Source organism: Panthera pardus, unplaced genomic scaffold, assembly GCF_024362965.1.
Source record: "Panthera pardus isolate Hobbes unplaced genomic scaffold, ASM2436296v1 HiC_scaffold_13, whole genome shotgun sequence".
NCBI lineage: Eukaryota > Metazoa > Chordata > Mammalia > Carnivora > Felidae > Panthera > Panthera pardus.
Window position 1 is genome coordinate 86,797,246 of NW_026526688.1, and position 288,358 is coordinate 87,085,603.

At 40.4% G+C, this 288,358-nt stretch overlaps 2 protein-coding genes and 2 pseudogenes across 17 annotated transcripts; 1 reads left to right on the forward strand and 3 right to left on the reverse strand.

Annotated features, from left to right (window-relative positions):
• The first annotated feature begins 20,713 nt into the window (after positions 1-20,713).
• Positions 20,714-115,508, forward strand: ELF2 (E74 like ETS transcription factor 2). Of its 13 annotated transcripts, none has more exons than XM_019419800.2 (11): positions 20,714-20,828; positions 49,620-49,707; positions 51,102-51,341; positions 62,144-62,309; positions 102,259-102,372; positions 104,271-104,444; positions 106,975-107,013; positions 107,367-107,453; positions 111,713-111,905; positions 112,522-112,869; positions 113,243-115,508. In XM_019419800.2, exons 3-11 carry the CDS (start codon positions 51,270-51,272, stop codon positions 113,868-113,870), a joined length of 1,821 nt encoding a protein of 606 aa, XP_019275345.1. In that variant the 5' UTR covers positions 20,714-20,828; positions 49,620-49,707; positions 51,102-51,269; the 3' UTR covers positions 113,871-115,508. The 13 variants fall into 13 exon arrangements, with proteins under 13 accessions (XP_019275345.1, XP_019275354.1, XP_019275364.1 ...); XM_019419809.2 differs by having other exon boundaries at positions 104,307-104,444; XM_019419819.2 differs by lacking the exon at positions 106,975-107,013.
• An 8,419-nt stretch (positions 115,509-123,927) lies between these two features.
• NOCT (nocturnin) lies at positions 123,928-151,796 on the reverse strand. 4 transcript variants are annotated; one of them, XM_019419779.2, is made up of 4 exons: positions 151,488-151,540; positions 130,728-130,765; positions 127,615-127,884; positions 123,928-125,932 (listed from the first exon to the last, which is right to left on the reverse strand). In XM_019419779.2, exons 3-4 carry the CDS (start codon positions 127,874-127,876, stop codon positions 125,097-125,099), a joined length of 1,098 nt encoding a protein of 365 aa, XP_019275324.1. In that variant the 5' UTR covers positions 127,877-127,884; positions 130,728-130,765; positions 151,488-151,540; the 3' UTR covers positions 123,928-125,096. The 4 variants fall into 4 exon arrangements, with proteins under 4 accessions (XP_019275324.1, XP_019275311.1, XP_019275319.1 ...); XM_019419766.2 differs by lacking the exon at positions 130,728-130,765 and having other exon boundaries at positions 151,488-151,796; XM_019419774.2 differs by lacking the exons at positions 130,728-130,765; positions 151,488-151,540 and adding an exon at positions 140,230-140,380.
• Positions 151,797-159,154: 7,358 nt separating this feature from the next.
• On the reverse strand, positions 159,155-159,339 carry LOC128776430 (metallothionein-2-like; annotated as a pseudogene).
• A 20,787-nt stretch (positions 159,340-180,126) lies between these two features.
• On the reverse strand, positions 180,127-180,801 carry LOC109246770 (28S ribosomal protein S26, mitochondrial-like; annotated as a pseudogene).
• Between the last annotated feature and the right edge of the window lie 107,557 nt (positions 180,802-288,358).

A 288,358-nucleotide genomic window follows, 5' to 3' on the forward strand; every position in this document is an offset into this window, starting at 1 on the left:
ATGAGAATCATACCTCTGAGAATTATCACTTTTTTGGACCATGAGATATAACCAAGACATGTGGTTCCATGCCTAGCAATATGATTTAATTGGGGTCAAGGTCAAGGTCACTTTTCAAATGCAAACCTTCGTAAAATGATGGCTAGTTTACTCTTACTTCTTGTAGTGCAGAACGTGTAGTTCTGGAAGTCTGGGTCACCAGGGACAGGAACGAAGTCAAGGGTCATGCTGGGGAAAGAATCCTGGGAGGCCATTCAGAGTGTGGCCTCTGTGGTACTTCTGTTTTCTACCCTATGATTGTCTCTGTCCCAAATGCTTCTAAAGTGGTATTTTCCCCATTGTCATCAGTTATAATCTGATTAGAATGGAGAATGTTATCCTCTGTCCCCTTCTGGCTCTCCAGCAGGTAAAGGAGAAGGCCATGGCACTGTTATCAAGGACATGGAACAACTTTAAACAAACGTTCTCTTTTGTCAAGACAATTTAAAAACATTTCAACACTAGTGTAATGAAATAGGTAATAAGCCCTGTCTAACAAGAAAGCAAGTAAACTTGGTTTTGTTGATTTATAAAAGCGTGTTGATATTCACTAAATTAGAAATACGGCGTATCCAAAAGTATTAGGCATAGTTTTGGAAAAGGAAAGTGAGACAAATCTAATTTTCAGGTATATTGTTCTTGAATCCCTTTGTTGTGCCCACATTTCTCAGAAGCTGCCATTTACACAATTTTCAAGCTGCATACAAACCTACTAGGTTTGTTCACAACAGTTCCAGTCTTTTTCAGGCTGCTTGAGCACAGGGCAAATTGCCTGGATGCGCACTGAAAGTTTTAAACAGAAGAGGGCACTAAGTCTGAGAGCTTCAAACACCATGCTCTACAGGGAAGGGGGGGTGTGGCACAGTAAGGGGAGGAGGAGGGAAAAAAATTGAAGAAGAGGGATGGAGAGACACTTGACTGGTGGGGATTCATAATGAAACCCCACTGCCGCTGCAGGTCAGGAAGGAAATGAATATTCGTGAGAGTTCTCTTTCATGCTAGAAAGCACCTGGGATTTGGTGCAAGGCATCAGGTTTGAGATTTTGTGAGTGATGCTCTGAAGAAGAGGTTGACTGGAGAGGACTGACTGAGGTAGACTGCACATTGAATCTGAATGCTACCCGTAAACAAAGGAAACAAGTAAGGGAAAAGATCCTGTCTGTGTGTTCAGTTTCTAAATATATGGACAAAGACTAGACTATGATGAAACAAATTGTTTTGGTGTTACTGCCACCTTGTTCTATTTCAATTTCTTTTTTTTTTTTTTTTAACATGGAAGTCTTTTAGTAAATTCGGTAAAATTCTGTTCTAGAAGGAAAAATACTATAGTTTACTGTTTATATCCATATTTTGGGTAGATTGTTAGAGCATTTAGCTTTTTTGGTTAAACCTACAAAGTAAAACTTTGTAAAATGGTGGCTTTGAACAGATTTTAGGCTCATATAATTCAGAACAAATATTTTGGTATCCCATTGTAAGAATAATGTCTTGATTTTTATGTTGGGCTTTTCCTTTTCTGGGAGAACTGCCCACACTGTTCCTCACCTCCCTTTCCCCAGGATGTGCAGACAAGAGCTCAGCTCTTCCTGCTGTCAGAAAATCTGTGCAGAGCAGCACTGCTTATTGAAAATGGAGTGCCAGCTCTGTGTATAATTTTCAATGCTTTAGTATCCACATTTTTAAAAAGTAAAAAAAGGTGAAATTAACTTTAACATGCTTATTTAACTTAATATATCTAAAATATTATCATCAACATGTTATCAATAAAGATGTTATTACTGAGCTATTTTACCTTTTTTTTTTTTTTTGTACCAAATCTTTGAAATCTAGAGTATTTTACACTTATACTACAGGTCAATTTGGACAAGCCACAACAAGTGCTCAAAAGCCACACGTGGCTAGTGACTACTGTATTGGACAGCACAGGTCTGGAACATATTAACTTTTGGTCATGAAAACTACGCAAATAATCAGTTAGTTACCAAGTTCAATAATGTATTGAAGATGCACTGCCATCTATAAGTCTAATTCTACCTTAACTTTTTCTCAATTGTTTAATTGTTTAAATGTAGTAAAATACATACAGTATAAAATTAATCATCTTAACCATTTAAAAATGTACAGTCTACCTTAACTTTTATTAAAAATATTTTTAATATTTATCTTTTAGAGAGGGAGAGAGAGAGAGAGAGAGAGAGAGCAAGCAGGGGAGGGGCAGACAGAGAGGGAGACACAGAATCCGAAGCAGCTCTGGGTTCTCAGCTGTCAGCACGGAGCCCCACAACCCCACATGGGGCTCAAACCCGTAACTGTGAGATCATGACCTGAGCTGAAGTCAGACACTTAACCGACTGAGCCACCCAGAAACCCCCAGTCTACTTTAATTTTTAAAATAATTTATTAAAGTTACTGAAATATTGAGGGCTTCCTGGCTGGCTCAGTGGGTAGAGCATGCTATTCTATTCTTTTCACTTAGAATGTTTACATAATTTTTTTTCCTATGGATATAAGAAGAGAGTTTCAATATGAAAGCAACTTTTTTTTCATTTTCAACAAAATTAATTAAGTTTTGAAATGTATTTGGGGAGTCATTTCCCTACCATCTGAGAGTCTCATAGACACAAAACTCAAAAATACTACGGGAAAAGTCTAAGAAAAGTCTAATAGGTACTGCTCTATACCTAAAAACAGAAGTTAAGGGGCAGCCTGGCTGACTCAGTCAATGGAGCATTTGACTCTTCATCTCGGGGTTGTGGAATTTGAGCCCCATGTTGAGAGTAGAAATTACTTAAAAATAAAATCTTACAAAAAAACCCCCCACAAAATTTAAGGATAAAATGTATAAGTGGTTTATATTAATTTTGTAAATATTGAAATAACATTTTAGTTATATTGATGATGCTATTATGGATTTTACATATCTCCATAAAGATCGACATAATGCTGAATTTTTTTTAACCTGACATAGGTTTCTCTATTCTTCTCTTCTTAAGTAAATAAATACAAGTGGATGTAGAATATTCAAGATAAAAAAAATTAACTCAAATAATACAGTAAACACATTTCTTTGTAAATTCCACTGTATGTTTTATTTAAACTACAAGTTTACATTCAGAATTGACAGAATTGTATGTGAATGATGTGGTATTAACTCTTATTTGAAAAACTTAACTTTTATGTTTTCTCAGTTGTGTGAACTGAACTGTCATAAAACTTTTATTTTTGAACCATCTATAATAATTTCTGCCATTTCGTGATGCTCTGTGTAGATGACTATGTTTTTATGAATCCATTGAACCTAGAACTCTGAAGTAAAATAAGGAATTGTTTAGCATGCTTGGTTCCTGAGGTTACTTTGGTAGTTGGCTGTCCCCCACCACTCTGCCCTCTCCACCCCAATCCTTCAGTTAGGGCACACCTAAAAGCCAAGTTCAGTATCAGACTTCGCCCATAGTTACCCCACAGCAGAGATAAATGGGTTAAGTATGGTCTAGCACTACATCAGCTGGCTTCAAATGGACCCACTGAACTTAAATCTAGATACTAAAAGGGTCAGTCTGGAACCAGATAATTTACTGTACTGTTCATTTGCTTGTCTCTGATGCCATATCAACATCTCTTTTTCTCCCAAGATGTTCTTTAGGTACTGGCCATTTCATGGATTTACTTTCTTGGTCAATATTCATACTTACTAATATATTGTGACTTCATAAAAATAAGGAAATTACAATATTTCTTATGGTATTCCAAATATTCTTCTCAATAAACAGTACATCCCACTCTTTCTTTAGGAATTTCTTTACCTTCTACTCACATCTGCCTAAAATCCTGAATACAATATAACAATAAGGTGTAAATGTCTATTGTGAAAGATATCAAGTACATGTTTCCTCGCTTAGGTCTTTCCTTCTTCCTTTCTTTTTTCTTTTTAATTTATTTTCAATTTCATTTTTTCCACTCTTATTGAGCTATACCTGACAGGTAGCATTGTATAATTTTAAAGTGTACAGGCTAATGATTTGATATCTGTATGCATGGCATCTTTCTTTCTTTTTCTAATCTCCATTTAATTTAAATGCCATTAGGTTCAGTAATGTCCAAGAAGCTTCTGAAAAATTTTGGGCTAAAAAAGTCACCACTTAGGGGCACGTGGGTGGCTCAGTCGGTCAGGCTTCTGACTTCAGCTCAGGTCATGATCTCACGGTTCGGGAGTTAGAGCTCCACGCTGGGCTCTGTGCTGACAGCTCAAAGCCTGGAGCCTGCTTCAGATTCTGGGTCTCCCTCTCTCTCTGTTCCTCCCCTGCTCGCACTCTGTCTCACTCTCTCTCTCTCTCAAAAATAAATAAAGAATAAAAAACATTTTTTTTAAATAAAAAAGTCATCACTTGAAAGCTGCACCAGTTGCACCCTATAAATTCATAATTCTACCCATTCACCTAGCACATTTAGAGACATATAGAGCCTTAGTAGTTAGTGCCCTCTCTCTACAAAGCTCCCTTCAATTCAATGCTCTGAGTCCACAAAAGACTTGCTATCCCTCTCCAGGAAGAAGTGGCCTATGCTCTGTGTGTTGTTTTTTCCATTTTCCCTCTCTTTTGAACATCGCTTTGGAAGGAATGTTTATCTTATTTTTTATTTAGGGTCATCAAAGATATTCAGATTTATTGTTTATTTGTAGGTTGTAAGGAAACGAGAAGCTTCAACATCCTGATCAGGAACTGACATGACATAAAGATCCCGTAGCTGGGATCTTGTGTAGTGGTTAGGCAAGGACACTTTTGGAATTGTCTGTATAGGAAGGGTATGTTATGTGTATGAGTGTGTGTGGTGGGGTAGGCAGTAGCCAAAGAATGAACGATACTGAAATTTTTTTTCTCCCAACATTTTTCTATTCTTACGGAAATAGCACTCCTATTTTTGGTAAGAATTAGTCCATTATGCCCAGGGACACTGAGGATGTGAGCCTGAAGGCTATAATATCTCTAATGTAGCAAGCTGGCTTAGAGAATAAACCCAAACCACTAAAAGAAGCAGAGAAGAAAGATGGGGAGTGGGCAACCTGCAAGTGAGAGACTTTGTTACAATCGTCCTTGACTGTCTCATAGGTTGCATATGTGAGCCAGTAAATGTATTGCCATATTTGGCTTAGCTGGCTCAAGTCGGTTTTTGTTGTTAACCTTGAATATAAAAACTACCAGTTATTTTACCAGCAAAAATGGGCTTATGCACAAATAAAAGAGGATTGCGATGCAGGCCAAAAACCTGCTGGCCAAACCATATAGGTGAGTCTGGAGAATGAAGGAGAGGTATGCCTTTTTTAATGGAGAAAAGGAGCAAGTTGGGAAGACTGTTATAAACAGTCCACTGGAAAAAACTGGGAGTTCCAAGTGTAATGGCTTCTCATTGGCTGAGCTGTGGAGGTGAGGGGGGATAGCCATATAGGATCAACTTGCAAGGTCGAGTCTGTGTAAGGTCAAATCCATCTGTTCCCCTTGTGTCTGCAATTGAGTAGGAATGGTAGGGCAGGAGAGCTCCCCCTGCTGAAACCTCCCAGCTCAATTTTAGTGAGGTTTCTTACAATGATTTTCACATTGTCACATGCCATCAAGAGTCCTGATAATTCAATGGGTAAAACCCAAAATTCTTTCTCCTTTTATCCCAAAGATGCAATGTCAGTTGTATAACTTTCACCACGAATTCACTCTCAGCATATGCCATTTACTTCAGAGATACTACTGAGGATGATCTTTGCATTCCAGGGAGGCTAGAGATCAATCTACTTTATAATTTAAAAAGGCATGGGGGTGCCCGGTTGGCTCAGTTAGTGAAGCATGTCACCCTTGATCTCGGGATCATGAGTTTGAGCTCCACACAGAGATTACTTGAAAACTAAAATAAAATAATTTATTTTAAAAATAATTTATTTTTTATTATTTTATTTTATTATTTAAAAAAATTTTTTTAATGTTTATTTACTTTTGAGAGAGAGAGAGAGAGAGAGAGCGCGCATGCGCGCACGAGCGGGGGAGGGGCAGAGAGAGAGACAGACACAGAACCCGAAACAGGCTCCAGGCTCCAAGCTGTCAGCACAGAGCCTGACGCAGGTCTTGAACTCACAAGTGGGGCTTGAACTCACAAACTGTGAGATCATGACCTGAGCTGAAGCCAGATGCTCAACCGACTGAGCCACCCAGGCGCCCCTAAAATAATTTTTTTTTTTTAAAGGCATTGATTTAGTCTCTTAAAATTTTTAAAAATTTATTTTGAGAGAGAGAGGGAGAGTGCACATGTGCGAGCAAGCAGGGGAAGAGCAGAGGGACCGGGAGAGAATCCCAAGTAGGCTCTGGGCTTTTAGAAAGGATCCTGACTGGGCTGAAAGTCATGAACCATGAGATCATAACCTGAGCCTAAATCAAGAGACAGACACTTAACCAACTGAGCCACCCAGGTGCTCCTACTCTTTCAAATTTTAAAACTTTCCAAAATGGCCGCATGATGCTTTTATAATGAGAAGAAAAGGCCAACTTTATTCTTAAAAAGTTAAATCTTCAGGGGGCACCTGGGTGGCTCAGTTGGTTAACTGTCTGAATCTTGATTTTGGCTCAGGTCATGATCCCATGGTTCATGGGATAAAGCCCTACAGTCAAATTGCACTTCGTGTTGGGGATGGGAGGTTTGTTGGGAAATTAGGGAAAAGTATACGAAGGAGAGGATATTTGAGATAGACTCTGAAGGATATGTAGCTCTGACAGCCAGAGCAAGAGAGGGAGTTATATGTAGGAGGAGAATCCTGAGCAAAGGCACATGGGTGGGAAAGCTCAGGGCATGATGAGTGAGAGCTACCATGGCTGTTGTCACGACTCCATTAAGGCAAGTGGTGGAAAGTAAGCCTGGAAAGATAGGCAGTGGGCCACTTTACAGAGGCCTTTGTTGTTGTTGCTGCTGTTTTTATGTTTGTTTATTTATTTATTTTGATAGGGAGAGAGAGAGAAAGAGCAGGGAGGGGCAGACGGAGAGGGAGAGACAGAATCTCAAGCAGGCTCCACGCTGTCAGCACAGAGCCCGATGCGGGGCTCAATCTCATGAATCATGAGATCATGACCTGAGCTGAAATCCAAGACGCTTAACCAACTGAGCCACCCAGGCGCCCCTTACAGAGGCCTTTGTAGGGGAGGAAAAAGTTTTCCTTTATCCTCTTAGGGTTCCTAGCTGTATCTGAAAAGTAAACTGACAAAGACTGATTAGCAGGAGAAAAGCATAAACATTTATTTAATATAAGTTTTATATGACATGGGAATCTTCATGCAGAAGTGAAGATCCAAAGAAACAGACCTATGATCTTTTATGCTAGCATTGATGAAGAGAGGACAGTCATGGAAGAACATGATAGGTTAAGGATTATGATGTAATTGTAATAAACTGGGGGAAACTTCGCAAGGCCTGTTCATTAGGATTCTTCTTGGTGTTCCTTTGTCTTCAGAGGTAAGGATGCTCCTTTCCTCTGGGTATGGGGTGGACGTTTCTCATAGGAGCATTTTATGGGACAGGGGGTAGGAGGTCAGAGTGACCCTCCTGCTTCTGCTGTTTTATCAAACTCCTTCAGCTTAAAATATTTAAGGTGTCAAGATGCCATATTTTGGTGCAGTGTGTCCTAAACCCCATCACTTTTATTTATTTATTTATTTATTTATTTATTTATTTATTTATTTATTTAAAGTTTATTTATTTATTTTGAGAGAGAGAGAGTGTGCACGCATGCATATGCATGAGCCCGGAGGGGCAGAAAGAGGGGGAGAGAGAGAATCCCAGGCAGGCTCTGCACTCTGTGCTGAGCTTGAGGAGGACTTGGGGCTGGATCCCACCACCGTGATATCATGACCTGAGCTGAAACCAAGAGTGGGATGCTCAACCAACTGAGCCACTCAGGCGTCCCCCTGAAATCCCATTACTTTTAACGCCAAGTTGGGGAGTATGTACTCAGAGATTCTGAGGAATGACATCATCAGAGTTAAGCTTTAGGAAGATTAATCTGGCAGGGATGTATGAAACTGGAATCGGGAACAGCATGATGCATACCAATTACAGGGGCACCTGGCTGGCTCAGTTGGTGTAGCATGGGACTCTCAATCTCGGGGTCCTGAGTTTGAGCCCCCATGTTGAATACAGAACTTACTTTAAAAAAAAAAAAAAAAAGAAAGCATACCAGCTACAGGTCTAATGTAGTGGTCTGAGAAAAATATAATAGAGTCTTGTACGAGACACTGGTTTGCAAAACATGGGAACCAACCTGATGTAGCCTAAGTCAAAAAGGAGAGTATTTTTATAGGGGAACTGAGGTGATTCAGAAAGCCCTGGGGCAGGTCGGGCCCCAGGTTAATAAAATTTAACTTCAGGGTTTCTTGCTTAAGCTGATTGCTGTAGAGTACCTGGGATGGGCCCCACCAATATATACTTACAGTGGTGAAGTGTTTTTGTAAAATTTGTAAAAGTGAGACATTTTAACCACAGTTGGTTAAGATCACCTCTCCATTCACTTATTCTTGGAGTCTGTGCCACCACTGGCTGTTTTTCCTGTTTGGAAGGGATTGGAACTGGGGAAAGCTGTCTCCACAATGCCCCTATTTGTAGACTACTTCAGTATTTTGCAGCAGTTACATGTTTTCTTTTTAGATCATGGTTTAGATGAAGCATTTCCAATTTTTAGTTGCAGCATTTAAACACACCTGCCAATTTGTATTTCTCTGTAGGGCCTACAATTAACAAGATGGTCTGTCCATTGTAAAACTATCCTATCCTTGGAGTGCCTGGATAGCTCAGTCGAAGAACATGTGACTCTTGATCTCATGGTCGTGAGTTTGAGCCCGATGTTGACAGTAGTAGAGATTACTAGACTAAATAAATTAAAAAAAAAAACAAAAACAAAAAAACTGTTCAAGCTTTGCTACATGGGTACAATGACAAATTGAAGATTCTCAATCTTTTGGAGAATCAGAAGAGAAATAAAAGCAAGATGCAAAATATTTACTCAAAAAGTTGATAAACCTTGAATGTGCATTTTAACTGTAATTTTAAAGACATTTTGATGGGCACCTGGGTGGCTCAATTGGTTGAGCATCCAACTCTTGACTTTGGCTCAGGTTGTGGTCTCACTCATGGTCATGGGATCAAGCCCTGCACCTGACTCTGTGCTGAGTGTGGAGCCTGCTTAGGATTCTCTCTCTCTCTCTCTCTCTCTCTCTCTCTCTCTCTCTCTCTCTCTCTCCCTCTGCCCCTCTCCTCTGCTCATGCTCTCTCTCTCTCAAAAATAAAAAATAAGTTAAAAAAAAAGACACTTTAGAACATTTCAAGAAAACAAAGAACTAGACTTCTGATTTGGAAGGATATGAGGAGTACCTTCTTTTATCATTTACAAAGTTATTTATTTTTGAACATATATTTAAAATTTCATTAAAATTGAAATTTAGATGGGAATGCAAGCTGGTGCAGCCACTCTGGAAAACAGTATGGAGGTTCCTCAAAAAACTAAAAATAGAACTACCCTACGACCCAGCAATTGCACTACTAGGTATTTATCCAAGGGATACAGGTGTGCTGTTTTGAAGGGGCACATGCACCCCCATGTTTATAGCAGCACTATCAACAATAGCCAAAGTATGGAAAGAGCCCAAATGTCCATCGATGGATGAATGGATAAAGATGTGGCGTACATATACAATGGAGTATTACTCGGCAATCATAAAGAATGAAATTTTGCCATTTGCAACTACGTGGATGGAACTGGAGGGTATTATGCTAAGAGATAACATAAAACTCATACTCACTACTCACTGAACATCAAATAGCAATTTAGTAAGTGTTTCAGTTCAAAGAATATTTAAGATTAGTTACTGCTATGTGTTACTGGAATGTGGTAAAATCCTACTTCTACATGAAAAATATGTAATGGAAATTTCCTTAAATTGAGAACAATCTTTTTGTTTTTTAAGATTTATTTATTTTTGAGAGAGAAAGAGCAAGCAGGGAAGGGGTAGAGAGAGAGGGAGACAGAGGATCTGAAGCAGGCTCCATGCTGACCGTGGCAAGTCTAATGAGGAGCTGGAATCCATGAACAGTGAGATCATGACCTGAGCCAAAGTTGGACGCTCAACTAACTGAGCCACCCAGGCACCCCAAATTGAGAAAAATCTTAAAAACTTACATGACATTATCAACCACAAGATATGAGGCTTTTAGAAACTTTTCTAAATTATCAGTAATAAAAACCAAATTTAATCAAGCTACACAAAAAATTTAATTATCTTTCTATTCTTTCCATTGAAAATAATATTTGCAAACTCATCACAGTCAGAAGCAATGAAAGAATATGTAGCCAGTGTATATCATACAATTACTTTAGAGGTATGTCAGGCAGTTGATTAATAAAAATTAATAAATATATCATATAATTCACTTTTCTGGGGTTTTATAATATTTGGGATATTGCTCAGCTTTTAAAAATATGTCATTTTTTTGTGATTTATTTTTCATTCTAAATAATATGCTTGGCCACACCTAATTCTGTATTCATAATTTTCTATTTTTTTCAAAGAGGACTCCCAAATTATAGGCCCCACAAAAGTTGGATTCACCCCCAGCCACTGGAATGGAGTGGATCCAGACCAGGAACCCACACACTTCTCTGTTGCTGTCTCTTGTCTGCTTCTGCTTGTGGCTGAGCCACAGCTGAAGGCTTTCCCTGCTCTGAGTTTTCATATGGGAGACTATGGCTCTCCCACAACTACTAACATACATATACACGAGGTTCCAGACACGTTAAGAGACTGTAAATGGCTTTTTGGTCCCAGTTCTAAATTCCTGAAAGAACCCTCTCTCTCTCTCTCTCTGCCCCTCCCTGGCTTGTGCTCTCTCGCTCAAAAATAAATAAACATTAAAAAACAAAAATAAAGAGTTGGATGCTTACCAACTGAGCCACCCAGGTGCCCCAACCGTGAGGACATTTTTAAAGAAACATTTCATCTCTTTATAGCTCATCAGGAAGATTTTCATACACTACTCTTATAATAATCATTTCAGATTGATGTTAATTTTAGAAGTTCTAACATTAAAGAAAAAAAAGAACACGAAGTGTTTGTCACCTAGCATACTGAATGACCTTAGGCCCTGGATTTACCATAATTTCTTTTCTCTCTTTTTTTTTTTTTTTAATTTTTTAATATTTATTCATTTTTGAGAGACAGAGACAGAGCACAAGTGGGGGAGGGGCAGAGAGAGAGGGAGACACAGAATCCGAAGCAGCCTCCAGGTTCTGAGCTGTCAGCACAGAGCCCGATGTGGGGCTCGAAATCACAAACCTCGACATCATGACCTGAGCGGAAGTCGAACGCTTAACCGACTGAGCCACCCAGGTGCCCCTCTTTTCTCTTTTTTTCTTGCATTTGTTTTTAATCTTTATTTTTGAGAGAGAGACAGCTTGTGAGCAGGGAGTAGCAGAGAGAGAGGGAGACACAGAATCCAAAGCATGTTCCAGGCTCTGAGCTGTCAGCACAGAGTCTGCTGTGGGGCTCAAACTCATGAACTGTGAGATCATGACCCGAGCCAAAGTCAGACGCTTAACCGACTGAGCCACACAGGCGCCCCATCTTGCATTTTTTTAATTTAAAAATTTTTAAAATTTTAATTATGATTAAAAAATGTTTTAAGAGAGAGAGAGAGAGTGCACGAACTGGGGAGAGGGCAGAGGTAGAGAGAGAGAGAATTTTAAGCCGGTTTCATGCTCATCAAGGAGCACAATGCAGGGCTTGATCTCATGACCCTGGGATCATGACCTGAGCTGAAATCAAGAGTCAGATGCTCCACCGACTGAGCCACTCATGAGCCCCACCCCCAATCGCTTTTTTTGAATAAGATTTTATTTTTATGTAATCTTACACCCAACTTGAGGCTCAAACTTCACCACAGGAGCAAGAGTCACATACTGTACCAACTGAGCCAGCCAGGTGCCCCTCTTGCATTAGATCTTTGAAACATTTTTCCTACAAGAATAGAAACAACTAGTATACCTGGAGTACACAAAAGACTCTTGATTTCTTATATTACTTTTCATACCTTTACCCCGTTCATTTATCTCACCCCAAAAACCTGCTATGGGAAAACAGGGTTCCAGCGAATTTATTTTTGTTGGGGGAGGGTTTCACAAAGTCAATCACATGCACCATTGTCCTGTGGACTACTCATTAATCCCCTTTCAAGATATCTAGACCATTTACAGAAGCACCTGCTGTTGCCATTTTAAAATTTTACACTCAACGGGCACCTGGGTGGCTCAGTTGGTTAAGTGTCCGACTTCAGCTCAGGTCATGATCTCACGGTTTGTGAGTTCGAGCCCTGCATTGGGCTGTGTGCTGACAGCTCAGAGCCTGGAGCCTGCTTTGGATTCTGTGTCTCCCTCTCTCTGTTCCTACCCTGCTCACACTCGGTCTCAAAAATAAATAAAGATTAAAAAAAAATTAAAAAATTTTACACTTAAAAAAGACTCAGTGCTACTCATTTGGTCTAAAAACCAGATGTGTAACTCACTTCAATACAAATTTGTCCCTTGCTTTTCTCAACCACTGTTATTTGGAAGTTCAGTATATCTAGTTCCTGTCTAATTCAAAAAGGACTATATGAGTGATTGAAGGGCTTTTTGGGTTAATGGTAAATAAGAAATACTAAAGACTGAAATATCACATGTGTATATGTGTATATGTGAACAATATACACATGATTAAGCTTTCCATCATATGTGTTGGGAAAAACACCAAAATTGGCTTATAATAAATGTGGACCACCTGAATAAAAATATACAGGACACCCTGAGGAAAACTGAAAAGCAAAATAATTTTGAACAAAAGGGTATGGCTAGCTATGGACACAACTGTAAAATAGATAACTGTCTACATGTGAGTCCACAGTTTACTTAATCAATTTCGTTCTTTCCTGAGATTTGCCTTGGCTCCTTAATTTCCCAACTCTTTCCCGGTGCCTCACCAGATTGAAGCCTGTCTCTGTCATTCTACACTTGACTTTTATTCCGTCCCTCCCTTTCTTGCTCAGCCGGACAAAGTCAGTGAGAGGGAGGTTATTATTGCTAAACTTCCCCCATTAGGCTCAAGGGCATCATTTCCAAAGACCTTCCTGTTCTTCAACTTTCACTTCAGTGATCTCAAAAAGGGAGTTTGTAAAAATAAGAAAACCTGGATTCAAATTCCAACTCTGCTCACCTGTGTTAACAAAAGTAAGTAACTTATTTTTAGGCCGTAGTGTTCTCAACATAGAATGATTGGCTCAGAGTAAATATATAATAGTTCTCACAGATATAGAAGACTAAAAGCTGGAGGTTGGAGACTCCAACCTTGTCTCTTCTACCTGTCAAAACTTACTTCTCTAGCTTATACTGATCACAAAGGGATGTACTTGCTCCTCAGACACACCGGGTAGTAATATAATTAGTCCTTGTTAACATATTAATTTTCTTTCTCCACCCAGGTAACCAAATAAAAACGCAGACTTAGTAAGTGGGCTCTGAAAATATTCTGCTGGTAGAATATAATCCACTTTGAGGCTTGCTGAATTGTGAACTGGGCCCCTTCACCAGTCAAATCACATGTCAGAGCAGAGGTATTGGCTTATTCTTAAGGAGAAGCTGGACAGGATAGGGAGAAGCTGGCCTGGTCTCTCCTTCAACCCTGGAGAGGACAATGCAGAGGAGGAGGAAGCTGAGCAGAGTGCTGGGAGCATGGAGTCTGGAGCCAGCCTGCTTGGATTTCTTGTCTGGCACCATTACTCACTTGCTGGTGGTCTTGAGAAAGTTGCTCACTCCTTCAGTCACGTCAGTGTCATAATCTGCAAAATGATAACAGTACTTTTCTGATTCGGTTGTTAAGAGGTTTAAAAGAAAAGATTAAAAACATTTTTTTAACGTTTATTTATTTTTGAGACAGAGAGAGACAGAGCATGAATGGGGGAGAGTCAGAGAGAGAGGGAGACACAGAATCTGAAGCAGGCTCCAGGCTCTGAGCTGTCAGCACAGAGCACAACGCGGGTCTCCGACTCATGGACCGCGAGATCATGACCTGAGCCGAAGTCGGATGCTCAACCGACTGAGCCACCCAGGCGCCCCTAAAAGATTAAAAGAAAGTACACATCCAATCAAAACTGTTAAGATGATGCAAAATTTCCAAAGTATTTTGTTGGTATTTAGGACTCTGACCATATATAAGTACAGATATTATCAATTACTATACCTATCACGAACTTTTGAATATCAATGATAGAATTATTCTTATTTTCCTCTTCTCCTTCACATTACGGGAATTTCCAGTCATTCATATAGATTCACGGTATTTTAAAACTCTCAACCCATCTTCCCATTTACTCCATTTTCTTCTGTCTCGCATTCACAGTTTAATTATAGTTCTTCTGAATTATAGTGACCCTTCCATCCTCCAGATTGATTGGCTTCTTATCCTGACCCTAATTTCTCTTTTTGCTTAGCAGTCAGTGTCATCAGCAGATACGGGAGACACAACGAAGCAGACAGGAAGAACAGGAAACAGGAGCTGGAGTAGAGGTAATATATTGGCAACCAGCGGAGGAAGGAGTGTCTGGAGAGAGGGAAATAGGGAAGACGGCCAGAAACACTCAACCATCTGCAGTAGTGTCTGCTATGTTAGGCAGAACAGGGCCCCAAGCAGAGGTGAGTAGGACTGCAAGGTGGTATCCAAGCCCAGGGAATTTGGGGGACTAGGGCTTGAGGCTGGTGTCAAAGCTGAAACAGAGGGCAATACCTTTTGTCCTTGATGTTTGGTCATGAACAGTTAAAACATGCCTGCACTTCAGAAGTGCTAGTGGTTAAGAGGACAGGCTCTGGAGGATTCAATAGCCAACTCTATTGTCAACTGTGTAACTTTGAATGAGTGGCTTAACCTTTCTTGCCTTCAGTGTGAATTGTGACATGGAGATGCTCCTAAGAGCATGTAAGGTACCTAGCAGTATACTAACGGTGGCCAATATTATTGTTATTATTGTTTGTTTAATGTTCATTTATTTTTGTGAGAGAAAAGGGGGAGGGGCAGTCGGAGAGGGACAGACCATCTGAAGCAGGCTCTGCACTGACAGCAGAGAGCCTGATGCAGGGCTCAAACTCACAAACCGTGAGATCAGGTCTTGAGACGAAGTCAGACGCTTAACCAACTGAGCCACCCAGGAGCCCCTGTTACTGTTATTATTTACTATTGCTAAAATAGTGTCACTCACTCTGACTCGCTGGCCAGTAGGAAAAAAACTGCAGAGAAGAAAGCAAATGAATGGTGGAAAAAACAAAGCTTTTGGTTTGCTTTTCTATTCTTTAGAGTGATCCAGGAAATGAATGGAAAGGAAAATTTCTATTAATCCATTTTAACTTAGTATCATGGAGGAAACAGTTAAATGCCCTTGAAAACTAGTCAGCTCACAAATATGGAAATTTATTTCAGAACTTTCCCCATGGAATATATTTATCTTTGTGTTTTAATTAACTACTATGGCATTTATCCTGAATTTTATTAAGAAACCAATTTCATTCAGAGATTAATATGATCTTAAATCACTAATAAAATGTCTTCATGTACATTTCATTTGGATTTTTAATTTTTATAATAAAGTAGGCAAATCTGCTTACAAAAATTGGTTTTATCATGGAAAATATTAGAAATTCTAACTAGAATAAAATATAATCCATCTTCAAAACTTCAGATATTTTTTAATGTTTATTTTTTTGAGAGAGAGAAAGAGAGAGAGAGAGAGAGAGAGAGACAGAGCACAAGTGGGGGAGGGGCAGAGAGAGACAGAGACACAGAATCCAAAGCAGGCTCCAGGCTCTGAGCTGTCAGCACAGAGCCCCCCCACCCCATGGGGCTCAAACTCATGATCATGACCTGAGGTGAGATCATGACCTGAGGTGAAGTTGAATCCTCAACCGACTGAGCCACCTTGGTGCCCTGACACTTCAAATTATTTTAATAAAGCAATAAAATGTATGCTAAAAGTAATTTATTTGTTAATAGAATTAATAAAATGCTTCCAAGTAAAGTACTATCTTAAAGAGAAGGCTGCTTTAAAAATATATCAAGAACTCAAAGTATGAAATGACTGTAAGTACTTATTTTATTAGAAAACATTCCATGGTAAAATTACATGTGCAACTCATGTAGATTTAACCTCTCTTCCATATTCAAAACTTGGTACTTTCTGATGGCATTTGATGATGCAAATTTCATTTTCAAGAATTGTTTCATTGGATTCTGGAAACTTAACATGTCCCCCCTGAAATTATTTTGTTTTTGACCATTCTCTGAAGAAAGCCTCTTATAACTTGTTTAACATATGACGTCTAAGAGATTCTGATTCATACAAGGCAAAATGATACCTCAAACAAAAGTGAGTCTGGAGACTGAGTCCCTTTCAGAACCAGAGTATGGGAGAGTTATGAATGATATTTTCGTAGAAGCCCAGAAAGGGGTGGTGGGAGGGATGGATATAGTGGCTTATAAATAAGGTAGGCTAATACCAGAATAAAACTTGGACAATAGCGCCCAGACCACTCATTCTTTAGGGAGAAGCAAAAGAAGAGATTTTTCGGGTTGTTCTTGAAAGTCTACATAATTGGTGGTAACCTGGGGATTTGCCCATCTGTAATGAGAGAATCCAACAGGTTTAAAGGCTGTATCAGTAATTCAAAATTTACTACTGCAGAATGCCCTTGTAGTAGTCACTTCCAACATGGCCCCAGGGATCTTCACTGGTGGTAAGGCACAGGTGTGCACGTGCATGTGTGTGACTCCTGAGGCTAGGTCAGAAAACATTGCACAGAATTCCCTTCTCTTGGACTACTCACTTCGAAATGTTGTGAGAGAATATAACATTATTTAATCAGCTGTAACGCAAAGTGTCCAAGTATTATCTCAAGAAAGAGAATTTCCAGTTTGGGAAGGGCAATGATTTACTGGCTACCAGTAGGAGAATTTAGTTTTCTTCGGTGTTCCTCATGATACCACTCCCATCCCTAAACTGGCCCTAAAAGGTCCTTTTCCCATTTAACATTCTGATATAAAAGGGGGAAAACCTCTTCTCTTGGTTAATCTACCATACTAAAGCCAGGCTGGAACTTTAAAAATACTTTCTTAGGTAAATAAGAGAGAATAAAGGGTAAATAAACAGAAAAGAAGTACAGAAGCATTCTATCTAATACACATATTATACCATTTGATTTATAGTTAGTCTACATAATTGCATGTATATGTATATAAATGCATGGAAAATGTCAGGAAGCTGAAATGCTAAACTATCATTTATGGTTACCTGTGGAAGGGTAGAGGTGTGTAATGACTGGTATGTGTGAAGGGTGAGGAGTGGAAAGGGAAATCGAGAAGGAAATGAGGAGACTTGGTTTTTAAAAAGTCTGTTTTGTATTATTTGAAAATTGACGATGGGAATGTATTGAGACACTTGCATAATTAAAAAATAAATTGTATAATAAAAAAAAACAGAGGCAAGAGCAATTGAGTTATAACCTGGAGACCTCTTATTCTATGATCATTAACTAGGACTACTGACCACATCACCCCTTTCCTACTGAACCTGAGGTCTTCAGAATGCTTTGCTACAAACTTTTTCAGTTTCTTACTTGGCTAGCTTCCATAAAGGATGTGTCTTTCCAAGACCCACTCTCAAAGAGCTAACCCCAAAGACCTAAGTTTGGCACCTTCAAGGCCAGTACTAAGAAAGCAGATTGCTCCGTCTCCTATTCCACTAGTCAATGATTGGAAAACTAATTCTGGGTAAAAAAAACCACTCCAAAACACAGTGTTTAAAACAAGGCTTTTTTTTCGGCAGGTCACTGGCTCCAAGTTGGGGATGGTTCTAGACCACTTCATGTCTCTCATTCTTCTTGTCCCAGCAGACTACCATGACTATGTTCTTCGCATTGTGAAAGGCAAGTGTGGGAGGGAGGCAAGCAGAAACATGCAAAATCTCCTAAGAACAGGCTCAGAACTGTTACGCTGTCACTTCTGCCCATATTCCTTCAGCCAAAAGCAAGTGGAATAATCTAAGCCCGACATCAGTGGGGTGGAGAAACTTTCTATCTCCAATCAGAAGAAATGCAAAGCCACATTTCAAAGAACATGCATGGAAGGAGCATTGAAGAATTGGAAACAATGATGTTATTTACCATTGTTATCTGCCTGGGACTTTCCAGTTTACTTCCAATTGGCAGTTGGAGAGATACGTTTCTTCTCATGGTAGCTGAAAACTGGAATGATTTCACCCAGCAGGTGAGATCTGTTCCTAACTATAGGAATTAGGCTTTGTCCTTGCATGCTCCTTATATGACATGTTAATGTCATAGACATTCATATTATTAGTTCATTATTCATTCATTATTATTCATATTATTAGTTCCTTACAAATATCCAGTGGACAACGGTTCCCTAATTTTGGAAATAGAAGATTAGAAATACTGCCCTAGGAAGGGTGCTAGGTTTGTAGTATTCTGTTGTTTTGTGTGTGTGTGTGTTAAAGTTTTGAATTGTTTAGTTCAAAAGAATGCTGAGTCGCCATGTTTTAGAACTCAGGAATTCATAAAACTTCATCAGAGTTCAGAAGATCTCTCTGACTAACCCTATTTGCTATCCAGTCTCCCCCTACATTTCAAAGTAAAGATCTATGAAGGAGTCACCAGAGTTGCTTTTTCAGATAGGAAAGGAAGAATCCCACTCCCACCTCCGCACCCCCAGTAAATAAAAAGGCATTAATAGCTTTAAAAAAGAAAGAGATCATTAAATTCTTAGGTTCTTCAAAGACAAATGAGTGGGGCCTCCTGTGGTCCTCTGACATTTGAGACCTGCTTTAAGGTTATTTCCATGGTTCCCACGTTACTTTCAAGAACAGCTATCACTTGTATTCCTCAGGGTTTTTTTTTTTTTTTTTCTCTCCTAACTGGTTCTGGAACTGCAAAAAGACTAAGGGTGGAGCCCAGAAATGAACCTGGCGAATACTGCGCCAGGTCTATCGGAGTGGGGCTGCAGGAGCCCGAGAGAGGGCTAGAATTAGTCCCTCCGCGCACCGGGACAGTCATCGCTCTTTGTTAAAGAAACAAATACAAGAAAATGCGGCGGCGGCGAAGCGTGGTGGTGGGGGAATAGATTGTGCCACAACTTTGCGTTTGTAGGCTTAACTGTGCGTAAGAAAGATCATTAGTGAGGCGCTCCAAACGCAGGACAGTCCAGGACACCGTGTCATGGGCTTTTATGCATTTGAAGGCGCGTGAGTGCCCTGCTCAGAGGTTCCCCTTTGTGTGAAAGTGGGGAAACCAGAAGCGTGCAGCTACTGCTGGGTTTTCATTTTCGAATTCGTTAGGCATTGCGACCAAAATACCCCCGCACCAACACACTCCCGCATTCTCGCACCAACAATACTCGGACTTGAGTTACTCAACCGAGCTGACCGAGCGAGGAGCGACAATGGCTTGGTGCGGGCGCCCGCAGCTCGGGGGGCAGCGCCAGGGGGCCGCCCGCCGCGCTCCGCAGCTGCGCGCTGAGCCCCGCCACCCGACCGTCAGCAAACGCGGGCACCAACCGCCGCGCGGCCCGGCCGTTGGGCGGGTGGTAATTTCTGGGAATGGGGCGGGGTCGCGGGTGTACAAGGCCGGGCGCCTGCGAGCGAGGAGGAGGAGCGGGCGGCGCCGAGGGCGCGAGGTTGGAGGGGCGGTGCGCCACAAGCGTCACTGACCGAGGAGGGGCCGGGGCGGGGCTGGCGGCGCGCTCGCGCCCCCACCTTTTACTTAGCCCAGGCTGAGTGGAGAGTGGAAAGGGCTAGGAGTTTCTCCAGCCCCCGGCCCCCGGTAACTGTCAGACTGCCCGAGTGCGGAACAGTCCCTGGAGAAGGGCGGGAGTCCAGGGCTGGGGATGGAGTGACAGCCAGGGCCCGCGGAGGCTTCTGAGAGTGGCGAGGGTGTGTGCGTGCGGTCCCGGCCAGCTGGGAGAAGCGGGCGGGCGCTGCAGGTGCACGCGCGGCCCCGCCACCCCCACGCGCCTGCCCGCGTCTTGGGGCTCCGGCACCAGTCCGGGGTTGGAGAGTGGGATGGGGGAGCCCAGAGCAGGGCGCGGGACAAGTGCCCAGAGTCTTTACCTGAGAAGGCGGGTTTGGTAGAAGTTGGGGGATAAGGGGCGGGCGAGAGTCGAGACAGCCACCGAAGCAGGTTGGCCGGCTAGGGGGCCGGTGGGGCCCTGCCGGGTATAAATAGCCAGCCCTGGTTTGACAGACGCAGCGGTGACTGGCTGTGCTGCCCCCCCCCCTCCCTCGCCGCGTGGGGAGGGGAGGAGCGCTCGGAGCGGGCGGGGTGGGGGAGGCGGACTCGAGTGTCCTGGTGGCGGCGGTAGGAGGCCGAGGGGGAGGAGCTGAAGCGGGGGGTGGAGGGAGGGGGCCGGGAGCGGGGCGAGGGCGGGGGCCACCATTGCTCCCCGCGCCGGGCTCTGTGTCGCCGCCGTCGCCTCGGCGGTTGGGGATCCGTGGGGCGGCGCGGGCGGGGGGCGCTGCGCGGGCCGGCTCGCCGCTGTTTTGTTTCCTCTTCTCCCACTGGAGCGGCTCGGGCTGCCGGGGAGGCCCCGGCTCCCTCGGGACGCCCGGCCAGCGGCGGCGGCGGTGCTAGTCCTCGGCCCTGCCGGGAGGGAAAGCGACGCCGTGGTCTTCCCGGGCGACGCGGAGAGCAGGTAAGAGCGCGGGCAGCCGAGGCTGGTGGGAGGGAGCGCGGAGGGCGCGGCGATAAAGCCTCGCCGTCCCGAGTGCCGCCTCCTCCCTCCGCACCCCCGCCCCGCGCCTGTGTTGTTTGCTCCGGGGTTTGCCGAGGGTTTTCCGGAGGCTGTGGCGGTGACAACGGCTAGGAACTGGGGAAGGGGGCTCAGTGCCCCCAGGCAACGGTCGGGAAGCGGGACTTGGAGAAAGGGGAAGGCGCGCTGCGCGCCTGCCCGCGGGGAGCACAGGGCGCGGGGCAGGGCTGAGGGAAGAGGTTACGGACCCCGGCGGAGGGGGGGGGGATGGGCCGAGCGCAGCTGGTCTCGCTGTGTTTACATCTCCGCGCGAGTCACCTCTGCCGAGAAGCGGACTGAACTGACCCGCCTTATCCCGCGGGGAGGCCAGGGCGGGGGTCCGGCTCCGGAGGAAGCGCGTCCTGGGAGGGTCGGGTAGGGCGGGAGGCTGCGGCCGGCGCCGGGGCAGGGCAGCGAGATCGGGGCGGGTCCTGGAAGGCTCGGGCCGCTCGGGGTGGCGTGGAGGGCTGGAAACCAGTTTCCTTCCCCGTCCGGCCTTATCGCCGCCTCTTACCTTTCCTTCTCTCCGCGGCTAGCTTGCCTGGCAGGTTGTACTCTGTTCTTCTTTTATTCTCACTTTCCACTCCGGCCCCCTGCTGCCACTTCCCCCAATTCCCCTGGGGGTAGGGAGGTTTGGCTGTGATAGGAATCTGTTTTTTAAACCAAACAAAAACGGGCTCGGTAACACGCGCGTCCAATGACCGCCTTCTGGATCCTCTGTTGGGGAAGCTGTCCCCTTGGGACCGTGCTACTGGATGTTTGGGGGCGCGGGAAAGGAACGGTTAGGGCTCTGCTAGGGTTGGTGCTGACTGACGGAGCAGCTTTGAGAGCAGGGTAGCCGAGGCGCCCCCCCCCCCCCCCCCGACCTCCGACCCCCGACCCCGCTCCATTGGGCATTTTTATTCCACGTCGATAAAGGACAGAGAAAATATTCCATAAGGCCAAGAGTAATCCCGATTGCAGTTTCTTATGTGCCAGCATCCTGGGCTCTCTTTCTAGGAGCTAGATTAGCTGCAGAACAGCCTTTAAGTTCTTAGTACTTGTTTAAATGCGGGGGGGGGGGGGGGGGGGCGGGGCGGGAATCTTCATTCTAAAACTAAAATTTCCCCCGTTCATGAACATTTTACTTTAGCTGTGTGGCTTTAATTTTAATCCAGTGATGATAAAACAGTAATCTTGCCTTTGGTAATCAGATTTGCTTTTCTTTTTACCTATGAGTCAGTATGGAGAGGCAAATTATGCACTTTCTATAGTGCCAGAATCACAGAAGAATGTACAGTTTACCAACGTAGAATTGGATATTTTCGTATCAGAGTTTCTTCCTCTCTTTAAAAGGTAGAATGATTTTATATAAGCCTGGAAATTATTGAATTTCATTTAAGGAATTAAGGAATGATTGAACTTTACATATATATGTGTATACATACACATATATAGGTAGGGCAATCCAGTTTATGCAGGGCATTCATATGACTGTCAATGAACTATCTCCTAGGAAACACATGAAGTAGAAAATTGAAGTATCTTGGGCATTTGAAATCTGAATATTTAAGGTCAAATTTATTTTTTAAGGTTAGTGACTTAACTAATTACTTTGATTAATCATTGCTTCTTATTTCAGATATATACTCATTTACAAAATAATCAGTATGATTGGAAGGTATTTGTAACTTTGAGATTTTTTTGTCCTAAATAAATAGATTGGTAACTTTGGCTGTGGTAGTCCTACCAGTGTTGATGGCTTTACCTACTCATAGATTGTACACCAAGTGGGTTTTTTTTTTTTTGTAGCAGTTTTATTGAGATATAATTCATATACCATTCAGTTCACCAATTTAAAGTGTACAGTAATTTTGAATATATTCACAGAGTTGTGCAACCATCACCATAATCAGTTTTGGAACATTTTCATTATGGGAAAAGGAGCTCTGTACCGTTCAGTGGTTACTCCCCCCACCCCCAAGATTCCCAGCTCTAGGCAACCACTCATCTGTCTCTATAGGTTTGCTTATTCTGAGCATTTTATATAAATGGAGTCATACAATATGTGATTTTTCATGACTGGTTTCTTTCACTTAGCATAAAGTTTTCAAAGTTCACATGTTGTAGCATGTGTCATTATTTTTATTGCTGAGTAATAGTATTATATGGATGTACCACATTATTAATCTATTAGTTGAACATTTGAGTTTCCACTTTTTAGCTGTTATAAACAATGCCACTGTGAACATTTTTGTATTAGTTTTTGTGTGGCTGTGTTTTCATTTCTCTTAGGTATGTACACAGCATAGAAAATTAATATGCACAAGTCTGTTGCATTTCCATACACTAATAATGAACTATCAGAAAGAGAGATTAAGAAAACAATCCCATTCACAATTGCATCAAAAAGATTAAGATACTGGGGTGCCTGGTTGGCTCAGTCAGTTGAGCGACTGAGTCAGGTCATGATCTTGTGGTTTGTGAATTCGAGCCCTGTGTCAGGCTCTGTGCTGACTGTGGAGCCTGGAGCCTGCTTCAGATTCTGTGTCTTCCTCTCTCTTTGCCCCTCCCCCATGCATGCACACTCTCTTTGTCTCTCTCCCTCTCTCTCAAAAATAAACATTAAAAAAAATTTTTTTTTAAAAGAATAAAATACCAAGGAGTAAATTTAACCAAGGAGTTAAAAGACATTACTCTGGAAACCGTAAAACATTGATGAAAGAAATTAAAGATAATACAAACAAATGGAAAGATAAACCATACTCATGGATTATAAGAATTAATATTGTTAAAATGTCCATATTATCCAAAGCAATCTACAGATTCAGTGTAATCTCTATCAAAATTCCAATGGCATTTTTTTGTAGAAGTAGAACAGATAATCCTAAAATTTGTATAGAACCACAAAAGACCCCATATAGTCCAAGCAGTCTTGTGAAAGAAGAACAAACCTAAAGATGCCAGGCTCCCTGATTTCAAACTATACTACAAAGCTATAGTAGTCAAAATGGTATGGTACTTGCACAAAAACAGACACCTAGATCAATAGAACAGAGTAGAGTCCAGAAACAAACCCATGCTTATAAAGTTAATTAATCTTCAGCAGAGGAGGCCAGAAGCTACCACAGGGAAAAGACAGTCTCTTCAATACATGGTGCTGGGAAAACTGGACAACTACATGGCAAAAGAATGAAACTGGACCACTTTATTATTTTATTGCTTATTTAATTTAAAAATTTTTAAATGTTTTATTTTTGAGAGAGAGAGACAGAGACAGTGTGAGCAGGAAAGGGGCAGAGAGAGAGGGAAACACAGAATCTGAAGCAGGCTCCAGGCTCTGAGCTGTCAGCACAGAGCCTGACAGGGGGCCTGAGCTCACAAACTGTGAGATCATGACCTGAGCTGCAGTCGGATGCTTAACCGACTGAGGCACCCCGGTGCTCTATTTTTTATTTTTTAAGTAAGTTCTACATCCAGTGTGAAGCCTGAACTCATTACCCTGAGATCAAGAGCTGAATGCTCCACAGATTGAGCCATCCAGGTGCCCCTGGACCACTTTCTTATATAGGAAAATAAACTCAAAGTGGATTAAAGACTTAAACGTAAAACCAAAAACCATAAAAATCCTGGAAGCAAACATAAACAGTAAGCTTTTGGACATGTGCCTGAGCAGTATTTTTTTGCATCTATCTCCTCAGGTAAGGGCAGCAAAAGAAAAGTAAGTAGGACTACATCAGACTGAAAAGCTGATGAAGGGGCACCTGGGTGGCTCAGTCGGTTGAGCGTCTGACTTTGGCTCAGGCCACGATCTCACGGCTGACAGGTTCGAGCCCCACATCGGGCTCTGTGCTGACAACTCAGAGCCCGGAGCCTGCTTTGGATTCTGTGTCTCCCTCTCTCTCTGCCCCTCCCTCATTCATGCTCTGTCTCAAAAATAAATAAACATTAAAAAACATTTTTTTAAATAAAAAAAAAGCTGATGAAACTATTAGTGAAGGAGACCATCAACAGAATGAAAAGGCAACCTCCTGAATGGGAGATGATACTTGTAAATGATGTAACTGATAAGGGGTCAATATTCCGAAATATAGAAAGAACTTACAACTCAATATATTAAAAAGTCCAATTATAAAATGGGCAGAGGACCCAAATAGACATTTCTCCAAAAAGACGTACAGGTGGCAAACAGACACACGAAAAGGTGCTCAACATCCCTAATCATCAAGGAAATGCAGGTCAAAACAACAATGAGATATCACTTCACACATGTTAGAATGGCTACTATCAAAAAGACAAGAAATAACAAGGGTTGGCAAGGATGTGGAGGAAAGAGAGCTCTTGTGTAGTGTTCATGGGAATGCAAAATGGTGTAGCTACTATGGAAAACACTATGGAGTTTCTGCAAAATAAAAGTAGGACTATCGTACAGTCCGGCAAATCCACTTCTGGTTATTTGAAGAAAATGAAAATACTAATTTTAAAAGATATACGCACCCTGTGTTCATAGCAGCATTACTTAGTATGGGCAAGATATGGAAGCAACCTGAGTGTCCATCGATACATGGATGGATAAAGATGTGGTATATAGACAGTAGAATATTACTTAACCATAAAAAAGAGTGAAATCTTGCCATTTGCAACAACGTGAATGGATCTAGGAGGTATTATACTATGTGAAATAAGTCAGAGGCAAATACTGTATGATATTATATCAAATGAACAGCAAAACAAATGAACAACAAAACAGAAACAGGCCCATAGATACACAGAACAATTTGGTGGTTGCCAGAGGGGAGGGGGGACAAGGGGATGGAAAAAATAGGGGAAGGAGTTAAAAGGTACCAACTTCCAGTTGTAAAATAAATTAAGACATAAATATTCAATGTAGAGCACAAGAAATATAATTAATCTGTAACAACCTTGTATGGTGGTGATAGATGGTAGCTAGATTTATTGTGATGATTGCTCTGTAATCTGTATAAATGTTAAATTTCTATGTCATACACTTGAAACTAATATGTCAACTACACTTCAATTTAAAAAATTAGTATCTTGAGTTATTTAATGCCCAAAATGAATCCATTTTGAGTGCACAATTCAGTTAATTTTATTTTTATTTTTATTTGTTTTTCCCAAACTAGAATGATGTACTACCTTACACCTGTCAGAATGGCTAAAATTAACAACACAGGAAACAACAGATGTTGGTGAGGATGCAGAGAAAGAGGAACCCTCTTTTGCTGTTGGTGGGAATGCAAACTGGTACAGCCACTCTGGAAAACTTTTTGAGGTTCCTCAAAAAGTTAAAAATAGAACTACCCTACTACCCAGCAATTGCACTAGTAGGTATTTACCCAAAGGATACAAAAATACTGATTCGAAGGGGTACATGTACCCCAATGTTTATAGCAGCAGTATCAACAATAGCCACATTATGGAAAGAGGCCAAATTTCCATCGACTGATGAATAGATAAAGAATATGTGGTATAGGGGTGCCTGGGTGGCTCAGTCAGTTAGACGCCCGACTCTTGATTTCAGCTCAAGTTTTCATCTCACGGTTCTTGAGATTGAGCCCTGCATCGGGCTCTCGGCTGACAGCACGGACCTGCTTTGTATTCTCTGTCTCCCTATCTCTTTGCCCTTCCGTCTCTTGTGTGTGCGCGTGCGCTCTCTCTCAAAATAAATAAACATTAAAAAAAGAAAATGCAGTGTATAAATATATATACACAATGCAATATTATTCAGCCATAAAAACAATTCAGTTATTTTTAGTAAACATATAGAATTGTTATACTGTCATTATAAGCCAGTTTTCTTTTCTTTTATTCTTTCTCTCTTTCTTTCTTTCTTTCTTTCTTTCTTTCTTTCTTTCTTTCTTTCTTTCTTTCTTTCTTCTTACAGACTTTAATTCAGCAAAGAGAGGTCTGTAAGAGAGGACTGGGGAGATGACACTCCCCTGGGACTCCCCAGAATCAGGGGAGGGAGCCTGGTGGCCCAGCCAGCCAGGGGGAGGGCCCAGGGTCTTCTCAGGCCACCAGGTCCTGCTTGGTGATCAGGGACAGAGCTTTATATGTGTGAAGTTGCTGGACTCAGCACTGGGCCAATGGGAGGCCAGGGAGGCCAGCTCCAGGTGGTCTATCCTAGGGATGGAGAAGTGGAGCTCATCTTCAACATGGTGGGAGACAGTGATGGCAGAGACTGAGTGGGGTGCACAGTATCTGACTCCCACAGACTGACAGCAGGACTGGTTTAAGCTTACAAGCCAGTTTCAGAACATTTTTGTCCCCTCCCCAAAATTACCTCTAGTCTGTTTGCATTTACCCTCAATCCCCCACCCCCATCCCAGGCAACCACTGACTTGTGTTTTGTCTCTATAGATTTGCCTTTTCTGGGTAGTTCATAGGAATGGAATCACACAAGAAACACTGGGCTTCTTTCACTTAGCATAATGTTTTTTGGGGTTTATCAATATTGTAGCATGTACCAGTATTTTGTTCCTTTTTATTGCTGAATAGTATTCTACTGTATGGATATACCACATCTTGTTTATTATTGACCAGTTGATAGGCATTTGGATGGTTTCCAGTTTTGACTGTGGCAAATAATGCAGCTTGAACATTTGAATACAAGTCTTTACGTGAATATATGCTTTCATTCTCTTGGGTAGATACTAGGAATAGAATTGCTGGCTTATCTATTTAACTGTTAAAGAACCTGACAAACTGTTTTCTAAAGTGGCCATATGTTTACGTTTCTAACAGCAGTGTAAGAGAGTTCCAGTTTCTTCACATCCTTGTCAACACTAGTTATTGTCTGTCTTTTTTGTTATAGCTATTCTAGTAGGTATGAAGTGGTTAACTTATTGTGGTTTAAATTCACATTTTCTTAAAGACTCAAGGCATTGAGCATTTCATGTAATTATTCATTCATATATCCCTTTTGTTGAAATAGCCATTCAAATCTTTTGCCTGTTTTTAAAAAATTTTATTATAGAGTTGTAAAAGTTATATATTCTGGATGCAAGTCCTTTATTAGGTACATGATTTGCACATATTTTCTCCTCGTCTTTTCATTTTTTTATTGGAGGCCTTTGAAGTGCAATAATTAAACTTTTTTTTTAGAGTTTTAATTTTTTCAGATTTTTAATGTTCATTTTTGAGAGAGAGAGAGCAGGACAGGGGCAGAAAGAGATGGAGACAGAGAATCTGAAGCAGGCTCCATACTGTCAGCACAAAGCCTGACATGGGGCTCAAACCCACAAACCGCGAGATGATAAACTGAGCTGAAGTCAGACACTCAACTGACTGAGCCACCCAGGTACCCCTAGAGTTTTTATTCTTTAAGTAAGCTCTAGGCCCAGTGTGGGGCTTGAACTCATGACCTCACAGTCAAGAGTCATATGCTCTACTGACTGAGCCAGCCAGGAGCCCCCTTCCCCCAAATTTTAATTTTGATGGGAGTTTAATTTCCCACTTTTTTTCTTTTATAGATCATTAAAAAATTTTTTTAATGTTTATTAGTTTTTTGAGAGAGAGAGAGAGAGAGAGAGAGAGAGGCAGAGAGAGAGGGAGACACAGAGTCCGAAGCAGGCTCCATCCAGTCTCTGAGCTATCAGCACAGAGTGCGACATGGGGCTCAAACCCACAAGCTGTGAGATCATGACCTGAGCTGAAGTCAGACACTTAACTGACTGAGCCACCCACATGCCCCTATAGATCATTCTTTTGTTGTAAGAACTCTTTGCCTAATCCAAGATATTGAGGATTTTCTCTTTTGTTTTCTTCTAGATCTTTTATAATTTTTGCTCTTAGATTTTGGATCTGTTTTCAGTTAATTTTTATGTATGGCATGAAAGGTCTAAATTCATCTGTTGTATATGGATTCTCTTAGCACAGTTTGTTGAAAAGACAACATATCTATGTTGAAAAAAATATCATTTCTCCACTGATTATAAATGTGGCACTCAATTCGGTTCCATTATCTATGTCTGTCTTTTTTTTAAATTCATTTTTAAATTTTTACAGCCTTTTAAGTTTATTTATTTTTGAGAGAGAGAGAGAGAGCATGAGTTGGGGAGGAACAGAAAGAAAGGGAGAAAGAGAGAATCCCAAACAGACTCCACACTGTCAGCACAGAGCCTGATGCGGGGCTCAAACCCACACACCATGAGACCATGCCCTGAGCCAAAACCAAGAGTAGGATGCTCAACCAACTGAGCCACCCACGCTCCCCTCTATATGTCTATCTTTATGTTTTTACTACTGTGACTTGATTTTTGTGCTCTATGGTAACTTATGAAACCAGGTAATATAAGCCCTCCAATTTTGTTCTTCTTTTCTTCTTTTTATTTTTATTTTTAAAAAATTTTTGTTTTTAACGTTTATTTATTTTTGAGACAGAGAGAGACAGAGCATGAACGGGGGAGGGTCAGAGAGAGGGAGACACAGAATCCGAAACAGGCTCCAGGCTCTGAGCTGTCAGCACAGAACCCGACCCGAGGCTTGAACTCACTGACCGTGAGATCATGACCTGAGCCAAAGTCGGCCGCTTAACCGACTGAGCCACCCAGGCGCCCCCTTTTCTTCTTTTTAAAAGTTATGGCTCTTCTAGGCCCTATATACAAATTTTAGGATCATATTATGGAAAGAGCCCAAATGTCCATATAACTGATGAATGGATAAAGAAGATGTGGTACACACACACACACACACATACACACACACACACAATGGAATATTACTCAGCAATCAAAAAGAATGAAATCTTGCCATTTTCAACAACACTGATGGAACTGGAGGGTATTATGCTAAGTGAAATAAGTCAGTCAGAGAAAGACAGATATCATATGATTTAATTTGTATGTGGAATTTAAGAAATAAAAGAACATAAGGGGAAGGGAAGGAACAATAAGATAAAACAGAGGGAGGCAAACTCTAAGAGAACTCTTACATACAGAGAACAAATTAAGCGTTGCTGGAGAGGAGGTGGTTGGGGGGATGGGCTAAATGGGGATGGGTACTAAGGAAGGCACTTGGGATGAGCACTGCATGTTAATATGTAAGTGATGAATCACTAAATTCTGATCCTGAAATTGTTATTACACTATACGGTAACTAACTTTGACTTAAATAAAATTAAAAAAAATTTTAGAATCAGCTTGTTAATGTCTGCAAAACAGGCTTGGAATTTTGATGAGAATGCACTGGATCTGTGGATCAGTTGGAGGAGAGTTGCAAATCTTGTAATAATTGAGTTTTCTAGTATATGAACTTGAAAATTTCTCTTGATTTAATGATCTTTAATTTTTCTCAGTGATATTTTATAATATCAGTGCATAAATCTTATACTTAAATTTTTATTTCATTTTGGTAAGAACACTTAACATGAGATCTATTTTCTAAACTTTTTAAGTGTACAGTACAGTATTGTTTACTGTAGGCACAATGTTGTATAGCAGATCTCTACATTTGGTAAGGGATTCCTTTTTAATCCCAGTTTGTTCCTGAGTTTTTATCATGAATGGTTATGGGATTTTGTCAAATGCTTTTTCTTCATCTGTTAGCATGACCAACTGTCACCTTTTGCCTAAGACCGTTCTGGTTTTAGCACTGAAATTCCTTCATCTTGGGAAACCCCTCTGTTCTGGACAAACTAGTATGGTTGGTCACCTTAGTGTCTGAGATGATCATGTGGTTTCTGTCTTTTATTCCATTAATATGGTGTATTATATTAATTGATTCTCAGATACTAAAGCAGCCTTAGTCCTAGGATAAATCTCACTTTGTCATGGTATATAATTCTTACTATATGTTGCTGGCTTTGGTTTGCTAATGTTTAGTTGAACATTTTTGTGTCTATATTTATGGAAGATACTGGTCTGTAGTTTTTTTTCCTTGGGATGTCTTTGGATTTTGTGACATAGTAGTACGAGCCTCATAGAATGAATTGAGAGGTGTTTGTTCTTTGATTTTCTGTAAGAGTGTGTGCATGATTGGCTATTATTACCCCCTTGAATACATTTGATAGAATTGACCAGTGAAAGCATCTGGGCCTGGATTTTTTTCCTTTGGAAAAATTTTAAACTGTTAATTCAATTTATTTACTTGTTATAGGTCTCTTCAGATTTTTTGCTTATTCTTGAGTTAGTTTCAGTAATTGTATTCCTTATGATTTGTCCATTTCATCTAAGCTATTTAATATTTTTGGCATATAGTTCATAGTATTCCTATATGTGCTTTTAATTTTACTAGTGTAGTTTGTGGTGTTCCTCTTTCATTATTAATTTTAGTAGCATGTGTATTCTGTCTTTTTTACTTGGTCATTCTAGCTAAATGTTTGTCAATTTTGTTGCTACTTTCAAAAAAAAGTTTTGGTTTAATTGATTTTTTTTTCCATTTTCTGCTTTCTGTTTCACTGCTTTCTATTTAATTTTTATAATTTTCATCATTCTGCTTATTTTGGGCTTAGTGTGCCTTTTTCTAGCTTCTTAAGGTAGAAGTGTAGGTTATTGATTTGAGGTCTTTTTTTTTTTTTTTTTTTTAAATAAGCAGCAACTTTAATGTGGGTACAGCTTTTTTTTTTTTTTTTAATCCTATAACTGGGTGGGTGTAAGCAGATCAGTAGTTCTTTTTTTTTAAATGTTTATTTACTTTTGAGACAGAGAGAGACACTGCATGAGCAGGGAAGGGACAGAGAGAGAGGGAGACACAGAATGTGAAGCAGGCTCCAGGCTCCAAGCTGTCAGCACAGTGCCCGACGCGGGGCTTGAACTCACGAACTGTGAGATCATGACCTGAGCTGAGGTCGGACGCTTAACCGACTGAGCCACCCAGGCGCCCCTTGATTTGAGGTCTTTACTGAGCAGGCATTTAAAGCTCTAAATTTCCTTTCAAACACTGGGGTAGCTGCATCCTGTACATTTTTAAATTTCTGCGTTTTAAAATTTGTATTCACTTCTAAATATTTTTAAATTTCTTGTGATGTCTTGACTTCTGGGTTATTTAGAAATGTATTATTTGATTTCCAATTATTTGGGGATTCCCCAAATTACATTGTTCTTGATTTTTTATTTAATTCCCCTGTAGTAGTAGAACATACTTTGTATGATTTTCTCATTTAAAATTTTTTGAGACATTTTTATGGCCTAGTATGTAATCCTTTCTGAAAAATGTTCCCTGTGTGCTAGAAAAGAATATGTGTTCTGCTGTTGTTGGGAGGAATGTTTTGTAGGTGACAGGTCAAGTTGGGTGATAGTTTTCAAGCCTTCAATGTCTGTGCTGATTTTCTGTCTAGCCATACTATCAATTATTGGGAGATTAAAAGCCCTATTATTACTGGAGTGTCTATTTTTCCTTTCAGTTCTGTCAATTTTTGCTTCATGTTTTGGGGGCACTGCTATTAAGAAGACCTTTTATCATTATGAAAGATTCCTCTTTGTCTAGTTGTATTTCATCTGGTATTGGTGGAGCCACTCCAGCTCTCTTATACTTACTGTTTGTGTTGCAGATTTTTTTCTATACTTCGGTTTTCAACCCATTTGTGTTTTGAGTCTAAAGTGTATCTTACAGACAGCATGTAGTTAAAATGCTTTGTTTTTTTAAGTAGTGTGATCATTTCTGCTTTTGTCTTTTTCATTTCTGCCTTTTGATTGGAGGGTTTACTCTGTCCACATTTTATATAATCATTGATAGTCAGATTTATATCTGCAATCATATGTCTCATTTCTTTTTTATTTCTTTGTTCATCTTTTTCTTCTGGAGTTAGTGGATATTTTCCAGAGTATCATTTGAATTCCTTTGTTAGTGTTTTAACTAGATTTTTGGGATATTTTCTTTGCTCTAGGGAATACAGTATGTATCTTTGTCACATTGTACTTCAGATTAACCAGTTTAATTATGGTAAAATATAGAAACTTTGCTCCATTTCCTCCCCTAGCCTATCTGGTGGTATTATCATACATATTAAGTTTTTATATGTTAGGAGCCCAACAGGACCATTTTATATTCTTTATGCAATTGTATGTGTTTTACAACAAGTACAAGAGGAAAAAAATGCTTACGCAGTCTTTTATACTTAACACATATGTTGACCTTTTATGGTGCTCCTTATTTCTTTTTGTGTAGTTGGGTTATGGGCTGGTTATTTTCTTTCAGTCGGATGGACTTTTAGGATTTCTCATAAGCAGGTTTGTCATAAATGAATTATTTTAATCTTTGTTTTTTGGGATTGTTTTTATTTTGCCTTTATTTTATTATTATTATTAGTTTAATGTTTATTTTTGAGAGAGAGAGAGAGAGAGAGAGAGAGAGAACGAGCAGGGGAGAAGGGGTAGGGAGAGAGAAGGGGACACAGAATCTGAAGTCGGCTACAGGCTCTGAGTTGTCAGCACAGAGCCTGATGCAGGGCTCGAACCCACAGACTGTGAGATCATGACCTGAGCTGAAGTCGACCACTTAACCAACTGAGCCTCCCAGATGCCCCTGTTTTTGCCCTTATTTTTGAGGAATAGTTTTGCTGGACATAGAATTCTTTGTTACAGAAATTTTTTCATTCAGCACCTTGAATATGTTGTCTCTTGCTTTCTGACCTCAATTGTTTACAATGAGTTATTCTTTGTGCTGTCAAGACTTTCTCTGTCGTTGGCTTTCAATAATGGTACATCTAAGTGTGGATCTCTTTGTGTTTATTCTGCTTTGGATTCATTAAACTTGAATCTATGGATGAATATTTTTTCAAAAGTTTCGTAAGTTTTGACCATAATTTCTTCAAATATTTTTTCTGTTCTCCTTCTCTGTTCCTTTTTGGACCTCACATTACACGTAGATTGGATGCTTGATGGTGTCCCATAAATCTCGGAGGCTCTGTTCATTTTTTTTAAATTCTTTTTTTCTGTTCTTCAGAATTGGTAATTTCTATTAATATATCTCCAAGTTCACGGACTCTTCTGTCATCTCAAATCTGCTATTGAGCTCTGTTAGTGAATTTTTAATTTTGGTTGTAGTTTCCAACTCTTGAATTATACTTTTCATCTCCAGAATTTCCATATTTTCCTATTTTTTAAAATAGTGCCTGTATCTTTATTGAGATTGCTCATTTTTTGAGTTACAGTTGTCATACTCTCCTTTAATTCTTTAAACTTGGTTTCTTTAATTGCAGATAAAATTAAATTTTAGATAGAAGATGATATCTAAACTGTGTGTTAAATCCTAAAATGATATTTGTTGTATTTCTAAATTATGTTCAATAATTCTCATCTATATTTCATGATGTGTGTGAATGTAATTGCTCATAAATGCTAAATTTCATCTGATAGTTTTTATTTAAACATAACTAACAATTTACTTAAAATTACTAATGTTTATTGATACATAGGATCAGTGTACAATTGGAAAGATATGCCGTTATCTGAAACCTTGGCTCAGTTTCTGAACTGATTATACAGTATAACATATATTTGCTTGTCCATATTTTTTATAGTTAACCAGTTCTCTCATGGTTAAGTACTAATGGGTAGAAAAAAATGGAAGAAGCCTAAAAGAGCGATATGTGTGAGAATGGTTACAAAATATCAAAATGTTCCTATCAGCCAGCACATTTAATAATAATAATATTAATTCATTTTAGGTCCTTGAAAGATTGCAGTAAACAAGATAAATGCGGTACTTGTTCTTATGGAACTTACATTTTAGTGGAGGAGACAAGCATTAAACATATAAACAAAAAAAGGGGGGCACCTGGGTGGCTCAGTTGGTTAAGCATCTAACTCTTGATTTGGGCTCAGGTCATGATCTCAGAGTTGTAACGTAGAGCCCCATGTTGGGCACCGTGCTGGGCACGGGGCCTGCTTAAGATTCTCTCTCTCCCTCTCACTGTGCCCCTTCCTTGCTCGTGTGCACGCTGTTTCTCTCAAAAACAAAAAAATAAGAAGCAAAGACATATAAACGAGTAGGATAATTTTAGGATAATTTTTATAAATATAATGAAGAAACAAAATAGGGTAATGTGATATCAAATAGAGACTGATAGGGAAGCTACATGGAATTGGAATATAATTGGAAGGGGGGGAATCATGATGGAAATGTCTTTGTGAAGGGGTGGGACTTGAGGTGATATCTGCATGATAAGTGAGGAAGATTCTGTCTGTGGATGATCTGAAAGAACCTGTAATCTGAGAATAGGAGGTGCATAAGCTTAGTGTGTTATAGGAACAGGGCCACTGTAGTTGGAGCTCAGCAAGCCAGTGAAGAAGAGATGAGAGATGAATGAGGTCAGAGAATTGGGGTGGGCTAGCCCTGGGTTGATCTTTACATAGACCATGTTGAGTTTAGATTTTTTCCTTTTTTTTTTTTTTAAGTTTATTTATTTATTTTGAGAGAGAGAGAGCAAGCTGGTTATCGGGGAAGGGTCAGAGAGAGAGGGAAAGAGAGAGAATCCCAAGCACTGGCAGTGCAGAGTCCGACCCAGGGCTCGAACTCACAAACAGTGAAATCATGACCTGAGCCAAAACCCAAAGTCAGACGTTTAACTAACTGAGCCACACAGGTACCCCTAGGTTTTTTTTTTTCTACATGTGGTGGGAACCCACTGGAGAAATACTTCAGTGACCTTCATTCTGGATGAAGGAGTTAATTGACAGCCCGGTTGTAACTTTATTCTTTAACAGTTTTTGACTGTGAGTAAACATATGCAGAATTTTTTCTAAATGATTTTAGCTTCATAAAGAACAGCAGGGAAAATAGCTTTCCAGATGTTTCTTAGTTGAAATTTAGCTACCTAAAACTAAAATAAAATACCATATCTATGAAACTTTAAATTTGTAATACAATTATAACAATGGCAGGCATTCTTATAACAATTTTAATTAATTCATGTTAGTATTATAAAATTAGACTTTCAACTGTTCATAATTATAGGCAAAAAATATACAGATAACATGATGTAGTTAGTTGTTTGATGACTGACTTTCTAAATAATTCGGTATATAACTTCTCCCCCCCTACTTCACTAGCAAAAACAGTCGATTATTTTGGTTTGGCTAACTAATATTAACACAAAATAATTATGACCTCAAATTACTTCATATTAAACAGTGTGGAGTATAGTCCTCCAAAGTTTTATGTGAATGACATTTTTGAAGATAAACTACCTCTTCAAAGTACCACTATTTGTTATTAAAAAAAAGTGAGCTATAGTTTTTATAAAGTGAATAGTAACCTTCAATATCTCTAATATTTCCCTTTATAATTGTCATGTATTTTTTGATATTTAAAATGCACTTTTCTGTAATATTTAAGATATACATTTTTAGTACAGTAAAACTTTAGATTTTGAGTAACTTGTTCTGCGAGTGTTCTGCAAGATGAACAAATATTTCTGATAAATTTTAACTTGATAAACAAGCGATGTCTTGCAATAGGAGTAGTACGGGACGCCGAACATCACGTGATCACAACTGAGCCAATGTTTCTTCTCTCTCTCTTTCTCTCCCTCTCTCTCTCTGTGTCCCTCCCTTGCTTGCTCTCTCTCTCTCTCTCTCTCACTGCAGAATTGTGGGTGATTGTCTGCCATGTTCAGATGCTTCAGTCTCAGGCCATGGTGTTTGGTAGAAATCAGTGATTTTTCAGAATGTTGGAAGGTGCCCACAACTGGCACTAGTGTATTTTTTTGTCATTTCAAAGCACCTATGGACAGTCCTTTGCTTTCCCATACAAGAGTAAGCTTGGGAATACTTTGCTTCATTCTAGGTCAGGCTGCCTGCAGATATAGAACCTGTCCTCTGCTGCCTTATTGCTAGTTACATTAAATACAGCGTATGACCAGGGTTTATTAATACTGCACCGTAGTCAACATCCATGTGAGTGTATATAAGGGCCCCTATGCAGAAAAAGATTCCACTGAGCCAATAGAGAGCAGTGATTCCATTAGTGATAGCAGTGAAAGTTGTCCTACACAGTAGCCCTCCTCTCTCGTCTCCCTTGCACCAGCCACAAAGATTTTCAAGGGTAAGTGCAGGTTAATCTGTTTATTATTTTTTTTATGTTTTGTGTTTTCTTTATTGTTTTATATTACAGTATCATCGTCATTTTTATATGAATAGTTTTGGGTTATGGGACGAATCATCTGAATTTCCATTATTTCTTATGGGAAATTTGCTTTGGTATACAAGTGCTTTGGATTACAAGCGCGTTTCCAGAATGAATTATGCTCCAAACCAAGGTTTTACTGTATTGAAAATGTATTGAAAATATATTTCAAATAAGCTAACTATATAAAAAAAACCTCAGATATGCCATAATTTGGAAGGTATTTTTAAATTACTCTAATTTTGTGTTAATAATTGACTTATAGTGTGTATCTGAATGTTTATTTCTTCGCCCCTTTAATCACTATCCACTTACTCTGACTATATTCAGTATTGTATATATAGTTGTTAAAAGGTGCTCACTTTTTTCCCAAAATGATTTAAAGTGGCTTAACAAAGGACACATGTGTGTATGTATTAGAGATAGTAAAATAGAAAAAGGAAGCCAAGAACAAGAAAAGTTGAGTTGGGAGTTAAAATTGTTGTCTGTTATGTGCTACGCACTATTTCTGAGAGATATATATGCAATGCTGATTAAAATAGCTATGGCTCAGCTCTAATGGAGCTTTTATTCTAGTTTGTGTTGGTAAGGTGGGTAGAAAGATTTGCAATAAGCATGTAAGAAAATACCTTCACCTTTTACTTCATTATAGGGAGGTGACAAAAAGATGACTTGGGACAGGATAAAATCCGGACAATTAGAAAACATTCTTTAGTATCCTTGATATGATTCATTTAAAATAGAATAAAGTGGGTGTGCCTGGGTGGCTCAGTCGGTTGAGCGTCCCACTTTGGCTCAGGTCATGATCTCGCAGTTTGTGGGTTCAAGCCCCGCGTGGGGCTCTGTGCTGACAGCCTAGAGCCTGGAGCCTGCTTTGGATTCTTTGTCTCCTTCTCTCTGTGCTCCTCCACTCACGCTCTGTCTCTCTCTCTCTCACAAATAAGTAAGCACTAAAAATTTAAAAAAATAAAATAGAATAAAGTTAATTTGTTTTGGTTCCCAAGTTAGCATATGCTAATTTGCATTATTTTGGGGATTATAAATTTGGCCAAAGAACAGAACCAAAAAATTTCTCTAATCCAGTAATTTATAATGGTCTATAGTTTTCTACTTAGCCATAATTAGCGATAATAAGAAAACTTAGAGGGACATTGTGGTAGATTGATTATAGGGTTAAACTTTATAAATAATGTAAGACAAGGGATGCCTGGGCATCTCAGCCAGTTGAGTGTTGGACGCTGGCTCAGGTCATGATCTTGCGGTTCGTGGTTTTGAGTCCCTGCTTCAGGCTCTATGCTGACAGCTCAGAGCCTGGAGTCTGCTTCAGATTCTGTGTCTCCCTCTCTCTCTGCCCCTCCCCCACTTGCACTCTGTCTCTCTCTCTCTCTCAAAAATTAAAAAAAAATTTTTTTTAGGGGTGCCTGGGTGGCTCAGTTGATTGACTGTCTGACTTCGGCTCAGGTCATGATATCACAGTTCATGAGTTCGAGCCCTGTGTCAGGCTCTGTGCTGACAGTTCAGAGCCTGGAGCCTGCTTCAGATTCTGTGTCTCCCTCTCTCTGCCCCTCTCCTGCTCATGCTCTGTCTCTCTCTTTCTGAAAACTGAACATTAAAAAATAATTAAAAATGTAAGAAAAAAGTTAAATTCATGAATTAGGGATAAAACAAGCAAATAATATAGTGATTTCAGAATAAATATTAAACCTCAGAATCTTTTGGATTCTTATCTATACTTGAAGGCCAAAGTTTCAATGTTTTCATGAACAAACTGCCCGATTTGAGTAATGTTATATATAATCTTGCAGTGGATACCATTTAGATACATGAATTAAAAAATAGGTTTTCCTTATAAATCTCAATTCTATGTTAAACATATACCATTCTAAATCTAAATTTAATGATTATCTTAATTTTAGGTGATAATTAGTAAGAAACAGTATATTCATTTTAAAAGGATTAGTGAATTGTTTCCTCTTTCTTTTTCGTTCTCTAATAGTGTGCTTTAAATAAACTTCCAGGGCAAGCTCATGTTTTATTTCATAATCTGGATGAGTTGAGAATGTTCCAGGAGCTCTGCCTTCATGAATTTTTACTTAATTTTTGGAAGTGGAGATGCTATTCTATGTCCTATCCAAGCATTTAAACTCATTCATAATATCATTCTATAATAAAATAATCCTCCCATATCTTTTACAGGAGAAAGGTGGGGTTTATGTCCTCTTCATTCCAGATCATTATGGTTTTTATCCTCCTCTAAAAGTTGCTGCTGGGTTAAAGATTAAGTTTTAAGTTGAAGTTTTACATTACTATAACTTTCTGTAGTCCTCCTCATCATTATCAAGTGATCTTTATGAAGTCTTGCCATCATACTGGAGACTAACTAATACCACTGTAATAATCATGTTAGCCGTGAAGTAGTTTCTGTTATTTTTTTCCTTTTTACAGATGAGTCTGAGACTTTAAGAAGTTAAATAACTTTAACATAGTAGGTCTGAGACTACTCTCCTTAGAAAGATCTGTTTGCAAGGTTGGCTCATAGCTGACATCTGGGAACTTGACTCTCAGAGCGTTTCCAGTAACTGATAAGGATGATTCACTGTGCCTAGACTGTTTGTGCAAACAATATGGTTTATGTTGAACATCTGCTTTCCTCCTAGGCGTCTAGAATTTGAGTATACCTGAGGTAGAGGGTGCCCATGTGAGCAACCCTCAATAAAACTTTGGGTGCTGAGTCTCTGATGGGCTTCTCTGGACAGAAACATTGCGTATGTACATTGGTGTATTTAGTATATCCATGAATACAACTATATGCTGAGATATGTGAGACTCCTGATATACCTCTGCAAGAGTAAAAGAAATTCTCTGCAGAATCTAAAGATTTGTGTTTTAACCTCTGGGGATGAAGTGTATTTACCTTTGCTTGGTGATTAGAGTCCTAGGTACAATGGAAGAGATGATATTTAGTCCTTCAAATAAAAATAAGCATGCATTTGTTCATAACATCCATGCATTATGCATCCTATAGGCCCATATGTACCCATGTTCCAGGCCCTGAGGAGGGAGCTGTAAACCTTACTTAGCATAATTAGGTAACCTTGTAAATAGTTTAGGCCTCAAAGTGAGAGTAGGTGTACTTTTTCCCCTAGTTGCATCTGCAGGCAGCTTATTGATTGATTTATAAAATTTTATTTTTAAATAACCTCTACACCCAGCATGGGGTTCAAATTTATAACCCTGAGATCAAGAGTCACATGCTCCACCTGCTGAGCCAGCCAGGTGCCCTTGCAGGGGCCTTATTATTTAGCATTACGAAAATGTTTATACTTTGGTTCCAGGTTCTTTTACTTGAAATATGGGTAAACTTGAATCAGCATATAAGGCTTACATCTGAGAATCTTTGTTTGCTGATAATTCAGAATTCCAGGCCAACATTTCTTTCTAAAAACAAACTCAACCCTGAAGAGAGCAAAGTAGAAAAAATTTCTAATGCTGTCACTTTCTCCCTAAGGCCTATAGAATTTATATGAGAGGATTTATGAGTTAAAGAATTCATCTTCCTGCCCTCCCCCCCCGCCCCCACTTTTTTGGAAAAGAGAAAAAAAAATCTATCTACTTATGTAGACAAGATATGTGTAACATCCACTTAACGTGTTTTAAGCCTTTTAATTAGCCCATGTTATAAGCCAATTAAGAAAGTAGATAGAAAAATCTCCCAGGGTGGGGTGGGAAAGATGCTCTGTGATTCTTTCATAGTTTTAGTAAAACAAAACCAAAAATACTTGTATAATCATAAGGCAGAAAAACTTAAGATTCTGGAGCCCTACTACTTAGGTTGATATTGTGACTCACTTGCCTCTTGCTTGACCTTGGATAAGTTATTTGAATTTCCTCATGTCTCAAGTCTTCCCCAATATAAAATGGGACTGATAATACCTGTTTTGTAGGATTGTATCGATTAAATCAATTGATAATATAATGAATTTAAAATAATGCCTGGCATGATGTAAGTGCTGTATGAATGTTACCTGTAATTATCCCATTATTGTTTGGAAAATGAAGGAAAAAATACCCTAAACTAAGCTAGTTGTTGACTTTCGTCCAGGATAAATTCACTTTAATGGATTCATATCCTATCAAATCAGAATATTAAAAAGATTTCTTGTATAAGGCAGTTTTATTTCCTTTTTAAATCATGAAAGTGCAGAAGTTGGCTAAGGTTTTAGAATTATTTGCACTAAGTTAGGATCGCAGTTGCTAGGCTGGCAATTTGTCCCTCCTTAAAAAAGGAAAATTCCTTTTTTGCTTTCTGGAATAGAACCTAACTAGATTTTAGGCTTTCTTTGCACAAAGCCCGACGCGGGGCTCGAACTCACGAACCGTGAGATCATGACCTTAGCCGAAGTTGGAGGCTTAACTGACTGAGCCACGCAGGTGCCCCTGAAACAAGTCTTTTAAGACTTTTATGTATCTCTTTTTGATATACAAGGGGCTATTGTGACCAGACTTGAGACTTTTCAAACATCTGAGCAAAGTCAGGACATAAGCCATGACTTTGATTGTTACTTTTTCCCTAACTAAACGTCCTAGTACCTGTCCTTTTTTCTGGTTCTTACTTGATTTGGAAATTGGCTAAACACATTTATTCCCACAATTTACTATTTCTTACAAATAGTTCATGAAGTAAATCTGGGAATGAATAGTCATATAAGTTTAAGGTTATTGATAAATAATCAGATCTTTGTTGCTTATCTTCAGCCTCAAGATAGGTTGGATTGTAAAAGGTGCTTCCTTCGTATACTTATTCTGACCCTTATTATTGCTGCCCTAGAATTTGAGCATTATGCAAAATGGTAGCAGATTAGGAGGATAATAATATTAAAGGAGTGTAGCTAGGCAGCAATATCATTTTTATTTCCAGTGGTGACTGTAGGCAGCTAAGTCAGGTTGATTTTGTCTTGTCTCTTTACTCACCAATTCTTTAAATAACTGTGAAGTTTGATTATTCAGAGTATGTTTATTTTTTTTATTAAGATATCTGTATTCAGAGTGGTTTTAGATGATACTTCTCTGTTAGAGTTTAATCATCATAAAATAGGTTGAACAAGTTAACATTAATTAGGTTATGTCCAGGAATCTGGCCATTGTAATTATTTTGTTGAAGAAACCAACAAAACATGCTTGTAAGAAAAGCATCAAAATATCTTATATGGAATTTAGATGAAGTCACAGATTATCGAAATTCACTCCTTATCTATATATCATTCATATATAGTTCACATGAGAATCTATAAGATTAAGAACATGTGTCTTAATTGGATAACAATGTCAGGGCCATGAGTAAATGAGGATGTTAAGATACTGTTATCCATGGTGTGGGACTCTTGAAATGCAAAACTGCTTTTATGGTTGGCAAGTTATTTCACTGGGTTTTTCAATTAGCGTCTTCCGTGTGTTTTTTCTTCTGTAAAATGAGCACTAAGATCTCTTCCAGATTAAAAGGGCTTTTCTGCAATTTCTTTTATCCTATAAATTTCTAACATCCAATTTTAAATATCTGGATCTATCACCTTGCCCTAAAGTAGGTCCCATGACATGAACTGTTGCTGCCAAAATTATTTCTGGTTCTGACTTACGGGCCCGAATATTTCTAAACTGTATACTCCTTAGACTTAGTTCCCTCCAAATGATCTCATTCCCATTTTCACAAGGTAATCTTTTTAAAAGATTCATTAGTTTATTTTTTATCCCTTTATTTTTAAGAGTTTGTTTGTTTTTGAGTAATCTCTATACCCAACATGGTGCTCAAACTCGCAACCCCAAGGCCAAGAGTTGCATGCTCTTCCAACTGAGCCACGCAGGTGCCTCTACTTTTTATCCCTTTAAAATGTTGTACTAAGAAAAAAAAAATGCTGTACTATTTTTTTGTTTTGTTTTTTAAAGTTAATTTCTTTATTTTAAGAGAGAGAGCAAGCCAAGGAGGGGCAGAGAGAGAGGGTAAGAGAGAATTGCAAGCAGGTTCCCCACTTTCAGAGCAGAGTCTGACACGGGGTTCAGACTCAGGAACTGTGAGATCATAACCTGAGCCAAAACCAAGAGTTGGATACTCAACTGACTGAGCCACCCAGGCGCCCCCTAATTTTTGTTTTAACAAATTATAAAAATGAACATCCCCGTTTTGCGTGAGGAACAATTAGGTTTTAGGAATTATCATCTATTCTGCTACTGCTTTATTCTTACGTGAAGCTTTAGCAATGTGATTCAGTTCTGACAGATTCTACAAAGACATAATAATAAATTGACATTCAATGTTCATAGTGTGCCAGACACTATATGTAAAGAATGAAAATATGGGCACCTGGGTTGTTCAGTGGGTTAAGCCTCTGACTCTTAATTTCAGCTCAGGTCATGATCTCAGGGTTTGTGAGTTTGAGCCCTGCACTGTGCTTGGGATTCTCTCTCTTCTCTCTCTCTGCCCCTCTTCCCGCTCACATGTATGCTCATGCACACTCACTCTCCTTCTCTCTCAAAGTAAATAAATAAACTGGGGCGCCTGGGTGGCTCAGTCGGTTGAGCGTCCGACTTCAGCTCAGGTCGCGATCTCACGCACCGTGAGTTCAAGTCCCGCGTGGGGCTCTGGGCTGATGGCTCAGCGCCTGGAGCCTGCTTCCAGTTCTGTGTCTCCCTCTCTCTCTGCCCCTCCCCCGTTCATGCTCTGTCACTCTCTGTCTCAAAAATAAATAAACGTTAAAAAAAAAAAGTAAATAAATAAACATTAAAAAAAAAAAGCAATTAGATCAGAAGCAATTAACATAACCTGTTAAAATGAAAAAAAGAGAATTTGCCAGAGGATTAGTAAATATTTTTTCAAATTGCATGACATATTTAAAGGGAACCAGTTGAGTTTTTCACACTTTGGATGGGAAACTAATAAAATTAATATGGTTTTAAACCCCCTTCCTTGGACCCCAGTTATATAAAATCATATGAATCATAGTCCTTGATTCACGACATACTTAAATAATTAGTCCAAGCATAACTTTTTGTTTATGAAACACACAAGAATCCATAATTCAACATGAAAACTGGAACCTTAACAAGAATTCACATCACATTTACTCATGTGTATATTAATGTAGATTGTATAAAAATCTTTAATAGAATTTTTAAAGTTTATTTATTTTGAGAGAGAATGAGAGTGAGAGTGTGAGTGGGGGAGGGGCAGAGAGAGAGGGAAAGAGAGAATCCCAAGCAGGATCCATGCTGTCAGCCCAGAGCTTGACAGGGGCTTGATCTCCTGAACCATGAGATCATGTCCTGAGCCAAAACCCCGAGTGGGACGCTCAACCAACTGAGCCACCCAGGCGCCCCTAAAGGCCATCTTTATATCTGTTTTTGTAAATTGTATATTTATGTGTTTTCTTTATTTTTTCTTTGTTTTTTTGGTCCTTTATTCCTCTATTTTAAGCATTCTTTGTATATTAGTTATACTAGCCTGTTGTAATATAATATCCTATTTCTAATATTATAGTTGTAGTGTTCCTTGTTTTTGTACTTTATATGAAGTCATACACTTAAACAATTTTTTGATGAGAGTGTGATTTGTACTCTAAGGAACTAAATTATAGTTTGAGCAGAGATTTCCTGAGTGATACTTAAATTTTTATCATTTTTCACAGTTTCTTTTCAATCCTGAGACTAGCATTTATTATTCAAAGTTCTTTCTCTTCTTATTGCTGTGCCAATATCTATCTGGCTTAAAGTATCAGAGCAAATGGTGGTTCCTTTCTGAAGTCTCTCCAGAACTCTCCAAGGTCGACTTGGATTTTTTTTTTTTTTTTTTTATGTTTCCACTATACTTTGTAGTTTCTTTAATGGCATTTACGTGATTGTAATTGTCTCTGTATTATTGAAAGAACTGGTGTAGTAAGAGATAAGAAAGAGGTTACTGAGTTGTGGGGAAAAAGTTGTCCTTGAGGGATAGGTGGAATTTGAATAACCAAAGAAGAGGACCTTCCTGGTAAGAGAAGAGCACTAGCAGAGGGATAGGGATGGGGATGAGCATGGTATGTGAACAGTGAAGATACTTGTTTCATTGGAACGTGTTTGTTTATTCTTGTATTCATCACATCTTTACTGTGTATCTACTGTATGAAAGGCCCTGGTTAGGTGATATAAACCACAGATTTTTAAAACTTGTTACTTCGGGGGAAAGTAGTTCCAAGTAAGACTAGGAAGGTAAAGAGGAGCAGGGTTTTAGAGGGCACTGAGACAAAGGCATAGGTGTTGGGCTTGATACAGTTGATAGGAGGTGGCAAGTGAAGGATCTACTGGAAGCTGTTATTTCCCTGATGTTTTTGTGAAGGAGGCACATGGTGTGGACGGGGAAGGAGAGTCCTAGAAAATGATATTGAGCCTATCATGATTTCATGCGTATGTGGAATTTAAGAAACAAAACAGATAAACATAGGGGAAGAGAAGGAAACATAAGGTAAAAAGAGAGAGGGAGGTAGACCGTAAGAGAATCTTAAATACAGAGAACAAACTGGGGGTTGCTGGAGGGGTGTTGGGTGGGGGGATGGGCTAAATGAGTGATGGGCATTAAGGAAGGCACTTGTTGGGATGAGCACTGGGTGTTATATGTAAGTGATGAATCACTAAATTTACTCCTGGAACCATTATTACACTATATGTTAACTAACTTGGATTTAAATAATATTTAAAAATTAAAAAAAAATGATATTGAGCCTGAGGGGATGAGGGTACTTACAACTTGAGACCTGTACGACAGCTAGGAATTGGCCAGATGGGCAAGCAAAAGGAAGGATGTTCACAGAAAGAGAGAAAAGAATATAGAGAACTATAAACAATTGTGGTTTAAGGTTAGATAAAGGGAGAAATGGAAGATGAGACTGGACAAGTGAGTGTGGATTAGATTTGTGATTTTCATACCTGAGCATATCAGAATGAACATTTCATAACTTCTGAGAAATAGACCTATACCCCTTGCTTGTTCCTATTAAATTAGGATGTTTCCAAAGAAGCTGAGAGTTTCTCCCGTGATGAGAAACTATTGAAGAATTTTGAGAGGGGCTTAACATTATTCCATCTTGGATCATCCTGATATTGCAGTAGATGGAGTTGAAGGGTGGGAAAATTAGAGATGAGGAGGCAAATTCTGAGGCCATTAAAACAATACAGAGAAATGATAATAAGACCTCAGCTGTGGCAGAGGATATGAGATTATAGAAATGGGGTGAAGAGTGAGAAACTATGATAGTGTCGATGGAACTCTGTTTTTCAGGAACTCTGAACTTCAGGCACTCTTCATGTTAGATTGTTTGTGTGGGCGTTAGGGTAGCTTACTTAGCTAAGCACAGTTTCCTCTGTCAGGAAAACGTGTTTAGTTTGGGACATGTACTTCTCCTGCTGCACTTTTCCCTATCCCATTTAATGGCTATTCCTGTGTACTCTGACTGCTATCTTTGGATTCATTCTTGATTCTTTATCTCACATCCACATCCAAATTGCTATTAAATCTTGTCCATTTACCTTTAGAATATATCCAACAGTTGGCCACTTTTCACTCTCTCCAGAACCTACCACTTTGGTCCTAACCACTATCATTTCTCACCTAAGTATTATAGTAGCTTCCTAACTGATCTCCCTGTTTCTGCCCTTGTCCCCTTGTCTGTTCTCAACCCAGCTTCTTTTTTTTTTTTTTTTAATTTTCTTTTTTCTTTTTTAAAATTTACATCCAAATTAGTTAGCATATCGTGCAAGAATGATTTCAGGTGTAGATTTCTTAGTGCCCCTTACCCATTTATCCCATCCCTCCTCCCACAACCCCTCCCGTAACCCTCAGTTTGTTCTCCATATTTATGAGTCTCTTCTGTTTTGTCCCCCTCCCTGTTTTTATATTATTTTTGTTTCCCTTCCCTTATGTTCATCTGTTTTGCCTCTTAAAGTCCTCATATGAACAAAGTCATATGATTTTTGTCTTTCTCTGACTAATTTCACTTAGCATAATATCCTCCAGTTCCATCCATGTAGTTGCAAATGGCAATCAACCCAGCTTCTTAATGATTCTTGTAATAATCAAGTCATCTCTCTGTATAAAACTCTCCTTCTCCCTGGAGTAAAAGTCACAGTCCTCAAAGAGGGCCTACATAGCCCCCTCCCCTTAACTCTCTATCATCTTCTGTTCTTTCTTCCTCTTGCTCATTTCACTCCAGCCATATTGGCCTCCTTGAACTAGTGAGGCATACTCCGCCCTGAAGATACTGCATTTCCCTTTCCTTCAACTACAGGACTCTTCCCCCAGTCATTGTCACAGCTTACTTCCTACTTTCAGGTCTTTATTCATGTCAGTTTTCTAGTGAATTCTTTTTTGACCACCTAACTTGGAATTATAGTTCTCTTCCCTGCTGAATATTCTTTCTCTTTGGTTCATTTCTCTCCTTAGCCTTTATCACTATCTATGTGCATGCTAAACATATTTTGTTTATTTTCATCTTTTCCTGCTGGAATTTAAGACCCATAAGAATGAGGACTTTTCCTTTATTCACCGCTACACCTCTAACCCTGAAAACTGATAATATAATAGGTGCTCAGTATTTACTGAATGACTGGATCAATTAATGGAGTGCCTGGGATATCCTGGAACAGATGCTTACTGTTTATTTACACCCTACTTAATTTCACAAAGAAGTAGAGGCAAGGAAGTGTCTAGTAGACAAACTGGAGCCCATAAAATAGTTTAGATTGGAAGAGGGATTTTCGTGAAGTCATAGCAGTATATGAGGTAGTAAGAAAGAGTATAAAGAATCAGAAGAAAATTAGGGATGAGATCCTGAAAACACCTCCACGTAAGGGCTGACCAGAGAAGTAACACTGTTGTTTGACTTCACAAAGCAGGAACCCTGCTCCAGGCCCTGTGCTTTAGAGGTCCAAATCTAGCCTTTGTCCAGCTATAACCCTTCTGGTAGAATGAGGATTTGGTGGGCAGGGGTGGGGGAGGGGGAACGCGCAAGGGAACTAATCCATCTGGTACCCATTTCTAGATTAAGCTCTGAGTATTTGAACCCCAGAATTCCCTGCCCATGTGGCCCTTCAGAAGCTTCTTTCCTGATTCTCTCCTCTCTTGACTGAACACATGTATGGGGTTCTTTAGGCCCAAGGGATGACCAAGCTGCAGCTGTTTGCAGGCATGTGGCCAGAATTTGGACATGTGGGATGGGATGTCTACATGTGTGTGTATGTATATATGTATGTGTACATATATACATATATATATATATATACACATATATACATATACATATATATATACATATATATACATATATATATGTACACATACATATATATATGTATATATATGTATATATATATGTATATGTATATATGTGTATATATATATATGAATGAGTGATTCCCATGCTCCTGTAGAACTTCAGGGAGAATTCCAAATCAGAATTCCAAATCAACCTTTTAGGTTGTTATAGAAGTATTTATGTAAATATAGGAGGATAGAATAATTTACCAGCTTGTTAGCTTGATTTATAACTTTAAAATATTTAGGCATGTGGACTATAGGCTTCCATTTGTACTCTTGCTCCGAGCCCCTTGAAAATTAGGGGTGGGCCTATAGAAGGGAATTGAAAAAGAGTAGCTAGAGAGGGAGAAGATAAATTCCAGATGGAGTTTCAAGGATGGAATGATCAATAGTATCAAATACTTCAGAGACATTAAGTCCTATGAAAACAGAAATGTATCCATTGGATTTGAATGACAATTAGAGTTTAGAGTAAAACTTTCAGTTGGTGGTGATGGATGCCAAACCTCCATAAAAGGAGGAATACCTGAGGAATTAGGAAGTAGAGACAGAAGATAGATGTTTTTTTCTAGAACCGTCTCTGAGAAAAGAAGGAACTAGAATAGTAGGTGGAGGGGTATGCAGAGTCATGGAGGAGGACTTTTCTATGTTTAAGATGAAAGAGTCTTACAGATGTTTAGATATTGAGGGAAAGGACCCAAAGTTAAGTAAGAGAAGGTTAAGGAAAAGGAGGGAATAATCGATGGAGCAAGGCCTAACATCTAGTGCATAGGTCCAGAGATTAGCCTTTGAAGGGAAGAGGGCTATTTGAGAAGGCTTGGGTTGTTTGGAAGTGTATGCAAGCTAAATTTGGAGGGTGAGAGAACAGGAAAGTGACTTATTAGGCAATATGATATATCATTAGTGTTGTTTTACAGTAGTTTTCTGGGTTAGTCTTTTTAAACTTGATTTTAAACTCCTGGGCATCAAGGGTTATACCTGCAGCCATGTGTTAAAATCCTATTGGTTTATTGAAATATAGCCCATAATATGAGGCATAGGCCACACATGTTGGATCTGTCATTATTCAGTAATTTGACACTTTAGTGGTGAATTAAAATTTTAAGTTTGATAAACACTTTTGATTCTCAATAGCCTAGAAATAACTTCTTTATTATGTCCATTATATAATGTGTGTTATCAGGATTTGCAGATGGTTTGTTGTAATAAGTACATATTGTCTGAATCATACCTGTTTTGAGCAAAATATTTTTAAATAGAATTATATTAATACTGTCTTTTTTCCCCCCAAATAGTAGTTCCAAAGAACTGCTGGTTTGTATTTTAGCTCTTGCCAAGTTGTGAAAATAGTGAAGGATGCTTAGACTACTTAACATTCAAATTGTAAGTAAACTTTATTTCTGCCAATATTACCTATATGTTAAGAAAAAAGAAATTGAAAATAGTTGTTACCTTATATGATAATAATGAGCTTTAGTGTGATGTATACTGTGGATTTTTACTAATTTTTGTTAAGATACATATATGTCCTATCCCATTTTCTGTTGATAAGATCAAAAAGAATACTCATAGTCCTGAGTGAATCTTAGGAGGTAGGGTGAAATTTTTTTCCAGGTATTTCTTTTATTGTATAAATTTATAGAAATTCTTTATTATTTTATTTCCATATCTGTATGGTAGCAGTAGTCAAAATTAATGTAGGACATAATATTAATGGAATGATTTATTAGAAATATATGTTCATTTCTCTTTAAATATGCTTAATTTCTCTGAATTATTTAATTGTTATGTGAAAAAATTCTTTAAGAAGTAAATCTTACAAGGTGCCTGGGTGGTTCAGTTGGTTAAGCATCAGACTCTTGATCTCAGCTCAGGTCTTGATTTTAGGGTCTTGAGTTTGAGCCCTGCGTTGGGCTTCACCTGGGCATGGAGTCTACTTAAAAAAAAAAAAAAAAAAAAAGCTTTAATTTAACATACATAAAATCAAGTAAAATATAAGCTTTTAGAAATAATCTAAAGCATAAATCTGGATGATGTATATATTGACAGTCATCTCTACTAGGGGAAAAAAAGCTTGGATTATGTGTCCTTGAAACCATTTGCTATATTGAATATTTAACCAGTAGCAAAAAAAAAATATTGATGAAAGAATGATAGAATGATAAAGTAATACTAAAGGCATTATAAGTGATTTACTACTTTATTTTTAAACTATTTGAAAGTATAAACAACTCAAATTAATCTGTTTTTAGTCCTAGTATTCAAAATGTGAACACAGAATAAGATTGCTACGATAAGCAAAAGACAAGTCTAATTATATTATTTAGGTAAATAAACCAAATGAGCCAAAGAAGAAGAATGAAATATTTGCAAACCAGTAAATCTTTTAATTTGTTAAACAGGAATATAATTTTACTTTATTTTGTATATTTTGTTACCAACGCATAAAAGGTTTTAAAAATGTCTACTAAAATATTTCAGGAATAAAAGTACATCTTCATAAAAGGAGAAAGTTATAACATTTTCTCTCTTAAAATAAGAAACAAATATCATAAGGTCATCCATGTGCAATAGCTTGGTTGTAATAGATTGCTTATGAGCTTGACATTTCTGAGAAGTAGAATGCTCATTACTGCCCTCTTTTGACACAGGGCTGTATAAGCCAAGTTCCTTTTTCTTAGTTTACAAAAATGTCAAAGATTAGATTGTAAAATAGGTTGTGCTTTATATCCTTCCTGTATATTTTTAATAATTTTTCAAATTCTTCCTCTTTTTAGGCTCTCTGGTTAATCATCTTTAGAAGACTGGATTTCTGGATATCTACTTCACTCCATGTTTATTGACTTTTAAAACATGATAATGCAAATCTATAACATTGGCAATCATCCATGAACCTTTACATTATATTGGTTAATAGCGTTTGAAGCTTCCTCAGGGAATAAACAATGACATCAGCAGTGGTTGACAGTGGAGGTTCTGTTTTGGAGCTTTCCAGCAATGGAGTAGAAAATCAAGAGGTTAGGCATCCAATGTATATTACATTTCTGTTTTGTTCATAGAAATCAATACGTGAAATAATTTTGAAATTAATGGGAAACAGGTATTTGAGGGTATAAATGTACAATGCATGAAACTGTACATGTATGTGTCATGTGCCCTTATATAATTTAGGTAATAGAAGGTTGAGATAATTACTGCCAGGCTCACCTCAGTTGTTGGAACATGCATATATTGGAATGAACTGTGAGGAAGAAATTGAAAGGAAGAACACAAAGTATTAGAGATAGCTTTTAATTCCTGATAAAATCCATTGTTTTGGATTACAGAATTTATAGATATATAATGTACCTAAATACATAAATTAAATTCATCTTAAATTAGAATTTTGTATTTCCTTTAGTTGTCATCTTTGCTTCCTTTGTTATTCTATCATTTCTAATTCAGCAGGGGGATCTATTATATTTTAATCCTATATGTATACTTAAGAATTTGGATGATTTGTAAATCAGAAAAGAAAGGTTTTGAAATTTTATACATATAGAACTCTGTAGCATATTTGGTTATTTTCTTGTTATGATAACATTAAAGAATAGGAGATAGGAGTAGAAAAATTACAGTACCAGAAACATATGGACTTCCATGGCCTGGCTTCTGGTCCCACCATTCAGTAAAGACTGAATACTGAAAAGGATCTAAATTATAATTTGTCACAATATTTGGTCAGAGATGAGGTGGACAAATGGAGAGTTGACTGTCTTTAAAAAATCTGTTTTCTCTGTATTCTATGAAAGATATTGCTGTTACTGGTCCTTAGTAGCAGCATAGTGGTGTAGTGATGGGACCAAGAAACAAGTTAGGATATCAGGCTGTGTGTTCTAGAGTCTGCCTCTTTTTCTTGCTTGTTTGTGTCTGTTTAGTCTTCCAAGGTAGCTATGGTTAAATTCAGTGGGAAGGGGATAAAATGAAGGTACTGCTTTTCCTTTGTTCTCAGTGGACTTGGTAACCAGAATGTTCCTGTTATATTTGAATCTAAAACTGGTTCAAAGCCCATTAAGAGAAGCCCCAGCTACAGAACAATCGATGTCTACTTCTTCCTTGAAGATTCACTTTCTGTATGATCACTTCTAGGTGTGATTCACCAAAGAGTTCAGGGACTCGGGGGACTTCCATCCCCTCCACATCACCCAGGCCAACTATTGCTTCTTTTTACAATGCTTTCCCTTTGTTGTATAGTCTTCCTTTGTTATGTTTAACCCTAAGAAGGGAGCCACCAAGAACAATAGGCAGAATATATTTACCTTGTGCTGGTTTGGTATCATTATTATTTGGGAAAAAGAGTACAACAGTTTGTTTCTGGAAGACTCTTTATTTTTCTTCTTTTACATGGAACCCAGGCGTTCATGGCCTGGAGAACTGATTATTATGGAAGAAAGAATCTGATAAGTGAAATCATTTTGCCAAGGCATTACTAATGATTTATGTGGTAGCGTTATGGGTAGTCACAGGCATTTTAGGTAATATGGCACCAGAAAGGGGGAAATTATTCTTGGGGAACTTTTTCTTCAAATTATGCTATGTAGAAACCCACTTACTTTCATTCATTTGTTCCTTCAGCAAATATTAATTGACCACTTACTGCCAATTGTCAAGTACGTTTCTAGGCACTGGGAATAAATTATGTCAGAATGGCTATAAAGAATAAGTCAGGGCTAGATTTTAGTAAACAAAGAGATGTGCTTTGTACTTGGATAGGAGAATGGAAAGAGTCAATATTGTGGAGGATGTCAGTTTCTTCCAGTTAATCTATATATTCCACCTCTATAAAATGTTAGGGCAAGTTTGGGGGGAAATTGATTATATGACCTAAAGATTGTATGGAAGAGTATACATTCAGGAATAGCCAGAGCAGTTTTCTGAAACAGAAATGTAGAACAGGTAAGTCTCATAGAAATGAGAATTAATGCAGGAAAAAATTAAAAGAGGATTTAAATAGAGTTTAAAAAAAATTGTTTTTTGATGTTTATTTATTTTTGAAGGAGAGAGAGAGCGTGAGCATGGGAGGGGAGCAGAGAGAGGGAGACACAGAATCCGAAGCAGGCTCCAGGCTCTGAGCTGTCAGCACAGAGCCCGACGCGGGGCTCAAATCCATAAACCATGGGATCATGACCTGAGCCGAAGTTGGAGGCTTAACCGACTCAGCCACCCAGGAGCCCCTAAATAGAGTTTTTAAAACACAGCAAATACGGTTTTAGAGAGCATCTTCTTTCAGACAAACAAAGTTAGGAGTTCTTCTACTTCAGATTGTGATGGGATAACTGAGACCAGATTTTTTAAAAAAATTTTTTTAAGTTTATTTTTGAGAGAGAGAGAGACAGAGCATGAGAAGGGGAGAGACAGAGAGAGAGAGAGAGATAGAGAGAGAGAGAGAGAGGGAGACACAGAATCTGAAGCAGGTTCCAGGCTGAGCTGTCATCACAGACCCTGATGTGGGGCTTGCACCCATGAAGCATAAGATCATGACCTGAGCTGAAGTCGGATGCTCAACAGACTGAGCTAGTCAGGTGTGCCTATACATCTCAATACTTTTTAAAGGATTGAAATCATACAGAGAAAGCTGTGTGACAAAAGCAGAAATATGTTAGAAATTAACAACAAAAAACACTTTCAGAATCCTCAAACATTTGGATATTAAACAGCTCATTTTATATAACTCATGGATTAAAAAGAAATCACAAGAGAAATTAGAGAATATCCTAACTGAATGAAAATGAAAATACAATATATCAAAATTTGAAGGATGCAGCTAAAACAGTGCTTAAAGGTAAATTTATAGTTTCAAATACTTATGTTAGAAAAGTCTAAAATCATTTGAGCTTTCAATAAACTAGAATATGAAGATCAAATTAAATCCAAAGTAGAAGGAAGGAAGTAAAAAAAATAAGTCAGTGAAGTAAAAAGTAGACAAATAGAAATTATCTGCTAGCTGGTCCTTTGAAAAGATTAAGAAAATTGATAAATCTCTCAGTAGACTGCACAAGAAAAAAAACCACAGAAGGCAAAAATTACTAATATAAGGAATGAAAGGGTTGAACAACTTTATGCCAATAAGTTGGCAACTCAGATGAAGTGGACAAAATCCTTGAAAGTCATTCTAAGAGGAATAGAAAATCTGAATAGCACTGTATCTTAAAATAAATTGAATTCCTAGTCAAAATCTTTTCCACAAAGAAACCTCCAGGGCTAAGTGGCATTATTGATGATCTAACAAACATTGAGGAAAGAAATAATACTAATTTTACATAACTCTTTCAGAAAATAGACAAGGTAGCATGTCCTAACTCATTTTGAGGCCAGCATTATCTTGATACCAAGACCAGACAGAGATATGTAGGAAAAGAAATCCTCAAACAATATCCTTCACGGGCATAGGTAAAAACATTCTTGATTAAATACTAGCAATTAAATCCAGTAATGTATAAAAGGGATCATATGACCCAAATAAGGTTTATCCCAGGAAGGTAGGTTTAATCAATCAATGTAATTCATCACAGTAACAAAATAAAAAGAAAAAAATCATTTGATCCTATCAATGACTACAGAAAACCCATTTGCCAAAATTCAACACCTATTTATTATACAAGTTCCCTAAATTAGGAATAAGGGCATCTTCTTCAACCTAATAAGTACATCTGTGAAAAACTCACAGGCAACATCATGTTTAAAGGTGACAAAGGGAATGTTTTCCTTTCAAGGTTGGTAGTAAAGCAAAGATGTCTGCTCTAACCACTTCTGTTCAACATTGCACTGGAAACATTGCTACAGGGTAAGAAAAATAAAAAGATGTATGGATTGGAAAAGAGGTCGTAAAACTATTTCTAAATGATACAATCATGTTTATAGAAATTCCCAAGAAATCTACACAACTGTTAGAACTAACAAATTTAGAACAAGTGACTATGTAAAAATTAGTTGTATTTATATATCTTAGCAAAATAGGAAATTTAGCAAAATAGGAAATTTAAAAAGCAGTACTGTTGAGCAGCATCAAAATGACACAGGGGTATGTTTAATGAAGTAAATAAAAGATGTATATGCAAACACAGCATCTTATGAGAAATTAAAGACCTGAATAAATGAAGAGTTATACCATGTTTATGGATTAGAGAATTTATGTTAAAACAGAGTCGGAGGGCCTACGCACCTGATTTAAAAAGACTTACCGTGAAGTTCCAGTAATTAAGACAGTGTGGAATTGATATGCCAACAGACATGTAGATCAGTGGAACATAATATAGATCCATCTGAGGCTAATTAATTTTCTTTTTTAAAGTTTATTTTGAGAGAGAAAGCACTCGTGCATGCACACAAGTGCGGGGGGGGGGGGGGTGGAGAAGAGAGAATCCCAAGCAGGCTCCATGCTGTCAGCACAGAGCCCAACGCAGAGCTCAATCTCATGACTGTGAGATCATGACCTGAGCCAAAATCAAGAGTTGGACACTTAACCAATTGAGCCACCCAGGCACCCCAAGGCTGATTAATTTTCAGTAATGGTGGTAATGTAATTCGGTGGAGAAAGGATAGTCTTTTAAACAAATAATGGTGGAATAACTGGATATCATATGCAAATGAACTCAGTCCTTTCTCACATCATACACAGTGAATAACTCAAAATTGATCATAGAAAATTTTTCAATCTTAAAATAGGCCATGGTTTCTTAGATTGAACACAAAAGCATGACAACACTTTAAAAGAAAAAAAATGATGAATTGAAGTTCATTTAAATTAAAAACTGTTCTTGAAAAAAAATTCCATTAAGAAAATAAAAAGATGAAGCAAAGATTGGAAAAAAACCTTTACAATACATATACTGACAAAGAATTTATATTCAGAATATATAAAATAATAAATTGGAGATAATCCATTAAAATAGGAAAAAGATTTGGACAGATAATAAAATGAATGGCCAATAAGTGCATATAAAAATGCCCAACGGGGCACCTGGGTGGTTCAGTCGGTTAGCGTCTGACTCTTGGTTTTGGCTCGGGTCACGATCTCCTGGTTTGTGAGTTTGAGCCCTGCATGGGGTTCTGTGCTGATGATGTGAAGCCTGCTTGGGATTTTCTCTCTCTCTGTCTTTCTCTCTGCCCACCAAATAAATCCGTGAACTTTAAAAAATGCCCACTATTACTCACCATCAGGGAAACACAAAACCACAGAGAGATACTACTACATACTTACGCAGAATGGCAAAAATGAGAGGGATACCATGTGTTGGAAAGGATGCAGAGCAGTGGAACTCTCATACACTTATAGTGGGAATGTAAAATAATATAATTTGATAGTCCTTTTAAGATGAAGTGCACAGTTATTGGGTGTTCTGGTAAATTGACTCCTAGGCAAACATGGAATAGAATAGAACAGAAGGGGGGAGGAAGAGCAGGGACAGTAACAGGAATATTATAGCCTAGTTTATGAGTTTATGATAATTTGTGACAGCAGCTCCAAGAAATTAATATACCACCTTTGCAGCCTTATTTCCTACATTACCTCACATAGCTCTTAATTGCTTTGCCCCTAATTCCCAAATGTGAGAGTCTCCATGAGTTTTGTTCATGTTCATTTTGTACCTGAAATTGCCTTCCACATCTGTCCAAATCCTTTTCATCCATTCAGGGCCCAGTTCTAGGAAGTCTTCTGTAGTTCCTCAGTCTGAATCAATTCAGTACCTAACAGGGTTGAGGGTTATATTTCAAAGAGTCTTAAAAATCATTGTTTAGTATGTTCAGTTTTCCTTTTAGACAAATGAGGAGTCATGAAAGCTTTTTGTACAAAGAAGTAATACAGATAATTCTGATTGTAGTGTGAAGACATGCCCTCCTCACTCACTGAGTATTTACTCCTTTCTAAACACTGTACTAAGTACTTTGTGGATATTTAATTTTCAAGGGAATTTGAGAGATATAAACATTTATAATCTCTCTTTTTTTGTTAAATATGAAGACACGTGTAGAGAAGAACACAGGGTGAGGGCACAGGGAAAGATGTTAATAATTTGTTCCATTTAAACACGTTAAGCTCAGAGTATTAGCTGATTATTCCTGTAGTGATGTTAAATTGGTAGTTTAAAAGTTGGTTCTGGAGTTCAGAAGGTGCTCGGAGAAGAAGGCAAATATTTAGTAATCATCAGCATAGAGGTGCTGTTTTTAACCATAACAATGGGTGGCATTGCCAGGGAAGGTAATATAGAGTAAAAAGGAAATGCTGAGAACAGAACCTTAGTAGGTTGGCTATATTTCTGACACTGGAGATGGAGGAAGAGTCAAAGGATATACTTAAAAGTAGATTGGTAGAAAGAGAAAAAAAAGATTGAAGAAGCAATTTTTTAAATGAGGGAACTGTGTGTAAGTATATGAGTCTGCAGAAGGATAAAGGAGGATGAAAACTGAAATAGAGTTTAATCCTTACTGACATTTAAGAGAATAGTTTCATTGGAGTGGTAGAATCCAGATTACAAGGTATATGTAGATAATGAGTCAAAGAGTTAGACTATCTTTTGAGAATGTATACAGGTATAAGATGCAAAGATCTGGAGTTCACTTGAAAGAAGAGTTGAATTTTTTAAATAAAGATTTTGGCTTTTTTATAGTTAATAAGAAGGAGCCGTTGAAATATTAAAACTCAGCTAAGGTATACAAGAGAGAAGAGTGGGTTGAGAATCCTAATTGGTGGGGGGAAGAGACTATAGATGGGGGAATTGGCCTTGTCCAGAATTCTACATCTCAAGTATTTCATAGTTTAGAAAATTTGAATTATTTCCTACTGGTAAGATGGAGGTGGAGAGTTCACAGTATAAAATAATTTCAGGTTAATGTTACTATTAAAGATACTATTAGATTTCAGAGGAATGAAAGAAGTTATCAGTCCTTTGGGTTCTGTATAAATAAGGTATTTACTGCTTGGGTCAGTACCAGCTCAAATGCCACTTACGATGTTGCTTTCTTAATTTATGAGTGGGGACCTCATCAGTCTTTACCTATCGCATGCTTCTCATTAACATCTATTTTATAGCTAGGTGATGTTGCCTGTAGGTTGTGGTTATAAAGCTGAGCAAGAAGAATGGAGATTCAACTGTTAGTATATCTAATTTGTGGGGAAGGATTTTTTTTTTTCTTCGCGCATGCAGAGAGGGAGGAAGAGAGGATCCCAAGCAGGGCTCCATGTGCAGTTGGAGCCGGCCAGGGTGCTCAATCCCATAACTGTGAGATCATGACCCCAGCCGAAATCAAAAGTCAGCCACCCAACTGACAGCCACCCACGTGGCCCAAGGATATTTTTTTTTAACGTTAAAAATGTTTTGCCTTATACAGAGTAGGAAATTCAGTGTTACTGTTCAGCATGTGCTTGCTTGTTTTCCTTTTCTTTTTCTTTTTTTTAATTTTAATTTTTTTTTTTTTAATTTAGAGAGAGTGTGTGTGTGTGAGCAGGGGAAAGGGGCAGAGGGAGAGAGAATGTTAAGTAGTCTCCACTCTCAGCCCGATGAAGGGATCCATCCCACGACCCTGGGATCACGACCTGAGCTGAAATCAAGAATCGGAGGCTCAACTGACTGAGCCACCCAGACACCCTTATGCTTTCTTATTTTTAATTTATCATACCTTTGTTTTGTAATTTATTTAAAGGGTTTTTTTTGTGCAGTATTTGATACAATATGAAGACTGCGTTTATATATATGTGTGTACATATGTGTGTGTGTATATATATATATATATATATATATACACATATATATTAGTTTAAGAACAACAAAAAGAATAAATATTACCTATGAACCAGGTTAAAAAATAGAAATTACTAGTATTTTACAATATTAACTGTGCCCCTCTCTTACTACCCCAGAGGTGCCATTATCCTGACTTATGGGGTAATATTTCTTTACTTTTCTTTATTGTTTTATTGTTTGTGGATATATTCATAAACAACACGGTGTTTACTTTGAAAATATGAATAATGTCCCAAGCTAACTGAGTTAGGGAAGGATAGCATTACCATAGTTAGATTAAAGCTTCCAGGAAAAGGAGGACTAGTTTGGCATCAAGTTCACTGCATTTCAAGAAGTTCTACTCAGGCAATCAATAAGCAATGTCATGAGTTGGTTCTTGGAAACATAGGGCCATCTTGGTCAGGTTTCAGGCAGTGGTATGACCTGGTGATGCAGGTTTGTTCAGCAGGTATATATATATATATACAGTCCCATGGAGAGAATGCTGTTCTTCTTGTTTTTGCTTCTTAACTTTTTGTGGTTTTCTTTCAACACTTGAGAGTAGGTCAAAGCAGAACACATCTGGGAGGTGAAAGCAGTGTTCTTAGCTAATCCAGGTAGCAAGGCAAGGTGGAGTGAATAGGTACATCAAAGCAAGCCAGATATCAGATATGAATAAAAACCTGGAATAGGCTTATCTGGACACTCTGTCCTTAGGAACCATGCCAGGGGTTGTCTTGGTGACAGTTTATCGTGCTGTCTCAGGAGTCCTGGTCGTATAATCCAGACTGGTTGCCCTTTAAATCCAGTGTGTAGCTGGCATCCTGGAATCTCTCTTGCCAATCCTCCCAAAGATTACTATTGTCTCTTTCCCATGGTGGGTCTCCTATATTCTGTATCCTAAGTTGTGGTCTTTATTAAAATTTTACTTTTGATGAAATCAAAATTTGCTTCTTGAGAAAGGATGTATGCAAAGTAAATGTTTTGAGATCTTTCATATCTGAGAAAACTCCTTATTTTCTTAAGTTGATTTGACTAGCTAAAGCATTCTAGGTTAGAAATGATGTTCCTTTATAATTTGAAGAAATGGCTCCCTTGTCATTTTCCTTCTAATGTGACTGTTGAGAAGACTGAAGTCTGAATCCATTTCTTTGTATGTGACCTGTATTTTCTCTCTAGAAACTTGCAGAATCTTCCGTTTTATCTCCAGTATTGTGATATTTCACAGTGGTGTGCCTCAGCGTAGGTCTCCCTTAATTTTTTATATTAAATATCTGGTAGGTCCTTTCAAATGGGCAGCTCATATCCTTCAACTCTAGAAAATTTTCTGGAACTCTTTCATTTCTTTCCAATCTGTTTTTTCCCCCCTCCCCTATTTTGTTCTTCTGGAACTTTATTATTCAGATGTTGGACCTCCTGGACTGGTTCTCTAGTATTATTCTATTTTCTCTCCTATTTTTTATAACCTCATCTTTTTTTCTCTGGTTTCTGGAAGACTGCCTCAATTTTATCTTCCAAGCCTCTTTTTTTTTTTTTAATTTCAGCTATCATGTTTTTAACTTCTTTTTTTTTTCCTCTTTTTTTTCTTTTAATTTTTTTTAACGTTTATTTATTTTTGAGACAGAGAGAGACAGAGCATGAACAGGGGAGGGGCAGAGAGAGAGGGAGACACAGAATCTGAAACAGGCTCCAGGCTCTGAGCTGTCAGCAGAGAGCCCGACGCGGGGCTCGAACTCACGGACCGTGAGATCATGACCTGAGCCGAAGTCGGACGCTTAACCGACCAAGCCACTCAGGCGCCCCACATGTTTTTAACTTCTAAGAACTCTTTATTTTTAAATGTCTTTATTAAATTGTATTCTGTTCTTGTTATGGATATAATATCCCTGAGGAATAGGACTATAGATGTACGTATGTATGTATGTATGTATGTGTGTATATGTATGTATTCTGTGTTAAAGGCTTTTCTGTAAATTATTAGTAATACTTGACTGTTAGCTTATGATTAAAAGTGGAGGACTAAACAGCTGATTGAACAATCTATTTTGGGGCAGTGCCTCGGTGGCTCAGTTGGTTAAGCCACCGCTCTTGATTTTGGTTCAGGTTATGATCTCATAGTTGTAGGATCAGGCTCCATGTCGGGCTCTGCACTGAGTGTGGAACCTGCTTGGAATTCTCTCTCTCTCTCTTTCTCTTTCTGCCCCTCCCCTGCTTGTGCATGCTCTCTCTCAAAATAAATAAATGTTAAAAAAAACCCCTCTATTTTTGGTACATTATCAATACTAACAAATATGCCTAATATACCTTGAAAATGCTCCTGTTATTCCCTCACCAGAAAGTTAATTCTCCAGTCTTCTGCTGAAATGAGGGCCAGTTGCTTAACATAATGGAGGAGGAACAGGTCTAGGAATCAGAGTGCTTTTCAAACAGCTTTGATGGAATTTTCCTGTTTGAACCCCTCCTCTTTCTGTACCACCTGCTACTCCATTTTCAGGGGTAATGGGTACTGCCTTCTGTGGGTTTTCCAGTGTAAGGTGTGTTGTTTCTCAGCTTCTTTTTGCTGCCAGGTTGATTTGGCTTTCCTGGATCTCCTTAACTACTTCAACTACTTACCCATCCACTTTTAATCTTCTAAGATTTTGTTGCTCTTATCTCTTCTCCTTTGTTGCACTTATCTCTTCTCCTTATGGGTTTGTGTTGAAAAGTCTTTTACTTCGGTTTAGTGGGTTTCATGAGATAGTGCAATTATATGCATGGTTTTAATTTGTCATTTTAATCCTGAAGCCGATTATTTAAAAAGTTTAATCTAAGACTCACTTCCTGAGACTTGAAAAGATTATTAAAGTTCCCTTTTCATCTCTTGTTTTAGTTTTTATGTTCATATTTATATGTAATCCATGAAACTCATTATGTAATATACATAAAACTCATTGTGTAATATGTGAAACTCATTGTGTAATACATGAAACCCCTTGAGACTACGTGAACTCAAGTATTTAGGAGTAAATCCAGAATTTGTGAATAAAAAAGTTGATTGTTTTCTAAATTTTCTTTTGCAGGAAAGTGAAAAGGTTTCTGAGTATCCAGCAGTGATTGTGGAGCCGGTCCCAAGTGCCAGATTAGAGCAGGGCTATGCAGCCCAGGTTCTGGTGTATGATGATGAGACTTACATGATGCACGATGTGGCAGAGGAACAAGAAGTTGAGACCGAGAATGTGGAAACAGGTAGACATCTCACAAAATGTTCATTATTTGTGACTTTCTCATTTTATAAGTGTCAATGTTACTATTGCCAACTGAATGATACATACGTAGAACCTCTTTTTGCTTAGAAACCAGTGAAACATCTCTTATTTACGGGACTTTAGTATATATATATATATATATATATATATATATATATATATATATAGTATATATATATACACAAAGTCCTACATCACAGTTCTTTGAAGTATAACAGGTCTCATACAATGGACCCTAAGGACAAAATTACAGGCCTGCAATAATAGAATTATCTTTAGCATTTTTTTTTTTTTTGAGAGTGTGACTAGTTATTTAGATATAGAAGTCCATAGGCTAGTATATGAGGGTAACTTTTTAATTCAAAAATCTGTAGAGTACTCTCATTTTATAACAGATTCAGAGTTTCTTTGAATCAATATTGGTGGAGCAGTATGATTCCTTTTTTCTTAGGTCAGACGCGTCTTTGTAGCAGTCGGTCAGCATCTTCTTCCCTTTTTGTCTTCTGAGGAATTTTGGTGTTTGAGTCTGTCTGCATTTAATTGGAGATTAATAATATGCAATCCTTGGAAACCTTTTCATTTTTGCCATTGACCATAAAGAGAATAGAGTATTTCACCAGAAAGATGGTATGACTGTTGTGTAATAATAAACGTTAAAATTTATCTTTAGCTCTTAATGGAGAAAAAAATCCTTATACTTGGCTTGCAATTCTCATAAACTTTCTTACATATTTAGATAAATTTCTACAAATGTAGTTACGTCTCATGATTAACATTTTTGAATATTCTGTTGAGGCCCACTAGCACCCCTCAGACCACTAGCTCCTTCTAGCTTAAGGCTGTTCTTCCTCCAGTTTTATTTCTTACTGAGCCGAAGGATTAAAAGTTACCTTGCTCTTCAGAGCAGTGATGGCAACAAGGCCAGCAAACTCCGCTTGAAGTGATAATTCCTTCTCTCAAAATAGGTAGTTCACTTCATATAGGCTTCGTGACCTTGGACTGAAGTGGTACTTGATTTACACAGTAGATAATGCAAGTGGCAGGAAGATACATGTGTGGTTTTTTGAGGGTTTTGGAGAGTTTTCCAGTCTGAAGTGAGACGCATGGGGGCAGAGATGAATTTTCTTCTTGAGAAAAAGAATAGGAAGAACAGCAGGATGATAGTTTGAAGTAGATATTGTAACTGATTTTATTACAGGAGCATAACTAAGCAGAAAACTAATGGCACAAGAAAAAAAGTATGATAGCTTAAGTTGAATGGAAAAAAACAAAAAAAAGAACCTGTTTGAAATTCCTGGAAATTGTTTTGATCAAAAAAATAAGGAAGACACACTATCTGCTAACTAATTTGGATGTAAATTTAAAAAATAAAAAATAAAATTAAAAAAATAAGGAAGACTATGATTTTGGTAGCAAATCGGAAACTTTGTAAAATATGAAAACTACAGTGCCAAATTTGCATAAGTAGAAAATTATGGATATTTATCACATTAAAATACCACACCAGGTCAGCCAGATCTTATTGGTTGTATAATTGATGATTGCTGCTTCATTAATTTCAATTACTCAGGTAAAAACAATTCCAAATAGGAAGTGGATATCATCTGTTCAAGGGATTTTATTTTCTTAGTTATCTTAAACTCTGAGGGTGATGATAATCATTTATAGGGCAGAGATATGAACAATCGTGATATTGGAAAAGGGAATATACATAGTCTGGGTAAAAGAACATTTATTTTTGTGATATTTTGAAAGCAGTTTTTGACTAGCTGATAATATTTTTTAGATTTTTTTTTCTTCAACATGAAAAGGAAGTATTAGTAAATAACTTGTATTATCCTAAAATAGTCTAAAAGTACCAGAGAAGTTCATCTTAAACATTTTTAATTCTATTCTGGTTCATGTTTCTGTTTTTTTTTAAATCTATGCTTGCTCTATTACTTCAAAAAATAAAGAATAGTATCATATAGCTATTTTTGTCTCTCACAGAATAACACAGTAAAACTTAGAATTCATTTATAACTCTTTTAAAGGCAATGCCAAATTGAGACTGAAAACTGCTGGCTCATACATCTTATACATCTATAATTAGAACAATTTAAAACACTCCAATTTATTCATCATAAGGCATGCAGAACTTGAAACTACAACATACTAAGTTATTTGAAAATACTATGGCTCATGGGTTTTTAATGTAACTTTATAAGAATTGTTAATATATATACATTAGTTTAGAATCAGCTAATCCAAACCTAATTTTGTTTTTATTTAAGGAATAAAACGCATTGTTAAAAAGATTTTATTTTTAAGTAATCCCTACACCCAACATGGGGCTCGAACTTAAAACCCTGAGATCAAGGGTCCCATGCTTTACCTACTGAGCCAGCCAGGTGCCCCAATAAAGAATAAAATGCAATTTTTTAAGTTTATTTATTTATTTTGAGAGAGAGAGAAAGAGAGCAGGGGAGGGGCCGAGAGAGAGGAAGAGAGAGAAAGAGAAAGAGACAGAGTCCCAAGCAGGCTCCTCACTGTGAGCACAGAGCCTGACGTTAACCAAGAGATCGTGTGTGACCTGAGCCAAAATCAAGAGTCGGACGCTTAATTGACTGAGCCACCCAGGTGCCCCAAGAATAAAATGCATTTTTAAACAAGTAAAAATCTGAATAAATTTTCATTCTTCTGATACCTAGAACATATACAGATAAATAAAGTTGTTATGACTTATCCTAATGTATGTTTCCTTTTAGGTAGTGGATTAAGATCAGGTTCATTTTGTAGTGCTATAAATTTTTAACTTAAATTCCAGAAACGTGTAGGTTTTGGAGAAGAAGTTGGGAAAAAAGGGAAAGGAATATTTGTAAGATGTCTACAGAGGTTTTCATTTGGTGAATTGGTGGAAATGAGATCTGTATAGAATAAGATTTCCTTTTGTACATCTAGGAAATACTTTCTGGAATGCTCCTATGTTATAACTTAGGTTATATTCATAATTCATAATTCAATATTCATATATTCATATTCATATATTCATAATTCAATATTCATAATTATTCATATTTATTGACCTGATATAGCAATTCTCTGCATGTGTACATTAAAGTTTTTCTTTTATTGCTATATAACCATATGTATATGTTTATACCAGAAACCATGTTCATGATGAAATCTAGGCAGGAGTACTAAAATTATATAGTGAAGTACAGTTAGCCATCTTAATTATTTTGTGTATAAAATGATTTCTCATTTTGTTAGTGGTAACCATAGGCTATTTTGCTTCACCTTTTTATAGACAAAAAAATTCTACATTTCTCTCACAGAGCTTATGTGCAATAGTAATCCTCTCTTAAATTTTATAGGAAAAGCCAAATATATGTTTTGAGACTTTAAAAATAGGCATATTCATCTAAACCTATAAATTGCCTTTTGATGATAACTGGAGATCAGTAATCATAAGGAGTCTTTGGGGAATAGTAATGAAGTATGAGTGCCGTCTTGAGTCTGGCAGGCTGGAAATACCCTTGCCAGTGGCTGCAGACTCCACTCCACTCCAGTTCTGGGGGCCTGCTAGGTAGACTGATGTGGCACATTGGGGATGGACAGGGGTCTCTGGGATTCCCTACTGAGATTTGAGGTAGATAGATAGATAGGTAGATAGAGAACACATGAATTTTAAAAGGTTATTACAGATTACCATTTAAAAAGTAACAAGTTTATACCAATACAATCAATAGCAGATAAGTTTTGATAGAAATCTTTTAAGGCTGGGCTGAGAAGATTGAACTGTTTAGGATCTGCTTCTTCATCTTGCACCTTAACTCTATTTATCCTCTTAACCTTCCACTTTAATTTATGAGAATATATTACAGTTACTTTGCATTTCTTACGTGCAAAGGTACTGCTTTCAACATGTTTCTTTCCCTCAAGGGGTTAATCATTTAGTTTTAACATATATAATATATACTGTATTGGAAATGTAAAGCAGTATAGAATCAATTGGGTGCTGCTTACAAGTTCAAAGAGATTTTCAGAAGAACGTTCAATTTACAGGATTAGGGAATGTTTAGAGAAAGTAAAGAAGGAGGACAGATGGTAGGATTTGGATGGGCAGATAGGAGGTAAGTGAAAGACACTGTAGACTGAGGACAACATAATTAATAATGGGTAGAATATTGAAGTTCAAGGCATGTTTAGAAGATATTGTGAGTAAACGAGACCTTGACAGGAGGTCCCATTAAGAGTTGTGACTGTATTATGATTTGAACCCGAGAGTGAGTGATAAGGCTTGTAAGAAGCAGAAAAATTTGGAAGGTTTTCAGTAGAAAGTACTATGTAATTAGTATCTCAGGATCTGATGTTTGTAGAGGAAGGGATGAGGCAGGCAGACTCGTTGTTGTGGTTATGAGTTAAGGGTTGACTTGAGAACTATTAAAACAAGGTAGAAGCAACAGGAACAGAAGGGGCTTATGTAAGCAATACTACTATGCAAGATCTAACAATACTTGACATGGCAAATTAGGGGGAGAGGCATAGTTAGGGAAGATATTACTCGGTTTTTTTGACCCTAACTTGATGGCCGTAATATACAAGAATTCGAAGAAGGCAAGACTGTTTTGGGAAACAGGTAAGTTTGGTAGTAGGTGTGTTGATTTTGAGTTGAAGCAGAGCAGGTCTGAGGAGAAATATTTGGGTATTTAAAGATGTACAAATGTGTAGTCAGGGTCCCACTGCAAAAGTGATGGCATATTCAAATTAGGATAATTTTTAGAATGTTTTAATAAATGGCTAGTTACAAATGTGTGGGCAAGCATAGGGTGCCCATAAGAAATAGGGCAGTAGTCCAGAGGTGGCAGCAGCAGAGCTCCTTCTGTCCTTTGGCCTGAGGCCCAAAGGGAGGGCATGGTTACTGGAACCCAGAAGAAGAGAGCCCTGGAAAGAGGGTCACCTTGGGAGAATCTGGGACCTTTGGTCAAAGGATGCAGCTGGCTTGAGGGTGATGCTACAGGGAAGGAGCCAGGGAATAAGGACCCTGATTTTGTTCTCCTTCTTCCCTCTAATTCCCTGCCAAGGCTCTCCACTGATCAAATGCAATCTAAAGCTATGGGAGTCCTGTTGAAGTCAGCCTTCTGGGACAGAGAGAAGCATTAAGAAGGGTGGAGAATAGACCTGGAGGGGCAAAGGGAACATATCTAGTACAGTTGAAGCTTATAAAAGAAAGATCAAGGAGAGACTGATTTGGGAATCATCATCATCGATGCCATGGAAACATATGGAATCTCCAGAAGGAAAGGTGTTTGAGAGATTTCTCTAAGGGAGAAGGTATTTATATTCTGTGTTTGTCTTCCTGTGATCAAGAACAAAGGACACAAAATTAAAGAATTGACCTTAGGGAATGTTTACATTAAAAAAACTTTTTTTCTAATGTTTATTCATTTTCGAGAGAGGTGAGAGACAGAGCATGAGTGGGGGAGGGACAGAGAGAGAGGGAGACACAGAATCAGAAGCAGGCTCCAGGCTGGGAGCTGTCAGCACAGAGCCTTCAGGGCTTGAAACCATGGACCGTGAGATCATGACCTGAGTTGAAGTCGGATGCTCAACTGACTGAGCAACTCAGGTGCCCCCAGGGAATGTTTACATTTTGAGAAACCTGAAGAAGAGCCAAGAGTAATCAATTAATGATAGAAAATCCTATTCCTGAGATTAATATTTTTTTTCTTCTAGCCTTTTAAGTAGTTCTCTTTAGTAGAAAAAGGAAGAATATTGATTGGGTTAGTTAGTCTTGGTTTCAGACTTCTAATTTATCATTTACTTATCAGTATTTAACTTTTTGGGGGCCTGTTTCACTGTCATGAAATAGTAATGTGAGGACTACATAAAATAAATATATAAAACACAGTGCTTGTGATGTAGTAAGTGCTCCGTAAGTATCCCTTTAACTTCATTAGGTCCTTTCCCGTGCCTTCAAATATATAGAAGGTCTTTTATACATTAAAACAACATTTGTTTACTTTTCCATTGTGTTTTTCTCTTTCCTTTCACTTCACTTCTTGTAAAAAAACAAGTGCTCTATACCTTCAGTGTGTACTTTTTCCTTGTCATTCCTTCCTTAGCTTACTGTGCTTTGGCACCTACCTTTATCATTCTCCAGAAGCTCTTTGTTTATCAGATTTCAAAAGACACTTCTCTGCGAAATTCAGTGACCCACAGAATCATCCAGAAGTAGGTCCTTCCTGTTCTGTCCTTCTTATCTACTGAAACATTATACTCTAGCTGTTTTCCTTATTGCCCCTTGCATGGACTGTTTATGCTTCTGAACTTTTGCTCAAATACATTTTTCTATCAACCTGTGTTCAGGTATTATCCATTTTTTTAAGGCCCAGCTACACGAAACTTTCCTCAGTGATTCTGGCCTGCATTAAATGCTCCCTTTCCTGATCTTCTGTTAGACCATCTGGACTTAGGCACTTGATCATTGCTTTCTTATACTGTTCTTGTGTGTATACATATTCCTTTTGTTTTCAAAGTAAACATTAGAAGTCCTTTGAAGACATACTTTTTTATTTTGTTGAATACAGTGTACAATATAGTATTTAACACATAACTGTTAGGAAATACAGATTGAAACAAATTGAGTTTTGACTTAGTATTGCAGTATAATCAAGAACCATCTATGTAAAATCTTAAATATATTTTCTTTTTTTGATACCGAATTAAATGTTGAATACCTTAGGGTTATTTAAAATATAAAAAGGTAGTCATCCAAAAACATAAATATGGCTATCCAAAATATATCAAAGCCCATAATGTTGTCATACTAGATTAACTTCATCTTAAAATCACAGTAGGTTTTATGTGATTACACCTAAATTTGATTTTTTTTTACAATAAAATCAATACATTCCCATTGGAGAAATTGGGAAGTATTGCAAAGAGAAACCGTGAAAATCACTCATAATCTTACCAGCAAGGGAACAGTAACTATTGCTTTTTATATGTCCTGCTGGCCATGTTTAAATGTTATGTAATACAAGTGGATTTATTAATCTTTACTAACAAACTGGCTGAAAGCAGTCTGGTAGCTTCTTACTTCTCTCTTCTGATCATTGGGAGCAGGACTTTGGTTTTTAACTAGGTATCAAAACATAAAAATTTTGTGTTAATAGTTAAAGAAATGATCAGGAAAAATTAGAAAACTTAGGCATCTACATTTATGAACAAAATTGTGTTTAGGGGTTAGTTGAAAAGATAGACGAATGATCAGAATTTTTACATAACTCAACAAGAAAGCGCTGCTTTAAAAAAAAAATACATGGAAGTTTAGCTTTTTTAAATGCAGTTTAAAAAAAGAAATGAGATTTCTGTCTTGAAAAATAAGTTCAGGAGCCAAATTTCTTTTCTTGAAAAGTCTCAAGACTAGGTTGACTTCATGATGAGCTGTGATAACTTTTGTATTTGTTATACCATCAGAAATCCTCCCTGTGGCACAAAAGGACTCTTTTAATTAGAAAATATTGTTGCCACAGGGAGGTAGAAGATCGACATGAAAAACTGGGGATCTGAAAAGGAGCCCCTATCCTAGGATTACCTGAAGGTGAAACAGATTGAGCCAGAAGGAAGACAATGCTGGTAGGTTGGTTTTTCATTTACTAAGAATGTTTACAATTTTCCATTTAATTACAATTATTTCAATATACCTATACCATATTTTTGTTTCAAGAGTGACAATGATTTCTCCTTAAGGAGGGAGAAATAATGTAACAGTATCTTTCCTCCTAAACAATTTGTTACCTGTGCTAACCCCTGCCATGTTCCTAATATTTGTTTCTTTTTATAGATTAAGCTCTAGGGCTGTTTCATGCCTCCACTTACTTAGATGCTACTACTGATCAACATCTTCCAGTCCTTTTTTCTGCATTTCTGTTATTTCTGTTGCTTCTAATCTAGACTTTTTCTATATTTTTTTAAAGAAGTGTTTTCTTCCAGTTATCCATTTTGTTGAGTTTAGCCTAGTCACTAGTTTTCTAAAAAGGTAAAATGTGAATCTGAAGTTCCTTTCGTTTTTATTCTAGAACTGTTTGAATTATAATTGTACTGTGATTTGGATCAGTTAGAAAGCATTATTAGAGAAAAGTTTTTAATATTTTAGTAAGTATATTTCATTTAGCCTAAGATGCCATCTATTGTAAGAAACATTTTTAGATCACTAAAAGAAAAAAACGCTGCCAATTATAAATTTTAGGATACCATCAATTGTAAGATACATCCTAGTTTCAGAGATGTTAAAATGTGAAAAAGCATACATCTTAGAATTAATGAAATATGGTATCATGCAATTATTAATCTTCCTGAAATTCTCATTTACTGGGCATTGGACATTAAAATATCAGGTTTTTAAAAACTGGAGGTGAGTTGTGGTTGTGGAAGTCCCTAAATGTGTTGAGTAAGGTCTCTAAGTAGAGGGTGTTTAAGTGGAAAATCATTTAACTGTATTGTTTAAAAGTATACAAAGTAGCTAGAAGGTATTAAATTATGAAGAGTATAGAAGATGAAAAGTTTTAATATGACACATTTACTTAAATCAATAAATAGAGTTTTATCATAATTGTTACTTTATAATTGGACTTTATGATCCAAAAGGAAAATGAAGTGAAGCTTCTGCTTTCTAAACTGTTATTTTATTTTTTTAATGTTTATTTTATTTTTGCGAGAGAGAGAGAGAGAGAGAGAGTCCACATGGGGGAGGGGCAGAGTGAGAGAGGGAGACAGAATCCGAAGCAGGCTCCAGGCTCTGAGCTGTCAGCACAGAGCCCAATGTGGGGCTCAAACCCACGTACCATGAGATCATGACCGGAGCCAAAGTTGGTTGCTTAACGACTGAGCCACCCAGGTGTCCCTTTAAGGGCTCTTTAAAATATCTGCCAATTTTTAGTTCGCTCGAATGTATGTTTTACAGATTATTACGTGAAGGAAAAAATAGTGGCCAAAAGTAAAGAACTACCCTGTCAGTTAATAAAGGAGAAATGAAAAGGAATGATTTTAAATGGTATTTGTATGCTGTAAGAAACATTTTATATAAACAGAAAGAGAAGTATATCTAGAAAGTAGATCATTAAAGGATGTTTACTTTTGGAAACTAGTAGCATTCATTCCTTTGCACTCAAACTTTTTACGTTTTAATTTTTAATTTTCAAACTTTTATTATTTTTTTATAAGTTTTTAAATGTTTATTTATTTTGAGAAAGAGCAGAGGAGGGGCAGACAGTGAGAGAGAGAATCTTAAGCAGGCTCTGCACTATCAGCATGGACGTGACCACAAGGTCATGACCTGAGCTGAAATCCAGAGTTGGATGCACTTAACCGACTGAACCGTCCAGGTGCCTCCAAATTTTTAATTTTTTAAAGCACTAGTTAACTTTCAATTTTGCTATATAACAATGTGTCTGAGTAATAAATTTTTTAATTTTTATTTTGTAATAGTTTTTTATTTTTTTATGTTAGCAAGAGAGAAGGAGAACATGAGCAGGGGAGAGGGGCAGAGAGAGAGAGAATCTTAAGCAAGCCACATACTCAGTGCAGAGCCTGATGTGGGACTCAATTTCACCATCATGGGATCATGACCTGAGCCAAAATCAAGAGTCAGATGCTCAAAAGAACTGAGCCACTCAGGCACCCCAGTAATAAATTTTAGACTGAGGAGAGGGCTAAATTTGGATTGTATAGAATTTTAAATGAGTGCGGCACCTGGGTGGCTCAGTTGGTTAAGTGTCCAATTTCAGCTCAGGTCATGATCTCACAGCTTGTGAGTTTGAGCCCTGTGTCGGGCGCTGTGCTGACAGCTCAGAGCCTGGAGCCTGCTTAGGATTCTGTCTTTCTCCCCTCCCGCACTCATGTTCTGACTCTCTGTTCTCAAAAACAAACAAAAAAAAAAACATTAAAAAAAAAAAAAAGAATTTTAAATGAGTAGCACACAAGGTTATAAATGTTGCCAAGTAGGGATAGCTGAAGGTTCTTAACTGTAGGAATGCTTTAAAACGTCTCTGGGTAAATTCATCCTCTACCAGCTCTTCCTAAGGGCTGATGCATGTTGGGCTCAGAGCCGAGTATCTTGTGGTAAACAACACCTTGTCTTTGCTCTCACCATGCTTTCAGCTTTGTGGGCAATGAACAGTTAAACATATTATTATAACTAACTGTGATGGCTGTTATGATAGGATTAATGAAAAGTTTAGGGAGTATACAGCTAGGGAATGCCTAGGAGGACAGAGAATGCCTCCCTGAGAAGTGACATCTGAACAGATTTGAAGGGTTTGAAGTAATTAGCCAGGCAGAGAATAGCGTGGTTGAAAGTCTGGGAGGAAGGAGAACATAGCCTATTTGAGTTGCAGAAGGGAATTCAGTATGGCTAGAATATGGATTATGAAAGGGAAAGGGAATTAAAATGAAGCTAATGAGGTAAAAAAATCTTATTGCTGAGGACTTTGTAAAGACTGTATCTTGTAAGGCTGAGGACTTTGTAAGATTTGTATCTGTTTGTTGGGCCTTACCTAAAGCCCAATAGGAAGCCTTTTAAGACTTTTTTAAAAAGTATGTTTTTTTATACAAATTTAGTTGTTTCCCAAACAGTACTGTAAATGAGAAGTAAAACAAGACAATCAAAGCATTACCGAAAATGACGAAAATGACGTCTGAACTCCGTAGCTTCTCATTCGGAGCTCCCTAATAGTTAGCTATTTTTATTCACCTGCCACTAAATTGTCTGCCTCTGTAGATTTGAGCTTTAGGTGTGCTCATCGCCTATACTAAGCTAAAAATTACAGAGATTAAAGTAGTTGCACATCTAGCCTTTCTTTTTGGAATTCAAAGCTGGGTGCTTTGGTACAATGCTGTTTCAGGAGGAGGAATCATTGTCCCTTGTGCATCCTCCATGACCATTTGTAAACTGGGAAAGAGACCCATGAGTTTTCTCAGGTTCATGAAGGCGCCCATCATTTAAAGGAGGTCAAGAACATTTCAACGCAACTATTAACTTTTGTAGAGTTGTTTCATCTTGTTGTGTCATGTACCTCTTTGATCACATGGTAAATTCAGCCTGTGGACCTTCTCACGGAACAACTTTTTAAAATATATAAAATACAGTAACTAGGATTACAAAGGAAACAAATATATTGAAATATAGCTTTTGAACTATTTTTAATTGTGATATATTAATGCATATGGTTCTTTAATAATGAATCATAAAATGAGATCTCATGGCAGATCTAATTTATGTCGATAGATAGTTATGACCATAAATTACATTTTGAGATATCTGTAACAACTATAATATGAAAATATTTATGATATCTATTGGCCATGAAGTCACAAAACTGCCCAAACTATTGTGATTTGTGCCATTATTTAAAATTAAAATGCTTAATTTCAGTTAAAATCTAAAAAACAGTTTTTCTAGGTTTCATCCATATATTATTATTTTAGCTGTCATCTACCTTTTTCTCATCCTTTCTTGCCTATATTCTGCCCTACTGCTATTCTCTTTTTCCTAACAAGTCATAGTGGGGATCTGGAAGCCATTATATTTTTTTTTTAAATATTTTTTGTAAATTTTTTTAATGTTTATTTATTTTTGAGAGAGAGAGAGAAGGAGAACGGGGGAGGGACAGAGAAAGAGGGAGACACAGAATTAAGATCAGGCTTCAGGCTCTGAGACGTCAGCACAGAGCCCAACGCAGGGGTCAAACTCACGAACCATGAGATCATGAGCTGAGTTGAAGTCGGACACTTAATCGACTGGGCTACCCAGGCACACCTGAAAGCCATTGAATACACTTTTATGATCCCTGCTAAGAAAAAAAAAAAGCCTCTCAACTATGTAGTGGTTGATTGATTGACCTAATTTAACTTATTCTAAAACATTCTAATATTTGAGCATTTAGTATATTTCTTTAAAGGCTCATTTAATATTTTATGACCTATTTGTCAGTTTGAGATCCATCTATTTCTGTGACAAAAATTTCTGTGGCCAGTGGTTCTCAAACTTGACCATACATCAGAATCATCTGAAGCACTTGTTAAAATACAGATTGCTAGGCCCACCTCCAGAATTTCTGATTCAGTGGATCAGGGATGGGACTTGAGAATTTGCATGTTTCACAAGTTCGCAGGTGATGCTGATGCTGATGCTGTTGGCCCAGGGATCATACTTTGAGAACCATTATCTAAACTATTGGGAATGACAGCACTGAAAGAGAGCTTCTGCCATTGTGAAAACCCAGTTAATACAGTAGCTTCTTACCATGTTGTGTTATTTCCATCACAGAAGATTGATATTGGGGGTGAAAAGATACCAAAATTCTTTCAGGTCTATATGAGATGATGTAATGAATTACTATTAATTAATTCATCAATAAATATTCATGGAGCACCTACCATATGCCAGGCACAATTTTAGGCATGGGCTAGCCGGGTAGACAAGACAGGCAATGTATCTACATTCCTAGTGCTTAGAATTTAGTGAAGAAAGCATGTAAGTTTGCAGTACTGTAAAATTGTTTTGTCACAAATCAGATTATACAAATTAACATCTCCCAAACTGGTTTTTTGTAGATTTAATATTTGCAATTAAGCTAAGATCATTTCTTTTCAAGCATTTGAAGCAGCAGATAAATTCTCCCTCTTCCACCTTCATGTGACAGTTATTAAATACAGATGAGATACTGGTAAACTTAACATTTATCATGCACAAAGTACCTATTATATACAAACAACATCATGGCTCCTAGGGAGTAAGTGATTCAAAGTCGAAAAAAGACATGGTGCCTGGCCTTAAGGAAGCTTACCACCTAAATTGAGGAAAACTAGCATTCAAGGAAATAATACCGTGGTGTAGGTACAGTTGCGGAAAGGTGAGGAAGCACTAAGAATTGCCAAGTATGGTAGCTAATCTAAAAGTTCCAGATTGCATTATAGCTATATGGTGGTTCATTTTAAATTTCTTCATAAAGGCATAGCTGACAGTTAAGGCCTCTGGCTTTAGGGGCAGAGGAGCAGGTCAAATGGAATTAAGCATTCCTAAATCTCACCATTTTAATTTTTTTATGTGTGGAAATAGTACCACAAAACACGAGTGACTTCTTTTTTCCCATTTTTATTTTTCCCATTGATAAATCAGGGGACATTGAAAGAACCCAGCCTGTTTGCAGTGGTTAGCTACAATTTAGGAATGGGATTAGGAAATGGGATGGTACTAATTGTTATTTAAAAAAATTTTGTATGTTTCTATAATTTTTTTCATCAATATACCAGGGAAGAAAGAATGTAGCCCATTTCCTCTCTTTTGCTTAGGCATTATTAAGATGTAATGCCAGTTTTTATAAGAGATAACCCATATTCTCCTAATTTAAGGTCGGTGTTTGATCATAACCGGATGTTTGATTTCTTTTCACTTTGTAAATCAGTCAAAATACATATCCTACTTGAATGAACAGTTAAATTTTAAAATTTAACTGAAAATATTTTTCATATGTTTTATATTAGGTGGGTGGTGATCATAGGTAGTTATTCTCCAGGATAACTTATTTATTATTTCTTCTTATTATTTATTTAAGAATATATTCAAACAAAACAAATTACTTGTTAGAACTTGGGAGAGATTTTCTTAAAACTAGACGACCTTGCAAAAGATCACTCTAGGAAGTTTTACATCAAAAAGGAAAGAGTTATAGCTCTAATTTAGTTAGTGAAAAGGTACTTCTTATACATGATGTTTGACAAGACTTTTAGGAAAACCAGAATTCTTTTGCTTCTTCTATATTACCTTTTTTTTACAACTTAATTCTCAGAAAATAGATAGAATAATAAGTTAGAATGAAAAAATTCTTTTCAAAGGAAACCAAGAATTCGTCTAAGAGGAAAAATAAATGGAAAGGTGCTGATTTCTTCCTGAGACATTTGCTTGCTTTTTTTTTTTTTTAAATTTTTAATGTTTATTTATTTTTAAGACAGAGAGAGAGCGTGAGTGAGGTAGGGGCAGAGAGAGAGAGAGAGGAAGACACAGAATCTGAAGCAGGCTCCAGGCTCTGAGCTGTCAGCCCAGAGCCTGATATGGGGCTCAAACCCACAAACCGTGAAATCATGACCTGAGCCGAAGTCGGACGCTTAACCGACAGCCACCCAGGCGCCCCCAGGCTGAATTCTTATACTTCCTAAAGGAAGTAAAAGAGCATGAGGACCTGAGACCATTTGTGGAGTTATCTGAGATGGCCTGTTGTACACAGAGCATATTTGTGTGTGTGTGTGTGTGTGTGTGTGTGTGTGTGTGTTTGTGTGTTTGTGTGTGTGTGGCTAGAATAAGAAATTAGATATGGCCCTAACTGTAAAGGATGTTGCTTTTTATTGGGGAAAATATATAAGAAAACAACTCTTTAGGAGTGCCTGGGTGGCTTAGTCAGCTAAGCGGCCGCCTTTGGCTCAGGTCATGATCTCATGGTCTGAGTTTGAGCCTTGTGTCAGGCTCTGTGCTAACAGCTCAGAGCCTGGAGCCTGCTTCTGTTTCTGTGTCTCCCTCTCTCTCTGCCCCTCCCCCACTCGCACTCTGTCTCTGTTTCTGTCTCTGTCTTTCTTTCAAAAATAAACATTTAAAAAAGAAAAGAAAAGAAAAGAAAACTCTTTATAACCGAAGGTTCAAAGAAAATCTGTGTTGTAAGAATGGGAGAGAGAGCTATTATTTATTTTGATGGAAAGTTCATATTTTAGCTGAGCCTGGGAGAATAAAATTTCATTTGAGAAATGTTAAAGAAAAAAAATCAATGATACTTGTTAAAGCACCATAAGGAAGACTTTATTCAAGAGGGGGGTACTATTATGATAAGGATAGAGACCACTGTTACATGATTTTGCAGTGAGGGAGAGAGAGAGTGGGCTCAACTCTGAATACAGCGTAAGCAAGTGGTAATTTATGGCCAAGGAGCAGAGTCATTGGATGGAAAATTTCTAAGAGAAAACATCAGGAATGGAGGGGTGGGGGTTCTGGTTAAACAGATTCTTGCTAAAGACAGGCCAGGATGATCACACATTACCTGGGGATTTGGGAAGGATGAGGAACCCGATTAGATATGGAGAGTAATCAGATATGGAGGATGGGGGATTCTAAACAGACTAGCTAAACTGACTTAGAGTTCTTGTTAGAATGGGATTTTACAAGGAAGTACACAGATAGGCCTAGGAGAAGGTTCAGGAGCCTGACTAAAGAAAGTTTGGTAGACAAAGAATCTTTGTTCAGCAGCAAAAGATTTTCTGGTTGAGAAGTCATCATTTATACCTTCTTCTACCTTACCTCCTAGCCCAAAACCAGATCATGTCAGTTTTCAATTTTGCCTCCAAAATGTATCTTGAATCTACCAGTTTCTTTCCATCGTCATTGCTCCTAGCCTAGACTAATCTGTAGTTATTTTATGTGAGTTATGACCATGGCCATTGGCCTTCTAACTGGTGTTCTTATTTTCACTCTTGGCCCTTCTCCCTTTTACTCCAAAGAATCCATTCTTTATATAGTAACCAAAGTGATTTAAAATATATATTTATAAATTTAATCATTACATTCCCTTCCCTAAAACCTTGCAGTGGGTTCTAATTGCACTTAGGATAATATTCATAATTTTTAACATGGCCTTCAAGACACTGAATATTTTGTCTCCTCTCATCCATCTAGAAACAATAACAACAATAAGAGCAACAAAAACAAAACCGTAACATTTAAAATGTATTTACCATATTGCCAGGAATAGTTCTTAGGTCTTTACATATTAATATATTTAATACTTTCAACAACCCTAGGCTGAATAACTTTTCCAAGGTTGGACAGCTATTTAAGTGGTGGAGCAAGGATTTAAATTCAGATTGTAAGCCCAAGCTCTGAAGCATTTATACTCTGATGAATTACATACATCCCCCTCCCCGCATTCGCACACTGTTGTCTTTTATATATATACACACATATATACACTGTTGTCTTTTTGCATTTCCATTAATCTAAAATTTACCTTCACATGGTACTCACATACACCATTTGCTTTCTGGGACAGAGTGCTTTCCATTTTTCAGTTTCTTACTCCTGGTCATCCTTTAGATCTCAGTTTATTTTTTTTTTATTTAAAAAAAAATTTTTTTTTTAACGTTTTTGTTTATTTTTGAGACAGAGAGAGACAGAGCATGAAGGGGGGAGGGGCAGAGAGAGAAGGAGACACAGAATTGGAAGCAGGCTCCAGGCTCTGAGCCATCAGCCCAGAGCCCGACGCGGGGCTCGAACTCACGGACCGTGAGATCGTGACCTGAGCTGCAGTCGGACGCTTAACCGACTGCGTCACCCAGGCGCCCCTAGATCTCAGTTTAAATGTCACTTTCTAAGAGAAATATTGCGTTTAGCTGATAAAAAGTCAATCTCCATTAGGACTGTTCTGTTATTTTTGTCATAGCCCCCCATTTTTCTTTTTTGGTTAGCACCTACAACTTTGATACAGTAAACTCCCACAATGTGAGGGTAAATAATTCCCAAAACCTCAAATTGCATGGAACATGGCATTATTGTGAGTTTAATAAAATGGCCCGAGACAAGCTGTGTGGAGAAAGACGTGTGTGAAAGGGGTCCCAGGACTCAGACTATGGCATCCAGATCAGTCTAAGGTCCGGCTGTGGTTTGGTGCCACCTGGTGGGTAGTTGTGTACTCCAGTGACGGTTGTTTGAGGGTAGAGTGGAAGATGGGAGCCAATTACCATGTATTCATTATTCAGTACATTACCATGTATTCATGTATTCATTAAGTTCTGTTCTATTTATATTTACTTGTTTAATGTTTCCACATGATGCTTCATAAAACCAGAGGGCTTATCCTTTGTGTTTACTGGTATTGCTCAGAGCTAGGCACCAAATAGGTTTTCAATAAATTATTTATTGATGGGTGAGTGAATGAGAAGACATCATGAACCAGAACAATGCCAGGAATTTTGGATTTTATTTAGATTAGGCTTTGTAGTGGCATATGGTAGAGAGAGATAAGGCTAGAAATATAGAGTGGAACCAGATTATGGTAGCCCTTGAATAAAATAGTTAGGAACTGGGTGAAACGTGAGCTGGAGAAATTGAGAAGTGAAAAGAAGGACATTTATTTTAAGCAACTAGAACATACTGAAATAATAGAAATAGAAGGTATAGCTTCCAGAATACTAAGTTGGGGGTAGGAAATAAACTAAACGTGATGAAATCTAACAAAAGGCAACAAAGGAGAAAAAATGGAAATACAAATAATAAATCAAGATAGTAGAAGTAAGTCCAAAACATCAGAAATCATATTAAAATAACCTGTTGTGATCTTAACATGAGCCTGTGTTATTTTTAACAGATAACACAAAACAAAATGATGTAAATAATATAAAAAGGATAGAAAGAAAATATTTACCTGAAAAATGCTAACCAAAGGAAGCTGGTATAATAAAATAGAATTTAGGGTGAAAATTTTTAATTGCTATGGAGACTCTTCAGACTGCTAAAAGGAACAATCCAGAAAATATAATCATCATAAACCTATGTGCATCTAACAACATAGCTTTGAAATATCATTTAAGCAAAATCTTTCAGAATTGCAAGGAGACGTAGACGTTCCTACAAAACAATGGGACTTCAGTACACCTCAGCCAAAATTGCAAAATCAAGCAGATACAAAATTAAAAATGGGATCAAAGATTTGAACCATAGGACTTACAGACTTCATAAAGTAGAGATTTATAGAACATTTTTTAAAAAGTTTATTTACTCAGAAACTGACATGGGGCTCAGTGTCACAAACCGTGAGATCATGACCTGAGTTGAAGTCAAGACTTGGGCGCTCAACCAACTGAGCCACCCAGGCGTATAGAACATTGTAGCTAACCTAATAAAATACAACCCCATACACTTTTTTTCCAGATATATTTAGGTTGGTTTTTAACTGTGTACTAGGTCATAGAGGAATCTCAACAATGTCCAGAAAATCCATATCATTCAAAATTTATCATGTCATCCTAATACAAGATATATTAGAAACCAACAATGAAGTGAAAATCAAAATACTTTACACTGGCAACTAAAAACTCATTAACTGATGAAAGAGAAAATGAAAATTATAAAACATTTGCAACGAAATAACAATGAAAGCGTTGCATATAGAAATTTGAGATGTAATTTAAATAGAACTCACTGGAAAATTTAGTAGCTCTAAATGCATTTATTGGAGAATATGAAAGATTGATATAGTGAGCATTTAGATGTTAATAAAAGGCCAACAGAATAAATCAAATTAAGTAAATGAAAGGAAATGATAAAGATAAAAGTCAATATTAATGAAATAGAAAATAAAATAGATTATTGATGAAACCATAAGTTTTAAAAAATGGATGAACCTCTGTAAAGACAGACCAAAGAAAAATGAGCACTATGAAGAAAAAAAAAAAAATGACCAGTAGAATAGAGTTTGGAAATCATAAGAAAGTACTATGAATGACCTATTGCCAAGGATTTTGAAAACCTATGGACAATGAAAAAAATATATATATGTTACAATTGATTCAAGAAGAAATAGAAAACATTCAAATCAACTTTTTAAGTTCTTTAATTTTACACATGTATTCCCTCATTCAAATAAAATCCACCAGACCGAGGTCTATTACTAAAATGTCAAGGGATACATACTCCCTATTATATACAAACTATTATGGAAACAGTAAAGAGGGAAAGCTTTCCAACTCATTTATGGAGGTAGTATAGCTTTACTTTAAAATTGACCCAATATAAAAAGAAGAACATTTCTTGCTGAATTTAGGTATGATCATAGCTACAAATATTCTAAATAAATAATAGTAAATCTAGTGCTAATTAAAAAACACATAGTGACTAACTGCATACTAGGAAGGCAAAGGCTATTAGAAAATCTGTTGAAGCACTTTGTGGCTCAGTCAGTTAAGCGTCCAACTCTTGATTTCAGCTCAGGTCATGATCTCATGGTCCTGAGATCGAACCCCACTTGGGGCTCCGTGCTGAGTGTGGAGCCCGCTTGGGGTTCTCTCTCTCCCTTGCTGTCTGCCCCTGCCCCACTCATCCTCTCTCTCTCTCTCTCTTTCTCTCAAAATAAGTAAATAAACTTAAAAAAAAATAAGAAAAAGGAAAATCTGTTAATCTGCCATATGAATAGACTAAAAGAGAAAACCCGTATAATCATTTCAGTAGGTGTAAAAGCATTTGTTAAAATTCACCATCTTCTGAGACTTTTAATCTGGATTGGGGCTTAATGAGGTATCTATATTAAAAATTATGGCAAATACCATAATTAGTAGGGGAACAGGGTGCCAGCTATCATCTCTACTAACTAACATTTTTTATGGGGGTCCTAGCAAATGTAAATAAGAAAAAGAAATAAAAAGTATGAAGATCAGAAGGGAAGAAACAAATCTGGTATTCACAAATGGTTTAATTAACACATAAAATTTAAGAAAATGCATAGATTTTAAATCTGCTTCAGAGAGTTCATCAGGGTTGCTGTATACAAGAACAATAATCAGAAATAATAAAGATGTGGTATGCATGTGTGCATGCGTGAGCGCGCACACACACACACACACACACACACACACACAGGAATAATACTCAGACAAAAAAACAGAATGAGATCTTGCCATTTGTAACAACATGGCTCTAGGATGAACTTAGAGGGTATAATATGGCTCTAGGATGGACCTAGAGGGTATAACATGCTAAATGAAATAAGTCAGACAGAGGAAGACAAATATCATCTGGTTCCATTTATAAATGTGTGTAACTTAAGAAAACAAATAAAAACCAGAAACAGATCCATAGATACAGAGAACAAAGTGTTGGTTGATAGAGGGGAGGGAAGGTGGGGGGATGGGCAAAATAGGTGAAGGGGATCAAGAAGTAGAGACCTCCAATTATAAAATATAAATAAGTCATGAGGCTATACATGCACATAGAATATAGTGAATAATATTGTAAAAACATTATCTGGTGATAAATGATGACCACACTTATCCTAGTAAGCACTGAGTAATATATAGAATTGTTGAATCACTGTGTTATACACCTGAAACTGATATAACCTTGTATGTCAGCTATACTTCAATAATAAAAATTTAAAAATAAAAAAATCAAAGTGAACAAAAAGATCCCATTCATAATAGTAAAAAAACCTTAGGTATCTAGGAATAAATCTTTTTTTAAAGATGTTCATCCATTTATTTTGAGAGAGAGAGAATGTTTGTGCACACACGCGAGCAGGGCAGAGAGAGAGAGAGGGAGGGAGGGAGAGGGAGAGAGAGGGAGAGAGAGAGAGAGGAGCCCAAGCAGGCTCCTTGTTCACAGCGTGGCTCAATCCCATGAACCAGGAGATCATGAGCTGAGCCAAAATCAAGAGTCAGACACTCAACTGACTGAGCCACCCAGGCACCCATAGGGATAAATCTTAACAATAATACGCAATACTTTCATGAAAATAAGAATATAACTTTATTGAGGAGCATAAATAAATGAAGAGATATATAACTTAGGAGGAAATTCCTTTTGTCTTTAACCCACAAACACACATGGAAAGATGGACAAGGTAAAACTGTTAATTCTTCCCCAATCTATAAATTTAGCACAATTCCAGTCAAAATCTTAACAGGTATTGTTTTTGGTGGAGTTGATAAACTCTTAAAGATCAAAAATAATCTAGACAATTCTGCAGAAGAGCAAAGTGTAGAGTACTTGCGCTCCTATCTTTAAGGAATGATTATATAGCCCTAGAAAAAATTTAAATGTGTTATTGGCCCACAGACAAATAGTTCATTAGGATAGAATAGAATAGAAACCCCAGAAACCGAGTAAGCATGTATTTATAAACCTGGTATATAATAGACATAGATTTATAAATCGGTGGGAAAGGATGGGCTATCAATCAATTATATTAAGATAGTTGGCTTTTTACATAGAAAAAGAAAAGTAAGAGGGTACTTCACACCCTCGTTTTATTGTTTCAATTGATCTATTCCTTTCTATCCTTTTTATGTATACGACAATCACATCTCCCTTCCTCATAAGCATCGACTTTAATTTGATCAAGCCATATTTTGTAACATATTGTGTATATCCTATTGTACATATTTAACATTTATATAAATGGTATTATGTATCTGTTTGCTGCATTTTTTAGTAAGTACTGTTCTTAATATCCATGCATGTTGCTTTGTGTATTTGTAATATGTTGCCACACAATATTCCAGGATAGATACCCATTACATTTTACCTTTATAAGTTAACCAGTAACGGATACCCATCACTCCTTACTTGTATCAGCTATTGTTGCATAGCAAACCAACCCCAAATTTATTGGCCTGAAACAAGAACTAGTTATTGATTTTCCTGAGACTGTGGGTTAGCTATGTGGTTCTGCTGAGATGGCTGGACTTACTTACCTATTTGTGGTCATCTGTGGATCATTTGGGAGCTTACTGGTCTAGGAGGGTCTCAGCTGTTACAACTCAGCCCTCTTCTCTTTTTTCTGCTTATCTCACATCTTTTTCTTTTCTTATAATGTCGGTAAAGAACTCTTATATGTTGAAGGGTAGTGATACTAATTGGCATCCCTGTTTTGTTCCTAATCTTGAAGGGAGTGTAGCTAAAGTTGCAATCTAAAGTATAATGTTTGTTGTAGGTTTTAGTGTATAAAGAATTCCCATTTGTGCTTTTGGTTTTATTTTTGTATTAGTTATACATAAATATGGAGTCTTATCCAATGCTTTTTCTGCATTTTTTGGTAAGTTACAATTTTTCTCCTTTAATCTTTCGATGTGGTCAGTTAATTGATGGATTCTCCATGCTCTGTTTTAAGTTTAGGACTTTTCACAAGTAATATGGAGAGGAGGTTGTGGACTACATTTTAATTTCTCTACTACTTACTATTCATTTTTTCTTTATATAATTTATACAGTTTCTTTATATAATTCATCCACATTTAAGCCTAACATACAATTGTTTAGAATACTGATTTCTTATTTTCTATATCTATTGTACTTATGGTTATTTCTCCCGTTTTGTTTTATATTTGCACCTTCTTTTCTTGATGACTCTTGCTGAGGTCTATTTTATTAATCTTTTCAAAACCATCTTTTGGTTTTGTGAATCTTTTCTGTTTTTTAAAATTATTGTTCTCTATTTCATTTTTCCTACTCTTTTTTATGTCTTTCCTTCTGTTTCTTTGGTTTTGTTCTGTTGACTTTTCCATCTTTATGAGTTGAATGCTTAGCTTATTTTTAAACCTTTTCATCTCCTGACCTCTGAAGTACTGTTTTAGCTATGCCACACCTAGTTTGACACGTTATATTTTAATTGTAATTCATTTCTAAATATTTCTTAATTTCTTTATGATTTCCTTTTTATTCCAGGGACTATTTAACATACATTAAAACACATATTAATTTTACTACATCAAAATGTAAAGTTTTTGTAGGACAAAGGATACTATAGACCAACCAAATTAAAAGTCAGACAGCAGGTTGGCAGAAGATATTTGCAACACATATCTGAATTATTATCTATGATATGTTGACATTCTATACCTCAGTAAGACAGAAAGTATCCTAGAAAAATGACAATGGATACGACTAGGCAATTTATAGGGGGCCAGTAAGTATATGAAAAAGTATCCCCAGTACTTATTAAGTATATGGAAATTAATACAACAATGAAAATTTTCTTGTCACCCAATAGACTTTTTAAAGTCTGATTATATCTTGTATTGACAAGAATTTGAGAAAAATGGAAACTTTTACCACATCACTGATGGGATTTTAGACTTGCATAGATACTTCGGATAGAGTAACATATAAAATTAAAAATGTACCTATTCTATTCTATAAAAATTCTATTTGTAGGTATATACAGTGAACTAACTCTAGCGTACATGTTTTTTTTTAATGTTTAGTTTTGAGAGAGAGGGAGAGAGACAGAGAGTGCAAGCCGGGGAGGGGCAGAGAGAGAGAGAGAGAGGGAGACAGAATCAGAAGCAGGCTCCAGGCTCTGAGCTGTCAGCACAGACCCTGATGCAGGGCTTGAACCCACGAACCATGAGATCATAACCTGAGCCGAAGTCGGATGTCCAACAGACTGAGCCACCCAGACACCCCTAGCATACGTGTTTAGATAAGAATTTTTTGCAGCATTGTTCACTAATGTGAAAAATGGAAATAAATTTATTTGCCTACCAGTAGATAATTTGATGAATAAAATGGGGTAAATTCATGCATTGGAATATTTTGCAGCATCTAAAAAGCATAGCAATATTTATTTATGCCGGCATGGATAGAATGTAAATCTTGAATGAAAAAAAGTAAATTTTAGAATGGTGTATATAGAATAATGTCATTTATGTACCCAAAGCATGCAAAATAATAGTATAAATTATTCTGGGACACACACACACACATACACACACACACACACACACACACACAAAATGTAAAAAATAGACTAGAAGAATATACATAAAACTTAATGATAGTGGTTTCTTTGGAAATGAAATGGTGAATGAGAACTGAGAGTAGTACTGAAAGATGTTATCTTACCCTGTAATGTGTTATTTCTTAGGGGGAAAAAGCATCTTCAGGCATAAATAACAAAATGTTAACAGTTGTTGTTCTGGATGTTGGAAAGATAAATGTTTGTTACATTATGTTTTATAATTTCACGTAGGTTTTGAATCCTTTTCAAAAATTGTATAATACATGAATACCTAAACTAGGATCATAGATGATGCAGATTTCTAGCCTGGGAAGATGGTAATGTTGTTGATAGGAGATTTGTAGATAAAAGATCTTTAGGGGTGCTTGGGTGGCTCAGTTGGTTAAGTGTCCATCTGACTCTTGATTTCAGCTCAGGTCATGATCTCACAGTTTGTGAGTTCGAGCCCTGCGTCCAGCTCTGTTCTGATAGTGTGGAGGAGCCTGTTTGGGATTCTCTCTCTCCTTCTCTCTCTCTCTGCCTCCCTGCCCCACCTCTCTCAAAATAAATAAATAAATATTAAAAAAAAAAAAAGACCTTTAGGTACCAGTGGGTTAGCCCAATAAAGATGTTTACCATAACATTGGAAATTAGCGCCTAGAGCTAAAAAAAATAATAAGTCAGGCCTTGAGATACTGATTTTTGATCAGTAGAGAAATAATATTGAAAACACTAGTGTTGGATGGAAAATAACATTCTTGAGAGAGTGAAGAATGAAGAGAGAAGATGGTTAAGGATCACACTTTGGGAGGACAGCCACCTTTAAGGGTTGTGGAGAAATGGGTGAAATCAGTTGAAAAGAAACAAATAGGAAAAAAAACAAAGCCAGCCAGTTAATTCTCATGAAAATCAAACGAAGGGAAGGATTTCGTTAAGGGGTGGCCAATAATGTCATTCGTTTGGAGGACTAAAAGGAGTTGGCTGGGTTTGGCAATTAAAAGCTCAGTGTTGACCTCTGAGGAATTTTTTGGTAGGTAGCACGCAGAAGCTGTATTGTGAGAGGGGAAGAAATTAGTTAATCTGAATATTCCTTTTGGAATCACTCAAGATAGAATTTAACTTAGAGTTGCAATAGATCTTAGTTAAGAACTCCGTTGTTAATTTTTTCATAAACATGCTAAATGGGAATTATGTATTAGCTCTTAGAAAGTTTCATAAGAATTGAAAAAGATTTTTCCAGAGTATTCAAGATTCTACAAATTCTTTAATGATAATAAAGAACCCAAACCCTTGAAATCAGTTGTCATAAATGTTATCTGAAATACAGAGATCGTTAACTATTTAAACTCATTTTGCAGGGTGTCATGTACATATGGGCACTTAGTAAATGCTATTTGGAAAGAGTTGTTTCTATAATATCCATTAGAAAAAACCAGCTACAATAATCAATTGACGGTCTTCTAGGAGTGGCTTCTAAGAATCCGAAGCTGTGTGTCACCCAGTGTAAACTATAGAGTGTAGAGACAGCAAGCTCAAGGAAGAGTCGGGCCCGGGAATAACTTAAGTAAAATGCAGAAAACCTAAACCAAACCATCCGCCTTCAAAACGGTACATACTGAGTCCTTACTCACTGTAGGGTTTTCGTGGTCCTTAAATGCATACGGCAAGATAATTTATGATGAAATAACTGTTAGGAGTCATAGATTTCTTTGAGAGTCTAAAAATAGCCATGGCTCTTCTCCTTAGAAAAATGCACATTGTACTAACAAAATTTTGCCTTTGTGAACCCCTCATTAAAAATGTATGCTTTATGAAGGCTTTATACATACATATAAATAATTTAACTTTCCTGGGTGGTAGTTAAAAATGTAGTATATACTCACTCTTCCCTAATTTCATGTATAAGCAATTTTGTACATCATACTGTCTCTAAGGACTTCACCATTAGTGGGAGTTCTATGTGAATTAGGAAGGCTTAATTCTTTTCTTTTGTTAATATAACGTAGTGTTACCAGGTGTGATAATAGGTACCTATGATAGAAACTTGCTCAAAGTAAGTGCTAGATAATTATTTGTTGAATAAATGAATATGTGACTTTGAGTTCAAACGCCTTCATTTTAATGATACTTTATGGGTGTTTATTTATTTATTTTGAGAGAGAGACAGAGCGTGAGCAGGGGAGGGGCAGAGAGAGAGGGAGACAGAGGATCTGAAGTGGACTCTGTGCTGACAGCATAGAGCCTGATGCGGGACTCAAATTCCCCAGCCAAACTGTGAGATCACAACCTTAGCTGAAGTCAGATGTTTAACCGACTGAGCTGCCCAAGGGCCTGGGTAGTTTTTAAGGTTAAGGATTGGGGAGTGGCTTATTTGCATGGTTCTAGCTCAGGGATTTTCGTGAGGCTGCAGTCCCCTGAAGGCTTGATTAGGGCTGGGGAGTAGGGGAGAGGGGTCTGTCTTCTAGATAGCTAAGACACCAGACTGTTGGCAAGATGCCCGTTTTCTTGCCTGAAAGGCCTCTCTGCATACTTGAGTGTACTTATGACATGGTGGTTGGGTTCCTTGGAGAGAGTGACCCAAGAGGAAGAGATCAAGCAGACAGTTTCTGAAGTTCTACATCATCACTTCAGTTTTATGCTATTTGTTATAAGTGAGTCATTAAGTCCAGCCCACACACAAAGGGAGAGGGGAATTAGGTTCCACCTTTTGAAGGGAGGAATGTAAACTAGTTTTCAGCCAAGAAAGAAAATGGACAGGTACTAAATGCATTGTAACAGATAAGAAGGCCTTGTTACTTTGGTGCTTGGGTAGCGTTTGAGAGTAAGGGCTCTTAGAGTCAGTGTTTGGGTTCAAACCCTGGCCCTGCCTCCCATTAACTCGATGACCTTGCTCACGGAACCTTAGATTCCACATCTATAAAATGAGCACAATGGTAATATACATTTCACAGAAATGTAGAGAGGAATATGTGAAAAAAGCGAAGGTAAAGCATTTATTTATTTATTTATTTATTTATTTATTTTTATTTAAATATTTAAAAAAAATTTTTTTTAATGTTTATTTATTTTTGAGACAGAGAGACAGAGCATGAACAGGGGAGGGGCAGAGAGAGAGGGAGACACAGAATTGGAAGCAGGCTCCAGGCTCCGAGCCGTCAGCCCAGAGCCCGACGCGGGGCTCGAACTCACGGACTGCGAGATCGTGACCTGAGCTGAAGTTGGACGCTTAACCGACTGAGCCACCCAGGTGCCCCAAAAGCATTTAGCATAGTAGCTTTTATTTCAGAGTCTGGAGTGCTAACCATTACACCATGGAACCACTAGCTTTTATTTCAATAAGAGCTATTTATCGGGGGCCTGGGGCGCCTGGATGGCTCAGTTGGTTAAGCATCCATCTTCAGCTCAGGTCATGATGTCCCTGGTTGTGAGTTCAAGCCCTGCAGCAGGCTGTCAGGCTCTGTGCTGACAACTTATAGCTCGGAGCCTGGAGCCTGCTTTAGATTCTGTCTCTCTCTCTCTCTCTCTAATATAAAAAATAAACATTAAAAAATTTTTACAAAAAAAGAGTTAGCTATTTATCTTTTTTCCCTTGCTAATATAGAGCAGTAACTTTAGTGTAGGAGATATCTTTCTGTAATGTTATTAGCAGAATGTGAATTTGCTCTAAAGTTAGACGTCTACCATGCTAACCTATCTATTCTTACTCAGTTTTTTATTCTGCTTATTAATACCTGCTTAATCTTGAAGACTTGAGAAATGCAGTTGAATGTGTGTGAATGTGTGTGTATACTATATATGTATACATACTGTATATACATACATTCACATGTACTACATGGTTTGGGTCATATTGTGTGGAACAAATATATATGTAATTAAATCTTGGCACATTTATATTTTTACTATTTTACTGTGTTGTTAAAAATTCTTCAAACGTGGCTCAGTTGGTTAGGTATCTGACTCTTGATTTCGGCTCAGGTTATGATCTCATGGTTTATGAGTCCAAGCCCTGCAACAGGCTCCGAGCTGACAGTGTGGAGAGCCTGCTTGGGATTCTGTCTCTTTCCCTCTCTCTGCCCCTCCTGTGCACGCTCTCTGTCTGTCTGTCTGTCTGTCTGTCTGTCTCTCTCTCAAAATAAGTAAACTTAAAAAAAGTACTAAATTTTAAAAAGAAAATAATAAAAAAATAAAAAATAAAAACAAATGGACCAAAAATAGTTAAGTGTTGGCAAAGATGTGGAGAAACTAGAACCTTCATACAGTGCTGGTTTGGGAATGTAAAATGGTACAGTCACCAGGAAAAACAGCTTGACAATTCCTTAAAAAAAAAAAAAAATTCTTCAAATCATTTTTTTTTTCTTTTTTTTTTTTTTTTTAATTTTTTTTTTTTCAACATTTTTTATTTATTTTTGGGACAGAGAGAGACAGAGCATGAACGGGGGAGGGGCAGAGAGAGAGGGAGACACAGAATCGGAAACAGGCTCCAGGCTCCGAGCCATCAGCCCAGAGCCTGACGCGGGGCTCGAACTCACGGACCGCGAGATCGTGACCTGGCTGAAGTCGGACGCTTAACCGACTGCGCCACCCAGGCGCCCCTCTTCAAATCATTTTTAATGGAGCAATCAATCCATTGAGTGTCTTCCATTTCTTCAGGCTAGGCCCTGGAAATGAAACTCCTGGGTCAGAATACATGAACCTCTTTTAGATTCTTGATATATAATGCCACACTGCTTTCCTGAAAGTTTGTACCAATTTATATTTCCAGCAGCAGCTTTTCCTTACTTGCTATTTCCAATATAGTATTTTTAGTTTGCAAAAAATATTGGTGGCTCTTGAAAGTCTGGTTTCAGTAGCAAGGCGGAATTGCATTAAAGCCCAAGGAATTGTGTTTTTACAAGAACTTTAAATATGTAGGAATACTTTACAGTCTTTCTGAATTGATTTCTGTTATTACACACACACACACACACAGGAATACTGTGAAGTATTAGGTAGGAATAGATACAGCTTCTCTTCTCTTGGAACTTAAAATATAAGGCGAGGTAAATACATATAATTAAGATGTACAAAGAGTAAAATACACACTATTGACTTCTTAAGATATATCTCAGGATGCAAATCGTGAGGTAAAAGTTATATATCATACTTCAAACTGACTCTTCTGTTGTATATTCCTCCTTGAGCCCAAGTTAACCTGTTGCCTCCAGAAAAAATAAGCTTCTCTTTCTTTTTAAATACATGAAAAACTACTGATTGATAGGAGTAGACATTCAAATTTATTATCAATTTCAGTGATTTGCCTAAAGCCAGGAATTACTTCTTGGGTTTCCTTATCATCCCCCACCTGGAAACTGTCTCAGTTTAAGATGCTGCTTATCAGTAGATGATCCTTGTTTTAAATTGACTAGAGATTTAAAAAGCTACCACTCATATAGTCCCTTTTGTCCAACAGGTGAAAGTTTACCTAATGCAAGAAAGATCCTTATTGAGTTTAAGGGGAGTTGTACTCTTGGAAATGGCATATAAGTTCTTTTATGGGAGGGTGGGTATCATGGTGGAAGGGCTAGGACAAAGCTCCAAGAGAATAAATGAGTATATAAATGAAAAAAAAAAAAAAAAAAGTCATGGGCTGTGCAAGTCTATTCTAAAATTGCACTGACATGTTGGGCAAACTTTTGCCAAATATTGCATTAATATTACCACTGGAAAACTTTTTTTTCCCTCGGATTATCAGCACAGTTCATTCGATTCAGATCATAAAAATTGTACCTTAAATTTGTAACTGCCAAATTTTTTTTTTGGTGGGTATTTAGCCAATACTTATTGAGCACTTACTCTGTAGGAGGCACTGTTTTATGTAAATTTTATGTAGAAACAACTTCAGGGCAACATTTTGTTTCAAACTTAGGTTATGAAATTTTGAAACCAGGGAAGCATTTTTTGTTGCTGTTTTAATGAAGATTCATCTGAGTCATTTTATTGGTTTGATTTTGTGTTGTCAATAAATTTAAAATCACTAAATGGCAATTTATCTCGCTCTTCTATTGTATTTTAGCATGTACTTATTTGTTTCTATGAAAAAGATTTTTAAAAGTAGATGATACAAATGAATACGTTTGTTTCCAAATGAACCAAACAGAAATGAAAGGGTAAGAAGAGAATTTCATGACTAGCAAATTGGGGAAGGATAATCTAATCTCCCAGAGGTTGGCAAATTCTGTTGTTTACTAATAAATACCTGTTTAGTGTGCTCTTTAACACTGTTGTAGAGGAAAAAAGACGAAGCCAGCCTCTTAAAGTAGTTGTAAACTACTTAACTTTCCAAGTAAAGCTTTAGAATATTTTGTAGGTATGCCTTTTTTGTTGTTGGTATTCCTGTTTTAAAGTGCAGCTTTTTGAAGTGGACGGGTTACATGTTGCATAAGCTTTGAAACGGCCAAAACAAGTTAAATAGCCACCTTTATTTACAGCTGTTGGACTAGGTATTAGATCTCTTCCAGGAAGAAAATTTGATTAATGGCTTTTTTCCAAAGTGGGGACAATTGCAGACTTTTCTTCCGCAGAGCGTGAAATGTGCCTCTTCCTGCCGAGGGGCCTTGTCCTAGCCGCGGCTACCGGGGCGGTTTCCAGCCTCAGGTGTCTCTCGCCGTGGGCCGCGGCCGCTCTCCGGGGCGGGCGTCCGGGACTTCCTGTCTGAACGCGGGGCGGAAGGATCGCGTTGCCAGCCGAGGCGGCCGCCGCCGCCCCTGCCGTTAGGTGGTGGGGTTTCTCAGCCCCGCGGCGGGAGGCGGGCCGGCCTCGGCTTCCTGTCGGAGGACGCGCAAGGATCCGGGCGTCTGAGTGTGTGCGAGTGCGTGAGTGTGTGTCGGTCGCACGGCGTGTATCTCCGGCCGTGGGTTCCGCCTCCTCCCCTGCTGCCGCTGCTCACGGTGTAAGTCAATGTGAAGCAGCAGCTCCAGCCCCGGGATAAACATGGCGACGTCTCTGCATGAGGGACCCACGAACCAGCTGGATCTGCTCATCCGGGCTGGTAAGGACAGGGAACTTTTCTCCTGTGCATCGGTGCAGCAGGAGAGGGGGTGCACAGAAGGCGGGGTGACTCCCCTGTGGCGGTCAGTGCAGGGGGTTCAGTGTCCACCTCAGTCACCGGGGCGGCCGGGGGAAAGGGGGGTAGTGAATGAAGTAATGGAGGCGACGAATCAGGAAGTGATCACCTTGGAGAGTAACCTGCCTCGAATCTGGCGCTGTCGCTTCAGGGTGTGTTCGGCGAGCAGCGGCGGCAGCTGCCGGGCGGAGCGCTGGCAGCGGGTGCCGGAGAACCGAGCCGCAGTTAAGTTGGGGACTCGGGGGCGGACGAGTTGTGCGCTTCACCCCAGTTGCTGAGGAACCAGGAAGTGAGTGAGGCTGTTGTCTCTCGGCTGCGCCTGCCACGCTGTCTGGCCGGAGAGGCCGCTACTGCCCGCGGTCGGGGGCGGCGGGCTTCTCCGGTGAACGCTCGCCACCCCCGCTCCGTTCTCCTTTGAGACTTGGTCCACAAATCCGTGACTTCCGCGTGGACGATGCAGCCCCGGGCCACGTCCGGTAGACCGATACCCGCCAAAAAAATGCTCTGCCCCTCCTTTTCACGTCCCCACCTTGTGCAGTCTCAGGAGTAACGGTTCTGGAAAGGGTCACTGAATAATGTGGAATAGCCCGGGTTGATGTTGCTCTCAGGGGCCCGCCTCCCTTTCCTCATTTAATGGGTGGCTGTGAAGAAGTAGGCTTATGCCCCTTCCCTCGTGGGTTGTTTTTTTAGGGGTAAGAATGGGAAGGACACGGAATATATTTTGTACCCCTGACCTGGACGGTTGAGGCATCAGAGAAGAACGGTTATTTTTGTAAACAGTGGGTGAATGTGAAGGAGTGGGGCGGGCGAGAGGGAGTCTTGGCCCTAGGGAAGTCTCAGCACGGAATTGCCCCCTTTTCCCCTCCCCCCCAAACCTCCCACCATAGCGGAAGCGCCTCGGAGAGGACAGAACGGGCGGGATTGACAGGCCTTTGGTTCCAATCTGCTCTCTAAGATGTTCCAAATAAGAACGTTGATTTCTGGGGGCGGGACTCTGGGCCCGCGCTGGGCCAATGAAGATTGGGCGGGAGTGAAGCTGACAATGTACGCATGGAATTGGAGGGAAGAGGAGTGTAAACACGGAAGTGGCCGCGGGGGTGGGGGATGTGCAGCGCCACTGCTGCAGCGGAAGGGCACGGACTTAAGTTACATAGAAAAAGCAGCTTTACTTAATAGCAGACAGCGCAGTGAGGGCCATGAATCGATGTAGCAGTGCTTGAATATTATTTACTTATGCTAACAACAAAGCATACATGTTTCTTTTCCCCGGGTTCTGTTTCATATCGCCAGCTATGGGAGTTGGAAGATGGGAAATACCAAAGACTAATGTTGCAAAAAGATGTTACCCTTTGAGAGTGTGAAATTAGTAGTTCGGTTGGGGAGAATCATGAACATAAATGCGTATCTCTAAATTTAACGGAAGGGCTTTAAGTTGAAATAAAGTCTTGAATAATATAACTGTATTGTATAACACATAAGTGACTAGCCTTTTATCCTGTAAGATGTAATACACATATCAAAAGTCCCAAAGAAAAATCACAGTTTACTGCGTGATGATTAAAACATATTTGACAGTTATTTTCTTGTAAGAGCAATAACCTAAGTATCAGTAAATAAGAGGCAGAGTACAGCGAGAACTTGGTTCCTTTTCTGTATGTTCAGTCCGTTAATAATATGAAGGAATGGAATTTTAGGCCTCATGTTACTGGTACTAACAATACCTGTAATTGTGGGGGTCAGTGATATTTCTGTGAGTGTTAAACATTTCGAGAAATGTTTTCAGTGATTGTGAACATACCAGGAGAACCGTAGCATAGCCCCCACAGAATTTGGAAAAACATTGTTAATGTTAGAGGGCCTAATTTTCCCAGTGGAAGGTATTTCTTTCATAAGCTTTTGGAATTAGCGGAGCTGAACGAGACCTGTAGATATTTTGTTTGGAGTGGAAACATATAGGCAGTCTGCAATTTGAAAACACAAGTTTTATCTCCTTTGATAAGAGGTTTTTAAGTTATATGTTGTTTTCTAGTCTTACTGCATTTCTTTAGTATTTATGAATCTTACAATTGAAGTTTCCTTGTGAGTATAGTATTCTGTAAAGAATATGTTCTACATATAATTGTTTTTCAGATTATTTCCTCAATAATTTTCACGTAATCTGAAGCTCTTTTTCAAGCTCTGTTTTAGAAGGAAACTTGAGATAGGTTTGCTGATTTACCCAAGGATTATTCAGTGAGTTAAAAGTTGGGGAGGAAACGTGACCCATAAAATGAAGAATCATGGATCTAAATTAATAAAAATTTAGATTGCTGCCAATTTCCAGTGATGTTGGCGGAGTAATGTTTGTGAAGTTTGCATTTGTAAAATAGAATGATACTTTTTTATTCCCTTGAGGGAAGTCATCCAGTGTTAGACATAATTCTTCCTCATAAAGATTTTACAGTCTAATTGGGGAGACAGATGTAAATCTATGCAATACATAAATGTTAATGCTATAATAGGTTGATGATTAGTGTATAATAACTGATACTAATGAAAACTTGTAGAAGGAGGTAAGCTTTAAGTTGAATATTGTTAGCAAAACTGTTGTTTCTAAGTTTATAAAGCACTTAATATTACCACTACTATATTGTTATATGTTAAGGTACTGAGGATACACTTTTGCTTTTCCTCCTTTTGAAGTTATCAACTTTAGCTATCAACTTCAGCTTTAGTTATTACCATTTATGCTGTCAGAGGAGTTTGAGTTAAGAATGAAATAAATAAGCTTACTTATTAAAAATCACTTTTAACATAGAAAATATTTTTGTGGTAAAGACTTGACATACTTTACAAAACTTTCATTTACAGTGTGATGTATGAGAAAGAGCCTTGACCCTGAAGTCAGGAGATGAAGATCTGCATCTCACTGTCACTAACCTAATTGTGTGCTAGTGACTTGACTTCTCTAAGGCTTCACTTTCTGTAAGAGAACAAGACTGACTAGGGGATCTTTAATAATTTTTAAAGCTCTAAAATTATAAGTGGTTCAAATATTTAATGGACAGTGAAGGATTTTTTTGGGATTTTTTTTACATTACACCATGTGAATGAATATGTCTGTAAGGTTATTACATAATTGGGTTAATTTCTGCTAGCCAGTCTTTGTGTCACATTGGAACTTGAGGCCAGGTCTTTATGTTGAATGAGACTATGATATAGTTTAGGCTTATTTTCATGTATACATACATACATACATAGTATGTATATATACACACACATAAACGTATATAGCTAATTATAGGAAAAATAAATGTCTAGTCTATAGGAAAAATGAATGTTACTTTCTTAACATTTATGTGAAAGCACTGGGTGTGTATGGTCTATAGACTTTCTGGAAGATTTTCAATTTAAAATATTCTACCTTCTTGTTCTCAATTATACTTCCCTTGACTTGTTTCTACTTGTTTTAAGAAATTGAGAATTAAGAAATTGGAATTGAGAGATAAGGTCACCAGAACTTTTGCTCTACTTTAATGCTGTTAATAAATGGGGGGGGGGGGGCAGGAAGGGGGGGTTTCTGGAAATTTAGCTTAAGTATTTTCACTGACAAAACAAATCTGTCTAGTTTGTCAAAGGTTTGTGAAATTTGAACTTGAAAATCATTTCCAGTTTACTGTAAATTGAAATATCTGGTATCAATCTTGAAAAGATCAATTTGGAAACAATTTAGGATGTGAAAAACTGAAGCATGTGTTAAAATAAACCTGGAAAAATGGCATTCATTAAAAAATTTTTATTTGGAAATGTGTTTAAGAAATTACTCTTCAGAATTCATTGCAGCATAAGTACTAAAATTCATATAAAAACTGAGTTGAAGAGTAACATCAATGTTTACTCAACCAGGATAATTTAACATAAAATCTTTAGAAACATGTGGTTGGTTGAAAAGGGCAGGCAGGAGAATGTTCTTGATAATTATTTAAACTCCCTGTGTTAATCTATAGCTTAAATGTTCATAGGGATGCAAAGAAGTATTTGTGAAAAACTTGCTAAGTCCTTTATGTGTCAGTGGACAAAATGCTGTTGTACTTACGGAAAATAGAATATAATTTTTCATCTATACACACTAGAAGCTAAAAGTTACAGAAACACTAAGATAGAATTTGGATGTTATTATGTTTGGCAACAGATTACAGTTGCAGTTCTTAAAAACTGAAATCTCTTATCTGAGGATCTGGGGAGTAACTAGGCTCAGGGAGTCTGTGAGGTCAAAGTTGTTTTCATAATAATGCTAAGACATTTGCCTTTTCACTTTCACGAGTTCAGAGTTTTCTAGAGGCTATGTGACTTGATATCACAACAAATTGAATGAAGAAGCAAATATGAATTCAACTGTGTTTCTATCATGTATTAACAAAAAGTTGCTACAATGTAAAACAAAGCTACTTACTGATTTTTGTTTGTGATAGAAAATCTGTTTTCATAAAAATATTATAAGTATTGGGTTTATTATTTTCAATGAACTTATAAATATTGTAATGTCTTCTTAATTTCAATTTCAAATAGAATAATATCTAAAAATAGGACTTGTATAGGGGCACCTGGGTGGCTCAGTGAATTAAGCAATTGACTTGGGTTCAGGTCACGATCTGATGGTCTGAGTTCGAGCCCCGCATCCGGCTCTGTGCTGACAGCTCAGAGCCTAGAGCCTGCTTTGGAGTCTGTGTATTCCTATCTCTCTGCCCCCCTCCCCCATAAATAGTAAAAAAAAAAAAAAAAAAAAAAAAAAATTTATAAAATAAATTCATAAAAATAGGACTTATATAAACAAAATCTCTTTGTGGTCTTCAGTAGTTTGAGTATAAAAGTTTCCCTTGACCAAAAAAGTTTGAGAATAGCTGTGTTACAGTTTTATTTAGTCCGCACTTTTCAGTACCATAGCCACTAGCCATATACGGCTATTGAGTACTTGAAATGTGACTGAGAAACTGAATTTTTAATTTTTTTAGATTTTAACTAATTTAAACAAACTGTGGAAAACTTTTATATTGATTTCGTGTTGAAATGACAATATATTGAATATACTGGGTTAAATGAAAGGCATTAATTTCAGTTTTACTTTTTAAAATCTGGCTGCAGGAATTTAAAAACTAAACGTGCCTCATGTTAAGTTTTCATCAAGTAGCTCTATTTTACAAAAATAATTTTAGTTCTTTTTCCCTTTTAAACTTTTAAATTGTAACTATAGTAATTAGAAAGTCAAAGAGGAACAAGAAAAGATGGAGTGTCCCAAAAGTTTTACCTTTCCCCCCCTTTTTATTGCATTTCTTTTTATTCACTCACCTGTTGACACCTTGGGGCATTAGGAGATAAGCTGTAGTAAGTCAGGTGCACAGTTGAGTGATGACCTTGTAATACTAGTTTATGGTCTTGCTTGTAGGGGCATACTACTATCATTTAAGGAAATGTTGTTGTTGTTTTTTCCCATTGCTCTCAAATTAAGTTGCTGTTAATTTTTATTTTTGACCTTAAGAACTTTCTTATGAACTAGATCCATTGCCAGCATTCTCTTCTGCAAAGCTGAGAGGTATGTCTCTTGTCAGACTTAATTACCAAGTTTGGTATTTTGTAACAGCTGTTGAGTGAGTCTGGAGTACTCTGCCATACAAACACCAGTTGATTACAAAGCTGGAAATGAAACAACAAGACTCTTACCAATACTAAAGGAGGGCATAAAAAAGCAAATTTGATTTTGGCACAATGATTAAAGTTGAAATTGTTTTGAAGTTTATTTGATACATTTATTTCTTCAAGAGGGATTAACCAGCAACACCACCTACTAGTCTTAGGTAGAAAATGATACCTTTCAGATTACTTTTGTCTTCATTGTTTCAATTTTTAAAATGTGTTGCTTATTTTTTTCCTCCCATTAATTTCATACACAGGTCTAGAAAGATGCCAGTAAATCAGGTTTTAAGTAAGAGATAAGGAGTTTTCAGCCCTTGCATGTAGTTTGGTTATTTGCTTACTTTGATTGTACAACACTGTTAAATTCATGTTTATCCTTAAGAATTGTGCATAATTCTAGTTTAAATTGTATTTGAATTACTGAGCTGAACCAAAGGAATTGAAAGGTTTTAAAAATTACAGAAACTTGAATAAGAGAAATATTTATTTTTTTTAAGTTTATTTTATTTATTTTGAGAGAGAAAACAGGGAAGGGAGGGAGGGAGAGAGAGAGAGAGAGAGAGAAAGAAAGAATCCCAAGCAGGCTGCTATCAGTACAGAGCCCTACACAGGGCTCAAGCCCATGAACTGGGAGCTCATGACCTGAGCTTAACCGACTGAGCCACCCAGGCACCCTGAGAAATATTTCTTAAATTTCTTTTATCAGAAACTACTTACAGACTTGTATCAACAAAAGAAAATTAAAAGGAGATAGTGCTTTCTTTTACAAAATGGTTAAGTATTCTTGGATACTGATGGGTACAATATTGCAAATTGATCTTAAGTATGAGCTCCTAGTGCTTAGAGTTATTTCAGTTAATAAAAATGACAAAAGGTAAAATTAGTAAGCATCAAAAAAAAAAAAAAGAGAGAGAAATCAGTGTTCTACTTAATAAGCTGTTAGTTTACAGAGTAACTTTATTTTGTACTTTTCTTTAGTTTTGAAATATTTTATTTTCATTTATGTTTTTGATACTACCATTTATGTTTCTAAACTCTTAGTATAAGCTTCATGAGGCCAGAGATCTATTCACACTTGTATTTCAGATTTGTGGCACAGGATCTGGCTATGATAAGTGCTCAACAACCATTTGTTGACAGAACACAGAGTATTAGATCTTCTCTTTGATAATTCATAAAGAACATCTGCATTTTTTATATTCTTATCCTGAATTTAAAATATGAATTGGTAAATTCTTAAAGTTTGTTATGTAATGTTTTACTCTGTAAATGTAAAATATTTCTGGGAAATAATATGTTGAATTTGGGGGAGACGGGAGTTTGAGGTCAGAAATAGCAACATGACTAACATGAAATGTGCCTCAAACTGCATAAAAACTCAGAGCAGCACTATATGTAACCATTAGGCACATTTCATTGTTTATAAACTGAAAACATTAAACATTGGGTAAAATTCTGTTTCTGTATTATCAAGTGCTTTGAAGCTGTCATTTTAATATGGTAAGGTTTTTAGGGTGTGTCTTAATACAATTACATAAGGAATTAGTTTACCCAGGATAGTTTATTAATAGCACATAAGACAACACCTAAATTGCAACACAAGCAGACTCTAGAGAGAATGAAGTTCCTAGAATAAATTTTAAAAGCCTGAGAAATTGCTTTCCAAGGTTCTTTAATACATGTGAGTGTTGGGGGAGGCACTTTGAAAAAACTACTTGAGAATGGTAATATATTTTATACTTACTAAGTTTCTTAAAGTTGAGCTGGGACTGATTGAATCCTTTGCTTCAGTGAAGCTGCAGATAAAGAGTAAGCAGGGTCACCTAAAGATAGATTTACTTAGAGGTTTGGCTGCCTCTCTGGAACTGTTTAGCTTTGAGCAGATTTCCATAAATGGAAAGAGCAACTGGAGAGACTCAGTACCTTGCTTGAGAGTGTGGATGATGTGCAACAGGTGGTAAAACAGTCGCTGGATTTTTTTTTTTCCTTTAAGTAAATGCTCTCCAAATGACTACTGTTTAAGGCTAAAGCTTTAGCATTTGGTGAATTTTGAGATTAAGTGAATTTTTTTTTTCAATTCAGAGTTTCCTGAAAACAGTTTTAAAAGATTCATATCTTTAGTGTGTAGAATGTATGGATCTGTCATATGGTTTATGCAGTTTATACAAATATTTCGTTTTAGTTTTTCTATAGGACATACTGAGAAAAATCTATCAAATTAGAAACTGTTGCATATTCATGTTTCAGAAGCTCTTACCAAGTAGAATATTCAACATTTTAAGTCAGGGTGTGAAATTAATATGTCATTAATGCAAGTTTGTGCTTTGAATGGCCAATTTCCCTGTGAGGTCTGTGGGTTGTTTTTAACTTTAATATATAAAAGAAATACTTGCATGCCTGTTGTATTTAAAGTCTGTATTGGAAATTATAGCAGATATAAAGATGAATTAAGATAGCCCTCCTGACCTCAGGGAACATATAATCTTATAGGAGTGGTAAGAAATTATCATTTATTAAATACTTATCTATATGCCAGGCACTGTACATGTTTTTTATGGGTATTGCACGTCACTTAATTCTCACACCTATATGAGGTAAGTAATACACCTGTTTTGTGAAGGAGGAAACTGAGCTGGTCTAGGGTAACATATTAAGTGGCAGAACCCAAGCTGTTGGACTTGAAAGCCCAAATGATTGGTGTATTATGTTTTACTGTTTCACAGGTATTTCAGTCAGCAAAGCATACAGTGCTAAAAAAGAGTTACAGAAGGTGGCAGAATTAGAAAAGGCTTCATGGGAAAACAAACACAGAAACTTTATTATTATTTTTAATGTTTGTTTATTTTTGAGAGAGACAGAGACAGAATGCGAGTGGGTTAGGGTGAGAGAGTGAGGGAGACACAGAATCCGAAGCAGGCTCCAGGCTCTGAGCCGTCAGCACAGAGCCCAACATGGGGCTCGAACTCACAAGCTGTGAGATCGTGACCTGAGCCGAAGTTGGACGCTCAGCCAGCTGAGCCACCCAGGCGCCCCACAAACACAGAAACGTTAAAGACAAATTTATTGGGTAAAACCCAGAAAAGCCCAGTGAAGTCCTGAAGAAGAGACAAGGTTATTGGGAAGAAAGTTCCTAGTGTTCTGGTGCTATGTTAGAGTACTCACCTAGGAGGGTCTGTAAGAAACCAATTCATTAAACTAATGTAGAAATGTGTGTTTCCCACTGATTCTGCAAGGTATATCCCCTGATTTCAGTAGCAGTATGTCAAGATACAGAATTGACTTCCCCAATTGTTAAACTACAACTATCCACCCCCCTACCCCCAAGTTAGTTTTGTTCTAAAGTTGATGTAAGATTCAGATTTCAAGGGTCTGTCCTTGTTTTCCTTTCGATAAGATTCAGAAATTTCTTGGTAATTTCTAATCATTCTCAATAGTTGCCTTATAATTCAACACTTATTTTGCAAAGTATAGATACCAGATTGTTTTTTTAAATTATTTGTGTAAATAATTTATGTGGACTAATATGTATCAATGACTTATTTATTCATATGAGAGTGAATTTGTTTCTCATAGACTAATATGTTTTAATTTAGTAATGTATTCAGTATATTTTTAATTGAGTAGAACTTATTTTCCCCCCAGTGGAAGCATCAGTTCATAGCAGTAATGCACACTGTACAGATAAGACCATTGAAGCTGCTGAAGCCCTGCTTCATATGGAATCTCCTACCTGCTTAAGGGATTCAAGAAGTCCTGGTATGTGAATTGTTCTGTTTTATATTAAACATGTCACATCACTCCACGTATCTAAAATAAAAGTTTCTTCTGTTTTTGTCTTTAATTAAAAAAAATTTGTTTTTATTTTGAGAGAGTGAGTGAGCAAGCAGGGAGCTGGAGAGGGGCAGAGAGGGAGGGAGAGAATCCCAAGAGTGCTCCATGCTGTCAGTGTGGAGCCTGACGCAGGGCTTGAACCCACGAACTGTGAGATCGGTATCTGAGCCAAAACCAAGAGTCGGTGGCTTAACTGACTAGGACACCCAGGTGCCCTGAAAGTTTCTTCTTAAATACATGGGGATTGTTGTTGTTCTCAAGGTTTATTATGCACGAATACCTGTGACAGCAATAATTGATCTTTGTCAAAGTTCCCAAGACTTAAATACTTGAAATACTTGATTTTTATAATAAATGATACAGAAAATGCCCACTATAGACAGATAAATGTTCATTAAGTTTTTACTTCTCCTGTCATGTCTTATTTTCTTAGTTCTGGGTAAATTAGAGACCTTTGTAGTCCTTAAGGGAATGGCACGTGGGGTGGTGGAGTTGCCTCCCAAGACTGCTTTCTTTTTTTTTTTTTTTTTTTTTTTTTTCCAAGACTGCTTTCTATCCTTTCTTCAGTGATAAATAGGCAGTAGCTCCAGGGAACCATCCGAGGTGGAAAGAGGAGATAGAGCTTCCACCATTTCCCCATACTCCCTCAGGCTACAAGTTTCTTTTTCTTTTGGTCCCGTTTTTTCTTTAAGACTGCCTTTGAGAGTCGTTTTGTCTTCCAATTTTAATGTCCAGGTGTTAAGTTGACTTAATACAATGATATTGGCCTTTCTTATTATAGGGATTTATAATAAATCCTAAGAGCAAATGTCCTTTTTAATAATTGGAATCCCATGTATTATTTAGAGATGTGAGAAAAAAGTTAGGAAATGCTGGTCAATGTATTGATCCACAATAGTATGTATTAACTGTCTCCTAATTGAAATAGAAATGTCATATTCTGATTATTCATGCACATGGAAAGGAAACCAGAGCAACATTACTGTAATAGAACACCGAATGGCAGTCTGTATGTATTGGTTTAGTGACTCAAAACATCAGGACTGTTACATTAAATAAAATTTTAAATACTGAAAGATGATATTAATTGGGCTGTAATGAGGTTTTCCTTTTCTTCATATTTTGAAATGATGTGTAAGTGCTTTCTTTTCACTGCAGACACATTTATTAAATGGTTTTTAAAATATTTTTGTAACATTTTATTTTTGAGAGAGAAGAGAGCACAAGTGGGGGAGGGGCAGAGAGAGGGAGACAGACAACCTGAAGCAGGCTCTGCACTGTAAGCACAGAGCACGATGTGGGGCTTGATCTCAAGACCCGTGAGATCATGACTAGAGTCGAAATCAAGAGTTGACCGCTTAACTGACTGAGCCACCCAGGCGTCCCTTTATTAAATGTTTTTAATTTTATACCATGTGCATGTATTACCTAGTTAGAGCATAATGATGGGTACCAGGAAGGAAAGTAATTATTAAAGAACTCACTATTATATTATACTATTATTTTATTTTCAGATGTTTTCCCAATTGTCAAAATAATTCAGAGTCTTCTACAGTAAGCTCGAAAGCATGTAAAAATGTGAAGAAGGGGGGTGACCTCGTATGATCCCCACCTTTTTACCACCTTACCTTCAGCCTGATTTTCTTTGCATTCATTTCCTTACATACTTGAGATCATATTGCATATTCAGCACATTAACTTCAGGCATTTATCCTGTTTTGATGAATTGTTAATAAGTCTCACCTCTATCAAATATTGAATCGTCCGCATTAAAAAGTGTTAATGGGGGTGGGAAATTTTAATTTTTCAACTTTTCTTTATAGTGGAAGTGTTTGTCCCTCCTTGTGTATCAACTCCAGAATTTATCCATGCTGCTATGAGGCCAGATGTCATTACAGAAACTGTAGTGGAGGTGTCAACTGAAGAATCCGAACCAATGGATACCTCTCCTATTCCCACATCACCAGATAGCCATGAACCAATGAAAAAGAAAAAAGGTAGAGTATATTTATACATTTCTGGAAAAGTGGGTGAAATTTTTTCTGGTATTTTTTTTTCCCACATCAAGGGGCATAGGAAATACATGCTGTAGATTTAAGATTGAAGTTATCTTTAACTAGATATTCTCAAAGAATCAACAAATTGAGATTAAAGTAGTGTTTTAACATATTCATACTGTTTAAAAGGAGTGTGTATTTGAGCTGTAAAGTAAGTTGCCTGCAAATAACAAGTGTTGGAAAACGGAAGATCAGAGATTCACTGCCTATTTGCTTTCTGTTTTTAAAAAAACTTTTATTTTCTCTATTTTTAATAATCTTATGTTCCCCTCTTTTGTGGGAATTACAATAGAAAGCCCATTGCTATTTACCTTCTGTCTTAAAACACCAAGATTGCCAGTAAGGACTTTTAAGTGGAATAAACTCACCAATGGATAAAGAGCCTTTCTACTTACTATTTGACTCCTGCTGAAACTTCTGTTGACCTGATCTCAGTGGGTGAGGCACAAAGCCCCAGCACACCTCCAGCATCCCTAAGGGATGTGCAGCAACTGGGTCCTTTTCTTTCCTCTTCGGTCCAAAGGTAAAACTTGAAAAAAATGAAAAATCTGTATAAATGGGTACTCATCTAATTCCATTTTCTTCTGTATCTCTTCACATTTTAGAGTAGAAAAAAAGGCAAAAGTAAGAAAAACTTGTGTTAGAAATAATGGTAGCTTTTTCATCTATTAGAGGTATTTCAGATTGCTGTGATATTTATAGGTCTGTGCGCATTACTGTGAGGGACACAGTGAAGAATGAGTACCTTCAGTCATGTGTTACATGTAGATTACATGTATCTTGCGAGAGCTATGAATGAGAGAGAATTTAGAAAGAATTATTTCCTGCTGTAAATGTTTAAAAACAAAAGACATACATATAAATAGCCCTGTTTACCTACCTTCCCATTGTAGCCTTGGCTGGCTGTATTCACATGGGAGCTATTATTACAAAATACTTAAGGAATTTTTGGATTTAAAAGAAGATGGAAAAGACCATGAAAAATGGGATCATTTAGGGAACCAAAATGTGGTATGATATAAACCAGGAAATAATTTGCCAATTTAACACTAATTTTACGTATTTGAAAATAGATGGTCTTAATGACCATTTAAAATATAAATAATGTATTTGTAAATAAATATACCTTGTATTTTGTGCTTAAGTTCATTTGGGACATACAGAGTTAGGTAGGGTTTTTTGTTTTTTTTTTTTAAGTTTATTTGTTTTGAGAGAGAGAGCATGTGCACGCACATGAGTGGGGGGGAGGGGCAGAGAGAGAGGGAGAGAGAGAATCCCAAGCATGCGGTGCTCTGTCAGCGCAGAGCTGGACACACGGGGATCAGTCTCACAAACCCATGAGATCATGACCTGTGCTGAAATCAAGTCGGATGCCTAACCAAGTGAGCCAGCCAGATGCCCCAAGTAGGTTGTTTTTTAATAACAGATCCTTCTGATACACTAATGTGTGTTATGAATCTCCAAGAGACGATTACATGCAATTCTAAAAATTAATTTGGAGAACCTTGTTTTCTACTGATGAATAAACTATTTCTTAAGGAGTATGATTTCACAAATACTACTTTATATGAAAACAAATTAAGCCTTTTTGGGCTTTTTAAATTATTATTTATTTTTAAGTAAACTCCACACCCAGCATGGAGCCCAACATGGAGTTTGACTCATGACCCTGAGATTGAGACCTGGGCTGAGATCAACAGTCGGATGCTTAACCGACTAAGGCACCCAGGCCACATCCCTGGGCTAACGTTTTGATTAAGGAAGTTGGTTTTGTTTTTTTTGTTTTGTTTGTTTTTGCTTGAGACTTATTACTGATTGATTTATACATCTAAACATTATTTAAATTGAGAAATTAATCTCTGTTCTAATAAGGAGACCAGTGAACTTTCCATTTTAATTTTTGTCAGAGCATACTTCTTATTTATTAGTTTTACCATGATGAATTCTAGAATATAAAAGCTATGTAGTTTGAAATAAAACACTTTAATTTAGGTCTCTATTTAGCTCTAAATAATCCTTGCTAATGAAGAACAGAGTGACATCAGAAATCACAGATGTATGACAATCACCAAATTAGTAATATAATCTGTAAATATAGTATGCTTGGCTACTCCCAGCCTTTGTGGAGGTTTCCCCCTCATTTGCCAGAATTCTTCTGTCAGTGCTAAGGATTGGAAACAATGCATTTCAGCCTTACACGTTTAGTATAAAGTGCAGCTCTTGCTTTTCTTTCTGTTCACGGTGGATGCTAGTCTGTCTGAGAGAGCCTTATGGCAGAAGTGAGAAGCAAAAGGAAGGGCACCCTTATTAGACACACTAAATAATTATTTGGAAGGTTTTTTTTATCCTTATAATGTACCTACACGTTGAGGTGGGGAAATTTGGACACATATGCTTAAATTCTGGTGAATTGATTGGCTCAGAGCAATAGAGTGTTTAAAATAACACTTTTTACTTTTCCTCATTTGAGCTGAAAGGGCTTCGCAGATTACCACATCCTCTGCAATAGGTAGGTAAAGCTTTTTCTAACAATCCTGTAGAACAAAAAAGTGTATACTAGAATTCGTTTCCATTGCTACATTATTGGAAGAGGTTAGCAAATTGAGGCTCTGACCATATAAATAATAGGTTGGTAGTACCTGATTTGCCATATACACTGAAATTACTGCCAACTAACTGCTGTAATCTGAAATTGCAGAAGTGCTTTTAATGCTCATTTTAAATGCAGTTTTTTATATACACTGCAGTATATTAATACACAAATTAGTGTCAATTTCATGAATAATGTGTTCTCACAGAGTCTGCTGATCGTGCTTCTGTTTTTCTTGTTTTCACTGTATGGTTTCAATCTTATTTTTTCAGTTGGCCGTAAACCAAAGACCCAGCAATCACCAATTTCCAATGGGTCTCCTGAGTTAGGTATAAAGAAGAAACCCAGAGAAGGCAAAGGTAATTTGGGGAGGGCTGTTTTGGAGGTGAGATGATTTTTTTTTTTTTTTCAGTCGACATTTCTGCATTTGTAAGAAGATTATTTCTAGTACAAGCGGAAGTACAGTCGTTGGTAGTAGTTCTTAATCAGGGATGTATGAGCATCACCTGGGGAGCTTTTTTAATTTGTACCCAGTCCCTACCCCACTGAAATTCTGTAGCCATAGATAGGCTATGCGGGAGTAAAAGGCAGTAGGCATTTATGTTTGGGAAAGGTTGTCTTAAGTGCAGTCTTTGAGGGAGAGAGAATCCCAAACAGACTCTGCATCCTCAGCACAGAGCCCAGTGCAGGGCTCAAACTCGTGAACCGTGAGCTCACGACCTGAGCCGAAATCAAGAGTCGGAGCTTAACTGACTGAGCCACTCAGGTGCCCCTTAAGTGCAGTCTTATGCACACCCTTCTTAAGGGCCATTGTTCTTGATGGGGAGGTATGTGTAACAGCACTCATCCTCACACAGAGCCACTCAGAATTGAAAGAGTTTATAATGAAGACTTATTTCGGATACATCATTTATTAACTGATAGAGGTAATGCAAGAATTCCCAAGGCAAACTGGATTTAATTTCCTACTCAACCAATGTCAGTCCTGTCAGGAGTCAGAACAAAAACTTACCATATTTTTGCTTTAGAGTTGGCATATTTTCGTTAAAAACAAACTTTAACAAGACTTCTACATTCTGTTGTCTTAATATGTTAAGTAAGTTGATTTCAGGTAATTTTAATCATGGTTTTAGGTGTGTTCTGATTATCTGATAACCAAAATTTCTTACTTTCACGAATGTTTTCAGATCTATATTTAATAGCTGGATATATTTTGGTTTAAGACATTCAAGTTTATTCCATCTTCAACAGGTGGTTTTACATCTAATTTTAAATAATTAAAGCAAAAAGTAAGTCTCTAGAAAAAAAAAAGTTCTCTAATAAGTTTGCCAGGAAATAAAGGCAAAAAAAAAAAAAAATCCGTTACAAATCAAGTTACATTGAAATGTTATTTATTGAGGAACCAATAATAATTCAATTTAGGACGGATTTAGGATACTTATTTCCTTGTCTGTCTTTGGTCATTTTACATTTCTAACATCTTAGGTTTTATCTTTTAATTTATGTTGTATACAATTATTACTGTTTTTAAAATAATTCCCATCATCAGCAGTCTCCTGTACTCAAAGACCTTATGCTTAACACTGGAGAAAACCTTTGTGATGACCTGTTTTTGCCAGTCAGAATCACTTTTTGTTAAAATTTCCATATTGTATTACTAAACTTGAGGCAGCATGGTAAATGTGAAGATTAAAGATTAAAAATCAGTTGGGAGCACCTGGCTGGCTCAGTCGGTAGAGCATGTGACTCTTGATCATGGGATTGTAAGTTTGAGTCCCACACTGGGTGTAGAGATTACTTAAAAATAAAATCTTGAGGGGCGCCTGGGTGGCTCAGTTGGTTAAGCGTCTGACTTCAGCTCAGGTCATGATCTCGCGGTTTGTGAGTTCGAGCCCCGCGTCGGGCTCTGTGCTGACCGCTCAGAGCCTGGAGCCTGCTTCGGATTCTGTGTCTCCCTCTCTCTCTGCCCACCCCTGCTTGTGCTCTGTCTCTCTCCGTCTTCCAAAAATGAATAAACATTAAAAAAATTTTTTTAAATAAAAATAAAATCTTGAGATTACCTAGCAATAAAATCTTAAGGGGTGCCTGGGTGACTTTGTTGGTTAAATGTCCAACTTCAGCTCAGGTCTTGATCTCATGGTTTGTGGGTTTGAGCCCTGCATCAGGTTCTGCACTGACAGCTCAGAGCCTGGAGCCTGCTTCAGATTCTGTTCCTGTCTCTCAAAAATAAACATTAAAAAAAGATAAAAATAAAAATTTTAAGAAGTTCAGTGTTTCCTCTGTAAAATGTCATTGTAAATGCTGACAGTATGTCAGAGGCTTAATGAACCACCTTGTCTGATAAAGGCTTCCCTTTCCAAATTGTTTTCCTTAAAATGAGATGAAGACTTTTAAGTTTTAACTTGTGGTTGGGAACTGGGGTGGAGTGGTACCTAAAGGTAACCTGAGGAACGTTTATGAGTCTAGTTCAACAAACATGGAGGCACTCAAATCCCTACTATATAAAAGGCATTGTCTGTTATTCAAACATTTTTTTACAGAGTAAGTTCTCTGCACTTTTACTATATCCACTTCTGGGGCCTGATCACAAAGAAAATAAAAATGTCCCAAGTACTCATCTTGATGTGGTTGAAGGTTACCTATAGTTTATACATGTTGATGCTGGTGCAGTGGGGTTTCAGAGCCATAAATATAACCTTGTAAAGTTGAAGGTTAATCTTTTCAAGTCAAGAGATGCACACTGGTCTCAACTGTGGCTTAATAAATTTATTGAATTTTCAGAGAATTCCAGAATGAAAATGAAATGCCTGAGGAAGAGCATCAGCATTTAGATTGAGTAGCAGTGGCTTAATTTGGAAGCCTCCCACCCTTAAAGGTTCTTCTCATGAAGGCTATAATTTGGATCTAGATTTGATGAGAGTAAGGGGATAGTGAGTAGGAGCCTAGAGATGACCCAGTGACTCGTGGTGGTGTGTGTAATTTTCTTCTTCTCAGTGTTCTTTTCTGTTCTTTGATCAACTTAAGAACCTCTGGCCCTAGAGGCTTATGAGGGGAATAAAAGAAAATCAGCAGCCTGAAAAGCCTGATCTTCTTATAAACATTGTCCACTACTTGTCTGCCCTCAAGAGTTCTCCAAAGGGGAAAAAAATATTGACTCTTCTTTGGGGGATTAAGTTCTTTACCTTACCTACCCACTTTCTCTCCTTTTCCTCTATGCACATCTTAGTCATTTTCCAAGTCTTCATGCTTTATTGATCCACTTTATTTTCATTCCTGAAACCCCAGAAACTTTGTCAATCATTTGGAATATAATTATGCATTGCCTTGTGATAGATCTTAGGTCATTTCAAACCATTACTTCTTTTTTGTATTGTTAACTTGTCATTTACTTTTTCCCCCTTCCCAACTAGATTGTAAATTCCTTGAAGGACCACGTTTTAAATGCTCTTTTGTGTCCTACTACGTAGTGTGTGATGAATAAGTATTTTACTCTGCAGAAATATCCCATTTTCAAATTTTGTTAGTATATGATCAAATGTTGTATATAGTTAACATTTGATGAATACTTGACAGTTAAAGGAAATGCTAGAAATACTACTTAGTATTTCTATTTAAGGAGTTCATATTTTAAGACTGAAGCACAAATGTATTTACTAACTGAATTGTTCGTGTATAATGAAATCCTAATATACTGCTTATCTTCACTGAATCGGGTATCATCAGTAGAAAGAGATTAGCAGTTAAGGAAAAAAAACAACAACCCTATTTTTAGAGGCAGTAGCTCTCATTCATTGATAATCAAATCCAAATTGACTGGTAGTCCAGAGGAGTGATAAAAGAATGTTTAAAGGGTCATGGGTAATTTATACTTTATAAGACATGTACTTCAGAGTTCATGCATAAAGGTGAACCAAAGAAAAATACGTTTTGGGGAGCTTGGCTGGCTTAGGCAGTGGAGCATGCGACTCCTGATCTCAGGGTTGTGGGTTTGAGCCTCATGTTGGGTGTGCCATTATATAGTATATAGTATAGATCTTATAAAAGTATATATATAGATCTTATAAAAAGATCCTTGGACTAATGTCTAAAAGTTTTGCATATTTCATTGTGTACTACTTGCCTTTCCAGTAAATAAGTGCCTTTTGATGAATTTTGATCACGGAATTTGGGCTTATATGATAAACATACTGGTGCAAATTTATTCATGGTTTAAATCTGTAAATAGATTAAATTAGATTATGTTTAATTCGGGTTCACTTTGTGCTATGCATTATGCATTTGCCTTTACTGAACTCAAAATTTAGGATAGGGTGATGTATAATAGTACAAAACCCAGGACCTCTATTATAGGAGTATCATAACTATAAATAGGATATTATTTTTGAAAACCAGCAAACAAGTATATGTAGGACTTTTATAATGAAAGATAGTTTATATGTAATTGGGCGACACAATTTGACACTGTATAAGTGATTGCTCATATAGTCAAGTACTTATTGACAGACTCTTAGTACATTTGTTTTACCAGTAATAAATGAATTTTTATTCAGCATAATTAAATATTTGCTTTTAGTTATATTAAAGAATTTTTCACCAATGTCTTATCACTTTTTCAAAGGAAACACAACCTATTTGTGGGAGTTTCTCTTAGATCTACTTCAAGATAAAAATACTTGTCCTCGGTATATTAAGTGGACTCAGAGAGAAAAAGGCATATTCAAGCTTGTGGATTCCAAGGCTGTCTCTAAGCTTTGGGGGAAGCATAAGAATAAGCCAGATATGAACTATGAAACTATGGGACGAGCTCTGAGGTAAGAACACAAGAGTGAATTTTTAAACAAAACGTAATACCTCTGAACATTGTCTTAGTGGTTTAAAAAAGAGCTCTAAAAGCCCCTTATTATAACAATTTGGGGGATATTCTAGAGCAGTTTCTTGGATTTGGAGGTAGATAGGGAGAAAGATTTTGGTCTAGATGTCTAAAATTGCAGCATCACTGGAAACCCATCTTTGCAGAAAAATGTGCTTAATTTTAGGACCATTCTTTAATAGAAAAGTTGAAGACCTTTAAGAAAATTAAATGCAAACAAAATGGTTTCCAAATCGTTAATTTACTTTTTAGTTCCTGTGAATTTGTTACAATGGATTTATCTTAATATGAAAATTTCCCCTAAGTTTTGTCAATTTGGGAAACCCATAAAACTTTTCAGTATACATGCCTTCTTGTAATTAGGGGTGTTTGTAAATGGACATATAGTTTACGTGACAGTATTCACATACTCCACAGATTCAGCCTTTTAAAGGAGTTCCTTCTGGTCTCTAACAGGAACAAGTGAATGTTTCTGTTACTATTCATTCTACATGGTGTTTCTTGGGGGGTAAAAAAATGTAATGCACTTGATTCATGTAGTACTGTTTCCCTTACAGATATTATTACCAAAGGGGTATTCTTGCAAAGGTTGAAGGACAGAGGCTTGTATATCAGTTCAAGGATATGCCCAAAAACATAGTGGTCATAGACGACGACAAAAGTGAAACTTGTAATGAAGACTTAGCAGCAGCTACTGATGAAAAATCATTAGAACGAGTGTCACTGTCTGCAGAAAGTCTCCTAAAAGCAGCAACCTCTGTTCGTGGTGGAAAAAACTCCTCTCTGAACTGCTCCAGAGCAGAGAAGGGTGTACCTAGAGTTGTGAATATCACTTCCCCTGGTCACGATGCTCCATCCAGGTCCCCTACTACTACCACATCTGTGTCAGCAACGGCAGCTCCAAGGTCAGTGAAGGAAACCATTACTCGTATTTATTTTAGAAAGTGCCTTAGCAAAAATATGTCCCCTTTTTAATGTTAGCAGCCTAAGAACCCACTGTCATCAAGACTTGGAAAATTGCCTGATCTTTTTTAAATGTGTTTTGTTGCTGTTAAAGTAGATGTCTCAACTAACTTGACTTGGTTTTTATGGTTTTGTAGATGGAACTTAGTGTGGGCTTTTGTTTTTAAAATGTATTTATTTCATGCTATTTCATACTGTAAATTGTCAGTACACCTGTAGAGTTTGAGAGCGATAGTTTTGTACATTTTAGATTTGCATTCATCTTTTTGCTCAAGAAACCTGTCTAACATTAAATCAATTTTTTTAATCTACTAGGACAGTTCGTGTCGCGATGCAAGTACCTGTTGTAATGACATCGTTGGGTCAGAAAATTTCAACTGTGGCAGTTCAGTCAGTTAATGCAGGTGCACCGTTAATAACCAGCACTAGTCCAACAACAGCAACCTCTCCAAAGGTAGTTATTCAGACAATCCCTACTGTGATGCCAGCCTCTTCTGAAAATGGAGACAAAATCACCATGCAGCCTGCCAAAATTATTACCATCCCAGCTACACAACTTGCACAGTGTCAACTTCAGACAAAGTCAAATCTGACTGGATCGGGAAGCATTAACATTGTTGGAACCCCGCTGGCTGTGAGAGCACTTACTCCTGTTTCCATAGCCCATGGTACACCTGTAATGAGACTATCGGTGCCTACTCAGCAGGCATCTGGCCAGACTCCTCCCCGAGTTATCAGTGCGGTCATAAAAGGGCCAGAGGTAAAATCGGAAGCAGTGGCAAAAAAGCAGGAACATGACGTGAAAACTTTGCAGCTGGTACAAGAAGAAAAACCAGCAGATGGAAATAAGACAGTGACCCACGTAGTGGTTGTCAGTGCACCTTCAGCTATTGCCCTTCCCGTAACTATGAAAACGGAAGGACTAGTGACGTGTGAGAAATAAAATAGCAGCCCTACCACGGACTTAAGACTGTTAGTAATAGTACTAACATAAATACTTGCAAGGGAGGTCATCAAGAAGAGTCAAAAGAAGACTTTAAAACATTTTTAATGCATATAAGAAAACAATCAAACTTACTGGAAGTAAATTACCTATCCCATGTTTCAGTGGGAAATGAACTACATACGGAGATGCTGACAGAAAACTGCCTCTTACAGTAGGAAACAACTGAACCCATCAATAAGAAAAAGGATTGAAAAGGGACCAAGCAACTCACTACAATATCAAGTTACACTAAGACTTGGAACACTAACATTCTGTAAGAGGTTATATAGTTTTCAGTGGGGAGGGGTTGGGATGGGTGATCTCATTGTTACATACAGCAATTTTTGATGCATTTTATATGCATACCAGCAATTATTACTGTGTTCACACAGAACTCACTTAACTGGTGCTACGTGAAGACTGCTAATATAGGTATTTTAGAATGTGAATTGAAAATGGATCCAAAAGCTTTTCAGAAAGATAGCAAAAAAGATCTAGTGCGATTTTTTTTTTTATATCATATAGCTTAAGCTGATTTAAAACAAAGGCCTTAGACTAATTTTCAGTTTTCTTTATCGAAATAAGCTAATGGCTTGTTTGTGTAAAGCTTTTTTATTAAAAGAAAAATTTTAAAAATCTTGTACCTAGCACAGTATTGTTATAGAATTTACATGTAACATTTTATATGGTAGTTTAAGTCTGTCAGTTTCCTAATTGTGGACAAATTAACAGTTGCTCTGGCCTTTTGCTGTAACCTGCCTGTGTCACTCACTTAGCCCTGGCATCTGTGCAGACATATCAGTTCCAGTTCTACTGTCACTTGGAAGTTCAGGCTCAGCATGAATTTTTGTCAGGTAGCTCTAATACCTGGTGTTTTTGTTTTTTTCCTTCCTTTCTTTTCTTTCTTTCTTTCTTTTTTTTTAGTTGAAGTTTAAGAGGGAAAGTACCAGTGTTCAGATTTGAACTATAATAGTTTGTATATTCAACATTTGAAGTATATTCTATTTTGTTGTACTCTTGTTTCAAAGTGTATTCAAGTAGGTTTTCTGAAATATAGAAATGAAATTTATGTTGTGGTTTGGTGTCTGGTGATATTTATAATATTCAAAAGCTAGTATAGAGACACTGTTTTAGTTAAGTAGTAGAAGTCTTATTTCTAGTTAAGTAGTAGGAGTCTTATTTCTCCTTCCCAACTACCGTGTGAAGAAATATTCCTTCTGTTTTGTTTCATTACATTAATATTTGCAAATATCTGCATGTTGCCACTTAATTTCTAATTACTGTCATGAACTATAATGTTCTACTTACCGTGATGAGTTTATTATTTTAATGTTGGCCACACGTAAAGAATTTCTATTTCAAATCAGACCAGTTATTTCTCAAACAGACCTTTTGAGGGTTAGGATGAACAAGTAATACTCTTGCCCTTTTGCAAATTAGGAAATGGAGGTAGGTACCAGAGGGATTACAGGAGTTTCCTAATTTCACACCAAACTAGGTCCTAGGACTCCACATCTTCATGTTCTTTCTACTACAAAGAAAAGTTGTCTATTTTTACATCTTTTAGAAATTTAAATAAACTGATACTTAATATTTTGTGGCCTTTAATTGTGCTTTTGATCAGATACTACTTAGGTCAACAAAGATTTTTATAACCGAACCCTTTGTAAGCATTGATCTTTTCCATAAATATACCTGATGGTACTTTTTTTTTTTTTTTTAATTTTTTTAACGTTTATTTATTTTTGAGACAGAGACAGAGCGTGAACGGGGGAGGGTCAGAGAGAGAGAGAGGGAGACACAGAATCTGAAACAGGCTCCAGGCTCTGAGCTGTCAGCACAGAGCCCGATGCGGGGCTCGAACTCACGGACTGCGAGATCATGACCTGAGCCGAAGTCGGACACTTAGCCGGCTGAGCCACCCAGGCGCCCCTACCTGATGGTACTTTTTAATAAAAGCTGAAAGAAAAACTCGCTTCTTATCCCATTTGGGAGTTAAGCTCAAATTCTGCCTACTTTTAAAACATTTCCTAAGTATTTCAGTTTTCTTTGGCACTTTCTTTTTTGCACTATAGTTTCATTTGTTGAGTCCTATCTTCTATATTTTTTGAGGGCAAAGAGTACATATATAGCTTATACCATACCCTCACCACTCCCAAAGTGCTAAGCATATTGGACACTCAGACATGTATTGGTTTTGGTAACACATTTGCTAAGAATCTAAGTCATGTACTGTGAATGACAGATAAGACTTAAATTTTCAACGAATAATATACCCCCCTCCCCGCTATATTATTAATTGGTTCTAACTGGGTCAAACCAGAACTACCTAGCTTATCTCTACCATTCTGCCTAGACATTTTTCTAGCTCTTTCAGAACAAGTACACCTAAGGTCTAGATCTGAAAACCTGTATGTAGACAGTATTACTGATCAGAGTGTTTCTGCTGATTAAAATCACCAGTGGTATGGCTTTTAATCTCAACCCTTCCAAACTGTAACCTACCTTTGTTTTTGTGTCTGGTATATTGAGGAACCACATAACAATAGCTTGATGCCACTATGTTTTCCAGCCTCACTAGGGCTTTTGAACAATAATCAGCAGTCTGTCGTGAGCTGTGAACTCCCTCCATATCTGGATCCTTTGCTTTAAGAGTATCTACTTATACGGGCATCCTTCCTCACCCACCTGTTTCAAGGAGGTGGCAGGTGTGCCCTCCTCCTGGACTCTGCCTCTCCTCTCCTTTCACACCTCCTTGGTCTCCTTGTTCCAGCAGTTTAATAGCCTATCATTCTGTCTCTTTTTCTTCAGTGGCTGAATTCTGGCTTAGAAACAGTTCTCACTGGGGTCCAATAATACAGTAGTAAAATCAAACACACTTCATTTTTTTCATGTGACCTTGTGCCTTAGCCTGCTTCTTAAAAATTCTTTTGGTTTTCCATGACAACCTTCTACCTGACCAGTCAGTCCTCTTAGTCTGCTTTGCTGTCCTTCAGTTTTCCCATTTAATGTTAACACTAAGGTTCTGTCAATGGGGCTCTTTTCTTCAGAGTAGTTGCAAGAATTAAATGAATTAATTTGTTAGAGTCAGTGCCTGGCATCTAGCAAGCACTCTAGTAAGTGCTTACTATTACGATTTTACTTCAACTGAATTGTAAGATAATTTCATCCATGCCTGTTGTTTTTACTGCCAAATGTGTTCTGGCCTAGAGTTTTCAGGCTCAGTTGGGTTTATCTAAATGCCTACGATTTACTCCTTGAATGTCCAGCTGAGAGCTCTGTTCTGAAATCTGTTCTCAGCTCAGTAAATGACATAACCAGCAGCCCATTACTCAGGCCAGAAGAAACCATTCCAGACACCTTACTTCCTACCTCCAGCCGTTCACCAAATCCTCTTGACAGTACCTTGTAAGTAGCTTCCTTTCCCATCCTCCCTACCTTTACTGCTCATCTTGCCAAGCCTCTCTGTAGTCCATTTCTCTTGCTACTGCTTTAAATTCTTCAATGGCATCTCTTCCTGAAAACATAAAAGTTCAAAGCAGAACATTTAAGTCCTTTGATCTGGCCTCTGCCTACCTTCCCAAGCCTTATTCTCTTGCTTCTCTTTTGGTCATCTCTGGACTACAAACTTTCCAGGCACCGGTACCTCACTAGGCCCTTCCACAGATGGCTGCTCTCTAGACCTCCCTCTGCATTCACCCACATAGGAGTTCACTTTATTTATGGAGTTAGAAGTGACAGATATCAAAATAAAAATCTCTGAAATAGGCTGGGAAACCACCCAGGTTGGGAAGTGGTCTACTCTGAGTGAATTCTGAGGATAAAGACAGAAATGTGTAATGTATATAAAGACCAGGGTTAGGGGAGAGGAAAAAGAATAAGCAGTGGAAATGAAAGATGGTTCACAGAGAATTAAAAGGACAGATGAGGGAACATTTCCAGATATGGTGGGCAACACTATCAAGTGTAGCAGAAAGGGCTAAGCATAGGTGGCCAAAGAAAAAGCCAGAGATTGTTGATACAGTAAAAATAAAGGGGCAGTTCTAGTAGGCGGTGGCCTTGAAGGCAGAAAATAAGGGATGGGGCACCTGAGACGTTACCAGTGGCCTCCCTCTGACAACCTGGCAATTACTTCACTACAGAGAAGGCATCTCTGATCACTGTGTATAAATCAGTCGTGTGTAATAATTAGACTTACACAGGAAGACAATTTTATTGTCTTTGGGGTTATTTACAGAGTATCCTATGCTACTTTTACTTGAAGTCACCTGGCCTACTCCGAGGGCATGGACACAGCACATTGTTTTGGGGAGGCAAGAATAACCCTACTTTATTTTAGTTCCATAGCTGTCACTGTAACTTTTCCCTGTATTACAGCTTTTAACCATTCACAACCCAAGCCCTCTGTGGTTGTGATTTATTTGTACTTCAGCCCCTATGTTACAATCACCATACAATCTCCGTAATTAAAACTTACAATATTCTGTAGGAAGTCGTACACAGTGATACATTCCTAAAGAGAATGAGAAGATACTATGCAACCCTTTGCAAGTGCACTGGTTTGCTTCCTTTGCGCATCACGCCTCCAAAGCCTTGAAAACTCAAGTCCTGCAAGGGAGACTGATCTGATTTGATTTTTATCTAGTTCTCGTTTTAAGCAACCGTAACTATCTTTTTGAACACTGCAACTCAGCAGTAATGTTGGGAGTTCAGGACTTAAACACAATATATCACAACTTCCACAGTGAGAACTTAACAAACAACAAGACTGTTTAATACTTCTGTATCAAAAACAAAATAAAACTGAACTATAAATAGGCTGTAAAATAACAGTTGTCGTCTTCTCCCAAGAGATTTCTTCCCATCCCCTTATAGTAATATGTTTAACTTTGAGAAAGTGTTGTCTATTTCAGAAGACTTAAGTGACACCATCGCTGTCATAACAGATGAAGTACTATTTACATAACCTGCAAATTATTTCTGAGTTACAGGATATTAATTCACTGTAACATGTACCTTTGCTGCCCATTAGAATCACTTGGGAAGACTGAACAATCCTGTTGCCCAGGTCACACTCCATACCAATTCAGTTACAACGTATGGCAGCGGGAGCCAGGCATCAGTATTAACTATGTCTAGGAGACTTCATTGTTGCTGCTGGCAAGTTGTATGGATACAATCAAAGAAAGCTTTATATTCAGGGATCTGCTCTATCTATCTCAAGCTTTCTAAATGTTCAGTAGAAAAAGGTAGTTTGACATAGGTGTATTAAGTATTACAACGGGCTTTTGAGGCACCTGGGTGGCTTAGTCGGTTGAGCGTCCAGTTTCAGCTCAGGTTATGATCTTCCGGTTCATGAGTTCAAGCCCCACATCAGGTTCACTGTTGTCAGCACAAAGCCTGCTTCAAATCCTCTGTCCCCCCTCTCTCTATCCCTCCACCATTTGCGTTCTCTCAAAAATAAATAGAACATTTTTTTTAAAGTATTAGAACAGGCTTTTGAAAAGCCTACATACTATATATTTCATCAATTCCAAAGCCTTTCTCATATTTAACAGCTCTTTAATTAAGGTGAGAAAGTCTTACAAAACAGTATATTATGTTAACGTGCCTTGTCCCTTCAAAGAAATTGTTTTGGAAAGCTATATACTAATGCCAACAATGCTACCATTGTTCGAAAAATTTTTTTTTTTTTTCCTAATTGCTTCCTGGAGCAGGGCCTAAAATTTAAAACATAATTAATAGAGGCAAGTTTTCTGAGGAAGATTTTAGTTTTAGAAACTGCCAAGTCACTTGAGGTAAATAAACTGATGTGAATCAAGCTAGGTAATGCCATATTTGGTTCAAAACGAGACGTGGCTATAAAATTCACAGTACTTTTCTGGAGAGCACCCTAAAACTGGATATGGAAGCAGTTCCAAGAAATTGCAAAAATATTTTGTTTTAAAGGGACTTTTTTTAAGTTTATTTAGAGAGAGGGAGAGAATCCCAAGCAGGCTCTGTACTGTCAGTGCAGAGCCAGATGTGGGGCTCAGACTCACGAACTGTGAGATCATGACCTGAGCCAAAACCAAGAGTCAGAGGCCCCCTGCAAAAACAGTTTTGAGCAGTGTGAATAGAAACTCAAATTTTGTGGAGGTACCAGAGTTCAATGTTTTGAGAAACCTTAGAGATTTTCTGATCTATTGCCCGTGTTACAAATAAAGACACTAAGGTTTGAAAACAATGGACTCCTCAGTCGTAGTTAGGTTAGTCAGTGGCAGACCTAAGAACAACTTCTCTGCCTCTCAATTCAGTTTTAGCCTCAATCTCCATTCCCTCCCTTCCAAAAAAAAAAAAAAAAGGCGGGGGGGGGGGGCGGGTAGGTCAGTTTAGGAATAAGTCTGTACTATCATCTAATGATCCTTACTTTCTCACAAACTAAATCTTAAAATGTTGCAAAATTTTGCTGTGATGTTCTCTTCAGATTTACCAATCTGTGGAAACCAAAATGAGGTGTTGGACATATTCTTGGTGCCCAGTCTCCCATTATCTTTCTTTTCTTAGTTTTTTTTTTTTAATCTTAGAGACGGAGGGGCAGAAGGGGAGAATCCCCAGTAGGCTCCATGCTCAGCACGTAGCCCCACGCAGGGGCTTGATCCCATGATCCTTGGGATCATGACCTGAGCTAAAATCAAGTCGGACACTCAGCCAACTGAGCCACCCAGGTGCCCCCATTCCATCATAGTTCTTGATGTTTTTACATTATAGATAAGGATTCTGTAATCCTATTTCAACATTCTTGTACACAAATTGTCCACATCTAGAAACCTGAATCTGTTTAATGTAGCAAGGTAATTTATACTCTGCTTTATTACCAAAAGAATTTCAGATAGTTTACATATTCTAAGAACACGTGAAAGTCAAAAAATAGGTAAAAGAAAAAAGGATGGCAAAAGATGAAAGCATACAGAATACATGTTGTAAAATGTTACACAGTAATTAAAATTCAGCTGCAAGGTTTGGTTTTGAATGTCTTGGAGGCCAAGGCAAAAAAGATGATCAGTAATGAGATTCAAAGAATCCAGTTTACCAGCTGCTTAGAAGCAACTAAGCTTTTCCTAGCATTTTGTCAAGAGGAATCGGGGGGCGCCTGGGTGGCTAAATCAGTTAAGCGTCCGACTTCGGCTCAGGTCAGGAGCTCACGGTCATGAGTTTGAGCCCCACATGGGGCTCTGTGCTGACAGCTCAGAGCCTGGAGCCTGCTTCCAATCCTGTGTCTCCCTGTCTCTCTGCCCCTTCCCCACTTGCACCTGTCTCTCTCTCCTTCATTCTAAGAAATAAACAACAAACAAAAAGGAATGGCCGTGTCTGCATGTCTAATCTTGCATGAGTGTTCTTAGATGTGGGCTTGACACAGAAATCTGAGGAACAAAGGCCTGGAATTGTGAGTATTCTGTTCATCACTCAAAGGCAGATATTTTTTTACTTTACAAATCAAAGTAGGGTTGACATTCTCTCATGAAATTTAAAAACCAGATCACCCACAACCTCACATATGCCTGGAAGAACAATTAGGAAAAAAAACCCTTGCCATTCATTCTATCAACCTCTCACATATTTGGGGCTTTATTTTCTATTACTGCTATTAGTTCTGCATTTTCAAACTGAAAGATTACTCTTCTTGGAATAGTAAGAGTGGGTTGTTACAACATCCATGAATATTTTAAGACATCAAGTACAGTGCCCTTCCCTTTCTTGCTCTGAACCTTTGAAGGAAGGTTCAGTGACTTATGTGTATAACAATTTACAGTATTGTTTTACAAACACCTCCGATATCTGTGGGATTGACAGGACAGGTACAATGCAATACTCTGTAGATGAGAAAACAGAGGCCCTGGAGATGGAGCAGCTCGTCCAGGGCCACGCCAGTCATGTGTCTTCGCTTGGAGCCTGGCCCCTTCTACTTGATATTGTTTGTTTTCTCCTCCCCTTGTTTCGTGAGCCCAACTCCAGTCCTCTACCATTCTGGGATCCATCCACTCTAGATAAAAGCTGGACTGTGCCATATTTTTATACATGTCATTTAAAAAAGCTCTTTCTGCAAGTACATTTGTTTTTTGGATGACTATCCTTGTCTAAAATTGAAATCAACTATGATTATGAACATGTGTTTTTATCTCTTTTTAGAATTTATATCTTGGATATAAGCTTCCTCAAGCCTAAAACACATTATCTAATTATATTCCCTTCACTATTATAAAACCTTGGATGGTTTAAAAATTCGCTCAAATAGAGAATACTGGCATCAATTTCCTCTAGTTTGAAACACTCCGAGTAGCTGTTCTCACTGCTTAAAAAAAAAAAAAAAAAGCTACCATCAAAGTATGCAAATAGTATTAGATATTCTACTTTTGAACTACTTCGCTGCCATCAGAATAACTGAAATCTACTCTTTCGGCCACTATTTGGCCTCTGTATCTCGCTTCTGTTCTATACTGCGTATGTACTACAAAGTATTTGACTCAGGTGTTTGACCATTTTTCATTGAACCGATCTCTTCCTCCTCCACATATCACTTTTCTCTCCAATTGTACTCACTTGGGGCCAAAGGAGCATGTTGGCAGGGGAAAGAAGCACGTACTCTGGAGTCAAGAACTATTAGCTGTCATGTCACTTGGGTCCACGTATTTGATGTTTTACATCCATTTTAAATTAAGAGTAGTTGTAGAAACATTAATAATAAAGAACAGCTGTAAGATCATATATGTAAAGCTCTTAGAGGCAAAGGTGTAAGGAGTTCAAATGTTAGTTTCTTTGTAAGTATACACCACCATGCTTTGCTTGAGTAAATGAGGTGGTCATTCCTATTCCTACCACCTTGTAGAGGGGCATCTACTGAAATAGGGCACGGAGGAGGAAAAAAAAATCCATCGCCCCTCATTCTCTCTTCAAATCGGCACAATTTTACCTTCTCTCCGAAGACTCTTACTATGACCACGACTAAAATATTATGTGATATAAAAAGAAAAGCCAAACCAAAAGGTACAGAGGGATGGAATAAGAGAAAATCGTTAAATGGAACATGCTTAAAAATTTAGAATACAGATTTGTTACTTACCATTCTGCCTTCCGGTTACTCGGATAGTCCGTAAGGCAAAGGTGTCTATAAAGACTTAAAAGGAAGAATAAAATATGAAGTATAATCCAACAAGATTTAATACACTACTAAGAAATTATTTACCTAAATGCTCCCATAATTACATTTTAAACAGACAAATACAAAAGCATCAAACACAAGCATACTGAAGTGTTTAGGCCTCCTGTCACGGTAACTCCACAAGACCACTCGTAACGAAGAGTTCCATTATAGGTTTTCCCCCATCTCCTTAATTTATGGGAACATTACAGTCACAAGGTGTTTCCATTTTTTTTGTTCATTAGCATTCCCACCAACCCCTAGCCTAACACTCAACCCATTGCCCGTTAATTCATATATTGGTGGACATTTTAAATTCAGACATTATTTTGGCTTTCATACTCATCTGGAATTGTTTGCTTAAGGCTGTCGTGATAGTTTCTCTTCAGGCTGGTGTACTTTGGGGTAGGCATACAATATTTAATGCTGGTACTAGTGAGTATTCTAATCAGTATTCTGTTTCTCAACAGCATATGATTACCATTATTGAACCGAATGACAGTTGGTATAGATGTTCTTCCTGCTTACCATTCCTTCCAGGCAGCCCTAAGATTTTGTGTGTGCAATGTACTGAAAACCTCATTTGTTTCCAAAGTAGCTCCAATGCAGAACATTTGGGTGAACCATTTTGGGGGACTCCAACCTTGATGCCTAGAGATACTACGTAAGCACAGCACAGATGCCTTTCATGTGCAGCTACAGACCCACCTTTGTCCGCTTTGAAAATGAAGGTCTGTGGGTAAATGGATACTGTCGGTCACCATGTTAACAGTATTCAAAGATCAAATCTACTCCCAGATTCTTTTTTGGACTAAAAAGACAAGATATTAAAAGCACTAGCTTTAAAAGACCATTTATTATTCTTAAATATTTACAACTCATGGGTTAAAATATTTACCAGTTTATTACCAATAGGTTATTTGTTGGGATTTTGTTTGGAGGGGGCTTCGCCTGTTATCTTTACCACTTTTATTTCCTATGGAAGAGAATTCCAGGTTATCTTTCAGACTTTTTATACTCTTCTTTCTAGACGTTTTGAACTAGTCACCTGGCTATCATAGGAAATTTCAATGACAGCTTCGTTAATAGGCTTTCTACTTTCCCGTCTCTGAAAAGCAGGTCCCACTTACTTTCTTAGCTACTGCCACGTAACAGTTCCTAATTGTGAAAAGCACAGTCCAATACAAATAGACACTGGGTGACTTCAAATGTATATACCATAGCATTCCAATGGAAAACTATAAATGCAAAACAGTGATTAAATAATGAAGACTGACTGGCCATGGAATCTCTTTAAGAAACACAATTATGGGAACATGGAGGCATAGCAAGCATTACTTATGAAGAATGCATCAAGGAAACCTGATATTGTCACTTAAATAACAAAAAAATGCCTTCAGGCTAAATAGTCCCTTCATACATGGCTACTGTTAGACCTGAAGTAAAAATATCTTAGAGATTTAAGAAAATCACTATAAATTACTCTATAACTTATGGTTTGCAAGGGTTTAAAATGTTCATAATGTTCTTATTTACTTCATCTTACATGAAGATATAAAAAAATAAATATTGCCATGCATATCTTGTTGGCATTCTAAAAACCCACAAATAAATAACTTGAAATGCTATCTAGAGAAATTGCTCCTGTATACTTATTATTATCTACGGAGGACTCAAGCAAGTCTGTTTTTATATAGCATCCTTAAACTGAAAAAGCTACAAAACAAGCCTAATTGAAATACCCTTAAGTGATCAAAATGTAATGCTAAGGGAAAGAAAACAATACAAGCCAAAACTGGAGTGCAAACACCTTTTTTGCTGTAGGTTTTAATGGAAAAGGTTTGTGGACTAATGGGATTCCTGGGTTCCCAAGGGCATGCTGGAAACACGGAAAATGATGTAAAAGAAATTGGGAATCCTTCCTCAGGCAACTTTTTATCCTATTTCAGTTTCCTGAAACATCCCTGGTTAAGACTTCTTGTGATGAAAAAGACACAGACGAGCATTTATAAAAGTCCATCAGGTTCCTCATTAAAGCTGAAGTCACACACTAGAGACAGATGGTCTGAAGGGTAATTAAAAGACGGCAGCCGGTTGGGTCCAATCTGTTCTTCGGTGAGCAAATCAAGAGCTGACCTCACACTCAGAGCATGTTTAGAATACCAGATATAATCCAGCGTGTGCCGGCACTCCCCTGAGGTCCGGATCTTCCAGGTAGTATACGGGGGCTCTGACTGCCCGTCAGCACTCAGCAGCTTGTAGGCACTGTTCAGGTTGAGGCTGGAGGAAGCAAAGTGTTTGTAGACCTCCTCTGTTGGCTCTGCGTTGAAGTCCCCACAGACGATAAGGGGAATCTTGGCTCCTTGAGTGATGTTTTGGAGGTTCTGGAGAAGGTCACAACCCTGAGCTGAGCGAAATCGTTCCCAGCCAGTGCGTGCTTTTAAGTGGGTGACAGCGATACAGAACTGTCTACTGGACTCCTTGCACTCTAGGGTCTGTGCAATGGCCACCTGATTGGTTTTCAGTGTCATGGCCGTCAGCCTGATATTGGCACTATTGACTAGCTTGAATCGGTTCTGGAGAAAAAACAAGGCACAGCCATCTGGTCCATTGTTGTGTTCCACATCTAGACAAGGTGACCAGGGCTTGGGGAAAAATGTGCCTTGATAGCCCAGTCTACTGAGGAGTGGTTGGAAGGTGTCAAAATAATGGTCCACCTCTTGGAGGCATAATATATCAGGCTGGTAGGCCAGGATTTCTTCTAGGATGAGACATTTCCTTTCTTCCCACTTGAGTGCTTCCACAGGGCATTGCACAAAGTTGTCTTTTCCTTCTCCAAGAGCTGAAATAAAAAAGCCAGTCAGCTGTCAGCTACTACAGGACACATGACTTCTAAGTACCTGGAAGTCTCCTTAGGTCTGACAGTACTCAAGACCCTCAGAACGCTTCCTCTACTTCAGATGCTTGGGTGATTCTTCTCTGTCTAATCTGCATTAACCTACCAAACTAAATAACCTCTTCCTATCCAAATGAGGCAAGCAATTTCTTTTCTTTCATATTAGAACTGTTTCATGTAGGGGTGCCTGGGTGTCTCGGTTGGGCAGCCGACTACAGCTCAGGTCGTGATCTCGCGGTCTGTGAGTTTGAGCCCCGCGTTGGGCTCTGTCCTGAGAGCTCAGAGCCTGGAGTCTGCTTCCGATTCTGTGTCTCCCTCTCTTTCTCCCCTCCCCTGCTTGCTCTCAGTCTCTCTCTCAAAAATAATAAACAATAAAAAAAAAAGTAAAAACAAAACAAAACAACAAAACTGTTTCATGTAACTATATTCTAGGATATAAGATCTTAAGTTTTAGCTTGAAACAGTGTTCTTTACAATCCCTGGGATCTAACCTATGTCAGAGGAAGTAAATATTTAACTCTGTACACTAATTTTTTAAGGAAGATTTTATTTTTAAGTAATCTTTATACCCAACCTGGGCTTAAAACACAACTCCAAGATCAGGAGTCACATGCTCTACTGACAGCCAGCCAGGCACCCCATCTATACGTTGACACTAACTATAATGAACCATAAAGACTGATGCAGACACTACTTGGAATGAATGGAACCTATTTTAAATAGGCAGCTTTTCCAATCAAATACTGGGAAGTCAGGGTATACACCCTTCTTAAAAAAGCTGCCTTTGTTTCTTTTTCTTAAAATTTCAACTGCAACATGAAAGGCAATTCTACAGAGAGCCGACTGACACATTTTTTAAAATTCAGCAGACCTACGAAAGACAGGCTTTCTGCCATAACAAAGTAATATCTTAATGAACTAAAGCATTGTCTCCTTAGCCTTCGGTTACAGATGCATATGGGTGGGAATCTAGCTTCAAGAACACCCAGACTCGGGGAGCCTGGGTGGCTCAGTTGGTTAAGCATCTGACTTCGGCTCAGGTCATGATCTCGCGGTTCGTGGATTTGAGCCCTGACAGTGCCGAACCCACTTTGGATCTTCTGCCCCCCTCTCTGCCCTTCTCCTGCTTGTGCGTGCTCTCTCTCAAAAATAAACATTAAAAAAAAAAAAAAGAATATCCGGATTCACCACCATCCACAGAGGCCCCATTCCCTGCAGAAAAGTCCTATATGTTACCCATCCAGCAGACTTAGTTTCTGCCTTGCCAATGCTATCTTAGTGCTGTGGACTGAAAGTTGGAGGCAACGGAAAGTGTGAGAATGATAAAAGACAGGGTCCTTTAAATATGGATGTGCTAGGAAGCAGACATTGTATTTGGATAGCCTACAAACATGAGGTAAGGTGTAAATCTTGAGTTGCTGGATTTGTTAGTGAAAATCAGATGGCTCCCTTTCTTACCCTCCCCGTCTGGGAGCTCCTCATACTGCCCTGGTCACCCCGTCCTCCTACACCTCTATCTGCCCACGCCTCTTCCCTCCACGTAACACATCAGTGCTTTAGGTATGCGCAGAAACAGAAAGGTAGTCACAGCAAACTTAACTGCTCAGGCACAAAAGCATCAGGCATACCTTGGGCAAGGATGTTCCACTGCATGACCCTAATAGGTGGGTGGCTGCTGGGGTGATCCGTCCTCAGGTCCACAAAATCCCTCTGGAATCGGGGGGGTCGAGTGTGCAGGACAGCCCTGCATTCCTCAAGGAGTTCTTTAGGATCAATGGGCTCCAGATGTTCTGGATCAGGTGACACCAAATACTCCGGGTGCTGGGAGGCAGTGCTGCTGTTCAGTGTCTTGGCGAGAGCACTATACAGCCTGCTCGTGCCGTGTCCCATGGAGCACACTGCAGGGAAGGAGAGCACAGTCACACGCCCCGCTCAACCAGAAGATAAAACATTCACCGTCCCTAGAAGCCAAGAACCCGACAGAGGGCAATGTTGCCATGTTCATGCAGAAAGCCATTGCCACAGAGGTGGATTAAAGGAGTTGCCAGGTTCTAGCTTTCTACTAGGACAGGTAACTTAAATACAAATGTTAAAGTCGGTTTCTGATTAACTAAGATAATTCTTTTAAGGGAGAAATATCTTCATCTTTATGGCCTCTTCTAATTTAGGATTTGTCTTTGTAATTTATAAACCCGGTCTTGAAAGCATGGCTCAACAAACTTCACATTCCTTTTTCTAAATATTTTACTAAAAATTTGGAGGCCAGTTTGGAAAAAGCCAGATGTTAGAAAGCCCATGTTAATCTGGAAGAGATTAGGTTATAGCAAGCTGTTGCTGTGGACACCTCATCTATATAGATCCCTCCGTTACAGAAAGTAACAGTTGGGTTAAATCCATATCCGTTTCTCTTAGGTGTCTACTATACATCAGGGCTCTGGCTTTCTGTAGGCTCTGGACATCGCTGAGCAATATTAGTCTATAATATCAATTGCCAGATTTTTTAAGAATCTAGAAAAGGGGTTGTAGGTAGAAGGGGTAAGAGAAGGTTGCCCACATCTCCTGGGATCCTGTGAGGAGAAATGGGGTGGAGAGGAGCAGAAAACATTTTCTAGTGCTCCACTTTTTATCCTGATAGATTATAATTCACCAAGGAGAGGAGAGCACAATCTCCCACTAATTAGCATGAGGGAAACCGTACTTGTAAGCAGGTGATGGCTCTTTTATTCTGTTCAGTTAAGCATAAATTAGGGTCAATTTTACTTGGAACAACCTTCAAGATTCTGTGTATGATGAATGTTGGTATGGACGAATCTGGATTTCCCTACCACATCCATATCCTTGCCTTCTCTTCAAAGACACAGTTTTCTAGGGTGCATGGGTGGCTCAGTAGGTTGAGTGTCAGACTTCATCTCAGGTCATGCTCTCACGGTTCCTGAATTCGAGCCCCGCCTCGGGCTCTGTGCTGACAGCTCGGAGCCTGGACCTGCTGCAGATTCGGTGTCTCCCTCTCTCTCTGCACCTCCCCTGCTTGTGCTCTGTCTCTCTCTCTCTCAAAAATCAATAAACTTAAAAAAAAAAAAAGACACAGTTTTCTTATAAAATACATTATCTGGCAGGCTGACTGACTGCACCTGAAACCAGCAATCATATTCACTGTCGCAGGACACAAAGGCAAATTCAAATATTTACCACCAAATGTCCTTAAACATCAAGGTCAATAAGCAAGCAAGCATGCTCTCTATTGTTCCTTTTCATCAACTCAACGTAGTTTTTTTTCCCCCAGCAAGAAAACTAAATAAAGGCAAAGAAACAAACACATCATACATTTAAGCAAGCCTGTTCTCTCTCACACATACATGCGCAAACACATGCACACACCTGTCTCCAAAGTGCTTGATTTGAATATATTAAAATATTTTTGTCAATTTGCTTGCCTATCTGAATGCATGGGTCCAAAGGAAGAGATTTTCTTCTGGGCTGGTAGTACAACTTTGAAAATCTTTCTTCTGTACTTCTAGTTTTTAAGAAAAAAGAAGTGAAAGGTCTTACTGGTTTTTCAAGTGTAGTCTCCAGAAGAGTAGCACCACCCAAACTGTAGACCGGAATGTCACAGAGCACCACAACAAACTCCCATGTTACCACGGGGTATTTTAAATTTGAAATGTACAGCAATATTTGACATATGTCAGGCTCTAAGCAAGCTACTAGCCTGATGTAGCTTAGTTTCATTTGTCAGGCTGAGTTTTGGGGTGGTTACTGTGATAAAAAAACAAGTGTGCAAAAATGAACATGAAAAAGAGAGGAATAGCGTCCAACAGGAGTCTAGGGTCGGAGGAGTTATTTGAAGCCAGAAAAACCATCTTGAACCACATTTCTTTTTAAAAAGTTAGGAACACCTTCACATAAAGAGAGTAACATCCATTTTCAGACAATGAATGCAAACCAGAAAGACATGCCCAGAAAGCAAATCAAAACTGTATCTCACTACAAATGCAAATGAGCTTTCTTATCATTAAGAAAATGATAGTACAGCCTAAATCAGAATTAAGAAACTCAGAAATGAGGCAAGAATCAGTAATTAAAAAAAAAAAAGATCATTTGAGAGATAGTGGCAAGTATTATGTGCTTATTTTAAGCAAAGACACAGTTTTGTGCTTAAACTTAAGCAAAGACGATCCAACATATGGGTAAAAGGAATTCTTGAAGCAGGAAAACCAATGCAAGGAAATGAAACAAATACTGAAAACTATAAATCAAGAAAACTTTTGAGAGTACAAATCATGGAGGGTTGAATTAAGTTCTGGAGAGGTAATTTCAGCATGGTAACTATAGTTAATACTACTGTGCTGTATACTTGAAATCTTCTAAGAGAGTAGACAGATCTTCAGTGATCTCAACACACACACACAAGGTAACTGTGAGGTGACAGATGTGTTAATTAGCTTGGTTGAGGTAACTATTTCACAGTGTATTCGTATACCAAAACATCATGTGGCATATACCTTAAATATATACTATATACTACTTTATTTGCTAATTATACCTCAATTAAGCTGGAAATAAATAAAATGGTTTAAAAGAAAAAAACTATATGAGGTTAAAAAAAAGACATATCATGGATATATTTAAACATTACATGCATAAAGGTCTACCTTCTCTTTGCTATTCTAAAAACAAAAAAAGAAAAAAAACCTTACAAAAACAATATTTGAAACTACATATTGAAAAACACATCACATACCTGAGAATACCAACCCAGAATGAGCAACACCAACTGGACTGTAAAGAAAAAGAAAATCCCTTGGGCATCTAGGCAAAAACATCGAGTTAACTTGTAAGGAAAGTAAATTAAAAGTATCATCAGACTTCAATTGCAATGTTTTATGCCAGAAGAAAATGAAGTTGCATATTTGAAATATATAACTCAAACTTTACATATATGGCTCATCTACATGTGAGCAAGGAATTTATATCTAGCAACATGGGAATATTGACTGACTCCATCAGCCCTTCCTGAGCAAATGAGCGGGGCTGACAAACTAGCCAGAGGTACTTTTGCACAGTCCTCCAGCTAAGAATGGTTTTAAAGGTTGTTAAAAACATACACAGACACACACACAATATGGAATAGGATCACTTTTGGCTCTCAAAGCCTAGATGTTTACTATCCAGCCCTCTTCAGAAAAATTTTGCCACCTCTGGAACTAGAGCACTAACTTCAGACCAAAATGGTAGGACTTTGATATAAGATGGGTGGTAAGCATTAAACATACTGCTTAGAAAATCAAGTCTAGGGGCACCTGGGTGGCTCAGTTGGTTAAGCGGCCGACTTCGGCTCAGGTCATGATCTCACAGTCTGTGAGTTCGAGCCCCACATCGGGCTCTGTGCTGACAGCTCAGAGCCTGGAGCCTGTTTCAGATTCTGTGTCTCCCTCTCTCTGACCCTCCCCTGTTCATGCTCTGTCTCTCTCTGTCTCAAAAATAAATAAACGTTAAAGAAAAAAAAAAAAAGAAAATCAAGTCTAAATGGGGTTGAGAGAGTACATTATATAACGGCTATGTGATCCCACAATGAACTTACAAAGATTTAATACAGCTGAGAAAGGGGGCAGGGAGTAGGGACCACAATGACGAAAATATATTTATTTAATTTTTTTTTTTTTTTGAAATATATTCTAGGGGCATCTGGGTGGCTCAGTGGGTCAAGCGTCTGACTCAATTTCGGCTTAGGTCATGATCTCGTGGTTCATGAGTTCAAGTCCCGCGTCGGGCTCTACACTGACAGTGTGTAGCTTGCTTGGGATTCTTTCTGTCTTCCTCTCTCTTGCTCTCTCTCTCTCTCTCAAGAATAAATATTTAAAAATATATATTCAATTTAAAAATTTTAAACTGGGGTGCCTGGCTGGCTCGGTAGGAAGAGCACACAATTGATCTAGAGGTCATGGGTATGAGCCCCATGCTGGGTGCACAGATTACTAAAATCAAAATACAATAAAATTTAAAAACCTGTAAACTGTTTTCAGAGATCATAATTAGTAGTGGTAGTGTTTGTATTGTTATTATTGTGAGACTGTTGCGTAGGTATGAAACAAAGCAAATGGATATTCTAACTCCATCATTCTCTGTTGTCCTTTTTTGGGTTTAGTTTTGAAAATGCATTTATAGACTTTTAGCCACAACACTCAAGGAAAACACTCTTGTTAAAGCCAACCCATTTTGGACTAATTGCAATGATTAAATCTGATCACCTATCTGTTGACTCAGCCTCTCAAAGTCTTTCAGTGGTTTTCAAAAATTAAATCTGCCCTCGAAAGACAAAGCTTTATAGCAAACACAATGAAGGCGCCTTGTGGCACAGCCAAGTACTCAGGCCTGAACGGGACAGATGTCAACACACCAATTCCGCTCCTGGTTCCGTCAGTGTTTAACTGTGCCCAGCTCTCTATACCTGCTTACCCAGCTTTCAAATGAGGGCCTGTCAAAGGATCCTCATTTTCTCAAGATTTTTTTTGGAAAATGAATCAAGGTTAGAACTGGTGGCAACCTCAAAATAACATTTCTATTACTTGTACCAGAGACACACATATTTCTCTTGAGAAAACTTGCATGTACCATTCAGAATGACTTTTATTCCTCTCATATTTGAGGCCCAGAATGGACAATTTCACATATTAACAGAACAGCTGACCCTGAACACAGGTGGAACATGTGATTCAATTATATGTGGATTTTTCACAGTACAGCACTCTAAATGTATTTTTTCTCCTTATGATTTTCTTAACATGTTCTTTTCTCTAGCTTGCTTTCCTGTATGAATACAGCATATAATACATTTAACAGACAAAATATGTGCTAATCGACTGTTTACATTAGCAGGAAGGCTTCCTGTCAACAGTAGGCTATTAAAGTTTTGGGGAGTCAAAAGTCACATGCAAATTTTTTTTACATGCACATTTTTAACTGTGCAGGGGGTCGGTACTCTTAAACCCCCTGTGTTGTTCAAGAGTCAACTGTACCTGGGTATGGAATGCACTGAAAATAAGCCTTTAAAGAAGTTTTACTAGTGTAGACCTCTTGCTCTTATTTCACTGTGGATTCATTTAGCTGCAAAAGATGTCATTAGGCTAAACTGTGAAGATTCTAGGTAGAGGGAAATTGTTAGGGAGCATTATTATAGTCTTGTCTCTGCTCCTTAGATCTTAAAGAAAACTGAAAGATGGTCCCTAAGATGGACTGATGCAAGCGTGAATACCAAGTTCTATAATAACAGTGACCCAGCACATGCCTTCTAATGGTAAAGTACCTGGGAAGCTGACTAATCAATCAACCAACGTGCTGCACAGTGAGCCTGAACTAGAAGAGAGAACAGATGATGCTGAAAGATGTCTCTGAGGTCTACCCACTCCTGGAGGAGGGCGTCAGTCTATGCCTTCACTGTACACTATACAATTTAATCTTTTACTCTCTTGGGTGTGGTCTTGGAGAAAACTTTTTTTTTTTAATGTTCATTTTAGAAGGAGAGAGCATGAATGGGGGAGGGGCAGAGCGAGAGAGAGAGAGAGAGAGAGAGAGAGAGAAAGGGGGGGACAGAGACTCTGAAGCAGGGTCTGGGCAGACAGCATCGAGCCCCACACGGGGCTCAAACTCACAAACTGCAAGATAACGACCTGAGCCAAAGGCGGGCACTCAAGTGAGTCACCCAGGCACCCCAAAACTCTAATCTTCTTAATCTAATCTCTCAGTCCTCAGGGATAATCTGTTGACAGTACATTAATTTTACATTCTTATTTCCCTATTCCCTGAGTTTGGGGATGGGCACTCATACCAATAAGATGTGTGTTAGATCTTTTCTCTCAAGAAATTAACAAGTGTTTGGGGAAAGATTAATACACGTGAACTAATGAGAGAAAAACCGAGTACTTACTATGCGGAATGGGCTAGGGTAAATAAGGGTTAAAATAATCAGAATGGATAACAATACCCAGAAAAAGACTTAAAATATGGAGCTCTAATTGCTGACTAAAACACTTGGCCCATCACAGGTAGCCACCATAAAGTCCTGCTTCCCTCTCTCAAACACACACATACTGGACACTAGCCCACTGGACACAGACCAGTGAACTGACTAAAATCTGTCTTCATGGAGCTTCTGCTGTAGTGGGGAAATACAAGGTGATGGTCATCTGGTGAAAACGGCTATGGAGAAAAAAATGAAGAAAGGGAGATAGGGAATGCTAGCAAGTGGGGAGCTGCTAATCCGTGTGGGATGCTCAAGGAGGTCTCACTAAAGGATGGAATTTGAGCAGAGAGGTGAAGATGGTAAGGCAATAAATTCATTAAGTCTTATGGAGATCCAATGGGAGAACAAACATTCTGGGCAGAGGGAACAGCAAATACAAGTCCTGAGAAAGGACCACGCTTGGCAGGGTTCATAAATAGCAAGGCACTGAAATGATACACTGAATGAATAAAGAGCTAAGTGAAGCAGTGAGGACAGGGGAGCAGATTATACAGGGCACTGTAGGCCATTCTAAGGACTTGAGCCTTTATCTGAGAGGGGAAGCCACTTGAAAATGTTAAGCAGGAATAAGAATCTGATTTACAATTAAAAAAATCTCACTGGCTGATGTCTTAAAAATACACTACACCGTAGGGAAGTAAGGGCAGAATAGAAAAAGCCATCAGAGGACAATTACAATCATCCAGGTGAAAGACAGTGTCAGTGTCATAGCTTAGACTAGTCAGTGACAGCAGTTAAAGTGGCTGGATTATGAATACTAAAATTGGAGCCAATAAGTTTTGGTGATAAACTGGATGTGGTCTGAGAGAGAAGAATGGTCAAAAAGGTCCTGAGCATTGCCAGCAGAGCAACCAGAAAGAGGAGGTTTCCAATACTAGCTAGGAAGATTTGATGGGGTTTGCAGAAAATAGGAGTTTAGCAATTAGATACGACTAGGGTTCAGGAGAGAGGTACACACTGGAAATAAACGTTTAGAAGTTAGTGGACACTTGAGACTAAAGTGAGTGTAGAGAGAAAACAGGTCAAAGGATTGAGCTCTGCAGCAAACCGGGAAAGATGTGGTGAAAATCTGAGGATGACAAGCCAGAGAAGTAGAATAAGGGGATCCTATTCTGGAATCTTCCTGGAAACAAAGCAAAGAAAGTGTTTCACCCATGAAGTAGTCCCCTCTTGTGCCAAATACTACTGACAGTTCAAGCAAAACAAAGACTGAGACCATCTGGATTTAGCAACATGGAAAACTTCAGTGACTTTAACAATAGCCATTTCCAATTTTTGGTGGAGTTGTGGGGAAAAAAGGAAACAGGAGAGAGTAGAGACATATTTTGAGGAAATTTTGCCCTGAAAGAGAGAGAAATGTAGTGGCTAGAGATGGAGGCAAGAGAATTTTTGGAGGCTATTATACATGTTTAGTTTGCTAATGGGGGGGGGGGGGGGGGGCGGGTACCAGAGGGAAAAACGCTGAAGCAGGAGACTTTGGACATGACAGGCATGAAGAAGCCCACATATCCTCTCCCCCCCAAAAGCACTATAAACCTGAACAGAACTGTCAAAACCAACTATGTCAATGCTCTGGATACAGACCAAAGGCATACAATAAACAGAAGCTTCTGTTCATGAAAGCTACCGAACCCTGCACCAGGGCTAGTCCCCCCTGCCCCTCAAGCTCAATGCAAGTAGTTCAACTAGGGCAGCAAGGATACCAAATTATTAAGCCCAGGCCCTGTTGGCCTCCCTGGTGAGCCTATCAAATATTTAAATAAGAAATGACACCAATTTTCACAAACTGCCATTTATTGCTTCCCACGTACAGCCCCTCTAGAAGACAGTCTGGCAGGTTTTTATAAAGCCTAGACTTACATATGGCCCATAACTCGTGCCCCTAGGTACCTTAGCTAAGTGAATTGAAAACTTCTGTTCCTGCAGAAAAATACACACACAAATGTTAAGCAGTCTTATTAATAATCATCCCAAACTGGAAGCAACTAAGATGCCCTTCACCATGGGAATGGATAAACAACTGAATAGCACGGTATCCAGCCGTGAAAAGGATCAAGCTGTCGATTTGCAAGAGTCATCCTTGCAACACGGATGGATCTCAACTGCATTCTGGAAGTGAAAGAAGCCAGATCCTAAAACTTACCTATTATGTGACTGTGTTCACATGCCATTTTTGAAAAGGCAAAACTATAGATTAGTAGTTGCCAAGGGATGGAGTGGGGAAGCGGTGGCTGACTAGGGGAATATTTGGGGTGATGGAACCAATCTGCACAGTCCTAGAGTGGTAGAGACACGATCCTATGCATTTGTCAAAATCCAAACAACTGTCTGTCAAACTTTAATGTGTACAAATTTAAAATATCAACCAGGAGGTGGAACGATCTCAAGAGGGAATGCAGACTTTGACAAATGAATCTAACTTTTTACAAATAAATGTATGGCAATCTCACAGAAGGGGTTCAGTAAAAAGGGAGCTATTGATCTGAGTAATTTTGGAAAACACTGTTTAATGGGAAACCACATGGCTCAAGACGAAAGGAACAGTATTCTAGTTAGTAAAGTTTCTCACAGGTGTAGTAGGTGTTAATCTCAAAACTGCTTCATATATATTGGTGTTGAACAAGTAAAGGGGTAGTGGATGATGGGAACCCTATTTCTCACAGAGACTGAAGTTAAGTTAAAGAGCAAAAAAGGCTACAATGAATCATGTGGTCAGAGACAGGATGAATTCATGTTTCGCTTACCATACACATAAGATGTACAGATACAGAAATAACTATAGATATGTGTAGGATTCTGATTTTCCACTTGCTGTATGCCATTAGCTAACAACTGAGTTATCTCTGCCATCAACCTGCTTTTATGCATTCTAAAAACATGCATTTTATATCTTTATATGTCCAGGATTATTGTAAGGATAAAAATAAAGATATGAGTCTAAAACATTTCTTATAAAATATAATCTCTCTCCGAGAGAGAGAGAGAGAGAGAGAGAGAAAGAGAAAGAGCAAGAGAGAGAGAGAGAGAGAGAGAGAGAGAGAGAGAGAGAGGCAGGCGCCTGGGTGGCTCAGTTGGTTAAGCATACCACTTCAGCTCAGGTCATGACCTCACTGTTCGTGAGTTCGAGTCCCGCATCGGGCTCTCTGCTGTCAGCGCGGAGCCTGCTTCAGATCCTGTCTCCCTCTCTCTCTCTGCTCCTCCCCGACCTGTGCCCTCTCTCAAAATTAAACATTAAAAATATGTTTTTTAAAGACAATATAAGAGGTTGAAAGCAGACATGTATACAATTCATACAAACACAGAGCACATAACTAAATTTGTTTTAAACTGTTTTTTTGTTTAAAAAAAAATTTTTTTTAACGTTTATTTATTTTTGAGACAGAGAGAGACAGAGCATGAACGGGGGAGGGTCAGAGAGAGAGGGAGATACAGAATCCGAAACAGGCTCCAGGCTCTGAGCTGCCAGCACAGAGCCCGACGCGGAGCTAGAACTCACGGACAGCGAGATCATGACCTGAGCCGAAGTCGGCCGCTTAACCGACTGAGCCACCCAGGCGCCCCATGTTTTAAACTGTTTTAAACTGGTAGCACATACGATCACAAAAGCTAGGAAGTCACTGCTGGAAAGTTGTCTCCGTGCTGCTCCAGAGACTTCAATTACCCCAAATTATGGATAATCTTCCCTGACGTCTGTCTTTATATTTCTGGTATCCAACCTAGATTTTCTATACTTCAAAAATATTCTTCTCAAAAAGTCATGAGACAGAAAGAAAAGAGGGATTTGGGGAAGTCCCAACTCATTTTTTCCCATGTGTTCGGTTTTTCTTTTCTGTTCCTAGTCCCAAGAACATATGAGCTTACTTAGTTATTTCTTAAGGCTGTATTTCCCAAAACTTTCTGGTAACATACAGACATGTCAAAGTAAGTGCAAAATCCCAAGCTAGGGAATTAATAACTAAAAGTGAACACATAAAGACTTCACATATGGCAGCTCTTTCTGCCCCGGGGCCCTGTCCCCATGCTTTAAGAAAACCTGTTCATTATGCACCAAGGGGAAAAAACCCAAAACAACACTTCACATACTATTTTTGCACTTAAAACACAGTGCCAGCCAAGACTCAGACCCCCATAAGGACTACAATGTAGTAAGGCTACAAAAATTTCAAAACATAAGAAAACTAAAGATTATTGGGAACCTTTCTTTCTCCCCATCCTAAAAATGATGCCAGTGACCACTAAGGATTACTGAATACTTAACAGGCACCATTTACAAATTCTGGGGTGTCTGCGCGGCTCAGTCAGTTAAGCGTCCAACTGTTGATTTCTGCTCAGGTCATGATCTCACGGTTTCTAAGATGGAGCCCCACGTCATGAGATTCTCTCTCTACTTCTCTCTCTCACTCTCTCAAAATATATAAACTTAAAAAACAAACAAACAAAGACAGAGAAAACCCAGGAGCACCTGGGTGGCTCAGTCGGTTAAGCATCCCACTCCAGCTCAGGTCATGATCTCGTGGTTCCCGAGTTTGAGCCCTGCATCCGGCTCTGCACTGACAGTGTGGATCCTGCCTGGGATTCTCTCTCCCTCCCTCTCTGCCCCTCCCCAACTTGTGTGCACGTGCACTCGCTCTCGCTCTCTCAAAATAAACTTAAAAATAAACAAACAAACCTTACACCATTTACAAATTCTGCTTGCTCTAACTGCATTTTCAATTAACTCTCATAACAATCCTAGGACGTAGGGACTCTTATTATGCCCTTTTTACAATGAGGAAATGACTTGGTATCAATTCTCATTGTTTCTCACCTGTTTTTTAAAAATAGCATTCATTTTGTTCTTTCAGAGAATTAAAACAAAATTTCTTTCCATACATAAATACATGTCCAATTTCAAGATTTTAAGTCATCCTAGTTCAAGTCTTATGCCATAATAGGGGTTGCTATGTGGCACTTTAAAAAGATCTTCAAAGGTTCAGGATGCTCAACATCCAAAGCCAATTTCCTCAGGTGAGACAGTATAAATAATTCGTCCCCGAAGACACTGAAACGTATGAAATACTGACAAAAACCTCTGCGCTAAACTTTATTTGGCACTCATACTGGCTTGTAGGTGAGTTTTTTATGTATTTAGAGATGAGTATTTTCTTTTAAGTTCTTCTCAGTACAAGGAAGTCACCCTTTTTTTTTTTTTTTGAATGTTTATTTATTTTGAGAGAGAGTGAGCATGAGCAGGGAAGGGGCAGAGAGAGAGAGAGAGAGAGAGAGAATTTCAAGCAGGCTCTGTGCTGCCAGCGCAGAGCCCCATAAAGGGCTCGAACTCACGAAGCGTGTGTGAGATCATGACCTGAGCTGAACTCAAGAGTCAGATGCTTAACTGACTAAGCCACCCAAGCGCCCCTGGAGATTGGTATTTTTGATTTGACCCCATATTGTATTTGTTCCCCCTCCCCCCCCCCACCAGGCATTTTACTAGAAAAAGTATCAGCCATTATCCTCAGTGTGATACACATTATATAATTTATACAGGCAACAGGCAGATCAAAACAGATTTCTTATGACTAGTTATGATTTAGCAATACCATTCCTGCCTTTTTCTTTTTCTAAAAGCGTATTTCCATATACATTTGGAACTGGGTATCTTCACTCCTTGCGTAAATACCTCACTGCTATTCTACTTAATAGGAACAAATACTTCTTCCCTCCCTCATAATAGCCTTTAAAGAGTTGCCAGAGAATTCAGATTTAGGTTTCTGAAATACCCATTTAGTCATCCCTTTCCTAGAAAAGGCAAAAGTGAGCTAATCACTAAAATACAGAATACAAGTTTACTCTTCATATCACCAATTATACATACTTCTAAAGCAACAGGCAGACTACAGTATAAGTTCCTGAGTGCCAACCGTCAGAGGGAAGTGATGAAGACTTAATGAAACACCTTCACACCATAATCAGAATGCTGGATGAGAATCCTAACAGTTAGACCCAAACTGACTGGGCCTAACATTCCAAGCAGTCCTAACAGCACTCAGAAATCACAACAGAAAGACATCTCTCCACATAATGTTTCTCTAGTTACCCAGCAGTTGCATACTCTGGAGCTTGCCCAAATCAGTCTGCGAATAATTTCTCTCACAAGTTTAGTCTCCTGAAACTGTGGCTTGGCCAAAAAATGCTGATTAAACGCCAAAAACTAAACAAAAACCAGGATAATCTGCATACACACCTGGGAAGCTGCTGGAGCTCACCAACCCTGGGCCCAAGGAAACCTCAAAGAGCAGAGTATACACAAACTGCAAACGACCAACGTCACAGGAAGCCATCATGGAAAGAGCAATCCTGTGCTGCCATCTGCTGGCCATGTGTTGAAACCTCAGAAAATTTACTTCCCTTGTTCAGCAGCTAATTTTCATTAGGCTTCTTGGGGTAACTAACCAAATACACACACACACACACACACACACACACACACACACACACACACTAGAAAAGATGCCAAGAGACAGCAAAGCCCCAAGGAATTCTGTCAAACACTGATGAAGAACTGCCTTACACTGGTAGTGCGTTTTATGGTATACTGAGCACTTTTACTTGTGATCTGTTACCCTCTCAAAAACTCCTTGGCTCTTTCATAGATGAGGACACTAAAGTTCATAAGCTTAAGTGACTTGTCCTGAGTCACTATGAAATGTAACTATCTAGAGTTTTGTGAGACTGCAGTTGGGACCCTCTCTCTGTGGTGGTCGGCAGGTCGACCTGGTAAACACACACAACCGCCTTCAAGTTTTGTGTAGGAGTGTGGACGTGTAGCACATTAAATCCTGGATTCTAGGGGCTGGATTCTAAGTGCCAATTTAGGAAGAGACGACTTTCCGGTGAGGGTTAAGTATTTTAGCCAACGTCCAGTCTTCAAATTTCTGTTGTTGAGCACTCCTGACTGAATGTGACAGGCATGCCTGGAGCACTCGGCAATCAGGTATGTTCTTACGTGAAACCCCTGCGGCCAAAGCTTCAACTTTTCTCAGTGAGGCCAGGCCATAGTTTAGCAGAGGCAAAAACAGTTGTGAACGCGGGGACTCAAGTTAGGCTGCCTCGCTTCAAATCCCAGTTCCTCCTTTTACTAATAGGACCCTGACCAAGTTAGCCACCATTTTGCGCCTCAGTTTCTTCATCTGGGCATCACTCTAATGTACTTCACTGTGTTACTATGAGGACTGAGTTAAACCAGATATACATCCTAACTGGTCAGTTAAAGCTTAGCTATTCTACGTAGTGAAGCTCACTTTCCGGGTTTAAAGGGAAGGCTGTTCACTTTTGAAAGCCTGGCATACGCCATACTGCTTCCGTGTGTTTTCATTACTCTTTCCAACAATCTGGCAAAGGAGGTACCGTATTCACCATTTCACAAAAACAGATACTGAGGTTATGACATGAGGACACAGTTTTTTTTAAGATTGCACAATTACTGAGAGGTCTGGCTCCGGAGAAAGTTCCTCGCACCTTGGACTCTTGCTCATCAGCATCTCCGACAGCACGGACAGCCAGGACAACTGCCATGCTGCCTTGCCAGGGCACACACGGGAATAAACAGAGGTCGAATTCCACCTGCTCCATCTGCCAACGTCACTGCCGCCACGGCACATGCGCTGGCATGGCACACGGTGTACAAAGCAGTGTAACAGCCTGCACGGCAGTGCTAGAGACACAAGTGAAGGTCGGGACTCTCAACCGAACGCGTCTAAAAATACCAGCACATAGACACAGTGGGACAATCCGGACGACCTTTCCTCTCCAGGCAGCAGGGTATACAAGAATGCCAAAACGTTTTCCAGGCTCAGCCACACTTTCAGCCATGCCAGATTCATCTAGAAAACCTCACCACGGAAGAAGAAATCTCTCCACAGTAAGAGCTTAGGTTGCCCATTTTAATTGGTGCTCAACTGTGAAGCTGGCTGACCAACCATTTTACAAACTGGGCTTTTTCTAGCTCAAAGTGAAATGTGAAAAGGTAGAAAAACTAACAATGTGGTGGAACTGCTCCCCACTAAGACATGAAGTCTGTGTTACTACACCTTGCCCCCCAAATAGTGCATTTTTACAGTTATGAACGGAAACGTGAAAGCTAAAAGGAAAAATCTGCTGACAGTACAGACATTTTCCCTTGTGACCAGGAGTCCACAAACTACAGTCCATGAGCCAAATCTAGCTGGCACCCTGGTTTTGTGCTGCCTGTGGTCTTTCATTTTTTAATGTTTGAAAAAAAAATAATAATAGTTCATGACATGGGAAGACCGTATGAATTCAAATTTCGGTGTCCAATTAGTAAAGTTCATGTCCTGTCTATGGCTGCTTCTACACCACGACGGTAGAGTGGAATAGTTGTGACACTGACATATGGCCCACAAGGCCTAAGGTATTTCCTACCTGGCTCTTTACAGAGAAGGTTTGCAGACCCCTGTTCTAGATTCTATTGAAATGCAATTGTATAGCTAGTTTGTATACATTTCACAAAACCAGTGAACCATTTTCAGTCGCTTCAAATAGGGGAAAACAATTTGCACATATAAATTTCCATGGCCTTGCTTGAATAGTTAAAGGTACATGTAGGAAAAGAATGATCTTTCACCATTTGAACTGAAACTGTAAGTGGCTTTAAAATCTCTATTCATACCACTCAATTTTCAAGTGGGAATTGAAACAAATAATTAAAAATATATATAATAGGAATTGATATGTTAATACACTCAATAGGTCACTGGGCATGAAATACAACATACATTTACCCTCTCCTTCATTAAGAGCTTTCAGGAATAAACTAAGTATATTCAAATTTTTAAAAAGGATGAAACGATAATATGGGAAAACAAGAAAGGATGCCATCAGTGGACCAAGAATTTGGAGGAATTCCAGGAAGACAGAAACAGATTTGCATTAACAGAGAAACCAGAGGGGAGGAAAATGTAGTACAAGTTACCAAAGGTGCATTAAATATGGTTCTTCCCAAGGGAACTTTGAAGAAACTCCAAGTGGAGTCAACAAAGATAAAGGGCAGGAGAAGCTGAGGGGCAACTGTTAGGGTAATTCATTCAAGAATGGCTTTTGAAACAGCTGTGCGAATTCCCCCACGTCCCCTGTCTTCCCCAGAAGCAAGGGTGGCTTCTGCCTGTGGGATAGAACCAGAGAACAGCTTCAAAGAAAAAGGGGAGATGTGCCTTGGAAGGGCTCCCAAGGATGACAGATCTAAAAGGAAAGTAGACCAGGAGCCCCTGGCTGGCTCAGTCAGAAGAGCATGAGACTCTTGATCTCAGGGTCATGAGTTTGAGCCCTATGCTGGGTGTATAGATTACCAAAAATAAAAACTCGAAAAAAAGAAAAAAAAAAAAAAAAAAGAAAAGCAGACCAGATCAAGGTCTAACTCTGACCTCAAAAATATTTTTATGGGAATGCAAGCTGGTGCAGCCACTCTGGAAAACAGTATGGAGGTTCCTCAAAAAAACTAAAAATAGAACTACCCTACGACCCAGCAATTGCACTACTAGGCATTTATCCACGGAATACAGGTGTGCTGTTTCAAAGGGACACATGCACCCCCATGTTTACAGCAGCACTATCAACAATAGCCAAAGTATGGAAAGAGCCCAACGGTCCATCAATGGATGAATGGATACAGAAAATGTGGTATATATACATATATACAATGGTATATTTCTCGGCAATCAAAAAGAATGAAATCTTGCCATTTGCAACTACGTGGATGGAACTGTAGGGCATTATGCTTAGTGAAATTAGTCAGAGAAAAGACAAAAATCATATGACTTCACTCATATGAGGACTTTAAAGAGACAAAACAGATAAACATAAGGGAAGGGAAATAATATAAAATAATATAAAAACAGGGAGGGGGACAAAACAGAAGAGACTCATAAATATGGAGAACAAACTGAGGGTTACTGGAGGGGTTGTGGAGCGGGGATGGGCTAAATGGGGAAGGGGCACTAAGGAATCTACTCCTGAAATCACTGTTGCACTATATGCTAACTAATTTGGATGTAAATTTGTAAAAATAAAAAATAAAATAAAAAAAAAGAATACTTTTAAAAGTAGGGAGTTAAACAGATTAGTGAACACAGAAAGAAGACTTCCTAGCTTTGGCAAAGGTAGAGGTCTCCAACCTGCTCTTGGGAAACCTGCCTGTCCAACCACCACATAACCTTCTACTTACAGAACCGTGTAAACTGTTCTCCCCCTTAGGGGAGGCCTGTGGGAGAACCAGGCTTACATATCTGCATATATTTAAAGCTACAGGAGAGTATTATGGACACAAAACAAGCTTCTATGAAAAAAAGCCACAGAGAACTAGAAAATGTCTAGAAATTTTTTTTTTAAGTTTATTTATTTGAGAGAGAGAGCAAGAGAGAGAATTCCAAGCAGGCTCTGTGCTGTCTGCACAGAGCCCAACATGGGGCTCGACTAGAAAATGTCTAGAAATTTTATTTTTTTTTAAAGTTTATTTATTTGAGAGAGAGAGCGAGAGAGAATTCCAAGCAGACTCTGTGCTATCAGCACAGAGCCCAATGTGGGGCTTGATCTCAAAGCATGAGATCACAACCTGAGCCAATATCAAGAGCGATGCTTAACTGACTGAGCCACCCACGTTCCCCTAGAAATTTTAAATGACTGCAAAACAGAAATAGTCAGAAAAACTGACAAAATGGATGAGATAAAGACATTAAAAAATGACAGAAGAGACACAGGATAGATCCACATGGTCAACAATCTGTCTAACGGGAGTTTAAGAACATGAGAATAGATGACAGAGTTGATAAAATAATCCAAAAAATAACAAAGTTTTCCTGTACTAAAGAAAGGTATGGCTTTAGATTAAATGGGCTTGCCCAATGCTGAGACATTTTTCCTGATGGAATTTTGGAACACAAAGTGTAAGAAAAATCCTGTAAGTTTCTGGAAATACTCATAAAGACATTTAAAGTTTTGAGGACAGAAGATTTTTATTGACGGGCACGCGTTATTTCAGTAATTTTCTAAAGACTTAATTTAAAAATTCATCATGACTTTTTTTCTAAATAAAATTCAGAACGAAGTACTTGAAAGAGAAACCAATTCCAGAATACGTCTCAGGACACCTATCTGACCTATTAAGATTTGAAAGATAAACTTCTTTCAGTAGTCCCTGGATGATGGCTAACATTCATGACAGCAAAACATAAAAAGGAAATACAAAACTATTATATTCCAGGTATCTTTAGAATCTGCAAAGTACTTTACTGTGTACCCTGTACTGCACGAGACACTCAGAGTCACAAGTGTGCCTGCAGACTAGCAACGACCTGCCCAAGGACCGGAAGCGCAAAGAGCTGGGAGCAGGAAGATAGTGGGAACAGGCAGGGCAAGTGTGAGGAACTCTCCGGACATCCTGTGGAAACAATTCTTTACTGTACTTCTGTCTGCACTGTACCTTTTACTTTCCTGGACTTCCCACACTACTCTGATTCTGAAGATGGAACAAAAAAGGTTTTAAATTTTTCTTCTCTGCACAGTCCCTCATCATCTAACAGCATAATCTAACTTTTGGAGGCATGAGAATCAATGCACTGGTAAGAAATTTCTAGCAGGCTGCTATGCATTTAGTAAAACAAATCTCCTCACTGGCAGTAAAACAAATCTGTGTGGTAAGAGGCTCTCCGCCTGGGCTATACATCAGAATCATCGGATGCTCAGGCCCCATGAGTTAAAATTCAGAAGATCTGAGTGGGCCCAGGTATTTTTAAAAATCAATTTATTTGAGAGAAAGCACAAGTGGGGGAAGGGCAGAGAGAGTCCCAAGCAGGCTCCACACTGTCAGCATGGAACCAAATGCAGGGCTCCATCCCATGAACCTTGAAATCATGACCTGGAGGGAAGTCAGAAGCTTAACTGACTGAGCCACCCAGGTGCCCCACCCCTCCCCCAGGCATTTTTTGATACTGAAAGGAGAAAAAAGTATTTCTGGGGAGACATTCAAAGTAGTAATTTTCTTTATCCCTCTTTCCCCTGAGCACTCCTGCCCACAACAGATACTGAATTCTTGGTAACCGGTATCTTAAGTGTTGCTTTGACACCAGCTAAAATCATCCACTTGAGGTATTACTCCTTCCTGTGGGAAGGCTGGTTTTCACCTATTCTAAGAATAACAATAAATTCAAAATATTTTGGCTGCTTTTCATGAAAGTACAATTGAGTTTATTTTAAAAAAAATTTTTTTTTAACGTTTATTTATTTTTGAGACAGAGAGAGACAGAGCATGAACGGGGGAGGGGCAGAGAAAGAGGAAGACACAGAATCTGAAGCAGGCTCCAGGCTTCGAGCCATCAGCACAGAGCCCGAAGCGGGGCTCAAACTCACGGACCGCAAGATCGTGACCTGAGTTGAAGTCGGACGCTTAACCGACTGAGCCACCCAGGCGCCCCCAATTGAGTTTAGTACAGAGCCAAACACCCATGCACATTATCCTTGAATTTCTCAGTATTTATTCAAGTATGATAACCATTTTCAAGTATATAAATCCTGATTAGAATTTAAGCAAATGGGGCGCCTGGGTGGCTCAGTCGGTTGAGTGACTAACTTCAGCTCAGGTCATGATCTCACAGTTTGTGGGTTCAAGTCCCGTGTCAGGCTCTGTGCTGACAGCTCAGAGCCTGGAGCCTGTTTCAGATTCTGTGTCTCCCCCTCTCTCTGTTCCTCCCCTGCTCTGTCTCCCAAATATAAATAAATGTTAAAAAAAAAAAAAAGAATTTAAGCAAATATAGGGGTGCCCAGGTGGCTCAATTGGTTAAGCGGCCGACTTTGGCTCAGGTCACGATCTTACATTCATGAGTTCGAGCTTGCATCAAGCATAGTTCAGAGCCTGGAGCTTTAGATTCTGTGTCTCTTTCTCTCTGCCCCTCCCCCACTCACACTCTCTCTCTCTCTCTCTCTCTCAAAAATAAGTAAACCTTAAAAAAAAAAGAATTTAAGAAAATATAGACACTTCCTCTTTTCTTCCTCCTCCTTCCAAAAAAATTTGGAAATCGCCTCATTTATTCATTAGTAAACATCATTGAAATCTACATGATACTACATTTATCCACACTGCTACACTTCCATTACAATGTCAGTCTCAAATTTTTCCTCACTGAATTTTCTTAAATGCACCAATTCTTTCCTTTTTTTAAAAAATTTTTTAATGTTTGTTTATTTTTTGAGAGAGAGAGCCAGAGCGTGAGTGGGGGTGGGGGTGCAGAGAGAGAGAGGGAGACACAGAATCCGAAGCAGGCTCCAGACTCTGAGCTGTCAGCACAGAGCCCAATGCAAGCCCGAACTCATGAACTGTGAGATCATGACCTGAGCCAAAGTCAGACACTTAACTGACTGAGCCACCCAGGCACCCCTCCTTCCCTTTCTTAAAGCCTGCTTTTTGTTCAGGTAAATGTTCTTACTCAGAGGCCTCCTAAATTGCCTTGGAGCCCAAGTTCAAAGATCTTAACACTCCTCCAGAATCCTCTCCCAGGTTTCTCAAATTTTCCAGAAATAAATACTTTTGAAAGGAGGAGTGGAGCTTATAAAATACTCGCCAAGTTTTCCAGAAAGAATCACCTGGGGCACTTGTTAAATATTCAACTTGGGGTGCTTGGGTGGCTCAGTCAGGTAAGCCTCCAAGTGTCCGACTCTTGATTTTGGGTCAGGTCATGATCTGGCAGTTCGTGGGTTTGAGCCCCATGTGTTTGAGCTCTGTGCTGACAGTGTGGAGCCTGCTTGGGCTATTCTCTCTCTCCCTCTCTCTCTCAAAATGAATAAACACACACACACACACACACACACACACACACACACACACACACACACACACCAGGTTTCTAAATGATTCAAGTACATAGGTGAAAGACAAGAAATCTGTCTTTTAACAACTGTCCCAGATTCTAGAAGTACATCTTTTCTGATGGTATTCATTCATCACTGCTTCCATACCTGCCACCTTCTCATGTGGTCTTTTCGCCCTGCCTGTCATCACTGTGCTCCCTTCCAGGGATGTACCCTCCTTTCACCTATTCAAAGCACTTTGCTTCCCAACAAATCCAGCCACACTGATTTCTCTTTCTTCTCAATTCCTGACACAATTAGTCATGTGATACAATATTTGGCCTTTTAAGTATACTGTATTCAATAAAACTTGTGGACTGAATGATGTCAATTTATCTTCTTTATTTTTTCTAGGTCAAGTCCAGTGTTGAGACAGTAAGCAAGATTAAATGCTTTGCAAAGGTTCATACGTAAATGTGTTGAATGTGATTCTGGAGCTATGGTTATTAACTCAAACACCCCCAATAGCTCACTATTTAAACTATTAGCACTGAATGCTACAGGAAAATGATACCTTAGTTCTCCCACAAGGAAAGCAATTTATTCTGTAGGAACTTGATAATTACAAGCTTTCCCATTTCTTCTCTCTCATCAACAGCTTACTCACAGAGTTAAGGGACATACTAAATAAAGCCACCTCTTGAAATGAGCTGGTATTTGCTTTTAAAATTGTCCCAAGAAAAAAAGCAACATGTTCCAGGGGTGGCGAACAGTCATTCAGCCAAACTCTTAATTATCTGAGGAGGAGGGATCTGGAAGACAGCACTTATAAACCCACAGATGACTCCCGATGGCATTTCATCCAGTACAGTAACCGTGGCAATTGCTGCTTCTTTATGGGGGTGCTGTCCTTGTGTGAGAAAAGACAGCAAAACACTGAAGTTGTTTCCAAGTTCCCCTTTAAATTCTAATAACCTAGGATGTGATGACTGTACTCGTCTTTCTAGTGACCTCCGATGGACTGCCAAGGGACCTACGTTATGAAGGAAATGATTATCAAATGGAGTCAAGGGTTGGGACTCATCACCTACCCCCAAGCCTCAACAAGAGACTCTCTGGAGGGAAGAGTAGCTTTCAGCTACCTGAGGACTTCTCTTGCCAGATGTCTAAACTTTGGGGCATGGAAGAATAATGGGGAGGTTTATTCTTATTGTTAGCTTGTTAAGTAATGTGGAATCTGTTAAGTAATGTGGAACCAATTCTTTTAATAGGTCTCTAGTAGGATCCATTAGTCTGCCATTTTTAAAAGCACTGAATGCTGGTTCTGGGGCTCTTTGGAAAACATTTTACTGGGGGTTTCTTCTCTCACCCTGCCAGCTGCTTCCATGCTTCATGCTTTTCCCTTTTTGTTCCTGCCTTTCCCCAAATAAAATGATGTAATTTCTTTCAATCTTAACCATGCTTCAAGGCCCAGCTCAAATACCAATTACTTCTTGAAGGCTAAAAAGATCACCTTTGCTGAAAGGGACCTCCCCATCTCTGGCACCCTTGTGTCATGAGCAAACCTCTAACTGTAAGAGAATAAAAGGTGTTTCATTTCATTCAACAGTTATTTCTTTTTGTAAGTTCTTCTCTCTTATTAGGCAGTAAACTCTATAAAGGCAGACTAAGGCTCACATTCTTTTACTTCCTGTAATAAAGCACCTACAGCGTGTGTAAGGCATTCTGCAAAGACTTCCTGAATGAATGAGTGATCCAGCAATGAGTAAATGAATGTATTCACATTTCTTCTCTAACAAGTAGCTGAAGCTAAAACTGCATGAAAAAGGAAAACTGCCTAGATTTATAGTAACTGTCTATGATATCATAAGCATCCTAAAGCCTTTCAGTTTCTTTATTTGTAAAACTAGGGGGTTTCAGAGACTTTTTAAAAAGTTCATTAAATACCTGTATCAAAAGCCTAATGTTCCAAATACTCTAACCTGACCTTTTTTCCTCAGCCAACACCACAGCTATCTGTATCACACAAGCTATCTGTATTCCCAAGATGTAACTACGGACAAACTCTGCCTAAGGGACTTTGAGATCTGAGCTGGTTCTGGAGAAGACACTAACTGGCTTTCTCTTTTACCTCTTCTTCTTCAAACCAAACAACATTCCTCTTGAAAATTTCCAGCAAGAAAAAACACTAACAGTTATTAGGTGGCACCCATCCTAACAGCTATTTTCACACAATGTGCCAAATTCCTACAGAGTGGGGGGGGGGGGGGGGGGGGGAAGAAACCCTGTGAATTTCATGTAATCGACATGTTCATCACACTACAAAAAACAAAAAACCAAAAAAACTCAATAGGACTGTCAAGTTCACCCTTTGTAAAGAATAATATGGAGTTGAGTCTAAAGTAACCAGTTTAGCATCCTAATTTTAAAGGTACATCTCAGCCTAAACATCTGCTAATAATCTGAGAAGAGTTTAAAGTCTTTTTTTTTAATGTTTATTTGTTTTTTGAGAGAGACAGAGTGCAAGTGGGGGATGGGCAGAGAGAGGGAGACAGACTCCCAAGCAGGCTCCTGGCTCCTAGCTGTCAGCAGAGTCCCAAGCAGGGCTCGAACTCAAGAAACAGATCATGCATGACCTGAACTGAAGTCGGAGGCTTAACCTACAGAGCCACCCAGGAACCCCGAAGAGTTTAAAGTCTTGGCTTCAATCACGTTTAGATTTTAGATTATCACTTTCATTAATAAAAGAAAGTCCCATTAAACATATTTTTTCTACTGCTCAGTTCTTATATCAATCCAAAACTTTCTGAGGAAAATGTATTTATAACCTAGGATGGCTATACAAAGGTCTTAAACAGCAATAACCTAACTTGAGCATGGCCAAGATACACTTTTTAGTGTGATGTAGTAATTGCCAGATTTGAAAGAGAACCTTCATTCTTATTTAAAACAGTATCATTACTTTGTAGGTAATTTTTAGCCTCAGCAATGTGTCCTCAGGCAGAAACGGAGGTGGCAAAAAAGGTAAAGTCCAGGGTATGTATGTGATGTATCACACTGGTTCTTGACAAACGAAGGCATCGCCTTTACAAGATCTTAACCCAGGTATACAGTACACACAGATTGACCTAAGTAGTAAGAGTGGAAGACTCCGGAAAAATCCAAATACGTAAATGTAAAACCAGTCAATGTGTGTTATAATGTAGTCAGCATAACTTTAAAGAAATTCATAACATCTAAATCATGCAAGCTCCATTATCAAAAAATACCACTTTCGATGGCTTTTTTTTTTGCACAAAATTTGCTTAATTAGCGCAATAGGAAGTAAAACAGACACAAGTTAATTTGCGGCCTTGGAAGGGGCAGATTTAGCGTTAAGAGCGAGAAATACCAAAGGCACCGCATCCAAGGATCAAACGGGACCCTGAAAGGTGTTCCAGTTCTTGCTGGACGCAAACCCCAGGATAGGCAGGGCAAGGGGAAAGCGGAAAACGGGAAGAATCGTCTGTTCGGGGAGAGGAGGGCCGGCTTCCTGGCCAGAACCCCACACCCTGGCAGCCCCGGGCTTCCCATTCATTCCGCGCCGTCCCCAGGAGGCGGCCGCGGGTCGGCAGCCGCGGGGTTCTCCGCCCGGTACCGCGCACTCACCTGTTCGGGAACACGACCTCGCGGCGCCCGAGGCCGCTGAGGCCGCCGCCAGGAGCCGGGGGGACGCGGGCCGGGGGGCAGCCGCCGGCGGAGGCGACTGGCGGCGCAGCCCGGGGGTGGGCAGGCGGCGCAGGCCGGACGCGTCCCTCTGCAGCAGGGCGGAGCAGAGCCGCCGCGGGCTCTGATACATGCCGGGCGCCGCCGCCACAACCGCCGAGGCCCCTCGCGCGCGGGAGGAGCGGAGCCTGGCCGAGGCCGAGGCGGGCGAAACGAGCAGACTCTCGGGGACCTTCTGAGAGGATGCTCCCAGGCTCCTAGTCGCCCAGCCCAGGCCTGAGGGCAGTGCTGAGCAGACCAGCCCGAGAGGGAGACGCGGGAGCTACGGCAGCTCAGGGAGCAGCAGCTCGGTCTGCCGCCGGCCGGCGAGAGCTGGAGGGTTACCGGCTAGCGCAGCGCGCTGACAAAGCGGGCGCGACCAAACGGGACCAGGAGGGGGGATCCATGGGACCGGACCCTGGCGCGACCAGGCTGCGGCTCCCTGACTCGGAATAATAGTATTTTGAAAGGAAGGGGATCTTAAGCTCTTCGTAGGGCGGAGGCTGTAGAAGATCTAAAGTAACAAGTATCTGTTAGAGTGTTTTAAAGGAATGAGCCTCCCCTTCCGCTGGCTGGAATGGAAGCGCCCACAGGCGGAGGATCCCGAGACAGTTCAGGGCTGTGGCCCTAGGGACACGTGTGTGTCCAGGTGGAAGACAGCATCCGTATGTGCGTGTGAGTGTATGTGTGAATACGGCAAAGGGCGTTCGCCTCCGGTCCCTTCGGAAGTATGTGTTTCATTAAACGAAATTGAGCGTGTAAAGCACCGACTGTGTGCGAAGGCCATGATGGATAAGACAATGTCCCTTTCTTCAAGGGTGCTCTACTCAGGCAAAGGGGGCAGAAGATGGCAAGAGAAATCAGACCATAAAGCTCTACAAGGTAGATTAAAATCAGTGCCACAAGATCCACAAGCGTGACAATCGAGGTTATAACCGGCTTGGGTGTTCTAGGTTTATTAGAATTGGCATTTGAGTTGGGCCATGACTAGGAGGTCTAGAATTCAACACATGTGGAATTTGGGAGGGGAGCGGTGGTGATTTATACACGAAGAAAGGAAGTAAGCAGAAAGCCCTGGTTGTATTTGTGGAAACAACTCCTCTTGGTTATGTAGGATGGAAGCTAAGGAGTAAGAAGACAGATGCTTAGATAGGTTATAGTGTGGATGGCAGAGATTATACCAGACTTAATTTGGTAGAAGATGAGAGTGGTTGATGTTTTGTGAACTAGGCAAAGATATGAATTAGGGTCATGTTTTAATTGGAGGTCGTGTATTCTTGGCACATGAAAAGGCAGGAGAGGGGCACCTGTATGGCTCAGTCTGTTGAACATCCCACTCTAGATTTCTGCTCAGGTCATGATCTCATGGTTTGTGGGATGGAGCCTTTCATGGGGCTCTGTGCTGACAGTGTGAGCCTGCTTGGGATTCTCTCTCTCTCCCTCTCTCTGCCCTTCCCCCGCTCGCACTCTCTTTCTCTCTAAAAATAAATAAATAAACATTAAAAAAGAAAAGGCAGGAGAGAGTTGACCAGCTGAAATGAAAGATAATCTAGATCTGCATCTGGTACTAGAAAAGAATGGAAGAAACTTCTCCAATTGGGCTGGAAATGACTAACCAGGAATGAAGTGGGGGAGGGGGGCACGTTAAGGGGGAAGAATATCCAAGATTGGATTCCTCTTTGAGTGACTTATGAGCTAGAAATGTTTTCTTGTTGGTTTTCCCATGATTTTGCTGATTCTCCTATCTTACAGAATTGGAAGCTTTTCATTAGCAAGAATATTCAAAATACTTTTCAGAGGAGAGTTATTTATCTAACACCCAGAAGGTAAGGATGAGTCAGCTGGCACAAGTTGATCATAACTCCAGGAAATAATCTCCTTAGGAAGTCATTAAGCCCTCTTGGTCTCAGTTTCCTTATCTATAAAACATAGAATCATACCTTAGTCATTACATGAGATAAAAGGTGATAACAAAATTAGCCCATAAAAAGTATTCTGCAAATATAAAAATATGTCAAATTAGAATCTAGGCGATGGGTGTATGGGTGTTCACTTACAATTCTTTTTCTTTTCCATATGTTTGGAAATACTTGTAATAAGTGTTGGGGGAAAGGTGCTTTGAAAAGTTAAAAGTACTGTTTAAATATAAACTGTTATCATTAAAAGGGTTTTAGAGGGCAATTCTATCCTGAGAATGGGTCAGTAGTATTATTTAAGATATATTAAACACTGTGTACTTTAAGAAATCAGAAAAATATAAAACTTACTCATTTCAAAATTTCATTCAGTCAACATTTTGTTGAGTACATATTCTGTGCCAGGCTCTACGTTAGGGCACGTACAACAATGAACTGAACAGTCCGTTCACAGTTTAGTGGTGAGACGTTGTATAAACACAAATATAATTATCCGATAATAAATATAGAATCATGATATGAACGAGGTACTGTGGAAACACAGAGAATTCCTATTTGCCTGGAGAAATCAGGAGAGGCTTTTGGAACAAGGTGACTTCTACGTAGGAAGGAATGAGGGGTGATATCCACCGAGAACAACAAGGCAAAGAAGGACAGATGTTCCAGGAACAGCAAGTACCACACTTTGATAAGGCTTGAGTGCAGGGTGCCCAGGAGGGAGTGACAAGAGATGAGGTGGAAGCTACTGGTAAGAACCAAAGTGTGAAGGGTTTCCAGAGGAGTTTGGACTTTATTCTTCAGGATAAAGAACCTGAAGGTTCTGAAGAACCTTTGAAAAAATAAGCAGACAGTTTGCAGTATAATCAAGGTTGCATTTTTGAAAGATCATTCTGGGTGGCTCAGTCGGTTGCACGTCTGATTTCGGCTCAGATCTCGATCTCGAAATTTGTGAGTTCCAGCCCCACATTGGGCTCTCTTCTGTCAGCGCAGAGCCTGCTTCTGATCCTCTGTCCTCTTTTCTCTGCCCCTGTCTGACTTGTGCTCGCTCTCAGAAACATTTTTTTAAAAATTTTGAAAAGAAAGGTCTTTCTGTCAGCCGTGTGGGAGATGGACTGGAGATCAGGGAAGAATAAGAACAATGCAGGTAAGGAAGAGTATATGTTGGTTCAGATCTCTGGAGGAGGGGCATAACACACACACACACACACACACACACACACACACACACACACGTGATTCTAATGCACATCTCTAATCCTCTCTCAATGAATAAAGTGGGGGCAGTGATGGTGGAAAAGAATCATGAAGGAGACAGAAACCATAGGGTTGAGTGACAGATTAAATCTAAGGGTCGAAGGAGGGAGGAGAGTACAGAGTCTAGGGATGACTCCTGTGACTGGTGGATAACAGTACCAAATAAGGAAAACAGGTGCAAATGCTGCTCTCAGGGAACACAAAACACTGAGTTAAGGTCAGAACATATAATTGTGATGTGCCCATGGAACCCCCAGGGGGAGTCACTTTGTAGACAAATAAAATGGTGGACCTGGAGTTCATAGTAGGGTCAGGGCCAAACACTTAAGAGCCCAGGAGTTGAAGCCATAGATGGTGAGATCACCCACAGAAAGCCTTTTGAGTGAGATAAGAAAAGCAGTAAGGATGAAATCCCCGTGAAACACGTACCTTTAAGGATTGGTGGAAGGGAAAGAGACTTGAGGCCTGGTCAGAGGAGAACAAGAGATTGGTGTCTTAGAAGCAAGGGGACAAATGGGGCACCTAGGTGGCTCAGTTGATTGAGTGTCCGAATCTTGATTTCTGCTTGGGTCACGGTCCCAGGGTTGTGGGGTTGAGCCTTGGCGGGCTGAGAGTGGAGTCTGTTTAAGATTAGCTTTCTCTATCCCTCTGCCCCTCTCTCCTGCTTGTGCACACACTCTCTCTAAAATAATAAAAAATATTATGTATATATATATATATAAAAAGGGGGACAGTAAGTTTCTAGAAGGGTGTAGCAGTGATAACTGCTCCCAAGAGATCAAGGTGGGGACTGAATCCTTTGAGTTTGAGTTAGAAGGTGGCTCTTTAGCTCATTGTGAATAGTTGCAGGTAGGCATGGTGATGGTGGAAGAAACCAGAGTGCACTGATTACTGGGACTGGAAGGCTGGAGACCGATGAAAAACAATGGAATAAAGCCCCAGGTGAGCCTTTCCTTTTCTTGTAAGATTGGAGCAACCTCAAAATAGAAGTTGAGGAGAAGGAGCCCAATAAACGTAGGAGAAAGTGTAGTTTTTCTACTGTTGAGACTTCCTGCTTAGCACCACTGTTTGCCCAGCAGTTCTGCTAGTTCCCCTATTTACGTTAGCAGTCTGGGGCAAAGCTACATAAAAAGAGCACACAGACAGGCTAGGGGGCAAGGGAAATCTCTCTCTCTCTCTCTCTCTCTCTCTCTTGTGTTTTTTTTTTTTAAGTAATCTCTATGCCCAAATTGGGGCTCAAGGTCACGACCCTTAGATCAAGAGTTGCATGCTCTACTGACTGAGCCAACTGGGCACCTCTCCCTTCTTATAAGCCTGATGAGGGAGATTGAGGCAAGCTGAGGGTGAAGTACAAGTTAGTACACATCCCCTCCCTCTGTGGGACATGCATGATATTCCTTGGACACTCCCAGCTACTCCAAAACAGGAAAGGACAAAAAAAAAAAAAAAAACCCAAATGGTTAAACTGGTAAGAGTCTCCACAAGTTTATGGGAAAAATGCAATCTCATCATAGCCTAAAGTCCAGGAACTCCCTACTGTCTTAATATTAATGCCTAGCTAGGGGGAAAAACAACCTTAGCTTGACAATAGCTAGGCCTCCAGTAAGTCTTTAGCATGTGAAAGTCTCTTTGGAAACTCCCTCTTGACTTTTCCTCCCTGGACTCCATAAAACAGTGCCCCCCCACCCCAACCTCAGTGCAGCTCTTCCTGCCCACAGGTCCTGTCCCCATGTTTTAATAAAATCACCTTTTTGCACCAATGATGTCTTCAAGAATTCTTTCTTGGCCGTTGGCTTGGGACCCCATGAACCCCCCATCACCCCATAACTTCCTCAAGCCTAATAATCCTTTTGGATTAGGGTGCCACCTTTATGACCTCATTTAACCTTTATTGCCTTCCTAAAGGTTCTATCTCCAAATACAGTCGCTTTGGGGGTTAGGGTTTCAACATATGAATTTGGGGAGACACAATTCAGCCCATAGCACTGTCAAAAGCTGGAAACATCAGTTGGTGAGTAATCAAACAAAATGAAAAAGTAATAAGGACTCTCAAATTCTATCACTCTAAATTATTCTAATTTTTCATAACTGAATAACTGATATTGTCTTTAGCATATTTAACAATGCAGAAAAACCCCAATTGTTTTCACTAGATTTTTATAGTTAATAAATTCATTCAAAAATCAACGTTAGTCTCCTTTGGAGTTTTCTCATTCATTATATGCTTGTTCTCAGAAGGTAACACTTTTTGCAAGTATCTTTTCAGAGGCTAGCTCATCAGGCATCCTGAGCTAGGAGAAATGTGTCTTTACATCTCCTACTGGGACTGCAAAGGTATGATTGCTCTAACACCCGTCACCACTGTGGTGCTGAGGCCTTGCTTCCCACAAAATGCGTCCAGCCACGGCTGATGTGCACTGAGCTCAACAGGGGCACCAAGGCAGTAGGGTTCCTGCAAAATGTAGGACTACTTTGAGGAATGATTGAATTTGACTCAGTAAGTCCCCACTGGCCTTATCAAATTCTCTGAAAACTGCACTGCTGCCTAACCTTCCTTCTCCCTTTCCTCCTTTCCAGCTTTCCCTGTATCCTGCCTCAGAACTTCTGAGGGCAACAGCTCCCTCCACCTCTTCCAGGTCCTTTCTGTTTCCTTCACTGACTTTGCCCTATCTTTTGCATGTATTAAATGCCAGTGCCCAAATATCACCACCACCAACAAGATAAAATTGAATTTATTGCTCCCTGTGTTGCACAGGAGAATTACCACCTCAAGAGAACTTTGTTGTGTCTCAAAGAAGGAAGGGCAGAGTCTGTTCTTACTGAGATTTTCAAGTTTGGTTTAAGACAGGTCCTTCAATGAGGAGTGACATAATAGTGATTTAGGATTGGTGGAAATAGCAAGAAAAGGATTAGGAGGCTCGGAGTCCCAAGAGTATTGGTAAGAAAAATGTTGATACCTTCTAATAAAGAGTTGATGATCTTTCTTTTTTTTTTTTTTAATGTTTATTTATTTTTGAGAGAGACAGAGCACGAGCAAGGGAGGGACAGAGAGAGGGAGACACAGAATCTGAAGCAGGCTCCAGGCTCTGAGCTGTCAGCACAGACTTGATGTGCCGGACATGGGGCTTGATGTGCCTGACGTGGGGCTCCCACTCATGAATGGGTGAGATCATGACCTGAGCTGAAGTTGGACACTTAACCCCAAGTGAGCCACGCAGGTGCCCCAAGAATTGATGATCTTTCAAACAAATTCCTAGAATGAACAATAAAGTTATTTGCCTGAGGGGAACCTGGGTGACTCAGTCAGTTAAGGGTCCGACTTTGGCTCAGGTCATGATCTCATGGTTCGTGGATTCGAGTCCTGCATCGGGCTCTGTGCTGATGGCTCAGAGCCTGCCGCCTGCTTCAGATTCTCTCTCTGCCCCTCCTGTATTTGTGCTATCTCTTTCTTTCTCAAAAATAAATAAACGTTAAAAAAAATTTTTTTAAAAAGCTATTTGTCTGAGCAAAAGTCTCCTGGAATAGTAAAGTTATGCAAGTGAAGACAATGGAAAAGTAAATCAGGTTAATGCAGATGTGGGAGTGGCTGGTTTCAGTTTCACAGTTAATTACCTCTCGGCATCTGCTTCTTGGAGGACAGACACGGGTACAAGTTTAAAAGCAAATTTCAAAAACCTTGTTTTCTTTGATGCAGTAATGAACACTCCAAACTCTTGTAGTTGTCCATGACCAGAAGTTAAATTTTAATCTCCTTTTCTGCATGGGCTCGAGGAACTCTCAAGATTTCCTCTTTATTCCTGCATTTATAACATCATCCAAAGGTATTTCATGGTCTTTCTCGTGGAAGGTCCGGTCCAATGATGCCATATGAAATTATTATTCCCCGCTTCCTGTCAATGGACCAAATGTTCTTTTTCATGATTAAAATTAAAACATGGCAATCAGCTCAGAATAAAAAGCCCATATTTTATTCTTTAAAAGAGAAGTACATAAAGCAAAAGATTTCTCACTTTTTTTTTTTTTTTAAGTCGCCAACTTTTGTTATAATTCCTGTATTTCATAGAAACAGGAGTGTAGCAGACAGGGTAATATGAAAAATGTGTTTTAAAACTGCAGGTGTAAGGGCGCCTGGGTGGCTCAGTCGGTTCAGGGTCCATCTCTTTGCTTCGGTTCAGGTCATGATCTCACGGTTTGTGGGTTTGAACCCCGCGTTGGGCTCCATGCTGCCCGTGTGGAACCTGCTTGGGATTCACTCTCCTTCTCTCTCTGCCCTTCCCACCCACTCAAAAATAAATAAATAAACTTAAACTAAAACTTTGCTCTTACAAAAATAAAATAGAAATGAAACTGCAGGTGCGTACCTGTTGCTCTCTCTCCATCTGGAACAGGCTCTCCCCCACATCAGGCACAGCAGCAGCACCATCAGGTGTCTCCTTGCGGATGCAGCCCTGGGCACACTTGGCACGGCCCACGGGGCAGCAGGAGCAGCAGCTGTCCCCACAGGGGGTGTGTTTGCACACTTTACATGTACAGGAGCCGGCACAGGTGGAGGAGTCCCCGGTGGAACAGGAGCAGTTGGGGTCCATTTTGAGCCAAGGTGAGGACAGACCTCCAAAGCAGGCGACTCGGGAAGACACTTGATGTCTCATTGTTTTTAAAGAGCATTTATAGTATTACTGAAATCCTCAGGGACCCCTGGGTGGCTCAATTGGTTGAGGGTCTGACTTCGGCTCAGACCATGATCTCACAGTTTGCTCGTGAGTTCAAGCCCCCCCATCAGGCTTACTGCTTCGGAGACTGTATCTGATCCTCTGTCCCCATCCCTCTGCCCCTCCCCTGCTCTCTCTGTCTCAAACATAAATAAACCTTTCAAAACAAAAACAAAAACAAAAAGAAAAAGAAAAGAAAAGAAAAATCTTCAAAGCTTTAGGAAGATGACAATCAGTATATGTGGTTTATCAGTTAGAAATTGTGTTTAGCTGATAAGAAATCTGAAATAACTGGATTACAACAGGATAGTGCTTTCTTTTTTTCTTATGTAAAATAGCATTTAAGAAGGCAGTCCAGGGTTGGTGTGGTCTATGTTGACCAAGAAAGAATTCACTGACAATATAAGCAAATGGGCATTTATTCGGGCAATTAAAATTGCAATTCAAGAGACACAGAGTCAGGTGACTTGTGTTCTGAGGAAGACAAAGAAAGGGCAGAGTTATGAAGAAAAAAGGTCATGAATGCAGTTCTCATTTAGGAACTCTGTGCAAAACGGAGATCGAAACTAAGTTACCTGGTATGGTTGGGTTAATATGCAAAAGAGGGATTGAAACTTGTCCTGGAAACTGGAGGGTATTATGCTAAGTGAAATTAATCAGTCAGAGAAAGACAAATATCATATGACTTCACTCATATGAGGACGTTAAGATACAAAACAGATGAACATAAGGGAAGGAAGCAAAAAAAAAAATATAAAAACAGGGAAGGGGACAAACCATAAGACTTAAATATAGAGAACGAACAGAGGGTTGCTGGAGGGGTTGCGGGAGGGGGGATGGGCTAAATGGGTAAAGGGCTTAAGGAATCTACTCCTGAAATCATTGTTGCACCATATGCTAACTAACTAGGATATAAATTAAACGATAAATACATTAAAATAAATAATAAATAAAAATAAAAAGTTCAGGTCGAAAGAAAGAAAGAAAAAGAGAAAGAAAGAAGGAAAGAAAGAAGAAAGAAAGAAGACAGAAAGAAAGAAAGAAGGAAAGAAAGAAAGAAAGAAAGAAAGAAAGAAAAGAATGAAACTTGTCCTTGAATGGCATTGGCTCCTTTGGAAGTGAAAAATGTGACTGATTCAGGTATCCTGGCGAGGACGGAGTTAAATCCAGGCTGAGTGTCTGTTGCTGGCAAAAAGTTCAAGGTTTCTTTGATGAGGACCTGCATAAATTCCTCCTCCCTCATGGCCCCCTGACCCCATTTAAACAAAACTCTTAGCTAGGCTTGCTTGTTCTATTTTGAAATCTCATTTTACATCTCCACATCACCAGAGATTCTGATTCCTTCTATCTTTCTGCTCTATCATCCACTGAACAGAGTTTCCATCCTTCAGTTTACCTCATTGTACAAGACAGGGCTGTTGGAACCATCATGTTCACATTGGAGGCAGGAGGCAGAAGGAAAACAACCATGCCAGCTATTTGTTCCCATTTCAAAGAGCTTTCCTAAAAGTACTTCCAACAGTTTCCATGTATATCTTACTAGTCATCTGACCACACCTGTCTGCAGGGAGATTAGAAATGTGGTCTTCTAGGGGCACCTGGGTGGCCTCGTTGGTTAAGTGTCCGACTCTTGATCTCGGCTCAGGTCACAATCTCATGGTTGGTAAGTTCAAGCCCTGCATCTCCTTCTGTCTGCTCCTCCCCCACTCGTGCTCTGGCACTCTCTCTCTCTCTTTCTCTTTGTCAAAATAAATAAACATTAAGAAAAAAAATGTAGTCTTCTGGATGAGCACATTGCCTTCAAAAAGCAAGAGAACCTGAAATTAGATTGGCAACTAGCAGTTTCTGCTGCATATGAGAACTGAGGAATGCAACTTTTATATTTGAAGTAAGCATGTGATAAACGGTTAAAGCTTAAATTGTGCCGTGATAAATAATGCCAGAGAATGGGATAAATATAGGAACATATCCACTTGCCAGTGTTGTTAAAACCTGCTACTGAATCTTGTCACTTCAGTGTTGGAACTGATAATAAGATTAAAAATAGGGACGCCTGGGTGGCTCAGTCGGTGAAGTGTCTGGCTTCAGCTCAGGTCATTATCTCGAGGTTCACGAGTTCGAGTCCCACGTTGGTCTCTATGCTGACAGCTCAGAGTCTGCAGCCTGTTTTGGATTCTGTGTCTCCCTCTCTCTCTGCCCCTCCCCCGCTCATTCTGTTTCTCTCTCTCAGAAATAAATAAAACATTACAAAAAGATTGAAAATAAAACTTTTCTCTATTTCATTTGTTCTTGAAACACATACTTAAATGTCTTCCATATATCAGGCACTGTTCTAGATGCTTGAGATATATCAGTAAACCAAGACTCCTGCCCTTGTGGAGCTTATATTCTAGCAGGGGTATATGGACAATGAACAATAAATAAATAAATACTGTATTTCAATGATGAAGACCCAACTTAGAAATGTTAGGTCTTAAATACACTAAATCTATCTTAACTATCTCTGTCAAGTGACAAAACTACAACAACTGATTTTTTTAAGAACTTAAAAACAAATTATTTACTTCGAGAGTGAGTGAGCAGGGGAAGGGCACAGGAAGAGGGAGCGAGAGAGAGAATCCCAAGCAGTCCCCACACTATCAGCACGGAGCCCATTGCTGGGCTTGAACCCATGCACCTCGAGATCATGACCTGAGCCAAATCCAAGAGTCAGACTCTTAACTGACTGAGCCATCCGGGTGCCCCAAAACTGCAACAATTTAGTAACCAGTTGATGTTCTTTATTCAAGGAAAAACAATCTGTGTATGTCCAGGGAAGTACAGTGCCTCACAAGCTGGGGAGTGCTCTGCCTGAGGAACTTGGGGGCAGGAGCAAGTTTCACAGAGCCTTAGAAAAAGCAACCCAGAAACAGGCATGATTAGCTAGGAGGTCAGGGATCTCCTTATAAGGTTAGCAGGTCCTGGCATACCTGGGCGGCTCAGTTGGTTAACCTTCCACTTTGGCTCAGGTCATGATCTCACGGTTCCTCTACACTGATAGTGAGGAGCCTGCCTGGGATTCTCTGTCTCTAGCCCTCTCTCTCTGCCCCTCCCCAACTCACACTTTCTCCGTCTCTCTCTCTCAAAATAAATAAGCTTAAAGGAAAAAAAAAAAAAAAAAAAAAAAAAGAAAGGCTAGCAGGTCCTATTTTCTAGGGTAAGGTAAAGTAGCTATGGCTGATTCAGATGATTATGATTGATGTGTATTTCGGGTTTTCTTGACAGGTGCTTCTGATCTGACTTCAGTTTAGATTTGTGACTTGGACTGGGCCCCTAGGTAACCTCCATTTGCTGGGCCTCCATATATGAATCAAAATAATTATACCACTTCTCAGTATAAACATACATTGGTACAACTTCTTTAAAAAATTTTTTTTTTTAAACATTTATTCATTTTTTTGAGAGACAGAGCATGAGCAGAGGAGGGGCAGAGAGAGAGGGAGACACAGAATCCAAAGCAGGCTCCAGGCTCTGGGCTGAAAGCTCAGAGCCCCATGTGGGGCTCGAACTCACGAACTGCGGGATCATGACCTGAGCTGAAGTTGGATGCTTAACCCACTGAGCCACCCAGGTGCCCCAAATTGGTACAACTTCTTGAAAAAAGCTATGAAATGGTCACATCCTTTGATTCATTCATTTTAATTCTTAGGAATCAGAATCGATCCAAAGAAATGATCCTAAATACCAAAAAGCTTTCTGTATAAAGATATTAATCTTTTTCCCATTTACTTCAGATAGGGGAAAACTGGAACCTGTCTGTCTGCCCAGTGATAGGGTAATGGTTAAACATACCATGATACCTCCATTGGCATTAAATGATGTTTATAAAAACAACTTAATGATGTGGAGAAACGCTTATAATATAATGTTAATGGAAAAAAACTGCAGTGCAAAATTATTGGAAGAAAACACACTGAAATATTAAGAGTGATTATCTTTGAAGGTTGGGCTCCTCCTCCTCCTCCTACGTGGATACATTTTTCTAATTTTCTTGATTGGTCATCTATTTTTTATTAAAATTTTTTTTGAAGTTTATTGATTTATTTTGAGAGACAGAGAGCACGAGCTGGGGAGGGACAGAGAAAAAGGGAGAGAGAGAATCCCAAGCAGACTCCCCACTATCAGCATGCAGCCTGATGTAGGGCTTGAACTCATGAACTGTGAGGTAGTGACCTGAGCTGAAACCAAGAACCAGACGCTTAACTGACTGAGCCACCCAGTAGCCCCTTGATTGATTATTTATAAACTAGGTAAAAATAAGAAGTGAACACAGCTACTGGAGACTTGATTTACTGTTCTAGTGTGAGTACTGGGTAACTGACCTCCACAAATGTTAAACTCACATTGTTATGCATATTTGCTTTTCTGTATATACAAAAATCTGCCAGAGGTTTTTCATAATTGGCCCTGCTGATCATCTAAGTAAATTGAAATCATACCAGATTTTGACTATTTGGTGCTGAGGAGAAAAAAACAAAACAAAACAGCAGTTCCACTGATGGGAGTCCAAGCTCTTTTAGTGTCACAGGAAGAACTTTCAGAGATCATCTGCACAATCTTTTTTATTCATAACGAGAAGACAGAGATCCATAGCTTTAAGATGTTGATAGCTAAACAGGGATTGGGAGTTAGGTTTACAGATTTTCTAAGAAATCAAACCTCTACAATCCAACCAGAGCCTTGTGATTCAAATCCCCAGTACTGGCTGTCATTTAAAAAAGAAAAGAAAAGACAAGCTCTCTGAGAATGCTGATGGTAAGGAGAAACAGAGTGACTAGTTGTCAACTGGCTATTTGGACAACATCTGCTTGAAAATATAAACAAAGAGGGGCGTTGTTAAGCATCTGACTTCTGCTCCAGTCATGATTTCACGGTTCGTGAGCTCAAGCCCTGCTTCTCTCTCTCTCTCTCTCTGTGCCCCTTGCTCACTTGCACCCTCCTCTCTCTTAAAAAAAAAAAAAGAAATAAAATATAAACAAAGAGACTATATAGGTTTTTTTTTTTAACAGCTTTATTGAGATAAATACCATATAGTTCACCTATTTAAAAATTTTTTTAAGTTTAAGTTTTTTAAGTTTTTACTTTTTTAAAAGTTTATTTACTGTGTGAGAGAGAGAGAGAGAGAGAGAAAGAGAGAGCGCATAAGTGGGGGAGGGTCTGAGCGAAGGAGATACAGAATCCCAAGCAGGCTTTGCACCATCAGCGCAGGGCCCAATGTGGGGCTTGAAGTGATGAACTGGGAGATCATTTCCTGAGCTGAGATCAAGAGTCTGACGCTTAACCGACTGAGCCCCCCAGGCGCCCCTACCGTACAATGGTTTTTAATACACTTGTAAGATTGTGTAACCATCACAGCAATCAATTGTAAAATATTTTGATAACCCTAAAAAGAAATCCCATAGCTACTAGCAGTCACTCTCCATTTCTCTGCAAACTTGCCATCCCTGGGCGACCGTGAATCTGCTTTCTGTCTCTGCAGATCTTCCAATCACGGAGGTTTCTTGTAAGTGGAGCCGTGCAGTTCGTGGTCTTTTGTGGCTGGCTTCTTTCATTGGGCATAATGTTTTCAAGATTCATCGGTGTTATAGCATGGATCACTACCTCATTCCTTGTCCTGGGCGAAAAATATTCTAAGGTCACACTGCATGTCGTTTACCATTCGTCAGTTGGGGTATTCACGTTTGGGCTATTGTGAAAAATGCTGTTTGAACATTTGTGTACAAGTTTTTGTGTGGACATATGTTTTCGTTTCTCTTGGATATATAACATAAGAGTAGAATGGCTGAGCCGTATGGTAACTCTATCTTTAGCCTTTTGAGGGACTGTTGGACTGGTTTTCGAAGCAGCTGCACCATTTTACATTCCCACCAACAAGGTAGGAGAGTTTCCATTTTCCCCCTCCTTAGCAAGCACTTGTTATTTTTTATTTGCTTACAGCCATCTATAGTGGGTGTGAATTGATATTTTATTGTGTTTTTGATTTGCATTTCCTTAATTAGTAATGATGTTGGGGGAAATGTTTATTAAGATTATGTGCCCATTTAAGAAAAGTGGATGATTTCTTTTTATTATTGCGTTATAAGAATTATTCTTATATTCTAGATGGAAGGCCTTTATCAGATATATAATTTTCATAAATTTTTTCCTATTCTGTGGGTTGTCTTGATGGTATTATTTAAAGCACAAAACTTTTAAATTCTGATTAAGTCAAAAGTATATTTTTATCACTTGTGCTACTGGTTTTATGTCTAAAAAACCATTGCCTAACCCAAAGTCACAGAGATTTACCTCTACACTTTTTTCCTTTTTTAAAACAGTATTTATTTATTTATTCTGAGAGAGAGAGAGAGAGAACGAGCAAGGGAGGAGCAGAGAGAGAGAGAGAGAGAATCCAAAGCAGGCTGGGTGCTGGCAGCACAGAACCTAATGTAGGGCTTGAACCCACGAAGTGTGAGATCATGACCTGAGCCGAAATCAAGAGTCAGACACGTAACTGACTGAGCCACCCAGGCACCCCCCCTGTACTTTTTTCTAAGACCTTTGTAATTTTAGTTTTTACACTTGGATCTATGATCTTTTTTTGTTTTTTGTTTGTTTTTTTGCTTTTAGTAATCTCTACCCCCAACTTGGATGGGGCTGGAACTCACAACCCTAAGATCAAGAGTCACACGCTCTTCCAAATAAGTCAGCCAGGTGCCCCTCCATGATCCATTTTGAGTTCATTTTTGTATATGGTGTTAGGTAAGGGTCCAGTTTTGAATCGTCTCAGCACTCTTCTTGAAAACCATTTCACCACAAACGTTAGTTAGGGTTTATTTCTGGACTTTCAATTCTATTCCATTAATTTGTGGATTTCAGTCCTTTTCCAGTGCCAGACTGAGTGATTACTGAAGCTTTGTGGTAAGTTTTGAAATTAGAAAGTATGTGAGTTCCTCAACTTTGTTCTTTTTCAAGATCATATTGGCTATTGTTGATTCCTTGACTCTCTTTTTGAATTTTAGGATCAACTTAACAATTTCTGCAAAAAAGCCAGCTGGGATTTTGAGAGGAAATGTGTGAATATGCAGATCAATTTGGGTAGGATTGGCATTTTAACAATATTAAATCTTCTGATCCATGAACATCGATATCTTTCCATTTATTTAGGTATTCTTTAATTTCTTTCAACAATATTTTGTGGCTTTTAGAGTACAAGGACTATTTGGTTTTGTGGAAACAACAATAGCTTTGCAATCAGTCAGGTCTGGATTTGAATCCCAGTTTTACTACTGAGAAACTGAGTGACATTGGGAAAGTTATATAATTTCATGAAACTATTTTCTTTCTTTTTTTTTTTTTAAATCTTTTTTTTAACGTTTATTTATTTTTGAGACAGAGAGAGACAGAGCATGAACAGGGGAGGGGCAGAGAGAGAGGGAGACACAGAATCTGAAACAGTCTCCAGGCTCTGAGCTGTCAGCACAGAGCCTGACGCGGGGCTCAAACTCCCGGACCGTGAGATCATGACCTGAGCCGAAGTCGGACGCTTAACCGACCAAGCCACCCAGGCGCCCCGAAACTATTTTCTTCATCTGAATAATGAGAGCTGCAGTACCTATTCTACAGTTAATGTTAGGGTTAGATGAGATAATCAAAATTCTAGCAATAGAGTCTAGCACATAGTAGGTATTCAACTATATATATATATTTAATGTTTATTTCTGAGACAGAGCATGAGTGGGGGAGGGGAAGAGAGAGAGGGTGACACAGAATCAGAAGCAGGCTCCATGCTCTGAGCTGTCAGCACAGAGCCAGAATCAGGGCTTGAACTCATAAACCATGAGATCCTGACCCCAGACGAAGTCGGTTGCTCAACTGACTGAGCCACCCAGGTGCCCCAGGTATTCAACAATATTAATCCCTTTGGGAACTTCCTCATAGCATTACATTATCTATCTTCCTTCCTTCCTTTTTAAAAGTAGTTTCCATGCCCAACATGGGGCTTAAACTCATGACCCTGAGATTAAGAATCCCATGCTCTACTGACTGAGCCAGCCAGGCACCCCTCACGGTATACTTTCTGATTGACTGATGTCACTGTTTGTTTTTGTGTGTACCTGTATTTATTTATTTATTTATTTATTTATTTATTTATTTATTTAAGTTTATTTATTTTGAGAGACACAAAGATAACACAAGTAGGGGAGGGGCAGAGAGAGGGAGAGAGAGGGAATCCCAAGCAGGCTCCACACTGTCAGCACAGAGCCTGATGGGGAGGGGGCAGGTGGCTCAAACTCACGAACCATGAGTTCATGACCTGAGCTGAAACCAAGAGTCAGACAGTTAACTGACTGAGCCACCCAGGCATCCCTGTGTGGACGTGTTTTTAAACTGTAAGTTCCCTATGTACTCTATTTTCTGCACCATGGTAGGCAGACCAATTTCCTACCATACTGTTTCCAATTATATTATACTCTGTTGAATAGCCTGCAGTTTTATTCTGTTACTTTCTCTATAGTGTCTAAACATCTCTAACTTTCCAGGTCTCACACTACCCAGTCAGCATTCTTTTCTGGATAGTTTTTTCTATCTAGAAATTGGACCAGAGATTCCACGTTGTGTAATAAAGCAAAGAGAGTTGGGATGCCATCTTGGGCTTTCTGCCACAGACATCTGTTCCTCCATCCCAACAATATGTACCCAACAAACCAGGTGTGGACAATGCAGACTGCTAGACAATCAAGAACATTCTATCTTTTAGGCTTCAGGTTGCATGATTCTATTATTAAGCAGAACTCCCCTTTACTGATAGCAAAGAAAATATAAACTGTCTCAGTTATACAGACAGTTGACAAGATTAGAAATTTAGAATGTTAAAACCAATAGCCCAAAGCCAATCATTCATAATATAAATAGAGAAAATATTACACTGTACTTATGAATATAAACAGGATAGAATCCTTTTGACTAGAGTTATCAGTCCCTAGCTGATAGAATCCCAAGGCTACCGTGGCAACCAAAATTTATTTAAATCCCCAGGGTCCATCAGTGAAACCTATAACAATAAACAACAACAACAACAACAACAACAACAAAAACCCTGTAACATATAAATTGGTTTAGTAACCATGTGGGTTCAACTTCCTTGGAGGTGTTTTTGGGGGAATAAGAAACCAATTGGAAAGTTTCTCCATGGATATCTAAGACTAACACAGTAGGCTTGGAAGGAAGTGTGACTATTTCAGTACAAACTAATGACTTCATGGGGCCTAGATATTGACACAGATCTTCTTTGTAATGGACTCATGTATAATAACAGTCCTCCCACTCAGAGCTCCTAATTACTTTGGCCTACAGTTTGTTCTGAGCACGTACCCAGTTCTGAGTCTTGTCCTAACAATATTTTTGCCAACCTAAAACAATCGTCATTATGTTTTTACATACATTTCTCTTTGGCTTCTTTCCCAGTTGAGGAAATGTGTGCCTCAGTCCAGTCCTCATCTACCAAGCTATGTGTCATCAATTCTAAGATATGTGTTTGCTATTTTTTTTTTCCTTTTTACATTTTACCACCTTGGAATTTGAGATGGTTTTTTAAATTCAATGGAATTCAATATTTACATTCGTCAGAGGTGTAATTATAACCAACGTTTTCCTAGATCTTTTTTGAGATCTGCTTTTATTCACCTAAAACTGACTGGGAGGTTTATGATTTTCCTGCCTTATGCTAAATCCTGGTTGGGTGAGGTAGGCCCAACCACTCTAAGCTGTGTCAGAAACAGGGGCATCATAGAGCCAGAGTCTTGGATCCTAAAGGACAGAACTTGTATGACCTTCAGGATGTTCTTAGACATTTTTTCCCCCAATGTCTAAATATTCTGTGTTCCAGTGTAGCGAATGCAATGGCTCCAATCTTTCTTTTTGTTTGGCTTAAATATCATTTACAAGAGATCAAGGTATTAGAAAGTGCAATTTCCCACATCTGAGATTTCAGATGCTCCCTCTTCTCCCTTTTCCCCAACCAATCACCTCAGAAACCTGTATGTTAGCCTTAGGCAAATTTGATGAAGTTTTGGAGTGATGGGGGTTCTGGGTTGACAACCAAGAAAGAATTCTGGAAGATATCTTTGGTGCATAAAAGGTGATTTTATTAAAGCACGGGAACAGGACCCGTGCAGAGAGAGCTGCGATGGCGTCCTGAAGAGTGACTGGTGATGTACTATGGAGTTGGGGGAGATAAAGTCAAGAGGAAGTTTCTTAAAGGGATTTCCATATGCTAAAGAGGATTTACAGATTACTAGAATCCTAGCTATTGTCAAACTAAGGTTGTTTGTCCCCCTAGCAAAGCATTATCATTAAGATAGTAGGAAGTTATTGGAGATTAGGCTATTGAATAGATATTTGTAAACTTATCAAGACTCTATCAGTTTAACCATGTTTTCTGTTTTTTCCTTTGTTCTTAGGCAGCCAGAAGTGCCTGAGGAAAGTCACACATATCCCACCTTGGTGGGGTGTGTGTGTGGCCTATCATCGTGCTTTATGCTCACTCATCAAACTGACCAAGCTGATTTTTGTTAACATTAGAAAGTCTCTGAGTTACTTGTCCATATAAATTAGAATCCATTTTTCTCATTATAGTCAAACTTTGGTATATTTTGATAAGCCGTTTTGTATCTGTGTCTTAAAAAAAAGAAATGTTTTTTATGTATATCCTAAATCTTTCTACTCATTTGTGTACCCATCCATCAGAAGTCTGGAACCAATTTGATAGTCCTCCAAATTGTTTTCTTAAACTTCATTAGCTTGTATAATAATTGTAGGGAACAAACACCAAACTTGGTGGCATTTTACTAAAGCTTTATTTAAAACTGAACCACAACATTTAAGCAGACACCATAATAGGATCTCATCAGCCACATGAAGCTCTGCAGTTAAAAGTTCCACCCATGAACGATCCATTTGCGGGAAACTTTGTCTGGAAACTTAGCATCAAAGGAACTGTGAGAAATAAGCCCATTGACCCAATCAAAGGAGGGATGTGGAGACTGGAGCACAGTGAAGGGAGGTTTAATCAACTGTCTTGCAAAAGTGGGTGTCTCAGTGGACAGGCACGCCCAGGGCAGTTATAGCAGGCAACTTATCTCCTGGCATGCAGGTCCTTCCCCTGGTTCCTCATTGGCTGACTCCTACAGAAGTTACAGCCTTTCCTGGATGTCGCCGATGCCCATGCAAGGCAAAAAGTATTCTGAATGGAACAAAATGTACATTCCTTGAGGTGATGCAGACTCTCAGTCCTTCCTTTGTTCTTTGGCACATGCTCATTGCAAAGCCCGAGAAAATAACCTCATGAAACGGAGAGGGGAAGAAGAACTAGGAAGTGAAGTGTCTGAAAAGTTAGGACTCCATTATGGGTGTGGGGTGGTTTGTACATATTTCCAGTAGGTTGTAAACCTACTGTTAACTGGAGAGCACAGCTTTTATTTAGCATTTCTGAAAATGAATCATCTCTTTTACTTCTCACAGGAACTGCTAGGCTGTAAATGTAATCATGAGTTAAAATTGTGTGTCTTCAGGGTCACAAGGCCTTATTTGTCATGATTGAGAACCTTCCTGGGGTGCCTGGGTGGCTCAGTCGTTAAGCATCAGACTTCGGCTCAGGTCATGATCTCAGGGTTTGTGAGTTCCAGCCCCACCTTGGGTTCTCTGCTCTCAGCACAGAGCCCACTTCGGATCCTCTGTCCCCCTATCTCTCCCTGCCCCTCCCCAGCTGTGCAGTCTCTCAAAAAAAAAAAAAAAACATTAAAAAAAAAAAAAGAATTGGGGCGCCTGGGTGGCTCAGTCGGTTAAGCGGCCGACTTCAGCTCAGGTCATGATCTCGCGGTCTGTGAGTTTGAGCCCCGCGTCAGGCTCTGTGCTGACAGCTCAGAGCCTGGAGCCTGTTTCGGATTCTGTGTCTCCCTCTCTCTCTGACCCTCCCCCGTTCATGCTCTGTCTCTCTCTGTCTCAAAAATAAATAAATGTTAAAAAAATAAATAAAAAAGGATCAAGTCCCTTCTTTGCAAATCAGCAGATATTCTTTTTTTATCATTTCATTTCATTTCATTTTATTATTTATTTATTAATTTACATCCAAGTTAGTTAGCATATAGTGCAATAATGATTTTAGGAGTGGATCCAGTGGTTCATCCCCTATGTATAATACTCAGTGCCCATCCCAACAAGTTTCCTCCTTAATACCCCTTACCCATTTAGCCCATCCCCCCACCCACAACCCCTCCAGCACCCTCAGTTTGTTTTCTATATTTAAGATTCTCTTATGTTTTGTTCCCCTCTGGGTTTTTATATTATTTTTGCTTCCCTTCCCTTATGTCCATCTGTTTTGTATCTTATATTCCACGAGTGAGGTCATATGATACTTGTCTTTTTCTGAATGACGAATTTCACTTAGCATAATACACTCTAGTTCCATCCATGTAGTTGCAAATGGCAAGATTTCATTCTTTTTGATCGCTGAGTAATACTCCATTGTATATATATATATATATACCACATCTTCTTTCTCCGTTCATCTGTTGATGGACACTTGGGCCCTTTCCATACTTTGGCTATTCTCGATAGCGTTCAGCAGATATTCTTAAACCTGTGTGAAATGACTGGGAAATTATATTTTGTAGCAATAATATTGTTACATAGGGCCCCTATCCAAATGGGATCACCAGTCATTTTCCAGCTTTTAAAAGCATCAAAACATTTCTATTAAAAGTCAAAGTTAAAAAAAAAATCAATTGGAGTGTTAAAAAACAAAATTGAATCAAGCTAATTTTGAAGATCTAATTGGCTTTTTTTTTTTTTTTTTTTTTTTTTTTTTTTTAAGTAGGCTCCATGCCCAGAGTGAAGCCTAATGTGGGGCTTGAACTCATGACCCTGAAATCAAGGCCTGAGCTGAGATCAAGAGTCTGACTGCTTAAAAGACTGAGCCACCCAGGCACTCCTGGCACTATTAAATGATTAATGAATTGGGCAGCATCCCATCAAGTAGAGTTGTACAAAATAGAAGGTTTTAATAGGAAGGAGGGTGGGGCAAGAAAGTTATTAGCAAAAGAAAAGAAAGGCTTGTTTCAGGCAAGGTCACCTAACTTCCCTTATGGGGAGGGCAAGAGGTCCTATTATGCAGATGACCTCATCTTCCTTTGGGGGCTAGAGATGGGCAGGGGGACAGATTACCTTATTTCCTCATGGGAAAATTCCTGACTCACCCAATTAAGACTTACATTTCCGGGGGAGGTTGAAACTGTAATTAGGTTAGGTATTAAGCCCTGGTTTGGTGACTTGGCCAGGCCCAAGTGATACCATTTGGGGTCTTCAGTTTTCTTTTTCACAGCAGCCCATAAAAATCAATACTATGTAAGACGTGAGTACTATTGGGATATAGAGGCTACAGGTTCATAGTACAGTAAACTCTGCAATTGATAAGGTCAGAAGACAGTAAATAGAGTCAACATATAACACCAAGCTGGAGAGCACAGTGAAAACAGTGCAGGGCAGTGAGGGGCTTCTTAATCATGGCTAATCTTGGCCAGTCCACAAGGACTGACCCATTGTAAAATTTCTTCCAAGTCTTTTGTTTCATCATAAAAATAACTGCAAATTTGGCCTTCTGTACCATAACGTATCTATGTTTGTTTCAGATAAATTTGCTTTATTCCTAAACCCTGGAGTAAAAGGTGTCTTACATGAATGTGCTATGTGTATTGTGTGGCTTCAGAGAACCTGGCCTGTTGCTGAGCACCAAACTCTTGTGCTGAGAGTGAGCTGGGCTAGAAGTGGGTGTTGAGAAGTCCACCAGCTTTGAAAGGAGATAGAGCTGAGGTGAAATTCCAGCTGCGTGAATTTGGGCAAGTTATTTAACCAGTCTGAGCTTCAGTTTCATCAACTATAAAATGGTTTTAGTAATGCCTATCTTAAGATGGCTATTCATTTTCCCCTTCCTTTTGAGCCACAGCATCCTGAGTTTTAGCAGGACCCGGTACCTCGAGTTAAAAGACTACATTTTCTAGACTGTTTTGCAAAAAGGTGGAGCCATATGACTAAATTTGGGTTAACAAGGAGTGGAAGTGTGAGAAGTGAGATGATTCATTTTCAGAAATACCAAATAAAAGCTGTGCTGTCTAGTTAATAGGCTTACATCCTATGGAAATATGTACAACCCCCCCCCCCCCCCCCCCCGCCAATGGAGTCCCAAACCCCTAGATACTTCACTTCCTCGTTTTTTCTTCTCCTCTCCATTTCGTGGGCTTATTTTTTGCGAGCTTTGCCATGAGCATGTACTAAAGAACTGAAGTCTCTGGGTCACTTCAAGGAATGTCTTTTTGGCCTTACATGGGCACGGGCAGCTTCCAGGTAAGGCTGTAACCTCTGCAGTACTCAGCCAATGAGGAATCAGGGGAGGGACTTCATGCTAGGAGATAAATTGCCTGCTGTAACTGCCACAAGAGTGCCTATCCATCAGACACCTGCTCTTGCAAGAACGTTGATTAAAGCCTTGCTTCACTGTGCTATGAGTCTCTGCCTCCCTCTGTTGATTGTATCAGTGTTATATGGTACTTCTGAGAATTCTCCATGACATTTGCTGGGATGTGGGTGTGATGACTGGAACTCTGGAAGCCATTATGAACCATGAGAATAAGGTGAACACTTCATAGAAGGTGAAACATGACTGGAAGGAGCCTGGGTCCTGGAGCATCTGGGAACATGTGACCTGGAGCAAACTCCCTCAGGCGTAAAGTTCCTCTTGAGAATGTAACAGACACCACCTACTCCCCCTCAGGTTTCCCTCAGGAATTTGACAAAAGACCTGACTAAAAATAAGTAGTAGACCATAAAATGTATGACCTGCAAGGAACATAAGGCCATAGACCACCCCTCATACAGTAGAAATGAGCCAATTGAGAAAGAATGACCAGGCCTTTAGAGTTACCTAGCCAATAAGGGTAGAACCTGAGAAGGAACAGGATGGAGGGGGAGAGAGCCAACCAAACCCCTGTAAAACAGATTCTCTTGCCTATAGTCGGGGGGTATTCACTTTCGAATGCCCCCTCTCCGCAAAGAGAGCTTTCATACTATTCTTTCTGACCTTATACTCTAATAAACCTTTGCCTGCTGCTCATTTTATTCTGTGTCCACCTCTTAATTCTTCGAAGAGGCAAGACAACGAACCCTGGTACTGAGGTAAAAAATCCTGCAACAATAGTGTATGTACAAGGAACCCACATAGACATGGAAATTCCAGAGACAGTCAAGCAAAATGAAGGATATAGGTCATCCTGAACTAAGGAAAAGGGAGTAGAAGTCTGGGACGTCAAAGGGAAGAAATACAATCTTCAGGAAGATGAAAAAGGAGAAATGTTTGGTAAACAAAAGTTTGCTTGGCCACTCAGAGACAATGGGGCACAGAGGACTTTGATCAAACAAGGTTCCTCCATATTCACCATATACCTAGTTCGTATCCTACTGTAGTTATCTACGGTGACAGGTCTCTTCCTTGAGCAAGTTCCATAAATTATTTTAGACAGTTGTGGAGAAAGTAGGTCCATCTTGGGATGGTCTGCTATTGACCCCTACAAAGGCGATATAGTAAAAAATCAGCCTCGGGGCACCTGGGTAACTCAGTTGTTTAAGCATCTGGCGACTCTTGATTTCGGTTCCAGTCATAATCTAATGGTCTGTGAGTTCGAGCCCAGTGTCGGGCTCTGTGCTGACAGTGCACAGCCTGCTTGGGATTCTCCCTCTCTGCCTTTTCCCTGATCTCTCTCTCTCTTTCTCTCTCAAAAATAAATAAAATAAGGGAGGGGGGATGGGCTAAATGGGTAAGGGGCATTAAGGAATTTACTCCTGAAATCATTGTTGCACTCTATGCTAACCAACTTGGATGTAAATTAAAAAAATGAATAAATTGAAAAAAAAGAAAAAATAAATAAAATAAAATAAAATAAATAAACATTAAAAAAATTAGCCCCTTTTCATCCATTGTCCCCTTGCTCACATGTGAGGCTCCTAACCCTAGAGACCATCCCTGTTACTGGTCTCTTGTGTTTCCTTCCAGATATTCCACACATAGACAAGCCACACATGTACACATTACTCTGTGCCTTGCTTTTTTTTTACTTTATGTATCTTGGAAATCGTTTTTGTAGCTTACCCTAATGCTATTTCTTCCATCCTGCTTTCTTGATCTATGATTATTGTTTCTTGACTGCACTATCTTAGAAGTACCCAGAATGACCTGTACCAATGACAAATATTAGTTAATACTACCAAACGCCTGTCCCATTTTTAAATTAATGAGCTGGCATTGCAGCTTATAGTGGATCTCTCGTGTGTTTGATTCTCCTCAAATTGTCATCTTTCCTCCAGATAATAGCATTATCAAGGATCATTTCATCCAATTCTGTAACCTGGCAATTACCCTTACCAGATTGGTAAATAAAAATGCAAGTGCTCAGTTAAATCTGAGTTTCAGATAAATTAAAAATCCTTTTGGGGCGCCTGGGTGGCTCGGTCGGTTAAGCGTCCGACTTTGGCTCAGGTCATGGTCTCGTGGTCCGTGAGTTCAAGCCCCGCGTCGGGCTCTGTGCTGACTGCTCAGAGCCTGGAGCCTGTTTCAGATTCTGTGTCTCCCTCTCTCTCTGCCCTTCCCCCGTTCATGCTCTGTCTCTCTCTGTCTCAAAAATAAATAAACGTTAAAAAAAAATTAAAAAAAATACTTTTTTTAGCATAAGTATGTCTCGTGTAATATTTGGGAATACTTATACCACAAAATTATTTATTTTTTCCCTTTGAAATTCAAATTTAACCAGGCATTTTCTCTTTTATCTGGCAGCCCTACTTTCTCAGAATCTCTCAAAGTAGCACAGACTGCTATTCGAGCTCCAGAGTACTCTCTCTCTTTCTCCCAGTTTGCTTCCCAGCTTTACAACATTTCTCAGTCTCCCTTGGAGTTGGATAGAGCCAGGTGACTATGTGTTCTAAAGGAATATAAGCAGGGCATGATACATGCTACTTCTAAGCCTGATCTATAAAATATCCCACGCACATTCCTTTATCTTCTTTCTTTCTTCCTCTCAGGGGCTAAATTGCCTTTCCAGGGATGGCCAGAGTGGCTTGGGAAGCAATGTATTCAAGATGGTTGAGACTCAGTCAGCCTGGGTCCCTGAATGACTATGTGAATCAGAGCCCTCACCAACTTGGGATCTCTGCCCCTGAATATTATTTGAAAAAAAAAAAAAAAAAAAAAAAGTTTGGTTTTGAACCACTAAGTTTTAAAATCCATTTGTTAGTGCAGTTTGCCTTACCCTAACACATGCACATATTTCAACCATTTTTCTCAAATCTAACAAGGCCTTCTACCCTGTTGTGTGCTGGGGCTGGCTTGCACTGACTCATAAGGGCCAATTGTGAGCATCTCTTTTGTTTCTTACTGTTTATTTTAAGTTTACTTATTTTGAAAGAGAGAGAGAGGGAACACATGCACGCGTGCGTGGGATGGGGGGAGAGGCAGAGAGACAGGGAGAGATAGCATTCCAAACAGGCCTCCATGCTGCCAGAGGAGCCTGACGCGGGGCTCGATCTCAAGAACCTCAAGCTCATGACCTGAGCCAAAATCAAGAGTCACCCAGGCGCCCCGTGAGCATCTCTTTTCAAACCCTGTTCAGTAACATCACATTGGTAGCTTGAAAATAGCCATGGTGGGAATATTTATCCTGGGAAATGGGCAGATGTTACAAAATCAGGTCTTCCCCCACCCCCAGCTGTTTGTTAAACATTTACCACACACCACTGCCCTTACTTCACTGCATTTCACTAGTTCAGGCACTTAACAGCTTATACTTGGCATATTTCATTATCTCCTGAACAGTTTCCTTGCCTTTGTATTTACCTAAAAATCCCTTTTATATTTCCTTGATGACTTCCGGATTAGTTCGAATTCTTTAAACTTCTCACAGTCCAGTGTCTTCAAAATTTGCCTCCATTTTTAAGTGTGCAGTTCTGAGTTTTGGCAAATGTATACACTTCTGTAATCACCAACACAATAAAGATGAGAACATTACTAATCCCCTGAAAAGTTCCCTTGTGCTCCTTCCTAGTAAATCCTTACTCCCAAATCCTGACCTCAGGCAACCACTGATCTCTTGTATATTGTTATATTTTCAGTTTGCTTTTTCTAGAGTTTTATATAAATGAAATATACACTATATATTCTTCAGCATACTGCTTTTGTGATTCATCCATGTTGTTGTGGGTGTCTCTTTTTAAAGAAATTTTTTAAAGTATTTATTTTGAGAGAGAATGAGCATGAGTGGGGGAGTTGCAGAGAGGGAGACACAGAGAATTCCAAGGGGTCTCTGTGCCATCAACACAGAGCCCGATGTGAGGCTCAAACTCACCAACTGTGAGATCATGACCTGAGCCAAAATCAAGAGTTGGATGCTTAACCAACTGAGTCACCCAGGTGCCCCAACTCTTTTTTTTTTTTTTTTTAATGTTTATTTATTTTTGAGAGAGAGAGAGACAGAAAGTGAGCACGAGTAGGGAAGGGGCAGAGAGAGAGGGAAGCACAGAATCCAAAGCAGGTTCCAGGTTCTGAGCTGTCAGTGCAGAGCCCAATGTGGGGCTCGAACTCTGGAACTGTGAGATCATGACCTGAGCTGAAGTTGGATGCTTAATCAACTGAGCCACCCAGGTGCCCCCTCTCTTTCTCTCTCTCTTTTTCTTAATGTTTATTTTTTTTTATTTTTGAGAGACAAAGAGAGAGAAAGAGAGAGAGAGAGAGAGCACAAGTAGGGGAGGGGCAGAGAGAGAGAATCTGAATCTGAAGCAGGCTCCAAGGTATGAGCTGTTTGATAGGGTCTGATGCAGGGCTCGAACCCACAAATTGTAAGATCATGACCTGAGCTGAAGTCAGCCACTTAACTGGCTGAGCCACCCGGGTACCCTTGTTGTGTGTCTCTTTAGTTCCCCTCATGTTATTACTGGAAAGTATTCCGTATATACCACAGTTTGTTTATTCACTCAGCTCTTATTGGGCATTTGAATTGTGTCCAGCTTTGGCTTTTAAGAATAAAGTCCTTTTGGAGCTCCTGGATGGCTCAGTTGGTTAAGTGTCCAACTCTTGGTTTCAGCTCAGGTCATGATCTCATGGTTTGTGAGTTTGATCCCTGCATCAGGCTCTGTACTGGTAGCTTGGAGCCTGCTTGGAATTCTCTCTCTCTCCCCTGCTCTCTCTCCCTCTCCCCCACTCACATTGTATCTGTCTCTCTCAAACAAACTTAAAAAAAAAAAAAAAAAAAGAACCAAGTCCTTTGGACATTCATGTGCTAGTCTTTGTGTGGACTTGGATAAATGCCTAGGAGTACAGTTGCTGGATTGTGTGGTAAATGTACATTCATAAAAAATATAAATTATTTTTCAAGTGGCTCTTACCCAGGAAGACAATCTCATTCTGAGAAGATAAATTAGAGGTTTGTTTTTAAAGTAAGGTTATTTTCTCTTTTTATGGTAATACATATATACAACCTCCCTTTAAGACATTTAATCATTCAAACAACAGAAGAACAGCCTCACTTGTGACTCCTCCTTCCCTTCCAGATAACTTTTTTTTTTTTTTAGTTTTTATTTATTTATTTTGAGAGAGAGTGAAAGCACAAGTTGGGGGAGGGGCAGAGAGAGAGAGGGAGAGAGGGAGGGAGGGAGGGGCAACAAGAGAAACGGGGAGCGAGGATCCCAAGCAGGCTCCGCACTGTGAGTGCAGAGCCAGAAGTGGGGCTCCATCCCACAAACCTATGAGGTCATGACCCGAGCAGAAACTGAGTCGGATGTTTAAGTGGCTGAGCCACCCAGGTGTCCCTCTCCCAGGTAACTCTTACTCAGTTTCCTTGGAAGGAGCCTGCCCAAGGCACCTGGGCATCTGCCCAAGTGCCTGGGCCAGCAGAACAGAAGGAACAGGAGGTGCCTCAGCAGCATTGAGCAATTGGGTCCCTTTCTCAATGGCTCCTGGGCTTGCTAGCTATGAAAGGATTACTTTTCACTTTTGCAGAATAATTATAAAGAAGGACTGGTTATTAACCAGGTATGCTTTTCCCAAGAACACACAGTGTTTGAGAAACATAGGCAGATTCTTTCTTCTGGTGCTCATTTTTTAAGACCCCATTTGAACCACAGCCCTCTAGGTATTTCTTAAAAAGAAGTTTAAGTTTCTTTGTGAGTGTGCATGTGTTCCAACACATTTTCTTTACAAAAATAGGCAGCAGGCCAGATTGGGCCCAAGGATTGTAATTTGCCAACCACTGCCCTCCATGACCACTGAGTAGATGACCTGGCTGCCTGGGGGACTATGGTCCGTTCTGCTCCTCCGTGAGATGGAAACCTCTAAGGTCTGGTGCTTTGCTGAGTTGTACGTGCGTGCAGCACAGGATACTGCGTATGGGAGTTTCTGACCAAGTGATGGCTGCAGAGGCCACCATGTAAGGGCCCCAACGGGACAGGTTGAGCCTCCTTCTTCATAAGAAACTGGTTTATTCCAGATCAGGCCCAACCCTCCCACCCGCATACACACATGGGCCCTGGGTGGGTACTGTCCTCACTGGGCACTTAAGAGCCCTTGTGCCGGGACCTGCCCACCAGCCCCTCTCTGGTGATGGCCTGGTTGTAGCTCTTCTGGGAGTCCAGCGCTTCTTCCACCCCCACCTCCAGGTTGTCTTGGGTGATGAAATGTTTTTGCCTCCTCCTGCAGCTGCAGCACTTCCTGCTCCTTGAGCTGCACGGGCCGCCTTCTTCTGCACCTGCCGCTGCTTCTGCTCAGGCCCCTCCTGCCGCAGCCTCGCCAATCGCGCAGCCCGAGCAGCAGCTGGTTCTCGCTTGGTTCCAGGCCCTCAGGTCACGGTGCTCAGCGGTATCCCGCAGCATCTTGCGCTTTGCCGGGACCGCGCCCGGGCCTCGTGCACCTTCTTCTGCATCTCGGAAGCGAAGCGAACTCCAGCCCGGGCGGAGACGCGCGCAAAGTCGGCGCCCTCTGGGCGCGCCCGCTTCGACACACCACCCACGGGGCTGACGGCAGCCTCTTCCCTGTCACACACACCTGAGGGCGCGCACCGTCTGGCGGGACTCCACCGGATCCACCACGGGCGGGTCGCCGCGCACCCCCTTGCACTTGGCCGGCGGGTCCTGGCGGGTCTTGTGGCCGCGCATGGGCAGCAGCAGCGGGGCTCGGAGGCCCGTACAGGGGCCCCGCACCCAGGCCTCCAAGAAGCTTACGTATTGTAACATGTCTGTGCTCCAGTCATGTCTTCCCGAATATACACCCTAAGTGGAGATTTAGCAATCACCTGATCTTTTCTTAAGCTTTTTTTTTTTTTTTTTTAATATTTATTTATTCTTGAGAGAAGGGGAGAGACAGAGCATGAGCAGGGGAGGGGCAGAGCGAGAGAGCCGCACAGAATCCGAAGCAGGCTCCAGGCTCTGAGCTGTCGGCACAGAGCCCGATGGGGGGCTTGAACCCACGAGCTGCGAGATCATGACCTGAGCTGAAGTCAGACGCTTAACCGACGAAGCCACCCAGGCGCCCCAAGCACCTGATCTTTTCAACACCTGGAAGATGTGGGTACCAGCCATTGGGCGTTCTCTTTTCAAACGGTAAATTTATCCCAATTTTATCTATTTTGGGGATGGGACCGAGACACTTTCTGAACTGTAATTCTTAGCACATTGAGTATTTGCCTTTTTCTCTGAGAAGAAACTTCAGACTGTAAATTCTTGGTTTGCATGTTACTTCTTTTCCTACAACGTGGTATGCTCAGTTTCATGGCCCCTATGATTTGGGGCAGAGGGTATAGGGATTTTTAAGCACTCATTCATTTGTCTACCCAACACACACTTTTACTGAGCATCCCTTACTGCAGGCAGTGCTAGGTGCTTGGTGCACAACAGTGAGTGAACAAGACAGACAACAGAGCCTTATGAAGTTTACATTCTAGTTCAGGGAAAAGACACAGATTAATAGGTCAGCAAAATCAATGGGACAATTACACAGTGTGGTCAATGCTATGAAGAAGGTAAGACCATGTGATAGAAAGTAACATTTGATTTGAGACTGAAGGATGACAATGAGCCCCCATGCGGGAAGAGCTGGGGCAGGGTACTGCCAGGGTAATGAATGGCCTTGGGGTGGGAAAATCAATGACTTTGAGGGACAGAAGGAGCCAGTGTGATGAAAGCCACATCACAACTGTCGAATAAAGAATTTTGATATTATTCTAAGAGCAATAGAAAGCCATCGGAGGCTAAGCAACAAAGAAACAATATCTGATTGATGTTCTTAAATATAAAACACATTTAAAAACATAGCATATAAAACACAAAACATCTGGCTGGGTGGAGAAGGTGTTGTAAGGGGATATAGTATCAATGGAATCAGATTCTGTTGTTTCCCTAGTGACTTCCTAGCTGAAGGCAGCACCTTTTATGCAAACAGCAGGAGCAGGAAACTCCACTTTCTTTCTTTTTCTCTTCTCTTCTCTTTTCTTTTCTTTTCTTCTCTTTTCTTTCTTTTTCTTTCTTTCTTTCTTTCTTTCTTTCTTTCTTTCTTTCTTTCTTTCTTTCTTTCTTTTCTTTCTTTGTAAATTTACATCCAAATTAGTTAGCATATAGTGCAACAATGATTTCAGGAGTAGATTCCTTTATGCCCCTCACCCATTTAGCCCATCCCCCCTCCCACAACCCCTCCAGCAACTCTCTGTTTGTTCTCCATATTTAAGAGTCTCTTCTGTTTTGTCCCCCCACTGTTTTTATATTATGTTTGCTTCCCTTCCCTTATATTCATCTGTTTTGTATCTTAAATTCTTCATATGAATGAAGTCATATGATAATTGTCTTTCTCTAATTTTGCTTAGCATAATACCCTCCAGTTCCATTCACATAGTTGCAAACAGCAAGATTTCATTTTTTTTTTGATTGCTGAGTAATACTCCGCTGTATATATATACCACATCTTCTTTATCCATTCATCGTCGATGGACATTTGGGCTCTTTCCATACTTTGGCTATTGTTGATAGTGCTGCTATAAACATGGGGGTGCATGTGCCCCTTCGAAACAGCACACCCGTATTCCTTGGATAAATACCTAGTAGTGCAATTGCTGGGTTGTAGGGTAGTTGTATTTTCAGTTTTTTGAGGAACCTCCATACTGTTTTCCAGAGTGGCTGCACCAGTTTGCGTTCCCACCAGCAGTGCAAAAGAGATCCTCTTTCTCTGCATCCTTGCCAACATCTGTTTTTGCCTGAGTTGTTCATGTTAGCCATTCTGACAGGTGTAAGGTGGTATCTCATTGTGGTTTTGGTTTGTATTTCCCTGATGATGAGTGATGTTGAGCATTTTTTCATGTGTCAGTTGGCCATCTGGATGTCTTCTTTGAAGAAGTATCTATTTATGTCTTTTGCTCATATCTTCACTGGGTTATTTGTTTTTTGGGTGTTGAGTTTGATAAGTTCTTTATAGATTTTGGATACTAAGCCTTTGTCTGATATGTCATTTGCAAATATCTTCGCCCATTCCATTGGTTGCCTTCTACTTTTGCTGATTGTTTCCCTTGCTGTGTAGAAGCTTTTTATTTTGATGAGGTCCCAGTAGTTCATTTTTGCTTTTTTTTTTTTTTTTAAATTTTTTTTTTCAACGTTTTTTTATTTATTTGTGGGACAGAGAGAGACAGAGCATGAACGGGGGAGGGACAGAGAGAGAGGGAGACACAGAATTGGAAACAGGCTCCAGGCTCTGAGCCATCAGCCCAGAGCCTGACGCGGGGCTCGAACTCACGGACCGTGAGATCGTGACCTGGCTGAAGTCGGACGCTTAACCGACTGCGCCACCCAGGCGCCCCTCATTTTTGCTTTTGTTTCCCTTGCCTCTGGAAACGTGTTGAGTAAGAAGTTGCTGCGGCCAAGCTCAAAGAGGTTTTTGCCTGCTTTCTCCTCAAGGATTTTGGTGCTTCCTGTCTTAACATTTAGGTCTTTCATCCATTTAAGTTTATTTTTGTGTATGGGGTAAGAAAGTGGTTCAGGTTCATTTTTCTGCATGCCGCTGTCCAGTTTTCCCAGCACCGCTTGCAGAAGAGACTGTGTTTATTCCATTGGATAGTCTTTCCTGCTTTGTCAAAGATTAGTTGGCCATACGTATGTGGGTCCATTTCTGGGTTCTCTATTCTGTTCCATTGATCTGTCTGTTTTGTGCCAGTACCATACCGTCTTGATGATTACAGCTGTGTAATACAGCTTGAAATCTGGAATTGTGATGCCTCCAGCTTCGATTTTGTTTTTCAGGAGTGCTTTGGCTATTTGGGGTCTTTTCTGGTTCCATACAAATTTTAGGATTGTTTTTTCTAGCTCTGTGAGGAATGCTAGTGTTATTTTGATAGGGATTTCTAGAAACTCTCCACTTTCAATTCCCCTCTTCATAACCGCAGGAGTATTTTCTTTCTGGATCCCAGCGTTATGGAAAAGCCCTGTGTATGTGTGAGGAGAGCAGAGAGGTGATAGGAAGACTCGGGCTTCAGGGCCCTAAGGGCTGGGAGAGGTCTTACCTCCTTCTCCAGACTTTTCTAGACTTTGACCGTGGTTTACTGGGCTAATGGGAAGTGCCGGTTAATGGGTGATGACTTAATGATCCGGCCACAGGACCTGTGTCACAAGAACTGAGGAAATATCAGTTCATGGTATCAGTCCATGAAAATGACAGAGAATAGTGAAATATGAGCAAAATACCAGATGAAATTACCAAAAAAAAAAAAAAAATCAGCAAGTAGCAGGAAGAAGACCTCTAAGTCTTCTGAACCAGAAAAGAAGCATAAACGGAACTTAAAAAGCCTTGTCATCCCAAAAGTTTGATATAGAATAACTGTCTTCTCTGAAGTAAATTTACAGCAGTATCAGCAGTCTTTAGGATGAGAATATAATTTATTTATGTTTCTCTAATGTGCCCTCGCTTCCTGTCCAATTTATTCATGACAAGACTTTCTATTTTATAAACCTCAAAATAAAGATAGATTTAATCTTTTAAGAAGCCCATGTTTCTTAGAGTATTGAAAAGAAAAGTAAGATGTTAGACATGTTTTCTTTACTCATTTTTTTTTTCCTTTTGAGGAGAGTACATTGAGAACCAATCCTTTCATTATAAAGTAATAAAGTAAAAATTTATATAAGTGTATATATAAATTCTTACATATGTGTATGTGTATATAAGCATCACTGTCTTTGTGTCTGTGTCTGTATCTATCATCCCCAACTAGATTATATTTTAATTCTGATAAAATATACAGAATATAAAGTTTACTTTAGCCGCTTTTAAGTATACATTTCAGTGGCATTAAATATATTTGTATTGTTATGCAACCTTACCACCATCTATCCCCAACTGGGTTTTTATTATTATTTTTTTAATGAAGGAAATAAGAACAATGTTCAGTAAAATTATCACACTGCCATGGCATTTGGGACAGGTATTAAAGCTGGATCTTTTTAAAAAATTTTTTTATAAATATATTTTTTATCACCACTCAACTTATTTTTTTAGTGCTTATTTATTTTTTAGACAGAGAGAGTGTGTGTGGGAGTGGCAGACAGAAAGGGGAATAGAGGATCCGAAGTGGGCTCTGTGCTGATAGCAGAGAGCCTGATTTGGGGATCGAACTCAGGAACCATGAGATCGTGACCTGAGCCAAAGTCAAATGCTTAACCTACTGACCGCCCAGGTGCCCTGGGATCTTATTTTCCATATTCTTAAAATTAACCCTCCAGAGTGTCAGATAAAACCATTTATTTAAAACCTACGTTGTCTAGGTGGCTCCTAAAGAAATACAAATGACAAGACAACCATGAGCACATCAACCTCATCAGTAATTAAAGAAGCAAGGCAATAACTACTACCAAAAAAAAAAAAAAAAAAAAAAAAGAAAATCCTGATCCTTTTTCACATATCAGATTGGCAAAGAGGGGAAAAAAAGAATGATAATATCCTGTGTATCCAACGTGATGGTGGAAAAATGCATTTTTGTGGGATGTGGTTTGACCCTATGTATCAGAATTTTAAATGAACACACCAGCCATCTTTCTCTTAGGACATAATTCTAAGGAGTTAATCACACAGATGTGGTAAGATACATATGCACAAGGATGTTCACCACAGTGTTGTTTATAGAATTAAAACACTGGAAACACTTTAGTTTTTTGTCTAACTAAAGTATCAGATTGAGCTACGTAAATTATGATATATTTACACCACGAAAGGTCTTGTCATTATAAATGAACATACAGATCTACATTGATGTAGAAAGATTTATATCACATATGGCTGAATGAAAGAGATGGTTACAGACAGGCATGCATAGTATGATTCAATTTTTATAAAAATGTGTATTTAAATATACATGTGTGTGTTTGTGTGTAGGTAGACAATGGATAGATATCTGAGCAGTTCTTCACTACAGTGTTAACAGTCTTGATTGGTTAGATTTGCTTCCTATTTCTATTCTCTATTATATGATTTTTTTTTTTTTTTTTTACTACAAGTATGTTTTTAGTTTTTACTATAAGAAAAAAAACTCTTCCACTTTGGAATAAAATTAAATACATCATCAAGTTTAAAAATAAATAGAATAAAAGGAGAGGAATAAGTACAACTCTGCAAACACAAATTTGATAACATAGATGGAACGACCATTCCTTAAAAAACACAAACAATCACAGTTCATCCAATCTGAAATAGGTAATTTGAATACCTCTATAACTATTAAGGAAGTTAAATTCATAATGTAAGTATTTACAAGAAAGAAATCTACAAACCTGGATAATTTCACTGGAGAATTCTACCAAACATTTAAAATGAATGAACACTGGGCACCTGGATGTCAGTCAGTTGAGGGTGGAGCCTGCTTGAGATTCTCTCTGTCTGCCCCCCTCTCCACTCACAAGCTCTCTCTCTCTCTCTCTCTAAAAAAAAAAAAAAAAAAAAAAAATGAATAAAAATTTTATGCAATTTCTTTTTTTTTTTAAGTATTTAATTTTGAGAGAGAGCAAGAGAGAAAGAGCTAGAGAGAGAACACGCAAGAGTGCTTGCTCAAGTGGATGAAGGGTAGCGAGAGGGAGAGAGGGAACCACAAGCAGGCTCTGAGCTGTCAGCACAGAGCCCTGCTTGGGGCTCAATCTCACAAATGGTGATGGTGAGATCAAGACCTGAGCTGAAATCAAGAGTTGGATGTTTAACTGACTTAGCTACCCAGGTGCCCCTCTTTTTTTTTTTTTTTTTTAATTTTATGCATTTTCTTTAGAAGAAGAGGAAACACTTCATGATTCATTTTGTGAAGCTAGTATTATCTTATACCAGAACCAGATAAAGACAGTACAAAAAAGAAAAGTATAGACCCATATCCCTAATGAATATAAATGCAAAGCTCTTTTTTTTTCCCAAAATTTTATTTAAATTCAAGTTGGTTAACATATAGTATAATATTGGTTTCAGGAGTAGAATTTAGTGATTCATCACTTGCATATAACATCCAGTGTTCATCATAACAAGTGCCCTCTTTAATACCCACTGCCCATTTAGCCCACCCCCCCCACCCACTTCCTTCCATCAACCCTCAGCTTGTTCTCTATCAGTAAGAGTCTCATGGTTTGCTTCTCTTTCTCTTTTTTTCCCTTCCCCTATGTTCATCTGTTTTGTTTCTTAAATTCCACATATGAGTGAAATAATATGGTATTTGTCTTTCTCTGACTGATTTTGCTTAGCATAATACATTGTAGCTCCATCCATGTTGTTGCAAATGGCAAGATTTCATTCTTTTTGATGGCTAATATTCCATTGCATATATATATATATATATATATATATATATATATATATACACACACACACACACACACACATATATGCATATGTACATACATACCACATCTTCTTTATACATTCATCAGTCGATGAATGGGCCCTTTCCATAGTTTGGCTATTGTTGATAATGCTGCTGTAACCATCGGGGTGCATGTGCTCCTTCAAATCTGTATTTTTTATCCTTTGGGTAAATACCTAGCACTGCAGCTGCTAGGTCATATGGTAGTTCTATTTTTAACTTTTTGAGGAACCTCCATACTGTTTTCCAGAGTGCCTGCAGCAGTTTGCATTCCCACCAATATTGTAAGAGGGTTCCCCTTTCTCCACATCCTCACCAACACATGTTGTTTCCTGTGCTACTAATCTTAGCTATTCTGACAAGTGTGAGGTGTTATCTCATCATGGTTTTTATTTGTATTTCCTCAATGATGAGTGATGTTGAGCATCTCTTCAGGTGTCTGTTATCCATCTGAATGTCCTCTTTGGAAAAACGTCTATTCATGTCTTCTGCCCATTTCTTAACTGGATTATTTGTTTTTTTTGGGTATTGAGCTTGATAAGTTCTTTATAAATTTTGGGTACTAACTCTTTATCCAATATGTCATTTGCAAATATCTTCTCTTGTTCTATAGGCTGCCTTTTAGTCTTATTGATTGTTTCCTTCATTGTGCAGAGTATTTTTATCTTGATGAAGTCCCAATGGTTCATTTTTGCTTTTGTTTCCCTTGTCTCCAAAGATATGTCTAGTGAGAAGTTGCTATGGCAGAGGTCAAAGAGATTGCGGCCTGTGTTCTCCTCTATGATTTTGATGGTTTCCTATCTTACATTTAGGTCTTTCATCCATTTTTAATTTATTTTTGTGTATGGTGTAAAAACGTGGTCAGGTTTCATTCCTCTATAGATGTAAAACTCTTTAACAAAATATTAGCAAATAGATTTCAGCAGTATATACAATATATACAAAGACTTATTCTAGAGATGCAATGAGAATCATCTAGCGATGAAAATGAATCAAATATAATCTACCATGCTAACAAGCTAAAGAAAATCACATAATTACATTAATTGATGCAGAAAGAGCATTTCACAAAACTTAACACCCATTTATGATAAAAATTCTCAGAAAAAATAGGAATAGGTGAGAACTTCCTCAAGTGGATAAAGAACATCTACGAAAAACTTACAGCTAACATTATACATAATGGTGAAAAAGTGCATGCATGCTTTACCCCTGTATTAGTTTGCTAGAACTGCCATAACAAAGTACCAGACTCAGTGGCTTAAATAACAGAAACTTATTTTCTCACAATTCTAGAAGCTATAGCAAAGTATTAACAGGGGTGATTTCTTATGAGGCCTCTCTCCTCGGCTTGCAGATGTCCATCTTCTATGGTGTCTTAACATAGTCTTGCCTCTATGAGTCTGTGTCCTGATCTCTTCCTAAAAAATTTTTTTTCCTAATGTTTATTTTTGAGAGAGAGAGACAGAGCACTAGCAAGGGTGGGGCAGAAAGAGAGGGAGACACAGAATCTGAAGCAAGCTCTAGGCTCTGAGCTGTAATCACAGAGCCCAACATGGGGCTTGAAGTCATGAACTGTGAGATCATGACCTGAGCTGAAGTCCTAACCACTTAACTGACTGAGCCACCCAGGCACCTGTTGTCCTTAATCTCTCCTAATAAGGATATTAGTCATATTGGATTAGGGCCCACCCTAAGTATCTCATTTAATTTTTTTACAAATTTAAAGACCCTGTGTCCATATAAAGTCACATTCTGAGGTTCTGAAGATTAGGAATTTAGTATAGGAATTGTGGCGGGGGGGGGGGGGACCACAATTTTGGCCCATAACACTCCCCAGTTTTGGGAACAAGGCAAATATACCTACTTTCACCACTTTTATTCAATTATAGTACTAGAAATTTCAGCCAGGACAATAAGAGAGGAGAAAGAAGTAAAATGCATACAGATGCAAAGGAAGAAATAAAATTGTCCCTATTTGCAAATAATATGATTTTCTCAGTCCTAAGAAATCTACAAAAAACCTCCTGGAACTAATAAATGAGTTTAAATATTTACATGATACAGTGTAAACACTCAAAAATCAATTGTATTTCTGTATGCGAGCAATGAACATGTAGACACTGAAATTAAAAATACTATGCCATTTACAGCTGCTTAGGAAAAAAAGTAATACTTAAGTGTAAATCTCATAAAACATGTACAGGATATGTATGCTGAAAACAACACAAAGCTGAAGAGAGAAGTCAAAACAAACCAAATAAATGGAGAGGCATATGTTCATGGATTGGAAAACTCAGCATAGCAAAGATGACAATTCTCCCCAAACTGATAGAAAAATCTAATGCAATTCCTATCAAAATCTCATTGAGACTTACTTTTTTCAATACAGATAAGGTTATAATTTATGAGAAAAGGCAAAGAAATTGAAATAACTAAAGCAATTTTGGAAAAGAATACAGTGGGACAAATCAGTCTATCCAATTTCAAGACTTCTTATGTAGCGATATTAATCAAGACCGTACAGCACTGGTAGAAAGCAGACAATTGATTAAAGGAACAAAATGAAGAGCCCGGAATAAAACCCACAGGAAAATGCCAACTGATTTTTGACAAAGATGCAAAAGCAAGTCAATAGAGGAAAGGTAGCTTTTTCAACAAATGATAGTAGAGGAATTGGATATCCATGGACAGAAAAACGAACCTTGACCTGCCTTACACCTTACATAAAAATCAACTCAAAATAGATCACAGACTTAAGTGTAAACTATACAATTATAACATTTTTAGAAAAAAATAGGAGAAAATCTTCAAGATCTATGGCTAGGCAAAGGGTTCTTAGACTTGACAATAAAAATGCCATCCTGGAGAAGTAAGGTTGATAAATTGGACTTCATCAAAATTAAGACTTTTGTTCTATGAAAGATTCTGTTAAGAGGATGAAAAGACGAGCCCAGAATGGGAGAAAATACTTCCAAACCATATATCCTGCAAAGGACTAGTACCTAGAATACATAAAGAACTCTCAAAATTCAATTGTAAAAAAGCAAACAATCCAGTTAGAATATGGGCAGAATATATGAAGAAACAGGGGCGCCTGGGTGGCTCAGTCGGTTGGGCAACCAACTTCACTCAGGTCATGATCTCACGGATCGTGGGTTCGAGCCCTGCATCGGGTTCTGTGCTGACACCTCAGAGCCTGGAGCCTGCTTCAGATTCTGTGTCTCCCTGTCTCTCTGCCCCTCCCCCACTCATCTTCTATCTCTCTCTTTCAAGAGTAAATAAACATTAAAAAAAATTTTAAAATATATATGAAGAAACATTTCACCAAAGAAGATATATAGATGTTAAATAAGCACACGAAAATATTGTCAATGGCATTGGCTATTAGGGACATGCAAATTAAAATCACAATGAAATATCATTACATGCCTATTAGCATGGCTAAAATGGGGCACCTGGGTGTCTCAGTGGGTTAAGCGTCCAACATCGGCTCAGGTCATGATCTCGCAGTTCGTGGGTTTCCGCCCACGTCAGGCTCTGTGCTGACAGCTCAGAGCCTGGAGCCTGCTTCGGATTCTATGTCTCCCTCTCTCTGCCCCTCCCCTGCTTGCACTCTGTCTCTCTTTCAAAAATTAGCAACCATTAAAAAGAAAAAAAAGAATGGCTAAAATAAAAACTAGTGGCAACACCCAATGTTGGCAAGGATGGGAAGAAGCTGGATCTCCCATACATTACTGGTGAGAATATAAACTATCACAGCCACTCATTCTGGAAAATCATATGGCAGTTTCTTGTAAAACTAAACATACAGCTGCCATACAAACCGGCAACAGTACTCCTGGGCATTTATTCCAGAGAAATGAAGACTTGTGTACAAAAATCTATACATGAATGATTACAGCAGCTTTATTAGTAATAGTCCAAATCTGGAAACAAGCCAGATGTTCTCCAAAAGGTAAATGGTTAAACACACAGTGATACATTCACACCATGGAATACTGCTTAGCAACACAAACAGAAAACTATTGATTCACACAACAACCTGGATGAAATCTCTAGAGAACTAAATCCCTAAAGATTATATACTGTGTGATTCCATTTATGTAGCATTCTGTACTGTTGTCCTTATAGAAATACCAGATTAATGGTTGCTAGGGGTTAAGGAGGGAGAGGGGTGGATGTGACTATAAAAGGCTACCATGAGGGACCCTTGTGGTGGTGCAGCTGTTCTGTATCTCGACGGCATCGTTGTCGGTATCCTGGTTGCGATAGTGTAATTTAGTTTTGCAAGATGCTACCACTGGGGGAGCTGGGTAAAGGCCACACAAGGTCTCTGTGTATTATTTCCTACAACTGCATGTACATTTATAATTACCTCAAAAAGAAAAGTTTAATTAAAAAAAAAAAAGACAAAAATCTGCTTGTTCTGTTCTCTGGTTCCCCTTTCGTGGCATTTGCTTTGACCTATGAGGGAGGCCTTGTTCTTATTTTCTTCCTGTGCCCCAGGAACTGTGTCAGTTCATCAGAAAGTGTTTCTGATGACTCTTCCAAATATGTCAGCCTGTATGGGAGGAAGCACAAACATTTCCGTAGCAGATTTCTGTGATTTCTGTGGTTAAAATTGACAACAGGGACGTTAACAAATTACAACATGAATTCTCAAGGGAGAATCCATGTGGAAAAAAATTAGAGTTTAGAGCTCTCTGTTATGTTCCCTACGGCTTGAGAGGAAGCCAGTGGAGAAGAAGTCAGTAAACAACTCTAAGTGGATTTGCAGCATTTTGCAAACTTACTGTGGCTTCTTCTTCGTCCTCTCCCTTGCTCGTGCCCCACTGGAGGATGCATTTGAATTTAGATGGATATCTGTAAAATATCTTTCCAGCTCACTTTTGGATTGCTTCTTTGTATTCGTTGCCTTTTTTCTTTTTCTATCAGTATTTGAATTTTTAATAATTTTTTTTTACCTTTATTTTTGAGAGACAGAGAGAGATAGGGTGCAAGTGGGGGAGGGGCAGAGAGAGAAGGAGACACAGAATCTGAAGCAGGTTCCAGGCTCTGAGCTGTCAGCACAGAGCCTGACGTGGGGCTCGAGCCCAAAAGCTGTGAGATTATGACCTGAGCTGAAGTTGGGCGGTTAACCACCTGAGCCACCCAGGTGCCCCCAGTATTTGAATTTTTAAAATTAAAGAATATATACGTACATATATGCATATATGTATTTTAATGTTTATTTATTTTTGAAGGGGGGGAGGGACAGAGAGCGATGGGGAGAGAGGATCTGAAGTGGGCTCTGTGCTGACATCAGAGAGTCCAATGTGGGGCTCGAACCCAAGAACCGTGAAATCATGACCTGAAGTTGGACGCTTCACCAACTGAGCCCCCTGGGCGCCCTGTTTGTTTGTTTTAATAACCAAAAAGGAATTCATGTTTATTGATTGCCAACATGTTGTGCTAAGCATTTTACGTTTGTTATTTAATTCTCTTGGCAGGGTAGTCACGATTTCTCCCATTTTTCTAGATGAAGAAATTCAAGCTCAGACAGGTTATGTGACTTCTCCAAAGGTCAGATGGCCAGTAAATGTCAGAGGCAGCTTAATGACACAGGTCTACCCGGCTCCAGCGGGTAGAGTCGTAAGCGGTTTCTTTGATGAGGAAGAGTATCTATGGCCAAATGAAATTTTCTCTCCTGATTTGCTTATGGCATTTATACTGATGTGCTTTAAGTCATCGATTCTAGCACCAGAGCAAACCCAGGTGCAAGCTCTCTGGTTTACAGAGAAGGAAACTGAGTGCTCAACATTGCACAGTGAGAGTCAATTAGAGCTCAGAGCAACTGTTTCTAGTCCAGTGCCCCTTTTAGGTCAGCATGTTGCTATAGGAAGAATACTGGGTTTATTTTCCATGCTCATAACCTCTTTATGTAGAGGAAATCCTGGCCTAGTGCTTAAGATCACAAACTCTGAAATCGCCTGGCTCCACCTCCAGGATATGTGACTTGAAACAAGCTGTTAACTCCGTAAGGCCTGTTTCCTCTTCTGTAAACTGGGAGAATAACAGTACCAACCTCCTAGGACCGTGGTGACAATTAGATGAAATATTGCAAGGAAGTTCTTAGGATAGAGTCCGGCCCACAGCAAACATCGGGTAAGCTTTAGCCAGTATAGTATTTAAGTAACGGGTTTGCGAGGGTGTCATAAAGAGGGGCCAAGTACTCATGGTGATGGTTTATTTCTAAGGCACTGGAGCCAGGTAGACCTGTGTCGTTAAGCCGCCTCTGACATTTACTGGTCGTGTGACCTTTGGAGAAATCACATAACCTGTCTGAGCTTGAGTTTCTTCATCTAGAAAATGGGGGAAACAGTACCTACCTTGCCGAGAGAATTAAATAACGCACATAAAATGCTTAGCACGACGTACTTGCACTCAATAAATAGGAGTTCGTTTTCCCTTTTTGCTTGTTGAGACAGTTATGTAGCTTTCGGTTTGAAATGCTATCTTCTGAGGCACCTGGGTGGCTCAGTCGGTTAAACATCCAACTTCGGCTCGGGTCATGATCTCATGGTTGGTGAGTTCGAGCCCCGTGTGGGGCTCTGCTCTGACCACGGAGCCCGCTTTGGATTCTGTGTCTCCCTCTCTCTACCCCTCACCCGCTCACACTCTGTCTCTCTCTCAAAAAGACAAACATTAAAAAAAAAAAAAATGAAATGCTGTCTTCTGGCTGCCAGGTGGCTTCAGGGTTCAGTCACTATGAATGTGGTCATGGTTTAATCTGGAACAAAAGTAGCTCCCAAACTCCCCCCAAAGAGGGGAACATGTTTTATGTCAACCATGCTTTAGAACGTATGCGATATCCATCTCATAAGTGATGTTTTGGTTGTTGTTTTGATGCTTCAAGGGAAGCAGTTGCAACCACCTGAAAGGTCCGGCTGTAGACGAACGTCAGGGCTTTGGGCTCATAAAACATCGGGCTGGAGTGCTACAGAGATGTGCACTAGCTGTGGACTCTGGGGACTGTGGGACTCTAGTCACCATTGCTCATTCAGGGGAGATTAGAGAGAAAAACATAGCCCTTGAAGGGCTGCTGTGAGTATCAAGCTGTATATAATACACGGAAAAGTGGGACACCTGGGTGGCTCAGTCTGTTAAGCATCTGACTTTGGCTCATGTCATGATCTCATGATCTCGAGTGTTTGAGCTCTGTGCTCGCAGCCTGGAGCCTGCTTCAGATTTTGTATCTCCATCTCTCTCTGCCCCTCCTAGACTCCCATTCTGTCTTTCTCTCTCTCAAAAATTAGTAAACGTTTAAAGAAATTAGAAAAAAACCACAGAAATGTAATTATAGCTACTATATATTGAGCATTTATTATGTGCCACACATTGTTCTAATTATTGCATTTAATTATCACGGACATTCTGGGGGTGTGTAGGTACAATCACCACCATTTTGTGGATTAAAAACTCAGGCACGAAGACTTTGTTACCTGCCCAAGATCACACAGCTGGTTAAGCTGTAGAGTCTGGATTTAAACACTATCATTGTGGTTCCAAAGTGTAAGCAATTAGCTGCCAGGCTTTACTGTCACATTGGCACATAATAAGTAATAAATAAATATTAGTTTCCCATTCTTTCACCAAAGATAAGCTTGTTGAACTGGGAACCACTTTCAGAGTTGGGGAAAATGGTGTCTCCCCTCAGCCCCCTCCTCATCAGAAGGAGTGAGCCTAGGAACTTACTAATTAATAAAGAGTGTACTTTTTTTGTATTTAATGGTGCAATAATAAACTCTAGGGGCACAGAAGAATTTTCAGCTGGTACTCAATAAAATATGTATTTCTAACATTTTTATGGAAAAATTTTAAACCAAAGCCAATGGCGAAGGAACGATTGTAAAAATCAAGGTAGATAAAAAAGTTACAGGAAAGGGAATGAATATTTTCTGAGCATCTGTTGTATCCTAAGCCCTATGCAGGATGATTCCCAACCTGGTTTTGTTTAATTTTCATAACATTCCTAAGAGATGGAGATTGGGCTGGTATATGAATGAGGGAACTGTGGTTCATGAAGGTGGAGGAACTTGCCCAAGCTCACATATCTGAAGAGAGTTGGAGCCAAGATTCAAACCAGTCATGTCTGAGTCTTCAGCTAATGGCTTCCACTCCATGTCTGCCTCTGTTCCAGGAATCCCATGGCCATATTCCTAACGACTCTGCTAAGATTTGCAACTCATCAAGTGTCCTTGGCTGGAATTTTCAGTGCCTGTGCATGGGTTATTCCCAGAAGACCTTGCTCCTAAGTACAGCTGCTGAATGAATGGGTGCAGGAGAAGGTTCTCCTCCCCTCAGGGCCAGGACAAGGTCTTAGCTTGCACTGACATTCTACTGTTTCCTCTGAATTGAGCAGGGGTCCAACTTGGGACTTAGCTCTGTTCCTCTGAAATGCACACAGCCCGGGGTAAATGGAGGGCCCACCTGGAAGGCCGTACAGGGGACTATTTATATGAGCCACCAAGGAGGATTCTGGCAAAGAATTTGTCCTAAGGTTAGAGTCAAGGCATACCAGTGTGATCTAATCCTTTGCTTCCAGATCAGAGGGGAGAGATGTTTGTCTTTTTGCCAACCCCAAGCACTCTCATCTTGAGCCATAGGGAGCAAAGGCTGGGAGTAGAAATGGAAAGAATGGTTTGACTAAAATTTCTGTGTTTGGGACCCATGTATTATGCATATCAACACCAAAGTGGGTCTGAGGAGTGTGGAGGCCTCAGCAGCACATTGCTGCAGGGAGCCAGCACCCAACAGGAAGAACTTGAGATATCTAAGGAGAGACGAGGAGCCTCAAGGGTGAGTACATGGGAAACACACCCTGGAATCCCTGGAGCCCTGGAAGGGGAGGGGAGGGGGGTGTGTTGAACTGAATTTGAAGGACCCACTCCAGCAAGTGGGATAGATTCAAAGAAATAGTTTTGATATTATACTGATCCCATTTCTATTCCCAGGTTGGTATGTTGAAGAAACGTTGGGTTAGGATATGCTATTAGAATGCCTCTTATCTCCAGAGATATAATTTATGACCTCTCAATCTAATCTGGAGGAGACATCTCACAGATGCTAATTAAACAATTGGACAAATATGTAGTTTCAAACTGAGATAAGTCCTATGAATGGGAAGTTACAAGGTGCCCTGCTGGTGTATAAAGGAGAATCTGAGTGGCCTGGGGGAGGGGTGAGAGAATAAAAAGGAGAGATTTCCCAGGGGTGTGATGTATGCATGAGGAATGGTGCAAAGATCCTGAAGCAGATGTAAAGAGGTCAAATAAATTACAAACTATGAGAAGGGCAGCTGGACAGGATTCATGGGATGTTTCTTCTCTGATCTACATTTTAAGGCACAGAGTTGCATTTATAAAAACAAAGCTTGTGCTTGAAGGGTCTGCCTTGAGTTGGTCAGCTTTGCCTTTCAATGTACATGGACTAGGGGCATCCAATAACCCAGACTCTATGCCTCATTTGCCATCAAGTTATATGAGTTTAAGCAGATTTCATAACCTCCATTCTTCTACATATAGAGAAGGGCAGAGAAAGGAGTGGAGTCTGCCAGATGGCGTCTACAAGTCGTTCTGGTGCTTAAAAAAAAAAATCTAATAGCAGGTTTTAAAGAGGCCTCTGATATGTAACTTGTAGAGAAAGAGCTTATTCCTTTAACTTCAGAATTCCTTAGAAGTATCCAGTCTTCCCTGTTGACTCTCCGAATCGACCTTAGGAGAATAGAGCTTGTTTTACAATCACGTGAGAGCTCATTCTTTGATTGAACACATGTTGTCATTCATCACTTCACATCTGGTCCAGGTGCTGAGTATTCAAAGGAGGGTAGGATGTGTCACTACCTCCACCAAATACCCAGTCCACCATCAACTTGGAGGACAAACGAATTATCAGGTAATTACCATATAAAGTGATAAATGCTTTGCTGGAGATATACAGAAGGTGTTCAAAGCAACTGGAGGAAGGCCACCTGATGCACGTGTGACAATAATATAGGTGGTTACACTGGGGGTCTAAAAAATTGATGTGTCAAACATAGTAGATGCATCATGAATAGATGTGATTGAACAATGAATAAATTGTATTGCTGTTATTTTACTTCAAATGGTTAGATGGCCGATTCTAAGACCCCTATTATTGTTCGTTCATCTCATAAAAGGAAAAAATTAATAATGGTTGCAATTGTTATGATTCTGAAGAGTACCCAGGTGCTTTAAATACCCACATGGGTAATGTTTGCCTGCACCGTGTTTTTTCCCCTAACTTTTCATTAGGTGATTGTTTCTACTATGAATTTTTCCTCCTGGAGACTAGAAAGACTGCCCTTGGCCATTTTCAGCTTATTGCATTAAATTGTGTTAGGAAGGAATGAGTTCAATGTATATAACACAAGATACAGGTGGAAGACTAAAACCTGGGGGAGAGAAATTCAATAAAAGTTTCCTCCCCAAGGATGGGAGCACCAGAGGGGGTGATATGAGTCTGTGAAATGATGCAGTCATTACCGAGCTTGGAGATAGCAAGGTTGGAAAGATTGGAGTTTTTCCCTCACCCTTTAATTTGTTCTGAACACTTGCTGTAGTAAAAAATGGGATTGGAAGCCCTAAGTGCAAATCATCAACTTCAGAAGAAAAATGTTACTTTTATGCTGTCCATTAAACCATTTACCTGCTCCATATGCTCCAGCGCTTACCAGAGAAAGAGGAATTTGCCCAATGAAAATTGAGAGCACATTTCTGAAAAACTGTTTTCCATAAATCTTGCAAATTACTGTGCTCAAATATTCTAGGTTGTAGCCAGACCGATCTCTGGGGAGCGATTATCAGGGAAATAACCATGAACAGCAATAAGATTTCGCACAGATCTGACTAGCAACACCAGCATGTGACCTTTCGGTGCAGAAGGCATTCATGTGGGCTCGTCTGAGTTGCCAGGAGCACTGTAATTAATGGGGCACCAGAGAATGGCTTCTTCTCTATGAGCTGCTAATTAGTCCTCCCAGAGACACATATCCTGAACCAGAGCTAGGGTGTCATGTTCTGATCCTGCTTGGGGAGTGGAATTGGATGAGTGTGTAGGGCTACACTGACTAAATCCCAGGACCACACTGCTGGGTCCCACTGGAGGAAAACTATGATTCCCATACTTGAGTAATACCGACAGTTTCTACTTTTCTCCTTTTGGATGGAGGGATGCATGATTTCATCAGCAATACCATGAGTATCAAATATACTGAATGGTTTTGCGCTCACAGATCATTTTGCTGCTTCTTCGTTTTTTGTTTTTTGTTTTTGTTTTCGTTTTGTTTTTCAAGTAGGCTCCACACCTAATGTGGGGATCAAACTCACAACCCTGAGATCAAGAGTTGCATGCTCTACCGACTAAGCCGGCCAGGGACCCCCAGTTTCCTTTTCACTACATGATGTTTTGGGTAGATAGTGTGACATGGAGAACGATACCAGCCACAGTCAGGGGGAGGTGGAAACCTACCTCCAGGGTTGCCATGAAAGGTTGGACAGGTTATGCCCTGCACAAGGATGCCAGTGGAAGGGTTGAGTGGAGCCTGAATCTGGCCCACTGTCCACCTACTCCGCATGTGTCTCTGTGCACATTGGAACCCAGCCATTCTGGCTCCAGAGTTTGAATTTAAATTCTTGACGACACTCCGTATGGCCCTTATAAACTGATAGTGTACTGGAAACCCTGGAAACCAGCTTTATCATTTGCCAGTTAGCAGTCATCAAAGCCTTAGGAGAATATGAAGGTTGAAGGAAACCTTTTATTCTTCTTATTTTTTTTTATTTTATCATTAAAAAAATGTTTTAACATTTCTTTTTGAGAGACAGAGACAGAATGTGAGCGGGGGAGGGGCAGAGAGAGAGAGGGAGACACAGAAGCCGAAGCAGGCTCCAGGCTCTGAGCTTTCAGCACAGAGCTCCATGCAGGGCTCAAACCTACGAACTATAAGATCATGACCTGAGCCAAAGTTGGACGCTTAACCGACGGAGCCAACCAGGTGCCCCTTATTATTATTTTATTATTTATTATTTTTATTTGAGAGAGAGAGAGGGAGGGAGAGAGTGGGGGAGGGGCAGAGAGAGAGGTGGACAGAGGATCTGAAGAGGGCTCTGTGCTGATAGCAGACAACCTGAAGCGGGGCTCAAACTCACAAATGTCCTGAGCTGAAGTCTGATGCTTAACCGACTGAGCCACCCAGGTGCCCCTGAAGGAAACCTTTTAAAACCAAAAAGTGACTTAGATACTAGCATAGTGCCTGTGACTGGTATTTCCTGAAGAAAGAATCATCCACCCTGGTATGCATACCATGTTTTCCTTCTCCCATTCAGTAAAAAGGTCTATAAGTAAACAGATGAGATTGTTTATTCACATATCTTCCAGGGAGACGTGAAGATCTGGTTCACCCGGGTAAAGGTTGCATCGTAACTGATGTTTAACATGAGCGAGAGCAAATTCTGCCGAATCAGTCTTCTTAGAACAACGCCGTGTCCTTGGCAAGCCTGCGCTGGAGACACTGTGGGCTTTCGAAGCAGAGCCTTAGCCTCAGCCCTTTCCCTCTGAGGGAACTTCAGCTTATTACTTAGCTTCTGAGCTGCAATTTCCTTATCTGTAATATGCCTTCTTCTCAGAGTTGTTAGAATTAAATAAACAGGTAAAACCTCTAGCACAGAGCCTGGAGCCACATAATAGGCTCTCAATCAATGTTAGTCTTCCCACCCCCTCTTAAAATTCTTTAATGATTTCTTGGGATGCCTGGGTGGCTCAGTCAGTTAAATGTCTAACTCTTGATTTTAGCTCAGGTCATGATCTCACGGTCCGTGAGTTCAGGCTCTGTGCTGACAGTGAGGACCCTGCATGGGATTCTCTCTTCTCTTCCCCAGCTCTCTCTCTCTCTCTCTCACTCAAAATAAATAAACTTAAAAAAAATCTTGAATGATTTCTGTATTAGTTTCTTAAAACTGCCATAACAAAGTACCACAAACTCAATGGCTTAAAACAACAACTTATTCTTACAGTTTTGGAGGCCAGAAGTCCAGAATCAAGGTATTGGCCATGTTCCGTCTAACGCCTTCCTCGCCTTTTCCAGCTCCTGCTGACCTCGGATGTTGCTTGGGCTGTGGCAGCAAAACTCTGTCTCATCACAGTCCTCCCTCAGTGCCTGTATCTTCACTTGATCTTGTCTCTGTGTGTCTGTATCCAGATTTTCCTTTTCTTTGACGAGGTCAGTCATAGTGGGTTAGGGCTCATCCTAATAACCTCATCTTCACTTGATTACATCTGCAAAGACCCTATTTCTGAATTGGGTCACATTTGTAGGTCCCAGGGGGGTTGAGTGTCAACACCTCTTTTTGGAGGACACAATTCAAGCCATGCCCTTTTCGCGTCATTGTAGGAAAATCATAATTTATAGTTGTTTAATGACTTTAGAGTTATTTCTACCCTCGGAGATAGGACTTTATATTTTTTGTAAAGGGGGGGCATTTCCATTAAATCTAGGTGGCGGTTTTGTTATAGGAGGTGAACATATCAACTTAGGTTTGGTGCAAAATTCTTTTGTTTTGGGAAATAACATGAGAAGGTACCATTTTTCTTTTAAGATTTCACCACATTCACTTTTCCATGTTGGAACATGGGTTTTGTAGTTTTCATAATTGATATATGATCTAGTTGATGTACCATAATTTATTTTCTGCTTGCTGGATAAATTATAAGTATCAAATCAAGAATGTCTGGATTGAGGGGCGCCTGGGTGGCTCAGTTGGTTGAACATCCAACTCTGGATTTCAGCTCAGGTCATGATCTCATGGTTCAGGGCGTTGAGCCCTGAGTGGAGCTCCATACTGACAGTGCAGAGCCTGCTTGGGATTCTCTCTCTCACTCTCTCTCTGCCCTCCCATGCTCGTGTGCATGTGTGCATGTGTGTGCACGCACACATACACTCTATCTCTAAAAAAAAAAGTCTGGATTGAATCAAGAATTCAACTGATGTCATACTATACACTATTGCTAGACCAGTCTTTTTTTGGGGGAGGGGCGGTGCAAGTGAGCAAGGAACAGAGAAAGAGAAAGAGAATCCCATGAGGGGCAGAGAGAGAGAGAGAAGCAGGGTTCACTAGGGGCTTGTGTTTTTGCCTGAAGTGGAGCATGAGCTCACCTGAGGTGGGGTTCCTGCTCACCTCATGTGAAGCTCGAACTCATGAACTGTGAGATCATGACCTGAGCTGAAGTTAGACGCTTAACAACTGAGCCACCCAGGGGCCCCTAGACCAGTCTTCCCAAACTGGTGTCATGTTCTTGGCAACTGTGCACTGGAAACAAAGTGAGTTCTAGAGTCAGACCAAGAGTCACGTCTCAATCCCAGGCCTTTCCAGCTGTGTGAACTTGGCATATTAAAAAAAAAAAAGTGGTATAATAATATGTAAAATAAACATAGATTTGTATTCATAGAAAAAACTGTATTTTATCTACTCAGAAAAGAATCTGGAAAGATCCATATAAAAACTGTTAAGCAAGGCAAGGCCTGAGAAGTGAAAGTAGAAATAAGGTGAGGGGAGAGAAGGACGTTCACATTTTATTACATGTACATTTGTATTAAAAATATTTTTTCTGGGTGCCTGGTTGGCTCAGTCAGTTGAACATCCAGCTCAGGTCATGATCTTACAGCTCGTGAGTTCGAGCCCTGCGTCAGACTCTGTGCTGACAGCTCAGATCCTGGAACCTGCTTCAGATTCTGTGTCTCCCTCTCTTTCTGCCCCTAACCCACTCACATTCTGTCTCTGTCTCTCTCAAAAATAAATAAACATTAAAAAAAATTAAAAAAATTTTTTTTTCAACAACCATGTACTTTTCCTAATTTTTAAAGAAGCAATTCAAAACAAAGAGGGATGGGACACTTGGCTGGCTCAGTCAGTAGAGCAAGTGACTCCTGACCTTAGCTTGTGAGTTCAAGCCCCATGTTGGGCATGCAGCCTACTTAAAAACAAAACAAACAAAGAAAAGCACCTATTTTTTTTTTTTTTTTTTTTTTTTAAGGTAGGCTTCACATCCAGCACAGAGCCCAACTCGAGGCTTGAACTCACAACCCTGGGATCAAGACCTGAACTGAAATGAAGAATGAGACACTTAACTGACTGAGCCACGCAGGCACCCCAGCACCTATTTTAAAAAACAGGTAATTGTTGGGGCACCTGGGTGGCTCAGTGGGTTAAGCATCTGATTCTTGATTTTGGTTCAGGTCATGATCTCATGGTTTGTGGGCCGGAGCCCTGAGTTAGGCTCTGCATTGACAGTGCGGAGCCTGCTTGGCGTTCTCTCTCCGCCCTCCCCGCCCCTCCCCTGCTTGGGCCCTCTATCTCAAAATAAAAAAAATAAACTTCAAAAAATAAAGCAGGTAATCTTTTGGGAACTAAGGGAATGTAACATTTTGAACTTAACCTATACCAAGTACTCTCTATCACTTACCAACTGGAAGAGATAATAAAGATAATCTTTATTCCTCTTACTGTTGTCTCCAATTATAATTTCTTTGTAACCCACCAATAGTCCACTCAGATATCTGAGTCTTTTTGTCTTCCTTTTTTTTTTTTTTTTAAACGTTTATTTTTGAGACAGAGAGAGACAGAGCATGAACAGGGGAGGGGCAGAGAGAGAGGGAGACACAGAATCTGAAACAGGCTCCAGGCTCTGAGCTGTCAGCACAGAGCCCGACGCGGGGCTCGAACTCACGGACCATGAGATCATGACCTGAGCCGAAGTCAGACGCTTAACCGACCAAGCCACCCAGGCGCCCCTGTCTTCCTTTTTAGAGAAAAAAAACCAGAAGTATTTTTTTTTTAATTTTTAAAAATGAATATTTGCTTTTACTATAATTGCTGAAGAAATATTTGGAATTTTTGCTTTTGTTGCTGATCTTGTTTTTTAATAGGCTTTATTTTATAGCTAAAATCTGATTTTGCATTGTAAACAAATGTTCTTGCTTTTCTGAAAAAAAATTATCCTTTGTTTATAAAGTTCTGGAAAGTATATATTCAATAAAAATTTCAAAATGTCTGCAAGTCTCCTTGGTATAATAGTAATGATTCCTCAACTATTTTTTCTATAATTCTGTTCAATAAATTGTCTTCTGTAAGAATGCATATCATGTGTTACCTTTCCTTCCTTTCTCCCTTCCTTCCTTCCTTCCTTCCTTCCTCCCACCCTCCCTCTCTCTTTCTTTCTGTAAGCTCTAGGCCCAACATGGGGCTTGAACTTACAGCCTTGAGATCAAGAGTCTCATGCTCTGCCGACTGAGCCAGCCCGAGGTGTCCCTATCATGTCTTACTTTTAATATCTGCTTTTGAAAAAGCAGTGTATACAGGCTTCAAAAGATGAAGATTCTTCCACTATACTCTCCTCACTATTCTAACTTATTGGAAATACTTATTGGAAAACTAGGAAATTAGTGACATACCTAGGAAATGAAATGAATTTAAAAAAATGTAATTTCCTTGTCTTGTTTTCTTCAGTATCTTTCTATTATTATTCATTTAATTTCCAATTGGCTTAGAGAAAAGGTCTTTATGAGAGATCATTCCTGTTCGATTTATACTCATTGAAAAGTTCCTAAAAATTGTCCTGAAAAAAATTGTATTTGGTTTATAAATTATGTATTAACCCAAACTAATAAGATCTGTTTCCAGGTAAGTATAAGAAGTTTCATCATCAATTATTGACAGTTTGAAATAGATCAGTTAATGTTATTTGAATACTTGACAGGTTCTAACGAGTAAAAACAAGAACTAAGTTCAGGTTGAGAGGTCATTGAGGATATTTCGAAACCATTCACACGTCACTGGTGAGAATACAAAGATGGTTTAAATGACCTTATGTACGTATATGGTCACACATTGATTTCTGTAATGCTTTGTGTGGCTGCCAGTTCTCATTATTCTTTAACACTTTTACCATTATCAACTTTATTTAAAGAGAATTGATTAGTCACCTTATCATGCGTGGATATTATGATGGCATGCACGGATGATACCCAGAGAGGTCCGTATGCACAAACAGAAATGATGGCTGCTGTTAACATCTGATATTGTGCCTTCTGTGAATTAGGTCACATAAACAGGGCTTCTCTCTGAGTTTATAGATAAAAAGATGAGACCCAGATAATTCTGTGTTGCTTCAGTGGATGGAGGACTGACTGGTGCTTAGGCATTCTGAATCCCTTGTAACAGCAAACCCAGAAACTGGCACATGGAAGCTTGCTGAATTACAAGCTGACATTCATCTGGGGTGCCTGGGTGGGTAAGTTGGTTAAGTGACTGACTCTTGATTTTGACTCAGATCACGATCTCTTGGTTTGTGAGTTTGAGCCCTGCAACAGGCTCTGCACTGACAGTGTGAAGCCTGTTTGGAATTGTCTCTCCTGGCCCTCCCCCTCTCGTGCCTGCTCGTGTGCATGCGCTCTCTCTTTCTCTCTCTCTGTCTCCTAAAACTAAACTTAAAAAACCCCCCAAAAAACAACAACAAAAAAAACCCCACAAGATGACCTTCAACTGATGTGAATGAAAGCATATAGAAAAAAATCTCAGAAAAGTAATGCCTGGGCCACATGCTAGAATATCAAGTTGAGTATTTATTTTTCTAGAAACAAAAATAAAAACATATCCCTTTGTGTAACTAACAGGGTTTTGGAGATTGGAAAAAACAGAATGATTAGATTTTTTTTTTTAATGTTTATTTTTGAAGGAGAGACAGAGTGTGAGTGGGGGAGGGGCACAGAGAGGGGGAGACACAGAATCCGAAGCAGGCTCCTGGCTCTGAGCTGTCAGCACAGAGCCAGATGTGGGGCTCGAACTCACGAACTGTGAGATCATGACCTGAGCTGAAGTCGGATGCTCAACCGACTGAGCCACCCAGGCGCCCCAGATTTTTAAAAAATATTTAATATTTAAATTATTTAAATTATTCTTTTAGAATAATGTGGGATAAATATGTAATTTCTTTTTGTGTCAGACAGACACATTGAAAATTTGAGAATTATAACTCCTAGGAAAATAATGAAATTTCAACATTAAGAAATCCAATAATGCAATTAATTAATTATTACTCAATCAGAATAATCAATGATCTCATTAGATGCTGACAAGACAGTTGATAAAATTCAATATGCTTTATTTTATTTATTTATTTTTTAAATTTATTTTATTTTATTTTTAAAATTTTTTAAAATGTTTTATTTATTTTTGAGACAGAGAGGGACAGAGCATGAGCAGGGGAGGGGCAGAGAGAGAGGGAGACACAGAATCCGAAGCAGGCTCCAGGCTCCGAACTGTCAGCACAGAGCCCGACGCGGGGCTCGAACCCACAAACTGTGAGATTGTGACCTGAACCGAAGTTGGACGCTTAACCAACTGAGCCACCCAGGCGACCCCAATATGCTTTATTTTAAAAGAAACTATTAACAAGCTTAGATAAAGTCAGAACCCACTGCAAATATGATAATAATGAGACATTAGGAGAGTTCCATTAAAGATGGGAACAGGACAGAAATTCTGCCATCACCATGTTATTTGGGGTTTCTGTTTCATACCATACTCAGAAGCACATTTGCAATGAATTAAAAATCCAAATATTAAAAAACTTCCATAAAAGTACTGGAAGAAAGTATAGGAGTTTTTTGGTTTTGTTTTTTTAAAAATCATCTTGGAGGTGAAGATTGCCTTCCAAAGAAGTGTCAAACCTTAAAAGCCATAAAGCAGGGGCACCTGGGTGGCCCAGTCGGTTGAGCATCCCACTTCAGCTCAAGTCATGATCTCAACGTTTGAGCCCTTTGCTGACAGCTCAGAGCCAGGAGCCTGCTTTGGATTCTGTGTCTCCCAATCTCTCTCTGCCCCTCCCCTATCTGTGCACTCCCTATCTCCCCACCCCTGCAAAAAATAAATAAGTAAACATTTTTTTTAAAAAAGCCATAAAGGAAAGATTGACACACCTGTTATCAGAAATATTTTTTAAACTTCTATTTAATAAATGATGCATAAACAAAACTATATGTCCAACAGCAGAGAGAGGAAATGCTATCACAGACCCATATGAAAACCATAATATATAAAGAACTTTTAAAAAAATATTTATTTCTGGGGCGCCTGGGTGGCTCAGTCGGTTACGCGGCCGTCTTCGGCTCAGGTCATGATCTCACGGTTCGTGAGTTCGAGTCCCGCGTCGGGCTCTGTGCTGACAGCTCAGAACCTGGAGCTGCTTTGATTCTGTGTCTCCTTCTCTCTCTGCTGCTCTGTTTCTGGAGCTCTGTCTCTGTCTCTCTCTCTCAAAAAGAAATAAACATCAAAAAAATTTAAAAAAAAATATTTATTTCTCAGGGAGAGAGAGCAAGAAAGAGTGAGGGAGACAGAGAATCCCAAGTGAGCTCTGTGTCATCAGCACAGAGCCCAATGCGGGGCTCAAACCTACAAATGGTGAGATCATGACCTGAGCCAAAATCAAGAGTCAGAGGTTTAACCCACTGACCCACTCAGGTACCCCTATTAAAGAGCTTCTTGAAATCACAAGAAAACGGAAGACTGCCATTCTGCAGACAAGGGCGAACATAAGGCAGTTTATAGATAAAGAAATACAAAATGGCCAAGAAACATGAAAAGTTACTTAACCTCACAAAAGTCTGGAACATACAAATAGAAACAGCAATAATACGTGATTTTATCCCCTGAATGCACAAAAATAAATAAAAATAGACTCATATTCAATCAGCGGGAGTGTTCATAGTTATAAGCTTTTACGGAGAGCAATTTGGCAACATCTGACAAAACAGTAATGCTTCTAGACATTGATTCAGCAGTATATGTCACTGTACATGAATATTTATTGCAGCATTATTTGCATTAAACAGCAAACTGGGGAGTAGTTGAACGTTTTATGGTACAGTGGTAACTCCATTTGCTAAGGAGGGTGAAGCAGTGTTACGTCTGTTGATATGGAAGATGTTTCTGACTCAACATTAAGCAACTTTCAGAACGATATGTTTAGCACAATCTAGTATGTGTAGAAAAATAAAAGTCATAATACCTGTATGTGTCAACAGATGCATATACATAAAAAAAATTCTAGAAGAGCACACCGTGAACATTCCTCTCTCAGGGATGATGTATGATGTAGAGTCCCCTGTGGCACCTAGGGGAGGAGAAAAATTGAGATTTTTAACTTTTTTACTCTATAGTCCTCTGAATAATTTGAATTAAAAAAAAATTTTTTTAACGTTTATTTATTTTTGAGACAGAGAGAGACAGAGCATGAACGGGGGAGGGGCAGAGAGAGAGGGAGGCACAGAATCGGAAGCAGGCTCCAGGCTCTGAGCCATCAGCCCAGAGCCCGATGCGGGGCTCGAACTCACGGACCGTGAGATCGTGACCTGGCTGAAGTCGGACGCTTAACCGACTGAGCCACCCAGGCGCCCCAATAATTTGAATTTTAAAGCACAAATGCATATTTATAGTGTAAAAACTTAACTATAAAAAGAGAGAAATGTAATTCATATAATGTATAGATTGTTGTTTTTCATAAGCAGATGTTAGGATGTAAGCAAGGTATAGGAAATTATGTAGGACTTAAAAAAATCACTTTTGACTTTTTTTTTTAAATGTTTATTTTTGACAGAGAGAGAGAGAGACAGAGCATGAGCAGGGGACAGGCAGAGAGAGAGAGGGAGACACAGAATCAGAAGCAGGCTCTAGGCTCTGAGCTGTTAGCACAGAGCCCGATGTGGAGCTCGGACCCAGGAAGTTGAAGGCTTAACCAAATGAGTGGCCCAGGCGCCCCAAAATCACTTTCTTTCTTTTTTAATGTTTATTTATTTATTTGAGAGAGAGAGATAGAGAGAGAGAGAGAGAGGGAGAATCCCAAGCAGCCTCCATGCTGTGAGCGCAGAGCCTGATGCAGGGGGAGAGGCTCAATCTCATGAACCTTGAGATCATGACCTGAACAGAAATCAAGAATTGGATGCTCAGGGGAGCCTGGGTGGCTCAGTTGGTTAAACCCCTGACTCTTGATTTTGGTTCAGGTCATGATCTCACAGTTCATGAGTTCAAGCCCTGCTTCATTCAGGCTCTCTGCTCTCAGCACAGAGCCTGCTTCAGACCCTCTGTCTCCCTGTCTCCCTACCCCTACCCCATTCGTGCACTCTTTCTCTCTCTCAAAAACGAATAAACATTTAAAAAAGAATAATGACAAGAAATAAAGGCATATCTTAAAAAAATGAGCCACCCAGGTACTCCCCAAAAGTCACTTTCATCATAAGCAGGGGAATTGTTTTCTCCTTGATAGAAGATTTTTATTTTCTTAAAATGTCAGTTAACATAATTTGCTATTTCTCACCTTGGAAAAGTGTCTTCTGGGCCTTTAACCTTGGCTGCTGAAAAGGAAATTTGAGTATAAGCAGAGCTCAGTTAAATGCAAAGTTTTTCTTACTGGAAATTTAGTATTAAGGGAAAAACTAAAAACAAAAAGAAAATTTCTTTCTTTCTTTCTTTCTTTCTTTCTTTCTTTCTTTCTTCCTCTTTCTTTCTTCTTCTTTCTTTCTTTCTTTCTTTCTTTCTTTCTTTCTCTGCTTGTATGTGCTTTTTTAAAGTTTTTATTTTTATTCTATTTAGTCAACATATAGTGTAATATTGGTTTCAGGAGTAGAATTTAGTGATTCATCATTTGCATACAATGCCTAGTGCTCATCACAAGAAGTACCCTCCTTAATACCCATCATCCATTTAACCCATCCCCCACCCACCTCCCTCCATCAACCCTCAGTTTGTTCTCTATAGTTAATAGTCTCTTGGGGTGCCTAGGTAGCTCAGTTGGTTGAGTGTCCAACTCTTGATTTTGGCTCAGGTTATGATACTGGTGTTGTGGGAATGAGCCCCGCATTGGGCTCCATGATGAGCATGAAGCCTGCTTAGGATTCTTTCTCTCTCTCCCTCTGTCCCTTTCCCCTGCTGGCATGCTCTCTCCCTTTAAAAAAAATTAAAAAATAACAACAAAAAAATAAATAAATCATCCTTAAAGAAAAAGTCTCTTATGGTTTGACTCCTTCTCTCTCTTTTGTTTTCTTCCTTCCCCTGTGTTCATCTATTTCGTTTCTTAAATTCCACATATAAGTTCAGTCATATGGTATTTGTCTTTCTCTAACTTATTTCGTTTAGCATAATACAGTTCAGCTCCATCCATGTCATTGCAAATGGCAAGATTTCATTCTTTTTGATGGCTGAGTAATATTCCAGTGTGTGTGTGTGTGTGTGTGTGTGTGTGTGTGTGTACCACATCTTCTTTATCCATTCATCAGTTGATGGACACTTGGGTTCTTTCCATAGTTTGGTTATGGTTGATAGTGCTGCTATCAACATTGGGGTGCATGTGCCCCTTCGAATCTGTATTTCTGTATCTTTTGGGTAAATACCTAGGAGTGCAATTGCTGGATCGTAGGGTAGTTCTATTTTTAACTTCTTGAGGAACCTCCATACTGTTTTCCAGAGTGCCTGCGGCAGTTTGCATTCCCACCAACATTGTAAGAGAGTTCCCCTTTCTCCACATCCTCGCCAACATCTGTTGTTTCCTGTGTTATTAGTTGTAGCCAAAAGAAAACCTTTTAAAGGTGTTGCTAGTTGGCTGAAGTCTGTTGTTGTGTATGATGGGCTATTGTGAGTTTTCAAACAACTAGAGGTTGATTCCTCCCCACCCTCTCTTTCCCTCCTTCCCTTCCTTCTTTCCTTCCTTTTTTCATCTCTTTTCAATATTTCTCGTCTTGGGCAGGCCAGGTAAACTGAAGTTATGCAATGAGATCCACACGTAGATGGTCAGAGGCCGGTCTCACAGTGTACTGCATATCCTTGAATTTCTAAGTTCCCTTGGGTGCACTGTACTCACTTCAGTCAGTCTCCAGGCAGCCAGCCAGGAGGTAAAGGGAAGAATCTGGGACTAGGGACAGGGAAAGCACATGGCTGAGACAGAACGCACTGCGGGTGCCCGGCTGACCGAATGCCAGACTTCAGAGTGGGGAGGTGACGTGGAGCTGGCACAGCTGGTCCGTGACAGCAGGAGACTGAGCAAAACGGTATCTGGAACCAGGAGAGTGGCAGAAATCCCAAGCTTATATAATTTTCCAGAAAGATTCTTTTCTGCGAGGACTTCAAAAGAGACGTTATGAATGATTTCTCCAGAAGATGTTCTGGCTAATCAGAATCAGAGTCCAGAAACAAGAAAAAGAAGATACCCGTCTCTCCCCATTGAACAGATCACTTCCCTGATTATTAGCAATCCAGTTTGTACAACACTTTTGTACCACAAGAGTGAAATCCTTACTTTCTGAAGGCAGGCAGTTCACTGTTTCTAATGTCAAGTTACTTGTTACCTCGTATGTTTTTTTGTAGGTTACAAGCTCCCAATAACCGGGAGACAGGCCATCATCTTGTGTTCCTTGGAATGTTTTGTTCTATAGCACCGAAACATTAATCTCTTCTCTAACTTGAGTTTTATAACACCTCTGTCTCAGCATGTCTGTTCCCCTGGCACTCTATTTCCTATACATACAGGATTCTGAGAGTAAGGTTATTACTCTTAGCAGAATCTATTTATAATCCCACAGGGCTGGCAGGGATGTTGAAATACTGTTAGAACAATACTGAAGTATAAATCTTGCTCCCTCTATTGTCAAGCCTTCGGTACAGGTCAGTCATTTGCTATTGCTTGACCATGTATCGATGGCTTTTGGTATCGATCATAGTTCAGTTAGCTGGTTTCGGCCAACCCAGCATTTTTAGTATTGTGTGTGATTTTGGTTACCTACATTGGCTCATAGGGGAGGAGGTGTTCTGGAATCTGAAGATCCAAGGTGTTTATTCAAAACTCTCTCTTATCTCACTGTGATTGCATTTTTTGTTTGTTTTGTTTCAAATGATATGGCCCTGACCTAGAGCTCCAAAGTGTGGCTCTTTTTCCTTTCATTTTGATTGTCATTTATTTCCCAGGTGTTCTTGCTTAAAACCTTAAAAAACCCAACACCTCATGATATTTCTAATTTTGCACACATTTCTAAAGCACTGGGTTCTGACTTTTGCTTTGACTCTTACCGGTTTTGAGATCTTGAGATTCCTCCCTATGGAATCCTTGTTTCAGTCCACAAGGAAGAGAGTTAGTAGCAGAATATCCTTTTCTTTTTAATTTTTTTTAATATTTAGTTATTTTTGAGAGAGAGAGAGAGAGAGATAGAGAGAGAGGGAGACACAGCATCTGAAGCAGTCTCCAGGTTCAGAGCTGTGAGCACAGAGCCTCATGCGGGGCTTGAACCCATGAACCGTGAGATCATGACCTGAGCCAAAGTTGGACTGACTTAACTGACTGAGCCATGCAGGTGCCCCAGAAGATCCTTGACTGGGCTGAAATCTGCTTCCATACAGGATGCTTTCTATTTACCTAGACTTTAGAGAGAGAGAGAGAGAGACGCTGAGAGAGATCGACGTTTGGTTTCCTTTACCATGAAAGCGTAGGAGGCACAAGGGTAGCCCAAATGTGGGCTGCTGTGACTTGCTCTGTGATCACATCTGCTTTCTTGAGCAGAGCAGAGGGCTCTGGGCTCTCACACAGCACCTACTTCCTTGTTGGCTTTGAAAATGACAAGTGAGGCTGAGTTAAGTTAGGGTGGACACTCCACTAGTTGGGTAGAATTCAGAGTCATACTGGGTGAGACATCACACACACACACACACACACACACACACACACACACACACACACGATAAGATTCATCAGAGATCACGTACAGGTCAGAAACAGAGTGTAGTAACCATTTAATCTAGCAGCTCCATTCTTAGGGAGATACCCATGAGAAATGAAAACCTATGTCTGTGCAAAAACTTGCACATGGATGTTCATAGGAACCTTGTCTGATAATAGCCTCAAAGTGGAAATAACCAAAATACCATCAAAATACAGTATGTCCGTGCAATGGAATATTATTTGACAACAAAAAGGAGTGAAGTCTGGCATGTGCTACATGAATATGGATGAACCTTGAAGACATTATGTGAAGTGAGAGAAAAGCCAGACACAAAAGGTCACATGTCGTATGATTTCACCTCCATGGAATGTCCAGAACAGGCAAACCCACAGAGACAGAAAGTAGATTAGTGGTTGCTTAGGGCTGGGGAGTTAGGGGAGAATGGGGAGCGACTGCTAATGGGTATGAGGTTCCTTTTATGAAAATGTTCTAACATTAAATTGTGGTGATATTTGTACAACCAAGTGACCATACTTTTCCATACTAGTATGGAAATTTTATCTCAACGAAGCTGTTTTTATTTTTATTTTTTTATTTGTTACTATTTTTTTAATGTTTTATTTTATTTTTGAGAGAAAGAGAGAGAGCACGAGTGGGGGAAGGGCAGAGAGAAAGAGGGGGACAGATGATCTGAATCGGACCCTGTGCTGACAGCAGAGAGCCCGATGTGGGGCTCGAACTCATGAACAAGGAGATCATGACCTGAGCTGAAGTCGGTCACTTAATTCACTGAGCTACCCAGATGCCCATTTTTACTTTTAAAGAAAGAAACAGTACATTTGGAAGGAACTAGTAAACATCCAGCATTGGCAACAGACATTTAGCTGTGTGTGGCAATCCGGAAGCCACACCTTAACCCCATTTCCTTCTTTGCAGTGTCTCCTCCCTACCACCCTCCAACTGATCCTCCTAAAGTCCTGTGCGTCTTGCATCAGAACTGTTACTCAGAACTAACACCGATTCCCCACTGCCTAGTGGGTTCTGGGGCTCAAATCCACCTTTCGACCTTGTGTCCCATATGCATCCTTTGTTCCCAGTTACCTGGTCTCCTCACCTTCTGCCAAAGCCTTCACTTTCTATCTCCAAGAGAAACCAGCACGCATCCCACCATCTACCCTGAGGGCTCAAATCCCTTGAAGGATTCCTTTCTCCAATTCACATCTTCTTCATTGTCTGCCTCACTTCTTCGTCACAACATAGACACTGCCTGTGTGCATATAAAAGTGTCACACATTTTCTTGCATGCATATTTCTTTCTCCCTCTTCACTGGTCATATGCATTTATTTTGGGGCTGACGGAGGAGTAGGCTGGGCTTTGAAGAATCCCCGATGCTATTGCACCTGTCCCCAACTCACCACACAGTCAAATGATAACTTCCAACATATTAAAGAGTTAGGGATGGGGCGCCTGGGTGGCTCAGTCAGTTAAGCGTCCGACTTCAACTCAGGTCACGATCTCACAGTCCGTGAGTTCGAGCCCCGCGTCGGGCTCTGGGCTGACGGCTCAGAGCCTGGAGCCTGCTTCGGATTCTGTGTCTTCCTCTCTCTCTGCCCCTCTCCCGTTCACGCTCTGTCTCTCTCTGTCTCAAAAATAAATAAACGTTAAAAAAAATTTAAAAAAGTTAGGGATGACGAGAAACAAAATGGTCTTTTATTTATTTTATTATTTTTTAAAGTTTGTTTATTTATTTATTTATAACCAACAGGGGAGTCGCAGAGAGAGGGGGCAGGGGATCCAAGCCACCCGGGTACCCCAGAATGGTCTTTTAAAGATATTGTTTTCCTCAGGACACCTGGGTGACTCAGTCGGTTAAGTGCTGGACTCTTGGTTTCAGCTCAGGTCATGATCTCAACGGTTTGTGAGTTTGAGCCGTGCTACAGGTTGTGCACATACAGTATGAAGCCTGTGTGGGATTTTGTCTTTGCCCCTCCCCTGTGCATGCTCTCTCTCTCTCTCTCTCTCTCTCTCTCAAAATAAATAAACTTAAAAAAATTAAAAATATTGTTTTCCTAATGCTAAAAGAAATACATTTCAATATAGAACATTTGGGAAATAGAGGAGAGCACACAGGAAAAAAAAAATCGTCCTTAATTTCCCTGTCCAGAGGTGGCTAACATTAGCATTTTCTGGTATAGCATCGTATACACATACACTTGTGTAGCAGTTTTAAAGCTCAAAGGGGCTGAAATGCATTTTTTTTTTCTTTAATGGTTGGATTCAACCTGCTTGTCACCTCTCATTTCTGCTGATGAAGAGGAAAAACATTGTCTTTTGGTTAAATATTCACTCGGATTTAGGGATCTCCTTGTCCTTTCCTCTTGCCCTTGTTTCTATCCTGCCAGTTGCTCTTCATATTAACCTATCCTGCAGGCGGCTGATTTAGTGAAAGGATGGTCTTCCCAGCACACAGACTTCATCGTGCTGCTCCCTCTCCCCACTTAATGATCTTCAGTGGCTCCCATTACTCCCCAGAAAAAGCCCCAATTCCTTAGCAAGCCTCATAAAACCTTCACGGGCTTGTCCTGACCTCTTTTGCATCTTATCCCTTGCTACTTCTGCTAATGCATTCTGCCCTTTACACACCAGAGTATTTGCTTTTTCCTGAACGTACCAAATGCCTTCAGGCCTTTGGTTCACTCTGTTTCTTCTGCAACTTCCATCATCAAACAAGTATCCTTCTCAGTGCCCAGTATGAGTGTTACCTTCCCTGGGTAGTCTTGCTTGCCTCATTTATATCCAACTAATCCTTCCCTTAATGTACTCCCTTAGCACCTTGTATATGGCTCTATTCCTGAACTTACTACTCTGTTTTAGAATCTGTGAATCTATTCCCTCCTCTGGAATGTAAACTTATGAAGGCTTACTAATATATATTGCCTTCCTCAGTAATTATACCCAGAACATTGAAGGTACTAACTAATAGTTGAAAACAAAATGAACTAATATCTGTCAATACATATGTACTGGTTGGTTAAAAAAAATACCAAAACAGGTAAGAGATATGGAAAGGAATGTAGAATGCCCAGGTGAGGAAAGAGGAAAGATAGACTGTGTTATTTGTTAGGGCGTTATTCACAAGGTGGCAATGAACAGGTAACTGGCCCTTTCTGACTTCTCATTGAACTCAGAAAGAGAAAGTCATTGAATCCTCATCTAGATGTGACTGACAAGGGGCCACTATTGCACACGCTGTACAACTAATTCTAAAGCAAGAACGTGGCTTTCCAAATGCATGCATTTCTCTTAAAATAAAAACAGGCACAAATGTTGATGGACAGACAAATGGATAAACAAAATATGGTATATACAGACAGCGAAATATTATTCAGCCTTCAAAAAGAAAGGAATCCTGTCACTTGCTACAACATGGATGAACCTTGAGGGCACTACACTGAGTGAAATAAGTCAGTCACAAGAAGACAAATACTACATGATTCCGCTCGCATGAGGTACCTGGGCGTAGTCAGATTCATAGCGGTAGAAAAAAAATGGTGGCTGCCAGGGGCTGGGGGCACAGGGAAGTGGGAGTTATTGCTTAACAGTTTACAGAGTTTCAGTTTTGTAAGATGAAAAAGTTCGGGATGTAAATGGTGGAGGTGGTTGCACAACAAGGTGAATGAGGGGTGCCTGGAGGGTTTGTCGGCATAGCGTGCAACTCTTGATCTTGGGGTTATGAAATAAAAAATAAAATAACATCTTATTGAAAATTAAAATCTTTCAAAAATTTTTATTATTTTAAAAATATTTTTAAGTTATTTTTTGAAAGAGAGCATAAGCAGGGGAGGGGTAGAGAGAGAGGGCGACAGAGGATCCTAAGCAGTTCTCATTGACAGGCTGACAGCAGCAAGCCCAATGTGGGGCTCGAACTCATGAGCTGTGAGATCATGACCTGAGCCAAAGTCTGATGCTCAACCGACTGAGCCACCCAGGTGCCCCTAAAAAATACATACTTTCAATGTTTATTTATTTTATTTTTGAGAGAGAGAGAGAGAGTGAGCGGGAGGGGCAGAGAAAGAGAGAGAGAATCCCAAGTATGCTCTGTGCTGACTCGGGGTTCAAACTCACGAACTGTGAGATCATAACCTGAGCTAAGATCAAGAGTTGGATGCTTAACTGACTGAGCCACCCAGGTGTCCCCCAAAATAAAATCTTTAAAACAAAAAACAATATGAATGTACTTAATGCCACTGATCTGTATGCTTAAAAATGGTTAAAATGGTATATTTTATGTTGTGTTTTTTGACCACAATTAAAATGTAAAAAAAGTAGGGGGCGCCTGGGTGGCTGAGTCGGTTGAACACCTGACTCTTTATTTCGGCTCAGGTCATGATCCCAGGGTGGTAGTAGGCCTTGAGTTGGGCTCTGTGCTGATCATGGAGCCTGCTTAAGATTCTCTCTCCCTCTGCCCCTGTCCTCTGCTCACTCTCTCTCTCTCTCCCTCTCTAAAACAAAACAAAGCAAAATTTAAAAAGATAAAACAATGTAAGTGCACATGACCCACTGTTTTGCTTGCTGAGCAGAAAATCTAATTTTTGTGGAGTCTACCCCTTATAGAATTTAGTGACCATTTTATAGAAAAAAAAATTACGAAAGGAAGTTAGGTAAGAAAGCCAAGTATTTGTTTAGAATGAGACCGGGAAGGGATCATGTCAGTGAGGGATCCTGAAGCCTAAGCTTCCTTAGCTTTAAGGAGAATCTATTCCTGCTGACCGTAAAAGGTTTATGTTTTATCCTGCTGTTCCTGGGTTGCTGGACACAGATGAGAGGCGTGGCTGTGGGCTGGGGCAGGGTGGCAGGGCGGGGGAGGGGAGGTGTTTACTGTATGTCAATGTGCACTGTGGACTGTAGGGCTCACCCCTCTCCCGGGCTCATTAATGGCTAGATATGGATGAGATTGAAGTAAACATAATAATCCACCTCCTCTTCCTGGAGAAACTAATTGAGCCTTTTGCCCGGGGTGGACCAGTTTTGTCTCTGTATGCCCACACACCGTTATAAGACTTCAGTCAACATAGCGAGTCTATTCTTTGTGTGTGAAGTTAATGCTTTGATACCTGTGCCTTTGGGTGTCTTTCTAGCAAGGCTGGCGTGTTTAAATTGGTAGATTGTCAGTCTTTTGGCTCCCGGGTAGGGACAACAAGTACAAACACAAAAACCAAGAATTGTCTTTCAGTCTTTCAGTTAATGCCTTTTTTGGAGAGAAAGAAGGCAGCATGGTGTGGGTGTGGGGTGCTGGACAGGCTCCCTCTGGGAGCCAGGAATTTGGCCTGGCACTTTTGGGGGCCCCAGCCTCCCTCACTCAGCACGGCCTACATTCTGCTCTGGAGCCCCCGAGGTGGTCGGCTCAGATCAGCACGTTGAGCTGTTTCCAATCTCCTGGCTTCACTTTCAGTTGCCAAGAACTCCCTGGAAAATGACAAAGTTAAAAATGCAGATGGGGAATTCCTCCAGGAGAGTTTCTGGGAAAAAAAAAAGCCTTCCTTTTTCCTTACAAAGTCTGAACCATAGAACTCCTCCTTCCTCTGACTCACGTTTAATTGTAACAGCCAAGCAGAACTATTCTTAAGAAATGTTGTTCACCGGTTATGTCTATTTTCAGGTTCTGTTTAAACTGTAAGACAGAATTGATGAGAAGTTATTGCTTTGGTATAATAAGAAAGGTCATGATATAATTTTTATATTTAACCCAAGATGCATGGTATGAAATGAAGTATAGAGTGGGTCACGGGTAAAGTACAACTTCAAGAATCAGATTTCTTAAATTACTCAGCTACCTTGAGTTACAGATGAATAAATCCCTCAACTAATGAAAGACAGGGCTAGAAGGCTGGGCTCTTGAAAAGAAATGTACTATTTTATCTAATTAGAGGAGCAATGTACCTGCATTGGAGGAACATTTTAATCCACAGAAAAAAATGAAAGAAAAAAAAAGAAATATGTCCTGTAATTCTACTGTTCAGAAATGATCCCAGTAAACCTTTAGGTTGATGTTGGAATACATTTTGCTTAGGTGTTTGCTATAGATAATAATTTTTACTTATTTATTTTATTAAAAATTTTTATGTTTTATTGCTTTATCTATAAAATTTATTTATTTATTTTGAGAGAGGGGAGAGAGGGGCAGAGAGAGAGAGACAGAGAATCTCAAACAGGCTCCACACTGTCAATGCAGAGCCCAGCTCGGGGCTAGAACCCATGAACCATGAGATCATGATCTGAGCCGGAGTTGGATGCTCGACCTGCTGAGCCACCTAGGGGCCCTTCGGTAATAATTTTTATATAAAATAAACAATTTGAAAATCTAGAGAATGTGCTACATAGTAGACGCTTTGCATTCAACACTTTAACATTCAGAGTTTTGAATATATTTAGCAATCTGAAAGGTCTGTGACAGGTAGAAACATGGTTTTGCTGACAAGCTGGTGGGTAGGAGTGAGTCAATGGGCTAATGAGTCACATAGTGGCTGCCAGGTGTTGGTATCTGAATTTGGCTTTGTTGTTCTCTATAGGGGAAGAGCAACCAATTGGCAATTTGTGGTTAACACTGCCTAGTACCTCCCAGGCACATTCTCTCCTTCTTCAGTGGTTAGACATAATGTTGCTGAACTAAAGGAAAACGTTCCTTATTTCCTTTAAATATGTGACTTAGTTTTGGCCATTGAGAAGTATATATAATTCCTGGGAAGTATTCTTTTCCCATTTCTCCTGGGTGGAATATGATTGCTGTGGCTGGAATTCAGCAGCCACCTTGGACCTTGAGGTTGAATGCCATTGAAGGCTGACTGAGCTGAAAAGTATGCTTGTTCCTGACAATTTTATGGGGCCACCATTCCAGTCTTGGGCTGCCTACCCCCAGATTTCCTTTCTATGAAAGAGAGATATGTTTGTCTTATTTGTTTGTTTGTTTATTTATTTATATAAATGTTTATTTATTTATTTTTGGGAGGGAGGGGCAGAGAGAGGGAGACAGAGGATCCAAAATGAGCTCTGTCTGTACTGACAGCAGTGATCCCAATGTGGGGCTCAAACTCAAGAACTTTGAGATCATGACCTGAGCCACCCAGGCATCCTTCTGTCTTGTTTAAGCCAAAGTAAAAAAAAGTTTTTTCTTTTCTTTTCTTTTTGGTTCTTATATTCAGCTAAATGTAATCCTAATTAACAGTCTTTTTCACTATTATTTACCTAATGTGGGGAGTTGTTGACTCACCTGTGGAAAAACCAGGAAAAAGTGACCTCATTGTGGAGGATAGAGCTGGAGGCATCCTGACCTTGGCTTAACGTTTATTCATGTCTATTCCTGCCTTGTGCTATCTCCCGGGACCTAGGTTCTGTGGAACCTCAGCTACAAGCACAACTTTTAAAGGCGGGGCCTTGCTCTGTGTTTCTGGGTGGATTTGGGCAAGAAGTCCCTCTGGCCTCACGAGGAAGGCCACTACTGGCCACAGAGAAATAAAAGCCAAGAATAACCAGAAGGTAGAGGCATCAATAGAGAGGTAAGTTTTTTTTTCCTAAGGCAGTTGTTCTTTTTTTTTTTTAATGTTTATTTATTTATTTTGAGAGAGAGCGAGCATGAGCAGGGCAAGGGCAGAGAGAGAGAGAGAGAGAGAGAGAGAGAGAGGGAGAGAGAGAATCCCAAGCAGGTTCCTTGCTGTCAGTGCAGAGCCTGATGTGGGGCTCGATCTCACAAACTGTGAGATCATGACCTTCAATGCTTAATGGATTGAGCCACCCAGGTGCCCCTCTAAGGCAGTTGTTCTTAAAGTATGTCCAGGGATACCTAGAATTCCTGAGACCCTTTCAGAGAGTCCATAAGGTCAAAATTATTTTCATAATACTAACATGTTATTTCCTTTTTCCCAAAAATCCGAAAGCCACTTTAAGGTTTTCCTGAAAGAGAGCTTCCCTCAACCACACTGACCCTCGCCAGCAGCTGGAGATGATCATTGCATCAACAGGCTGTGAATGGTTCTACCAGAGTCTCTCTTCTGGGCCCAGTGATCTTCAGGGAAAATGGACTCAAGGACCTGAGAGTGGAGGAAAGAATGTCAAGTTCAGGTAGGTAGGTGTTATGGCTAAAGTGTGTCTGCTAAATTCACATGTTGAGTTCTAACCCCTTGTACCTAAAAGTGTGACTTTATTTGGGAGATAGGTGATTTTTTTTTTTTAAGGTTTTGGTTTGGCAGTATTTTTATTTTTTTTTAAATTGGGGTATAATTGACCTATGACATCATATCAGTTTCAGGTATATACAGCACAATGATTCATTATTTGTATATATTAGGAAATGATCATTACCATACATCTGGTTAACATCCTCACCATATATAGTTACAAAATATTTTTTTCTTGTGATAAGCACTTTTAAGATCTACTCTCTTAGGAACTTTCATCAATAGTATTGTTAAAAATTTTTAACAATGTTTATTTATTTCTGAGAGAGAGAGAGAGAGGCAGAGACAGAGGGAGACACAGAATCCAAAGCAGGCTCCAGGCTCTGAGCTGTCAGCACAGAGCCCCATGCGGGGCTTGAACCCATGAACTGCAGGATCATGCTCTGAGCTGAAGTCGGATGCTTAAGTGGCTGAGCCACCCAAGTGCCCCAATGCAGTATAGTATTATTAACTATAGTCACCATGCTGTACCTTTTATTCCCAGGGCTTATTTATTTTCTAACTGGAAGTTTGTTCTTTTTGGGCCCCTTCACCCGTTTTGCCTACCTGGTGATTTAGATTACAGACGTGATTAAGTTTAAATGAGATAATTGGGGTGGGCCCTAACCCAATCTGACTGGTGTCTTTATAAGAAGAGGAAACTTAGCCACAGACTTGTACTGAGGCAAGACCCTATCCAGACACAGGGAGAACATGCCATGTACAAGCCAAGGAGAGAGGCCCTCAGAAGAAACCAGCACCTTGACCTTGGTTGGATCTAGTCTCCGCTTTGTGGGATTTTGTCGTGGCAGGGCTAGCAAATGAGTACGGTGGGTTTCTCTCTGGTACCCTGCAGAGAGCTGCAGGCGGGAAGGGTGAGGTAGCGTGTTCATTACGAGTCACTTTCTGCCCTCTGCGGCTTGTTTACTTAAACAAGCCTGACAGCTGTGGCTCCTCCTTTGAAAAACTTGTCTTGGGTTCCCCAGAATTTGAAAAAAAAAGTTCTGAAAAATTAAAGGGACAGAACTTCAAAGTTTAAAGTTTAACTTTAGTTGTGCGAGAGTAAATAGTGCCCTAAGAGGAAGTCTCTGCCTCCCTCATTTTACAGGTAGGGTGACAGTACCAGATGTGATTCTCCTGCCCCCCCCCCCCCCCCCCCCCCCAGAGAGTATGGCTTCCTAATGAGGAAACAGGGCAGAAGCCCCTGCCTTCAGGTGCCTCACACCAAGCCTGATGTTTCTAAGGCCTTCCGGGCCACAAGGAGGGGTTTGGGGTGTGTCTGGGGTAGAAGAGAAAGAGAGACCCTTGGGAGTAGTTTTTTTCGATTCATCCCTCTGCCCCCTCTCCTCTCCCCCATAGAACCTTCTGACTGGAAGAATTGTTTCTTTGGTCTGATCCTTTTTGGTAGAATGGTCAGCCTCATGGCTGAGCCAAAGTGATCAACGTTCCTCATCTGCCTGGGATTCAGGGGTTTGCTGCGAAAACCAGAACAGTCCCTGGCAAACTGGGATGAGGTGGTCTCCGAGGCCTAGCTGTCTGTGCCGACTGGCTTTTATTCCGCATACACCAAGAGGAAATGTGTGATGTGAGGCAGGTCCGACTTGAGCTTGTGCTGTGCTGAGGACGTGGAGGTCATGTACTCTTTAGCGTGGTGGTTCATAACTTCAGTGTGCTGTTGGCATTTATCGAGGTGGGGAAATTACCCATGACAGTCTCCACGCAGAACAATTGTGCTGCTGGAAATGTCAGTGGTGACCCATTGGGAACCTGAGCAGGATTGCCTAACCTTGTTTTTCAAGCTCAGAGTCTTGCTTGAAAGACTCTGCTATGAGGCTTCTTCTTCTTCTCTCTTGCTCTGGGGCTCCAAGTCTCAGTGACATGTCCTGTGACTGGAGGCTTCTAGAAGTTTGCTTGTTTGCTTATTTATTTATTTATTTATTTATTTATTTATTTATTTATCTTGAGAGTGCACGCACGCATGGGGAAGGAGCAGAGAGATTGGGAGAGCGAGAATCCCATGCTCAGTGCACAACGTGATGTCGTGGGGCTCAATCTCATGAACCGCGAGATCGAGACCTGGGTTGAAACGACGAGTTGGACCCTTAACCGATCGAGCCACCCAGGTGCCCCTAGAAGGTATAATTGAAAGGGGGAAATTACATGTAAAGATGTAATATTTGTAAAATATTACCTATTTATAAGACAAAGGTCTTGAGCTGTGTGACCAGCGGAGAAGGGCTCTGGACCAAGTAATACATATCTCACAGAGGACCGGAGCATGGGATAAGAACAATCTAAAATCCTGAGAAGGAAGATACAGGATGAAGCAGAATGAATCTCCCAGCCCTTGGGCTCAAGTTGTCATGACCGCCTCCTCGGTGACGAGAAACTGGAGGTTGAGTCCAGAAACTCCTGTATAATCTTTGTACAGATCATTGCATATGTACATAGTTCTCATTATAGAGCAAATCCATATGTCATCTTAATAAAATTCCAACTTAAAAATAAACCTGTCAGTGCATTGGGCTCTGTGCTGACAGCTCAGAGCCTAGAGCCTCCTTCAGATTCTGTGTCTCCCTCTCTCTCTGCCCCTCCCCCGCTCATGCTCTGTCTCAGCTTCTCAAAAATAAATAAAAATGGTAAGCAAACAAACAAACAAAACCAGTTAGGTATTGCTATGTAAACCTGTTGGATAGAACAAGTTCAGTGTGAAGGTTCTGAAGCTCTGATAGGCAAAAATGGAGCAGAATACCCCCTGATGGAATCCTGTCTTCATGAGGCTTTGTCCCCCTCCTAGGGTGCTTTATGTCATAGAAGCAGATGAGCCCCAGCAACAAAGACAGTTAAAACACTTTCCAGTTTACACAGAGGCTCTTTCTTTGCCTGTAACGAAGTTATTATAATGTTTATTTGATCACCTTTTTGGAATAAATATATCCATGAACTCTCTAATATTTACTCAATGCCTACTGCAATTGCCTTCTAGCCTGTCTTCCTGTACTACAGAGGCAGGAAAGCCAAGAATATGTCTCACACTCACTTGTAACTAGGGTTCTAGTTTCCACCCAGTACGACCAAATGTTTGTTTTTGTGAATCAGAGCTTTCTAGAAATATATGGGATATTTTGCGATGCCTGACAGTTTTAAAAACAATTTTTATAAAAATGTTTATTTATTTTTGAGAGAGGGAGACAGAGCACCAGCAGGGGAGGGGCAGAGAGTGAGGGAGACACAGAATCCGAAGCAGGCTCCAGGCTCCGAGCTGTCAGCACAGAGCCTGACATGGGGCTCGAAGTCACAGACTGCGAGATCACGATCTGAGTTGAAGTTGGATGCTTAACCGAGTGAGCCACCCAGGCCTGACAGTTTCTTAAAAACTATTACACATTCATATTCAGGGTCGTCGAAGATGTTCTGTGTCACTCACCTTCCACCCCTTGTTATATGTGAATTTCTCCCAACTCCTCCCTTTTTAAATCATAAAAAAAACTTTTATAAGATACAATTGTTACATACCATCGTGTGTATGTGGTGTTAACTGCTTTCCCATGATGTGGTCCAGGATCAAACAGATGCAAGTAATTCTGCATGGCTACCATCCCCACCATTATCATCATCGATATTATCACCCAAAGTATTTAAGTGTGTATGTGATTATACTAGGCTAAATGTCTGTCATCAAGTCTTACTGTTTTCGTTTCTGATGTATCTCTTGAATTTGATTCTTTCCGTTCCCACCGGCACCATTCTGGGCAAAGACTGGACTTTCTGTTAGGCAGGCAGTGAATACTCAGAGGAAGTTATTCAAATGTGGTCTAATTTATACTCTTAGGTTGATGAAGCCTGGGCATTCTAGGTACTTGTAGACTTGATTATGTTATGTTATTTGTTTATTTGCATAAGAAAAACCTTACTGTTTCCTCCTACTGCCAAAATAAAGTACAAACTCTTTTAAATAATAATACTCAAGGTTCCTTATGGACTGATTGTAACTAAGCCTTCCCATCATCTAATCTTTCCTCACCACCCTCCATGCTCTGGCTGCATTGTATTAATTACTCTCCTCCACATGTGATGGGCGTTTTCATACCTCTGTGCCTTTGCTCTTACTGTTTCATATGCCTGGAATGCCTTTCCTGTCCTGGATTGATCTTTTTTTTTTTTTTTAATTTTTTTTTTAATGTTTATTTATTTTTGAGACAGAGAGAGACAGAGCATGAACGGGGGAGGGGCAGAGAGAGAGGGAGACACAGAATTGGAAGCAGGCTCCAGGCTCTGAGCCATCAGCCTGGAGCCCGACGCGGGGCTCGAACTCCTGGACCGCGAGATCGTGACCTGAGCTGCAGTCGGACGCTCAACTGACTGAGTGAGCCACCCAGGCGCCCCCTGGATTGTTTTTATTCATCCTTCAAGTCTCGTGGCAAGTAATAATAATGATGATAGCTAATAATTAAGCACTTGTTATATGCCTGGCACTGTTTTAAGCACTTTACATGGTTTATCTCTTAATTTTCACAACAGGTATGAGATAGGTATTATCTCACTTATGGAAGTGTGGCAGGACTTTGATAAAAACATCGTTACTTTTGGGGTGCCTGGGTGGCTCAGTCGGTTGGGCGGCCGACTTCGGTTCAGGTCATGGTCTCGAGGTCAGTGAGTTGGAGCCCCACGTCGGGCTCTGTGCTGATAGCTCGGAGCCTGGAGCCTGTTTCAGATTCTGTGTCTCCCTCTCTCTGGCCCTCCCCCGTTCATGCTCTGTCTCTCTCTGTCTCAAAAATAAATAAACTTAAAAAAAAAAAAATTAAAAAAAAAAAACATCGTTACTTAAAAAAAAATTTTTTTTTAATGTTTACTTATTTTTGAGAGAGAGAGAGAGAGAGAGAGAGAGAGAGGGAGCATGAGCACGGGAGGGGCAGAGAGAGAGGGAGGGAGACACAGAATCCAAAGCAGGCTCCAGGCTCCAAGCTGTCACTAAGAGCCCTATGTGGGGCTCGAACTCAGGAGCTGTGAGGTCATGACCCGAGCTGAAGTCAGTCACTTAACGAACTGAATCATCCGGGTGCCCCCATCAAGTTACTTTTCTAATTTTGGTGATTATGGTGTTTGACAGCTTTAAATAATTTATAATTTGTTGAGATTTCTTCTTTGGTTCTATACAGATATTTAAACATTTCTTTTCTTGTAAAGGAGCCCAAACTGTAGGGTCATCAGGCTCCCCAAAACCTGTTTTTCAACTTTCCCTGATACTCTTTCTCTTATCTGTTGCCTTTTCCCCTGTAGGAACTAGAGAATAGACTTTCAGAATTTCAGAGAGTATGATGATGTGTAGAAAGTCACAGGTTGGACCTGAGACCAGGCTTAATTCAAATTTGTATCTCAGTAAAATGACAAATCATCACATATCATGAATCTTTGGAGCTGCTTGAGTGTAACTGGCACCCCAATTTTGAATTAGCAAATTACAAGAATTTAGCATAAAGGCTTTGTCCTTAGGGAGAGTTATCTGACCTCCTTTGAAAAAGTAATCCAATGCTAATGTTAGACTTCAGAATCCCCCACGTACCTTTATTTTGTGGTTGGTTATCAGCTTTCAAATGTCTGGTTTCACTGCCTCCAAGAAAGGGCCTTCCGTCCTTTGGGACTAGAAAATACAAGTTAAGGTTTGACAGGGCCCTGCCATTTTTTAGTTAGTCAATAATTCTTGGCTCTTTTACTGTACTCAGAGAAGGCTTACTGAAAATGGAACTGTTTTTCTTTTTTAATGTTTATTTTGAGAGAGAGAGAGAGTGAGCAGGGGAGGGGCAGAGAGAGAGAGGGAGAGAGAGAATTCTCGGCAGGCTCCACCCTCAGCACGAGGAGCCAGATGCGGGGCTTCATCTCAGGGCAGTGAGATCACGACCTTAGGTGATACCAAGAGTCTGGCGCTTAGCGACTGAGCCACTGGCTGCCCCTAAACAGAACTATTTTTAATGACGTAATCCCTGTTTCAGCAGGCAGATATGGTCTGGCTATTGACATCTATCTATTTAGAAAAAATTTTGCCTCATTGACAGAGTAGACAAGGTCAAAGACGGTGGTAATCTCCTTTATGAAGAAATGCCCAAGTTCCTCCTGTGGAATATCTGATATATTTTTCTTTAAAAAAAATTTTTTTTAACGTTTATTTATTTTTGAGACAGAGAGAGACAGAGCATGAACGGGGGAGGGTCAGAGGGAGAGGGAGACACAGAATCTGAAACGGGCTCCAGGCTCTGAGCGGTCAGCACAGAGCCTGACGCGGGGCTCGAACTCACTGACCACGAGATCATGACCTAAGCTGAAGTCGGCCGCTCAACCGACTGAGCCACCCAGGCGCCCCTGATATATTTTTCTATAAATCTGGAGGAGGGAAAGTGGGTGTGGGTGAGAAACTTCTCCGTATATTGCTCACTGTCAGTGACAGATGTTAACAGGGGATGCGGGGGCTCGGCAACGGCCTTGACAGGATAGGGCTGGCCTTACCTCTCATAATTGTCGTAGGGGACTGTATACCAGCTTTTCTGCTGTACTTCATGCCTCTTTGTGGGCTCTGTGGATCAGAGAACTTAGGCACGCATCCCTGATAAAGAGCAGTGATGCAAGGCACCAGTGACCCTGTACAGAAATCCCTCCGTTGGCAAGTGAGAGTCTGTGCGAGATGCCGCCGATCCGTATCTTCGGTTTCTCTTCCGTGTTTACCTTGCATCTGGGTCACAATGTACTCCCTGCTGCTCAATGGAAGCAGAATGGCACTCTGAAAGGGTCATGATCGGTGCTTTTGCTCAGGGCACTTCCTTGACCCGGAACGCCCCTTCTTTCCATTTTTGCGTGTCAGAGATTTTATTCATCATTTGATCATCCCAACCAAATAGTGACTGTTCCTTCTGTCAGATTGCCTCCTCTTTTGCGTCCCTTGCCTCAGCACTGTGTTTACATTCCAGTTAAGGGGTTTGCCTCGCCTTGCAGTCTCTGTAGCACAGACGTGTGCACGGTCGGTGTCTACACGTCCGTGAGATTGGCAGTGACCGTTTCCTCTTGCACGAGGTTTGAAAGCTCTCCTTGCAGAGCCTGGACGAATTCCTGGAATGACAAGCTCCTAGAGTTCAGAGGCGGTTGGTCATCACTGAGCCCTTTCACTTTCACTTTAAAGTGAAAATTACTTTTCTGACCTCAGGGAGAAGCCATACTTCATCTCTAAGGTGTTATGACCCTACCTGGTCCCCATACAAATTGCTTTTAGGATCAGCATGTCTCTTTGCACAAAATGTGCCATAAAACAGCCCAAATTTTCTATCTAAACAGAAAGCAACCTTCCTCATCCTTTCAAATCTTGAAACCTCTATCCTATCAGCCTTGCGTTTCCACTTGGCAATTATTAGCATATTAGAATGGAAGTATTTAAAAGTCATGGTTATTAACCTGGATCTTAGGCCCTGGCCCAAATTTCTGTATTTCAAGTTCTTTTATTACACACTAGATGTCACTCTCTACCCAGTGAATTCCAGAGCCAAGCATTGTGGTGAGTTAATTAGAAAAGAAAGCTATTCGGAAAAGAGTTTGTAAGTGACTGCAAAACATATTTTCAATTACTTCCAAATAGGACATTTTTCTCCCACAGTTTACAAGGACATTTATTATTTCTTTGGTAAAAAGAAACCCTTCAAAACTCACTGAAGGGAAGAGGAATAAAGTCAATGGCGGTCTTTTCTCCTTCTGGCCCTGTGGGGTTTGGACAGGTGGCGAAGCTGGGCTGAAATGCGGCTTGCCTCTGAAATTCTTCCCTCAGCAAGGACAGAGCTGCAGAGCGGTGTTGGCGTTGAGTTTATTTCTAGAGATTGGGGAATTCCCTCACCCATTCCTCTCGACACCACCTCAGAAAGAACCCTCTGCGTGTAGAGGAAGCATTCTTGACTTAATTTCACTTTCATGATTTACCTGACCTTTTCAGTCATGACACTTGTGTGTGAACCTTTGAGTTGGCTTGCCGGGGTGAGAGAAGCCTAAGGAGTTACAGCTGCATAAAGGAAGTTCTGTATTTTCAGGTTGTTTAGGCCGAAACAATAAGCAGTGTTTGCTGCATGATTGCCGTGGTCCCTGTATTCCAGAAGGTTGGCTAAAGAGCCATCGTCTTCGAACCATTGCCTTAGAAACAAAGAGTGAGGAAGAGTGAGGCTCTGTATTTTCAGGTTGTTTAGGCCGAAACAATAAGCAGTGTTTGCTGCATGATTGCCATGGTCCCTATATTCCAGAAGGTTGGCTAAAGAGCCATCGTCTTCGAACCATTGCCTTAGAAACGAAGAGTGAGGAAGAGTGAGGCAAGTGGGCGTGGCGTTACTTTAAGTTCTATCATGTAAAATTCTTTACGCCATGCCACCGTTGCCCCCTACAATTACAAAACTTCTTTACAATTTCGAAACTTCAAAGGGAAACAGGGAGCCTCTTTGTGGTTTGCTGGTGATATTACTCCACATGGCTTTGGTAAACCTTGGGTATGTGAATTGGCCAGTGATTCCAGAACCGCTTTTCATTAAAAAATTTTTTTAATGTTTATTTTATTTTATTTAAATAAAATAAATATATTTTTTTATAAATAAACATTTATTTATTATTTTTTATGTTTATTTTATTTCTGAGGGAGGGAGAGAGAGAGAGAGAGAGAGAGAGAGAGTGAGAGTGTGAGAGTGTGAGCAGGGGGAGGGCAGAAAGAGAGGGAGACACAGAATCCAAACTAGACTCTAGGCTTCAAGCTGTCAGCACAGAGACTGAGTCGGGGCTCGAACCCACGAGCTGTGAGATCATGACCTGAGCCGAAGTCGGATGCTCAACCGACTGAGCCACCCAGGTGCCCCCAGAAGTGCTTTTCATTTTAAGTAACTGAAAGTTTTTGATTTAAAGGGACTCTCATCCCCAGCATTCCCCAAACAACAATATCACTAAAATGATAAAAATAAAGACGACGGTTTAAAGTATAGGCCTGAAATTTCAAGTGTGAACTGACTTGCTCTCTACTTGCTAGAAATCTGTGGGCCAACTTAGCTTGTAACCAGATCTCACCTAACATTTGCCACGTGTTTGACTGATGTGCCATCATTTTGCCAGAACTTTGAGATCTGGTTTGTACGTACATGTGTGTGCACACAAATGCACACACACAAACTTGTGAGGTTTTACCGAAAAAAATTCATGCTTATTAAATTTAATTAAAAAAATTTTTTTTAACGTTTACTTATTTTTGAGACAGAGAGAGACAGAGCATGAACGGGGGAGGGTCAGAGAGAGGGAGACACAGAATCTGAAACAGGCTTCAGGCTCTGAGCTATCAGCACAGAGCCCGACGTGGGGCTCGAACTCACGGACCGCCAGATCATGACCTGAGCCGAAGTCGGCCGCCCAACCGACTGAGCCACCCAGGCGCCCCTTAAATTTAATTTTAGATGTTTATGTGTGGGGGAGGGGCAGAGAGATAGAAGGAGACACAGAATCTGAAGCAGGCTCCAGGCTCTGAGCTGTCAGCACAGAGCCTCACGTGGAGCTTGAACCCACGAACCATGAGACCATGACCTGAGCCGAAGTCAGACGCTTAACCGACTGAGTTACCCAGGTGCTCTGAAGTTTATGTGCTTTGAATTTAATAGAATACTCAGTCTTTGGTGAAACTGGGTTGCTTGTGGCTGTTCCCAAACCATTACTCCTAAACCATAATCTGACCACGTTTGGCTGCCATTAGAATGTGACACAGTCAATTTTCATGTGTATATGTGTGTGCGTGTTGACATTTTGAGAATAGTTCTTGCTGTTCTTGTTGAGGTCTCAGCGAGACTGGGTTTGAATTACACCTAAAGCTTTTCTTTTCTTTCCCAAATTACAAGTTTATATATGTAGAAAGTCCTCAAAGCAGAAGCAGTATATAAGGAGAGAAACTAAATTCATTTATTCCTCAAGTATTTAGAGAGTAATTACTATCTTTTAATAAAGAACTTTTTCTCATTATAAAAATAGTACAAGTACATTGTAGGAATTTGGAAAACAGATAAACACACAGAAGAATATACATCCCATTCATAATTCTACTATGCAGAGATTACAATATTTATATTTTGGTGATTTTCTAATACTTGGTTGATACATTTCTGGTTTTGGCATTAATCTGTTATCTATGTGATCATGTTGTGCATACTATTTTATAAACTACTTCTCTCCCACTTGCATTCTAATTACATGTTTTTCTACAACATAATTTCTGAATTTCTTAAAAAAAATTTTTTTTTTTTTTAATTTAGAGAGAGGGGTGGGGAGAGGAGCAGAGGGAGAGGGAGAATCACAAGCAAGCTCCACACTCAGCCTGATGTGGGGCTTGATCCCATGACCCTTGGATCATGACCTAAGCCCAAATCAAGAGTCAGAGGCTCAACTGACTGAGCTACCCAGGCACCCCTACAACATAATTTCTATAGACATAGAAGTGTTTTAGACAGTTTTAAAAACCAATCCGGCATGGTTGGACAGTCTCGTAGCTAAGCACATCATGTATATTCATGATTAGTTCTTTAGGATAAATGAAAGTCTTAGCGTCAAGGGCATGAATATTTTTAAGGCTGCACCATGTTGCAGATGACTTTCTTATCCTTTTTTTTTTTTTTTGACCATCTTTTAATTTTTTAAAGATTAAGTTTATTTATTTATTTTGAGAGAGAGAGTGAGTGGTGGAGGGGCAGAGAGAGAGGGAGAGAGAGAGAATCCCAAGCAGACTCCACACTGACAGCATGAAGCCTGATGTAGGGGCTCAAACTCACAAACTGTGAGATCATGACCTGAGTTGAAAACAAAAGTTAGGCGCTGAACCGACTGAGCCACCCAGGCGTTCCTTTTTTTCACCTTCTTATCTTTTAAAAGTCAATTTGCTTTTATTTTTATTGATAATACACAAATGTTCCTGGATCTTTGTGCTGCTGATGAGGGAGCATGGGGCAAGCTGAGGACAAAGTAGAGGCTAATGGAACCCCCACCCCCACCCCAGGTGGAATATGTGTGATATTCTTCGGACACTCCTGGCTACCCAAGAACAAAGGAAAGGGGTTTAAGTGCTTGCCATGGTGATGTGGGAAACTAAGGCAAATGAAAAATTAAATTCCCTTACTGTCTACAGCCCATTGACAAGTCCTTGAAACTGGCAGAGTGACCTCCCTCTAGGAGCTCAGCTGCCTCTATGATGACACTTTGCTAGGGCAAAAGAGAACCTTAGTTTAACATTATCCCAATCTCAAGGATCCTGGGAATCTACTTCCTTTATCTCTACTGCCCCAAGATATATGCTGGTGATCATGCTCCAAGCTTACCTGCTGCCTCCTCCCCCTGCCCCCCCCCCCCCCATACATCTGAAGGGTCTCATGACTGGGATTTTATTAAACGCTAATAAGTGACATTTCCCTAGCAACAGCTAGCCCCTCAAGGTCCTGGAAACCTTGCTTCCAAAATACCTTAGAGACTTACTCTATCTCTGACCCCCTTCCAACCTGAGGGTATATAAAGAGTTACCCGTTACAACCCCAGTGCTGCTCTTCCTGCCCACAGGTCCTGTCCCCATGCTTTAATAAAATCATCTATTTGCACCAAAGACGTCTTTGAGAATTCTTTCTTGGTTGTCGGCTCCAGACCACCCCACCATCACCCCAAAACTTCATCACTGTTGCCTTAGAAATCTCTGTATAGTGACTTCCAATGCTAGTATTCGTAATAAAAACCAAACAGTTTTGTTTAGTGTCAACCTTAAGATAAATGCCTTAGCACATTAAAAAAGGAAATGTTATATTAGATTAAAGGGAGAGCAAATAAACAATAAAAAGTAATAGTATTGCATCTCTGTATGCGTTTATTACAACAGGAACAGTTAGTTTTAATTACTGGTGATAAATACTTCATAGTCTACTAATAAACGTCTTGCAGTATATCTTGAAAAATGCAATAAACTCTTTGTCAGGTGAGAATTCACTATAGTTCTTGGCCTCTAAATCTCTGTTGAAAAGAAGGATAAAACTGCCATTTTTCCTACTGAGAGTTATTGGAAAGACTGATAAGGAAGTGAGACTTAGCCAGCTTCTGAAATAATTACTGCCATTGGGACAAAATTGGGAAAATATACCTGCACATTAAGGTAGCACTCATATTAGTTCAAGTCAGAACTTTGTGAAAAAAATTTTAAACATTAAGCACAGTGCTTAAGAGATAAATGGAAAAGTTAAGAATAAGTTGGTTTAGAAATCAAACCATTTTAATTCAAATAGCCACACTCGAAAATGTATTGCTGGATAAATAGATTAGGAATGAGTTGGCATGGGGGGGCTTTGACATACTGCTCTTAGTAAAGTTGGCAAAATCGAGGCAAAAATTAAAGTCAGAGTATAGGCAGGTTCTAATTTTTATTTGTACTGCCTTTAAGGATACTCTTGGGAATCAGGAAACATTCCTTTTTTGTTCATTTCGTGGAAATTTTTTACTCATGTTAATGAATTAAAACTGGAAATAGCTTTTTTTTTTCTGATTTACAAAAAGGATACACACCCGTAAAAACAATTATACAACAGAGAAGAGCATAACGAAGGAAGGAAAATATCATTAAAAGTACCACTATACAAAGATAACTACTGTTCATATTTGGTGAACATCTTTTCAGAAAGTTGACTCTTCTCTCAAAAGACACAACATTTTATACAAATGTGATTGTGTAATATTTATTGCTCAATTGCCTCCTTGTCTTTTTATAGAAATATATGTTATGACTGTATTTTGGTGTGAATATGTGTAGATTCTCAGCATCACTTTACAAATTTTTTTATTTTTAGAGCGAGAGAGTGAGAGAGCACAGGCAAGTGGGGGAGAGGGACAGAGACAGAGAGAGAGAGAGAGAGAGAGAGAATTTTAAGCAGGCTCCATGCTCAGTGCAGTGCCCAGTGTGGGGCTTGATCCCATGATCCTGGGATCGTGGCTTGAGCAGAATCAAGAGTCAGATGCTCAACGGACTGAGCACCTGGGTGCTCCTACAGCATCATTTTTAATGGCTACTTAATATTCTATTGTAGAGATATGCACTAAATGATTTTAATTTACTCTCTTAACATTTGGGTTTTAAAAAATGACAACAAATATATATGCTTCTGTTATCTTTTTTCCCTTTAACATTGCAGAAGTGCACATGGTAAAGGGTGAGTCTCATTTATTTCTTCTCTTCTACAGTGAATTCCACCTCCCAAAGGTATCCCTGAAATATGATCTCCTCCAGAAAAATGTATAAGAATATGCAAACTTTTGGGGTACCTGGGTGGCTCAGTTGGTTGAACATCCTACTCTTGATTTCAGCTCAGGTCATGGTCCCAGGATGGTGGGATTGAGCCCCACATTGGGCTCTGTGCTGGTGCTGAATGTGGAGCCTGCATGGGATTCTCTCTCTCTGTCTCTCTCTCTCTCTCTCTCTCTCTCTCTCTTTCTCTCTTCCCCCTGCTCTCTCTCTCTCAAATAATGAAAGGAAAAAAATAATGAAAATAAGAATATATAAACTTTTATATACACATTTTCCCCCCAAATGGGGTCATTTTATGTTCTATAACTTAAAAAACCCCAACGTACTGTGTACGTATTCAGATCATTATGTATAAAGTTATCTAATTCTTTTTTAAAATCTGCATATGCAGTATGGATTTACCATAATTGATTACACCTATACCCAATAGATAGATGTTTAGGTTATTATGATTGTTAGAGACTCTAAGTAATGCTATAGTGAACAACCTTGCATATATTCATCTTTATAAAAGTCCATTGTTAGGAATCTACTAGATTCCATTATTTAATATTTTGATCTGTATAGTCAAAGTATTCCCCAGTTACATTCTACTTCAAGCCTACACCAGCTGTGGCTATTTGCATTTTTATCTTTTCCAACTTTCTGGGTGGAAATTTATATATCATTGTTTTTATTGGCATTTCATTTATTAGTAAATTTTAAAACATTTTACAGTGCTTATCGTTGGTCATGTGAAGTTGTTTTGTGATGTGTTTGATCACATTTTTAAAAAAAATCAATCAATTAATTTTTATTTATTTTTTAAATTTACACCCAAGTTAGTTAGCATATAGTGCAATAATGATTTCAGGAATAGATTCCTTAATGCCCCTTACCCATTTAGCCCACCCCCTCCCCCCACAACCCCTCCAGTATCCCACTATTTGTTCTCCATATTTAAGAGTCTCTTAAGTTTTGTCCCCTTCCCTGTTTTTATATTATTTTTGCTTCCCTTCCCTTGTGCTCATCTGTGTCTTAAAGTCTTCATATGAGTGAAGTCATATGATAGTTGTCTTTCTCTGACTAATTTCGCTTAGCCTAATGCCCTCTAGTTCCATCCATGTAGTTGCAAATGGCAAGATTTCATTCTTTTTGATTGCCAAGTAATACCCCATTGTGTGTGTGTGTGTGTGTGTGTGTGTGTGTGTGTGTGTGTGTGTGTGTGTGTGTATATACCACCTCTTCTTTATCCATTCATCCATCGATGGACATTTGGGCTCTTCCCATACTTTGGCTATTGTTGATAGTGTTGATAGTGTTGCTAAACATTGGTGTGCATGTGCCCCTTTGAAACAGCATATCTGTATCTCTTAGATAAATATTTAATAGTGCAATTGCTGGGTCATAGGGTAGTTCTATTTTTAGTTTTTTGAGGAACCTCCATACTGTTTTCCAGAGTGGCTGCACCAGTTTGCATTCCCACCAGCAGTGCAAAAGAGATCCTCTTTCTCTGCATCCTTACCAACATCTGTTGTTGTCTGAGTTGTTAATGTTAGCCATTCTGACAGTTGTGAGGTGGTATCTTATCGTGGTTTTGATTTGTATTTTCCTGATGATGAGTGATGTTGAGCATTTTTTCATGTGTTGGTTGGCCATCTGGAAGTCTCCTTTGGAGAAGTGTCTATTCATGTCTTTTGCCCATTTCTTCACTGGATTATTTGTTTTTTGGGTGTTGAGTTTGATAAGTTCTTTATAGATTTTGGATACTAAGCCTTTATCTGATATGTCATTTGCAAATATCTTCCCCCATTCTGTTGTTGCCTTTTAGTTTTGCTGATTGTTTCCTTTGCTGTGCAGAAGCTTTTTACTTTGATGAGATCCCAATCATTCATTTTTGGATCACATTTTTGATTTGAGTGTTTATCTTTCCCTTATTGTTTTGTTTTTATTCTTTTTTTTAATGTTTATTTATTTTTGAGTGAGAGAGAGGAAAGCGACAGAGACAGAGACAGAGACAACGATGAGCATGGGAAGGGCAGAGAGAGAGGGAGACACAGAATCTGCAGCAGGCTTCAGGCTCTGAGCTGTCAGCATAGAGCCTGATGAGGGGCTTGAACTCAGCAACCACAAGACCATGACCTGAGCCAGAGTTGGATGCTTAGCTAACTGAGTCACCCAGGAAACCCATTGTTTTTATTCTTTTTTAAAAAAAGTTTATTTATTTTTGAGAAAGTGCACATGTGTGCACACACACACACACACAGGGGAGGGGCAGAGGAAGAGAGAGAGAGAGAGAGAGTCCCAGGCAGGCTCTGTGTTGTCAGTTCAGAGCCCGACATGGGGATAGATCTCACCAACTGTGATACCCTGACCTAAGCTGAAATTGAGAGTAGGATGCTTAACTGACTCTTAATGTTTCGTAAGAGCTTTTAACATGTTAAGGAAATTTCTTTCATGTATGTTATAAATATTTTTCAATCAGATTGTCATCTGCTTTTAGATTTTTGGGTGCTGTTAAAAAGTCATTCTAATGTTTAAAAAATATGATGTAATTAGGAACTTAAATCAGCTTTTTTGACTCCATGTAAAATTCTGACTTGATATGATGCATTCTACCAATCTCTCCCATCTGCTTGCTAAATAAGGAAAGACAGACAGGAAAAGGAACTATGGGTTTTTCTGTCTTTCCCTTTCCTTCTATGTCATCATTTTCAGCGTGGTTGGCTAAACAGATGTAACACGAGCGGGAAAGGATATGAAAGGGTTCCTTGCTTGTTCTTCTTGCTTGCTTACAACACTACGGACTTCTTTCTGCCCCGGAAAATTTATTTCCCTGGTTTTCAGAGACAATGTGGCTTCTTTTTGGGGGTGGTGTAAGGGAGGCACCACTTAGTCGTCATGTAACAGAGTCACGCTGGCCTCCCGTGCATCATCGGAACGCTGGAATTCTATGGATGGCCATTGCCAATGGTATATGTGCAGGGGTGGTATGGAATGGTGTAACCCTACATGAACGCGTATATCTCCTCTGCTCATACTCATACTCCATTGTCCCATTGGATTTCACTTACAAAACACAAGGTCAAGGATAAAAGTATTAGGAATATTTAGATGACAATAATGCAGCATGAAATCAAGTGCGAAGTCCTTTTGAGTGGGGGCCCTATGTGACTGCACAGGCTGTAGCCCATAAAGTTGGCCCTCTGGGGCCTTCATACTAGTTCCTGCTGGTGGCTGAGCCCAGGGATCCAGGCTGCTAGGGAGAAGAAAGGGACTCTGATCTGCCAGTTGGTGGTAAAAAGGACCCATGACTTTTATAATTAATAGGTGACACAGTCTTCATATCTCCAAAGAACATTGCCCCCTTTGCAACTCAGCTCTTCCCCTGCACGTGCACATACACTTCCAACTGCCTATGACATTTCCTTTAACACATTTTGGCTCATTTGAGCCATGTCTTCAGGGAGGGTGAAGGGTGTGGGTAGCACATCACATGCCCCAGCTTGCACCTACTGGAATAGTCCCAAGCCTTGTACCCACTACCCCATCTCTACTCTCATACAGAAATGCCTTGAAAAACAGAAAAAAAATTAGAGAATTTCATAAACACACTTATAAAACAACGTTTCTTCCTGAAAACATATTCGCTTTCTGGCAGAGCAGCTGTCTTTATTCTACCCTAGATACAATTGCATTCCGATGACTGGTGAGGGACCCTTTATAAAAGTTTGTAAAGTGCTGGAAAAAGTGTCCAGGAAAAAAGACACCATGCAAGCATAAGGCACTATTATCACTTGTTTGAAAGTCTGTTTTGTTACCGAATATTCTCCTCTGGTGACATATAGATCAGCATGGCTTATTATAAGCAAGACCATGTGTGGCTTCTCATATTCCCATCACTTGCCTGTAGAGGGTCCTAGCCTTACTGACTTTCCGAATCAGAACAAAACCATCCATAAAGCACGAGGAGGCAAACACTGAGGCTAGGGGGATTTGAGTATTCTTTATTTCCCCTACCAACAAGTGAAGAATCTAATGCCCTAATCCATCAGATCTCCCAGACAGAAGCCACAAATCTTTTTTGTTTTGTTCAGCATATTGCCACAGTGACAAGTTCATATTACACTCTGTCTGGAATCTCTCTTGTAACCTCCCCAATTCTCAACAAGTTCACAAAAAGGGCTGAAGCAAATAACCCTGGAATGCAGGTGACTGTTTATTTATGTATTTACCTTGTTACATACCAGTATATACCCAGGGCCCTTCCAGAAGAGCTTCATAAAAAATAATGGTAACTGACATTCATCACACGCTGAACTTCTCTTTCCATTTCCTGTGTCTTTAATAGATCCCTACAGAGGGTGGGCAAGAAAGCTCAGGCTATTGTCAGACAATTGTATTACTTCACTCTCTCCAAGCTCATCAAAAATTCTTTTGCTGCTGTTTGAGTGAAACGTATTTTTTGACAAAATGACATGGGTGTCATTTGTAGATATCTTTGCCAACATTCGACCACCATTTTCCTTGACCTCACATCATGCCAATCCATTCCTAACATGTGATGATTCTCCAGAGAGTGCCTTCTGGATCAGGGAAGAAGGCGGGGGATATAATAACACCTTTTTGCACTTAGCATCACTGCTCAGGAAACTTCGAAGCACTTAGCAGTGTAAGCTTTCTCCATTTCTCTGGTAAAAATAATGAAAAGTGCTTGGGTTTATGATGATAGGCTCTCTGTAAATTCTGATCAGGGTAGACAGATACATTTACGGGAAGAAAGTTTCTCTGTATAAAGGAACGTTTCCAGTTCCTTTCTGCTGGGGGACTTGTTCCGTCTCCTTCCCCCTCTCCCTCTCTGCCTCCTTTTTTCTTGTTATCTCAAGATACTTCAAAATATAAAAATATTTTGAAAATTGATTACTGGATCATTTGGTTTGCTTCAATGTGACAACAGAGCAGTCTTCAGAGTGCTTGGAAGGTCTCAATTACAAACTCCCTTTCTTGGGTTTGGACATATTCAGTACCCAGGTTTAGTCATTCATTTCAAATATGGCCATGCATACAGATGGTCCCTGACCTATGATGGTTCCACTGACGATTTTTCAACTTTATGATGGGGTGTGGAAGTCCCGTGCATTCGGTTGACAACCGTTCTTTGCATTTTGATCTTTTACCAGGCTGGTGAGATGCCCTGTGAAACTCTCTTGCGGTGCTGGGCAGTGGTGGTGAGCCATGGCTTCCAGTCAGCCATGCAAATGACTGGTACACTTGTAACCATTCTCTACCCACACAGCCATTCTGTTTGCACTTTCTGCACAGTATCCAGTAAATTACATGAGTTATTCAGCACTTGATTACAAAATAGGCTCGGTGTTGGAGGGTTTTGCCCAACCGTAGGCTAATGGAAACGCTGTAAGCCCACTTAAGGTAGGCAAGGCCAAGCTGTGATGTTTGGTAGGTTACGCGCCGTAAATACATTTTCAGCTTAATGGTGGGTTTATCGGGTTGATCCTAACGGAGTCTCTTCACAGGCCAGCCTCTCTTCCCTTCTTCCCCTCCACACTTCCCACTGCTTCCACAACCCTTCACAGAGCTCAGTCATTGCACTGGCCACTTATTATTATTTTTATTATTATTATTATTATTATTATTATTTGGAACTGGCTGTATTACCTGGCATTGCCAGGGAAATTTTTAATTATTGTTAAAGTTTAAATGGGCAGACTAAAAATAAATATTTCAATTGTAGTGATTTAAAAAAATGATAAGAATGAATTCAGAGCCATACTAATTTCCCGCCTTTCAGTAAAGCTGCTTTTTATACTACATTTTAAAATTCTGTTAGTAGGAACACACAGAAATCAATATTGGTAGGGGATCCCCTTGTGGGAAGCAATTTGATAAAAAATCAGTGAGTGCAAACCTGAGTGCCTGCCTTGGTGGTTTTGAGAGAACGTACTAGTTCACTCACACACTTGGCAGCATGTGGGGTGATCTGAGGGAATTCCTGGGTCCAGGGACCAGTTACTGATTTCTCTAGTTGGCATCCTTTTAAGATGTACTATGTGAGGCTCTGTTGCTATTTTCTAAATGTTCTGGATTCTGGATGATAAGGTCCTGACTTTATCATTTAAATTGCCAATCCTTTAGACTTTCTATTTTAGGGCTCGACAAGCCAGATGAGTTTTAGATCTTGAACAAATATTAAATTCAGAACAGTGAATTTTGGGCTCACTCATTTGCAATCCTATTTGTATTTTCTCCCTGTGGCATAAATGGCATGGCTCTTCAGGTTGCCTCCAGATGGATCCCTTGGGTTGCTTCCACGGATGTCTCCTTGCACCGGGTTTCAGCTTCTGGGAGGATGCCACCCATCTCTGGGTGCTCAGGAGTGCACCTGCTGTTTGCCTCCCCTCCCTGGGGGTCCCCGTGTAGCCCTGAGTGGATACTTCTTGAAAGAGCCTGTCTCTTTTGATAGCCCTCATGTTGTTACCTCTTTCTTTTTCTTTTTTTTTGTGTTTTGTGAAGCAATTATTATTTATTATTTTTAATTATTTATTATTTTTTTAAAATTTACATCCAAGTTGGTTAGCATATGGTGCAACAATGATTTCAGGAGTAGATTCCTTAATGCCCCTTACCCATTTAGCCCTCTCCCCCTCCCACAACCCCTCCAGTAACCCTCTGTCTGTTCTCCATATTTAAGAGTCTCTTATGTTTTGTCCCCCTCCCTGTTTTTGTATTATTTTTGCTTCCCTTCCCTTGTGTTCATCTGTTTTGTCTCTTAAAGTCCCCATATGAGTGAATTCATATGATTTTTGTCTTTCTCTGACTAATTTCACTTAGCATAATGCCCTCCAGTTATATCCACGTGGTTGCAAATGGCAAGATTTCATTCTTTTTGATTGCCGAGTAATATTCCATTGTATATATATATATACCACCTCTTCTTTATCCATTCATCCATCGAGGGACATTTGGGCTCTTTCCATACTTTGTCTATTGTTGATAGTCCTGCTATAAACATGGGGGTGCATGTGTCTCTTCAAAACAGCACAGCTGTATCCCATGGATAAATGCCTAGCAGTGCAATTGCTGGGTCGTAGGGTAGTTCTATTTTTAGTTTTTTGAGGAACCTCTATACTGTTTTCCAGAGTGGCTGTCCCAGCTTGCATTCCCATGTTGTTACCTCTTTCTGTCATAAAAGACTGCTCAAACACCTATTCTATGTCAGATTTTGGACTAGACATTGAGGACACAACAGAGAAAAAGATTAGGACCTCTGGGCTCAAAAAATTCTCAAATTTTCGTAGCTCTTGCTGATGAGGGTCTAGGATTTGTTTATCTTCAAGATGATAGTTTTTTTTCCGAGCATTATTTCTTATATGAATGCATAGGGGAAAAAACAGAAAAATTAAAATGGACAACTGCAAAAAAAAATCATGAATATTTTGAGCCTTCTTTACCATCCCTAAAATTATAGTCACATTCAAAATACATAGACTTATAAATTTATACTTTCAGCATACTGTGTTACTCTGAACAAAATGATGTGCTGTAGTTACTTCGTATGTAGAGAAAAATAATTGTTGTTCCTTCCTACTCCTGGATATCCTTCCCCAAAGTGGATTCCATCTATGCCACATAGTCATACATGACACCGATTACTTTCATGCCAATAACAAAGAGACAACTAGAGACTAAGTTTTATTATATAGATTATTAATTTATGTGTTCTCTTCCTAGAGGGTGAGGATTCTGTTTTCACATTTGAGTAGCGAGAGCCTCCTATAGTACCTAGAACATAGGAAGGATTTAATGAATGATTGCTGGATAAATGAATGAAGGCAAGCAGGATTATCCAGGAAGCTTAAAATAGGATGATCCTTTTCTTGACTGTAGTGTATGGGATGGAAAGAAAGGAATGAAAATAGAAAGCTAAGGGTCTCATATGCATATTGCATGCTCATTGCACCCCTAGTTGTGCTAAGGACTTTGCATATGTGACATGCATGGACTCTCATATTTAATTTCATGAAAGAAGAAGCATCAGTTTCATTTTACAAACAAGGTAACTGAAGCGTCGTGAGTTTATGAGACATGTTCAAGTCACACACAGCTGATTACCTGTCAAAGCCACCGCAGGAAACCAGGTCAGGAGGCAAGATTCACTTCAGATTTAGTGCTCTTAATTATTAAAATGTACTGTACCTTACAGACATTACATGTTTCAGTGCTTTGGTTTATGCAAACCTGCTGATAGGGTCCCTCCCTGATCCCCTCCCCCCAGCACCCTCTGGCATATTTTGTGGTGTCCCCCGCCCTCCCCCATTCGCCAGGATGCTGAGCCTGCAAATATTAGTGTTGGGTGAGAAAATATCAAGGTGTGAGTCTTCCTGGAAAGTCATATTTAGTTTGAGGAAAGGAAAGATGTAATTCGATGAATTCTCAATTTTATTTACTGTTGGGTTTTTTTTTTTCTTTTTCAACATCTGGTCATAGGTCTCTTTGTATTCAAACGTAAATCCTTAATGGTTAATTTGAAAATGAAGCTATTGCCTTATTTCAGCAGGATGGAGGGTATGTGGGTGTGGGGGGGTGGGGGGAGAGATAGGAGGTATGAAAGCTTTCTTTTGCTTGAGTGTAATATCAACCAAGTTTTTTTTTTTTTTTTAATGTTGGGTTTTAGAATAAAGTCTCCTATTTATTTCTGAGAGTTTCTGCTGCTTCTTTGCTTTGAGCCTTATTCATTCATTCATTCATTCATTCACTCATTCATTCATTCAAGGGTTACAGCATATATTCCTTAAATTCTGGATGATGGAAATAGTTGCCCTTTAAAAACAGGAGCCACTCTGGGTGCAGACTGATGTTTCCCTTCAAATATGGGTCAGAGAATTTTCTTCTTGAGGAAAGAGCCCCCTCCTACCTCCATCCAGTGCTTTTTGACTTTGAAACACGTGAAAGTGAAGGGCAATAATTAGCATACTTACTTAAATCAGGTCTGGCTACTACTTTCTGAATAGGGTGGGGGACATTTCCTCTCTCACCCGTTTGGGTTGGGAAGGACAGCCTACAATGGATATCATCTGCTCCTTGATGTAAGGAAGGGAGGCTAAAAAAAAGGCATTAAAAACATCTCCCTTATTTCACTCCCCTCCTTGCGTCTGTCACAGACCCTGCCGGACTGACAACATTACACAAATAACTCTTCTTCTTAAGCAGCGACGAGGTAGCAGTAGGCATTTTTTTCATTTAGAGTCTATCAACTGAGAATTGATAAAGTCATCACAGAACAACTGTAGTTTGACCCTGACCTGACAAAAGAGATCGAAAATGTCTCGTGTGGAGAGAAGCGAGGGGGCTGGGAATATCACTGGCTCAGAAAGGAGGGGCAAGTCGGTGAAGGGCTGACACCCAGGCACTCCGCCGAGTGTGTTTAATAACCGAAAAGTAAATAATGAAGGGGCAGTCAATAAACAATTGTGGTTTAATAAATTATTCATTTTAACAATACTTCCAGCGTTTGCCCAGAGAAGGCAGATCCGCCCGCGCGGTTTCTTCCAATCGGCTCGGCTGGTCTGAACCTGCCTGGATGCAGAGCTGTTCACATTATGGACAGCAGAGGGCGCTCGCGTCACACCGAAGAAAGGGCGAGTCCAACCCCCTCCCGGTGCCTGTCTGCGCTCAGGAAGGAGAGAAAGGAAGAGGTAGGGAAATGTCGAGAAGAGGAACAGAGGAAGATAGAAAATGAGTGGATAGGCATGGAAATGAAAAAAGGTATTTTTCACAGGTAGATCAAATCCAACCCTGTACTCAAGCGAGGCATGAGAAAAGAAACAGAGAAGAATTGGTCTTTATTCCATGGTTAAAATGACTTATTTATTTGAAAACTATGGGATGACAGATTTGGAACAGTCAGGGCAAGGGCAAGGGGATATTTGAAAAATCCAACAGATTTATTTCCATCTTGAAAGCCAAACTCTGATTTTCAGGAAATACTCTCAGGAATCAAGTGGTTCTCTTGGGCTTCACTGCCAGTGAACAATCAAAAATGCCGTCCAGCTGCTGAGGGGCCCCAGGCCATTTGGAACAAAAACCTACCACACTTTATAGTATGCCCTGCATGGAAATGAATCCCTAATATCAGTCAAACTCTGTGTTCATTTTCTGTGCTCGTGGCGCTGCGCTACAGCCTTATTTTATTTATGAAACGGTGTTACATGAGGCAAGACTCCTCTTGTAGGTTGAGGAGGGCCATTGTACTCCCTGGGATATTTACTGTCTACCCAAGGCGCTGAGGTATAATCTGTCCTCTACAGTAATGCAGATGCTAAAGCGAATGGTATTTATTTATAATAACGCGCGAGGCAGCCCACGGGGAAGTGTCATCTTGTTTGTAATCAATCCCAGCACCAGGCTGCTGTTACAGCACAATCAGGCTCTGCATTAAGTGACAAATTGGCTTCGTCTTCGTATTCTGACTGTCATTTTTCTGCAGTGGAGATCCATCATCTCTGCTACAAGGCCTCGGAGCTCAGTACTGCACACAGACACACGTAAACGCATGCCCTGTGACTGTGCTCGGGGGAAAAAACCCATCACTTCCCATATGCCCCCCGAGGAACCCCTTTTCCTACCACTGCTCGTGGTGAGCGCTAAGATGTGGAAAGGGCAGGCAACGTGCAAGAGTGTGCTTGCGGTGAGGTAGACATTGATGCATCTAGTGAAGGTGGGTCATTATTGAACTAACATTGGTATTCTTTGATTGATTTCAGCTAGGAGCTTGGTGAGAGAGTGCATGTCTCATGCCACAAGACCAAGTATGCAAGAATATTTCAAAGGAGACTTTTTCACTTTAATTTCAGATGAGGTCTTCTCTCACCTTGAGGCAGACAGACTCTTAAGGTAGTCACACTCTTATGACTCTCTCCCCTTGAGTGTGGGAAGGACGTGTGACTTGCTTCTAACCAATAGAATGTGGCAAAAGTGACAAGATGTATGAGATTACGTGTACATGATTACATGATCCTGTCACAGGATCCCGTTTTGCTGGAATCTCTCTTCCTGGCTGGCTTTAAAGAAGCAAGAAGCCATGTAGGGAAACCCCACGTGGCAAGGAAATGCAGTTGGCCTGTAGAAGCTGAGGGCTGCCTGCCTTGGGATCCAGGCAAAAACTAAACCCCACGGGTCCTACAACCACAAGGAGCTGCATCTTGGCAACAACCTGAGTGAGACTGAAAGCAGATCCTTCCCCAACTGAGTCTCAGATGAGATTGCAGCCCAGTCGACACCTTGATTGTAGCCCTTCTGGGACTCTAAGCAGATGACCCGGCAGAGCCGTGCTCAGGCTCCTGACCCACAGAAATTGTGAGATAACAACTGTATGTGTTTTTAAAGCTACTACCTTTGGGGTAACTGTTACACAGTAATAGATAATGACACTCAAAACTATATCCTCCCCCCCTTTTCCCCATCACTGTCCCATCAACCTGCCAAAAACTGAACTACTTCTAAAGTGAGCTGAATAAATGTTATTGCTTAATCAATATAAGCATACCTCGTTTTATTCTACTTTGCAGATATTGAGGTGTTTTTTTTTGTGTTTGTTTGTTTGTTTTTACAAATTGAAGGTCTGTGGCCACGCTGTGTCAAGCATGTATGTTGGTGCTATTTTTCCAACAGTATTTTCTCACTTCATGTTTCTGTGTCACATTTTGGTACTCCTTGCTTCATTTTAAACTTTTGCATCATTGTTATATTTGTTATGGTTATCCATCACTAGTGATTATGATTTGCTGAAAGCTCAAATGATGTTTAGCAGTTTTTAGCAATAAAGTATTTTTAATTAGGGTATATAAATTTTTTTAGACACAAGGTACAATTAAAAGACTATAGTATAGTGTAAACACAACTTATATAGGCACTGGGAAACCAAAAAATTCATTTGACTCACTCTACTGTGAGATTTGCTCCACTGAGGTGGTCTGGAATTGAAGCTACAATCTCTCTGAGCTATGCCTGTATCTGCTTAGGTCTCTTTTTAAGTTTTAGTTTAAATTCCAGTTAGGGTACGCCTGGGTGGCTCAGTCAGTTAGGTGTCCGACTCTTGGTTTCGGCTCAGATTATGATGTTGCGGTTTTGTGAGTTCAAGCCCCTTGTCAGGCTCTGGTACTGGCAGCATGGAGCCTACTTGGATTTCTCTCTCTCTCTCTCTCTCTCTCTCTCTCTTTGTCTCTCTCAAAATAAATAAATAACCTTGAAAAAAATAAATTCCGGTTAGTTAACATACAGCGTTAATATTAGATTCAGATATACAATATAATGATTCAACACTTATCAATTTAGGTCTTAAAGGTAAATTTGCCAGACCATTTGGAATAGGACTTGCTTTCTACTTAGAATAAATCAGGGGCGCCTGGGTGGCTCAGTTGGTTAAGCATCCGACTTTGGCTCAGGTCAAGATCTCACAGCTCGTGGGTTTGAGCCCCGTGTCGGGCTCTGTGGTGACAGCTCAGAGCCTGGAGCCTGCTTTGGATTCTGTGTCTGCCTCTTTCTGTGCCCCTCCTCTGTTCATGCTCTGTCTGTCTCTTTCTCAAAAGTAAATAAGCATTAAAAAAATAGAATAAATCAAACGTTAGGTAGAAAGTGAAAATAAATTGCAATGAAACTGACATTATGTAGTTAACCAGTGACAAGTGTTAGGACTGGATCTGGTTATAAATTAAATTATGGTTATTTGGTTAAAGGAAAAGTTCCCATAGAGCAGGCAAAAGTGGGGAATATGCAGGTTGGGTGCACTTGGTTCTTTTTCTAGTGTCTACTTTATGTTAAGTGATTGACGCATTTTACAATTGAGAGTCTTGATTGATGCTCTAGGCACATGCAGTAGTCCATCATTTACTGGAGAAAGACTACCCATAACAATGGAGGAGACAAAGAAGAGAAGTGGTAGGTGGTTCCAATCAATTAAGACACTGTAAAAAAAAAAAAGGTGACTAAGTTCAGCCAAGTCACTGGGAGTGGAGCACAAGGATTCTGAGAGCTGTTACACCTTCAAGGCAACTTCTACAAAACAGGGGTAAAGCACCACAAGGGCATTCCTACCTTTGCTTGGATCATTCTTCTTTTCTGGAATGTTCTCACCGTATACCATACTATCCAGTTACTTTAAACCCAATCAGACATTAATAGCCTCATGAAATCTCTCACCTAAGTTCTTCATTTCAAACCATAGAAACTCACTCAAATTGTCCTAAATAATAGAGAATGTTACTGGTTTACTGGTTCATGTCACTGCGTTGTTTATAGGTAAGCTAGTCTTTGTATGAGGTTGAGCTGGAGGTATCATCATCATCACAAAATCGTCAGGACACTATTTTTTTTTTTTTTAACATTTATTTAGTTTTGAAAGAGAGAGAGAGAGAGAGAACTAGCAGGGGAGGTGCAGAGAGAGAGGAGGACACAGGATCTGAAGCAGGCTCTGTGCTGTCAGCAGAGAGCTGGATATGGGGCTTGAACTGAGCCACCCAGGTGCCTTGTTTTTTTTTTTTTTTTTTTTTTTAATTTTAAAGTTCTGTTTCCTTCTGGTTCTCCTCATGACAGCACAAATGACTTTACTTCGTACTTTTCAGAGGGAGAGAAAATACCTTTATCCTAAAGTTCCAAGTAAGGCACTAATCATTGATCTGATGGACGTGCTTAGCTGACTGTGCTCACCTCTGAGCCTGCCATTTTGACCAGGGGTTGGTAAATGCTGATTGGTGTGGACTATGCATGAGGCTCTGTCTCTGGGATAGAATCCCCTCCCCTAGAACCACATGAATTCCCAAAGAGAGACCAGCATCCACTCAACCTTTATTAACTCCAGCCCATCCTTGTTTCTCTACCTCTGAAATAAAAGTTTAAGAAGGATGTTGAATGAATGAACAAATAATTAATGTTTCTGGCAAGATAGTATTGTTACATATTTTATCCAATTCCTCAATAAAGTTAGAATGTTTGTTTCCAATTTTGATCCTTCCACATTTCATGTGTGAATTGCAGGCCTTTCCTAATTAGAGTATATGCATATTGAAAGCGAGGACTACCCAGAACTCGTTAAGTACTTGCCCACCATAACCAATGGATGCAGGTCATTGGGTTGAGGCCTTGTTGACTATCCTCATACATTTTCATCGGTTATTCCCACTATCGCTTTGAAATTTTTGTTGTAGAAATGAATCTGATGGAACTCAAACATGTTTGCTTTTTTTTTTTTAAGTTTATTTATTTATTATTTGAGAGAAACAGAGACAGCGCAGGTGGGGGAGGGGTAGAGAGAGAGGGGGAGAGAGAGAATCCTAAGCCGGCTCAGCACTCCCAGCACAGAGCTTGATGTAGGGCTCAAACCCAAAATGGTGAGATCATGACCTGAGCCGAAACCAAGAGTCGGACGCTTAACTGACTTAGCCGGTGCCCCATCTTTGCTTTTTTATGTCATACTTATTAAAAGATATTGAGAGACGACTGCAATCTCATTTTTGCATTCTTTCTGAACAAACAACTCCATTAATAGTTCCTTTGAAAAATAACGTAAGACAGTACAGATTGGTGGTTAAATTCTCAGGTTCTGGAACCAGACAGACCTGGGTTCCAATTCTGGCCTATCACTTCATGATTTTATTTCCTACAACAAGGTTTTATTTTCTCTAAGCCTCAGTGATCTTATTTTAAAAATAGGGGAAACAATAGAAATAGAAAAGAAAAAGGACAAATCATATGAAAAAAGAGCCCACCAAAAGGAGATATAAAAGTCTCTGCAAAACATGAAAAGATCTTGAACCTTACAAGAGAAAATTAAAGCTACGTGGAGATAACTGTTTGTAACCCACCAGATTGGATGAACTCAAAGCTTTGACAATATCTCTCTTGTCAAGGCCAACGGGAAAATAGGCACCCATGTATCGTTAGTGCCCCTGGTATATCTCCTATGGAGAGCAAATTGCCAGTACCTGTTTGCATTGCAAACCCATATATCCTTTGATCCAGCAATCCACTTTTGGGAATTTGTTGTGTAGATACTCTGGCATACGTACGAAATGGTATATGTTCAAAATCATTCACTGCAGTATTCTTCTTAGTGACAAAAGATGGGGCACAATTCCACTGGCTATTAACACGGAACTGGCTAAATCAATTGTCATGTGTCAATACAACAGGATGCTAAGCAGTAGCGTGCTGCGGTATAAACGAAGAGGGAAGACTCTACGTATGGGAAGACTGACAAGTCTTTGGTTAAGTGGAAAATAAAACAAGGTGCAGAACAGGATGTCGAGTGCATTACCTTTGGTGACAAACAAGGAGGAAAAAAATGTGTATTCATACGTGCTTGTATTTGCATGAAGGAACTCTGAAGGATATTCTCAGAATTTGAGAAAGTGGTTACCTTTTTTAGAGAGCTGAGCAGGGATGGGGTGGGAATAAAGATGCGTCACTCTGTACCTCTGAAGATTGTTTGATTTTTGCAGCCTGTAAATGTTCTACCTATTCACACACACACAAAAAAAACCACAAACTGAAAAAAATTCTGAGCATTTCCAATGCTTTTCCCTCTCGCCTGTCTGGGGAGCAGTGGTTGCAACACTTCTGTGGACTCATTTATCATTTATACAGCATGTGTACTGCCTCTTGCCTTAGGCTGGAGGGGACAGCTTGTAATGGGAAAGAGCATGCCTGGAATTTGGGCTCAGTCAAACCTGGATTCCTGTTTTGGATCCATTGCCTACTAGCTGTGTGATCAAGGCAGACGATTCCGTCTCTCTGAGCTCTGTTTCTTCACTTGGAAAATGAGGATGCACTTCAATTTCCAAGGGTTTGAAGCATCAATCAGGTGTTAGTATCATGCTTAGCGCAGTGGATGGCAGTTACTAAATACTCCCTAAATGATGGCTAATATTAAACCATAAGCTCCACATGTCAGAGGCTTTTTGATTTGTGTTTTTATTTTGTTAGTTGCTCCCTTCAAATCGGTTTTGAGAATGTTTTGTGCAAAACTCAGAGGGCTAGTCACGAACATGACATGATGTGGATGGTGACATAACTTGCCGTTTCTTGAGGGATTGCAGGGAGACAAGTATTTTCATTTTTAACTCGTAATTAAAAAGAATAAGTCCTCACCTAGAGCTGGAACACAAGGATAGAAATTGCTGCTTCTTTTTCCCCTCAGGGCATGACCTACCCTGCTTTCCAGCATCAGCAGGGAGTGACAGGACAGCCACTGTGAACTCAGATGCTCCCAGTGGGCTGGCTCCCGACAGGAGGGAGATGGTTGGAGGCTCAGCAGGTGAGCCTGAGGTGCAGGTAAGCGTTCTACAGACAATTCTTTTCACACTGATCCTGGGACCTGGGGAATATCATTAGTTTAACAAATAATTATGGGTGCCTGGCGTGTGTCTGGCAACCGGTTATGAATCTGGAGAAACAAAGACAAATGAGATTTGGTTTCTGATCGTAGGTAAAAGCAATCCTTAGAACAGGTATCCTTTGTTACTGTGCAGGTTTAAATATGTGGATTTTCCTCAGCTCCTTTCTTATCCTTTTAATTTAGACATTTTAGATTTAGCGAGACCCTCCTATTTTCTGGCTCACCTAAATGTAAAACATTTAAGAGCATTAACCTGACGGTTCAGATGCAAAGATATTCAGACAGGGAAGAACTTTGGGTGGCACAGGGGTACGTTTAGCTGACTCCATGCACAAGAGAAGTAACAGTAGGGCAGCCACATCTGAGAGCAGGGAGAATTTATTTGCATTCAACCCTCTGTGTCCATGCAGGGCCCGGAACCAGAGGCGTCATCAGCCTAGTGAGATGAGTTTGTGACTAGGATTCAGAGCTCCTGACCTCTCGCCCTCATGCTGACACTTAGGACCTTTTGCAAACGTGAAACTTAATGGGACTTCTGATTTTTCCCCTTTGTCAGATTGAGGCTGTTATGATAACAGTAAGAGGATGGCGTACAAATAATTGAGGATTTCTAAATTAGAGGACTTCAACGCCCAAAATACTGCTGAGGCGCTTTGATGTTGTAATACCAAGAAATTGCTGGACTTCTTAGTGCCGGGGAGAACTCTGCTCCCTTTCCTGAGATGACTAGTTCAGTCTCTACCCAACAGATTAAAAGGGAAATAAAAGGGAATTTTAGGCCTATAATATACCGCATGACTCATACATAATGAATTTTTCCTCCATCCTTCCTCCTTCCTTCCTTTGTAGCAAGGAGTATTGGTCTGGCAAACAATGGGTCCGAACAGTGTCTTCCTGCAGTGCTCTCCAGTGCAAGGGGTGGAGGTTTGTTTGGTGTTCCCCACAGCCACTAACACAGAGGCATGGGGGACGATGCTCAGGGTCAGTGAGACCCCTCTGTAATGCTCCTTCCGTGGTGGCCGTGTGGGTGACTGAGTAGCATGAGGCCAGGGTGGGGGGGGGGCGGTGTGGGTGCGGGAACAAAGGCTTTACAAGGTCCTGGGTGTAAGAGAAGAGCTGCACCCCCCTTCCACCCCTCACCCTGCCTGCCCAGGGGCTCTCAACCTTTTAACAGTGTTCTGAGTGCACTGCATGCTTTTCCAGAGGTCTGGGAAATGGAGCAGAGAGGCCCGGAGCTCCGGCCTCGGGTGGCTGGCCATGCTCAGCCAGGCACCGTGTTGGAAGGAGCTGTCAGTTTCCAGGCATCTCTTGAAAAGCATCCTTCCTCACCTCCACCGCTGCCTCACAAAGGGCAAAGTGTGCCCTGAGATCCCAGGCTCAGTACTGGGTTGCCTAGTGTCATTTCCTGCATCGTTTCTGCGGTTCTGTCCGTGTGCTTTGCCAGCTAGAACAAAACAGCGCTGCTATGGAAACTGCAAACACCAGGCAATCCTGGCCCCTGCACTTGGCAGCCCAGCCGGGAGAGAGATAATGGCTTTTGTTGTTATCTATTGGATGCTGATGCTCAGTCGCTTGTACCCTCAGGCCCTAACTAGGGACACGCTGACACTGCACCATCAGTGCTCGGTTGTAAACTTCCCCAGCCTCGTGATGCAGGCTGGAGATAACAGTGCAGCCAGGCCTGCTCATTATCCTGATGACAACCGGGGGGCTTTGTACTTTCCGGACAACTTCTGTGGTCTCTTCACTCCCAGGGGGCCTAGAGCTCTCACAGTAGCCTGCTGACCTGCAACTTGCCTAGCCCAGCCTACTGGCAAGTCTTACAGGCATTTCCTTTCTCCCCAGCCCTGAGACTATTAAATGCACAGTCCTGGAGAGGACTCTGACTCAGATGCATTATGAGGGGGCTGGAGCCGGGGCGGGAATGCTCGTCCCAGCGGGAGGGGCCCATGATACTCAGAACAGGTGGCTGGACATTTTCCTTCCCAGACTGAATACAAACCACAGCCCTCTAAACACACATTTAATACGAAACTGCAAAAGATCGTTAAAACTTCTCTGTTGGCTGCAATATCTAAAAAGAGGTCAGTTTACTATATCCAGCATTAACCATAATAATGCTGGGAGAACAAGAATCTCAGAGATTAAATAATTGGATGCGAGAGCCTTTCACCCCCGGGTTGCCAGGTTCGATCAAACACAGACTGGCGGGGAGTAGGTGTGGACAAACACAGCTGTGTTTAGAATGTGCTGATGTCTTGGTCTACTTTTCCAATATTTGCGCTTTGAAAAGAGCTTTCTGCTTGAAAGGCAGCCTTTCTTGTGCTTGAAGCTCACATGTGCTGTAGGAGAAAGTTATTCCATCTCTGTGTCTCAGATTCTCAGGGACTGGCTTTCTGATACTCTTAGAGTGTCCCTCCCCTTCCCCCGCAGCAACACCCATTCTCTCTGCTTTCAAACTGCTCTGTTCTGGAAGAGATAATCGTGGAAAAATCTTCTGACCCATTTGCTTGCAAATGCTTTCCCTGGGTAAGAAATATTTGATATTCTTAAAGCTCTTGCCATATAAAGTAGGGTGATTTTCAAATTCTATTTGATCCTTCTAAAAGCTAGCTAGCCTTGTTCTCAGAAAAATGGTAGTAGGCACACACACAAAAAATAGTTCTAATTCCTGACTGTTATTTCACCCTGGTAGGTTGCTGCTCACAAGGGCATTTGGATGAGAGAGGTGGGTCAGTGAGAGGCGTAATCACTAATGGTACTCCTTTTTTCCTGAGAATGGAGCAAGGACAGTCTTGGGCTCAAGAATTTAACAGAGTCCTTGCATATGGTAATTTAAAGCTTGGGGCAAGTCTTGGTGTAGTAAGAGAGCTGTAGTCAATGTGTGTATCTGTGTGTGTGTGTGTGTGTGTGTGTGTGTGTGTATTTATCAGTGAGTTGGATTCTTGCTGACCATACAGGCACAATTTGAATTTGAGGATTTGGGGATGGGGGAGGATTGGTGATAAGAGAAAGGTATTGCTCTGCCTAGTTGTAGGATATTAACTTCACTGTGGGAGAACAGCCTTGCAAACTATAGGGCAGGATTCAAGGAATCATACTGTTACGGAACCTGGTCTGGATCACCTGGCGGAGGAACCAAGTGGCACTCACAGATCTTGGAAGGCAGGAGGTTTATTTCCCACCGGGGGGCTCAGAGGAGATCACTCTCCAGAGGTCTGAGGCCTGAGCAAGCATGGGGGACAATTTATTGTCTGTTACTTCCGCATTAGTAATTCGGCTCATTCAGGCAAGCGGGGCGGGAAGAAGAACCCGGAAGGGGAGTGAGTCTTCAGTTGGGGACTGGAGTTCCCCTATCAGTCCTGTCAGCCACCTTACCACACAATTTTTTTCCCTATCAATACAGGTTAGAAAGAGGATGAAAAATGGGAATGTGACACGGCACAGGCTGATGAAGCGGGTGATTCAGTTTCGTTCGGTGTGCCACGTGTTTGTCTTTAATTTGAAGTGGTTGACGAATTATAAAACTTTGGCGATTTTATATAGAAACCCAGATTTCTGTCTTCTTTTAAGTGACTGGAAGATCTGGCAACACTGGCCCACGGTCTGCATGGTACCTGTTGGGGAGATTGGTAGAAGCTGCTTCCTTTAGACAAGGCGTACCTTACTCAGTTTGCCATGGTTCTGTACCCAGCCTGCGCCACTCCTTGGCATCATCTGTGTGACTGATGTCCACTCTAGACATTTGAGTTTGTGAGTCCTGGTCTGAGATGATCTTGCTGGACAATTCTTTGGAACTTGAAGAGTCAAAGTCATCACCGACTGTTCTGATAAGGTCTGACTTCGTTCTTTGGGGTGTTATTTGAGATGATTAGCTCAGATTTGGTAGAGGAGGGAGGTAGATTCTGGAGTACTTGAGGGTAGGGGTGTCTTGCATGGTGAATGAAGAGTCTGAGTCTGAGGTGTATCTGTATGGGTGGTCGATGCTGTGCTGTGCTAACCCGTAAGTCCTGGATTCACAGTGGCTTCACACAATAAGGGTTTATGCTTTGCTCTCCACACACACTCCATGGACAGCGTTCCTCTGTCTTGGGCAGGCTTCTTCCATCATGTAGTGATGCCATATCTGAAACAAGGACTTTATGGCAGGAGAGGAGGAGGAGTGGAATTATCAGGCATGATGGTATGAAGGCCAGACGTGGCTGTGGAAGACACTTTTGGTCATGTCCCGTTGTCCAGACCCCAATCCTCTGCCCTAACGTTAACTGCAAGGTGGGTGGAGAGTGGAGTCTCCCTTTGTGCCCAGGAAGAGCCAGATGAGCAACGACTGGTTAACATGTAGTGTTTTCTCCCGCAGAGCGTAAAGGAAAGATGTTTTTGAGAGGTGGGCAGACCTGAGGCTGGGAGAGCAGTGTTAGGAAGTGGGCTGGGCCCCTTGTTCAGGGGGAGTTAGTTTTCTGGGTCCAGGGGAAACATTGTCTTTAGCATAGAACTTTGTGTTCTTTTCCAATGTTGTAATTCCCTTGAATTCCCCCAGCCTTTTAGGGCAATCTGATACGCGTCCCTGTGTGGCCTCAGGTTGAGGGATGCAGAGAATAAAGAGACAGCACAATAGAAGGAGCTGCTACCTGCACATGTCCCTCTCTGCTGGGTCCCTTAGAGAAGCTGCCGGAGCCCAGCTCCAGCAGGTCCAGGGGTTCCCGAAGGAAGAACGGTGTCGGTGAAGGTACAGCAAGACTAAACTAAAAAACGAAAATAAAAATGGACACGGACAACAGCAGTGCATTGATCTGGCCGATTTATCGTAGCAAACGTGGCATTATATTTGCTAGCGATTTCCTCGTAGCATACGTCATCTATGTTTTTCTGACATTACCTAAGTTTGAAAATGTTCCTATGTGTAGTCAACCTTTAAGAAATAACGTGGCGATTTTCTCGTAATGTTCCCACATACCCTTTGATTATTGATTAATTTCTTACACTATTCCATTATGTATCTGCATTTATCTATAATTATCTATAGTCTAGAAAGCATTTGCTTTGCTGTTCTTGTGAAAGCCCCTCCGTTTCTCCTCAAGTGGAACATGGGACTGTTCCAGGGACATGACCTCCTAACCACATGAGGCCAGAAGAACAATGTGTTTGCCTCAGTCCGAGGTGCCAGGAAGGGGCCAAAAAAGCCTTAGAAACCCATGCCTCATACATTCTCAGAGAGACCATGCACCTAGGAACGAATGAACCATTCTGTACTTTAACCGACTAGGTTCACTCATCATCTGGAATGCCTCCTGGGGGCCAAGTGGGCCTAGGGGTTAGAGTGACCTGTGTCCATAGATACACTCCTTAGTTACCAGAGTAGGGCTTTCAAATCCATATGTCTCTCCTTTATGGGCCTTCTTTGTTGGCAAATGCATAAGGCTATCCTTCCTGCAAGTAGAGGAGTCTCCATGGGGAATGGCAAGGGCTAAACGTAAGGCCGCACAATTCCTTGCGGAACCTTATTTTCTTCCCTAATGGTTCTTTTCCCAGGGGGCCTGTCGAGGGCAGTTCCCCAACAGACAATACCCCAGGTACTTTAATAAGGCCAAATTACCTAAAAGCGGGAGTACAAGAAGCTTCACTGTCGATGGGCTGCCTTGAACTCACCAATCCGTCCACAGCCCTGGCCTTGCCATCAGGCTGGGATAGCTCAGCTTCCAGCAAGAAGCAGCAGCAGCCATTTGAAGTCCGTATCAGGAGTCCCAGACAGTGACTAGCCAGCCACAAGGTGAGCGGTGACCTGCCCTAGAGGAGGGAGCACTTCCCAGTAGAGATCTCAAGCAAGTGTAACTGAAGCCCTGCTTTGTCAATGCCTACCAAAGAAAGCTGACCTTTGAAAGAGGGATGCTAATTACTTGGGTTGTACTTTACCATGAAACTAGCTCAAAGCCCTGGTCTTAACGGTAGCCCTTAATATTGATTAGTACCATTGATTGAGAGCCTATTTGGCCAGACACTTTGCACCCTCACCTCATTAATCTTCACGACAATCTGCTGAGGTAGATGGACTTCTTCCCATTTTACAGGTGAGGAAATAGAGTCCGAGAGGTTTCTAAATCCAAGGCCACAAGCTGGTGAGTGGCAGAGCCAAGAGTTTCACCCAAGTCTGTTTGATTCCAAAGCCATTCCTATACTTTCCTTGCCAGCAAGGGGTCCACTGCAGCCTCTTCGTTTGTGAAGGACAACAGCCAAATGTTTTGTTTAGCAGGTAACACTCTTCAGGGGATCCTGAGTAAATGGTCCTCTGTCCGGGATTTTAGGCAATTGGGTTGCAGTGGGAATTGAGAGTCCTGCTTCGTGAAATGTTTTAGAGCTGGATATCCTACAATTGTGGGAGAGCTTAGACAGGAAGAGATCACAAGCCTGTGAGGAGTTTATATCACTCCTTGATAGTACAGATAGTGTCCTGGAGATTCTGGCCTAAAATAGATGAAAGAAAGAAAGGAGGAAGGAAGGAAAAGAAGGAGGGAAGGAAGGATGGAACGGGAAGGGGGCTACAGTATACAACACATGCACATATAAATCGCCTAAACACCATGATTCAGTTATTTAAATTTACACACACACACACACACACACACATTTAAAGTATATATATATATATATATATATATATGTGTATATATATATGTATATATATATATATATACATTTTTAAAAAAAATTTCTTTAATGTTTATTTATTTTTGAGAGAGAGATAGAGCGTGACCAGGGGAGGGGCGGAGACAGAGGGAGACAGAATCCAAAGCAGGCTCCAGGCTCTGCGCTGTCAGCACAGAGCCCGATACGGGGCTCGAACTCAGACTGTGAGATCATAACCTGAGCCAAAGTCGGGCGCTTAACAAACTGTGCCACCCAGGCGCCCCAAAGTATATGTATTTTTTACATGGGCACCTGGGTGGCTCAGTTAGTTAAGCATCTGACTTCAGCTCAGGTCATAATCTCATAGTTCGCAAGTTCGAGCCCGGCATTGGGCTCTCTGCTGTCAGCACAGAGCCTGCTTCAGATCCTCTGTCCCCCTCGTTCTCTGCCCCTCCCCCCACTCATACTCCCATATGTGCCTGCACTCACATGCTCTCTCTCTCTCTCAAAAATAAACATTAAAAAAATAAAGTATATATTTTCTTTACAAAAATAATACTCAACTCTCATACTATTTTTGTAGCAGGTTTTGGGTATTCTTGTTAAAGGTGTTAGTGCTGTGGTGGGGGGGGTGGGGTGGGGGGAGCTGAGCATCAGTACTCATGTGCTAGTTGAGATCCAGGTCTATAATGAGATAAGACCTAGGAGGGGGAGCCCTCAGCTCAGAGGTGGGGAACAACCAGATGATCTCACAGGCCTCTGTGTGTGGAACGCTAGGGGCCCGCCCCTGAAAAGTAGTAAAACATGTATCTTCCTCATTCAGCTGTATAGATTCAACAGCTTAATAGGATGATGCCTTGGAATTACCTGGGTACTATCGGTGATTTTCCCTCTGCAGGAGCTGTTGTTCTATGTGGGTCTGTCTCATTTAAAAAAAACCCCAAAACTTTGCTTGGGCGGGAGTCCTGCAGATAATGCACAACTGGCCGTGCTGGACAGAGACCCAGAGCTGATGTCCCCTCCCCCTCCCTCCTTCCCTCTTTAGTTCAGCCTCTTGGTCTTTGCAGCACCCAGGCTTTTACATTCAGAAATGGAGCAGTAAAAGTTTGGTTTCTTTGGCCTTGTATCTGAGGAGTGCCTATCGGAGTACCACGCAGGGCCTTAATGGTTTATAAATGAATAAAAATCAATGAGTGGATTAAACTGACACCGGAGGTTGAAGTTCAGTGAAGTACCAAGTTTTTCATAGTTTCCTCCAAGTACAACATTGAAATGACCTCTTTTCAGGTGTTAGTTTGGGGCTTTTGCTTTTAAATAAAGGCTTCAACCCGTTCCATTAGGTAAGTCAGGCTGCATTACCTAAAATATGCTGTTTTCTGGCTGCAGGGGAAGGGAACAAAGGGCATGTTGGAAGTCAGAGAACATCCCTGACAGTTAAAGTGGAATCAATACCCATTTCTTCTTGAGACCCAAGTGTATCGTTTAATTTCTAGGCATGGAGAGAACCCAGGCATTCCAATTAACAACTCATCTTTTTTTTTCATACTGAGTGTAATAAAGTAAACACTGTAAACTTGAAAAAGAGAGAAGAAAGAAAAACCATGAAATAAAATGTAAAAGGCAGAAATCCTGTTGCCCTAAGGCGACTTAGGCACTTTTATTCAAAACAAAGGATAAGGTAAACTTGTTATCTAAAGTCTAAACTCAGAGGGTGAGGAGGAGGAGAGGAGGGAGGAGAGGAGGGTGCGGGGGTGGGGGGGTGCTGACAGGGAGGGGAACCAGGCTCAGTGGGGGAGGGGGGCTACAGGCAGGAGTTTCCACACCTCCTCCCCAGTGGATGAGAGTCCTTCATTGAGGAAGCTGGGACAAGGGACTCATTGACTCACTGGCACCTGTTATTTGAGCACCAATAATTCTCATTTATTGATGCTTACTAATTCCAGTGACTTTAGTAACCTTGAATCCTTACATGTCTTTTTAATTTTTTTTAATTAATTTTATTTACTTATTTTGAATCCTTACATTCCTCATTTTGTAAGAGTAGAAGTGAAGACTCAAGAGAGGTTAGGAAACTTGCCCACTTAATTGTTAACACAAATAGAGCACTTCTTATGCACCTGGTTATGTTCTAGGTACTCTATAGGTAGCAACTTACTTAATTTTCATGATGTTCCTATGATGTAGGCCACTCTTATTCTCCCCATTTTGCAGATGAAGAAACTGAGGCACCAAAAGTAAAGGGACTCATCCAAAGTCACATAATTAGTAAATGGGAGGACCAGGATTCAAACCAAGTCTGTCTGACTCCCCAATCTCGTTTTTTTTCCCTATCTCACTATAGGGCCGCCCCAAAAGCTGAAAAATATCACAAACATCACACAATCCAGAAAATAACATACTATTTTATTAATATATTTTCTAGGATACTTTTATGTTTTTCCCCTCCTTTTTTTTGGCAGTACTCTTTGGGTGCCTCTTTACATGACATTGATTTTATAATATCAATTTTTATAGTGCTGATAGATAATTCGGTCCTTCCTTTAGCATGAAGGATCAGAACTTTTTAATTTTATTTTCTTAGAGTTGAGAATATATAAATCATGTGATGTCACACACAAACTTGTCGTTTACTAGAACTATAGGATTTTGGCCTAGGATACAGGAGTTACAACAAATTCTGATTTGCACAATTCTCATCAAAAAAAGAGAAAATGTCTAGTGCATTTGTAACTGTATATCTTGCGTTATTGAGTATATTCCTGACAGAAACAAACTTTTGTTTGGACCAGGCTTCAGTGAGAATTGAATCCTGCAGTTATAATTTTACGTATCTGAAAATTAAGGTAGTTTTCAATATACTGGCTTCTAGTTCCTTACCGTTCAAATCTTGTTTCTCTTCTGCTACCCACAAACTTCCGGTGGGTACCCACCTCCTGGCTGGGTGCTATAGATAGGGTGACAATATATTCTGGTTTATCTGGGTCAGTGCTAGTTTATACTTGTTGTCTTGGCATAATTGTTATTATTTTTATTTTAGACAGAGAGCTAGTGGCGGTGGGGAGAAGGGCAGAGGGAGAGAGAGAGAATCTTAAGCAGACTCCACGTTCAGCTTGGGGCTCGATCCCATGACCCCGGGATCATGACCTGAGCTGAAATCAAGAGTCAGACGTTCAACTCACTGAGCCACCTAGGCGCCCCTTGGCATAATTATTAATGGGGTCTTTCCATTCCCTCTCAAAAGCATCCTGGGGGGGAGGAGAAGGGAGTTAAAGCAGCTTACCTGTGCTCCATTTCTCCTCTGATTCCTGGAGGAATCCTTCCAAAAAAGTAAGGCAGTGGCCTCGTGCCATCTCCCTGTAAACATGCTGAATATTGGACTCCTGATAGGCTAATGATATTTGATAGGAGAGTCCTTATATATGGAATGTTCTTACCTGAATATTTCTGATTTAAGGTTACGTATGGTCAAGAAACCTAGATGATATAGATTTATAAGGCATGATGCATGGAGAAGATCATGTTACTTGTACAACTACCTGGGTATTACATGGGGATGTTTCATAACCTAAAGATTCCCTACCGTGTGAGGGGGATGCATAAACCTCATCTAGAGACCCCATATGTTATTAATGTGGGCCAGAGGATATGTGTCCGATGTGGGAAGGAAGGACTTGGGTAGTCATGCAGACCTCACTCTGTTTTGTCTCCTATTTATTTATATCCTTAAAATTACTAGCACAGCTTGATTTGAGGGAAGTCTCTGATTTGAGTGGATCTGATTTGACAACCTGATCCTTTAGGCTAGCTCACCTAGTTGGAACAATAGCTTATAGGGCATCCTAGCTTTCGGACACATTCTCAGTGTCATATGACCTCTGGCTTTGCACCTCTGTGTTGTGATGTTGGGCGTGTCAGGGCGGAAGGAGTTTTTCTGGAATCCTACCAACAACTTGACTAGGCACAGAAATAACTAACCACTTCCTGGGTGGTGCTGTTGTGCTGTTCTGGGTCCCATGTTTTGAGAACTCCTAGTTTAAACACATTGATTGGACTCTCTGGGTCCCTGTCCCATTCTTGGGTCTTACTCTGACAACAGGAGTCTGGGAGTCTTTGATACCTCACTTCCCAAATGCTGCTATGATAGCTTTTGGGTCTGTCTTTTTTAGGACTCAGGTCTAAGTCTATTTGATTTCCCAGAACCGCTGCATCACCGCATTTTGTAGTCCCAGGCTCCCTCAATGTCTTTTAGCCTCGTTTAAACCAGGGACATTTAATTTCCAGGGGACCCAGTCAGAACAAGCACCCGACAGACCCTCAGCACATCTCTGCTGTTTAGAGATACTGATTATACCAAGGCTGTTGAGGACACAGAGGACCCAAGAAATCGCACCTCTTTCCCTTCAGCCCTGCTGTTCAGCATTGCATATCAGAGAATCCATGAGGAGATTAAGTGACCTAATAATAAAGTGCCAACAGTAGAGAGATCCTCCAAAGTTAGATATAAAGTCTTTCCCATTATCAAATTTCCAGGAAGAAATTAAAGTTCAATAATTAAATGTTCTTGAAGTTTCAAGTCCAGATATGGTAAAGTCCAAAGGATGTAAAATTAGAAACAAGTATCTTTGTCCTTCAGTTAAGAACTCTTATGATAAAAGCCCCAAATCATTGCCTCCAAGTTCTTATTCTGCTGCATCCCTAGAAACTCCACCTACCCCAGCACAAATGCTAAGTACAATGACGTCAGGTTGCAGTAGACGGTACTTCTTCTGCTGACACCTCCCTCATGGTCCGAGAGCTTTAGCGGAAGGCCAGATGGCCTAAGCCTTTCCCTAGTGGCTCGTTTGCCTTTGCCAGAATCTGGGGTCTGTGTAAGGCCAGAGTGCAGGGAGCATTTGCTAGAGGCCGCCATGCAGACAGCTTTCCTTCCAAGGAAGCAGTCACTGACATGAGGACAAAGGCACCATAATCTACAGACAGGGAAGAAGCTTTTCCCATTAACGCATACCCGTGGGCTTTAATACTTGGTGTAGCCTCTGAAGCCCACAGACCTAAGGTTCCATTCCCAGAGAGTCTGATTAAGGTTTGGAGCAGGGCCTGGAAATCGGTATTTTAACAAGCACCTCAGGTGATTCCGATGAAACTTCGGTGTGCTGCATTTGATTGCAAATTCTTTGAATGTATTCCCAGTTTGTAGCACAGCATCTGGAACTTATTAGGAGCTCAATGAATATTTGCGTACTGAATAAATCACTTTGCATCTGAAAGGTGAGAAGGGATGGCAAAAAATCTGTGAAAGAATTTCCTACGGGTGTTAACTATACTGATGTTCTTTAGTGGCATTGTCAAGGAGAGAAGATTCCTCTTCCTCTTAAAATGTATTTGTTAGTAAATTTTTAGGTTTTGATTGAGGTGGGGTTGGGAATGAGGGGAAGAGGGCACAGTATAAAGTCCATTATAGAGTTACTGGGACTCTCTACATGTATCAAATTGTCACAATGTATCCTTGAAATATATTACAAGTTTATATGTAATTATACCTCAATAAGGCCAAAAAAATTTCTGGTACTGTAGGACCCAAAGTTATGTCCAACTGTTTGTCAATGAATGTCACCTTCTATAGTGAGTGGTGGGTACCATTAAATAGATGGAACCTGCACTGGATGTAGAATCTAACTTACTTTCCCATTACCTTATCGTCATAATTTTATGCAGCTACTTCTGATTTGACCTCCACTTTGACTTCCAACTGTATTCTGTTAGTCCTTATCACTTATGCCCCGATTTTTAAAAACTTAGGAATTATGTGTCAAATTCTTGTCTCCATGGAAGCTTCTGGCATTGTGTCATGTGTTACTCTTTCTCTCTACACATCTGCTGCACGTCTCTAACACAGATCATTAAATCTCTGCAGCCAATTTGATTTTCTAAGAAATCGCTGAAAATCCTTTGATTCAGGAACTTAACCAACAGCAACCTGTATAGAATGAATTTTAAACTTTTACGTGCCCGTACTATATATTTTTCAGAAAGGCACATTTCACTTACCTGGGCCTAGTAATGAGTCCTCAGACAAGTTAAGGCATGTTTTTCTACTGGTTGGAAAGTTGTCAGTAGACTTTAGATGAGTAGTTATGCAGCAAAATGTGATCTGAGTTGCTTGGCCTTGCGGTGTGGTAAAGGTTAATAAGGTAATCCTAGTTCACGTGAGAGTGTGTGAGAGCAGGTGTCCACCAGCAGCTCTCAGGGAGATCAGGTAAGGCTCCTGAGCCACCTAGCCACTGCTTTGCATGCCTGAACACCTGCAGGTGAGGCTGGCTGGGTCCTCTGTGATGTGAGTCATCGTGCAGTCAATGACTCTTCTTCCTTTTGTTTCCGGATCTCCCACTGTGAAGGGAAAACCCAAATTCTAACACTTTCATGCACTGCATTCTTTGGAGCATATTCTAAATCTTTCGGACTTTTCCCTTCCACCTGTGAAGGAAAAAGCCCAGCTCGAAAAATAATTCAGGGTGCTGACACTATCACATTATAACACAGTCCCTATTCCCTTAGTTCCAGGGTAAACAGATGCATATCTTGTACCTTGGCCAATCACAGAAATTGGGTCTCAGACACTGCACTCATCTGCTATCTCTGCTGGTCTTCTGCAAATCTATGCAAACCATAACCCAGGGATAGTTGATTTTCATCAAAAAACTTGTTTCCCATCTTGTATCTGCATTATCAGTTTATTTGCCCAGAAATGATTTCATTCCATCTCTTCACCAGAGGTTCTCAGACATCAGCATGCATCAGAATCACCTGAAGTCTGTTAACACATAGCCTGCTGGGCCCCACCCGTGAATTTTTGGGTTGGGGTCTGAGAATTTGCATTTCTAATAAGTCCCCAAGTGATCCTTCTGTGGTGCTAGTCCAGGGACTGCACTTTGAGGACCACTGCCCTAAACCAATTTTATTGATTCTGATTAACTTCTGTGATCAATTTAAAATATCATGTGGGTAATTTAAATAGCATCAGGTGAAATGATGTTTAATTAAATTAGATGAAATAAATTAAATAGATTAGATCCATTTAAAATGCCACCAGATAAATTTAAGTACCATTGGGTAAATTTAAAATATCATCAGTCAGGGATAATAGTTCACCCACGGATCCTATGAAAAGGGGCAAAAAATCATGAGCGAGTGAGAGCTTTGAGAGCCTCTTGCTCCTAGAGTTTCTTCAAAAATAGATAGGAAGTGGTTGAGGCAGAGAATTGTGCACATTTCTGTCTCGATACAAGTACAACAGAGCATAATAATGTCATGGTGACTTATTATTATTATTTTTAATTGTTGAAGTTTATTTATTTATTTTGAGAAAGAGAGCGTGCACAGCAGGGGCAGAGACAGAGGGAGAAAGAGAGAATCCCAAGCAGGCTCCACGTTGTCACAGGGTGGAGCCTGATGCGGGGCTTGAATTCACAAACCATGAAATCATGATCTGAGCTGAAATCAAGGGTCAGTCGCTTAACCGACTGAGCCATCAGGTGCCCCACTGCTATGGTGAGTTCAGTTGGTGAGTTCAGTTCAGAAATGGTTCAGTTCAGAAAATGCATGATACTGGATTAAACATAACTGTGTAGGTTAGATGACAAGACCTGGTTCTGAGAGTTTGCAATCCAGGATGTGAGAACTACAATACAAGGCACGATATAAGTACTGTAAGACAAGCACAGATACATTATTTTGGATGTTCAAAGGAAGAAAGGATCATTTGGGGCTGGGTTGTATGATAGAGAATGAGAAAAAGTGTGATAGAAGGGGGGTCCTTTGAGGGGACAGTGAACTTCCCAGGATATGGACTGTGACTGTGTATTTGAGGGTATTGGTGTGGTGCCTGGGCAGGTAGGTGGTCACAGAGTGTTTGTGGGCACATGTCCTGAGGGATGAATATGACTTTGATAGATGGAAAAGGGTGGGGGGGTCTTCATCAGAAGAACAGGGAGTTTTGAGGAGAAGGTCAAGAAAGAGGGCAGGTACAATCTGGTCAGATGTGAAGGGCCTTACATGCTAGGTTGAGAAATTTACTTTCAAAGTCTTTGGGGGAACTCCTGTGTTTTTCTGAACCGGACAAACAATCTGGTAAATAAGGAGGATGATTTGCTACAGGCTGAATAGAACGGGTTACGTTCAGTAAACATTCGCTAGGGTGCTAGGCTCTGTGCTAAATACTTCACGTGGAACGTACCATTTCATCCACATAACGACTCTGTTGGGTGAGTACATTATTGTTCTGATTTCACAGGTGAGGAAACAGGCATGAGAACCTGAAGGGAGTTGCCCAAGGTCTCATCATTACTAGTAGATGTTGGAGAAATACTGAGGTGCTGAGGAGGGTGATGCCGTGAGTCCTCAGCAGGGGACACGCTCCGGGGATAAAGCAGTATTGCAGAGATAGTATCCATGGGGCTAGACAATGACCGATTGTGAGTAGAAAAGGAGAAAGACAAAGGTGATTCAGAAGTTTTGAGGCTGGACAACCTGGGGAGAAGTGTTAACCATTACCATGTTTTCCAGTCCTGACAATGTTCGTGTCATAAAGAGGCTATCTTGTTTTTGAAAAAGGGCATAGAAAACAAAAGGGAGAGAGATGTGGTTGAAAAGGATGTGAAGAGAGTGAGAGTTATTAGCTGAAGGGGGGGCCACGCTTCCAGGCCATCGCTGACTGTGTGAGGGGCACAGACATAGCATCCACTTGGATCCTATTTTCAGCACCTCCAATGCTTCAGAATCTTCCCTTATCTCTGCCTCTCTGTGCTATGAAGTAGAATTGCAAATGGCCACAGTTTCTTTGCACCTCTGTCCATAAAGAGGTAGAGTCTATTTGCCGGTTCTTCGGATTTGGTCTGTCCTTGACCACATTTAATGTGGTTCGTATGACATTGTGCAAGTTCTAAGCCTGCTCCTTGAGACGGGTTGCACATTCTACTTGCTCTCTTTTTTTTTTAAATAAAATTTTTTTTTAACGTTTATTTTATTCTTGAGAGAGAGGCAGAGCTCGAGAGGGGAAGGGCCAGAGAGAGAGGGAGACACAGAATCTGAAGCAGACTCCAGGCTCCAAGCTGTCAGCACAGAGCCCGACGTGGGGCTCGAACTCACAAACCGTGAGATCATGACCTGAGCCGAAGTCGGACGCTTAACCGACTGAGCCACCCAGGCACCCCACCACTTGCTCTCTTGAAGTGTAGCCCCCATGTAAGGAAGCCCCTGTAGTCTGCCAAGGAGGACCCTGGAGAGCAGAGATAAGCCAGCACCGGCTGAATCTCCAGACAGGTGAGTGAGGTCGCCCTAGCCCACTTGGCCTCACATGAGCCAGGTCAAAACCAGAAAACCACCCAACCAAATTTTGGAATCATGAGCGATTAAATGATTGTTATTTCAAGCCTCAAAGTTTTGGAGTGGTTTGTAGCAAACTCTAGGTGATTCACCATGTCACCTGGTGGACCCCCTGGTCAATATCACCAATTGTGGCTTTCCGAGCTTCATGCAGACCCACAGGACGCTAGAGTTATTCTATTGCCCCCACTGCAAACACTTGACTCTTAAGTCCTAGAGAGCTTAAGTTCATTTCTTCATGTTTTGTTTTTTCTTTTTTCTTTTCTTTTGTTTTCTTTTCCTTTTCTTTTTTCTTTCTTTCCTTTTCTTTCTTTCTTTCTTTCTTTCTTAATGTTTATTTATTTATTTTTAGAGAGAGAGAGAGAGAGAGAGAGAGAGAGAAAGAGAAAGAGAACCAGTGGGGAAGGGCCAGAGAGAGAGGGAAAGAGAGAGAATCCCAAGCAGGCTCTGCACTGTCACACTGTCAGCATAGAGCCTCACTCGGGGCTTGATCTCACCAACGGTGAGATCATGACCTGAGTCAAAATCAAGAGTTGGATGCTTAACTGACTGAGTCACCCAGATGCCCCTCTTTAACTCATATTTTAAAACAAAACAAAATAAGAAGCCTGACTTAGTTTGTCAACTCAATGATAAACCTGGAAAAAAATTTCTCCTGAGTTCAATTGTTAAACAACTAGATCACCTTGACTTAATCTTGATAAGAAAATTCCTCATACATGACAATTATTGTTGCCTACATTAGTGATTTCTAATTTTTAGTGAGTGTAGGTATAACCTGAAGAGCTTGTAAAGTGTATATTCCTGGGCCCCCTTCTCAGCGATGGGGCTCAGGAATCGATATTGGTGATAAGGGCCCAGGATAGTTATAATGCAGGCACTTCACTGGTCATACTTTGTAAATATTGGCCTGGATATTAAAGATTGACTCTGAACTAGTCTGTGTCTCCTTTCTGGGCTTGCTCTGTGATTTGCCTTTAATTACAGGGAATTGGAAACATTTCCTGAAACAGGCCAACTGGTAAACAAATATCAGTATGCCGAGAATGCCAATCTCTCACCCTTATGCCATATAGATGCCAGACTTACTCAAGTAATTCCCTCCGTTCTCTTTGGTATTTTTATTCTAAATGAGGTATATTGAGGGAATTAGTATAATGAGGGTCCTGTTCTGCAGGTGTCTTCTTTAACTTTCATCCATCACAGACATGCTCATTCCCACTTACCAAGGAGGCTTGAAAAGTTACATAGCAAGCAGGGGGCGAAATTAATTGGTGTCTAGACTTCCTTAACAGTTATGTCTTCCTTTCTCTTCGTGTCATTCCTGAAAAGTGTTTTTTGGATGAGAAGTATTCAAAATATGTATAGGAGAGAGAGGGAGGGAGAGAGAATTTGCATATAGTCTCAGTTTGCCTGGTTCATTTCTGACCAATTTCTCTCCACTGGGCAACTCAGTAGTTCCTGCAAGTTGGTGATAGTTGAAGTGAGAAGAGAGCTGGGAATCTCTAGAAGAGACAGATTTTCCCTGTGCCCAACCAGGACTTTTTAGATTCACCTTTTCGGGGGCGCCTGGGTGGCTCAGTCGGTTAAGCGTCCGACTTCAGCTCAGGTCACGATCTCACGGTCCGTGAGTTTGAGCCCCGAGTCGGGCTCTGGGCTGATGGCTCAGAGCCTGGAGCCTGCTTCCGATTCTGTGTCTCCCTCTCTCTCTGCCCCTCCCCCATTCATGCTCTGTCTCTCTCTGTCTCAAAAATAAAAAAAAAAAACCAAAAAACCCTAGATTCACCTTTTCGTGCTTTTCCCCACCTAGCTAGTATACAGAACTTTTTCCCTGCCATTGGTGAATTTTTAGGCTTTTGATGGTCTCTGTTGGCAGTGTTGTGAGGGTTTGAATGAAACAAACAAAAGTGGGGAGACCATGAAACAGGGGAAATACTGTGATTTTTTTTTTGTGGCCGAGGAATCAAGATATGTGGGCGAAAACGGGGAGAAAGAAAGCGAGTAACTTATCTGAGGCATGGGTCCTCCTACATCAAATCACATCCAAACTATTTCTAGAGGATTTCAAAATAATTAGTAACTTAGTTCATTTCAAACATACATTCAATTTAGTGAGAGAAGAATCAATCCATGTGATTGATTGGGTTAGCCTCTCAATTTGGCTAAAGCCATGGGTTTTCAACCTCAGGTGGTATGTTTTTTTGGGGGGGGGGTGGGTAGGAGGGAATTCCAGATCAGCATCTACAAGGGAAATTTCTTTTTTCCTTCAAAATACACATGCTCAGGCTTCCCTGTTTTGGATGCCTTTGGGGTTCTGAAGAGGCACCTTATTGAGACTCTTTGAGTTAAATAGCCACATTCAGGCAGTTTGAAAGGCCTAAGATAGTTCCCTGTCCTCCGCAGTTTTAATCAAAAAACGAGGGAACTGACGGCTGATTTTCTAAAAGAGAAAACACGAACGACACTATGCTGATCCTAAATGATTGGGGGATAATTTCTTTCCAGGAGGCTAACGCGGGCTGGGTGCTTCAGGTCACGTTTCAGGAAGGCATTGAAGCCTACAGCACAGACGTGAACTCTGGTTCATTGGAATCCTTTATTTCTCCTTCTGAACTTCTGCACTGAAGCCGTTTTCAGGCTGGCTCTGACAGTGAGGGGCTTTCTCTTTCGAATGTTTGTTTTATGATCTAAAAACCAGCCTCAACCGCAGAATAGTAACTCCCCTGCATGACAAGGCTGTGTGCCATCCGGGGATTTACTAATGGCTAAGCCGCATTATGAACCAAGATTTATGATCACCTTCCCAGTCAATTAAAATTCTAGATATTACTAAGGCAGAATTCAATTAAGGTTAATTGGGGCTTCTGAAAACTGCTTTTCCAAAGGGAAGCCGTGATGGGATTGTGACTCCTAGTGGGTTTCGATCAGTTTTAAATAACTTTCCGTGCCTTTCTTTTCTTGGCACAAGACCCATCCTCCCCCTGCTGCCTGGCTCCTGCGATTATCATTCGATTCAGATGTTGATTTTTCTGTCATAAGTTATCACGGTGACTTATTTGGTTTTGGCTTTGTCTTTTTCTTAAAAACCAAAAAACAAAAAACCGGAACAAAACCCTCAAGCCTCTCAGCAGACCAGAACCCTAACAAAATGGTAACCTGTGTTGTGCAGAGATCACAGTGGTCTGACATGAAAGAAATATAGTCATTTGCAAGATGGTGACGGCATTTCAGAAGCAATTATCCAAACTGGAAAAATAACCCATTTCTTTTCCTTTGTCATTAAGGTGGATGAAAAGGTTCGCAAACATTGTCAATGAGAGGGGAAAAGGAAGCAAGAGGGGGAGAAAACAGGTGCAAACAAGAATTACCATGCAAGTCAGGCTTTCCATCCTACCCTAAATTTTATTTTCTTGTCGTCAAGGGCTATTGTGACAGTTCTTAGCACAGTTGATTGAACTGGGAAAACACATGGGACGGGGCCTTAGTCACCGAATGCAGAACATGTATTCCGTAGCTCACAGAGCAATCTGGAACAAGGAGTGCATAATAATTTCAGCAGTTTATTTTCTCAGAATTTTCAACCTATTGTTCATCACTGGAGGCTAATAACACAAAGCTAGAGAGAAATTTCGTTTTTGAAAAGAAGAAATGATAAGTGCGTGAATCGGGGAGAGACATCGCAACTGCTCAGATGTTCTGTTGTTCTCCCGACTAGCACAGCTATGCACTTGCCACAGGCAGATAGGAGCCCCGTCTGGGGCTGCCTCCTTCTTGAATTAGCACCTCCTTCCGTGTTTCTGACACCCATGCCTCTCACCGTACAACTGCTCGCAGGAGCACACATCCTGGGGACACTTTTGTACAGAGTGGCTTTGGAAATGGCCTCGCTTCTGTGGGAGCAGAGGAAGGATTTAGGGGAGGCAAGTAGTAAAGGCTGCCGATTTGTGTAATTTCCTCCTCAGTGCACCTCAGCAGACGGTGAAAACAGTGCCTTGGACAGGTTGTGACATGTGAAGTTATCTATACAGCTGGTAGATGTGGCAATTAACAGGTCTAGGTAGGGTCGCAGGTTTTAAGCGAACTTGATTTCAGTGTTTCTTTTATTCGTACCTAAGGGTGGCTTCAGATTTGGCTTCTGCTCCCTCCCAAGAAGGACACACATTGGAACTGTTTCCTAGGGATGGTGATGATGTCATTAGTATGGTTTCCCCACCCATTCCTTCTATCTGCGGAGGAAGTACAATCTGGGAAGGAAGGTACCTTTCTTTGCCAATTTCCTATTTCCTCTCTTTTTCGAAGGCAGACTGGAGAAGCAGAGACTGGAAAAGGAGAGAGTCTAAAACTGTACAGAGGTTAAGGGGGGGAAATTTCTGTAATCAGAAATCTGGGGTATAATTATAAGATAGCCAGAAGAAAGAAACATGCAGGTGAAATGAGTCTCTAGAGTACAGTGCTAATGAATTCTCTCTGTTCCTTATGGAAAAGAGCCACATTTGTAAAATTAAAAGTCAATGCCTCTTTGATGAGAGGATTTGCTGGCTCTGCCGTCCTTTTTTCAAATATTGTGTGCTTGGAAAGATGAGTGAGGAAGCTAAACCTCTTGTCAAGGGCGTCAGAGCAGAGCAGACGGCTGGCCTTTCTCCCTTATTTCAAAGTCGTGTGAGCCTTTCTCAGAAAGAACCCAGTAGGTAATACGCGTGGCTGTTCTGTGCAATGTGGCCTCCTCTACGTGGCATCCACCTGTGCAGGCAATTCAGAGGGGAAAACGTTTTAGTTACGCCAGTCTTTTGGCATCGTATCGCCAAAGCAAGTGCTTGACTGGAATTTTCACTTTTTATTCCCGTGTTTGGGGGCCACGTTGAGTTGAGTTCGCGGATACGGATTTCAGCTGGCATGAAGCACAGGGTCAGCAGAGCACGAGGCCGTTATTGGTCTGGTGGTAGGGCGTCCACTGCAAAACGCTGGTACTTTGCTAGGACACCAAGAAACATTTACTTCATACGCCTGCAAAGGTACCTGCCAAAATTTCAACCTTTGTAGTTGATCCTTTGAGTTGCATAAGAAATGTCACCGATTAGCAGTCACCTTGGCAAACCAGAAACAAGGCCTGAACGGGGAGTGCGTGGGGCAATGTGTGCTGCAGCCAGCTTCCGTGGGCTAGATAGAGCTGAGGGTTAAGTGTTCTGGATATTTGTGAGCTGGTTCTTAATCACAGCCACCATTATTATGAATTAAATTATATAAACTACAATTCAATAAATTTATGTTAGAGACAAAGGTACTAAATACTAAAAAGTCATCATTTTCTAATTATTTTACAATGATCTGTGCCTTGAGGCTATCTATGTCTACTGTGTCTGTATGGTGGAAATGCTGTATAAGGATGTACTATTTGGTATCTCTTCCCAACTCCCCATTTGGTGGCATCGTGTTGGTTATTTGAAATGAGCCATGGTGGTAGTATTTGCATTATCGAAGCAGCAAATCTTACAAATCAGGGCGTTTTTTCTTTTAGAGACGGACTGATGAACGTTTACTAGTATAGTGTGTGTGTGTGTGTGTGTGTGTGTGCGCGTGCATGCATGTGCATGCGTTGAGTTGGGGGTTGGGGATGGTGGTGGCTTAAGGACTTGTGTATTTGATAAACAAAAATGTTTGGTTTTAAGTTGGGTGAGTGTCTTAGTTCCAGCTGCTATAACAAAAATACCATAGGCTGAGTGACTCAAACAACAAACATTTATTTCTTGCAGTGCTGGAGGCTGGGAAGTCCGAGATCATGGCCAGCATTGTCAGGTTCTGGTAAGAATGTCTTCCTGGTTTCCTCACATGGGGATGATAGGGAGAGGGGGAGAGAGAGTGGAAGGGGGGAGAGTAGGAAAGAGGGAGGGAGGGGAGGAGGTGGGGTGGAGGGCGGGTAGGGAGGAGGAGGGAGTGAGCTCAAGCTCTGATGTCTCTCTTTTTATAAGGTCACTGATCCTACCATGGGGAACGCACCCTCATGACCTAATTCCCTCCTGAAGGTCCCACCTCCAATAACCATCACATTGGGGATTAGGGTTTTCAACATATGAATCTTGGGAGGACACAAACATTCTGTCTATATTAGGGACAAAAAATCCTACCAGGGGCAGGCAGGGTGAGGTAGGCTATCAGAGACCCCAAGCTTCCCTGCTGAGAGATGCTATCCAAGGATCAGAGGCTTCTGAGAGAGGGGTGGAAGGGTCCAGGATAAACACTCCACACTTTGCAGTCCTGTAGGGGGCAGGCTGAGGTAGGAGGGAGCCTTCCAGAGCTCCTCTCTTCTGCTTTTCTACCCCCTTGCCCCTCCCCATCTCAGCGTTGGTCAATGGTCTTTACCAATACCTAGCCTAATTTCTGACAGACCCTGGATTCTGTGGTTCGGGTTACGTCATAGACTAAATGGTTGTGTCCCCCAACAGTCGATGTTGGAGTCCTAATCCCCAATGTTTTGGTGTTTGGAGGTGAGACCTTTGGGAGAGAATTAGGTTTAAATGAGGTCATGAGGGTGGAGCCCCATCAAATTGGTGTCCTTATAATAGAGGAAGAGACATGAGAGCTCTCTCTACAAACACACATCAGGAAAGACCACACAAACACACCTGGAGAAAGAGGTGTCTACAAGCCAGGGAGAGAGCTCCCATTAGGCACCAAATCTGTTGGCAACTTGATCTTGATCTCAGCCTTCAGAACTACAAGAAACAAATATCTGTTGTTTAAGCCACCCAGTCTATGGTAATTTGTTATAGCTGCCCAAGCAGACTCAGATTATAAGCACGATGTAGTACAGATGGAATAGGGGCGATTTCAAAGTATTTGCCTATCTGCCTCCACACAATGGAAGAAGCACGTGAGGATTTGGGGCCACTGTGCACCCCGGCTTCTTAATTCACAGGCCCAGCGGTGAGAGATTTTCCACATTTTGGAACCCACTGTACCTTTATCCTCATAGCCTTCATTGTCTTTTCATGATATTGAATTTTCCTCCTTTATGTCTTATTTTATTTTGATCTTCTTCCCTCTCTTTTTCTTCTGTCTGTTTTTCTCTGCCAGCCCTTATCTTCCTTTCTTTTCCCCCTAATTATATAATAGAATTAGAGTATTTTGAGTTCATCCTCTTGTTTAAAAATGTCAATATACCTTTTGTTATTTGTTCATTGAAAACTTACTCCTCCTGAATAGGTACGTTTTACTATGGAGGTGGGGGGGGTGGGTGGTGGCTCGGTGATTTCCTGACTCAGGGGCCCTCATGTTCCTCACCCTGGGAGTAAGTTGTGGGAATTGCCGGGGGAATTCTTGTAGGGCAGGCAGGGTTGATGCTTTTGCAAAAGTAGTGCAGCTGAGGCTTGGAGTCCTCGCTTTCCTTGAAAGAAGGACGGCAATTAACCTTGGCAGTGGAGCAGAACTCACTTGAATTTGTACTTGTAAATCTGCATCTCTCCTTAAACAAGTATGATGGGAAGAATCTAGATTTTCATCAAAAATAAATTAAAAATAGAGTCCTCACATTATGAAAGAATTCACAGGGAGATTGCTTTAGTGAGCAACTCTGGCTCAGTGTATTTAAGCTGTGTTTTGATTCACATACACTCATTCCCGATAGAGCTTTCCCTAGCCGCACACCGGCCGGAAACGAGAGGCACAGCTGGGATAAGTTACAGAGGCGGTTCACGTTTTCAGTGCGTTTATTAACCAATATGAATCCTCATTTCTCATGGCATTTTACTGCTTTTCAAGTTTCTTCTGTTACGGGGCAGAGTGAAGCCCAGGTGAGCCTGTTGTGTTACTTCTGCTCGTGGGGGCTTCCGTACGACACAACTCATTTCTTTGGACTCCTGGCTCTATTCTCTTCTCACTTTAGGCAGAGATTTGGGTTTCTGGAATGTGTGGAGTGCGAAAGTAGGTCACTAATGAAATGCAATGGATGAATGGTCTGCCATCTGAACAGCACACAAACAATGGTTACCAAAGGGACAGTCCAGACAGAGAACAAGAGGCAAAGCCAGGCGAGGAAGGCTTTCCAGGAATTGTGCAGGATGTCACTTGAGTCTGAGCGTCCTGGCCGGGCCGGGTGCCCGAACCGGGAGCTCTGGTCTGGCGGCACATTCACGCTAATGTCCCAAGGGCACTGTCGACAGAGGTGGGTGGCTGCCATCTTCTTCGAGGCAGAGTTTCAAGAGGCTAACCGGGGGAAGGGGGGACTGGAGCTGTTGGAGCCGTTTTTCCAACTTTGTGTCTACCAGGCTTTATCTTTAGTATATCCTGCTACCTTCCGATGATCTGGAATGCTGGGCCCCAGGGAGATGGTGCAGATGGAAATGAGCCATGGAACCTCGGGAAGTCCTTTCTGTAGAGACCAAATTCCCCTTTGAAGATGTTCTCCATTCATTGCATTTACTTTCCCCTCACTGCCTGATTTGGGCTCCTGTTGCTACTGTGACAAATTACCACTGACTCGGTGGCTTGAGACCACAGAAATTTATTCTCTCACCGTTCTGGGGGGGCTGGACGTCTGAGATCAGTTTCCCTGGGCTGAATTCAGGGTGTCTGCCTGGCTATGTTTCGTCTGGAAGCTTAGGGGGAATCTGTTACTTCTAGATTTTTAAAAAAATTTTTAAAAAAGTTTTCTTTATTTATTTTGAGAGAAAGAGCGAGCAAGAGAGGGGGCAGAGAGGAGGAGAGAGAGAATCCCAAGCAGGCTAGGTGTTGTCAGTGCAGAGCCCGATGTAGGGCTCGAACTCAGGAACTGTGAGATCATGACCTGAGCCGAAATCAAGAGTTGGATGCTTAACTGACTGAGCCAGCCAGGTGCCCACCTACTTCCAGATTCTGATGGCTGCTCAAAGCAGCCACATTGCCTTCTTTTCTGCCTGTGTCAAATATCCCTTTGCCTCTTTTTTTTTTTTTTTTTTTTTTAATGAGGAGACTTATGATTGTATATAGGGTCCATTGAGATAATCCAAGATAATTTCTCTACCTCAAGATCCTTAACTCGATCACATCTGCAAAAATTTTGCCAAGTAAGGTAACGTTTACAGGCTCCAGATATTAAGACCTGATATCTTTGGGGCCTTCTTCACTACATCACCTTCCTTACATTTTCAGCAATACTGTGTTTCAATGTTAGTGTAGCACTAACCATTTGGAATTATTGAATGGCACTGGGAAGCTCTTCCATGGACTTCCTGCCCACTGAGGGCCCCATGTCCTCAGAGCAAACAGGTATGTGTGTATGTGCATGTGTGTGTGCATGTGTGTGTAATACAATAGTCTGGCAAAGAGAAGCATTTTAGCATAGACGTTGCTTCCAATTGCCTTTGCAAGGAGATAATAAAAATAAATAGTAACAATAAAAAAGCAGAATGACTGAGCCAGTTTTATGACTGTATTAAAATTCTCTAATGATAATGCACTCCCCATTTCCTGCACTCTGGGCTAAACATTCCCACACCTGCCACCTTAGTACACCATTTCTCTGGCCAACTGCTTAGTAAAGAAGCAAACTCCAGCTTTACTGATCAGACTAGACCCAGAGAGGTAGAGAAGGCTTGCCGACAGAGGTAGGTCCACAGTCAAGACTGGTTCCTCACTCAACAGTTCAGGGCCGAGTTCAGTCCCTCAAGTCCCACAGCTGGCTTCCCGCTTACTGAGTTATGAAGACTCCAGAGGTTCAGCCTGACCCTCATGCTCCTCTTCTGAGCTGTCATCTTCTGCCCTTTTCCTTCTTCCTAATCTAAGTTGTAAAGTAGGAGGTTCCTTCTCTAGCGTTCCTGGTTTCTGCAGCAAGGAACCAAGGAACATCTGGTCCAAGGTCTCCAGTGCTGCTCACCATGGGGAAACAGAACAAGGGAAAAGAAACAGCCACAGAAATGTAGCAAAGATTCTAGGCACCTTATAACAATCTTAGGGCAGTGAGTCCTATCCATAGTTCTGTGCTCCCTCTCTTAAATTGTGTGGGGAATTCCTCTGAGATGTTCTCAGATGTCCTTCTTATTCTATCTGGTCAGTCTTAGCTACCCTGGTCGGATTAGGCTGGATGCTGCCCTCACCCTAAACCCTAACCCTCAACTGCTCAGACCAATGGGGCTATGGATCTTCCTAGTTGTCTTTCCTAATCTTTTGAGGTTTGGAGGTCTTATATTGGCCTCAGAGTCCCTGAGATGGCTCTTGGGAATTGCTTTGCACGATTGCTTTGTGCAGGCTGCCTGTTCCTCTCTTGTGGCATCCACTTCCTGGGACCTTCCTGCAAGCATATGCACGGAGCACAGAGCCAGGTAGAGGCCACTCCTCCTTGCTATTTGGGTTATAGCCCAACCCCAATGCAGTGGCTGGCAAGCTCAGGTAAAACGCTTAGGGACTCATTTTCCTGGGCTAGAAATAGACTTCTGTGGCCTTGGACACTAAGGGAAGACCAGGTGACCGTCGTTGCCCATTTAGCCTACTTCTGCGTACTCTCCTCTCCCCTGCCTAGACCATTCCTCCAGTTCCAAGCAGCTCTCAGGAGGGAATGCCCTCAGGCTTTCTTTCCTCTAGGATGTGGGTGAATCCAAAAAGAAACTAGCCATGTGTACTGCCCTGCCAAAATCTCCATGCTGTTGCTTCCACGGCCCAATTCGTGTTTTAAACTTTGATTCATCCATATGGACATTGCTTTTTGGGATGGGTGGAGTGGAGCAGGTGTTACCTTGTGGGCCATCTTGTTTCCAGATGCCTGCCTGCCTTCCTCCCTCCTGTGGTGATCTTGCAGGTTCTAGCCCAGATAACTATCCTTTTCCTTTCTCCTTTGGAGACGTCAGACATTCCCAGATTGAAACCCAAAGCACCTTAAGATTTCATCTTTCGCCTTTGGGGAACACTCTCGCCCCTGGAACTCCTGCTGCCTTCTGTGTGGCCACTTTCTCTGCTTCTTTTCTTTTCTTTTCTTTTCTTTTCTTTTCTTTTCTTTTCTTTTCTTTTCTTTTCTTTTCCTTCCCTTCCCTTCCCTTCCCTTCCCTTCCCTTCCCTTCCCTTCCCTTCCCTTCCCTTCCCTTCCCTTCCCTTCCCTTCCCTTCCCTTCCCTTCCCTCCCTCCCTCCTTTCTTTCTTTCTTTCTTTCTTTCTTTCTTTCTTTCTTTCTTTCTTTCTTTCTTTCTTTCTTTCTTTCTTTCTTTCTTTCTTTCTTTCTTTCTTTCTTTCTTCTAGTTGCTCTTCACTGGCCAGTCCTTGAGTGGATTCTGTGTCGGCCAAATGTTGGCGTCTTTCCTTCCCACTTGAAGCCGACGGGCCTACCTTCTTGACACAGCCCGGCCCCACTGGGAGAGGCCATCTTGCTTTACAGAAACCCTCATCCTTTTTGTCTTCTCCCTTCTCACTGCTCCTCACATCAGCTTCCCGTTGTCTCCACACAGATGTCTGGTTTACAGCTCTGTGAGGGCAGAGGCGGGCGGGCTGCTCGAGCTCGTCCCAGCTCAGGTTGCTGCAGGCGGGAGCCACCCTTGCGTTATTTCCCCTCTGTTTTCTTCTCTCCCTACTCCCCTCTTCCCCATGCCCTCGACGGAGCAGTCTTTTAAAATTGCATCTTTAAAAAAGACAATACTTCAAAATACAGAGACAATAAAAGACACGATACCCACTGAGGGACCAAGAGATAATTTCCTCGCATGCATTTTTGCACGGTGTTGGCAAAGCTGCTTTCCAAACAGCTGCATTAAATATTCCCCACCACAGGTGTGGGCTTAATGTGGTCGTCGAGTAAATAACACTCAGAATTGTAATTGCCGGGTGGCCTGGGACTAGCCAGGACGTCTACCTGGATTTACTTCTTGTGAATCCAGGGTGAAGAAGGCTTGTGACTGGGGCCTGGGGGCCGGAGCGGGTAGATAGGCTTCTGCTCAGCAGCGTGGACGAGGCAGCCTGGGCCCAGGGCTTCTGGAGGCAGCACGCGCTCTTTGACAACACAGTCCTGAATATCAACTTGTGGGTAATTTAGCCACTGTACTATCATTCTCTTGCTTCACAGATGAGAAAAACGAGGCACTGAGTAGTTGAAGATTAGATCCTAAGTACCTCAGTCCCCTCATCTCTGAGATGTAGAGGACGGACTAATGTTTCTCCTCATTCTAAAATGGTCTGATTCTATAAAATCACTCCTTCCAAATTTATACACTATTGCTGATGAGTGCGGCTGCCTCTCTAATTTCCGAGGGATGTGAAGGGTTTTCTAGCAATCTGCAGGCTGAGCTGAATGCCTCTTTGTGCCTTCCATTGCAGTCTAAAAGAAAATCTTTGGAATCGTAGCAGAAAAAAAAAACCATCTGAAAAAGTCTCAGAAAAAGAAAAGTGCCTTCGCTGTAGCCTCTGTTCCACAAAAGGAAAAAGATCTTGACATTTTCCCAGGAGTGAATAAGCAGGTGCAGCAATTGTAAGAGTTAATGGCAAGGTTTCCCGAGAGCTCTGGGATAAGGACAGGATCATGACCGAACTTCTCAATGAGCTTTTAAAGAGATGATGTACAGGCTGGAATCTAGGATGCCATTGTGTTTCCGGGGCGAGGAACAAAAAGGCTGTATTCCGTGTCTCTCACTGTACCTTTCTCCTTAGTAGCCTGTGGATGTATGTATGTCTCTCTCTCTCTCCACCATTCCACGTATGAACGTATGCACATATATGTGTACCTATCAATCCTTCTTTGTGTGTATGTATATATGTATGTATCTGTCCATCCGTCTGTCAGTTCGTCCACCCATCCGTCTGCCTGCCTGTCTCATTTTCTCACTTGCTCGCTCTGTGTGCCTCTTCTCATTTTTGTCTCGTCAGGCTGAAATTACTTGTCTTCCCAGTAAGGATGAATAATGAAGCAGTTTTTCCCCACCCGCGGTATGTCAATCTTTCTCCTGAGTGGACTGTTCAGATAGTTTCATTGAATTAAAATTCCAAGCCTGCCCTGAAAGTTGAAGCGTACATCTATAATGCTTCCTAAGGGTTTTCAGAAATTCCAAGACGGGATCACAGCTGCTGGCGGTGGGACCCTCTTCTCTGAAGGGTCTCGGAGGCCACTGCGTGTGATCAGGGAGGCGTCCCCAGGCACCCGTGGGCAGTCCCCATCTTCCCATTCAAATTGTCCTGGTCTCCTGAGGTCTGCATGGAATTTGGAGGCTGAAGAGTCCCGTGGAACATTCTTTCTCCTCCTTATGGAGCTCGAGGTCTTGGCAAGAACTCATGCATTTCCTAAAAACATCGTCATGCAACCTACAAAGAGCATTCGTGAAGAGCAAATCATCTATCTTAGCCCCTTGGCCCTGCTCATTTGAAGTGCTGGAATTAAGTAACTCTAGCTGACATTTATTGAGAGCACAGGTACTGTTCCAAGCCTTGTGCATGTATTAACACACTTAATTCTCACAGTCACCCAATGGGGCAGATACTATTAATAGCTCTGTCTTACAGGATGGGGGTTAATGAGGTAACTAATATCTTTTCAATGGTAAGGCGCACATTTTACTGGGGAATTAAATAGACACGGGAATCTAAAAAGTGAATTTCTGTCTTACCCACATCTTACTTTTAAATTCCCTACTGACAGGCAAAAATAATTTCAAAATAATTTTAAAAATAGGGCAATAAGGATAAATAGGGCAGGGAAAAAAATAGAGCCATGATTACTAGATTCATGGTCTGCCAGGGTCGAGATGGGTGGAAATGGTGGATGTCACCTCAGGATTGTCCTCACCTACCTGCCTGCTCTTGAGAACTTCTGGAAGGCAGATGGGGTGCTTAAGCTTTTTGTCACAGGCCTTTTGAACCCTGCAGTGCTGACGATGCCCCCTTTTCATCTCCGTCACCATCTCCTCCTGGAATACAGACTTGGTGGAGAAAATAGGATCTGGGTATCCATCTATGCCCAACTTCTGTTGACATTTACTCTTAAAATTTATCAGCCATGTAGTGGTTCCTGGGGTGGGGGGGAGGTGGAGTGGGGAGAAGGAAAAGGGAACCGTAAGGATGAGTTCTCCACGCCTCTGCCCATTTGCCTTTTGTGTCTGCTGGGTAGGTACAGGGTTGCAGAAAGGGAGGGGACTGACCCAGAGTCACCGCTGCTGTGAGGCTGGTGCCTTCTCCATTGCATTCAGTCAATAGCGTAAGCTGCTATTTGACATCCTTCTGGACAGCACCATTAAGTGCCAGCGCTTTCAAATGGGCTAAACTTGGCTTCTGTTTCTAAGCCTTTAAACCAGAGCAAGGAGAAAGAAGGCCCCTCTAGTGCAGGATATTGACAGCTTATCTAAATTTAGAGGCCATGTGGAGTGTGATTTCGCATATGTCCCTTCCTGATGCCAGTTGGCACCACAGAGCTCAGCGCAAGCCCTGAGCGTTTTCATGCTGCTCCCCCACAACACACACACGCGCGCAGACACTCCCCCCCCCCCCCCCCCCCGTGTGTTCCAGACAGTGTGCTTCAAGCAGGTGACTAAGCAGACACAGCAAAAGCACTTTACAGATGGGTTTGAAAATGGCTCCTTTCAGAATGCCATGAGATCCGGCGGCAGCTCTCTCTCTGGGAATCTGTGAGAAAATGCCATGTACCCAGCACAGTGTTCTGAGGAACAACAGTTCCCGTACTGGCCAAGTCTGTCGTCTGCCAAGCCTGTTTAGAGTGGGAGCTCTGGAGCTTTCGCGGCCAGAGCCTCTCATTCTCCTCAAATTCGGAGAGGAAAACGTTTGCGAGACCTGACAGCATATGGCCACTAGATGGGGCCAAAGGACCGTGAAAGATTCCCCCCCTTTTTTTTTGTGGCCACCTAAATCTGTAATTCCACCCTTAGCTGAAGAATCCTTGTAGAAGAGAGAGACCTTGATCATAAATCCCACACGCAATAGCAGGTTCATAATGCATCCTAGTGACTACATGTTGTATTTTTTTCTCCCTGAGAAATAAAATTTCTCTTTCAATGGAGAAGGATGTTCCTTAACATCTAACATGTGCTAATGTTAAATCTCTTTCCTAAGAAGCCAGCAAACTAAGCCTTTAATGTGCACTGACCAAGACATCTGGGCAATGTCTACAGTGAAATGCGGATTGATAGCTTGAGGGACAGAGAACACATAAGCCACAGTCTTGGCAGCTTGGATAGAGAGGGTTATTTTTCCCCTAAAAAATGAACATTTGACTTGTCAAAAACATTTTCTTATTGATCCACTGAGACAGAATCTGCAGGTTAGAGACACAAGTTTACAGAAAATCTCCTTCACTTTGGAAGGGGAGTTCAGGAAAAAGCAGAGACCAATTTCTTCCATTTAAGGAGTATTTACCTATTTGAGAGGGAGTTTAAGAACAAAAGATGGGTGGACAGAAATACATTTCTTTGTTGCCCTCTTATGTTCCCACAGTCTCCCATATCCCCCGGGCAATAGGAATCACAGAACATGAGACACGTGGTTGCCAGGGGGGGGATCAACAATAGAATCTATATAAAAACAGCACCATAGGTTTACCTACATCTCATATTTATTCCTAATATCAATTCTTTGGTTAGCAGTGCCTTACAACAAAAAGGACTGGAATTTCCCGATTATGACTGCACCTGTTTGGCCTTTACCGATTAACTCTTTGTGTGCTGATTATTTATCATGTACAAAATGTGTGGGCAGCCAAAAAACCCCCCAAACTCCCAAATCCCACATACCTAAACTTAATTTGATGTTGAGTTACAATTCCTTTGAAATCTCTACCTGTCACAGATTTCCAGCTAATTCTCCAAATTAATTTCCTGGAACTGCACGAGGAGGGTAGATGCCTTGTGTGTCTTTTTCACTCTTTTATGCGCAGCTCTTGGCATCGTGTTTGGCACAAGGTGGGTTCTCAGTCTACTTGCTCAAGGAAGGGATGGCATGAAGGCTTGACTTGGGCTCAGTATGGAGCGAACAGATTAGTTTCTGTGTTTTGTAGGGGTCACATTCTGAGATCTGCCTACAGCAGATGACTCTTCCACGGGTGGACGTTTTACCTAGAGACTTTGCAAACAAGCTTATGAATGGAAAAAGTTGGGTAAAAATCAGGACATCCTCATCACGAAAATGGGGACTAACTCTGCTGCATTTCAAAGCAATCAAATCAAGATTCCCAAAGTTGAATGTAGCACCGTTATTTTTAACAGGTGTGTTGTTTTTATTACTGTGTATCTTAAATAAGAGACACTTAGTCTGTCAATATTTTTTCCTCCCAGAGCTTAATGGTGTTTTATTGGTTTCCACCATGCTAAATAATCATTCCATATTTAGCCCGGGCCCGTGTGGCCATTTGCAAAAGTGATGCTGGTGAATAATAAGGCACACATTCATATGTAGGTCTTAAGACAACCCATGCAGAAACTCTCAATGAGGTGAGAGAAGGGTCTCTTCCATTGACACACATTTTGGTCAAACTTACATTTCCAGAAACAGAATAATACAGGAAGCAGATGGATGTATTCGAGGCTTTGTGTTTATCTTTGATATTTCCAAAGACTCTTTACCAGCAACGCCTTTCCTCCCCTTCTCTCTCCTTTGGCCTGCTGCGTCTCTTTCCCTCCCCTCCCCTCTTTTCTCTACGCAAGAAGATAGGTATCTGTCTTTCCCTTCAAGATGAGGTAAATCGTGGTCTTTGGTCTTCAAATGGGGAATGGTTCTGTCTCTTTGGGTTGCATCCCCATTCAGTGATGTGGAGCCACATGCCGGTCAAGGCTGCGGAATGTACCATCTGTTGCCCATCAACCAGGCCACAGACGTTGGGATATGAGCATAGTAGAACCCGAAACGTCTACCTCCTCCCCAGCTGCTGAGACCCCTGACCAGACATGGGGGGGAGCCAGAATTGGCCTGCAGCTCCTTCTCCAGCCGAATTCTTTCCCTTTTAGTCTTCTGTTGGCTGTCAGGCTCATGAAGCAAGCTGAATGCAGTGCACATCTCTACTGGTTTTTCACATTTCAACCACGCTTTCTTCTGAGAGTTATTCAATTTGGGCAGAATGTAGAGACAGCTGCATAGAACACATGCTCAGTGTGGTCACCTGAAGTCTTCTCAGTGCTCTGGGTAGCATCCCACTTGGTCCACAAGGGATTTTGTTGGCTACTCAGAGGACTCAGAACAGCATAGCTTTGTCTGAAGACATCTTTATGGATATTCTCATTCAAACAGTTCTCTCTCCTCCGTGCCCTCTTTTTTTTTTTTAATGTTTATTTTTGAAGGAGAGAGAGACAGAGTGTGAGTGGGGGAGGGGCAGAGAGAGAGGGAGACACAGAATCTGAAGCAGGCTCCAGGCTCTGAGCTGTCAGCACAGAGCCCGACGTGGGGCTCAAACCCACAAACTGCGAGATCATGATCTGAGCTGAAGTTGGACGCTCCATCGACTGAGCCACCCAGGTGCCCCATCCATGCCCTCTTTTCATACCCTCACCAAAATATAGGGATCAAGAGTTGTGGAAGGGGTTCTGGGACCATCTCTGTGAGTCTGCTGGGAGTGGTCTGTCCCAGTCATCTTGACACCAGATGCCAATTTTGTGGCACCTCGGTTGAAATGGAGGCAGAAAGAATCTCATTCTAATATCCCATTCCTTGAGGACTGAATGAGATTCTGTGAGAAAACCACATGTGAAGAGATCTCTGTCAACTATAAATTTCTGTGTACATGTCACTTATTAGCATCACTGTTCTTTGTTAATCTGATGATGGAGTCCTATTTCAACCACCACCAGGAAGTATTAAAAACCATTTCTGGTCAGGAAATGTCCTTTCTTAATTGTTTTTTTTTACATTTATTTATTTTTGAGAGACAGAGACAGAGCACAAGCGGGTGAGGGGCAGAGAGAGAGGGAGACACAGAATCCAAAGCAGGTTCCAGGCTCTGAGCTGTCAGCACAGAGCCCGACACGGGGCTCGAACCCACGAACCGTGAGATCATGACCAGAGCTGAAGTCACACATCAACGGATCAAGCCACCCAGGCGCCCCTGAAAATGTACTTTCTAGAAACAGTGTTTAGCTTCCAGGTTTATTAGTGAGTGATCATATTTGGTTGAAGGGCAGTTTATTTCCAATCCTGTATCACAGGCAGTGGACAGTGGTGAGTCAGGTGCTATGATGCTAGAGTGAAAATGAACCATTGTTGCTGAGGAGACATCCCCACTTCACTTTGTGTGAGGACCAGCAGCAGCAGATCAAGTCACTGTGAACCAATGTGGCTATTTTCAAAAGCCAAAGAGAAGTTCAGTCAGTGTTTAATAACTAAGGGAAAGAGAAGGGTGGAAGGAAGAGGGCCTCCCGGCAGAGAGCCTGGCAATGTGATGGAAAGAAGGGATCGCATGGGGCATACTCATGCACACACAGGCTTGTGTACCTGTAATGGGGAAAGGCGTCTTCAGGGCACGAGTTACATGCCGGATTGGTCTGACAGAAAGTTGACAGAAGGAAGGTCTTAAGAGCCAGTGTTGAGTTTAGATTTGATAAATAGTGAATGGTGAATCATATTGGCTTCTTTTAAAACATGTTTCTTCTTCTTCTTTTTTAAGATTTTATTTTTGAGTAATCTCTACACAACATGGGGCTCAAACTCACATCCCCAAGATGAAGATTCACACGCTCTTCTGACTGAGCCAGACGAATGTCCCTAAAACACGTTTCTGGTCGTCAAGTAGTACGTGCATGCAGCAAAAACTGAAAACATTATGAAATGTTCATATGACAGGGCTGGTATGTTCCCATTGCCATCCTGAAGTAATTTCAAGGTTGTTCCATCTAGACCGTAGCAAGGCTTTACTTCCTGCTGTTATCACTCTCTATTGCCCATGGTTCATCTGATTTGGGGTAAGGTGGTGGGTCATGAGTATTTAGTGTTGTTAAACTAGATACTGGGAGTTTTCCACTGGAGGTAGGTGGGAAGCAGCCATGGGGCAGTGCTGGGTACATGTGGAGGGGTGGGTAGATCAGTGGCATTCCAAGATCGACATCACTGGGTGGCAATCCACCCTTGGCCATCGGTGGTCCTCACCGAGGGACAAAGAGAAGATAACCCAGCCACTCTCAGCTTCCTGCAGTTCCCAGAAGCTGGAAAGATTTTCCTCCATGGGACCCACAACTTCTTCTTGTCAACCTCTCCTGTCTCTGGTGGTGCCCCCTGTGTGTCTTCTCTCCGGCCCATCGGGTCTTTTCTTCCAGTCTTGCTTAGTCTTAAACCTTTGTTCTGTCAGTATATGGCAGAATCTTCCTGCTTAGATTTAGAGCAGAAAACAAAAAACATTTTTTTCCTTAAAAGTCGAGTATTGACGGGGCGCCTGGGTGGCTCAGTCGGTTAAGCGTCCGACTTTGGCTCAGGTCATGATCTCATGGTCTGTGAGTTCGAGCCCCGCGTCAGGCTCTGTGCTGACAGCTCAGAGCCTGGAGCCTGTTTCAGATTCTGTGTCTTCCTCTCTCTATGCCCCTCCCCTGTTCACGTTCTGTCTCTCTCTGTCTCAAAAATAAATAAATGTTAAAAAAAAAAATTAAAAAAAAAAAAAGTCGAGTATTGACAACGTTTTTCTTTTCTGTTGTGTGTGACTCATGCCAAGGTACCAGTAAAGGGTTGTGGTGAGTCTAATAAGAGGACGAAACATACTGATTAATAATTTGAAATATTCCCATAAATATATGTCAAGACATAAAGTGCTTCATAACACCATCCCTTAAAACCAGTATTCATATTTGCTGTATGTTCTGCCATTTTATTCTAGGCATGTAATGATATGTGCAAATGTGACTTGTAATTATGGCTATATTATTATTATTATTATTATTATTATTATTATTATTTTAAAGTTTACTTATTTCTTTTGAGAGAGAGAGAGAGAGTTCAAGGGGTAGGGGCAGAGAGAGAGAATCCCAAGCAGGCTCTGCACTATTAGTACAGAGCCCAATGAAGGGTTCAAACCCAGGAACTGTGAGATCATGACCTGAGCCAAAACCAAGAGTCAGGACGCTTCACCCACTGAAACACCCAGGTACCCTATGGCTATATTATTTACAGAAATGGGATCTTACTAAATGGACTCTTTTGCATCTCGTGTTTTTTACTTAATGCATCTTGGACATCTTCCCAAATTGTTAGCTGTAGATCAACCTCAGATTCTCTAGGGGGAGGAGGAGAATGATATTCTGGCAAAGCTGCTCAGGCAATTCTGATAGCTAAGCCTCCCCCACTCCCTGGGTGCTGCCGTGTGACCCCTCTGTGATTAATACCCTCCCTCCTCTGTGTGGTGACCATGAGCACTATGCTTGATGACACAGTAGCATACTCATTGGCACGTCTTTGATTTTTTTTTAACATTTTAAATTTATTTTTTAAGAGATAGAGACAGAGCATGAGTGCGGGAGGGGCAGAGAGAGAGGGAGACACAGAATCCAAAGCAGGGTCCAGGCTCCAAGTTGTCAGCACAGAGCCTGATGTGGGGCTCCAACTCATGAGCCTTGAGATCATGACCTGAGCCGAAGTCAGACACCCAAGGGTCTGAGCCACCCCAGTGCCCCAATGGCACTTCTTTGATTTTGAAAGTGTTCTCTTACATCTTTCTCTCCCTTCTTACCTCCCTCCCTCCCTTCATCTCTTCCTTTCTTCCTTCCTTCCTTCCTTCCTTCCTTCCTTCCTTCCTTCCTTCCTTCCTTCTTCTGTTCCTTCCTTCCTTCCTCCCTGCCTTCCTGCCTTTCTGCCTTCCTCCCTTCCTCCCTCCCTTCCTCCTCTCCCTTCCTCCTCTCCCTTTTCATTCCTTCTCCTTTTGCTGTATTTCTTTCTCTCCTTACTGTTTAAAACACCACTTGAATATAAAGGATACCATTAGTGAACAAAAGCACGACAGAATGGCTTTTCTCTCCCTTTCCTCCCCTGTAGATAGAACTGTAACTGAATTTTGATCACCCTGAGGTGGGACACCCATTTAAAGCACCCACAAAGTAGCACATGGCCCTGCTGTCTATGGAATGTGACAGGCTGCTGCTGTTCTGGGGAAAAGCCTCTGGAGGAGCAGGGGTCCGGGAAGCAGGCTGTGCGGGGACCCTGAGGACTGAGCTGAGGCTCCTTTGATTCCTTTGAAAATAGCATTCCTCCTCTGCCCGTGCTATTAAGTTTCTCACAAGATATATTTGCACTTCTGCCTAAGAGCATAGGTGGAGACAATGCAGGTAGAAGCAGAGCAGCTATGGGACTCCTGTGATTTCGTCACGAATCCTGTTGGTAGGGAGGGGAGCGGATCTGTACCTGGCTTCCCTGTCCTCCCCCAGCTCCCACTAACTTGATTGCCATTATTTTGCCTTTGATAATCAGGCTCATATTTCCAGGCTGGAGGGTAGTGCCTCTGACCCAGCCCTCCCTCCACCCTCACACAACCTGTATCAAAACCTTCATGGTAGAGGCACCGTTAGAATTTCAGGCTCTCCTTGAAATAAGGGAAGTGGTTCAGCAAATAGCTGTCTAACTTCAATATTCTGTCTCTGTCTGATCAATAAGGAAAAGTTTTTGACAAGTCTGATGTTCAGTTTTTAGGAGGAAAACAACCTTCTTGAGCTGACAGAGGAAAGATTTATGTGCCAGGGCAAGAAGATCTTGCCTTTCGCCCTGAGCCTGTGGAAGGAGGTTTTAGGGTAATGGGTGCTTGGCTTTCTTTTGCCTCTGTGACAACTTCTTTCTGTGAGGGTCTTTTTCTTAAGCTCAATTATCAAGGCTAGTAGTAAACATTACAAACCATGACACTGGCAATCACAAAGAAGAAGAAAGAAGATTCTTGAAGAGTGCATGGCATCCTTTGGGTTTCTTAGGAATAAGGGACACTTATATTACGAAGTTTCAGAAGGAGTTACTCTGACCCTCGAATGGGATTGCCATTCAGGAGAAGATTAATTCCCTTATATTCCCCTGTTTAGTGTTTTATTTGGTGACTCTTCCTTTCTATCTTACCAATGAGGAGTTTGAGGTACTGATAGGCTTGATAAGTAACAAGGAGCAAGTGGAATTTGAAACCTGTGGTCACCTGCTTGTTAAAATCTCTTAACCTCAATTTTCATACTCCTCCTGGGTTGGAGATCACAAGATATGGTAGATGCCTAGGAGAATTTCAGCACCAAGGCAGGAATCCCACCAAAGTTTGGGAGTGCCACCTAACAGGGGCCATTTGGCATGGCCTTACCCTCCCCTGGTAGTTCCCTGGGCAAAGAA

Coding starts and splice junctions, on each gene's coding strand:
- ELF2 (XM_019419800.2), top strand. CDS start 51,270: ATGACATCAGCAGTGGTTGACAGTGGAGGTTCTGTTTTGGAGCTTTCC. Junction 107,454..111,712: donor GAAACCCAGAGAAGGCAAAG/GTAATTTGGGGA, acceptor ACTTTTTCAAAG/GAAACACAACCTATTTGTGG. Junction 111,906..112,521: donor ACTATGGGACGAGCTCTGAG/GTAAGAACACAA, acceptor TTTCCCTTACAG/ATATTATTACCAAAGGGGTA.
- NOCT (XM_019419766.2), bottom strand. CDS start 151,677: ATGTATCAGAGCCCGCGGCGGCTCTGCTCCGCCCTGCTGCAGAGGGAC. Junction 127,885..151,487: donor GAGGTCGTGTTCCCGAACAG/GTGAGTGCGCGG, acceptor CCTTCCCTGCAG/TGTGCTCCATGGGACACGGC. Junction 125,933..127,614: donor GTGGAACATCCTTGCCCAAG/GTATGCCTGATG, acceptor TTTTTATTTCAG/CTCTTGGAGAAGGAAAAGAC.